Raw genomic sequence first — 285498 nt, forward strand, 5'->3', positions numbered from 1 at the left:
CATCCACTTGGCAAATGTGGCATTTCCTCTGAGTCTTAGTCAACCAAAACATACCATTAATGGAAGTCATCAGCCAAGGCATTTTTGGCATCCTGGCTCCTGTCCCACATGTCCTTCATCCCTACCTTGGCTTGAGGCCATGAAAGGGAAACATTATTTGCCTCATTTTCTACCTTTAATTTTCATTAAGGTATTTTGCACAAGGAGTAACCATGCAACTGAGATCTAGATGACTTTAGTGAAGTATTGCTTTTTTTTTCTCCCAGCTTTATTGAGGTATGATTGACAAATAACTGTATATATTTAAAGTGTACAATGTGATGATTGGATATACACAGGAATTCTGAAATGATTACCACAATGAAGCTAACTAACATATCCATCATCTCATATATTACCCTTTGTGTATATGGGGGTGGGAGGGAGTGAGAACACAAGATCTATTTTCTTAACAAATTTCGAATATATAATACATTATTATTAACTATAGCCACTATGCTGTACATTGATGCCCAGAAATTACTTATGATATATAACTAAAACTGTGCTCTTTGGCCAACATTTTCTCATTTCCTCCACTTCCCAGTCCCCAGAAACCACCATTCTACTCTCTGTTTCTATGACTTTGACTTTTTTAGATTCCACATGTAAGTGAGATCGTGTAGTATTTGACTTTCTGTGCATGGCTTACTTCACTTAACATAATGTCCTCCAGATTCATCCATATTGTTACAAATGGCAAGATTTCCTTCCCTTTTTTAAGGCGGAATAATATTCCACTGTCTGTATATACCACATTTTACTTATCCATTCATCCACTGATGGACAGTAGGATTGCTTCCAAGTTTTAGCTACCAAGAATAATGCTGCTATGAACAAATATTTCTTCAAGATCCTGCTTTCAATTCTTTTGGATATATGCCCAGAAGTGGAATGGATGGATTTTATGGCAATTTCTAAATTTTTTAAATTTTTTGAGGAACTGCCATTCTGTTTTCCACAGCAGGTGTGCCATTTTACAGTCTCACCAACAGAGCACAAGGTTCCAATGTTTCCACATCCTCTACAACACTTATTTTGTTTTTTTGTTTGTTTGTTAATTGCCATCCTAACAGGTATAAGGAGATATCTCATTGTTGTTTTGATTCACATTTCCCTAACGATTTATGGTGTTGAAGATCTTTTCATGTGCTTATTATATCTCCTTTGGAGCTATGTCTATTCAAATCCTTTGCTCATTTTTGAATGGAGTTGTGTATTTGTTGTTGACTTTAGGGGTTCTCTACATGAACGATTCTCTCTATGTTTGTAACTTCACCCCATTGTGGTCATAGAAGATACTTTCTATGATAGCTATCTTTTAAAATCTATTTATACTTAATTTGTGGCATAACATAGGTCTATCCTAGAAAATGTCTCATGTTCACTTGTGAAGAATGTGCATGATCTTAGTGAGTAAAGTGGTCTATATATGTCTGTTAGGTCCACTAGGATCCAATCATGTCAATATTAATGTTTAAAAAATTGAATAAATATATGAAGTAAGGTGTTAGGTAGTGAAATATGCAGTGCTAATAATGATATCAATTAACCTTTGCGTATTCATCCACATTATCCCTCTGGAAATTCATTTTCCATCCTATTTACTTATTTATTTATTTAAAAAAATAATCTAACCTAATAAAGTTTTCTAAACTTAAAACTTGAAATTGAGACAAGCAATAGGCAGGAAGCACATTCAAGGACCTCAGCTGCTGCAAGCAGCCCCACCAGACTGGCAGAAGGCAGGAAGTACACCCGGACCTCTGGCCACTGCTGCAGACCCACTGCCACATGGGTGGTTCATGACAGCCATGTCCACCACAAGGATGGCTTGCCACCACAGCAGCAACCACCACTGCTGTACAGGAGGCCGAGAAACCACTCAACTGCATTGACAAAGTAGAATCAATAGTGGAGGCTGGGGAAAGAGTGTCAATAACTTCAACAAGGAATCACTAAGTGGGGCCGGCCCCATGGCTCACTCAAGAGAGTGCAGTGCTGATAGCGCTGAGGTCGCGGGTTTGGATCCTATATAGGGATGGCCTATGCGCTCACTGGCTGAGTGGGGTGCAAACCTCACCATGCTGAGGGTTGTGATCCCCTTACTGGTCAGGAAAAAAAAGGAAAAAAAAAAAGGAATCACTAAGTGACCCAGTGCCTAGGCCATTGAGGCATTCACACACAACTCCAACATTGAATATGGTAAAAGTATCCACATGGAGACTACACTACCGTGTTTACTCAGAAGCAATACTGAAACATGATACTCAATGATCAATATGAAACACATCTACAGGAGGAAGTCTCTCTCTTCAAAGCCCACTCTGAAGTAATAGAAGAAGCAAGCTCTACCAGATGATCAGATATCAATGTTGAGATACTAAAAATACATAAAAATAAGAAAATATGGGTCCACCAAAGGAATACAATAATTCTCAAGTACCAGATTCCATAGAGCAGGAAACCCTTGACATTACTGAAAAGGATTTCTGAGGAATAATCTTAAGGAAACTCAATGAGATACCAAGAAGACTCAATTAGACAGCACAATGAGCTGAGCAAAACTATCCAGGAAATAAAGGAGGAAATTTACAAAGAGATTAATACTTTAAAAAAGAATGTAGAGGAACTCCTGGAACTGAAGGATTTATTCAACAAAACAAAAAACAAAACCAAGAGCTTAAGCAGTAGGCTAGAGCAAGCAGAAGAAAGAATTTCTGACCTTGAAGACAGTCTTTTTGAAATAACTCAGGTGGATAAAAAAAGAAAAAAGATTTTTTAAATTATTTCACTTTTTTAAAAATGGAGAAAATCTAAGAGAGATAGCAGACAGCCTTAAGCATACAAACATCCAAATCATGGGTGTTCTGGAGGGAAGGAGAAAGGAAAAGGCACTGAAAACATATTTAATAAAATAATAGGAAAAAACTTCCCAGGTATGGAGAGACACGGACCTTCAGATTCAAGAAGCTCAAAGATCCCCAAACAGATTCAGCCTAAAAAGGTCCTCTCAGATTCACACTGTAGTCAAAATGACAAAACTCAAAGACAAAGAGAAAATCTTAAAAACAGCAAGAGAAAAGTGTCAAGTCATCTATAAGGGAGTCTCTATCAGACTAACAGAAGACTTCTCAAAAGAAACACTACAAGCCCAAGAGAATGGGAAGATATATTCAAAATACTAGAAGAAAAACCTGCCGGGACAAGAATGCTATACCTAGCAAGACTATCCTTCTGAAATAAGGGAGAAATAGTGTATTTCCCAGACAAACAAAAACTGCAGGAGTTCACCACCACATGACCAGCCCTAGAAGAAATCCTCAAGGGAGTCCTCCATCTGGAATCCAAAAAACAGTAATCACTACCATGAATACACAAGAAAGAACAAAACCTATTGGTAGAACAATAATGCAAATGAGAAAGACAAAGAAACTGTACCTTGACACCTCAAAATACCATCAAACATCAAAGAAAAACTATAAAAGGGAAAGAAAGGAACAAAAGATATTTAAAACATCTAAATGAAAATTGATAAAATACCAGGAGTAAGACAATATCTTTCAACAACAACCCTACATATAAATATATTAAATACCCCACTCAAAAGACACAGATGGGCTTATTGGATTAAAAAGCTACACCCAACTATATGCTGCCTACAAGGGATTCACCTCAATTGTAAAGAAACACACAGACTAATAGTGACAGGATGGAAAAAGACATACCATACAAATAGAAATCAAAAATGAGCAGGAATAGCTATTCTTATATCAGATAAAATAGACTTTAAACCAAAAACCATAAAAAGAGACAAAGAAGGCCATTATGTAATGATAAAGGGATCTATTCAGCAAGAAGACCTAACAATCACAAATATATATGCACCCCAATATAATAAAGCAAACACTATTAGACCCCAAAAAAGACATGGACCCAAATATAATAATAGTTGGGGGCCTGAACAGCCCCCTCTCAACACTGAACAGATCATCTAAGCAACAAATCAAAACCTTAGACCAATTGGACTTGGCAGATATCTATAGAACATTCCATCCAACAACTACAGACTATACATTCTTCTCATTAGCCCATGGAATATTCCCCAGGATAGACTACACATTAGGTCATAAATCAAGTCTCAAAAAATTTTTAAAAATTAAAATCATTTCAAGTATCTTTTCAGACTACAACAGATTAAAACCAGAAATCAATAACAGGTGAAACTCTGGAAACCATACAAACACATGGAAACTAAACATCCTTCTGAATGACATATGGGTCCAAGAAGAAATTAAACAGGAAATCAAAAAATTCCTTGAATCTAATGAAAATAAAGATACATCATACTAAAACCTGTGTAATAGTGCAAAAGTAGTACTAAGAGGGAAATTTATTGTAATAAATGTTTACATCAAAAGAACAGAAAAAACCTATTTGAAAAAACAGGCTTTTCAAATAAACAACCTAAAGCTACCTGTGAATAATTAGAAAAACAAGAACATTTGAATCCCAAAATTAGTGGACAAAAAGAAATAATTAAGATCAGACCAGAAATAAATGATATAGAGACCCAAAAATGATACAAAAACACCTATGAAACAAAAAGTTGGTGTTTTGAGAAGATAAACAAAATAAACAATTAGCTAAATTAAAAAAAGAACAGAGAAGACCCAGATAACAAAAATCAGAAATGAAAAAGGAGACATTACAACTAATACCACAGAAATGCAAAGAATTATTAAAGACTACTACAAATAACTATATGTCAACAAATTTGAAAACCTGGAGGAAATGGACAAATTTCTGGACACATACAAAATGCCAAGATGCAACCAAGAAAAAACAGAAAACCTGAACAGACAAATAAGAAGCAATGAGATTGAAGCAATAATCAGCTGTCTCCCAACAAAGAAAAGCCCAGGACCGGACAGCTTTACTGCTGAATTCTACCAAATCTTTAAAGAGGAATTAATACCAATTTTCTTCAAACTATTCCAAAAAATTGAAACAGAGAACATTTTCCTAAACTCAGTTTATCAGGTTAGCATCATCCTGATACCAAAATCAGACAAAGATACAATGAAAAAAGAAAACTATAGGCCAATATCTTTGATGAACATAGATGTAAAAATCCTCATTAAAATATTAGCAAACAGGGAAGAGCAATACATCAAAAAAAAAAATCATATACCATGATCAAATGGGATTCATCCCAGGGACACCAGGATGGTTTAACATATGCAAATCAATAAATGTGATACAGCATATCAATAAAAACAAGGATGAAAACCATATGATTATCTCAATAGATGCAAAGAAAGCATTTGACAACATTCAACATCACTTCATATATAGACTCTCAGCAAATCAGGTATAGAAGGAAAGTATTTCAACACAATAAAAGCCATATATGACAGACCCACTGCCAATATCACCCTAAATGGGGAAAAGCTGGAAATTTTCCCTTAAAAATGGGAACAAAACAAGGATGCCCACCCTCACCACTCCTACTTAACATAGTATTGGAAGTACTAGCCAGAGCAACCAGGCAAGAGAAAGAAATAAAGGGCATCCAGATTGGAAAAGACAAAATCAAACTGTCCCTGTTGGCAGACAACATGATCCTATATATAGAAAAACCTGAAGAATCTACAAAAAATCTCTTAGAGTTGATAAACAATTTCAGTAAAGTTGCAGGATACAATATCAACATGCAAAAATCAGTAGCATTTTTATACTCCAAAAATGAACTAGCAAAAAAAGAAACCAAGAAGTTAGCCCATTCACAATAGTCACACACACACAAAAATACCTGAGAATCAATTAACCAAGGAGGTGAAAGAATTTTACAATGAGAACTACAAAGCACAGTTGAAAGAAATTAAAGAGGACACAAAAAGATAAAAGACATCCCATGCTCTCAGACTGGAAGAATTAACATTGTGAAAATGTCATACTACTCAAAGTCACCTATAGATTAATGCAATCCCCATCAAAATACAAATGACATTCTTCACAGAAACAGAAAAACAATCCTAACATTGACATGGAACAACAAAAGACCCCAAGTAGTCAAAGCAATACTGAGCAAAATACATAAATAAATAAATAAAGCTGGAGGCATAACACCACCTGACTTCAAACTATACTAAAAAGCTATAGTAACCAAACCAGCATGGCGCTGGCATAAAAGCAGACGCTTGGACCAATGGAACAGAATAGAGAACTGAGAAATCATCCTACATACTTACAACCAACTGATCTTTGATAAAGGTACCAAGAACATACATTGGGGAAAAGACAGCCTCTTCAATAAATGGTGCTGAAAAAACTGGATATTCATATCTAAAAGAATGAAACTAAAACCATACCTCTCACTGTATACCAAAATCAACTCAAAATGGATTAAAGACTTAAACATAAGACCTGAAACTATAAAACTCCTAAAAGAAAACATGGGGGAAACACTTCATGAAGTAAAAACGGGCAAAGACTTTATGAATAAGACCCCAAAAGCACAGGCAAAAAAAGGGAAAAATAAACAAATGGGACTATTTCAAACTATAAAGCTTCTGCACAGCAAAATAAATCATTAACAGAGCAAAAACACAACCTACAGGATGGGAGAAAATATTTGCAAACTATGCATCTGACAAAGGATTAATATCCAGAATATACAAGGAATTCAAACAACTTAACAGTAAAAGAACAAATAACCCAATTAGAAAATGGGCAAAGGAGCTGAATAAGCATCTCTCAAAGGAAAATATACAAATGGCCAACAGACACATGAAAAATGCTCAACATCTCTAAGCATAAGGGAAATACAAATCAAAACCACACTGAGATACCATCTCACCCCAGTGAGACTGGATATTACCAAAATGACAGAGAATAACAAGTGCTGTCAAGGATGTGGAGAAAGGGGAATCTTCCTACATTGTTGGTGGGACTGTAAAATGGTGCAGCCATTATGGAAAATAGTATAGTTTCCTCAACCCACCACAGATAGAACTGCCGTACGATTCAGCAATCCCATAGCTGAGTATATACCCAAAGGAATAGGAATCATCACATCAGAGGGAAACCTGCACTCTCATGTTTACCACAGCTCTATTTACAACAGCTGAGAGTTGGAACCAACTTAAGTGTCCATTATCAGACAACTGGATAAGGAAAATTGGTATATATACACAATGGAATACCACTCTTCCAAAAAAAGAATGAAATTCTGCCTTTCACAGCAGCACGGGTGAACTGGAGAAAATTATGTTAAGTGAAATATGTCAGGCACAGAAAGAGAAATATAATGTGTCTCCACTCACAAGTGGGAGTTGAAAGAAGGTAGGAAGGAAGGAAAGAGGGAAGGAGGGAAAGACGGAGGGAAGGAAGGAAGGAAGGAGGGAAGGAAGGAATGAGGGAAGGAAGGAAGGAAGAAAAGAAGGAAGGAAGGAAGGAGGGAGGGAGGGAGGGAGGGAGGGAGGGAGGGAGGGAAGGGAGGGAGGGAGGAAGAATGAAGGAAGGAAGGAAGGAAGGAAGGAGGGAAGGAGGGAAGGGGGGAGGGAGGAAGGAGGGAAGGAGGGAAGGGGGGAGGGAGGGAAGGAGAGAGGGAGGGAAGGATGGAAGGAAGGAAGGAAGGAAGGAAGGAAGGAAGGAAGGAAGGAAGGAAGGAAGGAGGGAGGGAGGGAAAGATGGAGGGAAGGAAGACTTTGAAAAAGAAATAACAGAACTGAGGTTACCAGAGGTGGGAGAGGGGAGGCAGTGTGGTGTAAGGGAGGAATAGGTAAAGGGCAATGAAAAATGATTACACTGTATATTGTTGAATATACTAATTATCCTGATTTGAGCATCACAAATTACACACAGGTATTGATATTCAACTGTGTACACCACAGATATGAGAATTAACTATGTTTTAATAAAAATAAACATATTTTTTTAAATGCCCACTAAGTAGTATTAAATCTCATCATTTCCCACATCAGATCTACTCCTTGTTCTGCTTTTCCTGTCTCAGTACATGGCACCACCAGTTGCTAAAGCTAGAAATCTAGAAATCAATTTTAATGCCTTTCTATCCTTCACCTCATACATCTAATCAATAAACCAATCTAACATATAATTTGTCCTGCTATTTTATCTCCCACTCATGTCTTCTTAAAAGGGGTGATATCACTCCCTAGAGAGTGCAAATTGGTTCTAGGGAAGGGGGATATGAAAGTTAATTTTATGTAAACTTGGCTAGGCTATGGTGGCCAGCTGTTTGGTCAAGCACTATTTTTTTTTTAATTTATGTATTGCTATTTTTCTTTTACATTATAAGATGTTGTTCTGAAGCAGTTGGTGGGGAGGAGGATAGGACAGAAGGAAGAAGGGGGTGTGATCAAGGCCCATATTCCAGCAGAAGATCCCTAGGCACTTCCAGCGGTGGTGGCTTAGTGGTTGTTGCTGGGCTGGATGCGGATCTTGGGGCAGCGTGGCTGAGGCCCTCAGCCCCCCACCACACCCCAGCTCAGGAGCCTGGGGTGCTTCCAGCAGTCGTTCAGTGGCCATCTCTGGACTGGATGCAAACATAAGGGGGTGTGGTTAAGGCCCTCAGCCCTCTCCCCACCCCAGGTTAGAAGCCTGGGGAGCTTCTGGTCCTTTTAGGTTTTATAGGTGTTCTTTGGTGGTGTTAGACTTTTACTGGTTAATATCAGAACTTTGTCTCTGATCTGTGGCTGTTTTGTGTTTTCTTTCAATTCTGTGTTGGATTATTAGCTGCCCCACTTGAACTCCGCACTGGAACTAATTTGTTGTCCTTTGCTTACTTCTAAAATGGGGGAACTTCCTGTGGGAACCAGCACTTGAGCTCTGTGGTTGAGCAAATTGATGCTTCGCTGCTGATTCCCTGGGGAAGACTTTGTGCAGCTCAGGTTTTAATTGTTGACCTTGTAAGTTAATGTGTTGATTACTCTGAAAATATTATGAAGAGAAAAAAAATATATGTGGAAGTAATTACTGAGACCAAATAGTTTCTGCTCTTTTAAGAGTTAAGACAATATTAACAATATTGCTTTATGTGTCTATAAAGAGCCTTCTCTCTGTGTACTTTGTATTGTTACATATCTGTAAAATACCACTTTCTAGCAGTAGCTGTACTTTGCAAATCTCTTGTTACTTTGCTTAACTGTTAATTCTGACATACAGACTCTGTTATACATCCTCTTCAATTATGAGATGGAGGAGGCTTTTGCTCACCAGCTACCATACAAAAACTGTGTGCCAGTTCAGGAATCCACTGTCCAGATGAACATCTGCCCTGCATTCCCCAAGAGGAGGGCCAGGAACGCTGAGCAGCTGGATAGATGCCCATGAAAAGAGTGTCCCTGTCTCCACTTCTTTTTAGCAGAGTGGGGAAGATAAAATAGGACTGCCAGATGGCTACAACTCATTACTGCCTGGCAGCAGTCAGGGTGAAATGAGAGTAAATTAATCAGCATTCAGGAGGAATGAATGGCAAGGGGAGATGTGTATTGATGCTATTTTAGCGCAAGTCAAATTAAACCTCTAGAACTGACAACATTCATTAATCTCCCTATTGCCTCCAGTAGCTGTGCAAATGAGCTCCTAGTTTCTTTATACAAACAGCTGTTATTTTCCTGTTACTACCTTGGCAAAAATTCTAGTGATGGCCTGGTAGGTTACCCCCAGTGATTAATACGGACTTGCACATTCTACTTATCCTGCTAATGACAGGACGTAGCCTGTATTGTAACGATGCATCTCTAAACTGCAGCCCTCTGATAGCAAGCTGGGCTCATTCAAACCCAATAGTCAGATTTGTCAGTCCTCTGCAGGCATTAAATGAGTGCTGTGGATCTACTGTTTGGATATTGCAGAAGTCATAAGGATTTATTTTTCTAAAGGGAAATAGAAATAAAACTATGAGTTTTTTAGAAAGGCATTCTGATTCATATTTCAAAAGTCAGCTATAATTCTGTATAATAGCATTATGTTGAATTATCTTCTCCGTGACATGTATTTAGGAATATTATATTATAGAAAAAGGTTGATCCTCAATTAAAAAAAAACCAAATATCAAATCAATTGATGATAACTGAATTAAATTTAATTCCTGCTTAGTTGAAACTCCACTCTAACATATTTTATGGAATCTCTGGCACTACTTTTACTCCCCTTTTAATATTGAATATGGTCATCTTTGCTGTATGCTCCTCTGGTGGGAGCCTACTAAATTAGAAATGCCTCCAGAGCCTCCAAATAGCCAGAGAGACTAATTAGAAGAGGTTAGCATCCCCCTGAAATTATGGCAGGAAATACCAATCATAGAATAAAGGTCATAAAATGGGCTGCAGATTTCAATTCTTATTCAGCAGCAGATCCAGGTTTGAGTATCTGAAGCTTACATAATTGGGGCAGGGGTCTTATTTAAGAGAAAAGAACACAAAATTGCAAAAACGAAATTCTGTGTGAAAGTGAATATTTGCTTAGAATGAGAAAAGAAATAACAACAAATTACTAATTTTAAAAAGCTAACAAATCAATAACGTTTTTTACATTCTGAAGCTTCTGGCAATCTTTCAGTTTTTGTTTTTGGCCTCCACTAGGAAATTTCCTTTTCATCATTTTTTTTTTAAGTTCCCTAAACTGTATTTTAAAAAGTAAGGGTTTATCACCAGAATGTACTTCTTTTTCATTGAAACAATCAAGATTGTACGTATCTGTGGGGTACAGCATTGAATATCAATACCCATGTGTGATATGTGATGCTCAAATCAGAATAATTAGTACATTCAAAATTATGCAATATATACCCACAGCCAGCCCAGCGATGACCACCGAGCAGCCACAGAAAGCACCCCGGGCTCTCCCAAGCAGGGGCATGGGGGGGCCTCAGGCCTTGGCCATGCCCCCCCCCAACATGTGCAACCAGCCCAGCAATGGCCACAAAACTGCAGCAAGAAGGGCCTCAGGTTCCCGAGCTGGGATGGTGGGGGATGAGGGCTTTTCTACACACCCCTGACTTCTGCACCCAGCCCAGCAATGACCAGGCCACCACTGGAAGCCCCCAGTCTCTCCTATGGGAATAAGGGGGGTGCCACAGTCCTCAATCCCATCTCTCCTCCTTCCTCCTTCCTCCATCCATTTCCTTCCCCTTTCCCCTTTCCCCCTCCCTCCCAACTGCTCTACAACAACATCCTAGAATGTAAAAAATAATAAAATTTCATTTTCTTTAAAAAAATATTAAACAATATAATTATTTTTGTGGCCCTTTACAAATTTCTTCCCCATCCCCCTTTCCCACCTCCGGTGGCCTCAATTCTGTTCTCTCCTTTTGAAAGTTCAATGAATTATTGTGATTGCTCTACCTTTTTTTGTTATTTATTTTTTTAGTTCTACTAATAAGTGAGGACAGGCAGTATTTCTCTTTCTGTGTCTGGCTCATTTCACTAATGTAATTTTCTCCAAGTTCATCTATGTTGCTGCAAAAGGCTGAAATCTCATTGATTTTTATGGCAGAGCAGTACTCGATTGTGTATATATAACACATTTTCCTTATCCAGTTGTCTGATAATGGACATTTAAGTTGGCTCCAACTCTTGGTTGTTGTAAATAGAGCTGCAATAAACATAAGGGTGCAGATATCCCTTCGACGTGATGATTTCCATTCATTTGGGTACGTACCAGTAGTGGGATGGCTGGATCATATGGCAGATCTATCTGTAGTTGTTTGAGGAAGCTCCATACTGTTTTCCATAAAGGCTGCACCACTTTATAGTCCCACCAACAGCACAGGAGTTTTCCCCTTTCTCCACATCCTTGTCAGCACTTGTTATTCTCTTTTTGATAATGGCCACTCCTACTGGAGTGAGAGGATATCTCAATGTGGTTTTGATTTGCATTTCCCTGATGCTTAGAGATGTTGAGCATTTTTCATGTGTCTGATGGCCATTTGTATATTTTCCTTTGAAAAATGCCTATTCAGCTCCTTTGTCCATTTTCTAATTAGATTGGGTTTTTTGCTGTTAAGTTGTTTGAGTTTCTTGTACGTTCTGGTTATTAATCCCTTGTCAGATGCATAGTTGCAAATATTATCTCCAAACCTGTAGGTTGTCTTTTTGCTCTGTTCATGGTTTCTTTTGCTGTGCAGAAGCTTTTTAGTTTGATATAATCCCATCTGTATTTTTTCCTTTTTTTGCCTGTGCTTTTGGGGTCTTATTCAAAAAGTCTTTGCCCAGTCCTACTTCATGAAGTGTTTCTCCTATGTTTTCTTTTAGGAGTTTTATAGTTTCAGGTCTTATATTTAAGTCTTTAATTCATTTTGAATTTATTTTGGTATATGGCAAGAGGTAAGGGTCTAGTTTTCTTCTTCTATGTATAGATGTCCAATTTTCCTGGCACTATTTAGTGAAGAGCAATCTTTTCCCCAATGTATGTCCTTGATGCCTTATCAAAGATCAGTTGGCTGTAATTATGTGGGTTGATTTCTGGGTTCTCTATCCTGTTCCATTGGTTCAAATGTCTGTTTTTATGCCAGTGCCATGCTGTTTTGGTTACTATAGCTTTGTAGCATGCTTTGAAGTCATATTTGAATTTTGGTATTGTCAATAACTTTGAAAACCACACAAAATTAATCTGAAATGAATAAATATGAAAATGAAACCACAATAGGAATTAAATTTATTTTAAAATTTCTATTATGTTGTTTTGAACTATATAACTGCATAATTAAATTACTCGTATGGTATACATTGAACTTTCATAAATACATATAGCTTTGTTACTGGAACGTTTGTTTTTTCAGGCCCTGGCTGTTCCAGGTGAAAATTCTTCATACTCTTTTGTCCAGACCATACATAAAATGTAATCCAATAGTCTAGGATACATAAGATGTGCAACATCACAGAAGGATATATTTACTGTTTGTGGCACTACTGCTATCAGTTTTTGTCCTCAAAAGCAAGAGTTCTGACAAATTCTACTTTACACAATTCACACAAAAATGTATACTGCGTTTATAATTACATACACTGCAGGAGAGAACTTTCATTTTGACTGGGTATCAATGAGAATCAAATCTACCACTTATTATTTTACATATATGATGCTTGGAAGCATCTCCAGAGTAGCTTCGGGCTCCATACATTTCCAACCTTATTCCTCCTCCACTTCCCACATATTTCTGAAGTTGAGTGTATAGGACATGTTCATATTGCCATATGACCTTTTGTCCCTGTACATTTGAGTCACGATTCCAAAAGAGTCAGCAAAGTGGGTGGTAGGAGTATTTCTGGAACCCATTCCTACACCACTATAGCTAGGTATAACTTAACTATATACAGAAATGACTGCAAACCACAAAAACATTTCACTAATCTAAACTAAATATGTCCCCAACTCATCCTCCCCTTAGATCTGTCCCAAAACAGTAATGGTGGCTTCAACACTTCTTGACACAAGGAATATGACAGAGGGAAAGTTGGAGTTGAAAGAGACAGAATATTAATCAATTGCAGCTAATATATCTTTCTTTTACAAATGTTACAAAATCTAGGGCCATGTGTACATATTTCTAGCATCCCTCCCTGGGTCTTTGAAGGGCCCATACAAATGAGAGGTGTTGAAACTTAAACTTCATTAGCTTCATGGTAAATTAGCTTCTGCTTTTTCCTCTTATTTCATAAACATATTATAGATTGACCAAAACATAATGAGTGAAGGGAGAGAAAACCTGAGTCTAGCGGAATTTCCATGTCTGATACTCCAAATCAGTTCAAACAACAAATAACTTCTGTGTGTGTCAAAGTGCCCTCAACTCTCTAACAACCCCAGAGTGCAATTATTCACCCTTATACTGTTCCCAGAGAGCCACCATTTCTGCCACAGCCTATTGCGAATGACTAGAAACATTGAATTTATACCACCACCACAGATAGCATGGGATTACAAGGAATTTGTGTTCAGGTAGGCATGTTCCAATGACATTTTTCTATAAACAAAATATCTCTTCAAAGTGGGATGAGCTGACACTGGTAAGTTTCATGAACAGTGAGACAAAGCTGATGGTTCTTGAATTGCTGGGGCTAGACAGTGCTAGCAAAATTTATAAAAACAACAACAAAAGCCATTAAAACCCACCAAATGATAATTTTTCAAAATAATTTGTTCCCTGTCCACTTGTTTCCTACTTAAGAACCCCAACCTGTATGTTGATACTCAAGTTCAGACCATCTGGATAAACCTCCTTACACAGTGTTCCACACTCAAATGGATTCTGCAGGCCCTAATCTGAGATTCTCCTGGTCAAACAAACTCAATGGTCCAATTAATTTGGGAAAGGCTGCAGGCTGTATCTCCCTTGGTGGTTACAGCACACCTTACTGAAGTAAAGAACCTACTTACTCCAATATTCTCTATACTGATTTAACCATTTTCCAAGCAATAGCTAATAAAATGTAGTAGAATTAGAGTTTTTCAGACCATTCTTTGGGCACATTCCCTTGGTCTATTGTCAGTGCTGTTGAGTTTCTAGATCAATGTTTCTCAAAACTGTGTTTTCTACCACTTTTCCCCTTCCTCAATGTGCTCCACAACAACAGGCCTCCTTCCTCATTCCCTATCATCAAAAAACATCCCCATCTCAGGAATTCAGTACTTGATGTTCCCTCTGCCTGTTCCTTCAAATACGTAGTGACTTATTCTTTCACTTCATTCAAGTCCCTGCTCAAAAGTCAGCTTTTCAGAGAAACCTTTCTGCATGGACTGAATAATAACTGCCACCCACCAAACCCCCAGATTCATCTGTCGAAGCCCTAACCTTCAATATGACTGTATTTAGAGATAGGGCCTTTAAGGGGATAATTAAGGTTCAATGAGGTCCTAAGGGTGTGGTCTGATCCAATAGGACTGGAGTCCTTAGAAGAAGGAGAAAAGAGAGCAGAAGCACGTGCATACAGAGGAAAGGCCATGCGAGTGCACAGTGAGAAGGTGGCCATCTGCAAACCGAGGAGGAAGGCCTCATCAGAATTCAACTCTACTGGCATCTTGATCTTGAACTTCCAGCCTCCAGAACTGTGAAAAAATTAATTCTGCTGTTCAAGCTACCTAGTCTGTAGTATTTTGTTATGGCAGCCCTTGCTGACTAATACACCTTCCCTGACAACCCCACCCTAACATGAACACTTCCTATTATTCTCTCACCTCCTTGTCTTGCCTTATTTTTCTGTAGAGCACTTACCACTACTTGACATTACATTTGCAAATCTCTAGGAGTTTGAGAGGTAGTAGACCAGAGTAGAATGTAGTGGATATGTGTTTGGGCTTTGGGTTCAAATCCTAATTCTGCCACTTTCTAGTAGGGGGATCCTTGACAAGTTATGAAAGCTCCATGAGGTTCTCCATCTGTAAAATGGTGATAACAGAAATGGTCCTTACTTCAAAGGCATTGTTACAATAATGTAATGTGTTATAACACGAAGTGCTTAGACTAGTACATGGAACAACACAAGCATTCTGAGACCGGTACCTGCTATGACTTATTGTCTGTCTACCACAATGGAATACAAGCTCCATAGGGACAGGGAATTTGTCTTATCCATGGATGTGTTCACACCCCCGAATCAGTGCCTCTGGGGTACATGTTAAGCCCTAAATAAATATTTGTTAACTTGCACATATAAACAATGAAGACCTATGGGCCTTTTCTCAAATTCACAATGTGGGAATCATTGTTTTTATTGAATAAGCACCTTATAACATAACACTGCCACATGATTTCAGAGCCCTTATTTTTGTATTTACTATAGTACTGCTGCCAAGTGATACTACTTTTGTTGACACAGGCTAATAAGCAAAGTTCAGAGGGGCAGTTAAGAGCCAGAGGAACATAAGGTTTCTTACTCACGAGGGTTCACACTGGAATAGTCAGCACTACACTTACATTGCGAGTGATGCTTCATTTCAACAAATCATCACCCATGTAATTAAATCAAACCACTTTATTTGAAATTCATTCATTTTGTAGTTTTGTTTGTATTTAATTTTTTGTATTGGTTATGTAGCTATACGTAATTAGATATTCTAGATATCAGTCAATGGTACTTTGGCACCTTCTGCTGACAAACTTTAGAACTTTCATCGCTCGACGGAGTGTCCCTGCAATGAGTCATTCTTTATGGCTCAGTCAGACAAAGGCAGAATCCAAATCATATGCCTGGTGGGTTAGGCATTACCTCTAATAGGTGACAATGAGGTACAGTAGGCTTTTAGCCTGCTGTTACTAAGAGTAACGTACAACAGGTGGTATGACAGTAGTGCCCTTGGAATTTTCTCCTAAATATCAACTTTTGCAGTCACTTATAAATCAACAGTAGGAGCATTCATTACTAGGGAAATCAACAGGAGGGTTTAATCCCCAAAGTAACATGTCCCTCTATTTTCACCAAAGTGGGTATTTCCAATGATATTAATGATCATCCCTACATGGTAAAAAGCCAGGTAAAGAATTTGGTGTCACTGTGGTAGCAAATAGCACATTCTTTATGGAACCCCATCCCAAATTTTGGTAAATCAAATATATTACCAGTGTTTCAAAAATCTCCATCTCTCTGTAGCTCCTGTGCCTATTAAGTGTAACTCCAGGTAACCAGTTTAAATTGAGATAAGAGCCTTTGAAGAAAAAAGTTCTCAAGCTCTGAAGAATGTTTCAATAAATTCTAATATTTAATCTAGAATTTTTCAGAGATGAGGTATTTTTTGTAAACTAAGAAAACTTTTTATACCAGCAATGAACAACCAGAAACTGAAATTTGTAAAGCAATACCCTTTACAATAGCATAAAAAATATGAAACACTAAGTGATAAATCCGGCAAAAGATGGTCAATTCTGGTGTACTGAAAACTATATAACATCATCGAAAGAAGTTAAAGAAGACCCAAGTAAATGGAAAGATGTGTCATGCTCACAGGTCAGAGACTTGGTATTGTTAAAATACTGTTTCTCTCCCCATATTAATTTATAGGCTCAACACAATCCCAATAAAAAATCCCAGCAGATGTTTTTACAGAAATTGATAAGCTGATTCTAAAACTCACATGGAAATGAAAATGACCAACACTAGCTAAAACAACTTTGAAAAAGAAGAACAAATTTGGAAGACTAACAGTGCCTGATTATATAACTTAATTTAAAGCTGCAATAATCAAGACAGAGTGGGATTGACACAAATATTAACAACTACATCAACGGAGCAGAAAAGGGAGTGCAGAAATAGACCCACACATAATTGGCTTCTGATTTTTGATGAATGTGTAAAGGTAATTCTGTGGACCAGGGGTAGTCTTTTCATCAAATAGTGCTGAAACAATTTAGTAGCTGTTTGCAAAAAAGAAAAGAACTCTAACTCATACCTCTCACCATACACAAAAATTAATTTGCAATAGATCATAGACCTAAATATAAAACCTAAAACTGCAAAACTTCTGGAAGAAAACATAGAAGATCTTTGTGACCTTGGGTTGAGCAAAGATTTCCTAGATTTCTTAGACATGAAAAGCACAATTTAAAAAATAATAAACTGACAAGTTGGACTTCAAAATTAAAAATGTATGTGCTTTTAAAGACATTGTTAAGTAAATAAAAACTCAAGACATAGACTGGGAGAAAAGTCTTTGCCAATCATATACCTGGAAATTGTCTTGTATCCAGAATATATAAAGAACTCTTAAAACTCAATAAGAGAAATAACACAAAGTTTTTAAAATGGACAAGAGTGAATAAACATTCACCAAATAAGATACACAAATATCAAAAAGCACAAGAAAAAATGCTCAGCATCATTATAGAAATATTAAAACCACAGTGAGATACCCCTTATTCCACTGGAATGGCTAAAATTGAAAAAACTCACACTATCAAGTGTTGCTGAGCATGTGAAGGAACTGGAATTCCCATACACTGCTGCTGGGGATAAAAAGTATTATAACCACTTTGGAAACCAGTCTGGCCATTTCTCAAAAAGCCAACATACATCTACCATATTATCTAGCCATTCTACCATTTACACAGGAGAAATGAAAGCACATGTCCATGTAAACACTTGCATAGAAATGTTCATAGCAGCCTTATTTGTAGCACACTAAAATGGGATACAACCAAACTGTCCATCAACAGGTAAATGAAAAAAAAAAATCAATATCCACATAATGAAAAGCTATTCTGCAATACAAAGATATGAAATATCGATTATATGCAACAATATGAGTGAATTTCAAGTAATTACGGTGCTAGGTAAAAAAAAGAGACATACCATAGAATTTCACTAATATAAAATTCTAGAAAATGCAAACTAATGTATAGATCAGTGGTTGTCTGAGGATTGGTGAGGGGTGGAAGACAGGGATCGAAAAGGGACACAAGAAAACTTTGGGGTTGATGCGTATGTTCATCATTAGATTGTGGTGATGATTTCACACATACATACGTCAAAACTTATCAGATTGTATACTTTTAGTATGCGCAGTTTACTGTATGTCAATTAGACCCCAAAGGAGCTACTTAAAAGAAAAAAGGAAAACCTGTAAGTCTACCTCAACAATTATGCTCCCCAAACTTTTGATGTGGATCAGAATTACCTCAGATCCAGTAAATGATACCACTTATCTCTTCTTCTTGAAACTACTTTTTGCCACCATTTCCCTAACATTATTTCCTCTGGGTTCCTCTCCCACCGCTCAGAGCCTCCCTTCTCTGTTTTCTTCTTTGGTTTTAATCCTTCCTCCCATGTCTTATTTGAGAGCATCCTTTAGGGTCTACAGCTGGTCCCTTTTTTATTCTCACATACACTCCTTCCTGAGAAATCTCCCACACTCTTGACCCCAGCCACCATCTATATACAAATAAAGCCCAAATACGCAGTGCAGGACGTCCTCCCTCCTGAACTCCATATTTCCACCAGTTCCCACTGAACATCTCCACAGCACTTCCAATGTAATGACTGCAACATGTCTTCCCCTACAAACTCGCTGCCCAGCCTGTTATGGTTAGGTCTGTTTGTAGCAACCACCGTTTCCAGCCACCCGTGCCAGATGTGGCATAGTGGATGAGAGCATGGGCTCTGGATTTGAATCCCAGTTTTGCCACTTATTAGATATGTGTCTTGGGCAAGTTATTTACCCTCTCTGTGCCTTGTTTCTTCATCTGTATAATGAGTCTCTTCCATATAAGGTTACCGTGAGGATTAAATATGATAAACATTGTTTATACAGTGTCAGACATAAGCAAGTGCTCAATGATTACTAATTAGTATCAGTGGTGACATCTACCCCTCTCCGTTCAGTTATCAACAAGGGCTGTTCATTTCATCTCTGCAGCCTCCCTGTCTCCTTTTTTCCCTCTCTGCCATCTCCTGTCTCAGCCTCACCACATCCTGATACCACGAGATAGCAACTCTGATCTCTTCTCTTTATTCTTTCAAGTGCTGCCTAAGTGCTTCCTGAACCCAGCTCAGATCGGGCACTACGATAACCAGAGAACTTTGACTAGTTCCCCCTGTCCAAACTGCATAGTCCTTAGCAGGGCATTCAAGAGTCCATAAGCTTTGATACCACCCCACTTTTCCTGCTTCAACTCTTAAGACACTCTGGCCTGAACTCCATTACATTCAGAGCCTCTCAGTTCCTCCCTATCCTCCATAAACCCTGCCTGCCCTACTGTCCTGTGTTTGAGGAGACTGTTCCTCACCTACCCACCCCCCACGCTCAGCTCAAACGCAATTTTTTTCATGAACTCGGCCCAATCCCTGGCTGGATTATCAGTCTCTTCTCACTGCTTCCTCTGCACATTGTTCATATGTCAATCTGGGCGCTAACATTATTGTCATTTATATATTTGCCTGTTCCCCTTACTTACCTTTGTCCAGGCATTCAGTGAAGGCTTGCTGAATGGAGTGACGTGAGAAAAAAGAACATGACAGTCTGCCTAACAGCTGCTTAACATCTCCCTGGTAATGCCACCTGCTCATGGAGTTTCTTTGAAGATTGACACTTTACAAATTAGCATCCTGTTCAAGCTGAAAGAGCACCAGAGAGCCATCTCCATGGAAGGCACACAAGAATAGGAGCAACGCCACTCATGCACTCGTGGAGTGGGAGAAGAGAAGCAAATATGGTGCCGTGAACACTGACTGAATCTAGGGGATTCTAAACAATTCCTTCTGAAATTAGATGTCACTTTTCTAAGAGGGAAGCTGTTTACTGTTCACTGCTCAGGAATGCTGGCCAAGCATCCCAGAGATCCTCTCCAGTCTTATTATTTTGTAAATAAGGGTGCAGACTTTACAGCTGGCACTGAGACTTTGCATGGCCATGAAAAGTCCCTAGAGGAAGAATTTGCGAGACACTGACAGCAGCTTGTCCTTGATAGACTCTGCCAGCTCTTCACCAGGACAGACAGGTGCCAGGTGGGGCTGGAGACAGGGTGAGAACATGAGAAGAGGAATGAACCCAAGAATCAGCTGCGAATTCCTCCTCCAAATTTTCCAAATTCTCCAGGGGATTTTTTTGCATATAAAAATCATTTTTTTTAGTTGGTTTTTGTTAGTCAACCAGTATCCTTGGGAATTTTTCTTTAAAGCGGTCAGTGGCAACTCAACATAGTCAACAAGTCAACATCAACATAGTTTATTGCCCTTTGTTTTCCCAGCAACTCTGGACTTAACTCACAACCCACACCCCCATCACTCAGGGCCACCTCCCCCTGCTACCAGTGGGCTACAGGGAAGTGTGAGCAGAGCAGAGCTGAGAGCCCGAGCTAAGGCAGCAAGCAAAGACACGCGTCGAAGGGAGGAGGTCAAGAAGCCGTATCACCAGCCACTCCACCAGTGCCACTCGTGGCCACAATGTTTATGTCTATCTCCACTCTTAGAGGGCAGGGGACATGACTCACTCTCTTTTGTATACCCAGAATGTAGTCCAGAAGTTGGGTTCTGGTAGAATTACGTGTTTGTTGAACAAATGAGTAAACCAATGCATCTCTCAGAGAAGTATTCGGAGGAGGAAATACCAGAAAGAGTTTCTACATGTTGAAAGAATCTTGTTTCGGGCCGAGCCCGTGGCGCACTTGGTAGAGTGCTGCGCTGGCAGCGCGGCGACACTCCCACCGCAGGTTCGGATCCTATATAGGACTGACCAGTGCACTCACTGGCTGAGTGCCGGTCACGAAAAAACGACAAAAAAAAAAAAAAAAAAAAAAGAAAGGATCTTGTTTCTCCTTTGACAGTATTAGTTGTATCAATTATGTAGGAAGGAAAATTCACTTTTTTCTAGACACAGGTATATAGATACATTAGCATAATTATTAAGTAATTTTTAACTGAAATTTAGGAAATGTAGGAAAAATTCTATGACTGGGAATATATAGGAAGAATATACGTAACAGTGAGGTTTGCTTGAAGTCAGGTGCTTTTCCTTGCAGATAAACTGAATACAAAGAAATCTCAGCCTCCTGGGGTCATCCCCACCCCTGCCAGGTAAATAGTCATCTCTGGAAGAAGTTGGGAGATCCACTTTGCAATCCCTCTGCCCTCTGTAGCTGAGTTACAGAGTAACCTGCCAGCAGTCCTCTCAGAATTCATGGGGCTATTGAAATAGAGCAAAGTCCACCAAAAGTTCCACCGAGATATGCTGAGCAAAGGCCAGAGCCCCAGAGGACAGTAAGAGCAGAATCAACTCGGAGCAAAGCTGCCCTGGTCCCAAGTGTGAATCCCACGGTCCCAGCAGGGTCTATGCGGTTGGCAATGAGCCCCGTGCTGTCAGCTTTCGTGAGCGAGCTCCCCGGCTGGCTCCTGTTCTCTGGGATCTTCCTGCCCGTGACGTTGCTGCTGCTTCTCCTCATCGCCTACTTCAGGATCAAACTGATTGAGGGTAAGTGTGAAGCCACACAAGGGGCTGGACGTCCTTTGCCACGGCACTCCTTTGGAACACGCCAATGCACAGTGTTTCTGGGAGGCCTGGAGAAACACGTCTTTTTGATTTGTAGGTGCTTCTCAGTAGGTCCTCTCTCAAGATCCTTAGTGAATTTGGCAAAGTTTGATGCTTTTAGCAGTGGCTCGTGTGCTAGGATGCGACAGCCTGCAGTAGAGACCCCTTCGCTGTACGTAGTTCCTCACAAACTGTGAATCAGCATTTTCACATGTGGTTGCTTTTCTCTGTCTCTCAAGGTAGCAGATTCACCAACATTAAAACACTGTTCGTGGTCTGCCTTCTCTACGAGACAGATGCATGTGTGCTTGTGCCTGTGTGTGTGTGCCCCGAGTGTGTAAGCACACACTTCTTTCTCAGCTACTGAAATGTTTCTAACACTGTGCTATCTCAGTGTTTGGCAAATGTAAAGCCCTAATAGATATTTGACGTATGTGTAAACTTTCCATGAGAGTGTGGTGTTAGGTACAAAAAAAAGAAAAATCAGGAAGGTTACTGTGACTCAGAATGGGTATTAGGGTCCTGGATTGAGGCTATTTATTCTACTATAATTAAAATTAATGAAACTTGGCTGCGATTTGTTAGACTACATTTTAATACTATATCCAGTAAACATTAATATCATAGAAGTTAATAACCATTTTAGCAATACCGAAAAAACAGTCATATTTCTTAATTTGGAGGGTGTTGTATTAAACTACTAAAAAAACAAATTGTAAAACCCTTCCTCTTCCACAAAAACTTGCCAAGGCCAAGCAATGCCTTCACGTATGTTATTATATAAACAGACGTTCAGAATCTAAAATGACTAATACCATAACATATAACCTAAACTCCAATAGAAGTAATAATTAGGGATATTTGTTTCTAAGACAAAATTTAGAACATAAAGAAATCCTAGAGGACATAGCATATATTGTAGAATCCCAAGTTTTCCATAGTAACCTGCTCCAATATCCCCCTAGCCTTTTGTTTTTGTGTCTCATTTTTATGAACAGCTCTCTTGTTGAGTGATAGACCCATATTCTCTCACTCTACAGGATTCATGTGATAAATCCCTTTCTTTATTAAGTCAGTTCATTCTTCACTGGCCCAAGACCAGTCTGAATGTTCTGCCTCCTAGATATTCATTACTACTTAACCCTAGAAAGAGCCTCCAAAAAGAGAAAATTAGAAATCTCCAAGATCCTAACTAGGGCTTCCCTTCAGAGTCTTCCAAGTTGGACTAAGGCCCAGCCACTGCTAAGACTTCCATTTTGAAAGACTTTTGAAGTTGTTGCAATGGCCACTGTCAGTCACATGCTTTGCAGGTCCTTACAGACACTGAGCACCCAGGGGACAGTAAAAGGATGTGATGTGATAGCCAGGGACTTGAGTACTTCATGTGGTTTCCAAGTTTCATCTCTGGCTGCCTCTTTGGCTAGGTAAAAATTTCAGTGTCTCAAAAAATGTATCAAGCATAAAATAAGGCAAACAGGCTAAGATAGCCTCATGGTTTTAAAGTCTCTTACTGGCCTCTATTTACCAGTTATTATAAGATTATTCAGTGGGACATCTTGGTATGTGGGACAGACTCTGCAAAGAGGTCAAATCTTGGTTTTATAGCTGTACTAACCCCTAGGAAAATACTTATAATATGTACGAATCAAATGGATTTACAGTATTTTAGATATTTAGATCATCCTGAGGTAAAAACTTATCACATTCCTTCAGAATAGCCTGGAGAATCCAACTCACATTGCAAGTGTGTCTGGGCATCACAGGAGCTGGTGCGAGGGAAAAGTTTAGACAGCACAGGGCGCAGAGGAAGCGCTCAGTGTGTGCGAGTCACTACACGCACTGCACAGCGGGCCCCTTCGTCTACAGCACATCCCTGCCCCTGTGAGTTGCCCAGAGGTCAAGTCTCAGACAGAAATTGTTACCTTAAGTTTATAGCTCAACAAAACTGGAACTGCTTCTGAAGGATTTGAGTGAGGGGAGCAGAGGGCCCCAAAGACCTACTTTCTCTTCACACTTCCTTCCAGCTTTGTTCCAAATTCTGATATGCTACTGAGATTTTCCACAACTATGAGTCTGGCCCTTCCCTCTCAAAGCCTCCCCTCTTTGCAGCATCATATCTAACCCAAGGGTAATGAGGTCAGCTTCACACAAGGGCCAATGATCTCCGGGCAGAGTCCCTTCACCAACTTTAAGCTTGCTCCAAACTTGCCCCATACTCCTGGATAGCAGTAGTCCTCATTCACTTACTTAACAAGTGTTTGTGAATCTACCATACGCCAGGGATTCTCCTAGATAGTGGAACAGACTTTTACTATGGGTTTTTAGGATTGAGAGGAAACAATCTCACTTCTAGAAAACCACAAAAGGCATCTGGAAAAATCTGCCTTTCACCAGAGGCAGATCCTCTAAACAGCTACAGGGTACCCCAGCACTGCAACGAGCCACCTTTTCTGTTGTCTCCCAGTTTTACTGGCTCTCACTGAAGTGTGCTTGGAGCTTACAGGCTACACGTAAGGAGTACAGAGTGAGGGAGGAGGTGGAAGGACCTAATTATTATGGCATAACAAAAATCTGTGGAAATTATTACTGGAAGGAATGCTAATAACTAGGAGCTCTATGTTACTAGCGGCTGCCAGTGAACCATCTGAAGGATGCCAAGAGAGGAACGTACAGCTGACTGGACCACAATGGTCCTCCCTGTTGTCAGTTTTCATTCTTGGACCACAATGGTCTTCCCCTGTTGTCAGTTTTCATTCTGTTGACACTGGCCCCACCGTGCTGGGGTGAGGGAAGTCAGGGCCTTAGGTATTGTCCCTTACAGGTTCCTGGTCAGGGTGGCAGCTGATGGGCAGCTTGTGCTATACTCACATCATTCTCTCAAAAACTTTATATTCAAACCACCCCTTACATTTCCTTCCTCTCCCAAATGGAATCTGTGCATCTTTTTGGAGTAATTCTTAATTCATTTTCCAGTGTTAGCAGACAACCTTAGACTGTGAACATTTTCATTTTTATGTGGATCTGGTCCCTTTAATTCCAGATTCTTGCTTCTCGAGGAGGTGGGAGAGCCGTCTAAGAACATGTAGCTGTTAAAAAGTTATAGTTCTTTCTGAAGCCATTTTCCTAAGGGTAAGTAGTAATATCCTTCCTCCAGTTTGAAGGCAATGAGATCACTTTGTCCAAAATAAAATATCACCAGTTTGTATCTTCATTTAGCAGCATCCACTTAAAAACTGTAAACAGATGGCAAATGTCATGTCATTAATCTTCCAACCAGGGTTATGGCAAATGTAATCATTCCTATTTTGTTCATGTAAAGAGGACATTGACAGATTAAATGGTGTGTTCACAGAACCCCAGAGTCCTGCATTCTAAAACAGAAAACAAGCTCGCTGTCTCATACATCCTAGTCACTTGGACAGGCGAGCCCTTTTAAGATGTGATGGAAAGCATGTAGGGGTATCGTAATCGTTCAGTATTACTCACTACACTTCAAGCCTTAGGAGGTAATGGTGCATGTAAATTTAATTAGTATTTAGAGAACATCAATTTTCTCACAAAGAAAGAAAAATCTCTAACATCCTGCACTCTTCAATCTGTGTCAATTGTCTTGACAAGTAGCCCTCGAGATCAAGTTCTGAGCCTTAAACTTTCCACAGCCAAACCCTTCACCAACCACTTACATGGGCATTTTGCATCTCCTAGGGTGGAAGTTTTGATTATCTTATCTACCCAAGTCCTCAGATTCCCAAACCTCTACTTCCAGTGCCAACCCCCACCCCAAAAAACCTGATGCGTCATCCTGATCAAGAACAAATTACTCTCTAAAATAACATTACCAAAAATAGTCATTATATTTTTAAAATCTTATTTATTCAATGTTGTTGGGAGAATAGAATAGCTTGGCCAGGGCCCTTGCCTCGGGTCCAGTTGGGTGTGGTTCAGCATCCTTTGTAAGCAAATTTTGTGTGTGTGTGTGTGTGTGTGTGTGTGCAAATTTTGTGTGTGTGTGTGTGTGTGTGCGTGCCAATGTATCTTTTTAGTTTTGTTGCTATTCTTGTGTTCTTTGGAGAGAAAGGAGTTTTAGTGAAGCAGGCAGGCAGGCGTCTGCCTCGAGTGTCCACCCAGAACAGCCATGCTTTCCAACCTACGGCTCCAAGAACCTTTTGGCCGGTTATCTAGCTCATAGACCTGCGCGAAAGGGTCTGGTGACCCAGCCTGGCATGTGTGGGGTCTGGGGACCCAGCCTGGCACGTGAAGGCTTTGTGACCCAGTCTGTTAATGAGCTTGAGGGGTCTGGGAGCACCAGACCCAGCCCTCGCTCAACAATTGACCCAGTCAGTGCAGGATTACCAGCAGGTAAAAGAGCCCGACAACTGGCATGTTCACCCAGCTTTACAATTGGTGCTGTGAGGATTCCAAACCTTAGCCTAGCCAGACAAATTGGCATAGTCAGCAGGATTATGCCACAAACGTGTAAAAGTTTCTGCATGGAATTAGATCCAAAATAAGGTCAAGTAATTGATCAGGTTCTGGCCTGCAGCAACTAACGTTCTAAAACAGACAACTAAAGTATTGAAAATATACGGGTGGCTAGGCATCTTTCACTGAACTTCATATATACATTTAAGTGGTAAGCAATCAAAAATATACATTTAAGTGGTGAGCAATCAAAAAGGAAAAAAATAATTGTTTGAAAAAAGCAGGAATAACCTAAGGGTTAGCAGAGTAAAATTAAGAGCTCAAGGTATGAGCCAAACCAAAGGGCTTTGAATTCCAGCTCTGTAACAATGGTCACTACTTAACCTTCTGAAGCTTCAGTTTCCTCATGTGTGAAATAGCAGGACATAGCTGGTGTGGGGATTAAGTGAGGTGATATAGATAAGGTTCTTAGCAGTGCCTGTTCTGAACAATTGTTAGTCATTATTACCCCTGCTGGCTTATAAATTTCAAGAAGGCAGTTTCTGTGTCATAATAATAGTAGCTGTTACTTAGTCTTGGAATAATTAAGTCAATTGTCCAAGGTCACCCACCTGGAAAGTAGTAGAGACAGGATTTGAACCCTGGCTGTCTGGCTCCAGAGCTAGTCCTCTTAGCCAACATACCACCCCTGGTGATATAGGTGATGTATCTGTTGAACAGATGAATCCTTTTGGCCCAAATAAACTTACCACCAACTTGAAGGGCAACTGTAGGAAATTTTTAAAGGAGAGAATTTTATAAAAGCTTTGAAGGATTTGATTAACCTCTTTACATGATGGTACTTCAAGAAGTTCACAGAAAAACAGAATTAAAAATAATACAAATCTTTCCAAAAACTTTTTGAAGTACCCTCGTATAACAGGAGTAATTATTAATGATGGTGATTCCTCCCCAAAAAGATCTACGCCCGAGTCAGAAATTACATTTCTTTACCCATCCCTCAAAAGGGAAAACTTCATTGTTTGCCGAATTTGTCACAATAACAAATTCAGGTGTATGCAAGGCCACCTGCCTATCTAATCTCTCTGCACACCCTCCTAAACAGACCCACTGAAATGGACAAATTGCAAGCTTTCGGGGTAAATTATTTCATTTCTCACTCTCCACATGGTGCCTAACACAGACATTTTATTCACTAAATAGATAATTCACTGTAGACTGATGAGCTTCCTTTTGGTCTCTCTTTTCTAGTTCTCTACCCTTATAGCTCGCTTATTTTAATCTCATTGTTTAGGTCACCCATTTTCAGTCTACAATTTGTATTCTCATCCCTGTTCAAAGCACCTGTTGTGCAGTTAGCCTCTGCTAACTGAAAATAGAAGGGAAGCAATTACTCATATTTCAATGAGTTCATAATCTAAGCCATGAAAGAATATCTTTGAAATGGCAATGATCTATGTGGAAAGGCAATGTAACCCAGCAGTTGAAAGGGTGGACTCTGGAGTGAGACTGCCTGGGATCCAATCCTGAGTCCGTCAATTTCTGTGATCTTGGGCAAATTGCTTCATATTGATTTCTCTCTACCTCCATTTGTTTATCTGTAAATTAATAATAATGGTGACTCGCTCATAATGCCACTGCAAAATTAAACAAGGCATGCAAAGGGCTTCACACAGTGTCTGGCACATAGCAAATACTCAACAAATACTGGCTATTAAGTCTTGAGGCTCACATAGCCTAGCGCTCATCACCATGCAACGCATATGCACCCTCACCATGCAACGCATATGCACCCTCTCCTAAGACGACAGGTCTGCAAGAATCCAGCCAGGTCAGGGAGAGTGCATGTGTCCTGGGGTGCACAGCATACAAAGTGCCTGGGAAGGAATAAATTGCACAAACTTCATGTGGGAGCCAAAGAGTATTTTTCAGGTTCAAGTCTATGAGCATGTTTATCACCTCCCATGACGTTATAAGCCCCTGGTTACTGACTTGATTAATTATAATTCTGAAAATAAAACTTTTAAAAGCAAAAGCAGGATCGGTTGTGTGTGTTGGTCACAGTCAGGAAGAGAAGGGTCTTTTGATACACTAGGAAGATCTTGAGGAATACATGTCAAGATCTCAAGAGAGATATCAGGGCTAAAGATCAAATTTGGTTCTCACCAGAGAGATAATAGTTGAAGCTACAGGAGCAGATATGAGTACACAGAAAGATGGTAGATAATAAAAGCCAAATGGAAAAGAGTAATGGGGGCGAGGACAGAGAGGGTTTGTGTCAGATGCTACAGTAGAAAGAAACGGGATTAGAAAATGCCACGAGATTTAGTGATTAGGATGTCATTGATGAGTTTTAATATTTTAGTAGAACAGCTTTAACTGAAGTTATATTTTAAGGAGTTAAGGAACGTACAGGTTGTGGAAAGTTGTAATGGTCAGAGTTGTCAGTAAAAGATGCCAAAAGGTAAAAGGCAGACAACTAATTTGACTTGTCTAAAGACCATAAGTGTGCAAATACGTTTTTTGGGAGGGTGGAGCAGGAGCAAAAACCCTGTCTTACTCATTCCCATATCCACAACCCCTGACATGTAGACCTGCTTAATAAATGCTTATTGAATGTGGGGGATCTTAACACTTAATCTACCAAATATAAAATACACTTAGCATGTAACACTTTTTATCACAGTGGCCATTTGTCCACTCTAACCAGGGTCATTCTTTAGAAAGAAGCATTTACATTTCACTGGAAGTGGCTGAGCAGGTAAGGAGAGATCCTGCAGTAGGACTTGCTCTGAAGACCTGGACTTCTGTAACTCACCAATCCACCAGGGTCAGAAATGCTGGCCAGTAACCACTTACAAGCTATAAATGAACAAAAGCACTCAGCTGCCTCTGAATTAACTGATATTTTTCCTTTCAGTTAATGAAGAACTCTCCCAGGCTCCTGATCGCCAACACAATCGCAGGAATGGCTCTTCCCTGTACCAGAGAATGAAACGAAAATGACTGTTGGGGATGGACCAATGACTAAAGCACAATGAATTTCTACTGGCCAGAGAGCAAAGGTCAACATTCAGCTAATAAAGTAGGCTGATCAGCTAGAACCATAGCAAAAATAGAATACTGAGATACTTGTTCTGAACCATACTGAAAAGGGGCAGCTATTATCCAAAAGAGGACTTCTGTGAGACTCAGCTTAAAAGTTCCTCAGAAAGTACCAAGAACACCAGATTTTCTTGGATACATTCCATGGACTGGACACACTATTTTTTAAAAATTTTTATTGTGACCATGTCTACTCTGAAGGGTGTACTTTAAAAATAAAATTCTTAAGCATCATATTACATAATCCCATGGAAGCCCACATTACTCTGATTTTAGGTGAAGAAACTCTGGTAGAGATCAAATGAATAGCAAAAGATTAGCGTCTTGGAGAGAGATCTATAGAGTCCCTATGCCAGAGTATTCCCACTTGTTTCTCTTGCAGGTCAGTAACTTTTAAATGACACCATTCAGGTCCTGAGTTTGTTTCTCTCCTTTTCCCAATTGCTCTCACAAATCATCATTGTGACAAACAATGCACAAAACAAGTCTCCCAATACTAGGTATGGATCACCCATGAATGTAGCTTTCAGCATGATGTAACTTGGAATTATTGGCAATTTGGTGGTGGAAAAAGGAAAGGAGAACAGATTGTTCACATAATTAATGAGGAGAATAATTCAAGGCTTTGCCTCTAAAACAAAAATACCAAAGAACCATTTATATATATGGAAAGAAGGCAGTGTTCCACTAGAATTCTTCTTTTTTAATGGGAGCCATAAAGAGCCCACATACATCACTGAAAATAAACATTTAATTCAAGGTGGTAGTTAAAATAGATTGTGGTTACTATTGCACTCTCCACATTTTCCTAGTGAACATTAACAAAAGATGTTCAGTACATCCGAAGCCTAAGTCTGGTTATATTCCAAACTTTGCAACATGACTCTAATAGGCTATTAAGTGATTCACTTCATAAAACATAATCAATTTGGTTATCTGAAAGAAATGCACCAATTTCGAAAGTGACACACAGTTATACAAAAGATTGTGCAGATGACCAAAAGCAGGAAGGTACCACAGTGCCATATGTCATCTGCTCCCTCCCCTCAGCCCCACTCTCAAATTCTTCATATGCATCCAGCAAGCAGTCTCCATTTGCACTTCTGGCATAATATAAAAGTCATTATTTATAGACTGAAGACACTCATTTCTGCATTTTATTGCACTTACAATGAAAATGTCTGCTGGGGCTTTCAGACTGAGATAATTTAGAATAACAGTGTTCATGGCATATGGAAGGAATAACAGTATTCTCTCAGTTCTGGGAGGAATCTCTTTTTAGTGCCCAGTGGAATCAGTTTACGTAAAAATGCTTTCTTTAATAGACGGTGTGAAAAGATGCCTCCTATTCCCATCTCAGGCAGCTGCCAGCCGAGTCTGTGGCTCTGCCATCAAGGTTTGCTCCCATCTCCCAGATACGGGCACTTCAGAAGCCTGATTTATGGCTCTGGTTGATGGTGGTCCACTATCTCAACTAGTGTGGTAACAGATGAGCTCCAAACATACCTGCTTTCAGCAACAAGCATAACCAAGTAGTTTAAAGCAAGATTTTTTTGGTGCTGTTAAATAAGATAAAAGTAAAGAACGTCCAATGAAATTATGACTAGATTCATGATTTTTTTTAATATGTGGAGGAACAGAAACAGGTTGGTTTTCCCATGGAGAGAACAAGTCCCAAGGGTTTCATCATCTGCTCAAAGGCACTGCTAACAAATTTGTCAAACCCTTTACCAAGCACGGTCAAGCAGCTGCAGTCACGTCTGATCTTCACATGCTCATATCTCCAGTTTAAGATCTCATTTGGGCCTGGACTGCTTCTGTCCTCTTCAATTCTGCCAAAACAAGCTGTCTCGGTCTCCACCTGAGCAGGCTAGCAGTCTCCTTACATTATCCTACGCTTGAGTTCCATCTTGTGCTTCAAAGCTTTTTACCAGTGCCAAAAAATGTTCTCACAACTCTAAACGGCCTCATCCAACAGTTCTTAGTCTTATTTCTAATGTTCTAGTATCTGAAAGAGATCAGAAGAGACCTCTATCATAATCTAGACAATATCATATATCCTAGCATATCAGTAAATATGTATTCAAAAATTTCTATTTATAATTACCATAAAATGGATTGGGAATTTTAAAATATTCTACTTTAAAAATTTTTCAAACCCATGTTCCAAAACCTTATTGATCTACATTCCTATTTATTCTATCATTTGGGGTTTTGAAAGCCCAGTTTACCGTATGAGACGATGACATCCTGAGAAATACTTTATAAAAAATACAAAATATTTTTAAAAGACAGCCTTGCTGCTGTAGTCATATGAGATTAATCATCCACATTGTTCCAAGTGGTTCTCTGGGTAGCAAATCCCCATAGATACTCTCCATGTCTCCGAAACCCCAAGCCCTGTCCTTGCTGTCTCAGCTGAATAAAACTGAGCCCTAACTCTACACTGCCTTTCCTAGTCCATGGGAGCTGCGAAGACAAACTTTCCTCCTATTACTGCTATTATCATGAGAAGTATGCAAGGACGTGGGTCTCAAAACACCCTGGCAAGATCAACCTATGACTAAATATGTTATACATAAAAGCTTTCTGATGAGAAATATAATCACAGAATCGCATTTGTTTCCATAATACTTCTAACACTTGGCTTGCTGAGATAGGCTTCTCTGGAAAGATTTTTTGTAATGGTTGTAGAGAAAGTGAGAAAGGCCCTTCAAAGGGTGAGATAATTCAGTGGGAACAGATCTCAAAGACAACAACTATGGAAATTATATTCAACCCCTCAGTTTAAATGATTAGAAAAAAACACTCTATATAACATTTTTAAAGGAATATATCCTGTTGGCCGTTTGCTGTGTAATGTTTAAAAGAATATTAAGAACATAATCTGACATGCCTTGGTAAAAGCCTCACAATAAGCAATCCCCATTAGACTTGGACACAGCCCCTCCAGATTCTGGTTTGCATGATGCATTAAGGCACAGTAGACACGAAGTGAAGTAGGACATGAAGCAGAAGATCAGGATTCAAATGGTACAGCTAAAATATTTCCTGAAAACAAAATAAATAATACACAAAGAAAAGAAGCAAAAACATCCCTTGGAGAATTTGTGAAGACTGGGGTGGATTATTTAACTAGGCAGAAGGAATCTGCATGTTAAAAATCAGATTTACAAACTTTCAACATCGCTTTCACCATTTTAAATCAGTGATGCTGGCAGCCTCATAAATTATAAAACAGAGCTGAAGACAATTTTTTAAAATGCTACCTTCCACAAGATACTATAGGACTTCTTAATGGAAGATATCACTTGAGTTTATTTTTTTAAACCTTTATAAAAAGAGAAGTGACAAGTATAGAGAATAAACAAACTTTATTTTATAACGGTATTACAGAAAGCAAAATATCATTTAATACAACTTGAAGCTGCTATAAATCTAATCTGGCATCATAACTATACATAGGGCCAAAAGCAAAGGAAAAAAAGTGTTCAATACAGTTAATAAGTCCCTATCAGGTCTCTGGTGTCAGGTTTAAATGGTATAGCTTTCTTATAACCAACAAAAAACCACCACAGCCTCATACTCTCTCCCCAGCATCCTCAAACCTGTGTGAATCAAACTATCTGAAAGAGATACACCTGCTCAGTAACAAAAGGTCAATTTTATGTATAGACAAGGAGGTTTAATACAAAGCAAATATTCTACCCAAGCGTTCAAATAATGCAAAGTATTGAAATTTGGATACATTAAAAAAGAAAGCACTAAGGTTTTAAGCTGCCTGAATCTTTTAGTAGAAGGGAAGAAACAAGTTTTCTCTTTCTCCTCCCTCCTGTTCTGGAATGCTGCCGAAGAGCATGTGTCTGAGAAGCGTTGGCACTGTGCTGCAACAGGGTATCTAAACACAGTGCATGGTCAGCAAACTTCTTCACGATTCTCCAGTCCAGAGATCCTCTGACTCTCAACTAAAAGTAAAAAGTCACAGGACTGGAAAGTCAAAAGGGTTCAATAGAAAAAACATACCCAATGAAATTCTCAAACATTAAGAAAATTTTCAAGATGTAAGAAATGCTTTTAATCTGTATTATTATTTTCTCATACAGCATATTTACTGCAATCTGAAAACTCTGTAAATATTTGCTGTAAGAATTCAATGGAAAGAATCTGGAAGAAGGAAAGCCACTACCTAAATTAGTCACAGAGTTTGCTTTCCGCACAACAGCACCTGTTCAAGTGAACAGCACCTTACCAGCTTGGGCTGGCTTTGTTCACTGTCATTTGATCAAAATGAGTCATAAAAAGCAGGTAGTTGTACACAAAGTAAACGAGAAACAAAAACAAAACCCCTTAATTAAAAAAAGAATAGCCAAAAATATTTAGAAGTGGTTATAAAACAAAATAATATATTAAAATGCATGGGAACAGTATAGACCAGAGCTGTTAAGGTAAAGTTTGGTGTTGGCATTTTAATTCTTCAGGCTTCTGGTCTTTGTTACCAGTCGTAGCACAAATTTGCTGGAGTAGTGGTGTGGCAGTAAGACTTGAAATGGTCACAATTCTTCAGGTTCACAAAGCTGAATGATGTTTAAAAAATGACTTTCTAGGAAAGAAAAAAAGACAAAGCTTAAACAGTACAAACACAGAGCCTTCAAAAAAAATGTTAACATTCATCAAGCTTCCAATCAAGTAATCAACAGTCACTATATGCCTAGTTTTACAATAAATAATATGGCTACCAGAAGACAAGCATGAGAAACTATTCTACCCTTGAGGGCCTTACACTAGCTAGAGAATTGATAAGTATGCTAGAAACAAATGGCAAATAAGAGTACACTGCAAAAGAATTAATATAAAACAGATACAATTCATAGTAAGAATCTAAAAAAGAAAAACCAATGTAGGTTTTAAAGCTAGACTCAAGGAGAGGGAAAACCAAGGCCCATGCTGAAACAAACAGCAAGGGTACAGGTGGTGAGAACGGAACAAGGAAAGAGGAATGGAAGTGAAAGAGCATATGGTGCTACGATACTAAGATGTGTATGAAGATATTTGTGGGCGGAGGAGGCCAGAATGAATGGGAGGAATAGGAGGATGAAGAAATGGACATTGTTAAAGCAAAGTGTTGGTATAGTGAGTAAGGGAAAAGAAGGGGAAGGAAGAAATATTAAGTCTATTCTTTCATACTAGACTGAGAAGTATGAATTTGATCTAACAGAGAGAAAAAGTAAGAATTCAGAAAGGGCATTCAAACAAAAAGGCCTGCTGGCAGTCTACTGAAACAATCCAGAGTAAAGTACAAGAGCTGGAGAGAGGCAAAATACAGGTCAGAGAGCCAGGGCTGGCCAGTTCATGGAGGGCATAAGGCCAGAAACGGAGCTAGAATTGGTTCTCCTTTGGTTTTGAGGAAGGGTTTGGCATGGACTGCTTATGTTTTGAAAACATGGCTGTAGCTTCACTGTGATGAACAGGCTGAAGGCAAAGAAGAGTGGAGTCAGGAATACCAGTCAGGAGGCCACTGCAGGAGTCTGGGCTGGATGAGGAAAATGACAAATGTCGGGTATTTTTGCTAGACTGCCAGACTTGAGTGGCTGCTACAGAAATCAGGTGGAAGAAGGAATGTGAGAGGCACCACTGAAGAAGTAGAATCATATGTGGTGATTAAACAGGAAGTATGAGAGAGGACTGAAAGACTTGGAGTCTGGGGCCTCAAAAACAAAGGGAGAATAATAGGCTTAGAGCCTGGGTGAGGCATTAGGTGTAGGGAAGTAGATTTATGAATTGAGTGAAACCAACAGATAAAACGAAATCTCTTGTTAGTAAAAGGAAAAATGAAAAACACACAGTCTTGGAAAAGCCCAAAGGCAAGAAGGTAGGAGAGAGAACTAAAAAATAATGACAGTATATTGTTCCTCAAAAAGAAAAGTGTTTTAAGAAGGCAACCATTTCATTTTCTATTTCAGCTCAGTTGGAAGTTCTGGCAAACTGTAGGTAATTACAGAGGACGGTGGAGAGTGGTAATTAATGTCCTTTCCTAGAGACACTGGTCCTAAAGTCAATTAGAATGTACCCTCTTCTGGTTAGATAAAATTAAGTCTTGTTTTAATGGAAAAAATCTCCTCAAAATTTAGATTTATCATCCATAATGTTACAGCCTCTTGATTATTTGGGACAGACTGACTATTCAAATATACTGTCTCCCACCCTGTTGTCCGCCACAGGCTATTTCATTGTTCATCGGTACTTCTGGCTTGATTCTAGGCAGAGAAAACTCAATGGAGAAAACAGTCTTTTTTTAGGTTAGTAATTATGAAAAGAAATGTGGGGGATAGTAAGGGGAAATGGTTAAAACTACCAATCAAATTGGATCGGGGGGTTATAAGACCTTCAGTTTTGCTACCTGTTCTTACTCTTTGAGAGCTAGTACCTCTGTTTTGCTTAGTGAATATGCATCATTTGTTGAACACAGCTGCCATTTTGCTAGTTTATGTTATAGAAAACAAACCCCTGATGTCACCAATGCCTGAAAACCTGCAGAGGGAAACAAGGTTTAGGATTCTATTCTCCATTTTCTCTAGGCTCCCTGTCACTTTATTTCTTTGAATTTGTTTTCATCAAAAATAAAAATTTCACTTTGTAATGAGTTGTAAATTTGTAAAGGAAAGCTAAAATTAAACTTGTTTCAAAGTTATTACAGGAAACTAGGAGTATGTAGGAATTGAAGGAAATAGATGTTGATCTCAAAACAACTTCAACACTTACTGAATACAGATAAAAATACATAGTTACCCATATAAACTCAAATATAATATATTTCCATTTATTCACAATCAAACCACTAGAAAGCATAATAGTTTTTTTTTTCCCCTGGTAATAAGTATTACTAGTTTTATTTCTGGTAATAAGTATTACAAATGATAACCCTAATGTGCTCTTAGGATTCTTTCAGAATCAAAGTAAGTCACAGTTATTGTAATTTTAATGTTAAACACACTTATTTTCTCATTCTTTAAAAAGTAGTAAACCAAGTGTAACTCTGAGTTAATCAGATATTAAGTGTGTCAAAACACCCCAGAGTTCCTTATTGCTCTGGATGAACAGGGAGTAACCTATAGTATGAATTTTAAGTTTACATATCCACGTATCTTTTTTGACTGCTTCTTGAACTTAAACACATATTGAAATGTGTTCCTAAGTACTAAACATTTTGATTTGAGCTGGGAAGCAGAAAAGATAAAAATAAAATCACCAATGTCATTGGTACACAAATATCAAACATTTAAAACTTTTCTGTCCTTTGACATGTATCTGTGAGAAATAAACTTAATATCCAACAATATTTTACAGACTAGATTTTGGGTCTAAATAAATTATCACATATCCCAACCAACCTAAAAACTAGGCCCTGGTTCTTCATGTAAGAGCTGTAAAAGTTTTGGGAACTTTCTTTTTTTTAAAGCTTGAATTCTACCTCATATTCATAGAATTCTGGGTATCTTTAATTTGTCCATACAAATTGACAGGCATTAATTATAGGTATTAATTCAACCTGCTTTCACTTTTACATCATAAGATTCACCTTGAGTTTGGATAGGATCATAGCTATTAAATATATGTATTACACTTTATATATTAGAATTATGGTCATCTAAACAAAAACAAAGACAATCAAACTATTGTTTCCTTTTCATGCTTCAGCTCCCCACCCTTGGACTATACAATGTCAGTAAACATTTGTAACTACAACAGTCACTTTCCCTAGCCTGTGCCCCACTCTTTTGCCAATGTGAGAATAGGCCCACATGGCTAAATTTCATCTAATCACATCTAATTCTATGTCCAAAATCTTGCAGGATACATGTTGGCTGCACACCCTGCCTTAAGCCCTCACAGAGGATTCAGAGGTCTTATTTATCTTTCTCAGTGTGCTTGATGAGCACTGACTGGGTAAAAAAAGTCAAGTTCATACACAGATGTTCTATGATCTCATTTAAAAAGCACGACCTTAGAGTTTCCAGAGACAAGTGATCTCAATCTTGGAAGCGCTCTACTCCAGAAATTGATTTGGTAAACTGATTTTAAGAAGCATTTCCCACAAACCACTAGAAACACCGTCTTTTAAGTGGTAAAGCTGTCATCAGAAAAGTCTCAATAAAAATGAAAACGTGGCATTTATCCAAACTAATGCAAGAAAACAACATTTCTTCAGATAATGAAGATTCAATTACCACAAAGCAGTAATACAATCATAGATTTTGAAAAGAAGAATAAAATATTTATGTAACACACAATGCAATTATTTCCTTAACAAAAATGAGGTCTGTGCACTCAGGTGTAAAGTTCAATTTTAACTATGATACATTATAGATTTGACAATCATTTCTCATGCTGAACTTGCATTTTAATCTTCCTGGTTCTCAATTTGCATATTTGATTTTAATTTTTAAACAGAATTTCCACTGTTTAAACGAAAAGAATGGAAATCCTAGAGCCAAAAAGGCACGTATGCTAGATTTCCATTTGGTTAAGCCAGGAAACAGTCAATTCTTAAAATGTTAGTATTACCACTATAATATAAACAAAGTGTGGTCTGCAGACCCTGAGGGTTGCCAACACTCCTTCAGGGGGTTACAGAGTCAAAACTATTTTCATAATCATACTAAGACATTATTTGCCTTTTCCTGGGTGTTGACATTCTCACCAATGGTGCAACAACAGATGGTGAGTAAACCTGTGGGCATCTTAGCACGAGTCAAGGCCATGGCATCAAACCATACGGAAGTCACTGCATTCTTTACCTGCATGCCTTTGCAGTGAAATGGAAAGTTTCACTTAAGGATTCCCTTGATGAAACGGAAAAAAATGTTAACTTTCTTACATCTTGGCCCGAGTACATGTCTTTGTAATATTCTGTGTGGTGAAACGGGAAGGGCGCATGCACCACTCCCACGGCACACACAAGCACAACACTGTCTGGAGGAAAAGCGTCTGTACGAATGTTTCAATTGTCAGTTGAAGAAGCCACTTTTTTCATAAAACACCTTTTTTACTTGACACAAATTACTAACAAATTATGTTATTCAATTCGGATGTGAGGCAGACATTTTCTTAAAAATGAAGTAAGCTTGTCTCTTCCAGGAAAACTGACAGTATTTGTTGCCTATGAAAAAATTCAAGCTTTCAGGTGTAAATTAGAATTTTAGAAAATAGTATTTTGCCCATCATGAGCTTGATAGCTTCCTAGTAGTCAAAGACCCTTCTAACGAATCAGTGGCAACCACTGCCTGTCCCAGGATGTGATATAGTTGGGAACATACAGTAATGCAGCCTTTTCAGACAGGCTTCTTTCACTAACTGATCATTTTTAACTTAATACATATTTTTAAAACTTCTCAGTTTTGATTTATACTATGGTAAATTCCAATAGACACAATCCACTTAAACAAAAGCTCTTTGGACTCTTCAATAATTTTTACAAGTGTAAAGTGATCCTGAGACCATTAAGTTTGAAAACTGCTTTTATAGAAGCTGCTGTTCCTACCTATTGCTGTTTTCTCCTGTCTCAGATATTTGTGTGTTTGCTGAATAGAGGAGGAAAAATTAAATCTAGCGGTTTTTTTCCTTTTCAGGCAAATGAAGCTCAGTACCTGCTCTACAAATAACCCAGCAAAATGCTTTTGCTTCTCCTGGTTTGCCGTAACATACTAATGCTGTATGGAGCCCCCATCTCCTCATGAGGCTCTCCTGTTGGCCCTTTGTGGTAGCATTTCCTACACTTTGGCCTTTCGGAACAGGGTTCGTTGGCCCTCTTGAGCCTTGTCTCCTCTGCGTGAACTCTATCACACTGGATGGCATACACCCTAACACAATATCACTTCAAAGACAAAAATTAAGTTCAAAGTTTGCTAGAATCACAAGTCAATTAAAGCCAAGTATGTTTGCTTTCAGGAGAGTCAATTTTGAGAAGTTTCCCCCCCCCCCAAAATTTTTTTTTCTATTAAGGCATATGTTTACCTTTCACACAGCTGCAGTGTCTTCCTCTCCTAAGGAGTTTTTTTAGAAAGGTCATCTGCCTCCCCTCCATGCTCTACTTTGGTCAAAGCTCTCTTTTTGTTTTTAAGCCAGTTACACTCCTTTCCCTTTAAGGAGAAGATGAGACATCAGTGATCTCATCAGTAATTTTAATGTTAGAATCTTCATGCTCAACACATTCAAATAACTCTACTTAAAGTATTCCTACCACACAGCAATTTCAGGATATCCTGTCAAATGAAGACATCATCAATTGCACCCTCAAGAGCACAAGTTATGGGCAACAGGGTGAATACCTTGTGAAAATTATCTTACTTTTCACTCACATTTAAATTCACCACTTTTCTTTTTCCACCCATATATTATCTGGCATGTAGGGAAACCAGAAATAATACTTTCTTTTACCTCATTTTAAAACTTGATTATTTTTTAAAATATGGTTTTACTTGCTTACATAGCTTTATGTCAAAGCTGCAACCTCAAAGACTTTTTGTACAAAATAAATTTCTCTAAAACAAATCATGGTTCGAGTACGTTAGGAGAAGTTTATTTCAGAGTCTCATGATGAATACTTCTGCAAAGCCATCTGTAGTGTGGAATCAGACTGACTGAGGGTCACTTCTGGCACTGCCACTCCCCGACTATGGCTTGGGCAAGACTTAACCTCTCTAGCATCAGAGCCCTCACCTACATCACAGATGACTCTGAGAACTAACTGTGACAATGAATGGCAAAGTTCTCAACACAAAGCTGGGCACAGAGTCGGTGCTTAGTAAATGTTAGCTATTATTTTTACAGATTTTCATATATGGTATTTCACTCCTGGCTTTGCTTCCAAATTAAATTCAACTCTACTCTTAAGGATAGAGATGTCCAGTTCAGTATCCCCATCAATAATTGCCTGACCCAGTATAATGGTTTTCTTACAGGGTATGTCATATAATCTAGCAGCCTTTCCATCAATCCCATATATTAGTAACAAATTAATATTACTAAAGGACGGTGCTGAAAATGTGACTCCCATACTCAAATATCCTGTGTGATTACCTACAAAGCAAAGTCTAAGGTACTGAAATGGGATTAAGACCTTTTGCAATTTGCCTTCAACAAATATTCCTCACTCTCCTGGGAACCCAACACATAGTCACATGTAGAATTCGCTCTTCCTGCTATCCATCCCATTGTTTTTCTATATGTTTTCCTTCCTCTCTGCCCAATCTCCATCCATCCTCCTCAGTGTTCTGCACAGAGGAGTTTTCCTGCCACCTTTCTGAGGAGTTTTATTCTGATTTGCCAAGAAGAAAGAGTTTCCCCCGTCAACTAGGCTTTATCTAGGCTTCTCTTCAAACATACCACCTTTTTACCCTAAATGTTAGTCACGTGCATGTTTCTATGCCCTTCTCTCCCACACACAAATACAGTAGTCACTTAAAAATGGAAGATTCGCAATATATACTAATGAATCCATGAGGGAAAGTAACAGGAACCAATTTGTAACGTAAGACTGAAGAAGAGGGACTTCAAAGGGGAAAAAAACAGAATTACATTATGTCTCTAGCAAGAAAGAACTAATTCCTTTTTCATCATTACTTTCATCTGCTGATTTTCTTGTGTAAGTGGAAAAACATTGGGTTTATTTTTCTGTTCTCTTTTGTTGATTAACTGTATCTATGATATCCCAGCAGAACTCTTACTTCTTTAGAAAAAAAAAAAAAAATGTTTTCTCAAATCTCTGAGGCTATGACAAAGATTTCTAAGAGTAGTTATTATTTGGCCCTAAAACTAGTAAGGTCTTCTGATTCATTCTGCTAGGCCAAATCTTGTGGGAACTTGATATGAAAGCATTCTACAAAATCTTAAAGCTTCCGTTAAATAAGAAATGGACTACAGTAAGGTTACAATCAGCATACTTTATTCTAACTAAGCTTTTGTCAATCTCAGGTACATAAGATGAGAAAAGATTTCTCTGCAGCATCAAATAAGAGCTTAAAAATACCAGTAACAAAACCGTATTTTATAAGAACATCTTTGAAGCATAGATGCACAGAACTCAATGAGTTTTTGCTTTGCTTTTTTCTTAAATAGGAAGGTCAGTGGGAGTCAAAAGAATTCATCTCTAAGCCCAACATTCTCACGTATTATCTGAGGGAATATAGAAAAAAACCACTTTTCCTCTTGAAGTTAATAAAAGATATCTTAGGCTAACAAAACCCTCCCTAATGTTCCCTAACAGTCTCTCTCACACACCTCTTAAATTTGTATCATACCATATTAAAGGTTTTCCTCCCACTCCACCCCTCCTGCTCTCCACAGATCAGCACTGTCCAAGAGAAATATACTGTGAGCCACTAATGTGAGCCATATGTGTATTTTAAATTTTCTAGAAGCCACATTTTATAAAAGTAAAAACATGTATATTAATTTTAATATAGTCTACTTAACCCAATATATCTAAATTATTCTTCCAAGTAATCAATAAAAATTAGAGTTTACTTTTGTTTCTCACATCTTTGAAATCCAGTACGTATTTTTCACTTACAACACATGTCAATTTGGACTACATTTCAAGTGTTCAATAGCCACAAGTGGATACCAGCTACCATCCTGGAGAGAACAGGTCTGGATTCCTACTTGCTCTGATGATAGCTAATTAAACTATCCGGATGCATGACAGGGTCAACCTGTGTCCTTGGAATACAACCCTCAGGAGGTTTTTAACATACATCAGTAGTATGTTAAATACAAGACACACACAATACATACATAGTACACATACAAACTTGTTAATTAGTTACCATAGCAAAATTCCCTCCTGATGCTACCCATAACATTTACATGTTTAAGAAATTGTATCTGGGATGCCTAACAGAAAAGTACTTGTGACAAATGAATCTATACTTAGGTTTATTCATGGGTAGTATTTTATGATTCCTGAGTATAAGTGATCTATGGCAAGTTCATTTAATCTCTAGGATCCTATTTTCTCATTTAAAAAGTTTGGGGGTAAGAGAAATATACTCCATATTCAGTTTAAAGTTAAATATTCTTTTAATTTCCATACTCCTAAATACACCCTAGAATAGGGTAACAAAGTCAACCACCCACAACCCCCTCAAAGCTCAGGTGGGTAACATAAATGAGTAGGGATACTGGGCACCAAAGACCTCAATATGAAGACAGAAGACACAAAGAGATCCTACTTAGCCTCAGAACTGCGGCCATGAAGGAAAGCAGCCTCAAAGAGCTCTGTCAGAGCTTCTGCTTTCTCTAAAACTGCTGGAGATCTTTCAATTTTAAGCATTGATGATTAATTCAAATTCTAAAATATATTGTTTGGGCCAAAAAACAAAACAAAACTTTGGCTATGGCTTGCACATCTCCAGTTTGTCAATTTTATCTTGCCCCCTCCCCCACTTTTGGTGCTATTTTAAATCAAGTGGAGGGAAAATGCAGCATCTGTGACTAAGGGGTTCATATCTTTAACAAATCTGTAAGAGAAAAAACAAAATAAACCTGAATAGAAAATTGGACAAAGGACACAAACTAGCAATTCGAAGGAATGGAAATTATATACACATGTGTGTGTGTCTGTGTGTAGTATATGTGTGAGCACATGTATTTCATCCTCACTTGTAATGAAAAAATACAACTAAAAAAATGCTCTTTCCAATCCTCACAGTTATGAAAAAGGGGAAACAAATGCACTTTCCTGATCAGACTGGCAAAAATTTTTAGAAATGTCTTAGAATATTTAGTGTTGCAAGGGTGTGGGGAAACAGAGATTCTCATAAACTGTTAATGGAAGTCCAAATTTGCAGAACCTTCAAGAAGGGCAATTTGACAATATGTCAAAACCCTTGGTGGCCCACCAACTCTAGTTTTTCAAGATATTTTCCCTAGAGGACCAATGAGATTAATACACAAAAATGTTCACACAAGTATAATCTTTGCAGCTGTGTGTATAATTGTCAAAACTGAGGGATAACTGAAATGTCTGTTAATATAAGTTATATAGGTAAATCATCATGAATCCATTCAGTGGCTATTGAAAAATGAGGTAATGATAAGATACCTACAATGTACTGTTAAATGGGGAAAAAAACAGGATATATGAGGGGTCTTCCAAAAATTCATAGATTAGTATTCTTTTATTTCTGTTTTTCCATGAACTTTTTGAAGTACCCCATATAACAGAATCACCATACCAGCCTATATAAATAGGGATGTGTGCAAGAGAGAGACTAAATGTCTTCATATGTGTGAGTACAAACATATGCACTGTAAAAAGGGATTATCTATCTCTGGGAGCAGAGGACTTATGAATCACATATTTTTTACCGTTTCTCCCTTTTTAAAAGTTATAACCTTTTTTTTTTTTTAATCACCAGAATATATATCTAAAGGAAATCAAATCAGTATTTTGAAGAGACACCTGCACTGCCATGTTCGTAACAAAACTATTTACAACCAAGAAATGAAATCAACATAAATGCCCATCAACAGGTGAATGGATTAAAGAACTACTGTATATATACACAATGGAATGTTATTTAGCTATTAGAAAAATAAAATAAAATCCGGTCCTTTGCAGCAACATGGATGAAACTAGAAACCATCACGTTAAGTGAAAAACCAGGCACAGAAAGACAAATACTGCACGATCTCACTCATACGTAGAATCTAAAAAAAAAAAAAAAAAAAAAAGTGGTTCTCATAGAAGTAGAGAGTAGAATAACGGTTACCAGAGGCTGGGGTGGGGAAGGGGGATAGGAAATAGTAGACTAATGGGTACAAAGCAATGCGGTCTATCCTAAGGGGGTCATCGTGCACTATATGCCTGTATTGAAACAACACACTCTATCCCACAAATATGTACAAATAAATGTTGAAATTTTTAAAAAAGAAAAAAATTTTTCTTTAAAATTTTATAGATTTTCTTCTAAAAATCTATAAAAAAAATTTTTTTTAATTATAATCTCTTTTTTATCACCAGAAAAAACAATGAACTTAGTTTCATTTGAAAAAACAGTAGTCAATAATGATGATGTCCAAGAGCAAACCCTGCAGAACGAACAACTGACTGGTGTTAACGTACGACAACAGCAGTACGACAACTATCCAACACCTCTCGCTGGGTAGTTCCAATACGTTGTAATGGACTTATTGGTAACACCTGCCAGGTTTATAAGTTAAATTAGAACATTCCACAGCATTTCAGAGTGAAAAGTGGCTGTGCCTAAAACTCACTTAACCAAAGCTGGTTTTTTATTTCTATCTAAAAAGAAGTCTTCATTTTAGGTGTGATTAATCTATATTGAAAACTAAGCTATAATAAGATGCTCATTTTAGGTATAAGACTAGCAGAACTAGGCAGAAAGAATAAATTAAAAATGCAACATATTTGATATGCCTGAAATACTCCTGTCTCCTGAACTGAAAATAGTGCTCTGGATGTCCATAGGTTTGTGCTTCTCTTTAAAGGATGGGATGATGCTTGTCAGGGCCAACATGTAAATGAGTAGCTCATGATTAGCTGGAGTTCAGTTCAGCCAACATGGTGCTTTCCTCCCATCAAGTCAGTTAGACAGCTAATGCTAATTTCCTGTTTGGCTTGCAAGTTCATGTTTTGAAACCTTAAACGTAACCCTGACTTTGAAATGCTGGTTTGAACACAGATTGTCTTATTTAGAAATTGGCATCCGTGTATGCACAATAGTACAGAAAGCAACACAATTTAGAGTTATTTATTGTGGGTTGGGGGTGGGAATTCAGGGTATATACAAGAGGTTTGAGAGAAAGAAGAATTTACCAGGTTTTTAGTAATCATAGCCCTCAGCTCTAATCGCTCCATGAAACCTAATGCTCTCCACCTTCTCAGATGAAGAAAAGCAGAAGGCCCTGTGACTGTGTTTTCAGCTTCTTAAAAGCACTCTCCATGTGAGATCCCTATGTCCTCAGCCTCTTCCATGGCTCTCTCCCTACTACCTGACTGAAGCAGCTCTGACAAAGCCCAAAGGTTGACTTCTGAACTGCCAATTCTAAGACATGCTTATTTGCTTTCTCTGCCATATTTAATACTTGATTACTCTCTCCTCCTTGATGTTATCTTTTCTTGCAGCTGTGTGACCCCTTTCTTCCCTGTTTTCTTCCTACCTTCTGGTTCTTCCTGTATACCTCCCTCTGTTCCCCGGGCTCTCTGAGCTGGCCTGGAGACCACCACTCAAACCACAGGCTTCATCAGTACATGACACTCAGATGACTCAAATCTCAGAGCGCTTGTGCTTCCTGCACCTCTCCACCTAGACACTTCACAAGTATTCCAAACTCAATATCTCTGGGGTAGAAAATTTTAATTTTTATTTGACTCCTAAAAGCAAAAAAAGTTCATAGCTGACCCTTTAAGTTACCAAAAGTTCTTATAACCTGCCTTGGAAATAAACTCTTCTGTAAATTCCATTATTATCTCCAATTTACAAATGACAACACTGAGGCACAGAGAGGAGAAATAACCTGCCAAAGTCACACAACTAGGAAGTAGATTCGAACCCAGCAAATCTGCTATGTCAGTTCACCGCTCCCAATCCCACCTGGAATGCCCCCTCCACTCCTTTTTTCATAAAGTAACTCCTACTCCCTGGGCAGCTCAGGTGAGAAGCTGTCTCTGACGCCCTATTCTGATTTAGAGGTCTCTCCTTTTGCTCTCAGCACACTAGGTTCAGAGCATATCACAAAACTTGAGACTCTATTCTTCTACCACGGATTTACCATCTGTGAACACAGACCTTATTTTATTTGCTATTTCCATAATAAAACAATAGCTGATACCCAAATGGGCATTCCATACATATCTGTATAACAAATTGATAAATGAATAAAATGAATGAATAGAGGAGTGGCTGCTCCTCTGTCATTTCACCCTTCAGCTGCTCACTGCTTTCAGATGAAAAGGAGGCTTCGTTCACTTTTTATCCTACATCAACGATTACTCTAGGAGTCTGACAGGCTCATTTGAAGTCTGGGTTCAGAGAGCTCGTGGTGCCAATTGAAGCAGCGTCACGAGTTCCTCTCTTATGGCTCATTCTTTCTCTCAACCACACAGACCACAACATCAAGCATGGAACCCTTCTCCCTGCTGATCAGAACTGTTTGGGAACACCACTCCAGTGGCGACAAGGTCAGTTTTGTGTCCATTTGAGGGCTCATAAATATGCATTTGGGATAAATTGGAAGGAGGGAGTATTCCCTGAAAGGACATAAAAAAGTTACAAAGACTTAGTGAAGTGTTCACCTGAAATGTGTTTTCTTTTTAATAGGGTTTGCATTTAGCTCCTTTCTGCCTTGCAGCTGGCCAAGACCAGCTGAGAAAGGCAGACTTGGGAGGTTCCTCCTCTGCAGGCTGTCCTTTGAGCATCTTTCTTTTTGTCTCCCCGCCTCCCCAACTTTTAATGGTTGATCAAAAGCTCGAAGCTACTCCAAAGGGCGAGGTCAGGCCAGGAGACTTTATGTGCCTGAAAAAGGGAAAATGAGCGTATGCAATGCGAATAGTTATTCTTTTCTGATGTTCATATATTGTCCTGGTCCTGCTCTTTTGCCTTGGCTCATCCACTGCCTCTGTGGGATCCTGGCAGGGCAACCAGAAGTTGGCTGAAGCAGTAGAAACAGCCTTTTCCCAGCTCTGACAGTCACCAGCAAAGGACATTTTTCAAGAGTGAGCTGCAGCCAGTGGGGGTGGAGATGCTAAAATGACTTTGAGACACCTAGGTAATTCTTATTTGTCCTTCAGATTCCAAACTCAAACTTTGTTTCTCAAGTAACAGGTTAAATTTATGACAGTTCAAGTCCCTCGTTTTGTTCTTTCATAGTGCTTTATTTCCTTCAGAGCACTTATCAAACTTGCAATTACTCTTTATTTATTAATATGCACACCTCAGAACCATGCTTGAATGCCTAGCCCTATACTAGCACATTTGGGCACTTATCAAATATTTTTTGAATGTATGAATTAACTTTTCCAAATTTATCTAGTTTGTTCACCTTATATGTAAGTTTACACTTTAAGTTCCTAAATCAGCTTAAGAAGGCTGCTCATAAAAGCTAGCCTCTGAGACAGGCAAACTTCAAGAGCTGTGTGCATGTTTGTGTCTCTATTGCGAAAATGAATGTAAGGTGCCAGGAATAAATGATAAAATTCATTTTAAAAATTATGAAAATACCACATGTGAGGGTACTGGTAATGCTTTCATTAATTTTTGTATTATATTCTTGATTAAGAAATAAATTACTGATTCATAAAACTTAGAGAAAAGCTACCCAGTGTTATGACCTTATAACTGTATAACACTCAACTTTCTCATTTATTATCTTATTATATCCTTACAATAAGTCCTATGAGTTAAGAAAGGTGAATTATACCATCTCACTGACTTGCCCAATGTAATATAGTTTGATACCTGGCAAGATTAAAACATAGTACTCAGTTTTCTGACTCCTAGGTAAGAATGCTCTAAGCTTTCCATATATAAAACCATCTGGAAAATACATCTCAAAATTAAAAAGATCAATATTCACATAACACAGCACCTTTATTCACACAACTCAAATAGATTTTTTTTTTTTTTGCTAAAATTTTAAATGATCTCTGCTTACGGGCCCTTTATACACCCTGTGTTGAAAAGAGTATCTAAAATATACAATGGTTTATGTATATTTTACAACATAGGTTGCTAGGTACAAGATCAATATTGAAAAGTTAATTGTATCTCTCTATACTAGCAACAGCTAGAAAAGATCTATAAGATGTCATTGGGTTAAAAACATAAAATTTAATTTAAAGACATTGAAGAAGACATATACAAATGGAGAGAGACATTTTATGTTCATGGAAAAGATGAGTTAATATCATAAAGGTGTAATTCTCCCCATATTGAACTATAGTGTAGATGCAATTCCAATTAAAATAACAGGGTTTAATCTTAGGACTTAGCAATCTAATTCTAAAATTTACATAAAATGGAATGGGATAAGAATGAAGAAAATGAACACAATTGAGGAGACATACCCAACAGATATTAAGACCCATTATAAAGCTGTAGTAATTAAGACAGTGTGGCACTGCAGCAGGGTAGACACAGGCACCAATGGAGAGTGCCAGAAACACACCCACCCACACATGTAAGAATCTTAACACAGAATGCTGCAGATTAGAGGATGATGTGAATTGATGTCGCCCCAAAACTCAATGAAGATTGATCCCCACTGTAACAGTGTTAAGAGGGTAGAAAATTAAACTACGGTAATGTTGAAAGTTGGGGCCTTTAAGAAGTGATTGGGTCATGACAACTATGACCTTGTGAATGGATTGATTCATTCATGGAGTAATGGACTGTTACGGGCATAGACTGGTGGCTTTATAAGCAAAGCACATGGAAGAGCTCTTGCCATCCTTGCCATGTAATACCTTGTGTCATGAGGGGGCCCTATAGAGAGTTCCCACCCAGAAGACTCTCACCAGATGTACCCCCGTGGACTACCCGGCCTCCAAAACTGTAAGAAATAAATTTTATTTCTTTAAAAATTACCCAGTTTCAGGTATTTTGATATAAGCAACAGAAAATGAACTAATACAGAGGGGAAAAGGAAGTGCTCTTCAATAAATAGTTTTGGAATGCTGGCTACAAATATAGAAAACAAATAGATGACTGTTTCTCATCATACAGAAAAAGCAATTACGGATGGATTAAGGATTAATATATGAAAATCAATATTACAATTTCTAGATGGAAAATATCTTTAATACCTCAGGGTACGGAAAGAGTGTAAGTCATAAAGGAAGAGCTGAATAAATTCAACTATATTAACTATATTCAACTACAGTAGTAATAAAAGACACACCACAAACCTGAAGATATTTGGAACACATAAAATTGATAAAGGATTAGTATCTAGAGTCTATTAAGAATCAATAGAATGAAAGAAAAAGAGAGAAAGAAAGCAGGCAAGAAAGGTGAATTAACACTTCACAGAAATGTTTTGAGTGTTTTGGCCATTTCGCTTCGTTTCATAGACAAGCAGCCAATAACCCATATGAAAAGATATGAAGGAAATGGAAATTACAATCACAGTTACATATTATTTCACATCCACCAGACAAACATTAAAAAGTCAGGAGTGGAGGCTGTGAAATGGTAAGGGCCCTCCCTCTCTGTGGATGTAAGACCACGTGGCCTTGCTATGCATGCGGAAGATGTGTGATCTATGGCCCTGCCATTCGTGTGGGTTATCAATCTACTGACTGACCAATGTACAGATATTTTTAAAACAAAAAAGTAATCTTACTATGTGTTCTGTGTGATAAGAAATGCTTTTTAAAGCCCTAATAGATAATTATGAACATTTATTCATTTAACTAAGAATACTTTAGTCAGTCATCACACAGAAGCAGTATAACATATTAACTAATCCCTGACAGTTGACCATTTGAATTGTTTCAAATTTTTTGCTAGTATATATAAAAATGTGATAAATACCCTTGTAAGTAAACCTTTGTGTACATTTCTGACTATTTAAGATAAATTCCTAAAAGTGGCTTAAGGTAGGTATGTCTAGTGTGGATTTTTTGAGATATGTTTTGCCACACTGTCCTCTCAGAAATATTACTAATTTATACAGCAGCATATGAGTATACTTTCTTTCCACAACCTTTCCAAAACTGGTTAAAAACACAAATTTTGCCAAGTTTTTAGGTAAAAACTTCCACTGAATTTTAAGTTTGTACTGATCTAAGGAACAGTGGGACTAGACATTTTTTGTTTGTTGTTCACTTAGTTTTCTATGTGGTTTACTTGCTTAATCCTCTGCCCATTTTTCTACTAAAGTGTTTAAATTTTCTTCATGATACATTAAAGTTCTTAATATATGCAGGATATTAATCCTTTCTCTACCAGTCATACTAAACTTTATCATTTATCCTTTACTTATATTTTTGTTGGTTTGACTAAAGTTTTCAATTCTTACATAGTCAAAGCAATCTTTTCCTTTATGGTTCATTCTCTGACATACAATTCTTAAAGTCTAGATTTAAAGGATTTAGCTCACTCCCCATTACTCTTACTACGATAAAAATCTCTCATCTGAACGAAGGTAACAGCATCTTCATCAAAGGGACATTGTGAACATTAATGTGCTTGATAAAGAGTAAAGCAACATATAAATGCCCACTGTTAGCAGCCCCTAAGTAAACAGTAGTCATTGACCCCACAAGCCCATAAGGCCACAGAGTTTATAATTATATGCACCTGGGGATAATAGCAGTCTGAAAAATCAAATGCACAGGAAACAGAGACACTAACATAAAATTGCATTTCATATCCCTCCACAGGTTCAGGAGCACAGAGCAGTCATGAAAAAGACCACGGACAACGCCGGCTTTCTCACCTTACTCAGTCTTCCCCTTCCTCTGCCAGCTCTGTTTCTTTGTGTACCACCACTCTCGTGACCGACATGTCAGGGTGCTGCTCTCTGGCTTCTCTGATTGCCTGAGCCAGTGCCTGCCAGGGTTGAGAGAACAGCTGTGAGCTGAGGAAGGCAAAACATGCGCACACAGATCAAATGGGACTCAACCTCCAGCCTTAATGGTCTCATTTCTTTATTTAAGGAAGCAAGAAGATCTAAAATGGGTGCCGTTGTTCATTTTATTGAATGCTTCTCACTTTTCCAAATTTCCCATTCCTCCAATCCACTTTCGAATACTGATACATGTACAAGAAATAAGTTGACTTTGAAGCCCAGCCTTGCACTAATTGTGAGATTTGGAGAAAACAGTTCTTCTTTGAGCTTTAGCATTCTTACCTATAACCTGAGACTAATGCTAAGGTGTAAAGATCATTTTAAGGTTTGCTGTATGAAATGAAGTAATGATGTAAAGTAGCCAGCCCAGCGCATGATCTAAACACTCAGTGATCTAGTGATACTATCACCCAATTGCCTGAAACTCCAAGACATAGGACCAGGCCTTAGTCATCTTGTCCTCATAGGCTCTAAGTAATTTTTTCAAACTAAAACATTTGTTGAACTAAAATGGTACAAGAAAAATGTCTATGAGCTTCTAGGACATAAAACTAAAAGAGCAGCAACAACTCCACACAATCAGGGAAGCTAAAGAACAGAGACAGACTAATCTTAAGATTGTAAAGTGCAGGTCCCTATTTTACAGCTGAAAAAATCTTGGAAGGCACGAAGGTTAACAGGTCTTTCTCAACGACAGGAGTAGGACCCAGGTGCTAACTCCAGTGGTTCATGTCTTTTGACCAGGTGGTGAGAAAACATAGTGTCTCTGTTTTAGCAGAAAGTAAACTGTATAAAAGTGTGTGGCAAAGTGAAAAGATCCACAAAGTGGAAAAAAACAGGGCAATTGTTAAAAAGGAAATATAAATGATGCCCAAGGGAAAGTAACACATGTGAAATTTGCTTTCATTAGCAGAAAAGTAGGAAAAACCAAAAACTCCTTATAATCATCTTTAAACTCATTTGAAATCAGTTTGTCATAATTACTTTCATTCCATAATATCAGCACATGAAATTAAATACTGTAAAATGTTCATTTATTATGGCAACAATACAGATTGTGAGAAAACTCTCACATCACACTGCTAAATTGAGACATTTTTATTTGAAAACAACTGCAGTGTAGTTTATCCCTCCCTGGTCTGGAGCTGAGGGTGTCATGACCAGAAAAGAGTGAAGAATCAACAAAGCAAGTTTCTGTAAAAGCACACCTCTTTGATTTGCCAACACAAAAGAGATTTCTTTTTTCCTATCTTGCACAGATCAAGGTTTCTTTCCACTATTAAGATTCCTTTTAATGTAAGCAAGGAACTGAAGATGGTGTCGGTATCAATGATACCAAGGTCACTACATGGTCAACGTCAGTTTTTGACAGGGAAGCAATTTCCTCATTAATTTTAAATAGTCCCATCACCTCATTACAGGCTTTAAGGAGAAAGTAAACCAATGATTATCTGATGACAAGCACATCAAAGCCACAATTAAATTTACTCAGAAAAGTCTATGCCATCTTATAATTAAACATGAAAAGATTAAATCTCCATTCTCTTCATTTGGATATCTGCCCTCAGTGCTGAAAAGGGCTGAAGCATGGCCTCCCACAAGAGATATGTGTCCTCATAGCAACAGGTAAGCCTGCAGCAGCATCATGATTTTTTTATAAGTTAGGAATATATATGTTATTTTGGCACTTACATTTAAGATTGTGTTTTTAATATCTGCCTTTCAGAAGCAATACTATAGAGATTTGAGTTTTCAAGTAAAACAGTCCAAAAGGCAAAAGAATACACATAAAATAAAACCTGAGAGTAATCCTGCTGGAAAAGTAGCACTTTAAGCCTGAAGGGCCTAGATTCCATAGGGAAAGAAGGTGGAGGAAACAGTGGCTGGGAGAAGACCCCGACTTGCACTTTCCACTATACCAAAGAATGTGGGCTTCTGCATAGCACACTGCAGAAATTCAGTTGAGCAAGGGTTCCAGAGAAAAAGAGTAAGAATAAAGTTTGCTCCAACTTCAGGTCAGGGAAACTCAAGACTGACCCAGTGGACAGTAGAATAAATCCTCCCTGGGAAGCTGGAGGCTTGGTTTCCATATAGGAAATTTTTTCCCCATGGTAAGGGCAAGTGTACTAATCATCTTCTAGGAATCTCCACTCCTAAGTCAAAAGTCAGAGTCAGGTCAACCCTTTAATCTCTAATAACTCTCAAGGAATTTAAAAAATACACTATGAAATATGTAAGTAAATGCATGCACTAAAAGGTAAAAAAAAAAATGTAATTTTCTTTTTAAGCATGAAGAAAATCCATTTCTCTATGGTCACATATAGGGAGCCTTTCTCAAGCATGAAATTTTGTTCTCTAAAATTCTCTTTCCTGAACCCAGTATTGTGTTCAAAACTATATAACAATCATTTGCTCCTCTTCTCCAGCCGAGATGGTCAATTGAATATTTCTCTTCCTTTCTTCAAGGTGGTGTAAAAGGAAAACAGCTTGGTCTCCTTTAAAGCTGAGTTAAAACCACTCAGGGGAAAAAAGAAACTCTCATCATCACTAAGGACTACAGTCTAAAATTAAAGCTGCTCTCCAAGTCTCCAGCAGTTACGTTCATCACCTGCTTAAAACCATGCATTCTGCCCAACTTAGTATCAGAATGGAAGCCATGACTCTTTTAAAAACTTTTCAGAGTCAATGTAAATTTTTCCTTTGTAAGAGACCTTAGATTACTTTCTCCACCCTCTAATAATAGTAGGAGAGAAAAAGACCTGGTAGTAAATAGCCCAACTTTTTTAATGCTATAAAAGACACACGAAAAGTTTCTAGAAGTAGGCATAAGTCAAATTTAGTGGCTTTTTTCATTTTTTTAGAAGCTAGTGTCATTAAACTGATATTCATTTTTAAATATTTGATGACCTGCCTTTAAACCAAACCCATGTGAATACCTAATGGTTGCCAGAAATCCCCCAGATTATTTTGACCCCAAATTGCATGTAAAGCCAGTGGGTAATAAAGAGCAATATATGCTTTATGCTGATTCAGAGTCAAGAAAGCTGAAAGGACAGGTTGTATCCATGCTGTGAAGGTCTTTATGTCATGCATAGGAGGCTAACTTCATCCGGAGATACTGAGAGAAGGAGTTTACATAAGAAGTGACAAGATAACAAATGCAAAACTTAGAAAACAAACACCGTCACTTTCAGAACCAGAACCTAAGGTCATTACCTGATCATGATCAATATCTGCATCTCCTGTGATCACGATGCGTTTCTCAATTCTTGTTTCAGATATTCCACCTTTCACAGTCTAAAGGTCATAAGGGAGGAGGAAAAAAACAGCAATCACTAAAGCAGATGCATTTAATCCAAACAATTCCACTGGGACATTCTGTTACAATTTTCTGAGCTTCTTCATTCCCAGCTGACCAATTTTTGAAAAGAAGAGTAGAAAGAAGAAATAATTGTTTGGTATTCGTAGAGTTACAAAGAATTCTAACAATTTAGATATCTGTGGTTTGGGAAATTGATGTTATTTGACTATTTGATTCTTGAATACTTGATTCTTGTCATACAAGTTCACTTGGTGATTTTGTTCATTTTTTGTGCGATGATAAAAAAAAAGACTTGGATTTGGTTTAAAATACAGAAAATGGGTGAGATTTTCATTCATGTTTGATTTGATTCAGCTTCTACACATAGTTGTGGACGTGGACATGGAGCACAGCTGAGTCAAGGCAGTGCGGAGGGCACTGGGATAAGGAGCTTCTGCGTGAACTGTCTCACAGCTTATTGCAAGCTAAGAGCACCCACGGCACTCTGAGTAAGGGTCAGGAGATCATCTGGCTGTCACTTTCTCAACACACAAGGAAGAGATACCAGGTCCTGAGAAAGCACACATCCAACCTTAACAACTGATAAATTTATACACTAAGTCACAAGCAATAGCATTTTACTATAAGAAACAGGCTTATCACTAGCTTTAATAAGTGGGTATGCTTTAAAATGAGCACCAATAGCATCCTGCATTTATGTGGTATTTTTTAATCTACAAAGTTTTTTTGTTGTGGTTTTTTAATTGTTGAAACATGGGGTAGAAAGGGCACAAGGGATATATTCAAGACTGTTATGCACTAATCAAATGTGAAAAATAGAAGCAAAAGGAAATATTGTAAAATAAGGGTGGAGTTAGAAATTTGATGACTTTAGCATGCATCAGAATCACTTGGGAGCTTCTCAAAACATTCCCTGGTTTTCAGTAGGTCTGAAGTGGGTCCATGGTATTTACACTTCTAATAAATCCCTAGGTGAGGCTGATGCTGCTGATCCAGGAAACACACTGTTATCTGGTGTTAAGCATTTAGAGAATGGTCCTCTAACCATTTAGAAAATGCCACAAATCAACATACTGGTATCTTAATAAATGAGGGAAATTTTACATTATTTAAATAACTATGAAAATTTTGAATGATAGTCTTCACTCACCTGCTTCAGTCAGGAAGGCTGGTTTAATAAAATTAGAAGCACAGGTTTGTTTTTATAAATTTTTTTATAAATTATAAATTTTATAATTTTATTAAGTTATTTCTGCTCTGTAACTGTCTTAAGTATAGCTATTCATGACATATTTTTACCCTCTTGTACTTTACAAAATTGCTATTTGGTTTGAGTACATTTGTCAATGGAATCTAGTTTCTTGGATACTTTAAATCGAGTCATTTTTATTCCACTGGCACTTGGAAGTGTGTATAGGAACAAAGAAACAATTCAGAAAAGATCCTGTTTGCAATGTACCATCCTCTCCCTAGGATTCCCCTGGATTGCTTTACCTTGGTGATGTGTGTGGTTGTTGTGGTCGACACGGACTCAGATGTGATCGTTTGTGCAGTCAGTAACGTGCCCGAATCACCACCAGCCCCGCCATCAATCTTTGAATAGTTGGAGGAAAAATACAAAGTAATGCTTAACTTCCATTATGTTGTCAGAAAAGACCCCTCCCCACTAAATATGCATCTTTTAAAATCTATGCAGTTGGTAGAAGATGCTATCTGCCTATCCTTTGCAGTTTGTAGTGGTAATTTACTGTTCGGGAGAGTGACTAGAACTTAAAACAAAGTAGAGGCAAGAGGCGAAATGCACATGGAGAAGCAAACCCTGCTGGGAGAGAGAAAAGAGGAAGAATGGTAGTAGAAGGTGGAACTAAAAACTATAAGGGAATCATGACAGAATTTGTCTGAGGGACATTTGCAGAAGCTATAAAAAGGACCAGAAAGATAGAGAAGTTTCCACAGTGACCAGAAGTGCTGAGTTAATTGTTTTTTAAGCACAGGTGGGTAAAAATAGACAAACATTTCTTCAGATTACTAAGCAACAGAACCTGACCAGGATAGCCTAAACCTGCATGATTTGGTTATTTATTTCTAGTAAATTTTTTTAAAACTACATTGTTCCTATAATAGTTTGTGTACTGTGAGCATATATATGGGTACATATATTTCAATATTGTATGCATGCATGTATTCTATATATCATATATAAATCCTACAAATAGATTAAAATAGTTTTAACTGGTCTGCTTTGTTACTGAAAGAGGCAGAAGGTTCTAGAGTTTACCAAACAAAATAATTAAGCAAATTAACAGCCTGACTGTTTATGTTAAGATCACTAAACATATTTGCGTTCTGTTTCCTGACACTGACACAAGGAAATAATTGGAAGGTCCAGAGCCTTTCTGACCATAAGAGGAAACCTCTCTCAAACTTGAGTTATGCACCTGTATTTCTTTATGAGAGCATGTACCATAATACAGACACATGAGTAATGCTCTCCACCCCCCACATCCATTCATAAGAAACCTGTTTGTGCTTATGTAGGATCTATACACACATATGGATAGCATAATTAAAATAATTTTGAAAAATGTTTCACACATGCACACTTACTTTTAAAAAATATTTAGAGAGGGCAATAACCTGCCATCTTCCACCACAGTACAATCCTACCATAGAAGGTTAAATTTCTCAGTGGAGAAAATATTTATTGCACACATTTTTAAGGTTTCATTTGAAATGAAAAATACTTTCCCTTTTTTGTTACTCTTAAGGTTAGACATCTTAATGTTTATTTCAAATCTTAACAGAACCAACATCTAAAGACCTAAAATCAAACACACAAATCTGATAATTATTTAGATACACAGTATCAGTTTACATATAAATGATTACATATGTCTTCAGAAAATAACCCCAGGTGAAGGAGAACCACAGACAATGTATGTGTTACTTGCAAGCAAGTCTGAATTGATTAGGTCTGGTTTTATAGAGTTAGACGAGGGGGTGGGGACAGCCTATACACTACTAATAATCCACAAATTATATCAGATCCAATAAACTTTGCAAGACAATCTGTTCCCCAAGTGTACATAAACATTCTTGGATATATCAAGTCAGAAATGGCTTCAATAACGTGAATAAGATTGATACTGTCTGTTCTGAATAATCATATGTACAATCCCCCTCTAAGTACTGGGTCACCAATTTGACTGCAGTCTCCGTCTCAATCTAAGAAGGCAACAGAGCAAGTTCATGTTGTTGAAGTACAGTTACAAGGTGGAGATCTGAAAAGCTATGTCAAAGTCAGAAACATGTATACTAGGAGAAGACAAAAGCAGATGTACTAACTAAAAAAAGAACTCAAGTAGTCCAAGTCTAGAGCTGTTGTACCTGTGGAGACTCATATGTGATGGTTTTGGTCTCAGTTTGAACAATGGGGACTTCCTTGGTGGAGATTTCTGTCCTTTGTGAGGCATCAGAAATTGTTACCATCTCTGTTTTTACCACTGGTGGCTGAGGTGGAAAAGGAAGGGAAAAATAAATTCTAGAGGTGATGAAACAAAAATGCTTAATGGAACCTTCAAAAATAATCATAAGAAACATATCCAAACACACACTCAAGCACAAAAGAAAAGAATAAAAGCAAATAACCTAAAATAAAAGATATAAAAACTTTCCTTCAAATATATCATATATACACACACATATATACACATTATATACACACATATATATGTATGCATGTGTATATATGTATATATGGAAAAATAAGCTATGATAATGTCCCTAAATTATGTTACTGTTCAAATTATGATGATCCCAAACTACTTAAATGTCAAGCTTAGTGTTCAGTGATACATATTTCAGCTTTGGGCAAATAATGATAACAGTGAAAAGAAAACCAAATGAACTATGTGAAGTGACCTCTCTATTTCAACTGCAGTTTAAAGCACCACTCTAAATGGTTTGTATGAAGCCTCATTGCCTTTAACTGGTATGCCAGCTAGGTAGGCTAAGATTTGCTCTTCTCCCCAAAACACCTTTTCTGCCTTACTAACAACAGACATTATTTTAAGAAAGAATACCTTCAAGTATGATTGTTTTCAACTATACTTGTCTAAAACTTACCGTGTTCCTTCTGTATTACATAAGTTAAATGTTATATCTAAAATTACCCCATTAATGTTGCATTAATGCTCTAAACAATTTAAAACACTAAAGGAAGAGTTTCAACAGCTTGTTAACGTTATGGTCTGCTGAGCAGGTATGTTTAATACAACACCAGATTATATACACTACTACCAAAATACTACAGTACTTTCTTTGAAAGAAAATTTCCAATGAGTATAATTGAAGAGAAATGACCATATATTAAAAGTAGAAAATAATAGTTCGAAGTGTTCAAAAACTCTTCAAACATCTTCTCTGAAATGAAGCAGGAAGTTTAAAAATTACATACTAAAAACCCATTTAATTATTTCAAGACAAAGTCACTTCAAAATTTTCCACCCCATCAAGGAGGGCAAATGTGAATAAATCCATACATTGTGGGCATTTTATTTTAGAATCAAGAAGCATTCCATGGAAGAAAACTCTCCCCTCAGCCTAATTCCCAAATGAGAGACACTGCACATAGTGACCAAGACTTAATCTAGGAAGTCTGAAAAGTACTATTTCTTGAAGAAAAAAGATATCCAATGTAGGTAATTCACAAAACATTATAATCAACAAGCAAATAATCCAGAATTGATGTTAGGATGGAATGAGAATAGAAGGGTATCCTCCTTCAGTCTAGCCTCTGGCTGCCCAGAAGGAAGGAAAAGGCCCTTCACCAAGCCATATAATCCCTACAATCTAAACACAGACATCACAGCAGCATTCAAGAAACAATGTTCTTATCACTGCTGGATACTGCATTCAGAGCACCATGGTAATCAGAACCTGCTGTCATTTCCAAAATCTTAAATTGAAGAGTGAGAGAATGAGCCAAAAAGTCAGACCCAATCCAAGAAGAGCACACACGCACACACTGACCATTTTTTCAACAGTACACGTACATTTTTCTAGTTAAACCAATGAAAAAAGGCATTTAGTGTGAGGAAGCAGTACAACTGAAGACAAATCAGTTGGAAACATCCAAAACATGCAAAGAAAAATTTAAATGTGAAATGGAAAAGGAAAAACAATATGGTGGTTGTAGGACAGTTCCCCCTACAGGTGATCCAGTTGCAGTAAAGAAGCTAGAAACCGTGAACTGTGCTGGCAGAAAATCTACAAGGCAGTGCTTTCCCCCTTCTTCCCAGGAGAGATAAAAATCAGATTCTTGCTGAAAAAGTGGAAGGAGAAGTGGGAGGACAGGAGAAGAAGAAAGGCAGGCATTCGCCACCTGAGGAACAGCTCTATAGTTTAGCTCCCACTTGGGACTCCCATTTACCTCTGAACAACAAATAATTTCTGGCAAAACATCAATGTCAACATGAGACACCTCTCCGTTAACTTTATGTTGCTCTTCCTCTGTTTCTTCTCTGTCTTGTTTAACAGCGCCTTCGTTTACGCTCTTCTCTCCAGATATCTTTTGGGCAACTACAATTTCCTGCGCCACTGTGTCTACTGGGGTTACACTGGCACCTGCTTGTGTGACTGGGCTGGCTTCTGGCACCGCCTCCTCCCTCTCTACTACCTTGGCTGCTTGGCTGGGTTCTTCTTCCATCTCTTCTTCATACTCCTCCTGCTCTTCCCTGATGGTACCCTCGGTCACACGGTGCTGGGGCCGGTACTCGCCCACATCTTCCTCCTCACTCTCACTGCTGCTGCTGCTCTCAGAAGACAGGGAGGTGGAGTCTTTTTGTGCCACAGGCTCCACCTTACGAGTCTCCCCAGGACCACTCCCAGGTGACATCTCTTTACCATTCACTTCTTCTGTGATTACTCTTTCGTCTTTCCCAACCTCTGCCCGCTTCTTCTCCTCCACTACATTCAGAGTCTCATGTGAACTCTGTACAAAAAAAAAAATGGATGAGGGAAAACAAAAATATATGAATAAATAAAAACAACGGAAACCCAAATTAATGGATGGCAGATTCATGTCATGGAGAAAAACAAAGATGATTATGATGGCTGACTGGAAGGGAAGCAGGGAAAACATGAGGCAGATGAGAAATGTTAGGCAATGGTGTTAACATGGAAAAAGGGGAGAACCTTAACAGCATCCCTGGCTCCAGTGCAAGGCCCTTCTGACTCAGGAGCACGTGTCTGCGAAACAAAAAGCAACCAAGGACACAAAATCAATAAAGTTTTACCTCAACAACCACTGAAACAAACACCTGACACTGCAAAGACAGAACAGCAAGAATCAACATCTACAGAAACCTTTGCTCAAGGTCACATAAAGGACAATCAGGACAAATGCCAAAAAACTTGCAAAACGAAACAAAAACACAAGAACAGTCAGCATCCTCCCAAAGAAACAAAATGCTTTTATTATAGTTATTCCTATAAGCTCTACTTATGTAGTTGAAAAGGTTAAAAACATGGAATTATACCAAAGCTTACTGATCATTTTAAAGAATGAATTTTTAAACTTTTTAAACCTATTAGGCAGTTCTGGTTTTAGTCAGACTATAAAGCCTAGCCTGGAACCCTGATTCACAAATGAATAGCATCAAGGAGGTGCCACCTTTATTTTCTGCTGGTTCTTTTACAAAAGAGCTTTTAGGGCTGGCCCCATGGCTCACTCAGGAGAGTGCGGCGCTCGTAGCGCCGAGGCCGCGGGTTCAGATCCTATATAGGGATGGCCAGTGCGTTCACTGGCTGAGCGTGGTGCGGATGACACCGTGCCAAGCATTGCGATCCCCTTACCAGTCAAAAAAAAAAAAAGAGTTTTTATTGGAAAAATTATAGGTGGTCTCAGACAGCTATTAACATAAAAATGTTCATTTCAGAAGTGGTTATTAACATCACAATTTGTATTATAGATCAGCAGAAGGGATACTGTACACTGGGGTAGATGTCAATAATATAGCTCCAAGTGTTCTGTCTTAGAATTTAGCTCCTCCACTAGCATCTTTGAAATCTGAAATGAATCAAGTTTATCATTTGAGACTCCCATTCCTATCCCCTGCAAACATCTACTTCTTGGCAGTAAATTAATTTATTCTAGTTGGATAATATAGTACCTAAAAGTTCAACAAATATCTGTTGACTGAATATATTTGCAATATAAATTACTATGTTATGGTATTCTTAACTAGGGTAGAAGCTTTCTTACAGAGGAGTTTTTTTTTAAAGATTCAATTTGTTTACATGGATAAAAAGAACGTACATTGATACAAATAAAGCATAGCCAATTTTCTGACATTCAGGTGGCACTATTCAGGTGATCTAACTTAAAAATAATTCAGCTAGAGACAGTAGCCTAATTTATTCAAGAAGGTATCTCCATGCTAAATGGAGGTCAATGCACCTCTGAATCCTCTGGACACTAACTGTTCTGAAGGTGTCAAGGTGCTAACTGGACTGGAACTGCTTCCTGTAATAGATGGCAGGAGTTCATGTTCATCTGCCCAGCAACATGAACAACCATGAGCTAAAGGTCCTAATATGGCACACTTCTCTGCAGTACCTATCAACATATTCTTACTAAGTCTCTTATCTGCCGTTATTCTTAAATGCATCAAAGGTATGTTTTTGTTTCTCAAAATTAATACCAGGGAAATCATGTTACTGACAGAACAAGAGTCATTCTTCCAGCTTTAATATCCACAACCTCTGGGTTTTCAAAAAACTGAAAAACTCTAGATCTTGATAAACAAATATTTAACTATAACTACTTATAAACTTCTTTATAAGTAAAGATATCCAGTGACTAGAATATTTCTATAACAGATATTACTACAGATCAGTGAATATTTATTATTATTACTACTACTACTATGACCAGATGGATTCTGCCCAAGTTCAGGGAATCTCTTACGGTCATTCAAAAACAATTATTTCATTGAGTATAGCAGGCACCTCTAGTTTTTCCATATAAACAGAATTTTTAAAATAACAAGCCATCAGAAGATGCCTGAAACTTAAGGTTTTGAAAATTTGAACTCTGCAAAGTTCTACTTGGTTGAGGGCTCTCTTCTGCTTAACAACTCTGACTCTGGGCTTTAATGGTTTAAATGATTCTCTGAATTTAGGCAGATTTTTTCCCCCCAAAAGAAGCAGGAGAAACAGCCAATCTATATCTTTTCCTCATGTCCAAATGCAGTCATTATTTCTTGAATGTTTCTCCCAGGAAGAGTTAATTTCACCAATGAAAGCACTGTAGGGAAGGGTGCCTGAATATTCAAAAAATGAAAGTTACTCTCAGATGTGGCTTTTAGTAACGGGAAGCAAAGTAAAATGCACCTCAGGCAAGGGTGGGAAGGGCCAGGAAGAAAGCTTTTCAGGAGGTGCATTAGCGTTCACAACAGCGCCCTCTGCTGTCCAAGTGGTGGCTGAAGGGAAGGGGGCTTTCACGCTATCAGAAAAGCCCTTCTCACTAAACAAAATTGATGTTATCTCCTCTTCTAGGCTCTAGAAAGGTCAGAAAAGGAAGAGCAAAGAATTAACAGTAAGTCAGAACAACGGCAGTGACCTATTGGAAGAAAGGAAAGGTTACACAAGAAAGAATAACAGAACAGCATAAAATGAAAGAAAGATGAGAATTCTGAAAGATTTTGTAGCAGGCTCATGTGGAGGTTTGCCTGAACGCCAGCTTTCCACCCTGCCTGATAATCTTTGATAGCTGTAACCTACAGAAACCAGCTAAAACTCCTTAGTTTATCACTAAAACTTTATCACAAACTAAGCATAACCTACCCACTCATCAAACACTATTTCATGTATTCCCAAGGTAGCTCCTTGGCCTCTTTTTGCACAGAATGGCCTCTTTAGTGGCTTCTATACTGGAAATACTTATTCCTATATCAGAGCTTGTGTGATTCTACCCCCTCCTGCCTCCAGTGCCCTTCCTGATGCACTCTGGGACTTTCAAATTTTGCCACTCTCTGAAGTCACTTTAATATTCCATATATTTTGGAAGGCCTTCCCTAACCACTCCAGCTCCTAAGATTGCTGCCCTTCTCCATACCACTTTAACTGTCTATATGACAAACATTCTGACAGCAATCCACAGTAACTCACTCATACAGGCAAAATATGCCACAGAATGAATAGTATGAATAGTACTCTTTTTTTTGGCAAAAAGTAACAGGTAAAGAAAAAAAAATTCAAAATAGAAAGACAAACTCAGGTGAAAACTCAGTGAGCAATGTGAAAATCATTTGTCCCTAAAAAACCATTAAGGCAAATTTAACCTTCACATTTCTAGTCTTTAAAAAACAGTTCCTAATCTGCCTCAAGGGACAAGAGGAAGGCTGGCGACGGTCTAAGAAACATGGAATAACAATAGTAAAGAGTCACCAAGAAGCCACCATCATGTCAGAAGTATGTGAGGACAATTCCTAATAACCCAGAGATCTTAAAGAAAAAAAAATAAACGGCTTTTTTGAGCTAACCCTTCAGACAGTGAGCTGAAGGGTGAGGTGAGGAACATGAGGTGGGGAAGCGCTCGCAATATTCAGAAAAGAAAACACAAGCTTCTGGACTAATTCAGTTTAATTCCAATCCCCATAGCTACACCATCCCTAGGGGTAGGGTAGGTAGAGACAGTGCCTTTCCCAGTAAGAGACAGATCACTGGAGAGTTTAAATAAATACCATGCATATAATTATTCAATAAAATAACTTCAAAAGTGCCTTAAAACTAAAGTCTATGTAATGTCTATTAGACTCATGAAAATATTTTATACATGTTAATTGTCATAATTCTCACAATACATAAAAGGACACACAGTAGTTATTTGCCCATTAAAGATTAAATGACTTGGTTTCCAATATTCTGCTCTACTCTCAAAATTTTCACGTTCAAACTGAAGCCATTTTGAAAGTTCAATGTATTTATTTTCTAAAGAAGAAACTACTATTGCTTTTTAATAAAACCTATATTATATGAATCTGGAATATTTGGTCAAATTATACACTTATGCATTATTTCTTATTTTACATTTCAATAACGATTACAATTTAAAAATAAACAAGAAACCCTACAAAACCAGTAGCAAAATGAAGGCAACAGACAGACATTGAAAAAGTATTCTGATAAAGTCGAAATAGTCTAGCAGACTCAACTGCTCACATACTTTCAACTAACAGTAGTGATACGTTATTTGAAAGGGGGGGGGAGATGCAATGTAGGTCGTCAATAAATGTTTGCTGGTGAATATATGAATGGATGATTGTAGTTATAACAGTCCATATGTACGTCAGATAAGTATATATTTTCCTTCATGTGTTCGAGAGGAAAAAACAGAAACTTGAAGCAGTAACTTCAAGTGCAGATAAACCATTCAGGAGCTTTTCCAGATTTAAATTTCATGTAACATCACTTTAGTGTAACTTCCATAACAAGATATCTTATATTGTACACTCCTAAAACAAGATCCAGAAAAATCGTGGTAATAAATTTAAACATCTTCACCAAAATCCCTAAGTTTCCTACTGCAAAGCACCCAAGAACATCACTTTAAATTTGATCAAACGATGCCATTCAACTTGCTTCTGGAGGATAGATTTTCAAAAATATGATATTAAAGTCCTCATTACACACACTCTAACTGGCTTTGGATTTCAGGCTAAACGTTAAAGTACATAAATATGCCACTCGGCTTAGCTTTATGATATTATCTTTCTCATTTTCAGTGTTCTGAAAATATTTCATCTCAACTAGAGCTCAAATTCCTTTAGGGAATTTCCATTTATTTTGCCTCCTCACCCACCCCACTGTGCATTCTGATGAATACTCTCTGATTAACAAAATCTGCTCTGTAGAAGGAAACATTTTCCTCATTACTGATCTCTGCTGTCATTCACACCCATTATAATCCATTTCTCATCAAGTGCCAGGGGGATTACTGTTAGGCAGATATGGGATTATGTCACCACTCACCTTAAAACTCTCCAATGGCTTTCCATCACTCCTATAATACAATTCCGAACTGTTAATATGGTCTTTAAGACCCTGACATGATCTAGGGTCTGACTTCTTTGACCTTTCCTTCCTCTGTGCTCCCCTTTGTTCACTAAGCCCTTGACAGCTGATCTTTCAGCTCCTTAAACTAGTTCCTGCCTTGAGGCTATTACCCTCGCTCTTCCTTACACATGGAAAAATCTCTACCTCCTTAAGGTCTCAACTCAAATGTCATCTCCCCCTGACCACAATGGCAAAGCAGCCTTCCCAATCCCCCTAACACAACACTGTATTTTAGTTTCTTAACACTTACTTCTTAGTACACCAAAATTCTCTAATTGCTAATTTACATGCCTGCTGTCTATCTCCTGCACTAGCCTCTAAGCTCTCCTGTCCTGGCAAATAGCAGGCTGACGAGCTGGCTAAGCAAAATCAGTAGAAATAGAAGAATGAGAATGCAAAAGGAATGGAAGGCTACCTTCCTCACTAATGTCAGACATTTCATATACGCAGGAGCACAGAGAGAGATCTGAGGAGCTGCTATGGTGCACCAAACTCTTTTGTCCTATTAAAAATCTTAAAAATGAAAATTCAAAAGATTACCATATGTGATTAGTAAACTAGTAACCTAAAGCACATATAATGTGTTATTTGAACACCACAGTGTGTGTAATTGTACTAACAGTGCATTTTCACATGAAATCAGTTTCCCAACTGTCAGCCACATACATCAAATTACGGAGCACTTATCACCTAAATTGGGTAATAATTCTGCATTTCAAATTTTGAATTTTCAAGTGAGGTGCTGCTGCAATATGGTGTTTCTCACCCAACTATTCTATGCTTCTAATACATGGAATTTGACTTTAAAACACCGAAAAAATTATTTCAAAAAAATTTTAGCTTGACATAATAAAAAAGGAATATCTTATGGCTGGGGACAAAGATACAAGGAAAAGGGGAGAAAGCAGGGGTAGATCCAAGGATGCCAAGGTGAACACCTTGTCCGCCTGCTGAGCTCTTTCTTCAGCTGTCCGTGTTGCTGCCATCAGGTACTTCTCCTTCATGGATAAAATATCCTTGAAAAGATGGTCTCCTTTTCTCTATTGTTTTAAACAATAGACATAGTCAACAAATAAGACACATACATTACACCTATAGCAACACAAACATCAAACAACCATGTGAGTCAATGGAACAGACCAGCTGAAGAGGCACATAAAGGAAGGCCAAAACCTTAGCATGTCATCAGACACTGTTTTTCCAGAAAACACAACACTCTACAGTAGATCGCTGAAATTGACATTATCTTCTTCAGAAAATCTGAAAATAAGAATTTAAGTTGTATCCAACTCTTAAGACCCTACCACGAGTGGCATTTTAAATGTTAATATGTTAAAAGTTTTGTTTTTCAGTTCAGTAATAATTTTTGCTCATTCGTTCTTAAAGAGCTATTTTCCTTCCAGTGTCACAAACTTAAAAATTTAAAGCAACCAATAGCTTTATTTTTTAAGGAAAGGTGAATAAAAATAGCAATAGAATATCTAAATCAAATGTCTATAATTTGGCAATGTTCAAGCCACACTAGACACTGAAGGGAAATAATGAAATTGTAGGGTAACATCTTTATACAATTTTAAAAACTGCAGATTAAATATAGCATGAACACTGTTTCTTCAAGTATGATAAATGAGCCCATGGAAGTTCTTGGTCAATAACAGAAGAGATTTGGGAGCATGAGAATGGAACACATGTAGATGGGAATAAATGGAGAAATATTTTGATAATACAGGCAATACTTATACTAGTGGTGGGAAAAAGTAAACTATGGGAAAAAAATAAGTGTGGGTAAACATTATGGTTGAAAATGCTCTTAAAACATTATTCTACGTTTCAGTAACAAGAAGCTAAGATATTAAGCTGTATTTAACATTTTGCAAGTTTTCAACAGAGCGCATCAGTCTTGAAAACTAAGTTTATCCTGTCATTATCTGACAGTAATTACGTTAAACCATTCTAATCATGGTCTACATTCCTTCAATTATTAAGTAAACTTCCTTATCTCAGATGTCAATAACTGTCAATACGTCAGTTTCTAAGTTGTCCTATATGACAATTCAATACTACCCATTTACCTGAATAAACTAGTGAAATTATTCTCAAAGTATTTCAAAAGTATATTGAAACTCATACAATTTACCTAAGAACTAACCCAATAAGTATCACATTGTTAATAAATATTTAGTATTTAAAAAAGTGTTAGCAGTTATGTAAAAAAAAAAAAAAAAATTAAATGGAACATTTTGCAACTTTGCAAGAATCAACATACTAAATTAACAGCCTGAGTTTTACTGAACAGCTGGAGTGAGACATATAACCAACAAATAGCTAGTGACATACCCCTTGTGTCTGTAGGGACAGAGGTGTGATACGTCGTTTTTCCCATTCATTAGGGCGCGGCTCAGGTGTGGATTCCATAAAATTGCGCTTGAGTTCACTAATGCTAGCCTGATGTTTCAGTACGTCCTCCTGGGCCTTATCCAGGTCCTAGCAATATGTAACGTAACAAACGGGGAAAAATCCAGAAGGAAAAAAGCCCAGTAGGACAAAAATAAAAAATAAAACCAAAAAATAAGACAATGCAAACTTATGATTGAAAAAACATAAAGCAAGAAAAATGCCAAGTCTCAAAAGCCATATTATCACCTATAAATAATCTTAATGAGTTCATCAAAATTTGAAAATAAAGCCAACATGTATTGTTATGATTCATATTTTAAAGAGTTCTAATTTCTTCTGTTTAGAATTTTTTAAAGAATAATTATTTGTATTATTAAAAGGAAACCACGGATCTGATCATCAAAATGGCTAATAATCCTTCTTTCTAATATTTGGATTTCAAATGCAGCCTATAACTTTGTTCCAGCAAATTTACTTTTCTGATTAGGGCTATTACTAAAATTGCATTCTGTGGACATAATTAGTCAAATACAAAACAGAGAAAAGGTGGACACAGAAGCACTTAACCTGAAGGAAAAGCCAGTCCAGGATCATCAAAAAAAAAAAAAGGTAAAAAAAATCAAGGGTTGACTCCCCACACCCCGCAACCCAGGAAATTCCAGTGGAGGCTTTTAATCCTTAAGGAATAAAAATTACTGCCTCCAGAGGCTGCTTCTGTTTGGCCTCTCCATAAAATAAAGAAACCACATACTGGTCCCATGTACTTGCCAAGCACAAAATTGGGACCCAGCCACCCAATGTGCCAAATGGTCCTTATACAAACAAAAATGCAAGAAAAACTACCAGGTCGATTGATGATGAATGATACATTTTACTGATAAATGGTATTTGTGGGATTTTTTAGACTGGCTCTGATAAATCGTAAAACAAAAATGTAATTAGTATTCAGGAAATGGTTTTAACTCAACTTTAATGCTTTCCTACATTTCAAAAATCATGGAGCTACCTGTGGATTATAGCTTTTGTCCCACTCCCAGAGGAATATGTCATGCATCTGATAAAAGTAGATATTCCATATTCATGCACAAGCATAGTAGCTCATCTATGAGCTTCTATAGCCATTTGCAAAAACTCATGAAAATCTAAAAATCTTTGCATGGCATGGGAAAATGACTGTGGCTTGAGATCAGGCACATTTCTTGCATTTGTCCAGAGCAATGTTATTTATTACACTTTACAGCATTTTAGTAAGTTAAGCAAAAATACATTTCCAACAGTTATCAAAGCTGCCAAAAGCAACCAAAAAGATTAGTCAGATTACTGAGAGCTCCAATTCTCCACTGAATACACTGCCACGTACTACCCTAAAATAAGAAGGAAAAAAACGTTCTCGCGTGACACAGGGAACATATTTTACATTTCTAATTGGGTGGCTGGGATTTCTTTTTCTCCTTTCTCTCTCTCTTTCTTGTTCTTTCTAATCAAAACAATTCCATTAATTAGCATACTCTCAGAGTACTTTAAATGGACCACATTCTTAATCACATAGATTTTGGCCAAAAAAAAAAAAAAAAAGGGTGTAGACAGATAGTCAAATGATTTAATGCCAGATCAATAAGTATCTGTTCTGGTTAATATATATTAAGGACGGGATCATGTTATTTCAGGTTCTGTACCTTAAAGATAACCCACTAGGAGAGAACAGGTTTACTTATAGAACAACTTCATGATGAGTGAGTAAAAACTTCACTCATTTCATTGAACAGACCTTTCTTTTCCCCCCAGTTGTCACTTTGAGAACTTCAAGCAGATATACTCCTACCTAAGCCACTCTAAAGAAACAAAGTCAAACTGATAACATGCACTCTCAAGCAGAATTTCCCCCATGCATCTCATGCACTGTGCTTGAAAAGAGAATTGCCAGCCAGCCTGGGCGTGACCTCCCGTCCACAGCAGCCTGGCAGCCATTAGGACAGAGTTGTTGTCTTAGATTATACAAACCTCCAACATTAAATTGCTATGTCTGACATAAATATTATCCCCTTCTACTCTCAAGGAATTTTTCTGTGAAATTAAATCACACAGAGGGGGGAAAGGCAAATAAACATAAGTGTATCAATCAGCAAGCATCAGAAACAATCCAGAGTTTGACGGTCTATTAAAATAAAAGAGGAATAAAAATCCTAAGAACTTAAAGCCACAACAAACAAAACTCACAAATAAACCCTGAAAGTGCACCCCACCCCCACCCCTGACAATAATAATGGCAGGCAGCAGCCACAAGATATTTAACTTCAGGGAGAAAACAGCCACCTCCTCCAGCTGTGTTTCTTCTTCTTCCATCTTCGCCTGAAAGTCACACAGCAGAAGGCCAGAAAGAAGGGGAGGATTAGTGGAAACTCTACCATTAGCGCAAAGAAGCCGTATTTGCACTTAAATGGTCAACCAGCATTACCAACCTTTATTGTGTGGCCCTCAGAAGATGCAGAATGTTAAGTCACTTTGGTCTTTCTTCACCTACAGTGCTGTACAAATGATGGAAACGATCCTTTGCAAAAGTGGAATGGAGAATGGAAGCTTCACTCTTTCTCAGTCCCTAGATGATGCTCTGCTTTTGAATTTTTCTTTTTTTTTTTTTTTACCCAGGAATGAAAATATGAGAGTGCAAAAATGGCATAATTCCATCTGTTCTCATTTGAAATGTCTAAATCAACTAGTGATGGGCAAGGTATAATGATGGAAAATTTGTCTTTGGCTTCATATGGGGAACAAACGTTCACCTTATTGTTCAGTTTTTTAAACATGGATTTCTTTCCTTGAGGGGAATATTGGTTTATTTAGATACTTTCCATGGTGGGTATTTAAAAATAATCTTTGAAATACAGACACTTTTCTTTCATAAAATTCCTTAAATCAGAACAGTTTTTCATGGTTGGACATTTCTCAATATCTAATGAATTTAGAAGTTTAAAGCTAGCATTTTGACTCAAGGAAAAGAATGGCAAGAATAAAAAATACTGATTCTGATAGCAAAGAAAAATAGTGTAACTCTTACATGTTAATTTATACCATATATTCTTTTCCTTCTTTACTGGGATGATAGTGTCATATCTGACAGTTCAAAATGTTGATTTTTTTTTTTTTTTTTTGTAAACCATTCACAGTACTTTTTAGAGATAAGCAGGGAGGTCAGACTCTTTATCAGAATTGAAAAATGAGATACCATCATTCAAGAACCATGTCACAATTCCTTTGTCAACACTTAATTCTCTAAAAGGTTGATCTCTGGTATTCCTGAGGCAAATTTTAAGAATTGTGGTTTCTCCTACAAAGCATATTCATTGCATTATCATCTTATTTTTCTTTAGCTTTGTTCTAAATTTTGTGATTTACTCTATGTATTGATAGTACTCACAGGATATGAGACACTCAATCACCAGACCACATTTAGCAAAATAATAAAAAACATACTGCACATGTTAATACTGACTTAGTGGTGCAGAAATAGTATACTTGGGAAAAAATGGCCTTACCAGACACCTAATTTTAAATAAAAAAGCACTAGGAGGTCCAGCCGTAGTGCTATATAGTCAAAATTTTCAAAAAGCCATGTTTCATTTTTCACACACATTTGTTAATAAAACAGTATCTTCCTTATAAAACACCTGACGAACAGTAACTCTTTTAAATAATTACACGATTTAGGGTGGGGGGGAAAAACACACTACCTCAAATTCATCTGGTCCTCAAATGCTACAAAAATAGGGAGAGACAAGGAGTTTCTGAGATTAGACTTAAAAATATGATGAGTAAAAGTTACAGATACATCCTCAGAAACACAAGAACAAGATCAGATTTCTAACAAGAGAAATAACACTACTAAGGAGTTATAAAAATACACATCAGTTAGTTATGTCCACTGTATCGTAAGCTCTATATCAAAACAAAAAGGTTCTATCCTAAACGAACCTTAATAATTGTCTGCAAAAATGGAAACACCTGATATGGATTACTAAGGGCAACATAGGTTCTCCCCACCTCTCAACTCCTTTTGTTTAAAATCTAGTATGAACCAGATATTTATAAAATAATCCTATAATTTTGCTCTCAACTTAGAATGTGTGGACCTGGTCAATGGATATCAACTGAGAAGTGTCTACACCTATTTCTCATGCACTAAATAAAACATTGTATGTGCGAAAATATGCAGATAATACCATTTTTGAGGGTAATCAGTGCTGAAACTTATGCACATATTTACACTCCATATTAGAAAGGGTATAAGATGAAGTGTCATTTTGTTGACTCCACAAATTGAAGCTTATGTAGGAGTGCCAGCAACTACTTCCTCTTCCTCTGTTCTGTCAGTCAAGTCACAGTCATAAGAAACATTAAAGGAGGTGGCTTTAGCCTCCAGATAGCAGAGGGATAGAGCCAGAGGAAGGGAGAAGGTGAGAGAAAAAGGAACTGACTGAGAAGCAGAGAGAAGTAGCCCAAAGATGAGGATAAGGGAAGGAATGAATGAAGGGGATGTGATAGGGACATAGTGCTGAACACTAGGAGGGAGGAAGGAGACCCAGACGTTGGGGAGGCTGGGGAAAGCAAGATATCCATCTTCATCAAGAAGGGAGGGGAAGCTAGAGCGGAAACATTTGCAGAAAATGAAGGAGAAGTAACCACACTCAGAACTGCTGTGATCAGCTACTTTAAGAGTCTTCTCATGGATGGGAGAAGGATAGCCAGGCTGAGGAAGAGCAACAGGATCCAAGACAGAATCAAGTGTGGCGACTTCTGGGTCCTGCTCTGATGTTTTGCCTGTGGAAAGGAGCTCTAAGCTGTCTAGTGTGATCTGGTCAGCCTCCCCAAAGGGGTCTTCCTCTGAAATGTCTGAAAGCAAGTCCATTTCAGGGACTGACATTAGGTTTGGGGAAAAAGATGAAGTACAGCAAATGAGTGGTGAAGGTAGGCACATGGAAACAGTCTATTCCCAAGAGCAAACCCATGATTGAATATGAAATTACACAACGAATACATTCAAAGGAAAAATACATGCAAGGAGAGAAAGAGGAGAAAAGAAGAAATAGGTAGTTAGTGAAAACTTTTACTCTTAAGTAGGGATCATATTAACACAGTATAGTTAGACAATGAATTAAGTAATTCATTTTTAAAGAGGAAAACTGGGCTACTTTTATCACATAAAATTTATAGGTGTCAACTTATTTAATTATCATTTTCAAACTGGTTACAAACAGATCCTATGAAAACTCAAACAGCATTGATTACTTTTAAACCTGGTTGCTGAAAGACATTCAAAGCATTAGCAAAAATGGTAGCACACCCAGTCCTTTGCTAAAGACATGCAGGATTTCCTCTGGAATTTAAAGACAAAACCTTTTTTTCTTTCTTTCTTTTTTTTTTTAATAACTAGATGTGTCAAGTTAACTAGACAAAATGGAGCAGAGATGTTCTGAAATACTGAGCTCTTCTGTTTCGAATGTAAGTAGTCACCCTCCTATGTGCCTTGGTAGCATAAATTCTGACAACTTCTCAGCAGTTGAAGCATACATTGTTTGACACAATTTCCATTATTTTTAACTAAATAATTTTCAACCAAATAATTCTGTAACATGACAGCCACAAGTTCAACAGAATACGAATGATATGATGTCACCTGCTATATGAAGCATTTGTCCTTGTGGCATAAGACAGGGCCCACATGGTCCCTGAGACCTCTTCCATGCTGAGCCTTAGAGACTACCAGTGCAGGAATTCCTGAGACACTGGCAGTGACTTCATCTAGCAGGTTCTTTATAAATTCATGCTGCACGTCTATAAAATTTTCAGTTAAATTCAGAAATTATAAATTGATAGGAAGATTTCATTTTTTTTTCATGTTTACTTTCAATGTTACATGTAGAAAAGTTGCTTTGTACAGATACGAAAAACTGATTTGAAGAACTCAAAGGCTCTTCAAATCAATATCAAAGTGACTTTATTGCCCAAGGTCACATAAGATAACAGTGACAAATATGAGAACACAATGTAGGTTATTTCTCCATTCACTATGGCATATGCACAAAATAAAGCCAAAAGCAATGCCCCATCTTCTCATGCACTATTCACAAAACAACTACCCTTCACTTAAGAATTTCTTGATCAGTTACAGATTATTAATGAAAAATAAAATATTTCATAGACTACTTTGTTCATGTCAAAAATAAAAGTCAACATAATTAAAATAATCAAGACAGACTACACTTTGAAATTTAGTTGTAGCAAACCAAACCAAATATAAATTTCAAATCATTATAGCTTTTATAATTGGGGGATTTCATTAGATGATTATGAAAACAGTCCAAAAGGTCAGTAAATTACTTACTTGCATTAATATAATTCACGCTGAAATATTTTGCTTTGAACAATTCAAAAAAGGTTAGAGACCACAGTCCAAACTACCAACAGCCTACACATATTTGAAAATTGGAAAATTACATCAATATGGAACATATGACTAATTTTAAATATTTGATTTCTGAAACAGAAAATGCAGCAGATAGCCTCTACTTTAAGTCCATGTTTAATACCACATACTGTACTGATTTACCATACCTTTCCTTCAATGAGTTGTAAATGTGGGGCTCTAGTTGGGCTTCTGATGTCCCTCCTGCCAGCCCCATCTTGTACCACAGCAGTGCTGACAACTCCAGGGCCATAGGCTAAAACCTCCCCAGCAGGGCCAGCAAAATCCTTCATAAAACTTTGGTCCACAACACCAATTGGAGCTAGTAAAAAATGATAATTTTGGATTACTTTAGGACATGTGAAAGGTAAAACTTTATGAAACCTTCCCTCCTTTAGCAGATAACAGGCAGCATGTAAATAATTAACAGGAAAAGGAACACTGCTTGAGCTCTGAAAATACCACCATATAAAGTAAACCCATTTTTAAACTTTAATAAACTCTAAAAGTATTCTGAATTTTAACCCACTGAACTACTACATCAGAGTCTCAAATCACCAATATTTGAAGAATAAACGCTGATCATGAAATTGGCCAGTAGGAGGAGCTCTAAGACCAACTGAAACACCAGAGTCGGGGCAAAATGTCAGGATTACAATGTAAGCATCATTTTAATTCTCTAGGGTCCCTTTGATATTGCCTGAATATATTTCTGAATCTTTCTATCGCAAGAAATCCTTACAATTTGCCTCAGTAAGTTTTAAGAATTCTTCCATAAAGCAACATTTAATTTGAACACCATTCAAAAGACAAGACAGTAAAAGTACATTTTTAGTGATTTAATTTTTAAGTTTAATATTTTCCATTTTTCTAATTTCCCTCTTGAGTACTTCAATCAACTTAACCTACAGTAAATCTAATGCACAGACACCCCAGCAATCCTGCCTGTCATGTGCTCCTTTCATTCCTCCTACAGATGGGCAGAAACATACCTTGTATTGAAGTTTTTATCATATTGCAAATCAACCCAAGATGGCACCAAACTTCAACAAGGCAAGGTCACTAGTAGGTGGCAAAAACTCTTCTGTAGCTCCTCCCCAAACAATGGAACTGCCATGAGGTCATTTTATTTGTATAAAAAGTGCTTTACTGACACCATGTGGTTTGCTCTGGTTCCATGCCCTTAGGGGAGCCCAGTAAACACAAAAGCCTTTAGGCTGTAAGCTCTTGAAGGGCAGAGGCAGTACGTGATCTACCACACTGAACTTGGGAGGCATCAAGCACTTTTAACCCATGTATCACAAGATACTTCTCAATCCACACCCCTCACCTGCCCTGTCCAAAACGTGCTTCTTTCCCAGTCCTGCCTTTTTCACCAAATACTACTCTCATACCCGCACTCATTTGCTGGAGCCTGGAACCAGGAAGTCTTTTAGGATTCTTCTTTCACCCTTGAACATCAGCAAATCCAACAAGGTCTCTGGATATATTTCTAAAGGTGGCCAGTTCTAACCATCTCTATTTCTACTACATGTCACCTTTTAAGACTTTCACAGCCCTTAAGGACTCGTACTTTTGAACTCCAGAGTTGGGTTTGTTTTTGGGTTTTTTTTACTTTTGACAAGATTTTAATAATTTCCCTTGGAAAGTATATGGTTATGGGTAACTCTTTAACATAGGATTGATTATGATTTGTAAGCACCCATTACACATTCTCAGGAATTATTGCAAAATGAGAAAATCTGACATTGATATTGAAATGTGACTAAATATGAAATTAAAAGTTACAAAATGAAATTGACAAAATGCTGATTCTGCATACTTTTAAACACTTATTAATTTCAGTATGCAGTTTTCTTTTTGCATTTTGGATTCAATAAACTTTTTCAGATCTTAAACACTATTGTAGAACCTCGAGAAGGTTGTAGGCCCAAGCACTGAGCTCATGGGGTCAAATGGCTAACTGGCTCACTTCCACCCAAGGTAAGACCATCATCACTCTCACCTGGACAATTCCCAACTAGTCTGCCTGCTTCCTCTCTCAACCTTTCTTAATTGCTCTCTTGCGTCAAATGATTTTTTTTTTTTAAAGATAACACTGTGCTCTTATGTGCTCATGTGCTCTCTCTCTCTCTCTCTCTCTCTTAAACACACACACACACACACACACACAAACACACACCACCCCACACCACCCCCCCAATAGTTTCCTACAACACCTAGAATAAAAACCACATTCTTCAACCATGGCCTGCAAGGCCCTGCTTGACTGACCCCAGCCTACCTGTCCTATCCCTTCCTAGACTCTGATTACACTTGTGTTCTTTCAGTTCCTGGAATGTACTCAGCCTCCCTCTCCTTATAACCTTCAGCCCTGCTGCTTCTGCTACCCGGAATGCTTTATTATCCCCTGCTCTTATAAGTCCCAACTGACCTGGCTCTTTCTCAAATAGGTCTTCTTCCCTGATGATCCTATCTAAGCAGGGTCCCTGCCTATTATAACTTTCCACTTTCAGAAAATCATTGGCTCCCCAACTCCCAAATGCCTCTTTGTTGTTAATTCTCCTAAATGACTGATTTGCTTCCTCTTTGGTTCAATTTTCTAATCTCAGAGGAGTCCCACTGTTCTAAAATAGCTATTCTAGACTGATTTCTATTTTGCTATTTGATCTTTAGATATAATATTGATTTTTACTTTCTATGTAATCACTACAGGATCTATTTCAATTTGCCAAACTTTAAAGTGAGAATTATTTATATACCTAAATTATTCCACTTAAAGAGTAAACAGAAAAAAGAAAATAAAACATGTCTATAACAACAATAACAAAAAAATATATTGAAGGGGAGTAATGCAGAAAATAAAGCTCAGTACCAGGTTACAGCCTAGCTTTGCTTTGGGGGGAAGAAAAAAAGAGAACATAAGCCCTGACTAAAGAGTTCACTGGCTGTCTGGCCATGTATTGGCATAAAAAGCCTCCTATTTCTCACAACACAATAATCCTTTTGATGACTTGCCCATCTGATGAATTACAGTGTCCAAATACAAAGGGAAAAATAATGGATTACTGTGCCATGTTTGTTGCTTTTACTTGTAAAACTCATTGTTTTCAGATACAGACCTCCTATAACTCTCTGCACTAACTTCCCATACAAGATGGTAGGTTTCCTTGAGCACAGTTTATATACCTCAAAGAAAACACACTGGTTTATTGCTCTTTTTAAACTCCAAAATTTTCATAAGAGTTATAGAGCCTCACAGTTTAAAACAAATGCTGAAAGCAGTGTTCCAGAAAGAGCAAGGATTTCTCTCAGGGCATTAAACAACAGTGATTGCATTTATTCAGCACTTGTATAAATTCTCTGTGGCAAGGGGTGAGGCTTGTGAAATATTTACATGGGTTGGCACATTTTTCAGTTACTTGGAAAAGTGCTCAGTTGTTGATGGGCTAAAAAATATTCTGACAGCTATAGTACATTAATAATTCACTGAATTTAAATCACGACATTTGGAAATGTGGACATTTGCTTGAAGCACAGTTCACTGTCCCCTTGCATATTTTTTGTGTGGTCTCATAAAACTATATAGAAGATTCTCCAGAATCAAGATTTGATAACTACATATACCAAAATGCCCACTAACAAATCCTGGGAAATATCTGTGTGTCTATCTACATTGGTTTTCCAAGTTTTTTTCTAGGAAAAGTAGATCAAAGCCAATGGGTATCAATTCTTCACTAATGTGAGAGCATTTTTATCCGTTAGCATGTCTGGTTAGCATGTGATGTGTTTTACCTAAATATGTAAAATATTAGTTCTTCAAGGTCATATTTCAGAAAAATATCAAGCAATAATAATCAATAAAGGGTTTTTTACTGATAGTAGGAAAATAAAAATTTCAAATTAAATATTACTATTTTGTATATATATTTTTATATTAATCAGCCAAAAATGTTGGGAAACTATTCCTTCCGATAGAAAATTGTCTATATCAGTCACTTTCTATTACATAGAAAAATTAAGTCCTTCATAAAGTATTCTAATATAAATTTAACCTTAGCTCTTTAATAGGAAACATACTATTAATCCAAAATTGGACTAGGTAATAAGGTACATATATGAAGAAAAGCAACAATTTATTTCCATGTGCAGTCTATACAAAACTACAAATATGTAGCTAGTCAGAATTCCAACAGCAAAAAGATTCACATTTATATACATCTCTCCTTGGGTTAAAGAACAAATAAGAAAAAAAAAAAAAAGAACAAATAAACACATATTTCCTTTCTTTTTGTTAAAATACTGTTTTTAAAACTATTCCTTTGAAGCTGTGAATGGCTTCTCAAATGCTAGAAAGTTTGGTAAGCCACTGTAAGTGTTTTTTAACTCACAAAAATTGGATGATGCTAGGAACGTTTACGTTCATTTGATTGTTCAGCTGTTATGATACAAAAACCCCACAAAATTACATTTTGCCATTAATTAACAAGTTCAAGAAATTAAGCCACAAAAAACACATCACAATCAAGTCAAACCAGTAAGTTTGTGTCTGTGCAACATCTCATGAACAAGAACTCCTAACAAATGTTTGTGTGCATTGACAATACAAAGAAAATGTATGTTCAGAATGACAACTTCAAAACACTACAAAATTATTTTCTTGTAAGTAACAGCATTATACTTACTGGGGAAAAAACGACTATCCTTCTAGGGTATTTCTAGTGGCCTTATTAACTAGATCAACATTTTCTGACCTCACCAGATTAGAGAAAGATGTACAGAATCCAAAATTATCATAAATGTGCTTACCTCCATCTAGACTCCTGGAAACCCGTTTACTAGAGGTGCGCTCAAAGTGTGGTGCTGGCCTGTCTATGAGGGTGCTTGCCTGGCGGGTCTGTGCTTGGGTACGGCCACTGTAGCGGAATTTGGACCCCAAGGTCAGGAACTTGGCCTTTGGTGGCTGCTCAGGAGACACAAGCCTATTCGGGGGGGAAAAAAAGGAGTAAAACTTCATAGATTTTTTTAAAACTTTAAAACTATGTATTTTAACATCTCATTTTAAGAATGTTTACTCAAAAACAATGTTACCTAAACTTTCTAATGAAAAAAGAACATTATTTATAAACCCTCCTACATACTCAGCTTTATGATGGGGATGAGTAAATCCACATTCATGTATTCATGAATAATATGTTTTTCTAAACCAAAGCAAAGAGCAGCTGTTCTCAGTGTGTATCAAAGTTATTTATTTGTAATAGCTTAAATCATTTATATAAACACATATGTCTGAATTCTAGCTCCTAACTGTAAGTGCCAAGTAACAATCTATTACCATTAGTAATTCTTAATATTTATGCCTATTTCTCCTGGGAAAAAACCATCTAACTCAGGAATCTGTTCCACCAAGTGATTCTTTCCCATAAAGAACACAACACCCAATGGATCTGAAAAGATGACTAACTAACATCCTTTCTTGCCAGCACAATTCTACTGCTTAGTGAAGTCAAACTTTCTTGATACCAAATATGTCCACAGACATATGCAAAACCAAGTTTTCAGTAAATGAGCCAATCTTTTTTTTTGAAATATAACTGAAAATGTCTCCTTCCATTGTCTGATCAAGAGCTGATGAAATTTATTCACAGAAAGATAATCTCAGATGTCTTGAAAATTTTATCAAACAAAAAGATTTCAATTGAAAATTCAAGAATACGAATAATTCCATCAAAACTTTTCCTATCATTTTCAAAGGAAGAGTGACTTCTTAAGGAGTTCTTTATCATTTTAAGTATTCCTCGACCTTCTGTACAACTTTTTAGAAATCTCCTGCTTAATAAGCAATGAAGAGATCCAAGTCAAGGTGAAGCTGGATGTGATAAATATGAGAGGCAACCTTCCATCAACTCAGGATTCTCGATGGTACTCACCCAGAAAAACAGCACGTTAGAATTGAACTGACAAAAGAAGAACTAATACACTTCTGGCTTTCTTGGCTTAAATCTACTCACACAGGGTAGCAGAAGTGTTTCTCGAAAACTTCCATTTTCTGCCAATGGATTTTCAAAACAGACACAGATGATGATGCTGAGCAAGTGCAATCTGACGAGATAGCCAATGTCTCAAACTGTACTTTGGAAAGAGCTGCATATTCTTAAATTAGCATGCTGAAATAGCAGAAATCTAGACCAGAAAAGAACCCTTAGCCATGCTCTAAATCTTCTCCTTTGCTCTGGGTTGAGGAATGAGGTACAGAGAGGTTACAAGCCCCAGCATACTGATCGTGAATAAGAGAGGCAGGATGAGAAACATGCTCATTCACCATGCACTGTCTCCTGACGGGTTGAATATGGCAAGGTTTCCCCACCTAGCAATCCTGCTAAATACTATCTAAGGACGCTCTGTAAGACAGCAGTGATCTATAGAAAAAAGAGTTGCTGGTAAGCCCATCAGTGTAGCAACTGATTGAGAAATACTCATTCTCTTTGAAAACAGGTTGGCCAAAATACATTTATCTTTATCACCTTATTCATAAAATACTAGAGGAAGAAAGAGAAATTTCTAAAGAATACCTTCAAAGGAGAAACATGCATTGATCACCCAAAAGGAAATCTCCAAAACCAAATTTAAAACCAGAAAGAAGATGACTACTTTTTGGGAATATGAAAACATTTTAAAGGATGTATATGTAAAGAAATACATCCTTTTAAAGATTTAATTTCATTCTTTTACAAAATGAACTGAATTTACAAAGATCAAGAAAATTCTCATGCTTCAGAAAACAATTTTTAAAAAAACTAAGAAAATTTCCATTAGTATTTTCCTACTTTCTGACTATTAGTTTATTTTATATAACTTCATATAGATCTGTACTGGGAAGTATACACAGCAGGTATTTAATAAATACAGACTGGATCACTACAGAGGACCCCACTGGTACCTTATCTATATGAGGACACTTGAATAAATGTAGCTGCAAAAGGCTGGCCAGCTAGCTCAGTTGCTTAGAGTGTGTGTGGTGTTATAACACCAAGGTCAAGGGTTCAGATTCCCATATGGGCCAACAGCAAAAAATAAATAAATACATAAAAATAAAGTAGCTGGAAAGTCCAAAGATGTATCCACATACCCGTTTTTCAGTGTTCTCTTAGTGTTAGAGAACAGCCTTTACGAATAGCTTTTGAGCTCTCTTGTGCCCAGGAATTTAAGGGAGGGAAGTTGGGTTATAAGCTCTATAACTTCTGACACATTACAAGTACTACTACTGAATAGTTCAGTCTTAATTTAATAAAACATAAAACAATCTCATTGATACAAATAGTCATTTTTTAAAAATAAAGTTGTTGGTTTTGTCGGGTTTCCCTCCCCCCATCCTGAAGGCAGGTTCTCATATATACAGGCTGGAATACGTAACTAAACAGTCAACTATCTGAGTCCAGGTGAGAATATCATACAACCAAACTTCTTTAGTCTAATTTATTTTTTCCTTAAGGTAAAGGTCAGACAGTTGGTTGCTATTTAAATGCATATCAGAATAATTATCCACTTACGTACTTTGTAAAAGACATTTTACAGAAAAATATATAAATCCAAGAAATATAAGGAAAATATTTAAAAGGCACGTTTATACCACAATGCAAAAGAAGGAAAGTCATAAACTAACTAGATGGACTTTTATTTCACTTATTCCAAATTTGGATGAAATACTTTCTTGCCTGATTGGCACTGGTGACCACATACACAAAGTATTAGCTAATAGATAATTTTATGACAAAGAAATGCTTGAGTAATTAAGTTGTGATTAAATAGAAACAAATATCAAAACAAAAAAAGGATTGAACACACATTTATTAGCTTTCTCTAAGAGTTTGTTTGATGACTTAAGTCAATGGTAATGTAAATAAATTTTCTAAGAAAATGTAGGCCAACCAACAAAATATTTCATTGCTATCACTTCAAGATCACTTAATAATTATTTCATTTTGATATAACTTTTATTTTCCACAACAAACTCATTGTAAGACTCCATCTTCATAAGAATAACATCAAAACCAGTATAAGACATCTATCATTTCACTTTTGGGAATATAAACCCTATGTAAAAGGACTAACCTTCATAAAGTATTAAAGGCCTTGAGCAAGATGAGCTAAGTAATGATGAGTCAAGAAGGAATGCAATTTTTACATATTTTACTTCTTAAAAGTATATTAACATTTTATTTTTTAAAAATCCTGCCATTATAAATCAAGTATCATTAATGTTTATCTATGGAAAATAAAGGAACATTTAAGAAAAACCCACATATCAATTACTAAAGTTAATCATATATTTAACTAGTGCCACAGGTTTCCACAGCACTCCTTATGAAGCCACTAATGACACTAATCCCTTGGGATTACTCTGGTTCTACAACACCAAGTTTAAGTGTTAGTTTAATGTCAAGTTAGAAAAACCTCACGTTAATCTCTCATTCACACACCAATAAGAACAACAAAAGCATTGAGAAAAATATAAGGAAGCACATCTGCTGCAAATACAATCGAGCAGTATAGCACACTGGGTACACTTATGAGCACCTGGAGCCATACAACCTGGGTTTGAAGTCCATCTCCAACAGTTACTATCCTTCCAACCATGGGCATGTGTCTTAACTTTTCTGTTCCTCAGTTTCTCTATATGGAAAGTGAAGATAATATCACCTGCCCATATGATTTGTTGTAACGATTAAATTAATCCCTGTACAGCACTTAGAATGGTGACAGGCTCTATTAAATGCTCAAGTAAGGGTAGCAGCCCTATTATTACATTCTGGCTCTACTAATATTAGTCTAGATGACTGGCTATCAATCAGTGGAAATATCCGTTTTTTTTTAATGGCTTCAATCTACAAGCCATTGTAATTTTTTAAAGAAATCATTTGCATCTTTTGTGTTCAACGAAAACAGAACAAAATCCACTGATCTAATTCAAAGCACTCTATAGACAAATTATGATTTGCTCTTTCTGTGTTAGATATGTTGTTTTATATAGCTTTGTAAGCAACATTATATAAAGTTTAAAAATATAAAAATCTTTTTGTTAACAATTATCTCAAAAGTTTGCAGGAGGAAATTAGTCCACTTTTAGATTGGAATCCATGGTACATTAGCAAAAATGTCTCAGAGCTAACATGTCTCAGAAACTCCTCCTAGAAGAAAGAGTGAGGATGGTGCAGAGGTGAGGGTATGGGCTTCAGAATCAGAGAGCTGGATCCCCACCTATTGGAAGCCTGCTGCTATGCTCCACTCCAGGCATCTACCTCTAAGCATAAGCTTCCTTGGGCAGCAAGGAGGATAAGATATGCAACATAAAGTAATCGATTCTGTGTCTCTCAGCAATAAATGCTCAATGAATATTAGCACTTGACATTTCTAAAAGGATTATGGCTTTTATTATCATTATTTGGCAGTGAAAGCTGGTATCTGTCCAGCCTAGACCTGTATCATAAATGTCATCTATTAGCTTTATAGGAGACAGGCTCATGTTGTCTTGAGGGGAAATTTGTCATGGCGACTAAGAGAAATCATGAACGTTTCATGGAAAGAGTAACAGAGTCAAATGGATTCAAGTATACTTTGTGAGTTATATTTCTCCTCTAAAATGAGTATATTAGAGCAGTCATGGAAATAGAAATTTGTCAATTTAACTTCAAGAAAGAGTCGTTTGTACCAGCTGATAATTCACTTTAAAAATAGCATACTATAGTACCAAACTAAGAATAATGATGATGTTGGTGATGGTGATTGTGAGAATAAACATCACTATATACCAGAATTGGCTCTCAGTTTGTTTCTCATGGGTTATCTCATTTAATTTTCAAAACAACCCGATCAGATAGTAACTATTATTACCATCACATACAGATGATCAACATGAAGCATAGAGAGATTGAGTAACATACCACAGTCACACAGCTAGTATGTAGTGGAACAGCATTAGATCCTAAGTTCAGAGCAAACATCTTAAAGATGAAGGGTCTAGATACACAGCTATATACACTGCAGTAACAGAAAATGGAGAAAATGAAGATAAAGCAAACTACTCATAAAAAAGCTTTCCTTGAAGAAAAGTCCAATAGGAGACAGGACACAAACTAAAGATGGTTAGAGGGTCAAAGGAGATCTTCTGTTTCTTTGGTTTTTAAAGGAGCAAGACATGAATAGGTTTATTGGCCAAAAGTCAAAGGTACCCACTGGAGAGAGTTAACAATTTACAAAGCATGATACTTTGTGAGGCATGAAATGAGGAATCAAAGCAGAGGTATGACTAGCTCCTTGAGAGAGGAGAGGAGAGAAAGAATGAATGGGGGGAAGGGAGGAGTGGTGCTTAATAACGGGCAAAAGGGAGGAAGAGAAGGTACATGAAACCGAGACCACTCACGACCTCCAGCTTCTACTATCAGGGAACTGCTTAGTGGAGGGCATCTGAGGAGAGAAGCAGGGGTGCCTAGGGACTTGAGAACTTGGAATGGCAAAGGCAGTAAAAGGACTGATTGAGTACTTGGAATGGCGAATGCAGTAAAGGGACTGACTGATTGCCTGTAGCGCTGAGGATCCGACTGACGCTGGAAATTATATATCTGTCATAGCACTAATGCACAGAGTTGTGCTATTTTCTTTTATAAAGAATAGAAGCATGTATCACATAGTTGCGCTATTTATGGTAGCCCTTGACAGCACAGGTACAGAAGTGATGAGGGCAGGACACAGGATTAATCCAAGACCAGCAGATGTGCAAAGAGGAGTGGAGCTTAGGGGGTTAGAACACTCTTAACAAAACAGTCAAAGGGCCAGACCACAGGGTTCTGGCTGGTTCTGGAAAGAAGTTAAGCCAGAAGGGAGCTGATAAGAACATGTAAATGATACTCAAGATGAGTGATGGTGGAAAGAAGAATGGCAGCAGGCACGGGGCAGTGTGGTAGAATCAAAGCAGATTGGAAGGAAAGGTGGTTACGGTGAGAATGTGGAGTTCTGGACAATTGTAGAGGCAGATCAGTTCTGAGTGATGACAAGGCATGGCATCAGGCAATAGAAATGGACATAGGAGGGGACTGCAGACAAAGCAGGCATGGCACAGAGGAGAGCAAAGAACCCTAAGGCAGGGGGTAGATATATCTGCCACGTTATCCACTATCCACTCCCCACTCCTAAAACGCAGAGGATACCAGCAGCAATACCAAGCTGTTTTCTTAAAATTACCTGTAGAAAGTATGATGCTCCACACACACTTTCCATAGCCTTTTTGCTGCTCGGTGGTTTGGCAGTTTAAATCCAATGGTGCTCTCAAACTGCTCCAGCTGGAATAAATCCATAAAACAAATTAGCATATTTCCTTAAGAACTGACTAGTAGCTACTGAAAAACATGGAATCAGATGTTTCTGTAAGAAGCAATTCTTGAAAAAGGTAAATATTAGTATATCTAATATAATCATGCAAAATGAAAACTTTCCATACACTGCAATACTATTCTCTATGAAAAGCAAGTATCAACTATTCACATAGACCAACTAACCTTCAATGTCCATTAAAAGTCATTTTATTGGCTTCCTATTGATTTTCACCACTTAACTGATTCAGCAAGAAAACACGAGCCCCCACTATGCATCAGGCACTTATAACTTTTCCTTTTCTGTGAAAGGTGTGTTGTTTATTTTTTTAGCAACAGAAATATATATATATGCAGGTTCATCATCAAGAACCCTGTCCTTTTTACCATGGAAGAGTGAAGAACAGTTCACTTTCTTAAACTGTTAGTGGAAAAACACTCATTTATCTCATTGTTGTAAAGGAGAAAACTGACAAGTGATTAGATACACCAAGGGCTACATGACACTGCTTACCTCTGCCGGCCTAACTTTAATGTAGAAGTTACTGCGCTTATAGGAAATTTTCAAGATTTTCGGCCAAGCAAAACGATTGATTCTCAGTCTGTCTTTGTAAATGAGGAGCCCATTAGCGCACACACCCAGCTTGATGTCCACGCCTTCCGAGTCCTGCCAAGCACAACCCATTTGACCATGGTTAGAGCTATGAAAGTGATGCAGATCAGGAAGCAAATCAGCTCCCTCAAACCAGGACCAGGAATGCCAATTTCACAGGTTTGTATCTAAATTTTAGTTATTAGTTCACAAGTTAATAGAAACAGTTAAATCTATTCATCTTCAGGGATCAGATCTGATCTGTCAAAGTGTGGTGGCAACATGGCTATAGGATATGATATTCTTCAAAAGACATTTTCGGTATGTTCTCCAGCTGTGTTTTAAGAGATAATGAGGAAGGAGACAAACTAGATTTAGATATCCTAAAGATATGGGAGATTAAATACGTTTTCCTAAAATGTGGTATATATACACAATGGAATACTACTCTGCTTTAAAAAATGAAATACTACCATTCGCAGCAACATGGATAGAACTAGAAAAAATTATACTAAGTGAAATAAGCCAGGCATAGAAAGAAATATCGCATATTGCATGTTCTCACTTTTTGTGGGAGCTAATAAAAAATAAGTAAATATACAAACAAATGGTGGGGGATGGAAGAAGACACAACAATCACAATTCCTTAAGTGAACAGATATGATGTTGATGGGGGGGAGGAGGGAGAGGGAGGAAGGAAAAGGAGGAATTGGTAAAGCAACAAAAATCAACTATATTGCATATTGATAAAATTTTTAAAAAACACTGTTGGTGGGACTGAAAAATGGTGCAGCCTTTATGGAAAAAGGTATGGAGGTTCCTCAAACAATTACAGGTAGATCTACCATATGACCCAGCTATCCCACTGTTGGGAATATACCCAGAGGAATGGAAATCATCATGTCGAAGGCATACCTGTACTCCAATGTTTACTGCAGCACTATTTACAATAGCCAAGAGCTGGAACCAGCCCAAATGTCCATCATCAGATGAGTGTATAAATAAAATCTGGTATATCTACACAATGGAATACTACCCTGCTATAAAAAAGAATGAAATACTACCATTCGCAGCAACATGGATGGACTTAGAAAAAGTTATATTAAGTGAAATAAGCCAGGCACTGAAAGAGAAATACCACATGTGGGAGCTAAAAGAAAATGTAAGTAAGTAAGTCAGTAAGTAAGTTAAGTAAGTCAGTAAGTAAGTTAAAGTCAGTAAGTAAGTTAAGTAAGTCAGTAAGTAAGTTAAGTAAGTCAGTAAGTTAAGTAAGTAAGTAAGTAAAGTAAGTAAGTAAAGTAAGTAAGTAAATAAATAAATAAATATACAAACAAACAGGGTGGGGGAGGGAAGACACAACAATCACAATTCCTTGAACTTGTTAAGACAAGTGAACAGATAATGACTTGATGGGGGGAGGAGGAGAAGGTAGGGGGGAAAGAGTAATTGGTAAAGAGACATGAAAATCAACTACATTGTATATTGATAATTTTTTAAAAATAATAATAAAAATACAAAAATTTTTAAAAATCTGTTATGGTACCCATATGACACAAACTAACTTCCGCAACAAACTGTAGTTCTTCAGTTATTTAATTTCCCCTGGTAGATTAGAAACCACATGAAGCCAGAGACCAGCTCTTCCTGTTGTTCAAGTCTATATTCCATATAGTGACTGGAGAGTGCTAGATATATAGTGAATGTTAATTGAATGCCTAAGTGGACAACTGGATGGATGCATGCATGCATGGATAAATGGGGGGAAAAACTGCAACCATAAAAATAATAAAGCAAAGGAAATAATCGCTAAAGATAAATAAATAAATACATAATACATACATACATACATGTTTTCCTGGTGGCTATTCCAGCCCTCAGGGACAGTCTATTGGCCTACCCTAAGGTGCATTCAGCTATTTTACTTCAGGCCAATTTATCTCAGATGGATTATGCTAGCTAACAGTTGTTAAAATTGTGCTTACATTTTGCAAAACATCAATCCCTCACCAAAATTTCTCTTCTAATACTGCATGTCCTCACTCATAAGTGAGGGAGAGAGGGAAGGAGGGAAAAAGGAAGAAAGCAAGAAAAGGAAGTAAAAACAATCAAAATAATACGTTGAACTTTCAAAAAAAGAGAACAGAACTGTGGTTATTAGAGGTGGGAAAGGGGAAGGAGGGGGTTAACGAGAAATTGGTTAAGGGTCACAAAGATTATGTTTTGTAAACATGAGTATACTAATTAGCCTGATTTGATCACCACATACTGTACACAGATTTTGTTATTCAAATCTGTACCCCACAAATATGTATAATCGATTATGTTTCAATGGAAAATCTGTCAAAAAATAAAAAAACAAATTCCTTTATAAAACAAAAACCAAAAATTTCTTTTCCAGACTGACAGTGTTGAAGTCTCTGAATTCTTTCAAGCAGTTTTTCAATAATTAGAGTGCTGACATCCAGTTCTCATTAAGCATTCCTTTGGCTGGCATATTTCAAAGGACTGCAGACTACTCTTGAAGTTATTAGTAGTTTTCTTTCCCCAGAGTTTTAACTTGGAATAAATGACAATCTAGAATAACCACAAGCCTGAAAATTTTTTTTAAAAACCAAATAAATTTACAGACAAAAGTGAAAACTTTCTCCTCACACTTCAAGTAGTGCTAAAGACCTAAGAAGCACAATATTCAAGATATACAAATCATTGTTTCTCTTTAAGGGGAGAAGTGGATCTCATTCATTACATGTAAAATTGAGAAACACTATTCAGAGATATTCATATTTTCAGAAATCATTACAACATGGAACAAATTCACACAAAAAATGCTGATATAAACACCATATTTAGTCTAAGTCCCAATTCAATAAAAGTGTAATATTTTGACTGCCTTATTATTAAGAATAATTTAACCCAATTTATAATAGTTTTTAAAAACAAAAGTATAGTCCTAGGTAATTAAGGCCAATTTCTTTCCTGCTGAGATACTTGACTAATTCATATACACAAATAAAGTTACATTAAACCAACCTGAGCAGGTTAAAAAAATTGAATCTATAGGGTACTTACTCACCCTTATCCTGGCAGCCATCGTTCTCTCTAGGAATAGAGTAAAAAGCTGGGGTGAATCAGGCACAGGTGCCCAAGTAACTTGGCACTAGACCCAAATGGTGTGTTTGCCAAAAACATCACTGCCCGTGGCCACAGGGAGCAAGGCAGAAGATTGCCCGAGACAGAATGTTCTCACCACAAGCAGAGGCAACCCTCATTGGAAACACTGAACAAAGCCATCTCTAGTCAGAAGCAATCTTTGGATAGGACAAGGAAGTTATTTTATCTGATTTAAAATTAAACAACCCATATTCAAGTAAATCAGTTTATTTTCCATTGTCCCATGTAATTGTTTGAGAAATATCAGCAGTGGTGTGAATAGGAATTACAAATATAGGCTAGGGGGAGAAAAGGAAAAAAAAGTATGCCCTAATCCTCCACATTTGAGTTAAACCAGTCAGCAACAGTCAGAAAATAGACTAATAAAAAGGAACACCTTTTCTGCCCTGCTCACTTGCCCCAGGAAGCTGCCCCATATGGCTATCAGTGGGGTCCCATGCCCACTAGCTTCTGAATGGGTTCAGCATACGAACAGTTCTCACAAAAGATCAAGGAGAGGAAAGGAAGGGAAGGGAGGTCAGGATGTGTAATACCCAGAGTTCCTCCCTATGTGACTGCATCAGGCTGGCAGTGGCCCTCTGACAATGGCTCCCCTTGAGACAGCCCAGTCCACACAGATCTCTCCTTCTGGGTTCTGGCAACCCCTCTCTGCCCTTCCCCTTCAGACTGGGTTGCTACTACTATCCCAGGGGGGATCATACTATTCTTCTGGTTTCCCTGCACCTTTGTCAAGGATCCTTTTATTCAGCACTCTTCAACTTGTACCATTACAAACGCCTCTAATAAAAAAAAAAAAATCTGATCTCAAGGCAATGAAAAACACAAAACTTCAGACTACAGTTTTTTTTTTAATCGCCAGATATTCTTTTCAATGAGTCACAAATACACTGTTTATCAAATATGATCTAATGAGTCTATCAGATGGTAAAAAGAATGAATAAATTTTACTTTGAATTCTAAAAAATGTTCTGCTTCTAACCACAGCAAGAACTGATGTTTTACAGTCATGCATCTCTTAATGACAAGAATACATTATGAGAAATTCATCGTTAGGTGAGTTCATCATTGTGCAAACATCATAGTGTTACCTAACAAACCTAAATGGTATATAGCCTACTATACACACACCTAGGCTATATGGTATAGTAATTATAATCTTATGGGACCACCATCAAAAATGCAGTCTGTCGTGGACCAAAACGTCACTATGCAGCACATGACTGTACTTACAATAGAGCCCACAACTCTTTACTTTTCTAAGATACTTTAAACAAGAATCCTGAAACCTTGTAATACTGCCATCTAAAATCAGTTTCTAACTAATGATCAACAAAATAGGGAGATGTAAGATTCATATGTGGCGAGAGTGGGTTTAGAGGAGAAAAGAGGGGCTTGGGAGGTCTTTTGTTCCTCCCTCATATCTGTTTCTTGGCTAACCCAGACTGTCTCCATCGTATACAAATGAGCTGAAAACCAGTCAACTGTTAGGAAGATCAGTTTCACCTCCTAGAAGGATTTATCAGAATATATCAGGCAGATGGGACTGTTCGACAATATGTGGCTTCGGGCAATTCATTCTCTGTTTATGTAGTTGTAAAATAAAATCATTCAAATTTTAGATGAGATGATATATATGAAAGTACTTTTAAAAATTAAAGGCTCACAGCTTCTAGCAGTTAAAAATGATGCTGCCAGAGGCTATTTACTGATGTGGAAAAAATGTATATTATATAATAGCAAGTAAAAAAAAAAAAAAAAACTAACAAAAATTTTGCTTGTAGTATGACTCATTTTAAAAAGGCATGAGAACTAAACTGCTCAGAACTTTTTTAAAAAGAAAACAAGAAAATATATCAAAATATTAATACTTGTTTCTGCATAAAGAGAGTTAAATGATTATTTTCTTCTGTTTACCTTTATTTTCTACAATGATCATGTATTATTTTTGGAACAAGAAAAAAATATTTAAAGAATAAAGGAGGCCACTAAGGAGTAAGTGCTTTGCAAATACTAAGTACAATTAATAACATAAAAGGAAGAATTACTAATCTGAGGCCTAGGAAGGGAAGTTGTCTTTGAGTGGGAGGCTTTCCTAGAGATTTCTTGGATCATATAATTTGGGCTTCCTAAGCTACATCTAGGGATTGGAATGGTCTTTTAAAAGCAGGTAACTGTATGTCCCCTCAGTATACTGCATTGACTGTGGACATATTTTTCAAAGCCAAATCCGTCTTTCACCTTGCCTCTCATTATCCTCCTCTACTCTTCCCACTACGTGATCATCTAACTAGAATCATGAAGTAGGTGATGCTCGTTACTGGCATCCTCCAAACCCAGCCCCAATTTCTCCTATCACATCTCTCCATTACTCCATTCTTCTTCTACCTACTCAAGGTGCTTCATCATCTGAAGTCTGGGCCAGCCTACTTTATCTTTCACAAAGTACAAAACAGACCTACAGGGAAAAGGCCAAGTCTAGGGCTCCTTCACAACCAAGAAGCTTTTTGGAAAGTGATCATATCTATGCAGCTTTTGCCCTTTCATGCTTGCTAAGATCTGCTCTCTTCTCCCAAGACAGAGGTGGGAGAGGGAGCGGGGACAGAGGCAGCCTTGGCCTAGCAGAAGCTAGGATGCAGAATAAATCAGGATAAAGGGTTAAAAAGGCTGACGTGGTGAGTATTGTGATAAGTATCTATGAAAGAGTATTAATTAAAAAGACTGGGAAAAGAAGAAAGTAGGGGGAGTATAAATGGTCCCTCCTACAATCACAAACCCCACAATTAGTCACCAAAGAAATACTACAGAGATCCTGAAATGGAGGAGAGCAGCCTCTTCCCAAAAGTGAACTGGGCTATCTAGAATCTGGAGGTGTCTTGAAACTTCAGGTAACAGACTGGAATGATAAAACTTCCTCTTACATTTACAGTACCTTGGCATGATGGAGGTCAACACCATACATGGAAAGCCTCTTTGCATTTTCTAAGAACTGAGAATCAGCTTGCGCTGGAGATAAGCCCCTGAGAATCAAAAGAAACAGTATTATCTCATTGGTAGTTTTAAAGCAAATGTGGTCAAAATGAGGGAAGGGGGGTGAGAACTCAGAGAGTTTAGAGTGGAGGCAGTAACCCAGCTAAGTTTGTAGTAAGTAGGAAACACGCAAGAAGACTCAACTCTCAACTTCTAGCATTTTTCTCTTCAGATCCTCTAATCTAAATCTGCTAACTGCAAGGAGGCATACCTCTGCCCTTGCCCTTTTTATCTTAGAAAGTTCATTTTGATTATTTCTACTGGGGAAAAAAGCAAGCCCCAGCAATAATAGGTCAACATAAGTTAACTAAGAATAAAAGACAGTGATTTCATCTTTCTGAGATAAATTCTTACTCCTTAATTTTATTTCACTAGGATTCATCATAATAAAGATCAGAATTACTTCTGTTTAATTTTATACCTATGCCTGATAACATTCTATCATAGTAAAATTATCATTCTATCCATACTAAAATTACTTCCATTCCTAACCATGTCTCCAACTAAACAAACTTTAAGCTCCTAGAGAGCAGGACCATGTCTCATTAATCTCCATATTCTCCATGCCATTTTAGTACCTGATATTTCAAATTAGAATTACACAATAAAAGTCTGTTGAGTAGAATTTAAATAAAGTAGATAAGAAAATATTTAGTCAAATATTGCATTTATTATTTTTTTAAAGGAAAGTCATTAAATGTGGCCTGCTGAAAACCTAACTTCTGAAAGTTCCTTTCAAATCATTTTAGTCAATGTTCTACAAAACTAATTTTCAACATGGAACAATATATTTAATTTTGTAGCTAGGGTTATAAAAACATACATTAAGAAAACCATTTTCTTTTCACACTGACATAAAAATTCACAAAGTATAATATGGTGTTAAAGTAATCTATGTAATCCTTAGCTAAACCAAAGGGTCATCTTCTGTGTACAGCAGAACCACCAGTACATTTCAGTCACTGTTCCTATGTCCATCACCATCCACATTTCTGACTCAAATCCTGATGCCTCATTTTACCCATGGTTTTCTTATCAAAGACAACCAAAAAAACCACTTAAAAGGCAGAAGAAATATAAAGTAAATGCCAAATAAGTACATGGGTATTTGTTTCCACTCTGTGTGCTAAGAGCTGGGACTGGGAGTAGGGAGAAGATGTCCTAGGGAAAAGTAAATTTTTCCAATAAATGAAACCACTTAGTCTCATGAGCATAGTTCCTAATGTTATAGTCATTAAGACAATGAAAGGATATCTCAAGGGATGATGGTTCACTTGATCAGTGCTAGGTGAGGCTCTAAAAAGAAAACTTGGATAATCCTACAAACTGTGCTCAAATGTCCAGTAGATGTTCCAAGAGAAGCTATTTACATCTCCCGTGTCCATTCTCTCTCGAATAAGCAAGGCAACAGACCTGTGGGTTTTATGCAGCTCTGCCACCTTCTCTTCCAGCTCTTTAGTCTGTGTGGGGGCAAACTGAAAGTCACTGAGGTCAATACTGCCATGCTCTACTGGGTCATAGTCTCCAACTTCAGCCTGCAGTGTGTAGGATCCCAGAAGGGCATGAGTCACAAAAGAGCAAGGTAGACGGCCAGAGGCAATGTCCTGCCGGAGCTGAAGGCACAAGAAATATCTGCGAGGAACAGGGGGAGAAAAGGGTCAAGAACAATTAGTTAAGACTATAGCACCATACTCCTTAAATTCTGATATTCCTTTGTAAACAAATATACAATATACAACAGAGGCACTCTTCACGTCCATAGGAAAAACAGCCTTCTCTAATAAGAAGCCACACCTTGCTCCTTGGACTCTTAAACCTGTGACTTATTTAAAGAAATTGAGTTGGGAAGGCTAATCAACAGAATGCAAATTCTGAACTGTTGTTCTGGTAATACTTATGTCTATCATTACTATTACAATAAAGAGTTTTGTGACTGAAGTAAAATTTTCAGCCACTTAAACTGTCTCCTTAAATTTAAAACTAATAAAAATTCGCATGCATCTCCAAAGTTGTAAAGGTTAATGAAATAAAAAAAATAGTAACTGCAGTCTTAATCATTTGCAAGAAAACTTAAAGTCACTCATCCTTTATCATCTCTACCCTTTCCATACTAATTTCTTCTTTTCCTGAAATGCCTTTACCGACATTTATAAATAAATCTCTACTTTGAAGCCCCTCCGTGTCCACTTACCCCATCTAAAGAGGCAGCTAGATCAGTTTAGTAGGCTTGAGCTCTGGAGCCAGAAGGAGCTGGTTCTATGTGACCTTAAGCAAGTTCATTTATTTGCCTAAGGCTAAGTTTCTACCTGTTAGACGGGAATAACTCTACCTCCCCTTGAAGATGAGGGTAAAAATTAGATAATATAAATAAAATACCTGGCATGGTGCCTGGGAATCAATAACTGGTAGCTATAATTCTAATTATTGGCTATAATAATAATAATAGTTATTTTGTGTTCCAAGTGGCTTACTCACAGCTACAAAAGAATTTGTTTTCTTCCAAATAACATGTAGAACTATGTGATTTATAATCTGTGAGGATTTTTTCTTTGCAGCTCCACTATCAACTTTTGGTGACACTTTAAAACCTGATTTCTGCTCTCAAATTTTACCACTTCCTAAGGTCACCCCCAACCCCTCTGAAATAAATGGCAGTGCCTTCCTTCTTGAAGATCTTGTAGACACTGCCATTCCTACTGGCAGCTGGCCAACTTCTTCGGGTGGATGTTTGTGCCTGGCCAGGGCTTTAGAGCCTAATCTTCTTTCTGCTCTTTATCCCACACATGAAGTGGGAGTACTGGCCTCTAGTCCAGTCCTCATTGTTGTTGGGTCAGAGAGCACGTCCCAGCACATGGTCCCAGTTCAGTTCAGTTATACCTAGATTACCACCCAAATCTATCATCGGGCAGGGCAGGAACTCTTTTTTATCATCAAAGTCCCACAATTAGCAAAGGACTTTCCACATGGCAAGCATTCAATAATTTTCTGAAAGAATGAAAGTCTTCTCACTGTCAATACAGTCTGGGTAATTGTAGGCATTGCAGGAGCCCTCTTTTTAAGGATTATATGTTTCCTTGACCCCTAGAACAACATGAGCATAAATGCACTTACTTTAGAAAACTAAAATTTAAACCACGATTCCAGGTTATCCTCAAATTCTCTAATCAATAATAGTGCTAGTTCTCCACACTGCATGGTATTTTCAGAATCTAAACACAATGATTCCATCTTATTGCTTCCTTTAATATTCTTGTCTCTGTTTTTCACAGTGGTCCTTTCCTGTTTTCAAAGCCTAAGTCTAAGCCCTAAATACTTCAAACAAAAACTGCCAAGAGCTTCCTCAGTTTCCCAGCTCTACCTTCTTTACACAGCACGACAAAACATTCTTCAAACATTATTCTGAATAGTGTTCCTGTCCTCCTCAACAGCTTACCTCACCTTGTAAATGTTCATTACTCAAGTTATGGTGACGATTCCAATTATGACATTTAAGCTGCCAGGCCACAAGTACAGGCGGCTGACTGTCTCAGGCTGCACCACTGAAGCCTTTAGTTAGCTCAGCAGACTATATCATTCCTCCCACTACAGACAGGGAGACTGTTTAGGCCCTATTTACATGTAAAACCAAAGCACTTACTGATACTATAAAGTTGCAACCACCAAAGGATTATCACCCCCAAACAAATTACTGCAAGAAGCATATGCACAGAGAGGGCATTGGGTGACAAAGCCCCAATTACACGCGTTGTTGAAAGGCACTCCTGCAGTGAAACTCTGTATCCTACACACACCAATCGGTCAGGTTTTATGCTCTAAGCAGCTCCATGTACAGTTACAAAAGCTATTATTTATTATTTACTACCTGAAGCTAATTCAATCAGAGCTTAATTCGCACATTGGTACATTCCTATTCAGCAACAAGTAGTAAAGAAAGAGGGGAAAAAAACGGCCTGCCACTTAGCCAATATTGGAAAGAAATCTCCATCATTCCTATTTCACATGGATATTATGCACTCTTAAGCACCTGCACAACTTGATGTCTGACAACAAAACTGGCCTAGCAGAAATCACGAAAGGCACAGGAACCAGAGATAAGCAGACTTTCACTAAAACCCTCTAGTTTTCTAGAAGTACATACACTGCACACGGTTTTCCTTGGTCATGAAGATAGTCTTTTAAAAAAATATAAAAAGCATACTTTACACTTACTCTTACCAAGTTAAGAAATTCTATCACTGGTACCCAGTCTAATATAATAGAGCTAAAATATTGAAGTACTTGTAGATTCACAATGTTCCTTGGTTACCATTCAAATATTCAGAATCAGTAAATGCACTCTTGCTCCTAAACTGAATCCTTTATTTGCAATTTAAGCATATATTCTTAACAGCCCACACAATCTCAGAGAAGATGAAAATGAATAGCTATCGACTCTACATAAGAAAGCCTACCTTGTTAGTAAAAAAAAATTACCAATTCAATTGACTTTTAAAAATAATTTCACTTTTCTACCCTTTTATCATCTTTGTAATCAGACTAGAACACAGGCCCTCATGAGTTACATAATAAAAATCACCTTAGCATTAAAATCTAAAATAGTAAGTATCAGTGAATTTTTGAAGTATAACATAAAAAACAAAGTTGCCAACAGTATCATTTTTTAAAACTGCCATTACTCAAATATAAGTGGAGAAATTAAAGAAAAGCAAATAAAAATTTTCAAACTGACAATATTTCAAACTATTTGGTATTACCCATTTCTTTTTTTTTTTTTTTTTTTTTTTTATGTGACCAGAACCCTTGGCTTGGTGTCACCCACACCGTGCTCAGCCAGTGAGCGCACCGGCCATCCCCATATAGGATCCGAATCCGCAGCCTTGGCGCTCCACCGCTGCGCACTGCACTCTCCCGAGTGAGCCACGGGTCCGGCCCTGGTATTACCCATTTCTAAGGAAACTTTTAAAACTTAACTTCTGAGAAATTTTTTTGGTTTTCAATCCCAAAATTACCACCATGTTCCCAGGGCACAGAAATAAGAGTTCTAAAGAAAGGTTCGTGTTAAAATGCAATGTAAAGTACCTGGTGATATCTTCACTCAGTTGAGATGGATCAGGAGGATAAAACTTCACATTAAAAGTGAACAGCCAGGGAAGATCTGTAATTATAAAATACCATGATTATTGACCCAAACAACCGAATGACTGTTTATTTTGATTAATCTCAAAGGTCAATGTTCAAACATACCGACTAATCCAAATATAAATCAGTTTGTAAAACTTTATTTTTTTATTTAAAGAAAATTAATGTCATTTGTAAAACAAAAACAAAATAAAAAATAAAATAGGAATCAATTACATAAATAACCCACATTAAAGAATAATAGGTTCACTTCTTAATAAATATTTACTGGTACTTCAACAAATGTTTTGTATGGTGATCCAGCACGCAAAACTTTAACATAACCTCCATGTAATGGTTCTGAGATAGACTTTGTTTTAACCACAGGATATCCAGTTGCCAAATATTCTCCACTTTAAAAAAAAAAAAAAAAAAAAAAAAAAGCAGTTCAGGATTTCTACATAGTTGTGGGAAAGAGAGTAATGATCAAGTGCTCATAATAGCTACTTAGGAAATGATTAATGGACTACTTAAAAAGAGTGTTTTAAAAAGATCCCAAAGAAGGGATAGTGTGGTAAAACTTCACAATATTTTAAGGAAATAAAATTATTTACCAGGTGGTTTTACAGAGTAGGTATAAGAATACTCATATATAACATACACTCTGCTGTACTATGCCATAAAGAATGAAGATATTAAACAACAATGTCATGAATGACTTATTAAAAGTTAAAACACTGCTATTTATTCACTAACATTTAATTAATGTTTTTCTATATCATGTTCTGGATGGAGGGCAGCTATTTCCCTAAAGGGATCTAAACAGTTCCAGTAGCCTGAATTTAGAGTTCTGCTGAAAGTATTTCTAAATTAAAAAAAAAAAAAAAAGTTGTGTGTGTAAATTATTTCCATTCTATACATATTTGAAGGCCTCAGGAGATCTTTATGAACTTGAAAAATGATTTCTTGAATCCCATTCTCTTGTTTAATGTGTCATTCTGTCCTTTTCCTCACCCTCAGCACTCTACCTTTCTTCTCTCTTAAAAGTCAATATTTATTGAATGGCTACTTGCATAGACACGCACTTTTGCTGGATTTCGGCTTAACACATCACTAGCCTACGAACAAAGGCAATCCTGCTGAACTCAGACAGATCTCAGTTCTGCTTTACACATTTAAAAGATAGTAATAGGATACATGATTTTCCTGAATATCAAAAGATATGATGTTTCTTGGCCCATAGCACCATGACATCTGCGTCAAATATCCATGCATTGTGTATGCGTACATACTTCGAGCTGACTGCTAATCCATAATTAAGCCAAGTCATCACAGGATTATCACTTTTAAATGGCTCCTTGTTTATTTGTTCTCCAGGTATTAACACTAGCACATGCTTGCCTGGATATGACTACAGGGATAAATTTCTAATAGAACACTTATATTCTAGGATATATTTCTACATCTAAAAGTTGTTGAATTGTACCAATAATGCTAAACTTTTTTTTGACAAATAAAAATTGTATTTATTTATGGTATATGGCATGATGTTTTGAAATATGTATACACTGTGAAATGGCTAAATCATGTTAATTAACATGAGCATTACCTCACATACTCATATTTTTTTGTGGTGAGAACATTTAAAATCTACTTTTATCAATTTTCAAGTTAAACTTTTAATTTAATGTTATTGCCATAATTTTTACCTAGCCATATATAAACAGTCCATCTAGCTACAGTCTGTTTATATATTAATTTCATGGAAGCCTTAGATATTTGTATACATTTGAGAATATAAACATTTTAAGGCAAATTTTATTTTATTTTTAATGGTATTTGTAAATTTACATATACTGTGCTCTTCTTGTTCTTGGTCTATTATTAGCCTTATTTTATTTTTTATTGTAACATAGTTGGTTGTACATTTCTGTGGGGTACAGAATTGAATATCATTACCTGTGTGTGCAATATGTGATCTCAAATCAGGGTAATAAGTAACCTCAGTTCTGTTCTCTCCTTTTGAAAATTCAGCATATCATTGTGACTATTGTATCTTTCTTTCTTTTTTTTTTTTTATTTGTTTATCTTTTTAGCTCCCATTTATGAGTGAGGACATGCAGTATTGCTCTGTTTAAGGCAAATTTTAAACAGGAACCATTAGGTTATTGGTCCTTATTAAGTAACTCAAAAAAGATTAACAGTTACCTTTGCTAATTGCCTTTTAACTGAAAAGTAACAAAATCATAAGAGAGACTGTGCTGAGATAGAACAAGCCATATTTTCGTCCATTTTAACACAAGTAGAAAGAAAGGAGTAAATAAATACAACAGATAAAACTTCATTTCCTCAGCCTACTTTCATAATGGGGACAGTACAGGATGCCATTTAAAGAACTGGCTCTGATAATTTTAAAAAGACAAATTCTATTTGTTACTATTATTCCTCTTGCCAAACCACAATGGCAAAAGTGCTGAAATAACTCTAAAAAACTTCAAAAATAATCAAAACATAAAAACGTGATTCATAATCAGCAAGACTCTTGACTTCCAAAAGTTAGGAAGTCTCCATGACTCTGAAATGAGTGGCACACACAAATAATCAAACCAGAGCCAAAACAAAACCAGAAGAAACCACACAATGGAACATCAACCATGCTTCAAAGGTTGCCCTGTTCTCTCTCTGTTTGGGTCATTTGGCAGGTATGGTTCCCAAGAAGGTATAAGAACCAAGCATCCATATAACAACTGCAGAAGGGCCAAAAAAAAAAAAAAAAAGTCCAGAGCTTTCTGTTCTGATAGTTTCCTCCATAATGTAAGCGTAATGTATCTGTGTCTACTTATTACTTTTCTTTCCCATCTCCCCTTTCCCATCATGAAGCAAACTCAAATGGTTCAAACATCAAGATAATAAATGCAAAAGAGAGAGAGAGGGAGGAAAGGAAGGGAGGAAATGCATGCTGGAAAGCCAAGAATAACAGTCAAAAGATAAGGTGACCAACCACGCCAGATTGCCTGGGACTGTTCCAGCGTTAGCACTCAAAGTCAGGCACCCTGGGAAACTGCTCAGTCTTGGGCAAACCAGGAAAGTTGGTCACTCTAATCAAAAAAAGACAGTAAGAAAGACAGAAAGATGAATCTACAAGAAGAGGAAATGAGAAGAATAGGTAAATGCTCAGAATAAAAAAGGAGAGTAGAGAAGGAAAGAAACGATAGGAAGATTATGAAAAGGCTTAATAACTTGAGAGAAAAAGAAAAATAAATGAAGTAAACCAATGTAAGGAACCTAAAATGGGAGTCCAAAGGGAGATGGAAAGGACAAGAAAAGAAAGCATAGATTTGTTCCAGTAGTTTGACTGTAGGAGTAATAAGTAAGTAGAGAAATGAAATCAACAGTACAAAGGGCATTTTGCAGGTTGGTACTCAGAGACATGGTTTCTCCCAGGGAAGCTCTGGGTCCCACAGTCTAGGAGGACTGTTAGGAACTTCCCATCCTTCAGATGGTACTTTCCAGCCTAAAACTTCCAGCTGCTCGTGGCTCCCTACCGTCTCTGCTTCAGTCATTCACACACCCTGAAGTAAATTAAGTACTCAGAGTCCCAACCAGAGACTTCTCTGTGGTGATAATGTTTCTTGGCACAGATATCACAAACCCAGGCTCTGAGCAAGGAAACCTACAGAGGCAGAACCTACAGAGGGAACTGAAACTGGGTTGAGTGGGACATATAAAGTCATTTTGGGATTATACAATAAGAACAAATAGGGAAATGGAAGAAAGGGACGAGCAGGCCTAACTACAAACTCAAAGACCACATAAAGTGGCCTTGGACTGTGGAGTAAATAAGGAACAGAGACGGCAATGACCTCAGAGAACCAAAGGTTGTTCTGCTTGCTTGTCACCCTCAGAGTCCTCAGTCCAGTACAACTATGAACAGGATACTGATATGCCTTTGGGGCCAAAGATATGCTTATCAATTAAACTAATTATACACCTACAAAATGAAGTGGACAAAGCAATAAATATTAAGTCTACCTAGTAAAATTTACATAAAAAGTAAAATTTACAGAAAAGCAGCTTCCCATTCTTTCTTGGGAAAAAAAAGTCAGATGTCACTTCATAGTGGGAGACTTTGTGAAGTAATATTTAGGAATGTGAGTCTAGAACTTCCTGAAAGGTAGCAGTCCCTAAGCCATGTACAAAATAAAGTCACAATTCTACAAAAATATTATTAACATCTGAGATGGCATAAATACAAAATAGAACTGACCATTCTACCACTATGTCATTAGTTATTCTAGTCTATATACCTACATATTTTACTAAAGATGGAAATAAATAGATATGAAGATTAACTTAATAACTTCAAAGTATGATTATTTAAATACTCACTTCGCAGTTGTCTTTTTATTTCCTTTGCAGGATCTAGCCAGTTCTGCGGGGGAAGGGGTAAAGGTTAATTAACCATAAGAAAAATTCCAGAGTCCAAAATAGAATAATTTATAGTTCCCATACTTATTTTAAGTATAAACATATTTTAAAGTCCCTTTCAAAGCAGCTTTCAACTATTAACATTTCACTGGGCTAAGTATTGATTTGTTTTTGAGTGTGTATGTGTGTTACAAATAAAATATTCAAACACTTTTAAGGTGTGACTCATGAGCCTCATTCTGTTGGATTTGAAATTAAACATTTATCCAAACGATGACACACAGCAATATCTACATATAGCATTTATTCTATAACTGCCAGCAAATGAGAACTTTCCAAGGGCAAAATTGGTTTATTACTCATGAAGTATAAAATGTGTATTGAAAACTGTTGACTAAAAGTATATACACCCCAATCAAACATAATTATCTCAACTCATAAAGCCAACTCCTCCTTCTTATACCTAATTTTTCCCTGTAACTGTACAATGCCCAGGAGAGGTACAGTCAGATTGGATACAATATTTCCCTTCCTGGTCTTAATATAACATCCTTCTCTCTTTTTAACCTCATTCCAAGTTGGAAGTCATAATCATAAAAAAACTCCCTTTCCTTTTCTCCCCATTTCTGACCTTTAAGAAAGTTAACAAAAAAACATGCTAGGAAACCACTATAATATATTAAAGCAACAAAGACCAAATTTGCACCACTAGGTTCAAACCACATAGGGCATTAAATGTCTGTCTTTCAAAGCTAGAAGTAAAAGACCCATCTAAAAAAATGTATATATATATTTATTTATTTATTTATTTATGTTTTCATACTTCTCCCACACTATCTTCAAGTCATTATTAAAGTTCACTTTTATCTTTGCTAACATAGAAGTACATTTTCTTAAATTTTAACTTACACATTGTAATTGTACATACTTATGGGGTACGATCTGATATTCTGATACATATATATGTTGCACAGTAATAAGGGGTCAGAGTAGTTAATGTATCAATGACCTCATGCATTTATCATTTCTTTATGGTGAAGGCATTCAGAAGACTGTCCTTTAGCTATTATGTAATATATAAAACTTAGCTGTTAACCAGTCACCTCTACTGTGCAATACAAAAACAAATGCATTTTTTACGATAGAATAAAGTGATTCAAATAGTTGACTTTACAATAAATAAGTTTTATTCACTCTAACAAGTATCCCAAATAATGTATTATAACATCTGTGCTTAAATCTTATTCAGATATATAAAGCAAACAATTAGAATGCTTATTGTTACGTAGAAAATAATAACCTCCTGTTTTAATAAATTAAAACAGTACAACAAACATTAACTTATACTATTAAAAAGTAATAACAACAGGATGCTTTGAAAGCAGAGCTTCATGACCCCTTCAGGTTTTATTACACAGTGCATGGCCTACACTCTGGACAGCAAGGATCCAAGGTGTGTATGCTCTGTTCTAACACTAGGTATATTCAAACTTCTCAATAAAGAACTACCAGAGCATGGTCTAGTTTCAGATTACTGGTGTCCCAGCTGCATGGACCGCTGATGTGAAGGACCAGTGAATCCTTCTAATGGTACCTACAGGGCTGTGTTAGGCAGCAGCTCCAATTCTCCCCTCAGAAAAGAGACTGGCACTCACTCCCATGCCCTGCAGCTGCTGTCCCACACAACAGCTGGCTCACAAATGGCCGGCTATGAGGAGTACACAAGAATGAGAAAAAAACACCATTCAGCCTCTAGCCCAGACTGCACTGAGGCTGGGGGAGAGGCGAAGGAGGGTCAAATGTGCAGCGTTTGCATTCGAGGAAGTAACAATCACAGCAAGAAAAACTGAATCAGAGAGAACTGGTACCAAATTGGAAGGAAAAGGGAAAAAAAATCCCTCAGAGTATTAACGCAGAGAATGAAGAAAGGAGAAGGGAAACTGCTGGCCTTAAAGACAGACCCTTCCAAATCTGCAGTTTCAGTTAAGTGTTAAGTTGGTACACATGCCTGCTACCAAAGAACAATAAAAGACTTCTCTGTTCCAGGAAAGACGGTGGAAGCAACATCATTTTCTATGACCCCTAAAGACTAATCTTGTGTCCCAGCCATCTGGTACCTTCTATTCTCACCTAAATCAGCAACCGCTTATACAAATTACCGGACAGTTTCTGCAGACCAAAGTGAGAGTCAGTAGAGCTCTACAGAACCCAGGAAAAGAAGTGACAAGTCAGCCAACCAAATTCAGACTCTATGTCATTCTTGGGCCACTTTCCACAACATTGCCAGCCAAAATAATAAAGTGTGAAGAGACTTCTTTTCTTATTTCCTACTCCTACCCAAAAAGTAAATGGGTAGAGTTTGCCTGGTGTGACCAAGCAGCAAGAGAAGTGACCCCTTCCATTCATCCACCTGTTCTCCCGTTCCTAACCACACTCCCTGCCACACTGTGAGCTCCACTCCTGCCAAGGAGTAAGGACTTCCCCTCCCTGGTACTACAGCTTTGCAAGGGCTGGGACAGACCATGTTGTTTGTATCCTCAGGGTACTCAGTAGTTTCAGGCAACCAGTAAGTACTAAATGACTACCTGTTGACTGATATCTGCCCATTGCCTGTCTCCTCTCTCTCCATGCTCTGGTCATCTTAAACAATCACAGGTTGTATTATTTTATTAGATTTATTTTTACTTGAATAATTATCTCTAATGAGTACTTAGATCATGGGTGGAATATAATTTTACTGCCTAATGTCATCAATTCATAAATTTTAAAAAATTATATGACTCTTAAAAGCAATACAAGTTTAGTATTGACATTATCAATTACAAATAAATAGTAGACATAACACTTTTTAACAAATAAATAATAAAAACAAACTGCATGGTCCTTGTTTGTATAGTGTTGAAGGGAAAAAAAAAAGGCTTGACACCTAAGGAGAAGGGCTAGGCAGATCAAGAAGGAGACACAAAAAGATGGAAAAAGACATCAAAGAATGAGATAAATGCATGTGGATTAGTGGGTGCATGTGTGTACACACACACACACACACACCCATGATACATTATGGTCCATCGTTACCATTAGACTTAAAGACCACACACACACACACACGCACACACACACACACACACACACACACACACACACACACCCATGATACATTATGGTCCATCGTTACCATTAGACTTAAAGACCACACACACACACACACACCCATGATACATTATGGTCCATCGTTACCATTAGACTTAAAGACCACACACACACACACACACACACACACACACACACACACACACACACACACACACACACACACACACACACACACACACACACACACACACACACACACACACACACACACACACACACACACACACACCCATGATACATTATGGTCCATCGTTACCATTAGACTTAAAGACCACACACACACACACACACACACACACACACACACACACACACACACACACACACACACACACACACACACACACACACACACACACACACACACACACACACACACACACACACACACACACACACACACACCCATGATACATTATGGTCCATCGTTACCATTAGACTTAAAGACCTGGCTGCTATAGCCACAAATGTAGATTTTGGAATCAGAAATACTTGAAGTCAAATTCTGGCTTTCCACCAACTCAGTGACGTGGGCACGTTCCTTGGCTTCTTTAAGCCTCAATTTTCCTCAACTGTAAAATCGAGATGACTACATCCATCTCATAGGTCAGTTCTTTTCAACCAGCAACTCATTCAAAAGTTTCCTGAAGAGCACAGTGCCTTTAACAAATCATTTTTTTTGCAATAATAAAACGAAATTAGTCTATCATCTTTTGGTATATATCCCTTCTTTACGTAATTTTATATTTCCAAAGGTGATGTGTTACACATATTAAAGAATTTAATATTTATATAAATATTCCTACCCACAAAATGTTAGTAAATCAGACTTTGGGTTCATAAAAAGCAGTTACTATATTCATGTGCCAGATGAAATAAAAATCAAATCCCTTTTTCTTAGAGAAAACTGATAACATCAGCCCTTTCTACAAAGTTGACCTACTATAGTGAAGACTCTTCTTGGAAATAGAGGTAAGACATAAACAATAATCAATCCCTTCCCATGAAAATAATTTTGATGGCTAGTCTAAGCACTTCCATGTACATATATTAAAGTATTATCTAGCTAAACTTTTCTAAATTTTTCCTGATAAGGATCCATCTGGCAAAAATGTTAAGAGAAAGATATACCAATGGCTCACCTGGAACATCCTGAAACGTTCTTCAGGGAAGGAGCCTGAGAATCTCTATTTTAGTGACAGCTTATTGGGAAAATATAGGAAAATGGTCAGGGCCCCTCAGATGTTCAGAATCTTGCTGAGCATTTGATTTAAACATCCACATGCACCCAGGTGTTTCTTGTTTACTATCTAATGTAATTGTGTATGGGCACCCAGGTGTCCTGGGTTATGGATTTAAGAATAAAGGACTAATGGCTCTGATACATGCTGCCCCCGCCCCCACCCCCCACTCCTCAGGACACTCCAGGAGGCCACTAGGGTGACTGGTCCCAGCTCTGAATAAAGACTTAATTTTTACCCATGATTCCCAGGATCTTTTCCTATTACCTAACTCATGGACCTTAGTTTGAAGGGTCTGTGACCCAGTCTGTACAACAGGCTTGAGGAGTCTGTGAGCCCTAGCCCTGGCAATACAAAGCTCCAGGTGATTAATGATCAGCCAAGATGGGGATTTTCTCAGTGTTTCCCAAACTTAAGGTATAAGCAACAATGTAAAACTCAGAAGAGCTGAACCCATGTCAGGTTTCAATAAAATTTATCTTGGTTCATTAAAAAATAAAATTGTATTTGCCAGCACTTAAGGGCAGGAACATCCAATCACTCAGTTTGGTATCCTTCTCCTCACCTTCCCCTGCTTACCCCCACTCCACATCCAAAGTATGAACTCAGTTAATATTTATCTTCTGTACTAGTCTTTTTAGGTTACTTATAACAAAATATATGGAACTGAGTGATTTATAAAGAAACACAACATTTATTTCTTACAGTTTCTGAGGCTGGGAATCCCAAAGTTCATCTGGTGGTACTGAAAGTGACCCAGGGGTCTCACATTGCAAAATGGTGGAAGCAGAGAGAAACAGTCTCCTCTCTCTTCTTTTAAAGACCTCAGAACCACACCTCTGGCCACCATTTTTAATCCATTCACTACAGCATGGTCCTACAATATAATCACCTCTTCAAGGCTCCACCTTTCAATTACCATAATAGGATTTCCCACCCTCTTAACAGTCACAGTGGGGGCTAAGTTTCTAATACATAATACTTGGGGGACATAATTCAAGCTCAAAGAGTTTTGGGGGGACATAATTCAATCCACTACATCTTCTGAATGAATATCAGGTAAAATAAGAAATTAATAAAAGTTACAAGGAGTCCTATAATAGGCTTCCAACGGAAGTAAACTAAAATGAAAATGTCCTCCTAGAATATCAGTATTATTAAATCACCTTAGGACATGAAATCTGGAGGCAATAAACTCAAGTTGAGGGAAAAAAATGTTACCTCTTTATTTTCACTAACTTCCAACTGAATTTCAGCATTACTGTCAATTATGAATGTAGAAGGAAAAAAACCTGGTTAATATCAGCAGTACCTCTTTGTCACAGTAGAAATAAAAAATATTTCCATATTAATAAAAACATATTACTTTATCTCAAATTTTGTATTAATATTATGAGAATGTTATTTACTTACTGGCTTTTTTTTTCAGCCCTTGTGTACTTTATTACAATTATACATTTAAAACACTGACCTGAGAAGCAGTCTATAGAATTCAACAGACTGCCAAAGTAATCCACAGAACAAAAAAAGGGTTTAAAAAAACCAAAAACCTGCATTATTAGAAGGTCATGGGAATAAGAGCTGTATGTATACTTATGTATTTTTATACTAACGTCCTTCTATCGGTTAGAGAATCTCCTTAATTCTACTCTTTATTCACTACAAATCTGAATCTTGGTTAACCAAGTCTTCTGACATTTCCCTACATTTTCAATAGGGGTTCTCAGAAAAAGTGTTAAAGATGATTCACAATTATCCTTTAACAATAGAAACATCTAGAAAAAAACAAAAGCTTGATTATGAATCATAGTGTTTATACTCATAGGATGCTCAGAGAATATGTGGTCCAAATTTCCATCAGAAATGCCTAACTCTTGCCTAAGTGGCTATGACTATTTGAACATTTCTGGGACTATGAATCATAGAGTTTATTAGGACCCCCTACTCTTGGCTTTCATGACATTTCAAACTCCTATAATTCTCACTGCTACCTCAAAACAACCTTTTTTCCCCTAGATCAATGCTTCTCAGACACTAAAATTATATATGAATCACTTGAAAATCTAGTCAAAATGCAGATTCTAATCTAGTCAAAAAGCAGGTCTAGGGTGAGGGTCTAGAATGCTTAATTTCTAACAAGCTTCTAGGTGATACACTGCTGGTCCTTGAACCACCCTTTGAGTAGGATGGCCCTACATTTCTTTTTATGTGCAAATTCCTGTCTGCCTAAAAATGAAATGTGCAGAAATATTTTTCAAGTCCTTTAACTGGCTTGTCAGGTAGACACCCAGCCTTCACTGAGCAAACATTCTAATTGTGCACAGCTTCCTGCAGAAAGATGTAGCAGGGCACAACTTCCACACTCCTGTATCTAAGTGTTTGTTTGAACTCCTCCCCACCAGACTAAGCAGTTACACCAAGGAATGCCAAGACCCACAGTCTTTGTAGTTCACCTGCTAACCGCTTTCACCTGACAGAGATAAGCAACCACAGTCATTAACCAGCAACATTCTTATTAGCAGTCTGAGTGTGTGGTTGCCCATAGCAGGGTCCTGATCATACTAGACCTAGATAACAACTCAAGGTACCTTCATAAAATCCATCTTCTAGTTCTGACAAAGTCTCTCTTTAACCAAACTGTAGTCAGGCTCCTCTGAACCCTCTTCCCAATTAGGTCTCAATTTTCGTACTTCTGTGTCCATCTACGCATCATCCAATTTTAGTAAGGATCCTGCTGATAAGTTGGTTTAGCCAGAATCCCCCACCCTCAATGTCTGATTGAATTCCTCATCCTCCAACATCCCCCGGGTGATGTCAGATCACCCCAGACTGCCTTCAGCAAGAATCCTGTTAGATCGGTTTAGCCAGAAACCCTCTAAGTACCCCTGGATGATTCCTCTTAGTAACTTTCCATCTATTGACCTGCTGCTCCCTGATATAAATTTCCACTTTTCCTTATTGTATTCAATCAGACTTGGAGCCCAATCTCTCTGGCCTATGGCAAAACCCCACTGCAGTGGTCCCTATACTTATTGCCACAGTCCTGAATAAAGTCTGCCTTACCATTTTAACAAGTGTTAGAATAATTTTTTTCTTTAGCAGGTCCTTTCCCCAAAAAACCATCTATCTCAACTAATTCCCCTTCAGGCTGGACCTTAAAATCCCAGAGTTAGAGGTTTGTCCAAATGCCTAGCCACGCCTTCCTCACTTGCTATTGCTGATCTCCAATTCAGCCACATGAGAGAAATTAACAAATTCATCCTAAATAAGTGTACTTACCAAATGTTAAAAGTATAAAAGTAGTTTTGTCTAAAACCTGCATTTTCCCATAGGAATTTACAGCACTAAAAGAGATCCTCTTTAATATACCTTTGCCTAAATTAGGTCTTAGAGAAGTCTTCAGTAATGCTGGTGTTAGGAGAAAAGTTACAGGCATTATATCACAGTGAAACATTCACCATACATCTGGGAGAATGTGGAATTATAAACTTTAACTGGACTGAATGTAGAATTTTATTAAAGAATAGTGTATATATGCAAACAGTTTAATATTTGAGTTTTTAGTTCTAGTTTCTTGGGGGAAATCGTCTGGCTATAAGACAACTGTTTTAAATAACTCATAAAGTTAGCTGTGGATATCAACGACATTTCTAACAAGCTCCTCTTTCAATATGGCTTGGAGCAAAATGACATTATAATGCCTGGGCCAAATGCCAAACTCTATTAATATCAAAAATTCAAGACAACATTTTTCCCCTTAAAGAGAGTCCAAAACCCTTAATGATGGGTCCACTTAGACATGAACACAAGAACTATATGGACTTGGAATTCCATATATAAAAGAATAACATGTTGCTTGATTTCACGTACTTTAACAACATTTTCCATAGTAAAGTTTACCTAAGAGTTCTCTACAGAACTTAAAAAGTTCTAACAATAACAATAATAGATTTTCACACTCAGAATGAACTGAAAGACTTCCAACTGAGTGTCTCACCATGAGAGATATAATACTACAGGAAAACTAAAACAAAGTTTAGATTTTCTCTCCATAGAAAATTTTCATACAAATTGTGACTGTGCCTCACCTTCACTTTACAAGAGGTTGAAATTAAGTATCCCAAACTTCCGTAAATACAGATAATATTCAGCATGAGAAAGAAAAAAGCTTACATCCCTGTATCGCATTGTTGAAACCACATGAGTTTTAAACTAAGCAGGATTGATTAAGCTGAGTTAGTATAATAGTAAAAAATTTCTGTGAAAAAAAAAAAATAGAACACCATACAAATCTATATTGGAAGAATAAGAGTTCTTTTGCCTAGATATCTTGAAGGCTGGATTTTGTCTACACAAGCAGGAGGGAATAAAATAAATTACACAATACAAAAGTTATGAAAGCAAATTATATATATATTTAATTATATATATATATAATTAAATATGTTGCTAATTATATTTGATGCTCATTTCCTGAAAAGTGAATGGCTCAGGAAGGACACCCCACTCTTTACTCCTCCAAAGTACTTGAGTTAAAGCTTAGATACAAAGTGTGTGTGCCTAATTTTATAGGCATTTTCATCTTATATCTCATAAGAGAAACTACAAAGTAAAACAGGGAATTATGAATTCCTTACTTAGCATTAGCATCTTTTTGTCAACGGAAATGCTACAGTAAAACCCACCCAAACCTATCCTTATCCTAATATTTTCTGCCTTAATGACCTTAACCTCTCCTTGACTACAGCCATACCCTTCCATGGCTATATCCTGGGTCTTGTCATCACACAGTTCTCCACCTCATCAGACTTCATCAATCCCATTCTCAGATACAGCCACTTCCTCTTCTTCTAACTTGTCTGCCCATTTATTCCCACTGTGCCTGCTCCTCAACATCTTTGGACTTCCATCCCTTACCCAGCACTTTTCTCACACCCTATTTCAGCTTCAATTATTTTCCTTCCTGTGACCCTGCGACCAATCAGCTTCATTACATCTCATCAGCACCTCATTTTCTCAATCCTTCGTCCTCTTACTATACCCATGAACACAGCCACTGAGAACCCTGCTATCACTCCATTCCTCCACTATTGTACCAGGTTGCTGATGGCAATTACAAAAAAAAGACACAGAAATATATTCTGCTGTCATCACAATTTTATGATCTCAGCTGATCTGTCAAAAGCAATCCACGTGCTAGTCCTTGGTTGGCTGCCTCTCAGTCCCACTGCTACTCTAGTCACTCATAAGCAGGTGGTTTTACCCTCTATTTCCTGGAGATTTTAGGCTGCATTTTGCTCAATTTAGATTTAAAAAAAAAAAAAAAAAACAACTGCACCACCTCTTATCTTGTTTCTTGCAGATTCAGAGGATGAAGCTGCCATCTTTATTCAAGGCTCACCCTCTTCAGGGCTCTAGAACATTCCATCATTATCACTCTCCTCTCTCTTCAACCACATCTTTTTCTTGGGCTTTCTTGTAGCCAAAGTTGAAGTTATCTTCACCTAAGCAAATCTGTCAACCTGAAAACCATTAGTAAACTCTCTGCTCTGTCCAATATGATAGCCACCAGTCACAGGAGGCTATTTAAATTTTATTTAGTTACAATAAAATTTAAACTCACCTCCTCAGTCACACGAGCCATGTTTCAAATGATCAATAACCATATGTGGCTAATGACTACCCTACTGAACACTTCCACCATCACAAAAACTATTGGACAGCTCTGGTCTATATCCTTTCATATCACCCTCCCATTTGTACTTCTCTCCATAGCCAGGCTTCTTTAAATAATCATTTACACTCATGCTCAAATTCTTTACCATTAATTTTCTTCAGCTTTCACCTACTCCCTGATCCCCAAACACCATCTAGCCAACAGCCTACAAATATGTCCGTCTTAGCAAAATGAAAATTAAATTCATTCTCTGCTCCCTAACCTATCCCAAACTGCTGCTCCTCCTCCCCCAAGGCCCCTGCATAAAAGTCTCCCACAAGCTCCCCAGCTACCCAACCCTGAAACCTCAAATGTATCCTCGGCCCCTCCATCACCTCATACCTCAGAGTTATCAGTCACAAAGCCCTGCAGACATTACCTTTGCAGTACCTCTGTCTCTTCCTCTTCACTCCTGCCCTAGTTTTCATCAACTCTGGACTAGACTACTGCAATCATCTCCTGACCTTCCTGCCTCTGGTCTCAGTCCCCTATAACCTCTCTCCACACCATGAACAGGTTCTTTCTGAAATATAATCTGACCATGTCACTTCCTATCTAAAAATCTAGATTCATTAGCATGAGACACAAGCCTTCCCAAAAAATCATCTTTGCCTATCTTTCCAGCCGCTTTCCCATAATCTCCATCAGCACTCCCTGCTAAGTAACCCCAAATTAACCTATGACCTAAGCTAAATTAGTGTGGTTGCCAAGAAAACACAGCTTTAAGCCAAGTCCCCAACTCCTCCTTCCAACTTGCCGACTACTCACAGGTCCTTCCTATACAGAGAGACTGGAATTGCCACATCCTTCAGTCCCGTCAGACAATTTGAAATTCCTCATGCACATCATAATCATTCATACTGGAGCTGTTACCTTTCTTCTGTGCAGAATGTCACTTCCTTGCACACATCCAGAATACTGGTCATAATTCTCAATGGCTATAATAGAATATCAACACTGAACTGCTCATATACTTGTCACTGAATGGCACCCTCATCCATCCAGAAATCCAGGCCTATTCCTGGTATCTGTTGTCCCTCACACCCAACTCAGTCATCAGTTTGATTCTGCCTCTTTCCTAAATCTCTCTTAAATCATTCATTTCTCTACCTCCACTGCCACAACCTTAATCAAGGCTACCTTTGTGCTTTGGGTGAGCAGCCCTGCTCAGGTCCTTTGTCATCCCATTCTCACTATCAGCCAAAGTGACCTTTTTAAAGGCAAAACTGGTCATCCTCACATCCCTGCTTCAGCCTATCAATGACTTACTACTTTTCTTAGGAAAAAGGAAATCTCCCAAGTCTTAATATATAGCTTAGATGGCCCTGGCATGACCCAACCTCTATTAATGCCCAGCCCCTCCCCCTAGCCTATTCTCATCCTCCTCCCACTAAGCACACCGCACTTCTTTCCAATTTTCAAGCAGATGGCTGTTCCTGACTCAGGGCCCTGTCGGTGCTCTTCCCACGTCTCAACACCCAGCCAAAATCCACTCACACTTTAGGTCTCTGCTTAAACATCATTCCCTCCTAAGAAGAATCTTTCCTGTTGGTATTCTGATCTTTCCTGCATTCTGTCAGTATCCTGCCAGTATTCTGATCTTTCCTTAGAGCTGTAATCAAAATTTAATAACTGTGTAATTTGTTTTTTCATTCTGTCTCCTCAACTAAAAACATAAGCAGGTATACCCACAAAGGCAGAGTCTATGACTTGTTTAGCGGTATGGTAAAAAACACATAAAATAAAATTTGCCATTATAACCATTTTTTAACGTACAGTTCAGTAGTGTTAACTATATTCCTATTGTTGTGCAACAGATCTCTAGAACTTTTTCATCTTGCAAAACTGAAACTCTATACCCATTAAACAGTTCCCCATTTTCCAATCCTACAGCCCCTAGCAATCACCATTCTACTCTTTGTCCATGAGTTTCACTATTTTAGATACCTTGTATTAAGTGGAATCATACAGTGCTTGCCTTTTAGTGATTGGTTATGTCATGTAACATAATGTCCTCTAGGTTCATCCATGTTGTTACATGTGACAGGATTTCCTTCTTTTTTAAGGCTGAATAATATTTCATTATATGTATATACTACATTTTCTTTATCCATTCATCCATTAATGGACATTTGGGTTGCTTCCACCTCTCAGCTATGGTGAATAACACCGCAACGAACATGGGTGTCCAAATATCTCTTCAAGATCTTCTTTTCAATTATTTTGAATACCCAGAAGTGAGATTGTTGGATCATATGGTAGTTCTATTTTTAACTTTCTATGGAAGCTCCATACTGTTTTCCACAGTAGCTGCACCATTTTACATTCTTATCCACAGTGCACAATGGTTCCAATTTCTCCACATCTTCGTCAACACTTACTATTTTCTGTTTTTATGATAGTGGCCATCCTAATGGGTATGAGATGGCACGGGGCAATATTTAATAAACATTAGTTAATGTCTAGATATACTCAGGCCACCAGGATAAATAAGGTATGGCCTCTACCCTCAAGGAGTTTATAGAGTAACGGGGAGAAAGAGTATTACATAAATCAGGTTTGTACAAAATGAATAATGACAAAAAGAAGGAATTGTTAACTCCCCTATCCAGTAGGCAGTTAAGTAAGTGTGTCTGAGATTCAGGTGAAAAAAATGGATAAGACACTAAAATATTTTGGGAGTCATCAAAATAAAAAATAGTAAATCCTACTATCTAAATACTAGTCTTTCTTATGCAAAAAGAGTGTTCCAGAAATATAAGATTTCTTAATGTGGCATAGCATTAGTCCACTAACATGTTATTCTACACATTTAACAACATACTGAATTTTTTCCCTATTTTACAAAGATTAAATGCTCCTATGAATCTATCAATATGTAATCTCAAAAAAAGTAGATAACAAATAGCCAAATGCCCACCAATTTCTCTTTTGCAGCTTTGAGGGCCAACAAAACAGCACATGGCTGCAAACATTATCAAGACCACCTTATAATTTACACTTTTTAAAAAGCACCTAGTTTATTTAGTTGAATGTGTTATTACTTCTGAGAAGAGTATTCTAAACAGAGGTCTAATAAGAATACTAGCATACTGTTCAGCAGGCAGGCATGCAATTTAATTGTCTTTAGTCTAAACATGGAATTAAACCTCAAATTAGATATCAAGGATTTAAAACTAAGCAAGTGTAGAAAATTTAATTTATATGTAATCATCACCTTCAATACCCTGTATTTCATTACTGGTACATGTAAATACAGTAATGGCACACAGGAAAATAACAAAGTTCATACTTATGTTCTTCTATTGACTGTTCTATTCTACTGACTATGATTTGAATGTTACATACTGGACAGTGATCTCCTTCACTGTGACAGTGTTCTAAGCATCCTCAGATAGAATGGTCTCAGTGAGTCTGTCCACAGCCACAATCTAAAGACTGAAAGGGCTCCCTCTCCAGGGCGCAACCCTGGGCCAAACTTTTACTCTTTACTCCTATGCTAAGTATCTTCTCCATCAGAGTGACTCCCAATACTCAGAAAGCAAAGTAAAAGAGAAAAAGCCCTTTTTCTAACAATGAAGAAGGCTACAGGTTAACTCTAGTTCTGCCAGAACTGGTTAATATTTCTTTCTTTAATTTGCTTATCAAACTGAGAAGCCCTGAAGTTCCCTGGAATTAGCATTACGCAAAAGACCACCCTGACACTCATGCTTAGGGTTTTAGAAAACTCCTGGAGCAGAAACAATCTCAACGCACTCTTCATGTCAGGCAGATCTCCACCAAGATCTGGCTGTTCAAACCAACTATCTAATTCACCTGACGCCTACCTCTTTTGCTCCCAATAGCCCAACAATAAGGCAAAAACCACTTTCACCTCACAAAGCCACTACAATCTATTCAGCAAGCAAACGCTCTCCCGCAAACCTCCAAACAAGCACACATGGGTACTCTTACTCTTGAGATTCCTTCCCATGTGCCTCCTTCCGTGCTTTTCAGGCATACCAATATCTAGCATATGGGTGACTATACAATATGAGCCAATTTGCCCAGCCCCTACACTTAGTACCAAAGCCAGAAATAGGACACGTTTGAGATAATACTATTTTCAAAAGTCTGTGTTGTCTTTACTCTATGCCAGAATATCAACTTTCCCACTGTTGAAAATCTTTTACTTTAACGTATGTATTTTTAAGGTACTTTTTTCTCCCACAAATTCATGACACAAACTGACCCCACTAGGAATTCAGGAGCTAAAAATTCAAAATAATTTTAAAATCAGTTCTTTACGTCTCCTGTGATTCACATAGAATAAGACATTCCATTCTGTCTGCTCATGATATAAGTAGAAAACATGTATATATACACAAAAAAGTGCCAAAAAGTTATAGATGGTTCTTTTTCCATGAGATAATTTTTCATTACTTATCAAATTTCTACAATGAACAAAAAATGTCATACTAAACACATAAGTTACTTTAAAGCTAAATTTTATACTGAGATAAACTGATTCAGAAAAAAATACAGTATTTTCTAAAATGATGTAAATAAACTTGAAATCACTTACTTTCTGCTCAGGATTTTCCTGAAACAAAAGTCCAAAGTAGTCTTTCTCCAAGAGATTGAGGTGTTCGCACACTTTGTCAAACAACACTTGTCCCTTAGCACATTTCTGGAGGAAAAGAAAATATGTTTACTTTACAACCACTAAAGGTTCCATGAGTACTGTAAATAAAGGGCATCATATCAGATACAGAATTTACTGTAAACTAACATAAAATGTTTTCTAATATTCTAACAATATAAAAAAGCAATTAGTAATTTTTTTCACATTAAGCCCTCTCACCCCACAAACACATGCAAAGCATAAAATCTAAAATAAAAGCATGATCTATTGCCTCCTATGTTATTGCTACTCTCCATAAACATAAAGACTAAAAAAAGCAAAATGCTAGGTGTTCGTTTACATATTTTTTTAAAGTACAAAAATATGTTCAATGCTTCCCTTGATTCCTTGAGGTGGCTCATGACATATCTATGAGGTACATGACCAGGAAAATCATGTAGCCCTATTATTCAATGTACCCTAACATAATTTATCCCATCAGCACTTAAGTTTGATTTTTTTATTTTCATTTCACGATATTTGTAGAACAGAAATTTTTTTTCAGTACGAGCTAAGTTTCCATTTACAAATTTCTAGAGCATGATATAGTGTTCTCTTTTTATGATAAATTTTAAAATATAAATAATGGAAGTAGGACAGTAAGTCCTCTAAGAATTTGTCATATTTTTGCCTTGAACGGATTTTTCTTTTAACTTAAGCAGCAGCTATCAAGAGAGACGTAAAAGCCTTTGACAGCCACAGCAGAAAAGCTAACTGTCTAATCAATGGAAAACAATGAAAGTGGTGACCCTTTTCCAATTAAGATGCACACCCCTGGAACACCTGAACTGCGAGGTCAGGCCAGACATACACCTCCTCCCCAGATGCACTGATATATGCCACCACTGGACTGCTAGTGAAAAAAGAACAAGCCATCAGACTTTTTCATCCTCAAAATGAATGCCCTCTCACTATCAAAATCTGTACTTCTTTGTTCATCCAGTCTGTGAAAATTAATGTTTTCACACATATGTCTTTAGGAGGAAAATCTGGTACTTTTATTATTAAACCTTTATAGTAACATTTCTAAAAAGAATAGAATTGCATCAAATGGTAAAGGAAAGAAGGAGAAAGCCACACAATTACATTATTTCACTATAACAAGCAATGTGCTATACACCAATCACTACAGATTCACAATCAGAATTTAATATCCAGTTAAATTACTTAGTACATTTAAGATAGTGCTTGTATGTCTATACGTTTGAAGTACATACAAATATAGTGTAGAACTTAAGAGTATTGAGCTCTATATGCCAAATACCAAAATTCTAAATACATTTCCATTACTTATAAGCTATGTGACCATGGCAAGACACTTAACTTCTGTTTGCCTTAGTTTGCACGTCTGTGTAATGGGGCTAACAGAACCAACCACAAGGGATGTGGTGAGTACTAAATGTATTGTAATATACAACAACTGGTTATGACACTATTTGAAATTACGGTAAAAGACAAGTAGTGTCTATAAAATGTATATCTCAGTTCAAAGAAAAAACACAATCCGACATTGGCTTAAAGTCAATTTTCATCAATGAATCACTTTCTCACTGGTTACCATTTCAAAAATACATATATGCTCTGATGGACTGAATCCTCCCTAAAAGAGTAAGAGAAAAACATCCACAAAGCTCACCACCACAATTTGGTACTGGTATGCTGGCAGTACACGAGGTATCAGCGTGGGGGCCCAATTCCTCCATCGTTATTTTGTAAGCAACTACTACTACTACACAAGTATGACAATAGAGAAACCACTTAGTGTCCTTATCTATAAAATGAGAATAAAAGGCACCTCACAGGTCACTGTGAGAATCAAATTGACCCAACGAGATAGGATATGTCAAAGTGCCTCAGTTACTCAGAGCTGAATTCTGATCCCAACTATTATTTCACTAACCCACATCTAACACCAAACTATCTTCTGGATGCTCAGACTGCTTCCCTACTATTCTCTCCTTCCCACTCCAGGAAATAGATATTTTAAGTGCTTGATGAGATCCCACACACATATTACTTAAGCTTTCCTTCAGCACCTCAACCCTCAATCAACTCAAAGTCTGGCAGAAAAAACAAAAATGCTATAAAACTGTGAGGCACATGTTGGGAGATACGTGTACAAAGTGCTACAGGAACACCAAGAATGGAATGTGTAACTGTGTCCGAGAAAAATCACAGCTTCACCAGGAATATGACATCTGAAGTAAATATTAAGGGAAAAAAATGATTTTGTGAGGTAGAGAAAACAGACATTCAAAAGAAATTACTTTTCACTTTGGATGTTTACAGATCCTGACAGAGTCCATTTCTGTTCAAAAGATACTGGAGGATACAGTAAGATGAAAAAAGGAAACCACCCATCACTGACAAACCACGCAAGACGACTGCTGGTTACACTGTCCCACTCTCAGATGACCGTGAGGGCTTGCCAAGCTAAAAGACTCAACATGTATTGATCCAGCATCTACTATGTGTAAGTTCCTATGTTCAAACAGTGGGGAAACAATGATGAATAATGCATACATGGTCTCAGGAAATTTACATTCAACTTGCAGAGACAGAAAGAAACAAGAAGCTAAAATAAAAAAGCCTTGTCTACCACAGTGGACATAAATAGTTACCTTGGTTCAACTGACCCAAAGAAAACTGACCGATGATCTATGAGATACCCTGATACAAGACCTCTGCCCAGTGTTAATGTCTTACTCTGTACCTGGTAATCCTTATCCTCAATCACATCTTCCCTCAGGGAGTTTAAATACAAGATAGATACATACACACTTGTACATATATATATAAAGTCACGGAGTAGAGTGGTACAAACACATAGGGAAACAGAGTGAGAAGGCAGTAAGCAGAACTCAAGGGTATCAGGAGACCAACCTATATTTTCCAAAGTGTGTTCCACTGGTCTCAGGAGATGCTCCACACAGATACCTCACATCCCCAAAAAGGGGAGTAGAGTGGGACAAGGAAAATTCTACATGTAATTATGAGCATCAAAACTCCTATTTGCATATTAGATGCCTTGATAAGTTCTGCAGTGAAAAAACCCTGTTTCTCATCATTCAACCCAATGTTTCCCAAAATTATTTGGCTAAAGAGCGCACAACATTTTTTCAATAAATACATTTACTAACTTATTCCATAGCAGAGTTACTGTTCTACAGACTATACCTCAAGAAATGAGGCAGAGAATTACCATCATCTGGCCCTCATGAAGATTTAGAGAATGGTATTAACATTATCTGTTTGATTCAAAAATGCCAAAAAAAAATCAGTTTAAACTGGTCCAACATTAGATATGCCCAGTTACCTGGCAGAAAAAAATGATTCCCATCAACAAAATCACAACAAATATAATCAAAAATCACAAAACATACAAGGAAGCTGGCCACCAATATTGAGAATTAGACACCATATCATAATCAGATATTCAGAGACCGCAAATAATGGAATTATCAACTACAGAACACAAAATAAGTATGTTTTGTCTGTTTAAAAAAATAAATGAGTATTTAAAAAATATCACTAAGGAAAAAGTGACTTTCAAAAAGTTGATTTTGAAAAGAATCAAATACAAAATCTAGAATTAAAAACTATAATAACTAACCCAAATGGACAGAAATGACATAGCTGAAGAGAAAAGCAGTGAACTGGAAGACAAATCTGAAAAAACTATAGAATGCAGGAGAGAAAGACAAAGAGAAGAAAAATATTAAAGAACTTCACAGACATGGAGGACAGAATGAGGAGGTCTACATAAATCTCATCAGAATCCTAGATGGAGACAATAAAGAAAATAAGAGAGAGGCAATACTAAAAGACATTATGGCTAATAAATACCACAAACCTTCAAACCTTCAAATTAAGGAAATTTGATGGATCCCTAGCAAAATAAATGTGTTAATCTATAATCATTTTACTCCCTTAATTATTTATACTCATTAATATTTAAAAGGTTTTAAAATGCATTACTAAAAAATAGTAGATATAATAAAGCCATCAAGAGAAGAAGGAAAGAAACACGAGCTAGGAAATTAAAAAAAAGAGGAGTGAAGAAAGAAAATCAAAACAGAAAACCCAGAGGAGAAACTCCTATGAAACCTAAAATTGACCTGCTTTTGGAAGCTAATTCAAAAAGGCAAGCAAAATGCATAGCATAATTCTTCTCATCTTATAAAGAAAATGTACCAGATTATCAGGAGACAAATTAAATCCTACATAATAATGTTTCAAGTTATTACATTTTATACTATAATGACTAATCTGCAATCAAACTTGCTTGGGGATGCTCAGACAGCAATACCATCCAGTGGCTCACAGCTTCTTTGTATGCCTTCACTGTGTCCACAAAACACTCCATAATAATAATTCTTATTGGGGAGAGAGGAAGCAAGACACGACTCATAATGGTAGTACATAAAAAGATGCAGGGAAATTCAAGTTGAAATTAATTATTCCTCCTCCCTTCCCAGAAATTGGTATGCACCACCTTTTCTGAGAATCACCAACTTTGAACAATATGGAAGAAAGGCATGGCAGCAAAATTACAGAGTCCTGGGTTTAACCATCAGTCCTACCTCTTAACAACTATGTGACCACAGGCAAGCTACTTAACTTCTCTATGCCACGGTTTCCTCTCTTTTAAAACAAAAATACCCACCTTATAATGGTGATGAGGGAATTTAATTAAGGAAATTTAAACTGCTTAATAAAATATTTGGCACATTACACATATTCATTAAAGGGCAGTTGAAATCACAGGACCTTTTTCAGCTGTGCTAAAAATAACTGATTTTAGATATGATTAAAAAGCTTTCAGTTACTTAATTCAACCTCATTTCACAAATGAGAAAACTAAGCTTACAGAGAGTTTAACTGATCGAATTTTTAAGCTTGATTTTCTAAATTTCTTTTAGAGAATTAAATTCTTATTTGTGATATCCATGTTAGCATTCTATACTTCTATCCAGAAAGGCGATTTTCTCCTACTATATTGTTTTATGTTTTTTATAAACAAAAACTTCAATTCTATTGCATGAAAGGACTACAGATAGACATTTGTTAACCTACAAATAGACATTATTTGTATTAACCTACAAATAGACATTAATGTCCACTATAAATAGACATTATTTAAGATACTAGTACAAGTAGCTGGTTCATTGGTTATCATAGCAAATTGGGGGTTTTGCCCCAGATAAAGAGGACTACTGACTTACTAAGATATTTCCTAAATTTCTTTTTTTATCTTATTTCCAAGTGTTGAAATTCTACAACTACTTCTAGACAAATCTCCAAATTCTCCTTCCCTATGAAGCCTATTCCAGTCTCCCAATATTTCATTTTTCTCCTTCAAGAACTTTGTTTCAAGTCTATGGTACTTTATGTTATGTTCTACTCCTTTTGATATTTACTACTTTCGGAGATTAAGTTTTTTAAGAAAAAGCATGTCTCAATGCCTCCTACAACAACACTTCATTGAGTAATTAGCTCACCAGTAGGCCAAAAGATATCTGTTGGATGGAATGGCTCAGAGCTGTAACGCCAGCCAACAAGCTGGCCGAGTTCACTCTAGAATTCAGGCCTTCTGGCTCCCAGTCTTACACAATCTCCTGGGTCTAGCTCTTGGACTACCAACCCATAAGTATTCAAGGAACTAAGCCAAACACACACTGCCAACCAGATTCTGGGAGAAGATCAGCCACAGACTTACATTTTATTCTCACAATTCTACATTGTACTTAAACTCTTCCTTCGTAAATTAGAGCATTTCCAAATACTTTTTGGGAACTAGAGAAATGACCTAAGCAGAAAAGTCAATCTGCCCCTTTCTCTAAAGAACAGGTCATGTCCCACCTTTACACAGAAGGGACAGTGGGGTTTTTCAGTCTTTTCACATTCCACCACTAAGGCATCAGTTTTGCTGTTATTTCTTCTTGCTATCTGAAGCATGCCTTTGTTTTTTATCTCTTCTCGCAGTAGAATCTTTATAAAATACAAACTTTGTCAATCTCTATTCTGATAATGTAGCACCAAGTTCATAAACAATAAAAACCATACAACTGTTAATAAAACTTGCCAAGTACACTTTAAAAAGAAATATTACTTTCTATATTAAATGCCAACAAGCTCAGAAATCTTTTTCCCCTGTCTGCTTCTCCCTAACCCTACTTACACCACTGATCAGCAATATAAAATCAATGGATTAAAAACTTTTTTAAAAAGTCATTTTGTCGACTTTCTAGTTATCAGATTAAAAAAGAAAAGAGAAAAGAGAGAGAAAAGAAAAAAACAAGACAATTTAGATGGGTTTAAAAAATATTATTCAAGGACTTGAAGAGTAGATTGAGAACTTTCTTTTAAAAAGAAAAGAAGGCAAAGAAATCTACAGCAGATCCAGCTGAAGACAGGCTGGCTGGTATCTGAGATGCCGAGCAAAGTCCCCCGTGCCTGCGCTGTTATTTGTGGTATTTACTACTGAGGCCAAAACATGACATTTCTGGAGGCCTCTCAATTTGGAAGAATTTGTGCAACTGCTTACCCGGCAGACTGGAGTCAACACCACACACCACTGGCGTTTTATAAAACACCATCACTGTCTCTGTGTAGGTCCCTCCACACTGCAGTTATTGTGTGCTGAGGAGACAGTGATGGGAAGCGCACAATGCAATCCATACATTACAGGCCTGGAGCTATGTATTTTGCACTAGCTCTTAATTACACTATGCAAATATAAAAGGCCAAGGAAAGAAAGGTATGCACAGAGCAAACACAACTGATGCATTGTTATGGGGAGGGGGAGTGGAGGAAATCAAACAAAAGTACAGAGAAGAAAAAAGAGAGTGTCTCAAATAGTTTAAGGCCGTGACTTACCAGATAAATTATTTTCCTACCAATCTGAGTGGGCTGTCAACACATCTATGTCCCAATGTTCATTCAATCCCCAGCAAAAAGAAACCCTGGTCAATAATTCTACGCCTGGGTTAAAAACATAATTCTAGAAGTAAATGAGTCATTTATAGTAAAGATTTTTAAGTAAAGTTTCTCTGATCGTTAAGAAGAAATAAGTTTGAAAAAGTTTTCAACTACTCAAAAAAAGGTAGGTGTGTGTGTGCATTATATACACAAAATACATAAACATACTTGTAGCTACATAAATATGTATAAAAGACAAACATATAGGTATATATACACACACATACATGTATCTTTTTGTGAGTAGTTGAAAAAACTTTTTCAAACTTAATTTTGATCAATCATGAAAACTTTGTATATATGTCCATATGTATACACATAGATAAGACATTATCAGACTTATGTAAACATGTAGGTTTCTTACAAATCACTATAAAAAATAAGAAATTTTTCTTAGTACACTTTAGAGACTAAGCAAAAAAGGAAGGGAGGGAAAAAAGAAAAATCTCTCAGTTCATTAAAGATCTCTATTTCTTTTCCATTCCACAGAGTTCAGGGGATTACGGTAGAATACTGGGGAAATTTTGCAGTATTATTGATGTGAATGACACAAAATACTATTCAATGTAGTTTTAGGTGCTAGAAATAAAAATTGAAAGATTGCTACTAAAAACAAACACTAGACTAGACTAGTCTACACAGATACCCTCTAATAACTGTACCCTGCAACAATTTTAAAGGAAATCCTAGTGTAGGTAGAAGCATACAGGCTCACCTTTAATAAAATCACACACACACTTTACTCAAAGACAAAGGTAACTGCCTTTTTACGCATTATGATATACTATTTTGTGAGCACAATGCTTCCAAACCCATCCAAGTCTAAATGCAATATTCAAGTGGAATGTTCTTTCACACCAGTCTGCTGGGTTTTGAAATATTTTAGAATTCTTAATTGAGCACACAATTCACCTCATATGCAACTCGATAATTTTAAACTAGATAATGCTATGTGGAAAACGGCAAAAAAAAAAAAAAACCCTGAAATACTGCTACCAACATTACTAACAAAAATACAAACGAAAAACACACTGTCGATGACAAACTGAAGTCAATGACATGGACTTTTCTTTTTTTTCTCCCTAAAGAAAATAAATGCTAATTTTTAGTTTTAAAAATAAACAATTGACCTTTTAATCTTTCATCCATAACTACTCCCTATATTCATTTCAAAGGCAGTTGTAGTTTTTATCTCCTGCAACTCAAAGGTTTTCAACAGTTTTCAGGACACAAGAATCAGCTGGTTGACCAGAGGGTGCCCACTTGGAGGACTTCTATCACCATATAGCTGAACAGGTGTGCAGGAAGCTGTTCCAAGAACCAATTCCCTCTCCTCTCACTAAATGTTGGCTCCACAATAAACCCAAAGTCAAGCTCTGGAAAGAAGCTGCAGAAAACTTTAGAAAACTCCCAGAGCAATGGATCTTGAAGCTTATTAAAGAAATCATATTAGTTCATGAAATGTGAATGTAAACACACACATTTTCCATAAGGAATTATGTTTATTTTTTGGCTTAAACAAAAAAATAATAAACACCCATCAGTTGCTCAGCCATTTATAAAATGTGGTCCTGCAGACATCCCTTAAATGCCTTCCTTTGGTAATAAAAGTTTAATGGAATAGTGTTATAGCATTTGAGGAAAAATCTAAATCTTCATTTGCTCTAAATGAGCAGCTGCTAAATAGCCTGCAATTTCTCATGTGCAAAATCCACCTATATTTCTACTTCTAGAGTTTATTTCAGTGCTAGAGTAAATAAATTCATCTCTGACATTCTATTCTTTTGTAACCCAACTGGTTATGGCTGTGCCTCTCTTCTGACTTTCCAACAAAAGGATAAGTCATTGCACAGTAGGGATTAATTTATTCAAAAATCTCAAGATAAAGTGTATTATTTTTAAATCTTGTGGTTTTTTTCTTACTTGTAAAAATACTAACTAAAGTTTAATTTTTTAGTCTAAGCAAGTTCTTTAAATTACAAAGTCATAGTGAATATAAAAGTGGTTGATATATGTTTACATTATGGACTTTCTGTGTCACAAAATTATTGATAAAATATTAGAACAATATTGGGAATTTATCTAAGGCATAGGACTTGATTAATGCAAGTATTTGCATCAAAAATTCAAGAAAACTAGTAAGATCCTGAGAAACATACAATCAGGGTTTTAAAACACAATGATAATAATAATCATACTAATACCTATAAAGCCCTTACTATATGCTGGGTATCGCTCAAAACAATCATAACCACACAAATTCAGCTACCAATTTGAGTTAGGAAATAGCTGATAAGTGAACGAATGAACAAACACTTTATAAGACCTCCTACAGTCCTCAAGTACAGTCTCTACTTACCTCCCTACCACTAAGGAAAAATTCCCTAACAGCCATATTAATATTTCAGCAAGGAGCTGAGTGATGAATCCACCCTAGATTTGGGGAGCAGATGCCAAGGAGTACCATGGCAGATGGTGTGTTCCAGCCTCTCAAAGCAGTTCTTAACCCTGGCTGCATAGATGCTCAAACCCAGCATCCGACCCACTGAATCAGAATCTTCAAAGGTGGTACCTGGGCATATGTACTCTTAAAAATTTTTATTAGACTATTTTTTAGAGTAGTTTTAGGTTCACAGCAAAATTGAGCAGAAGGTACAAGATTTTCTATATACTCCCTGCCCCCTCACATGCATAGGCTCTCCCATTATCAAATATACCCCTCCAGAGTGGTACATTTGTTAGAATTGATGGACCTCCACCAACACACCATTATCATCCAATGTCCATACTTTAAATTAGGGTTCTCTCTTGGTGTTCTATATTCTACAGGTTTGGACAAATGTACAATGACATGTATCCACTATTACTGTTTCATATGCAGTAGCTTCACTGTCCTAGAAATCCTCTGTATTTCTGTATTTTTTAAAAGCTTAACCAAGGACTCACCACAAGGTAAGGCTGATACCAAGGTCAGCAAACAGAATCCCCATTCCAGAGTAAGAGTATCCACCTTCACACTCCAAATCCATCAGCTTTCAGTTTTCAATCTGGCTAGGCAACCTCCCATGGAGTGTACTCACCTTCCATCTCTTTCAGAGACCCAGATACAAAAGCCAGTCACTAAACTTTTCACTTAAAATGTAAAAAGAAAAATAACTAACACAGCCCAGTAAAATAAGATCTATCTGACAACCTTCAATGACAACTGTATTTGAGTCTACCCTTTGAGAAAAAAATTGTCAGGTGGAAAAACACAAGTATCTATAGATCTTGATGGTAGACTTTATCACAAACCAGACCCAATGAAACTATTCGTACCTCTACTAGCCAAGTATTTTTTAACAACCAACCAAAGTGTAAGTCAAGTTGTAGTGCAGAATAATTTTAATCACTTAAACATTTATTATGGTTGTAAAATGGAGGGAGATAGGAGCTGTTACAAATGCAGAGGTCTTACTGAGTTTCTTAGCAACAACAGTGTCCTTATACCTCACTGCCTGAATTTCTGATTCTTGAATTCAATAACAAGCAACTTCTGGGCAATCTGAAAAAAAAATACACTTCATTTTTGAGATAGTGCAATGTTTAAAAATTGAGATATCTGAGGCAACAGTGTTTCCATTCAGCTTAACATTTTTTCCAAGTAAAAGTTTTTCATTCCTGATGAATGACCAACAAACTAAAGTAAAACAAAAAAGAAAGTGACAAGGTCTTTGTTCATCATTGAGGGATGGGAGGGGCTAGCTGGGTGAATCTTTAAGCTCTTGCTTGACTTTAAAACACACATACACATAAATTAATACAGCTATATAACAGGCAAACAAACTGTGAGGCATCAAAGAGAAACACAGGAATTAAGAAGCAAGAAAGTTAAGAAGCATTTGTGTAAACATGGTCCTGAGACATGACTCTCAACAAGGCCACCTTACCAGCAGTGTGTCTACCTGACCCAAAGATGTCCAAAATCCAACACTCTATCCACCTCTTCCCCTTCCCCAAAACTGCTTTAATTTTTTCACTCCTCTTGGCTTCATTAGTGAAATTCTACCGCTTATTCTTTAGGGTGAACAGGTATCTTCTTTTGGTGGGGGGGGCAGTGGCGGGAGTTGTCAGGCTGGGTCACAGACCCTTCAAACCCATCCTGTGCAGATTGGGTTGCAGACCCCTCACATGCAAGTCACAAGCTAGATAACTGGAAAAGATCCTGGGAGCCACTGGCAAGGCTGACATGCTTTATTTGGATGCAAGCTCAGCCCCAGTGGATCAGAGCCATTGTCTTTTATGCTAGTCAGATAACCAAGAACACCCAGGCGGACACACGCAATTAATATATTTACAACAGACAGGCTGAGCCATGCTCAGCCAGATATGAGGCGAGGGAGCCTGACCAGTCTGTCTCCATTTTCCTCTAGCGGGTAGGGGGGATGGGAGGGACTGGCCAGTAAGAGGATACAAACCCGTGACAACAGGTATCTTCTTTTTTTTTTTTTTTGTCTTTTTCGTGACCGTGACCGGCACTCAGCCAGTGAGTGCACCGGCCATTCCTATATAGGATCCGTACCCGCGGCGGGAGCGTCGCCGCGCTGCTAGCGCAGCACGCTACCGAGTGCGCCACGGGCTCGGCCCAGTATCTTCTTTTTAAAGTGCAAATATCTCTTGGGAGAATCGGTAGTCACTGACACTTAAAGTCATTTGTTCAAAACTGTTGATCCTCTTATTACTTAGCTGCTTATATGCTAGATTTGAGAAACTAGGAATTTTGCTTCTAGAGAGAGAAAAAGTAGGCAAGACGCATAGAACATTTTTGGTATTATAATACTACAAAGGAGCAATTAGGTATCATCATGGAACTAGGAACAAGAAAGTCTAAGGGGTAAAAGCACCACGAAATAGTAAATGAGTCTGAAATCCAACCACAGACCTAGGAATGCATCCTTTCCCCTTTGCCATATAGGGTCCAACCAGGGGTCAGAGGTCAGGGGTCAGCAGTACCGTCAATGCTTGGTCCAGAAATATTTAATGAACAAAGCCACAAACTATGATAGATAATGACCGAAACCAAACAGATAATAAATTGACTATGCCTATCATTTGCAAAAAACCAAAATAACATTTTAAGTAGAATAACATTTCTATCCCTTCACCCCCTGTGACCCACCACCACACTGCCAAATGAAACACACATGCAAAATAAAACAAATTATCCAGACACCTGCAGGAAATAATGAAACAAGAAAATGAAAACTAATGAAAAGCATCTGTAAGAAAATCATGAACAATGTTAAAACAGATGCTACTAAAGCTACAACAACCAATTAAAAGTCTTTTTACAAGATAGCCAGAAAGCCTCATGGTAACATTGATATGTGCTATATCCAAAGGAGGTTTCACTTTATCTTAATCTAGTAATAAAACATGTTCATTGTTCAAATTTTGCTAAATAAAATAGAAAGTGGACTTCCAATTAAAGATGGTAAATTGAACACACATTTAGCTCTGCTCCCTATAAGAAGCTGTTCCAAAATAATAGAGTATGCACACACATACATACACACACACAGAGACACATACACACAAATTCTCCCCAACCTGACACAAGGGAAAGGAGAAAGAAAATAGAATCAGTGCCAGCAAAATTTTGGAAAGCAGGGTGGAAATGGGTAGGAGATAAAGTTAGTGCATTTATATTTTATGCTTTCTTTGCAAACTCTCCAACTTTCCCATGGATGGGTATCCACTTCTCCATATAATTTAGCATAAGTATATGGCTTAATTTATTTGAACCCCAACAATACACTGGCTTTGAAAGCTGGGAGGATTCCCAGTTAAAGCCAAGCCAAAGAAAATCTGGGTCAAAAATGGCAAGCCTGGCCCAGTAAAGTATGGCTTGCCTTGAACAAAAGTTTACAGTATGTTGTATTGTGTTATACCTGACATATAAGAATACATTAAAACCTTTTCTTGTAACCCCAAATTTCTGCTTGGATTTTACTATTTAACTACTTCAAGTAAAAAATGTAACAGGCTATGTGTTCCTGGGTTTTCCTAAATATATTATTCTTCAAAATCCAGGAGTTTCCTTCTTGCATACGAACTCCAGCCTATAATAGCTTGGCACCACTGCACTTCTAAATTATTTTCTAAACCATAAATAATACTTTATTGATTTTATTTGTGTGTGTGTGTATATATTCCTGTTTCATATGGAAAGCTAAAAGTAAAATTTATAAATAAGAGGAAAAAACACCTCATACTTTTTATCTTCTCAGTCAGGTAGGAACCAAATCAATATTTGGGGATAAAAAATTGTTTATGAACACACAAGACATATTTAATTAAATAATATTTTGAGAACAAATTTGTGAAATACTGTAAAAATACGACTTCCTTAACTTTCCATTTTTCTTAAAAATTATATACCATCACTAAGGAGATAAGCAACCCAGTGATTAAAATAATTTTTAAGAAGTCAAAATCCAAGTTCTTTTGGTCCAACTTTTTCTATTATTCACTTTGAACAGCAAGACTTGACATAAATCCGTTAAGAAGTATAACCTTTTAAAAGACAGAGAAGTGATTATAACTATTCGATAATAAAGATGCTGGTATCACACCAAAGGCCAGAGGAACACACCAAATTTTAAGTATCTTTTTTTTTTAAGTTGCTAAGCACCAATTCCATTAAAATTTATTTCAAAAACCATAAGCAGCATACTTCTGCAGACTAGCACATTCTCTGCAAATTATTTGCCTAGAATGAATTTTGACATTTGATTCATACAGGCTTTCTGTACTACAGAAGAATAGCCTATTAGAGCATTCTTATTTGATTCACTTTAAATTGCTACTGACAAAAATATGGGAGGAGATATCAATGAATAAAACAAATAAATCATGATAACACTCAGATTCATCTTCCTGTCTGTGTGAACTAGACTGCTGCACAAAATCAGGCTCAACCTCACAACAAGTAAAATGGCACACTCCGCAAATGAAGCACAGTTACAAGATGCACTTTGGTAACAGAAAGAATGGAGCTTTTGTCTTGAGGTTCTTCGCCAGAATATGAAAGTCAAAAAAAGTTAAAAGTGATACTCTTAATCATAAATTGCTAGCACAGTTCAGAGTTGATATGTAACTCTGTTGCAGAACTTAAACAAATATAAAAATAGCAATCTGGCAGATTAACAGAGTTTTAATCATTTAGCCACCTTACACGAAGAAATTCTTTTTCTGAGTAATCCAATGTTTTTTTACAGACTACATTTTATGTTATGTCATATTCAATCCCTAGAAGCTTCAAACGTCAGCATCATTATGTTATAGTGCTGTAAATAATAATGATAAGTTCTGTCCATGTTTCTACTGGGACACAAAGTACGTGCATCCTGCTAAGGAAGGCCTGGATGAAAAGAATGGTCCCGGCTCCAGCTTTTGTGAGATAAATTAAACACGACTTACAGCGAGAGTCAGAATTCTCAAATCCCGGTCCCCCATCATGCCCAGAAGAAGCTTGGAGAGGTGGGGAGAATGGGAAAGGTAGGATCAGGAAGAAGAATAATTGACAATAATTCTTGAGAGTTGAAAAATAAAAACTATGTCAGTAACATCTTCTTTAAAATGTTCAGGAGAACATAAGACAATAATAGGGAAAAAAAGAGACTGAAAATAAAACAGTAACAACAAGAGTGATTCTGAATGGTGGGTTTAACAAAAGATATTTTAAGGTTTTTGTTGGATGAGAAAATAATTAGATCACACCTCTTCATTTGATAAATCCCGACAAGAATTTTTAATCTTAATGCCTACATATTTTAGAGAGTAAGAAAATTGTGTGAACAGATTTTTAAGGCACAAATTTTATTCTGAAAATGACCTTTCCCACCTTCTCCAAACCCTATTCAACCCTGAAGTAATTTTCATTCCAAAACAGAAAAATAATTCAAAGGTCTGGTTCCTGTTCTACCACTCTGGTTAGAGTAAAAACTTATTAAGTGTTAAATTACCAAGGAGTTAGGGTGGCTGGCAGTATGTATGAGAAAGGTCCAGTAAGAGATGGATACTGTCTTCAAAATTATGTCAACATGGGTACTCATTGTTAGAAGTTAGTTTCAAGCATCAAGTTTAATACTTTAAAATATCATTGATAGAGACAAAAAAGACAGGCCCCAGATTTTAAAACCAAAAGTAGAGAAGACAGAGAGAAGAAAGCATGTGGTAGAATTTCCTGACTACTAAGAAATAAAAACCATATCACTCTTCTGTTTGCTCATGAGAAGAGGAGACAAAGAAAAAAGGGCAAGGAATATAAGAATTAATTATATTCTCTTCCAGCCCAGCCTACAACCAGCCAGCAAGCAACCTGACCTGAGGGCAGCTATGATTTAAGTGAAAGAACTCTTAGCTTCTGGGCATCTGCATTCTCCTCTAGGCTGTGAACCCCTAAAGGTCCAAGACCACAGCATATTCACTTCTGTATTGCTCTCATACCTAGAGTTTCACAACCTTTTGTAGAAATGTAATAACTTGTTTTCATTTATTTAAGCCCTTGAAGTATTTCTACGAGAAGTTAGCCTGCTGTTTCTAAGCATTCAGAAAGAAAGGAGGAAAGGAAAGAATGAAGGGAGATAGGGAGGGAAGGAAGGAAAGAAGGAAGGAAGGGAAGGTCACAATAATACACTGAACTTACAGTGTATTATTACTTATGGTTACTAGAGGTGGGAAAGGGGGAGTAGGAGTGAGGTTAGGGAGAAATTGGGTAATTGACACAAAGAATAATCATGATTTGTAATGATGAATATGCTAGCAATACTAATTTGATCATCACATATTGTACACAAATACTGATAGTCAACTCTGTACCCCACAAATATGTATAATCAATTACATTTCAATTTAAAAATAAATATTAATTTTAAATAAATAAATAAATAAATAGAAGGGCAATCGTGGATAGAAATAGCAATCATACATACACACATCTAAATCTTTCTTCTCTAATTGAAGAGGACAGAAAGAAGAATCAGGAACATAAATAACCATTTGTCTTAAACAAGAATAATAAAAATTTTATAAATATACAAAAAAGTAGAGGAAAATAAATCAAAAATTACTTTCTATGAGAAGTACTTTAGGCAAAGTCCTACATGAGTGCTCTGCGAGGAGAAAAAAGAAGAGTTCTTTTTCTCAAGGAACTAATAACAATTTAGCTGAAGAAAAAATGCAAGCATGAGAAAAATCAAACAACAATATAAGAGTTTAGCAGTTGTTCAACACTACAATACAAGAGATTCTTACACAAGTCAGTGCATGATTAATTACCAAACTAATGGCGCGAAGAAGTTCGGGGGGCGGGGGGGAACCAAAATTCTGAGAGCTAGATTTAAGTTGAACATTAAAAGAGAGGGAGGAAAACCGGGGGGGGGGGGGTATAACAACTACAATTACTTGAAGTTGATAGGACAAGCAAACAGAAAGGACATTGTTGGGGGGGAGGGAGGAGAGGGAGGAGGGAGGGAGGTTTTGGTAAGAGGCAACAATAATCAACCACAATGTATATCGACAAAATAAAATTTAAAAAAAATAAAAAATAAAAAAAAAGAGGGAGGAATCGTGGAGAGGGAAAGCAAAATGCATAGATGATATGATCAGAAACTTAAAGGACAGACAACTCAGGATGAGCATGATTACTAACTAGAAGACCAATTTGAATGGCAAGGGAAGACTCAGAAAATCAGTGGTCATAGAGATAAAAGGACAGCCTGAGATCATACCTAACAGAGTCCTGACTGCCTTGCTAAGAAAAGTGACTTCATTAAGAAGCCACACTCTGCTCCTGTGAGCCCCTCGTATTCTTCAAGCTGGACCAAAATATTCTACCACTCACATAGCATGGCAGCCTTTTCCCATTTAGTAAATAAAAATTAAGTCACCGGATAGAATTATTACCTTAAATCCTTTTCAAGCTAAAGGTATAGATGGACAGTTGGACAGAGATATTCTATCTAGACCTATGTCACTGGAATTTTAAATAGCACAAAATATATGCCAGTTAAATTATTCCCAGCTCCTAAAACATATGTAAATCTATCACTATTTTATGAGATTTTATAGAGTGCCACAACTTCCACATCCCCTTTGAGTATGTAAATAGTTAAAACTATTTAACTATGAAACCTAGTAAGGGTCAGCATTACAGATCTGAAAGACGATACTTGGAGAGTGAGTAGACATAAACACACAAGTAAATTTTAAAAACACACTTGAAAGTAATGATATCAAATTGGATGTCTGAGACCAGAACTCAACACAAGAAATGCAAGAAGGCCTTGACACATTCTGCTTTCTGATAAATACTTTTATCATCAGAACACTGACAAAGAGAGATATCAAATTGGATGTCTGAGACCAGAACTCAACACAAGAAATGCAAGAAGGCCTTGACACATTCTGCTTTCTGATAAATACTTTTATCATCAGGACACTGACAAAGAGAGCCTACATGCTGTTAGCTTTACTCATAACTAAGACAAAATGGTACTGACATTCCTGTGTGGGCAGAAACAATGCCCTCAATTCTCAGACAAAATCAACACGTGGGAACAATTTTCAGATGCCACAGGAAAATGTGAGCAACTCTAACTCAGAATGCACATTCACTCATGCTTCCAAAGTCCTGCAGGAACTTTCACACTTATTTTCAGACTTCCAAAAATATATACAGACTTACCAGCCATAGTAAAACCAGCTCTATCCTAGAAATAGAGGAAGCCACTATTTTCATTCTCACTTTGCAATATGAGAATAGGAAAAAAGGAAGGAAGTAACTTCCCCAAAGACATCCAAAGAGTAAAAAGAAAAGTAAACATAGATCTCCTGACTTTCTATCCATGGCTTCAACTAAACCATATTGTATTTTTCATTAGAGGAAAGAGTCCTACTGTTTTAACACACCCAGTGTGTAAATAACTTTAGCAGCAATTCTACTAGAGTCCTAAGCATACAGGATCAAAGAGACTCCCTGGAATTCTTTACAATCTAACTCTGGTACCAAAAGAACTTGAAACATACCATTCAAATATCTCAATGAGATACAAACTGACATATCAAAGAACAGAAATATAAAGTTTCTTCACTAAAAAATGTAGGACTGGCCAGTCAGCTCCATTGGTTAGAGCATGATGTTACAATGCCAGTTTCAAGGGTTCAGATTCCCAAACCAGCCAGCCACCAAAAATAAATACATAATAAACCTTAAAGTTTTTTTTTCGAAAAATATTTGAGATCTCAGTTTAGTATCAATAGATAAATCAGTTAGTATAGAATGCATGTTATAATTTTCACTGACAACAAATTAAAACTACCTAACACAAAGATTTGGAATAAATGCACAAAGACAGACTAGGCCTTGGGTCAAAATTAATGCATGGCTTAGCAATAAACCTATTGCTACATAGCCAAAAATAACATTAAAGTCAAGCCATTCCTATAATATTTCTTAACTACAACAATTCTCTAAAAATGCACTGCCACCCAATATTTATGCTCATTTATTATTTCCACTTTCTGTAAATCCAGCAAATTCTGCATGGCATGTTTTAATCCACTTAATATTAACATATACTCTTTCCTCAAAAGAACACAGATGTCAAAGATGACAATTAGTTTTTGAAAACAGTGCTGTATTGGCTCCTTGAACAGTCCTCTTTATCCAATTCCTGAGGTTCAGGAGCAGAAAGAATAGGCTCTCATGGCCCATAGGAAGAAGAATGTGAAAGCAGGAAGCCATAAAAAGTAAGGACTGGGGGGAGAAAAAAGGAATATGGAGATACATATTTACATATAAATAACACATAATAACATGTTACATATTATATAACATATATTAATATATGTTAATATAATGAGCAATATGGGAAGCCGTGATGATGTTAGGACACCAAACAAAAATACCCAAGAATTATGTTTCTTGATTTTAAAAAAGTATTCAATTAACACAGCAACATTTACATTAAATGTCATAAAGGGGGTGCTTTTGTTGACCAAAGGTAACTAACAGGTAACACAAATAGGAAACTGCCTAACTTACCCAATGCTCTAATCACATCATGTAAAACCATTATCTTTAAAGAACACCGACGCACATCACAATCAATGCAGTGAAATAAAAAGTCCCCCTTAAATAACTGCAGCCATATACCTACCTACTATGTTCCAAAATCTAAATAGCATTCTTGACCTTGCTAGGTCTTGTATACCAATGACTTAACAACCTCTAGTCTATTACTCCCCAGCTCTTCTTTGCTCTATGGATCAGTTTTAATCTTCTCATCCTGGCATTTTAGGCCTTCTAGAACCTCACCCAGCTCTTTAAGTTCCCTAATAAGCCAGGCTATTCCATCTCCTCGTGACTTCCTGCACAGGCTTTTAGTGGCTTCCCTCAACTCTTGTAGGTGCCCTAGGTAAAGATAATTAGTTTCTCTTCAGTGGGCATGCTGTAAGAATCTAAAAGTTTAGTTGAAAATTAGACACACGTACATACAGTTAAAAAAGAAAAACAGTAACTAGTCATTTGAAAAGTCATGACAGAAATACAATCTTTACTGACAGTAAACAGATGGAAACAAGTCTATTCTCCCAAACCAAAAAAAACCTATTTTCTACATTGTATTTGCCTTTCTTGAGTGCTGACAAGTTCATTAATAGCTACAGTTTCCCACAACATATTTTCCCAAATAGTCCTCAGACACTGATTTCCGGTGCAAAGTTACAGACTACAGATAAGCAGCATCAGCATATTATGCAATCTGTCGAAGGTCAGTACTGGAAACATGAGTACAGGAAACATGAGAGCACTCAACCACATGACAGCTCTCCTGGGCTCCACTCCTAAAGAAGTAAGAGCAGGTCTGAGGAGTAGCACACCCAAACCAATGATACCTGTACTAAGCATGCAACTGAAGAACCAAAATGGGAAGGAAACTTAAGATAAAAGGGTCATTAATTAATATAGACGCAGGACTTCCTTGAGGATTTCTTAGAGGGGTGGTCACGTGGTGGTGAACTCCTGCAGTTTTGTTTGTCTGGAAAATCACTATTTCTCCCTTGTTTCTGAAGGACAGCCTTATTGAGCATAGTATTCTTGGCTAGCAGGGTTTTTTTAGTATTTTGAATATATCACCCATTTTCTTCTGGCCTGCAAATTTTCTGTTGAGAAGTCTGCTGTTAGTCTAATAGGGGCTCCCTTATAGGTGACTTGACATTCTTCACTTGCTTCTTCCAAGATTCTCTGTCTTTGAGCATTGCCAGCATGACTATAATGTGTCTTGGTGAGGATTGGGGTGGGGGGGGTGATTCTGTTTGGGGATCTTTGAGCCTCCTGGATCTGAAGGTCCATGTCTCTCCCCATACCTGGGAATTTTTCCATTATTATTTTTTTTAATAGGGTTTCCAAGCCTTTTCCTTTTTCCTCCCCTTCTGGAACACCCATGATTCAAATGTTTGTGCACTTAAGGTTGTCTTCTGGTTGTCTTAAATTTTCTTCATTTTCTAAAATTCCTTTTTATTTTTTTTTGTCTACCTGGGTTATTTCAAAGACTATCTTCAAGATCAGAAATTCTTTCTTCTGCTTGTTCTAGCCTGCTGCTTGAGCTCTCAGTTGTGTTTTTTATTTCACTGAGTGAATCTTTCAGTTCCACAAGTTCTGCTACATTCTTTTTTAAGGTATCAATCTCTTTGTAAATTTCCTCCTTCATATTCTGCATTTTTTTTTTCTCATTTCATTATGTTGTCTGTGTCTTCTCATATCTCAGTGAGTTTCCTTAAGATTCTTGCTCAGAATTCCTCTTCAGTCATTTCAAGGTTTTCCTGCTCTATAGGGTCTGTTATTTGAGAATTACTGTATTCTTTGGGTGGTGTCATATTTTCTTGGGTTTTCATATTTCTAGTATCTCTACGTTGATGTCTGGTCACCTAGTAGAACAGCTGCTTCTTCCACCACTCTGGAGTGGACTTTAAAGAGAGAGACATCCTCTTCTTTTTCCAGTCTCTGCTGGTGACTCTCCTTGTGTCAATGCAGTCAAGTGTCTGGCAGGCTGCCTGCACAGTGGCTGTGGCTACTGTTGTGGCGTCAAGCCACTTTTGCAGAAGCCATGGCTGTGGCGGTGGCTATGGTGGCCACCCATGTAAAAGTGGTGTTTTCAGTGTGCTCTCTTTCCTGTTTCCAGGTGGAGGGGGCAGCTGCCCTCAGCTCCTGCCTAGGACCCTGGGCATTGCTCTCCTGCCTTTTTCTGGGTGGAGGTGGCAACTTCCCTCAGATCCTGCCTAGGACCCCAGGCATTGCTGTCTTGCCTGTTTCCAGAGGGGGCAGCTGCCCTCAGCTCCTGCCTAGGACACCAGGCTTTGCTCTCTCAAAAGTAAGTCTTAACAAATATAACCTCTATTTTTTAGAACACACTCTGACCACAATGTAATACAAAACTGGAAATGTGACAAAAGAAAAATCCCCTCTTCCCACAAGACATGCATACACATACGCACAAATGCACACACACTTTAGAATTTAAAATCACACCTATAAAAATTCCACGGGTCAAAAATGACCCATAATGGAATGAGAAAATATTAAGAACTGAAAGGCAATGAGAGCACTTTATTTCAAACCTGTGCAAACAAAGAGGTACTTGAAGGGAAAATCAGAGCAATAAAAGCATTTTTTAAAATAATGAACGCATGAAATTGGAAAAAGAACAGAGTAATCCCAAAGAAAAAAGAGAAAATGGGAACAAAATGTTACAAAATAGAAAAAAAACAGTAGAAACTATAAACAAAACCAAGTTGTTTCTATAGAAAAAAATTAAAATAGTAAATCTATAGAAAGAATAATCAAGAAAAGGCAAATAACACTAGAAATGAAAAAGGGATCAAAATCAAATGCAGAAGATAAGCATAGTAGGAAAAACTTCAATGCCAATAAATTTGTCAAATTAGATGAAATGGACTGTTTGCACCAAAAATATGAACCACTAAAACAACAAAAAATCAGACCATACATATAATGAAACTGAACCAATGACTGGAAAAAAGTCCAAACAAAACAAAAACTACCCTCCACCCCTCCTTCTCTCCCCCCTAAAAAGGCCATCCCAGGCCAAGACAGTTTTAAACACAAGTTCTACCAGATCTCCACAGAAAAGATAATCCCTAATTTATCCAAACTTTTCCAGAGAATGGTAAGAGGGAAGCAACTTTATGAGGATAGTATAAAACCTAGACAACAAAATCTGATGAAGACAATTTGGAAAAAGAATTAAAGTTATTGCATGCAAAAATCCTAAATAAGAATACAAAATGAGTACAGAATCATTATAACCAAGTAGAGTTTACATTAGGAACGTGGATGGCTTAACATGAGAAAATATTAAAGAAAATATTAATGTAAATTACAACAGTAACAGATTAGAAAAACATGATTCTCTCAACTGGCACAGAAAATACACCTGATAAAATTCACCACCTATTTATGATTAAGTCTTAGAAACTAGAATTAGATTGTCTTTAATCTGAGAAAGAATATTTATCTTTAAAAATCCTAGAGCAATCCTAGAAACCTAAATAAACATAAAATGATGCTCAGCCTCATCTTTCATAAACTGTAGTATTATTTTCATGTTTTCCATTATTTAGCACCCTCTTCCTGTGACAGGATCATATTTGCCCATTGTATTGTCATCAGCCTTGATCATGTGACTTGCTTGGTCAATGAAATGTAAGTTCAAGTGATATACACCACTTCCAAGCAGAAGATTCAAGGGCCATGGTGTGGCTCTCCCATTTCTTTTTTTCCCTCTACTCTGAGACCAGCAAATCCCAGGCACAGGCTACTCTTTCAGTCTTGGTCCAAAAATAAAGACAAGGAAGAACAGAGCCACAGCCAACCCACCATTCTTTTAACAGAAGTTAAAATGAATAAAGTAGATTGCAAAAAGATATATGCACAGTGAGAAGGAAAAGATGGGAATGAGACTTCAGCAGTAATTTTAGTATTTTATTTTGTTTAAAAAAGATCTAAACCACAAAGCAAAATGCCAATATCCGATTAAATTTTTATGGTAGATATACAACTGTCTCTTCTATTATTTCTACATTCCTGTGGTTTTTAAATATCTCATGACTTTTTTTAAAAAAGAACAAAAATAGACTTAAACCATAGTGTCAATCTTGTGGTTTAATGATATAAAGAACTTAAGCAATAAAAGCAGCATTCTATATCATCTAAGTAATCTTATATTCTATAGTTGAAGAAACTGAGACCCAGAGAGGTTGAGTAAATGACTCAAAGTAATATAAGCTACCATCAAGTTGGTTCTCAAAAATCTAGACTCCCTAATGTCTAGGATAGGTAGGAAAGATAAAGGACAGGATATATGGTCAAATAAACTATAATTGAGTCAAGTTCAGAAAACCATTCTATTCTTTTTCTTATCATCCCCTACCTACCCCTGAGACACACACACACACACACACACACACACACTCACTCTCTCTCTGACCGGAAGGGAGTCTTGGGAAAGAACAAGAGGGGAATGGTAGAAAGGGCGGAAGAAAAGAAAGCTTTAAGGATTGCTATAGTCTGAATGTGTCCTTCCAAACTTCATGCTGAAACCTAATCACTATTGTGGTGGTATTAAGAGGTGGGGGCTTTAGGAGGTGATTAAGTCACTTTCCTAAATGGAATTGGTGCCCTCATAAAAGAGGTTAAAAGGAGCTGCCGTGCCCCTTCTGCCATGTAAGGACACAGCATTCACCCCTTCCACCACATGAAGATGCAGCAAGAAGGTGCCATCTTGGAAGCAGAAAGCAGCCCCTCAGCAGGCACTGAATCTGCTGGTGGCTTGATCTTAGACTTCCCAGCCTCCACAACTGTGAAAAATAAATCTCTGTTGTTATAAATTACCCAGTCTCAGGTATTTTGTTCTAGAAGCAAGAACTGACTAAGACAAGGATTTTTAATTCTCTTTTGCTACTCCTTTTCTTTAAACAATTGAAATATCAAAACAACTGTAACTAAAATGAGTAAAATAAAGTTCTAGATAACTAATACAAGGATAAAAACAAGGACCATGAATATTCATCTTAGTACCCTCAGCCCCTTGTAATATAACACTCCTTCAAATACATAATAATCTGTTGTTCAATTAGACATAAGATGTCTTTACCAAGCCAAATACTTTCACTGTTGTTAAAGTGCAACTTCTATTTTTAATAATAACGCAAGGAATTAGGAGGAGAATACTTTTAATACTTAATAAACTAGAAGAACAAAGAAAGACTAGACCATATTTTAAACAAGCAAGATAGGTCCTATGTGTGGCAGACAAAACTGTAGTTTGATGGTCAGGATCATGAGCTCTAGATTGAACTTGCTGCAGCTGAAATTCTGGCTCAACCACTAAGTAGCTGTGAAAGTCTGAGCTAGTTACTTAACCACTCTAAGCCCTACATTCCCCATTGTAACACTGGAAATACCAATACTAATACCTATTTTGTAAAGATTCTTATAAGTATTGAATGAGATAATCCATTCAAAGCACTTTAGTAAACATTAGATATTACTATGTGTCATGAAAATAAAGTAACTTAGTTATAAGAAGCAACGAACTCTTCCAAGGGCTGGGCGGTTAGCTCAGTTGGTTAGAGCACTGCCTTATAACACCAAGGTCACAGCTCAGATCCCCATACTGGCCAGCCACGGGGGAAAAAAAAAAAGAAGCAAGAAACTCTTCCAATTAACATAAAATTTTAAGGTGGTGGATGCTTTAAAAGATTACATTGGCTTCTGTCAGCCTCAGTACTAATGCATAAATATTTCACAAATCATGGGGGTTGTTTAATTAAATGAAACTAAATAAACAAGCTGGACTTTAAGTCATTATCTGTCTCAGGATAAAACACTTTAGAGTTAAATTTACTGCTGAAATTTCCTTATTCTGAAATATCAACTCAGTGCTATCACTTCTCACGAAAAACACCTTATAGCCAGAGGTAATATTCGAAATATTTAATGCCTATTCAGAACAGATTCAACCAGTACACATGACCAGTGCCAACTGGCAGAACATAGTCCCTACACATCCTAAGCATCAGGACATACTATTTGTAATGGCAATGATGACCCTCTTCTATGTTATTGGTTTTTCTTTTTCATGCAAAATTGTAACAAACTGGCCTACAGAACTTGGTAACACACAAAAATATATTCATTGCGCCATGCCACAAGCAAGAGGAGACTGTACTTTGTTTTCTTTCCACACATCAAGATAGCTATCCACTCAGCTCCCTGTCTCACCTCCAGGTCACAGCTGTATTCGGTGCCATCTAGGAGGGTCACTTTACACTGGACAGTTTTGGTCTTTTTGGTGGCTTTTTGAGAGGCCTTCTCTGCTTTTAGCTCATTGGTCTGCACTTCCTTTGTCTCCCTTTTCGCTGCTTCTTCTGATTTGTCTTCCTGTATTTCCTTTACCTTTTCTTCTTCTCTCTCCTTACTTATTTCTCCAGCAGGCTGTTGAGGAAAAAAATTAAGCTCACACTAAAGCTAACCAAATTGCAGAAAACAACATATTAAAAGGAAAATCTTTAACACAAATTATGATCATTATTATGGCCACTATAAACCAAAGATTTTAAGAGAATTGAAAATTCTACTAGAAAAGATATTTGCCCTCATCCTCCTTCCACCGCCAATTTTCTCATTTTGCCAAATTGGTCATTTAGGCATTAAATGAGTAAAAGAAATGATATCCAAGCAACTACAATTTAAATATCATTTCAAATAATAAAATTTCCAATTAAAATTTCATACCACAGCAAAGCCTAGGCTTCCTTAGGCAACCAAAATGCACACACACAAATCTACTACTTACTCCTCACTGAATACATAAATAAATCAAAGAGGTATAAAAGGGTATCCTGTTGAAAAGGAGAACTGGCAGGAGTCTGAATCTGCTTAACCTTAAAAAAAAATTTATGGTTCTTTCTGTTAACAGTTTGCAAACAGAGTAGATTTTTTTTTGCTTTTTATTATTTTGGGAATTTCTTAAAAAGGATTAACAGGAGAAGGCTGTGGTAGACCAATCCAAGACCCATATCCCAGACACATTAAGCCTAAGTAGTATCTCAATACAAGAAATCTGGAAATGATCCAAAACAAAGGAACCCTTTTTTCTTATATTATGCCATCGAGTTTTCATTTCCAATCACTCCCAAACATACCTGTGTCTCAGCTCTGCTCACTAAAGGTTTTTCTTCCTTGAATTCAATCTTAATCTCCTGGTGTTTCCTCTGAGCCATTTCTTCAGCATCACCCTTGGCTTGTCTCTCTTCTTCTGGAAGGGATTCCTCTTTATCTAAGATCTGTTCTTCCACAACAGCTTGGGTAGGTTCTTTTTTATCTCCTCCATCTTTGGCCACTACTAAGTTATATGACTTTTGTTTCTTAAGCCATGGGGGTATAAATCGAGAAATACCCCTGCTCTCAGACGGATCCTTCTCTCTCTTCTGGCGGCGCAGACTACTTTGGCTTTCAGCTGCAGGAGATGGCTGGGAACCTTTTTCCTCCTCTGGATCGGATGACTGATTCTGCTGATTTTCTACTACTTCTTTAGGTTTCTCCTTGGTTGCATCTGCTCCTAACTGGTCAGAGTCCGTCTTCACTTCAGATGCGGAGCCTACTTCAGTAGTCATGGTAACAGCTTATGCTGTAAACAAACAAAATCACAAAATGTTATTTTACAATCTCTTCCAATTGTAGTTTGGTGGCAAAGGGCAAGGTAAGAAAGAGTGGGAAGGGGAATTTCAGAGAAATGGCAGGGAGAAAGCACACATCAAGAAAGCAGGTTCAAAAGCACATGAGAAAATGGAGTCACTACTCTAACTTTTAGAATTCTCTATCAGAATCTTAGAAGCAAAACTGGTATCACAATAGAATTAACTGTGATTCTGTACAGATGGAATTGAAAATCACCAAAAACTCAAGAAAGAATGATTACTTTTACTTCATTTCAACTAGCTGTAAACACTAATCGACCCCCAAAATCCAATTTTTTAAGGAAAATCATTTTTCTCCGTACTTGGTATCCTTGTACTGTAATATGAAAATGTCATCAAGAACAGGTGAAAGTACTGAGACACATTTCACTGCAACTTCACATTAAAACCAAAATCTACAGAAATGTTAGGTATTATAAAAACAAATTTAAATCTGAAACAAAAATGTGTTGTGTTACATTAAATCCCATAATTCACCATCACTATTCCAACTCAAAAGTAATCTTCTGGGAAAGGTACTCAAACCATATTCAAAACTCCAAACTTCCATCCTACCCAAATACATTTTTCTTTGTATATAAGATTATAAGAAAAATATCTAAGGGCCCTAATCTAAGCTAAATGACAATATTATTGGGTGGGGGAAAAAATGCACCTAATGATTGATCCTATCACAACTAATAAAAAAATTTAAATTATATCTGAAAATAACTGGTTGCCTAAATTTTACAGAAGCAAAAAAGGGACTTTTAAAGTATACCAACACCACTGACATAAAGAACAATAGGCAGGGCTTGCAGAGACAGCAGATAACACTCACTCTGTCCTCTCTTACCAATGACAAAAGTACTCAAAGTCCTGGCACCCTGGCCAATGGGTAATGTCCCAGCTATCTTCAGAAGTGTCACAAACTCGAATAGGTTAAAACAAACAAAAAAAAAGGTAAAGTACCATTGTTTTAAAGCTTTATTGAGATATAATTCACTTACCATAAAATTCACCCTTTTAAAGTATACAGTCAATGGTTTTGAGTACATTTACAAGGTTGTACATCCATCGCCACTAATACTAGAACATTTTCATCATTCTAAAAAAAGAAACCCTATAACCATTAGTGGCCACTCTCCACTCCCCCATCACCCCAGGCCATGGCAACCAATAATCTACTTTCAGTCTATATAGATTTGCCTATTCTGGACATTTCAAATAAGCACAACCATACATTGTATGGCATTTTTACTTAGCATAATGTTTTCAAGGTTCATCCATGTTGTACAATATATCAGTACTATACTTATTTCTTAAAATACTGTTTACATCTTCCACAAACCATATATCTGTTAAGTGTCTAGTATCTAAACTATAAAAAGAACTCTTACAACAAGACATAAAATTCAATTTTAAAAATGGACAAAGGATCTAAGTAGACATTTCTCTTAAAAAGATATACAAATGGCCAATAAGCACATGAAAAGTTGCTCAACATCATTAGTCATTAGGAAAATATAAATCAAAACCACTTAGAGTTACCACTTCACACCCACTAAGATGGCTATAATCAAAAAACAGTAACAAGTACTGGTGAAGATGTGAAAAATCTGGAATACTTAATATTGCTACTGAGAATATAAAAAGGTACAGCCACTTTGAAAAACAGTTTGGGAGTGTTTCAAAAAGTTACCATATGACCCAACAATTCCATTGCTAGGTATATACCCAAGAGAAATGAAAACATCTGTTCACACAAAAACTTGTACATGAATGTTCATAACAGCATTAGTAATAACAGCCAAGAATATAGAAACAACCCAAGTGCCCACAAACTAATGGATAAAATGTGATCTGTCCATATAATAAAATATTACTCAGTCATAAAAAGGAATAAAGTATTGATACATACTACAACATGGACACATCTTGAAAACACTATGCTAAGTGAACAAAGCCAGCCACGTGTAGTATGATTCCATTTATATGAAATTTCCAGAATAGGCAAATCCATACAAAGTGAAAGTAGATTATTGGTTGCCAGGCATAGCAAGGTGTGTGGAAACATGCAAACATTCTTCATATAGGAAACCACAGGTACTGAAAAACAACTCACTGTACAAGTGAAGTAGGGAGATAGGTGGGAATGAAGATAGGTGGGAAGGAAGAAGGTGAATTGGTAGGAAAAGAAGGCAGAAGCCAGAACATAAGAGATTTTGTGTCTCTTACTAAGGGTCTCTAGGTTATTTTAAAGACAATTAGAAGTCATACAAGCACTTCAAGCAGAGGAGTAATGTACTCAGATTCACATTTCAGATAGCCCAACCTGGCTGTAAAGTACAGGATGAGAGAAAGACTGAAATATAAAGACATCCAGGAGATTGCTGCAATAATCCAGACATGAAAAGATGATGGTCTGCACTATGGCAGAAGCAGTAAGGTAAAGGATAAGAGATGAATCAAATGGTAAAGAGGTAGAGTGGACATGACTTGGTGTTCAGACTGAATATACAAAGACAAAGACAGGAAACAGTTGAGGAAAACTTCCAGATCATGGAAGACTAGGGTAATGATAGAACATCCATGGCAATGGGGAACACCAGGAAAAAGCATCTGGCTGAAACATTTAACTCAATTTTTTTTTAATTCATTGTGATTGAGAAGTTTGTGTAGGTGTCTAGCTGGCCAGGAGACACACAGGTTTTGAATGGAGGCTGGATATGCACTAGAGATAGAGGTTGAGAGTTTATCATCATAGGAGTGACAGCTGACAGCACAGGTGATACTGACCTCACCCAGAGAAAAAGTGTAGCTTGAGCTCAGAAGATCGTAAAAACCCTTACCACCACCAACATGTAAGGGTCAAGCAGAGGAAAAGTATGAGGGCCAGAAGAAATATACAGTGAGACAGGGAGATCAGGGGACAGTAATGTCCTTAATGGGAATGCTACAAAAGAGGGAACAGTTAACTATCATACCCTACATGTCCAATGTTACTTCATTCTTAGACATTTAAAATCCAAAATCATGTCTTCCAGCAAGGCCTAAAGACACTTAAATAGGCTCCATACTGCACAAAAAAACTTTTTTCCTTCTTTAACATACCATTTTCCACGTACCATTTAAGTGGATATTATTTACATTAATCATGAAAAGTTGATTTCTAGCAAATATTCTCTAATCACATTCTGAGAGCTGAATAAATGCCCTGGTAAAATTAAAACAAAATATCCCACGCTTGTCTAAGCTAACCAAGATAAATTGGCAGCTCTTTAATTACTTGGGCTGTGAGAAATAGTTGAAGGCCAATCAACTAAAGCTGATTTTTGGCCAAAATATTTTAGAAGCAATGAAATAAAAAACTAAAGTTTCCACTATTATCTTAAAATCATTAATAATTGTTTATATTTTAATTATAATAGCTACCACTCTCTGCTTACTATGTCAGACACAATGCACATAATTTCTGCTCCTTGAAACATCCTACTTCAAAGGTTGGACACTTTGCAAATAATAAACAGAAAATAACTGACTTGTCCAAGGGCACTAAATGGAGGACCACACAGTTATGCACACATACTTCATAATGCAATCACAACTCTATTATGTACCAATGAGCTAATCAACCAGAAAGCCCTTGGCCTAGTCCTCAAAAAAGATTTATGCCAGTTTATGAAATTGACTATAGAACAAAATGAGTACATTCTGTGGTTTACTGTAATTATCCCTGCCCCTCCAATAAGAAATTTACAGGTGAATTTCCATCACAAAGAAAGTCATATTTGAAGGTTACTTGGCCATGTAATCACAGCTAAAATGATAACAGAAATTGAAGAAAAAGTGCTAATTCAGATACAAAGAACACAGATAAACCATACAGTTACGCTTCACAAAGTAGTCCTCATCAATTACCACTGTATTCACAGCATTTTAAATGTTAAGAACCTCAGAACTAATTATTGTTGCCCATCCAAATGGAAGTTACAAGATAGAAAACAAAGGAACTGTCTAATTGGATTCTGAATACTCAATAAGGGTGGATAAAATTATGTGTAAATAAGCATATTCTTAAAATAGTTTCAAGAGCTCAACTAAACACTACCTTCTTTGTTGATAAAATGGTTTCTTGAACGAATTACCACCATCAAGAAAACATGATTACAGCATATGCACTCACCATAATTATCATGCCTATAACTCTCAGATCTTCAGATGTGGACAAGCCTTTAAACTCCATCGCCCATGGAAACAGAAACTCCTGCAGTGGAATGTAAGCATTCCCACTGAAATGAAAGCTCCATGAGGGCTGGGATCTTTCTTTTACGTACTGCTATGTTCCCAGCATCTAGACTGGTATTTAAGAGGTACTCAATAAATATTTAATGAGTATCACTAAATCAGCTAGTCTAATATCCTAATTTTACCAACAAGGAAGATGAGGCTCAGAAAGACTAAGAGATTCACCTGAGATAACAAAGTTAGATGTGCAAAGCCAAAACCAGAACTAAGATTTCCCAAATTCTAGCAATGCTCATTGTACTAATCTTTAATTACATTACCCAAAATCCATCATTAGTATAGCTATACAACATACAAATCATCTTACCATCAACTAAACTGAACATTGCTGTTAACAGCCAGCCCATTAGACAAGCATGTGGTTTTGACACAATTACCATGTTGGCATGCTCCATCTGGGTTGATAAAAGTGTTTGTTATTGTAATAGCTCCATGAGAAAAAGCATGCATCATTTAACATGCAACCAAGCAGAAAACCATCATCAATAAAGGATCAAGTACTGGTTAGGTAAGGAGCGGTGTTACATAAAACCATTCTTTTTTCCCCCTATGTTAAAAAAAAGGAGGTAAATTCCAAGGTGCTGTCTCTATTGCTAGCCTAAACTACCTACCACATAACACTGGCCCTTTTCTTTACAACAAGCAAAGCAAAATAGATACACAACTTGACACACTCATACAAAGAACTTCAAGCAAGGGGTTCATGCTAATTCTTGGGTCCCAATGTTTCTTTAAAACCTTGAGAGAACTGGGGCTACTCTACAAGTCCTTACTGTTAATAAAATCCCTGGGCAAGGAACAGGGTGAGTGCCACTACCAGTGAGTGGCTCCCATTCTCTGCTGAGATGACCAGCAGTATGAGGGCTTTGATTTCCATCAGCAGAGCTCAATACATTATTTAAGGACCCAAGATTAAAAAATTAGAACATACGTATTTCTAAACTTCAAAAATGTTGGTAAGGGGATGGAGGGATGCTTTCATTTGAACTTTGAGAAAAAGAGAAACAAAAGTGTGCAACAAATAAGCATTAAATTTAAATAATAGTGGCAATGTATGAACAGTTCTAAAGTGGCCATTTTCTAGAGCTGTCAAAACAAATTTTCATCTGCTACTGCAACTGAGTAGAGGATATGTATAACATCTTGCTGATACCCACAATCATTTGCTTATGTTCATCTCCCCAAATCGTCCAAGAGAAGGTATTTTAATACCCCACTATCTTCCATGAAAGTTATCAAATGTGAGAAAAACAAATACAGCAGCCCAAATATGGGAATGATTCAGCAGCCACCTAACTCTACTTGCGGAAATAATGAAGTGAGGCTTCTCAAATATCTTCAACATTTAACAGGAAGGGAGGAGAAAAGGGAGGGAAAAGGAAGACGAAATGTCTAGAGAGGGAGAAGGAATAAAAACAGGAAGACACAGAGAAGACTGCATATAAGTCCTTTCCCTCATAGGTTTATCTTTCTTATACGTAAGATGGTATAGAAAATACTATACACCATATTCAAATAAGCACAAATTTATTCCAAAGGGACTATTTGTCAGTTTATATTATCTATATGACGAGGATAAACAAGAGTTATTTTTGAAATAATCCAATGCAGCCCACCCTATTTACTTTACAACACAATATATCACTTGTTTATTTTTAAAGGGATAAAGGACCTATAACAGAGACAGAACTATTTCTATAAAGATGTAAGCTAGTATCTGGTTTAAATTAAACCCACACATACAAAATACAGGAACTGCAACCCTTTGCTATTTCAAGTGTAAGCAGGATCAGGTTACATTCAGAGCATATCTTTCCTCCGCCCTTTCTCCTTCTTAACAGAACCCAAATTTTGTTCAGCTTTTCTCCTTATTCCACCCATGTGTCAGCAGAGACTGGCTCCAAGATGGGTAACAAGGGTAGGTTCCACTGGTCTAGGGCAATCATGGTAGTGTCCCTCCCCTTGCCAAGAAGACACACAGAAAATCTGCTAGTGGGCTTCTGGGAAAGGATTCCTCCCTCTAAAATAAGTCACTAGGAAGAGGAGGCCCCTAGTTACTGCCTCTGAGTACTGTATACATAACTCCTAGAAATGCTATTGCCATCTGGATTCCACTGAAAGCCTGAGGACTATGACACATAACAGAGGACACTGTCAAGAGAATCAGAGATAGAGGAACAGCCCCCTGATAATTCCACACATGACCTGGTTCTATGTCAGAGTTTCCTGTTATGCAAGATAACATACTCCCCCTATGGCTGAAAGGTTGAGCTGGGGGTTTAAATTACTTGCAGCCAAAAGCATCCTGATATTCTGCATATTTGAACATAAGCTTTAAGAAACTGAGAGCACATATAGAACTATCTCAGATAATTATTACTCTCTGGTTTTCAAAATTTTTAATTTTTTTCCAGATCATGCACAATTTTTAAAAACCTAATACCTGAACTAACATTAGATGAACCATTAATTCTTTACTCTAATTCTAAAAAATATTAAACAAAAAATCAGAGAGTTCATCAAAGTATAAGATTCCCTTTCTTCATATTCTGAAGAAAGGAATATATGAAAATTAGAGCATAATTTTCAATAACGTCCAATTCCAAGAACAATCAAGGTAAATGCTAACAATTATCTGTTGAAAGCAAGTCCCTGAAACTATCATTAAGGACAAGATCAAGAAAGAGAACTGTGCCAAGCAAAGCCCTCTCCACAAGCAACTAGGGTCATCCCAGAAATAGATAACCTTTCCTAAAGTGAGAGCTAAACAACTAGAGGCTGTGCATAAAATCATTAAGGACTGCAATACTGGACATCATTCTTCTCATAACCATAATGCACATAAGCCTTGTAATTCTGGGCAATTCAACTGCACACACTAACAGATGTGACAAACACAACCCGGAACCTTGCTGGTTCTTCATGAATCAATTACACACACTGAACTGGGTGGTCAGAAATAGTGGCAAATTGCATTTGCCCAAATTCCTTCTCTCAGGTGGAGCCCCATTTTGTGTTACAGCCAGAGCTGGAGCTATATTCTTTCTGTGAGAAGTTACCTAATGTTTGGAGAAAATACCTTGATGGTTTGGAAATCAAATCTGGAAACCAAATAGAACAGGGTTAGAATTACAGCTCCTGCCTCTTATTAGCCATGTAACCATGTTCAAGTCATTCAGCCTTGCTGAGTTTCAGTTTCCTCATAAGCAAAACAGGAATATAATATGTACTCACTGAGCGGCTCTAAGGATTAAATTAGATGTTATAAAGTGCCTGGCACATAATAAATTCATAATAAATGGTGAGCCACTGTCATCAAATAGAAATTCTATGAAAAAAGGGACTATGCCCATTTGTTCATTAAAAAAATAGTAATAGAAGTAATAATGGTAATCACAGCAGAAATAATAATAATATCAGCTATTTGTTGAGCACTGCTCCAGAAACTTTACATGTAGTGATTCCTTTTATCTTCACAACTCTTTGAGGAAGGAACTAAAATTATTCCCATGTTACAGATGAAGAAGGTAAAAAGAGGATAAATAGCTTGCACAAAGCCACACAACCAATAAATGGAAGAGCCAGAAAAGCCAGGATTTGAACCCAGGCTGGTCAGCTTCAGAGACCTTACACAATACTGCCACCAATCCCAAAACGACTTCATATTGTATAACCAGCACCAAGCATGATGCCTGACATTTGTTGAAAAGTGAAATCAATAAATTATTATTACCATTCGAAGCTTTATAATCATTAGCAACATGTTGTAACGGAGCCCCTTTCCCTGATAAATTTCACTGACCATCAGGATGTAGGCTGAGTATCTTACTCCCATCTTTCAAAACAAATATTTATCAAGTACTTTCATAGCATATACGTCAGACACCAGTAATATAGATAAAGAATTCTGCTCTCAGTCTAATGGGGGACATAGGTAGAAAAATTAGCATTAATATACAGTCCAACAACTTGTCACCGATTCACAAGTTTTGGTAATTTAGATTCAGTAATTACTACTAGTTTGAAAAGCAGCCATGATTTTCTTAAAAACTACTAACGTGAACTCTTCAGGAAATCACACAATGGTACTTCATGAGAAATGTTTCTTAAATGCTCAAAATACAAATAGGCATCATGCTCTTTAAAGAGTACTAATTCTTATTCTCAGTTGTATTTGGTAGAGACATATTTGCTCTCTAGCTGAATTCAAGTAACTTGAATAAAAAAACAAACAAAAAAAAAATCCTGGTTATAAGTTGCCTCAACATCAAAAATCCAAAACTAATTTCATTTTAAAACTGGCTAGGCTGATTCAAATCAACCCAATAGGGAGAAAAGTGGCTAAAGATGAGCACAGAGTTAACAGAAAAAGAAATACATATGCTCCTTGACTCACTTTGGAATAATGTCCCAATAAACCCAGTCAAAAACATCATAAGTTGAAATGTATTCAATACCTGTAAAAACCTACCAAAAAGTTGAAAAATCATTAAGTCAAACCATTTTAAGTCCAAATGCTCCTCAACTTACAATGGGGTTTGTCCCAATAAATCCATCATAAGGTCAAAAAATTAAGTCAAGCCTGCATAAGTCAGAGACCATCTTGTACAAGGGGCATATAAACATATGAAAATAAGCTCACCATACTCATAGTAAAAGAAATGAAGCTAAAAATTCAGAATGGAGACTTCCAAAAGTTTAATCATGTAATCTCTGAGCAAGGCTATGGGAACAAAGAGAACAGAGGCATTCTCATGACTGCTGGTAGCAGAGTAAATTGGTATAAACCCCACCAGAAGTCAATTTGCCAACAGCTTACAAAATTCCAATGTGTACATACTTTAAACTAATAATCCTATTTGTGGTAATGTATCCTACAGACACATCTGCATGTATGTAAAATAATTGTGTTGGAAGTGATTTACTACAACATCGTAATAGCAAAGGATCAACAGTCATCAATAGGGGACATTATAGCACATTCACACAGCAGAATACTATGCAGCTATAAAGAAAAAAATGAGGAAGCTTTCCTTCCATTCTTACAGAAATAACTCCAACGTACATTGTTAACTACAAAAAGCCAATTTCAGACAGTATATATGATATGCTTTCTTATAGGATGAGAGCAAAGTGGGGGGAAGGTATAAATACGTGAATATGCACACACATACAGTCATATATCACCTAATGACAGGGATAATTTCTGAGAAACACACAATTATGTGATTTCATTGTCATATGAACATCACAGAGTACACTTACACAAATCTAGATGCTATGGTGTACTACACACCTAGGCTATATGGCATAGCCTATGGCACCTATGTGTCTAAGGTGTTGCAAGTGCCACAGTGACTACCACAAGTGACGGTGTGACCTTGCCCTGTTACATAGCTGTAGGCCCACAAATGAACAGTATGGGTGCAGAAACCTTCCGGTTTATTCCATCTCAGTAGTAGCATAAAGATGAACTAAAATAGGGCTGTCCAGTTAGTTCAGTTGGTTAGAATGCAGACTTATAATCCCAAGGTCACTGATTTGGTTCCCCATACTGGCCAGCCACCCCCCAAAAAAATTTTTTATATGTATATGGACTAAAATAAAGTTGATTTCTTTGCATATGAAGTTAAAGACTGTCTCTGCACCCTCAAAGAAACTGACTTCTGCTAGCCTCCAATTCAGCATACAGACCTACCCCTTCTCTCATACAGATCGCTCTCCTAAGTAGTATAAGCTCAACACCTAAGCTTTTAGAGCAGCATCTTTTTTTTTTAAAGAAGACATCAGTTCTTCATTTTCAAAAAATAATTCCTCAGAAAACCTTGCTTGTTTTTTATCCTTTTTTCCTCAGTGTGGAGGTGAAATAAAAAGGTGCCAATATTGGTGCATAAGAAAGTAGGCCAAAAAGATTATTCCTATTCTCTGCTGGAGGAGAACAGGGCACTTGGAAATAAATTCTCTGAAAAGTGAGGAAACTTTTTAAAAGGGAGGGTAAAACAGAATGGGAAGATTATATTAAATTTCTAAGGTAGTTTTACATAAACATCCCCAATCTTTCAGCAGCTTCCTCCTCATGTATAGGGAAAGGCAGGAACAAAATTGGCCTGACAAGCAGGACATCATCACGTTTCCTGTCCACACCTCTTCCCTGCCCCACATCTGCTACTCTGCACACATGAAGAGGGTGAAACTTTGGTGCAGATGAATAACTACACGTTCCTAGTATAGCCTTATGCATCCGGTGGCTTCTCAATAAACATCCTTTGTGACATTCCTAATAACTGAGGAACATTCATTCCTACCACCATCATATAATGCTCTATAGAAAAGAAAAATACGCTAATGTGCAGTTTCTTACAGTGACATCATAACCAGGCTCAAAACAAAGCAGTGCCAACATCAGTCTCCCACGATCATAACAGATACCAAGGAGTATACTTTTTCTGAGCTCATCTCACAACTATCTTATGCATAAGAACCCTGCCCAGCCCCATCATAAAACTCATGCCTACTTGGTATCAAGTGGTAAACTACAACCAGTCTAATACCATTTCTGTGTGAATCAAACTCTAAAAAAAATAACAGCAGTGGTTCAGGAGGTTCTTCCCAAATAAGCTAACAACAAATCCACCAAGGTTAACTGCACAGGATAAATGCACAGGCTGCAGACGCTGCATTTTAATAGGTCACGAGACAAAGGCTTGTCAAAGTCAATCAACTCCCCACACTATGACAAGTCCACCAAGCTGGAGCCTACACTGATCTCACACTTTCAAATCCTCTTCTCCATAAGCTTTGGAATGCTGCAGTCGACAGGCATATATAAACCTTGTCAAATAATATAATTCGCTTCAAAAATTTTGGTCATTAGCTCTTCCGCCATTTTAAATATTTATAGCACTACCAATAAGTTATTGCAATGCATAGCATACATTCTAAAAAACAAGACTGTAAACTGAATGATTTTTTTAGCTAAGGTAAGCATATCCAAATGTTGACGCCAGTCCACTGTCAGTAGATGGGCAGAAGGTGCCGTAGAGAATCAGAATTAAGGACCTCCCAAGCATGGTATAAGAGCAACTTTCCCCAGGTGGGAAAAGCTGTAACTGTAATGGAATTATAGACATGCCATTTGGAATGCTATAAAAACTTTTTTTTTTTTTTTTTAAGTATTTCTACTCTGAGCATTAGTTTAGTTCAAAACTATTTTACTTAGTAAGAGTTTCAAATAACTGTTTTTAGGTGGTGGTGGCTAGGACAAATTTTTACTTCAGCTAAATGCATTTGTTTCTTATGAGGTAAAATTCTCAAAGCTGAACATTTGCAAAAGTGATTTGGTAGAAGATCCTGCTGGAGAATATGCCAGGCATTCAACCTTCAGAGTCCACCAAAAAATTCAAACAAGAATAATGTCAAAGTTTAAAATTTACCTTTCCAACCTAACTTTCTTTGCGATCCTGCTATGACATTAAACTAAAGGTCATCAATATATCATATAATCTGGGCAACCTGATGAGTTTTCATATACCTTCAATGTGACAACAGAACAAATATGCAGTAATAAAAAAAGCTGTGGATATCTAACGTATTAGATGAATATTTACTTAGGGTGTGACAACATGAAAACAATAAACAGTCCTTAAACACTACTAATGGCTACTAATCTGCAGATGCTAAAAATTGTTAATTTATATATCAGATAGCTACAATACAACTTATTTTAATCAAATGAGTTAGGGTAAAATGAAGCAATTTATAAATTAATTAAAATGGAAGTTGTCATCCTCAAACATGCTAAAAAACAAAAAAACAAAAAAAAACATATACTATCAACCTTACATAGCCTTCACTGTGCTTTAGGAAATAATTAACTTTAATGCAGTGTTCATACCACTGAATAAATCCACTGTAAAACAGCTAGACACATATATAAAAATAAACCAACTAGCTTCATTATTCTCATAGGTTAAACCTGAAAAAGCTATGTTAAAGATAATCTAACAAAATTCAACATTTGCCTAGAAAAATGCAGGCAAGTGGTCTAAAACTAAACTCTGACCACTGAAAAAATGTATTTTTCATAGACCTTCATTCAAATATAACAGAAAACATTCCTTTGCCAAACAGTGTACATACTCAGATTACATCTACTCTGTAGACAAGTATTTTCCAAATTTTCAGTCCCCTGGATATTTAATCACACTCTTAACAACAAACTTACTTCACAAGCAAAAACAAACAAGCTTATATCACAAAACCCAACTGCTACAACAGAAATGTCCTAAAAATTTCCCCCTTGAAATACATACGCAGCTATTAAGCACATCAAGCCCGTTGTCTGCTGTTCTCTGTGATAGGAAGACTGTGAAAAGCTGATGGAAATCAGCGTCCAAAAGCTTAATGAGCAAGACTGGCCCCACCCAAGCCAGACCCTGCTGGAGAAGGGCATGCTCAGTAGAAAAGCCCAGCTTGGTTCCAAGTCATTTCATTCCTCAGCTAGAAAATTCATATGGGTCAAAGAAAAAAAGTCAGCTTCCTGAAGACCGTTCATCCACTAAATGGAGAACACTTCTTCGTAAAGACTAGTTTTAATGCCACAACTACAATTCTATAATTATAATTTTTATAATTCTACTACAGTACTGAGAATTTTTTTCTCATTTAGTTATTTTGGTTACGATTTTTGCTTTGCTTTGGGTCTCCATCTCTCAACTTTGTTTTAATTTTTGTCATTTTACTCTACCCTATGAATAAACATCAAAAGTATATGTACACACCATATAGTCTAATCTTTAAACTACTATAAATGATACATATATTTTCAGATATAGAAAAGCCATGCAAAACATAGTCCAGTTTTCAACATATAAAAAATAAGATATCTATTTTAGTTTATTTGTACAAGAATGCCTATTCATTGACACTGTATATAAAAATGGAAGTGTTTTAACCTAGATTGTATAGGTACCATGATATAGCTGTAAAGCTGATAAAACCCTTTCTTTGTAGTCAATCCTAAATTGAGAAATGACCTAAAACAAGGTAATCCTACATCTATCTGTCATATAAATATAAATACATATGGAAGCGAAGTAAATGTAAAGTCACTAAAGAAAAATGCGTCAATACTAAAATTCAGGTCAGGGCGATCTGAGAAATAACTAATCCTTCCTTAACTTTATCTACAGTACCATCCCCTATTACATTTCTACAATCTTAATTCTGGGGTTTTTTCCCAACATATATATTAACATTAACAATTCAGGACTGAGACAGACTATGTGTCCATGTGTGCATTTTTACAACTTCACTTTGCTACCATGTTGCTCTCCCTATCAAGCAATCCCTAAGTTAACAAATAATTACCTGCTCACATTCACCTATGGCAAAGTCTTTTCTTAAAAAAAGAATAAGAAAAAAGAGGTCTTTGTTAATCTCAATGAAAATACTTTAGATATTTAAATAAACAAGATGTCACCTGTACCAACTAGCAGAGAAAAGGTAAGGTTTACATAAAGGGAAGACAGTGAAAGTATATTTCAGTAGCAGTTCTGAAGAGATCAATCCATCAAAAAATGAGCAAATGCAAAACTTTTTTTAAAAAGTCATTCTATATAATGGAAATAAACTTTATCCACAAAGGTTTCACTTGTTCGCAAAAGGGTATGTGGTGAGTTTTTTAGTAGAGTCAATTTTATTCAATTCAGAGCATTATCCTTTATTCAGATTAAGTTCTTCCCAGTTTTTTTTTTTTTTTTTTAATGTTAAGTGTATTTTTAAATAAATACTAGTAGTACAGTTGCAAATTTGTTACAATATACTTACTCGGAAAAACACTGGCTCCAAACCTTTTTCTGAAATGTACTGCTCCGTGGAATCCAAAGTCTGACTACTACTGACCCGGTGAACTCAACACTGGTAAATGTTCACGCTCCATCCCAGGCATCTCTTATCACCCCTGTGCCTCCTGCCCTCTTGTCTTACTCTCCTACTGCTATGGACCAAATTATGTCCCCCTAAAATTCATATGATGAACCTAATCTCCAATGTGATGGTATCTGGAGTTGGGAGCTTTGAGAGATAATTAGGTTTAAATGAAGTCATGAGGGTAGGGCCCCCATGATGTAATTAGTGTCCTCTTGAGAAAAGATACCAGAGACTATGCACGAGCTCTCTCTCTCTCCCTACCATGTGAGGATACAGCAAGATGGCAGCCTGCTGAGAAGGTGCTGTCTACAAACCAGGAAGAGCCCTCACCAGAAACCAACCATGCCAACACCTCAAATTTAGACTTCCAGCCTCCAGAACTGTGAGAAAATAAATTTCTGTTGTTTAAGACACTCAGTATATAGTATTTTGTTATGGCAGCCCAAATTAAGATACCTACCTTCTTAACTATGGAACTCAACACTACTGCTCAGCTCCTCTGCTGCCTTCAAAAGAAAAGATCCTGTTCATGAGACATTTGAATCTCATTGTTCAAACAAAGGTTGAAAAAATTAAGATAGAGAGTAAATTATGTGGTACTATGATTTGGAAACAGAACCATTAACACAGTGAATAAAAAGGTTAGACTATTAGAACCCAGAGAAATTAACTGAGCTCTCAAATTCATATACCCAGTAAGTGGTAGAGCCAGAATTTACACCAATTTTGCCTGCCTTCAAAGCTAATAGACTTTTCCACCAAGGTTACATTGCCACTCTTTTAACACCTTTATTTTACAGATAACTCAATTGAACCCAGAGAGGTGAAGTAACTTATAAGGTATAAGGTAACCTTACAGATGATTGCTACAAGTATACAAACCAGGCCCAGTATCATTTAAACTATTTATTTCCAGTAATATTTTAAACACATTCAAGTGCACAAAATATACAGGTTGAAACATCCACAAATGTCATAATATAAAAATACATTACTATAAACTTGTATCTATGACATTTGTCTGGGAAGAGCAAAAAAAGCCATGTTTTGGCATTGTCTCATTATTTCATTAAAATGAGAAATTAGAGGGTTTATCCTCAAAATGCTATTTTAAAAATATTCAAGGGATTTGGTTAGGATTAAGGTGGGAAACACTTTCCCTATATTTGTGTATGTGGGTTTGGGTATAAATAGAGTTTTATCTTAAACTCAGCATCGTAATTTCTTGACTTTTTAACATTGTCCTATCTCCTACTTTATGGGGACAAAGAACAGAATTGATTAAGATACAGAGGACCCAATAACCTGATGAGTCACTCGTCATTCCAAAACCATAAAGGACAAAAACTCTAAGTAGAAAATAAAATTATCAGTGTCACAGAAAAGACAACGAGTAAGACAAAGTTCCTTTCAGTTTTTCATCTCTATTTAGCCAGCCTCCATTCTGAGAAATGATCATCTGTCCCATCTGTCCTATCAGGGAAAAAAAGCAGACAACACAATTTTCTGGCATAACCCTAAAATAATCTAAAAAGTACTCAGGAAAAATACCTCTTTTGTTAATTCTACTGATTTTACAGGAAATCCAATCTTCCCATCTACCAATTATCACTCAAGATGATACTTCATAAACAGAGAAAAGTTTTATAACTCTTCACTATAGATGAGCTTTAGTTGTTATATAAAATTTTCTAATAGTCCACATTTCATCAGATCATTGCTATTGACATATCTGATGTTAGAAAAAAGAATAATTTTTTTTTCACTAGGGCCTTGGTTTCAATGCACAAGCTCTCTTTTGACCACATACCATCACAGTTTAACTTCTCTCAGGCTCTAAATCTAGAACAGTTTGCACAACTGCACGAGTCATCTGCAAAGTTTCTTCCCTACCAGACATCTTAGTATTAGACTCATAAGTTCAAATACATTAAATACAATTACGTTGTTTAAAATTTAATGTTAGAGAGTACTACAGATTTATGGTACTCTGGGAAAGAAATATGCTGTATGACCACAGATTTTTACAGGGAGTATGAAAAGAAAGTGGGAGCAGATAGAGGAGGAGGAAAAGGGATAAAAGCTGATAAAGGGGTGATGGTTGGGATCTCTAATCAAAAAGTTACTGTTCTGAAAACACCTAAAAAGTATTAAGATTAAGCTCTTACAAATCCTTTTATTTTTAATTAACTACAAAAATCAAAAGCATTATTTTTAAAATTCACACTCAGACCCAGGATAGTAATCCGGCATGTACTTAAAAATGTTATTATTTTCATTCCAATTTATGTCTAATATTTGCTGAGTTCCTCCTTTGCACCAGACACTGGTCTAGGCCCTAAGGACCTAGGGAAGGTTCTTTCCCACACCAGCCCTCCAGGAATTCACAGTCTGTCGGGGAAGACAGACACATAAACAAATCATTACACCACATGTGATAAGGACTATAAACAAGGTAATGAAAGGGCACAGCAGAAGTGGTCAACTCCCTCAGGAGGTAGAGGAAGACTTTATAGGTTTACCACTTTTAGGCTCATTCTTCTCTCACTTGGAATGCGCAGATGCTACTGCTAGGTGGTAATGACACCCACCTTGCCTTAGGGATTAAATAAAATAAAAGCACCTATCACAAAGCCCACTACTTTTAATGCAGAAACAAATATCTTGCTAGCAACTGTACAATACCCTACAAATGACTGAGCAAATGAGATTTTTTTTGCAGAATCAAAGAAGTACAGAACCATAAAGGAACTTTAGTGTTCACCTACCCCTTGCCTTTAATAGATAGGAAATCTGAGGCCCAATAATTAGGTTATCTGTCCAGAATACATAGTAAATCACTGGCAGATCTGACCAGGCTTAGATGTCAGATTCTAACTAATAATCCCAATGTTTTTCCCTATAGCAGACTGCCCTGCCTGGATGAGAAGGAAAGAGCAGACACATTGTTAAGGACACAAATGGGAACACAGGCCCTATATTGCTGTCCAAGGGTGAAAAGAAACAAATAGCTCTGAGACCAGGAATCTAGTAGACCTAAAACATTCCCCAGCTCTACCGCAACAAAAACCCTATACCCTACCCCCAAAATTACGTTTCAAAAAAATAAAAGGACCATTACCAAGAAATTACCTACTCTTCCCAACCTGAAAAAACATTAAACCTATACTCAAACAGCTTGGAATATATTCCCATGTTGCCACATAGCTAAAACTAAGTCTATAATATCAAAGTACCAGCAGCTAGCCTATCTGTGTAACAGGATGGTTATGAGGATCTAAGGTGAACCACCACAATAGCTACTGGTAAGGTATAAAATGCTAAAGTATAAAATGCAAATTACTATTAAATGCAGAATTTAAATGGTCAAAACATTCATCCAAGTTTTTCCCCTAAAACTGGTTGAATGTATCCCTACATTTAACTTTATTTTTAAAAATCAAACATTACCATATAGTAATCTCCTACCAATCTAATTTACCTACTTTTTCCTCAATTTGTGGGAGGAATACTCTTTTTCCAAACCCCTATAATTGCCCTTCTTTCTTTTTTCTCCTTTCCCTTAACACATCCACGACTGTCCCAAGAGGCTCTACTAGAACCACATAAACATCAAGCATGTCAATATAGGCTTATATCAAAAAATGTATAAAACTTAACTTCGCTTCTACCAGGGCAATCTGGGGAAAAGTTAAAGTGTATTTGTAAAAGGCAGTACACAGCTACACATCCAAGGTGCCTGACAAGCACGACCCCATTTACGGCCCTCTCATTTCACCTGCATCACTATCTTCTTTCTGCCTGATATATGCAATCTGCAGTGCTTTGGGCACTTGTTTGAGAACCTAGTGTACTTCCAACCCTTCACAACTTTATTAGGTCTCCATAATTTGAAACTGTAGCTCTGCCTACTTTCTGTAGCTTCACTTTTAAAATCTAACTCTCCAAATTTGAATTATGAAAGAAAACCCTAACCTCAAGTGCTAATATGGTCTCAATCCACAGCCCTACCCACCCAGAACAATAAACAAAAAATATCCAACTGCAAGCCAGCATACTCACCATAACCTCTGCCTATGAGATCCTGATATTAATTCTGTACTTTCAAGTTGTGCTAAGATCCATTCATCCAAGGAGAAATTGCTCTTTGCCTTCTGATAGTTGCTGAGGATAAATATGTAAAACGTGGCTGCAGCAGCATAAGAGACAAGCACTTAAATAAATAACTATACTACAATGACAATAATAGCTACAATGTAGGCATAAACAATTGAACAGTAACTGACATGACGAGGGAAGAATGGTTCCCAAGGTGACATTTGAGCTGACCCTGAAGGATAAGGAGGAGCTTACTGGGTATATTACAAGTGGGTATACATACATTCCTCACCGTGGCAACTATAAGGGAAGAGTACAGAATCATGACAGATAAATGTGTCGTAGAGAACAGTGAGTACCTCGTCTGCCTGGAACACAGGGTGGGGAGTGGAGGAGATAGAACAAAGGAAGCAACAGCCAAATAATGCATGATCAGTACAATAAACTCAGATGTTTTTACCCTATCCTGTGGCAATGGAAAATAATATTAACTTTGTATTTCTGGAGGATTACTTTGGCAGCCATGTGAGAACAAGTAACACAATGAAAGGAAACTGGTTAAGATGATGCTCCAGTGATCCAGGAGACAACAAAGATACAAATGGAGAGATGGAGTCAATAAATAGTGTGTAAAATGGACAGGACTTGATAATGAATTGGACTGTAGGAGGAATGGAGAACAAAGTTCCCAGGTTCTTGGCAGTCAAAGGTCAGACAGTGGTGCCAATAATTTAGAGAGGGACTTAGAGAGTAGGAAATAGGGATAAAGGAAGCAAAAGCTTCCACTTTGAATGCATTTGAACTGGAATGCCTATGTGCCATCTGGGTGGCAAATCAGAAAGATGGTTGGAGATATGTGTCTGCATGACAGAGATTGGGCTTCCAGACTAAGATTTGGAACTACTTCGTCAACCAGTGTTATTAGAGGTAGATGAAACCCTAGGCAAAACAGCACTAGAAGAATGCTCATAATAAATCCCAATGCAGAGATAGCAAGGAACCTACCAAAGAGGGAAGGATCAGCATCAGAGAAAGACTGCAAACCAAGAAAGTACAAACACTGTATTCAATAAATTACATAAGATACTCAACAATTTATTATAAAAATAGGCTTTACATTAGATGATTTTGCCCAATTGCAGGTTAATGTATATGGTTCTGAGCACACTGAAGGTGGGCTAGGCTAAGCTATGATGTTCAGTAGATTAGGTGTATCAAATGCATTTTCAACCTAATGATATTTTCAACTTATGATTGGTTTATTGGGATATAACCCCATCATAAGTCAAGGAGCATCTATACTGGCAAGAGAGAAGAGTCAAGCTGGGAGGAGAGGTCAGTGGGGGCAAGAGCAGATTGCTTCAGGGTTAAAAAGTGTCATAATATCGCCAGTTACCTCAAAGAGCAAGTTCAGTGGCTAGTGAGAACAAAAGACAACTGGCTAAAGAAAAAATATTGAAGGGAGGAAGGTAGAAGATAACAACTGTAAATTAATCTCTGAAATTTAGCAATGAAGAACAGGCTGAAGAAAGGGCAAGTAATTACTACAAAGAGTTTAGGACTGTGGGAAGATGCTTACGTCCAGGAGATATCTGGGTTGTTTTATTTGGTGCAGGCTTTTGGTAGGAGAGACAAAGAGAAGAGAGGTTCAAGACACAAAGGAGAAAGAAAGGAAAATGGATAGCATGAAGAGAGGGAGGAAAAAGGATCAAAACCACAGAGAAGAGTTTAACATTTATCTGAAGCCCTCTTCCCCATCTTAAATAGCTTTGCTAACTTTGAAGCATTTAAAAGGAGGGGGTGGGAGGAACCTGAAGAGAAAAGGAGAAATTTTGGAGAAAATATGGTTTATGGAAACACATGTATGGCTCAAAACAGGTTAAGCTGAACAATTTTCAACATGAGAAGTCACTGGTATTTTAAACTTTTCAAACTTCGTTTGGTATTCCCTGCATAAATCTTCTATATTCTAATATATTAACTTGATTTGTAAATCAGTATCTATTAAATTACCCAGAAGAATATAATCAAATGAGTACCAATCTTCTTATCAGTATAGAAGCAGAAAAGAAATGAAAAAAATAACTCACTGAAACTGCAAGATTTGGGGAGGGATGTTTTGTTTTCATCATAGTGTGTGCCAAGGGCTTGACTAAATTTATTTTATGAGATACAATAACTACAACTGCAATCCCTATTCTCAAACTGTGAAGCCTGTGTCTCAATAAAATGCCAGTTTGAAAGACAAGATAATGAAGACCACCATCACCACCAGAACCCCATAAGAACACGTGAAAGGTTATAAAACAAAACTCCTTTTATAGAGTTGAATCTTTTCCAGGATGGGCCTTTAAGACATTCTGACAGTACACACAAATACTATCTCTGGAACCAAACCAAAAAGGCACAGCTGCAAGACATCTTCCACTGAAGTTGTAACTGACTCAATAGCAGTTCTTCCTTTGAGCAAAGAGTCTATAAAAGCCAGAAGCAGAGCTATTTTCCCCTACAAACTGTTTAGTGGAACCACTTTCTCCTGATCCAAATTGTAGCTTTACTAAAAAGCTAAGAAGGACAGTGTCCCATTTTAATTTGTAAAAGAAAATATAAACATTTGGGAAAAAAGTACCTATGTATGGCTTTCATTAAGAAAAATTACCAACTGAACCAAAACCATGCTAAAATACATGGAGATATAATTTTTTAAAATTATAATCCATCACCATCACAAAGGGGAGGAAATTTGGATTTACCATAGCAGAAGTTTTTTTTTTTTTTTTTTCAAAATTCTAAAGCATAACAGTAATCAAAGAATCTAGATAATTAGTATTCATATTAAGAATACTGATTTATTTTGAACTTTATGTAAACTTATGATATCTGGGTTTTTATTAAAACTAAGAATTTTTTTTAAAAAAGATATTTTGAAATCAATTAGAAATAGAATAACTCCAGCATAAGAAAAGCCATGCAGGTAACCAAATAAATGCTTTATTGTGTGATGCTTTCACTGCTACAGTTTTGACTACGTTACTACAGCAACACCAACAATACTCTTATACAAAAACTTCTTCTGCAGCCAAGATGAAAACCAATAACCATCTCTTTATTTCTATTATGGCTTCCAACAAAAAAGTCATCCTTCCTAACCTTCATTCCACAAACTTCAAAATCTAAGGCTTAAATATGTAACTGTTGCAGTTAACTACAAATGTCAGATATTTTCAAATTCTTCACAAAGAGAGGTTATTAACAGAGAAGGTATAATTCTGTTACTTCTTTGACAATAATTCATTCTGAATAACAACAAAAAAGAAAATAGAAGGAATAAAATAATTAACAAATGACTTGCTTGGAAAATTATCTAAATTCTAGAGAAACGGAACATCGAAAACTTTGTGCCAAGATGTGAAAAAAAGAATTCAATATTCTAAAGCCAAGAGATCAGCGAATTTCTCTGCGCAAGTTTCAGACATGCTTTCAAAATCACTTTCTGTTGGTGCTATTGTTTTGAAGTAAACAAAATATTTTATTAATAGTAACAGACCTGCCTATTTTGCAAGTAAGCTCTTTGCTGAATGCTTTACAGACATCCTCATATTATTAAGTTCATTTTATCCTCAAATAAAATGAGACTCAGAGAAATTAAACAACTACCTTTAATGACCATGGCAAGCAAAATTGTATCTAGATTTAGACAAACCTAAATTTGGATCTTGGTTTGACCTCCTGACAAGTATGTATGAGGTAGATACCTGACTTGAATCCAATTCTATTTTATGTGAGGTATGTTAACATTACGTCATAACACCTATATAACATCACAATTATACCTCACTGAACTCCAAAATGCAGTGTTAACATAAACAGTCTCACTGATCCATGTCTCACATTTGCACACAGACTTCACTATGCACATTAGGGCTTTATTCAACTATTTCTATTGTAATGCAACAAATTCTCAAAATTATTTTTTAGACAAACGTAAGAAAAACTATCAAACACAACTGAAAACTGGATCTTTCTACCTTCCAAAAATACATAGCAACAGATGCTTACCTGACATTTAATATCAATGGCTAAATACACCACACCTTGCCTTTCTTCAAAGTACTGACAACTATTTGGGGAGACTAGAGAAGTCCAAATGAAAAGCCATCCCTATAAACTTATAATTTAACTGTGAATGCATTTTTTAAAAAAGAGTATATGCCTACTTGTACTACAAACACATATATCAGATTTCCCAGAACAGTTCTAATTTAAAATATTCTGTCCCACTGTCTCCTTAAGCAAATTCATTCTAGATCACACTTACCCTCTTTTTTTTTTTAACTGATGTAACAATCACATTTAGGAGTTTGGACTAAGAGATTACTGGAGGATAGAGTGGTGAATAAAAGAAACTTGAATGAAACTTTGAAAGAAAGGTTGGACTGTCAGTGGTGGGAAAGAGGGATAGGGACATTCAGGAGAGGTGAGAACAGTCCTTGAGCAGGGTGAAGAAGCAAGATGCACAAGATGTTCTGGGAGATCTAGGGGAGTAGAGGTGGTGAGCAGAGAAGCAAGTTGACCACTGTCACTGAATCAGTTATGTACAAAAACAAGTCAGAGGTAATGCTGAAATATGATAGCTGGAAAGATTATTGAGGGTTCTGAAGGCCAGAATAAGAACTGTGGGCTAAAAAATATGTGAGGAGCTCCCTGAAGATTCTTTCTTTCTTCAGAGGGCAGGGGTAGAAGTAGCTTGATTTGAGATATCATACATGTCACCCATTTTAAGTGTACAATTCAATGGTTTTAAGTATAGTCACAAAGTTCTGCAATCATTGCCACAAACAATTTTAGACCATATTCATCACCCCCAAAAGAAACCCCAAACACTTCTTAATTCATTCTACAAGGCCTGATACCAAAGCCAAACAAAGACATGACAAGAAAAAAAAAAAAAACTACAGACCAATACCCCTATAAATATACAGGCAAGAATCCTTGACAAAATACTCACAAACCAAATCCAGCAGGATATTAAAAGGATCTTATACCATGACCAAGTGGGATTTATTCCAAGAATACAATAGTGGTTCAACAGAGGAAAACTGATCAATATAATAAATCATATTAATAGAAATGAAGGGGGAAAACATATGATCATCTCAAGACACAGAAAAAGCATTTGACAAAATCCAACATCCCTTCATGATAAAAACACTCAACAAACTAAAAATAGAAGGGAACTTCCTCAAAATGATAAGGGGCATTTATGAATGCCCTAACATCATACTTAATGGCGAAAGACTGAAAGCTTTCCTACTAACATCAGGAACAATATAGAATGTCGCCTGTTACCACTTCTATTCTATTTTGTACTGAAAGTTCAAGCCAGGAATATTAGGTAAGAAAAATAAATAAAAAGCATCCAATTAAAAAATATATATCTAATAGGAAAGGAAGAAGTAAATTATCTCTATTTGCAGATGACATTAATCTTATATATAGGAAACCTTAAACAATTCAGAAAAAAAAAGGTAATAAGCTAGATCAGCAAAGTTGTGTTATATAAGATCAACATACAAAATCAGTGGTATTTCTACACAAACAATGAATGGTCAAAAACAAAATAAACCCACTTAGCTTTAAAAATAATAAAATACATTAGTACTAAATTTAACCAAAGCAGCGCAAGATTTGCACGTTGAAAACTAGAAAATACTGTTTGAAAAAAATCAAAGATGGCCTAAGTAAATGGAAAGACATCCCATGTTCATGGATTCAAAGACTTAATATTGCTAAGACAGCAATGCTCCCCACAATGATTTACAGAGTCAATGAAATGCTTATCAAAATTCTATCTGTCCTTCTTGCAGAAATGAACAAGCAGATCCTAAAATATGAAATTGCAAGAGACCCCAAATAGCCAAACTAATCTTGAAACAGTAGAACAAAGTGGGAGAATTCACACTTTCTAATTTTAAAACTTACTACAAAGCTATAGTAGTCAAAACAGTATGGTATTGGCATTAGAGCAGACATACAGATCAATGGAATAAAATTGAGAGTCCATAAATAAACCCATATATTTATGGCCAATTGACTTTGACAGTCTATTCAATGGGAAAGAATAGTCTTTTCAACAAATAGTACTAAGGCAACTGAATATCCACATGCAAAACAATGAATTTGAAAACCTGCTTCACACTATATTACAAAAACCAACTCAAAAACTATAAAACTCTTAGAAGGAAACAAGTATAAATCATCATAACTTTGGATTAGGCAATACATTCTTAAATATGACACCAAAAGCACAAACAACAAAAAAAAACAGATTAGAATTCATCAAAATTTTGGGCCGACTCCATGGCTCACTCAAGAGAGTGTGGCACTGGGAGCACAGTGGCACTCCTGCCGCGGGTTCGGATCCTATATAGGGATGGCCGGTGCGCTCACTGCCTGAGTGTGGTGCAGACAACACCAAGCCAAGGGTTGTGATCCCCTTACCGGTCACAAAAAAAAAAAAAAAAAAAAAAAAAAGAATTCATCAAAAAAAATTTTTTTAATTGTGAGTCAAAAGACAGTATCAGGAAAGTTAAAAGACAATTCACAGAATGGGAGAAAATATTCGCAAACCATATATCTGATAAGGATCTAATATACAGAATATATAAAGCACTCTTGTAACTCAACTAAATTACAACCCAATTAAAAACTGGGCAAAAAACTTGAACAGACATTTCCCCAAGGAAGATATACAAATGGCCAATCCTCACATGAGAAGATGCTCAACATCATTAGTCATTAGAAAATGGAAATCAAAATCACATTGAGATACCTCTCCAAATCCACTGGGATGGCTACTTTTAAAAAAAGAAGAAGAAGAAAAGAAAAAAATAAAAATAAAAAGTATTGGCAAGGAATTGGGAGAAATTATAACCCTCATACATTGCTGGTGGGAACGTAAAATGGTGCAGCAGATTCAAAAAGTGCTGGCAAAAGTGGGGAGTAGAGAGTAAAGGGTACATACAGGGTTTCTTCTGGAAAAAAATAAACATTCTGAGATAGTAGTAATGGTTGTACAACATTTTGAATATAATAAAAACCACTGAGTTGTACATTTTTAAATAAATAAAACAGTAAACTTCATATTGTGTGCATTTTATCTCATTTAAAAAAAAACAAAAAACTTCATACTCTAAACCTAGCAATCACTAACGTACTTTCTGTCCCTATAGATTTGCCTATTCCCGACATTTTGTATAAATGGACTCTATCATATGTGGCCTTTTGTGTCTGGCTTCTTTCATGTTGCATGTTTTCAAGGTTCACCCATATTGTAACATGTATCAGTACTTCCTTTATTTGTATGCAACTATAATACTACATTTTACGGTTATACCATATTTTGGTCATCCATTTATCAGCTGATGGCTACTTGGGTTATGTCTACTTTTTACCCACTATGAAAAATGCTACTATAAACATTTATGTACAATTTTTTGTTTGGACATGTTTTCATATGCTTTGGGCATATGCCTATGAGTAGAATTGCTAAGTCAAATGATAATTCTATGTTAAGGTTTTTGAGGAAATGCCAGACTATTTTCCAACATGGAAAACTTGGCTGCACTATTTTACATTCCCACCAGCAGTTGATCTGGGTTTCAATTTCCTGAGTGTTTGTTTGACTATGACCAAATGGGATAACCACTAAATGTTGCTCTAGAAAGATAAATTTGGGGACATTGAATTGTGAACGACAGATAGGAGAAGGAGGGAGAGTCCAAAGGGAAAGCTGTACACATAGGTTCAGGTAGAAGTAGCAGTAGTAATAATAAGGGATTGATATTAAATAAATTTCAGAAAAAAGAATCCACAGAAATGTATGTCTAAATAGTGGATAAAGAAGAGGACTTACTGAAACATAATGGCAAGGTTTCAAACCCAGAAGACTAGGAGAGGCTAAAGTATTTTTGAACTTTTAGGCATACTGAGTTTGAAGTGATGATGTGACATATAAGTTCTTACAAGGGATTATAGAAATCAAGGATAGAGATAATTTAAAAGTCATCCCAGAAGTAAAAGAGAATAACACTAATTCTATCACTTGTTACTATTATTCTTTTACCTTATTTCCAAACAAGTGACTATTCCTAAAGTTTTAATAATATAATAACAAAGAAAAGGCATCTGAAAAGCCAGGTTTTCCTCATGTAGAAAAAAAGGGAGACTGTGGCAGGGTATCCAAACGGGCTAAAACTAGATAAAAGTCTGTATAACAAGAATAAAGTTCATGATAAAGTATAAGAACTAAACATGGTACATGAAGTCTACCTTCTCAAGCTGAGAAAGAGTAACCTACATGTTTCTAATAAGAAAATATTTGGAAGGAAGTCTCAGTGGCAGGCTAATCACCGGAAAACTGGCTACAAACCAGCACAACAGGGTAAGATAAATGCTAAGAATGAAGGAGAGGAAGCCCAAGGTCCGATCATTCCTTAATAATTCATTCATTCAGCAAATGACTATCAAGAGCCCATTAGGCGTCAAACAATTGTGAACACAGATGTGATAACTGCCTTTGGTAGATATACCTACTGTATACTCTTCTGAACAACCTCTACCCTCCCCAATTGACTCTCTACTTGCCTTTCTCCCCCAGCGGGTAATAAACTACACAAAGATGTTTAAAATAATATAAAAGGTGAACAAATAGATACTGACAGTCTCTGCTCTCTCTCTCTCCCCCAAAAGAGGATTATGCCTTTGTAATTTTAGTTTTGAAAGCATTGTGACTGATTAATCATGGAACAGGCCGAGTTAGAAAAAAAACAGCTGCTGCTATGGTTTGAATGTCCCCTCCAAAACTCATGTTGAAATTTAATTGCCATTGTAACCATGTTGAGAGATGGACCTTTAAGAGATTATTAGGTCATGAGGGATCTGTCCTCATGAATGAATTAATCATTATCTCAGGAGTGGGTTCCTGATAAAAGGATAAGTTTGGCCCCCATATTCTGTCTCACTCACATGCTTCCTCACCATGTGATGCTTTCCACCATGACATGACCCTTGCTGGATGCTGGCACCATGTTCTTGGACTTCCCAGTCTCCAGAACCATGACCCAAATAAACTTCTCTTCTTTATAAATTACCCAGTCAGTGGTATTGTTATAGCAACAGAAAATGGACTAAGCTGCTAAATGAACACAGGAGAGATTCGAGCTGGAATTGAGAAAAAGCTGGTTTCTGTTTGGGGAAAGCAGATTGGTTTAAGGGAGAGAGTCTGAGGGCCGCTCTACACTGTGATGAAGAAGAATTAGAAAAGTTAAATTGTTAAAGAGAATTTTTTTTTAATTTTGCTGTTACAATGAAACCTCCTTTGATTCTCAAGAGACCAGAGTAAAAAAATGGTTTGGTGATTCTTTTTCAATGTTGAAACTTGTGTTTCTTTGGCTACCAAAGTTAAAACTGGGCCATGAGCAAGCTCATCTTTATGCAGGTTATAGTATCTGAATAGAGAAGGGGTCAATAGAATGAAGTAACAAATTCAAAAAATATTCAATTAGTAGAATAGTAAGAAAACACATAGCTAAAGACAAGTGGGAGTTAAGGGAGAGAAAGATAAAGAACAATTAATTCGTCAACAAAGTCATTTATGGAAGTAGTTAACAAAGGAGGAGGAGGGTTGTGTAAGCAAGTTAATGAGTACAATTTAAATTGGGTAACTATAAAACAAAGAGGTATAACTAATAAGCCAATAGTAGAGATAAAATGAAAAATATTCAATTAATCTAGAGAAAGAAAGAAAATGAGGAAAAAGAAATAAGAAATAGATGGGAGAAAGAAAATAAATTACAAGATGGTACCCAATAGAACCAAAAATTAGATTAAAGGTAAATGATTAAAGGGACCTTTAGGAAGACTGTAAGATTGGATTTTTAAAAACACAAGACCCAATTTATGCTATGTACAAGAAATCTACTTTAAAGATAAGGACTGGGAATAAGAGAAATGGTATGAAGAAGCAAATTGTGATATACAGAATGAATTGTGATGATAAAGCAAAGAGATGGCCCTAGACAGCAGAAATGAGGTGCTTTGTTCAGTGCAAGAGTAAAGGGAAAAAAGTCTACGTAAAAGTCTAGACAAAGATCTCATAATAATACAAAAAAGTGTGATCCATATACTATGCTTAGAGCATATAATCAAATGTCCTAAAGGTGCATACAACCTAATCAATTATAAAGTAAATTTTAGTTACTAAACAGTACAATCTCGGTTCAAGTCCATAACTTGGAAACACCAGTGGCTTTGAACCTAAAATATGTCGATCTTGTGGCTGTGGTACTCCTTTTCTACCTCATTTCGACCTCCCCCATCTACTAGTTTAGTAATGTGGTACCTCCATGGCTGTGTCCTCTTCTACATCCACACAAGACATGATGGTAGTCACATGGGGGAAGAAAGCTTAAGACATCAGTGTGGTATACCAAGTATACATTTTCACGGACTTTAGAGTTGACAGAGCCTTCACCCATATCCAATTACATTCTTCTTTTAAAAAATTTAAGCTAAGAGACTTTCAACATATCTAATTCATGTTTCCTACAATAAAAAGCTCTTAATATCGGGCATCCATATTTTATTTTGCTTGCCTTCATAAATCTAACACTATAGTATTTTTGTTCCTAGACTCCCAAAATACCTACATTCTTTAAAACAGGAATGTTCAGTGTTATTTGAACTTCACCACATATGTACTTCTTACTACCAGTTTTTAAGGTTTAAAATAGTGGCCAAAAATGCTAAATGAACATTTTGAGGTGCTCTGCTAGGGAAGGTGAAAACAATATGAAGAGGCACGCATGCCCAACATGTTATCTTTGCTTTATTCCTCTTCAGAAAAAGACATTTAGTCTTTATGAAGAAAAAAAAAAAGCATGAAATATTTTTTCGAGCTTTTATTTTGAGAAGACTGTGAAAAGTTCACATCTATGGATATAATTTGTTTCTCTTGGATCTAAACATGCACCCACCCACTGGCTTCAGTAAAGTGCTTGGACAGAAATCCTAGGAGACTAATACTTCCTGGAAGATTCAATTTTTTTTTAAAAAAGGAAAAAGAAAAGTATCTTTCCATGAAGGGAGAGCCAGTAGCAAATAATACAAATTTTGAATTAATACCAATCTATTCTTATACAAAAGATACAGTCATTCGTTCAACAAATATTTCTTGAGCAACTATTAAAAAGGTGATTTACAAAAGGATTCTCACTCTTAGACATTTGATACACAGTAAGATTCCAACAAACCTTAAGCAAAAATGATTCAGTAAGAAAACTTTATGTATCCACAGTTTTGCAGGGCAATTCCCAGTCGCCAGCATGCCTCTTTTTATCACTAAATTGCTATTGACCAGCTGCTTCTCCAAGCAATCAGATTCCTAGGGTCAAAGACGACAATCTTAAGTCCATATCCCTCATAGCCTAATACAGAACCTGGCATATAGTAAGTAGTCAAAGGAACATGATGAATTAATAATTGCATCTAATTCATAAAATAGTGTACAGCTACAGACCAAGTCCCAGTAAAAGAAAACAAAACAAAAAAATAGACTCAATACAGGTATCACTACTTATTCTTTCCTCACTCTCCATCTAGGCTCACTTTGTTGTCCTTTCTCTACATGTATTTCTACTACAGGTTGAACATCCCGAATCTGCAAGTCCAAAATCTGAAATGATCCAAAATCCAAAACTTTGAGAGCTGACATGACACCAAAAAAGTCATGCTCAAAGGAAATGCTCATTGGAGTATATCAGATTTTCAAATTACGGATGCTCAACCAGTATCTATATGCTAATATTCCAAAATCCAAAAAATTCCAAAATCCAAAACACTTAGGATTTCCCAAGCATTTTGGATAAGGGATACTCAGCCTGTCCTGAAATTACCATTTTGAATTCTTAGTATCAGTTTATTTTACTGTGAACTCAGCAGCTTAGTCACTTTATATACATTTGAATTCCCAGCCTGGCACACAGTAAGATTGGGCACAGATATGTTTCAAAATAAAGAGCAACAAATAGCAAAGATAGCTCCTTAAATCAGTATTCCCAAGCTTCATGTTATTCTTTCTGTAGCTAACACAACGTACTTAATTGGTAACAATGAAATTTACTATCATAATTAAATATTTGATCCTAGTCATCTTTATAATAAATACCACCAAAATAGGAAAATTCATACCACCAGGTTTTATTGCACAAAGTAAAACACAAGACCACTTCTAGAATTAGAAATGTCACCTATCAGCTATAAATAAAAGAAATACAAAATGAGGCTTCTTCAAGCCAGGAAACTGGGTCATTCTCCAGAAAATGCAACACATAGTATTTCTAAAACAGATATTTGTAATTATGGCTCTTCCTTCAAAAATAATAACATAATTTTTAAAAAGGTTTCCAGTGGCTCCATAGGGCCTACAGGATGAAGACCAAACTCCTCAGTATAATCTTCTGAGTTTAGCACAAGCTGGCTCCAATCCAGCTTTGCAGCCTGTCTTCTACTTCTCATTCCCACTCCTCGTGCCCCTGAATTCCAGCCACACCAGCCGCCTTGACATGAAACAAATTTTCATGCTTCTGTGTCTTTGCTAATGCTGACTCTCATCCGTCTAGACTGTCCACTTCCCTTGTCTACACTTGAAAACAAAACAAGAAAAAATCCAACCCAAGCTTCCATGTGTAAAGTTAAAAAATAGGCAATATATGACCAAACCTAACAACAGTTGTGACTAATTTAAGCCACAGGACACCCAGAATGAAACTTGGGGTTGGGGGAACCCAATGAAGTTATTTGTGAGTTTATGGTACACACTCACAAATCACACGACTGTGAAAGAGAAGTCTGGTAGAGGACAAACCAACCCAGCAGGGTGTCTCTACCACTCCAGCAAAACCCACCGGCAATATATGCAGGATGCCAAGAATGTGAAAGTCAGACGAAAATAGGCTAAGAGTAATGCAGCACCTTTTCCAAGATGGCCCTAAGATATAACATGGTAGGTGAAAGAAATCATCCCGTGGACAGAACCAGAGACAGTAAGATCTGATCTGCAATCATACTTCAAGAACAAACTGAAGCCCAGAGCAATCACTGCTCTCACTTACCTAATCACCCACCCCATGAACCACACAACTGATTACCTACAGAATGTGATATGGCCATGCAAAAGACAGGACAGAACAGAGGATGTCCTAAGAAAAACCTAACCAGAGGACTCATCTAACCACAGGGTTCATGACACAAGGGCTGGACGAATGAACAGCACCTACAGACTGTGTTCTATGAGACAAAACATTGCCTCCAGATGCAGCAGATCAATAGCACTTCTATGGTCTTCCCCAGGTAAAGGAAGGACGATGTCTGCAATTGTACCTATAAAAGCTGAGCTGTGATAGACAAGGGCATATCTATGACTATATGCACTAAAAAGGATACACACATTTAAATATTATACTTAAACACACATAAAAGTGTGTGTACGTACGTGTATATATATCAGACCAAAGGTGTAAAACAGAGCACTCATAACAATCAACTTAGCTGCCACACCTAACTCCCCCTTTGTCACCATCTGCCTAATCCTTTCCTTCCCATGACAGTCAACCCTAGCCTCGTGATTCTGACTAGTTCTACTCAAGTAGCTTGGATTCAAACATAATTTGAATATAAACAAACAAACTATCTCATATTCTCCTTCCTATCTCCTCCCATTACTCCCTATAATTCCAGGTTAAACACATAAATTCAATAAATGCTGAATGAACCAACAAAACAGCAAGTTTTTTCTGTTTTTTATAAACAAAATTTGTTTTTTCTGTTCTAGTTCCTATATATCAAAAGTAAATATTCTTCCCATTGGACACCACAGTAATAAGAATGTAGTCTGAGTCCTTTCTTTGGAGAAGGACTGGTCCCAGTATCCACCAGTCCCCTTGGGGGGGTTTCCTCCCATTCAGATCCGTAGTTCCATAAGAGCATTCTCATAAAGAAAGAGTTTGTTTCTGTCACAGAGTTTATTGTAACAAGATCTGTCCTATACCAATTGTACATTTATCTTTAAAAGAAACAGATGGAATGGCATGACACAGTCCTGGGAATCATTACATAAAACAAGGCCGGCCAATGCCCAGACATATACACACACTGTAACTCCTCTATCCCAGATGACACAAGTTGGGCCACAACAGAATCAGCTCTTGTTGGAAATCAGTTCTCCAGGATGAGCTCTGCAGGACAAGTCAGGGCTTATGTGATCAGATCTTTACTTGTTTCAAAGGCTTCTTTACAGCTATAATACAGACTTTCTACACTTTTATGATCCTGGAAAACACCAAAAATGATTAGCCTATCCCCTTCTGACACATATCTGTGGGCAATAAACATATACACTTTCTACTAATTGTGAACTTTCAAGTGAGTCCACCTGATGAATAAATGCCCTATTGACTAGCATTTCCAAAATTAAGTTCTATTACCTCAAGAATTTACAGAGACACATTCACCCTATTTTGCCAAGGGAAAATAAGCAAGTTTAAAAGGATAATGCTATTGTTTTAACCCATGGATACATATGCACAGATAAAAGACTGGAAATGCTCAACCAAAATTATAACAGTGATTATTCCTGAAATGTGGGCACCCAGAAATTTTGCTTCATTTGTACTTTGCTATGCTACCAAGTTTTCTGCACTGAACATGTTTTGTTAGTGTAATTAAGAAAAACATTTAAATAAAGTTCATTAAAACAAAAAAATGTAGGATTTCTCCCTTTATTTCTATACTCCTGCTTAGCAATTTTAAAGACAGTACAAAACAGCATGACTAAGTCCCAGCAAAGTTATAATAAACTGGTACTGTGCCATGTGGTATAGATTTACCAAAAACACAGAGGTACATTTATACTATTCCTCTTTGAGCTTGGAACTATATGTAAGAAATCATTGGACTCTAACAAGCTTTCAGACACGGTTACATCAGAGGACTTTTTTAAAAGTTAGATTTTAACTGGATTTAAAAGAATGAAAGGAATTTCCTGGATTTTATCAGGGCAATTTCCCAACAGATTTTTGCCCCCATTTCTTCTTAATACAGGATTAAAGCCACTTAGCTAATTAGAGTATATACTTGCCACTTAAAATGCTATTAAGGACATGTAAATTAAGAGATCTTTAAAAAACATTACAGACCAACAAAAGGCTCAGAGTTCCTGCTCAGAAGAGGTTGTTTTAAAAATTTCCTATGAGTTAAGTAAAAAGTGTCAACCATCTGAGGTCACAGGAGGGATCTACTTTCAGACCACACAGGGCTATGAAGAGATCAGGGAACACATTTCTACACAGCTCAAGAAAGGGCCTTTCTTTGTTTTGTTATTATATGACAAGTATTACTGTTAAGTTCTCTCTACAACTTCATTAAAATACCAAGCACAATACACGCACAATTTAACACAGCACAGGACAGGGACATATTTTTCAGACTGCAAAATGGCATCTGCTGAATGTCTCAAAGGATCAACAAAGGCAGTTCTTTACCCCTAACAAAGGGAACAATGTTTCCACTAGGACACTACAGGACTATTGCATTTCAGAGGGGAAAAGCAGTGAAAATCAATACAAAACAGAACTAAACATGCAGAATGACAGTTTGTAAGAAAGAATTAAAAGAAACTATTGAGGACACAAGTTTCACTCATTATAGCACATAAAAGTAAAAGAGTGCTTAATGTTTTAAAAATTGAGTAATTCAAATATAAAATTTGCCAAAAAAGTTGTAACTTAAAAATTCAAATCATGAAATTACTTATCTCATCAACCGAATTAAATCTTTTGTTTTATGAAGTTTCTATAATTCCTACTGCTTAAAAGACAGCTCATAAACAAGCTATGCCAGCATTATGCTAAGCAACCTAAAGGCATTTCATTTAATTTCTCATGACCACTCTATGAGAAACACACTATCAATGCCTCCATTGTACAGGTAAGGAAACTGAGGCTTAGGGATATAAAATGACTCAGCATCATGCAGATCTTAGTTTCAATTTCAACTCCTTCACATACTAGCTATGAGACTTTGACTTTCTTTCCAAGATACTTTTACTTTAAATTTCAAGATGGACGTCAAATGGTGTTCCTATGGATTAAAGACAAGCTATTTTCCAAAATAGGACAAAAACTTTCCTAAAACAGCTTACAAAATCGAACTGGACACTTAATGAATTGGGGCTGGAGGGGAAATCAGGCCATACCCACTCTTAATCAACCAAGTTAACATTTTCAAAATACTGCAAAAAGAGTAGAGTAAGAAATGCCTCAAGGAAAAACAAAGAGAAGGGATGTGAAAATCCAGGATTAATTACAAAATAAGTAAATAACTTAATTCATTAGAGAAAATAAACCTAGTGATAACCAGGATCTTAAAGTGATTATTTCCCACTTTTATCTGAAGTTTATGTGCTTAGCTATCTTCAGTGGATAAGCACCCTAAAAAACAACTTGATGATTTTTGTATTGTGACAAAAGTAAACTTCAGTCATAGTTACAAACAGTAGTCTCTGATTTAAGTAAATGAAATCAGTAAATAAGCTACCAACAGGTCAACTTTTCTGGCTATGACTATTTGCTTTTAATAAATTATTTGTCAGACCTACTTTGAATCCTCCCAGAACACTGCTACCCAACTAATCCGCCTAAACTCCAGTTCTGACCATAACATTCATCTGTTTGAAAAAAAACCTCAGTGACTCTACTGACTGTAGAAAGCAAATCCAAATTCTTCCATCTGAAATGCAGAGTCCTCCAGGCTCTTGCTTGACTCTCCTTTCCAGCTTTTCTGCTAGGTTCTGCCTAAGAAGAATGCTATCATTCAGTGGGGAAAAGCAACTCAAATCTCCAAGCTTACTCCTTGGGCCTCTTCTCAAAAGACAGTCGGCCAAGGAGAATGCCCATCACCACTACCGGGTAATGTCCAGCTACCAGGCTCCGACCTGGATGAAGACTTCCCTGCCGCCCCCGGATCCCACAGCGCCCCCTACCGCTCTTTTAGTGCTCAGCACCGTGCCACACTAAAGACAGTAGGCGCCCATCTTACGCATCTCATTAAACAAGTCTGTCTCACTCCTCTCCACATCCTCCACAGCAAGCAGCACACTCTTTTGCACAAAGTTATGTTCGGTACGTGTATGGTCGAAAGAAATGAGGCAATAAGAAAATGCTTCTAAGAAATCGAGCGCACGCATTTTTTCAAACAATTCTATCATAATCTCATTTTTCTATTATCCAAGATAATCGCCTTAATGATTCAATAAAGTTATTATAATTAAACAGCACTCTAATGGAGTAAATATTTTGGCACATTTATAATGAAAAATCTCATGTCATCTTTTAAGATTCATATTAAGAAAATATGAAGAGCATGGGATTTACTATCTTCACCCTGAATGATTGCTTCTCCTCGGTTAAGGCTGACCTAATGGGTCACTATCTTCACAAAGGTATTAAATTCTAAGAAAAGCAAGAAGAAACTAGAAATGGCTCTCAAATAAGTCTTAAAATAATAATTTTATTGCATACAATCCTCCTGAACTGTATTAATTTTAGATCCAGGAGAGACTCAAAAAATAACTTAGGTATCTGTAAAATAAAGAATTGGCTAAGAAATTTTAAACTGAGCTAAGTAACTAAGAGATCAGTTTTTTAGAATATCCTGAGAAAAGGCAGAGAACTACCTCCTGGCAAAGACTATTTGCCAGGTGTTTCTCATTTGCATTCATATGTTAAATCAACTAGGTGATGAGCCTGTTTCTGAATGTATTTGCCCCTATTTTCTCAAATGGAGCTCATTTTTCCAAACACACCTTCCTCTTGGTATAAGAGGCTTTTTTATTTAAGCTACGGGTATTACTATAATCTTTCACCCAAGCATAACATTTATCAGACCAAGGAAGGGAGGGTCTTCTTCCTTTCACTGCTCAAGTTGGTACTGAAATCACAGCAGAAAAGAGAGACACGGAACGTATGGAAAATGAAGGGCACCTGTGTCCAGGAAAGCAGCAGCTGTGACTATCACAACTGAGGTTTAAAACAAGAAATTCATTATTTTATTTTTCTGGAACCCCTCAAATGTAATTTGTAAAAGTTACACATAATTTTAAGGGTATCTCTAAATAAAATACAAGCTTGTCTTCCAGTAAACCTGGCTGACCCAACTATCAAAAATTAAAATATGTACCACATCTCAACCAGGTCTGCAGCTGGTTCCTCACCAGCCATCACCTTCTATTTGTATTGCAATCTAATGGCACTCTGTAAGATAGAATTCACAGATTCTGCGAGAATTCTCTATTCTAGGAGAATGACTTTGTAAATAATTAATACCACTACCCCTCATGCCATCAAAACAGAGCATACCAAGAAAAACACTAACTCACATTTATCAATAATGAAGTCACTGGGTAATCCTAGAGCTTCTCCAAACTCACAACTGCAGCCCACGTCTGTGATCACTGCTACCACCTTCTTCACTGGCACCGCACAATCCAAGGACGCCTGGATTAGGATAAACGCCTTAAGTAGCAATGCTGACACAATTCAGTCCTAGCACTTAAGTCAGAGACAGCCCACCCCTGGTCAGGAAATAATGCGACTGCTACTAGAACCCAAAGGTAAACATAAACGCCTTTGGAAAGCAAGAGTTCCTTTTCCAATCATGAAATTAATTCCCAAGGTATTTTATTCCTTTTGCAGAGCCAAACAGAAACATAGAAAATAATTCCAAATGACCTGAGAGTATGTGGATCCATTATTACTTAAATCGAATGAATAGTAAAGAGTACTCAAGAGAAATGAGATCACTCACACTCTAGCAACACAAGAAAACTTCCGCACAAGTACATCACAACTATACACTTTTCTTTTTTAAGGGAAAGAGCAGATGTGTGTGTGCACACATCACACAACTGTGACTGGCTGCTTTTCCATGCAGCTCATGGAATCGATCACATCCTTCTATGTCCTGACATTTCCGCAGTAAACAAGTTTGGGGATGAAGAGGGCTTTAATGCCTACTCTGAGACAAGCAGCTTAGAGAGAAAGAGAAAAGGGGGGGAGAAAAGCAAGCATTCAATCAAAAAGTCTTCATATTACACCAAACAAACTTTTTGGTACAATAGTAGAGAACAAGTACAGCATTTTAAGAAGCTCAGAGTGCTGCTGGAAAAAATAAAATAAAATTCTTTTTAATTCTGTTTCTTCCTACTTCAGCCTTTCAGGACAGTTTCCGTCATATTTCTCCAACACTTAAGCTGTCATTTTTAGTGGGGTTTCCACACCCACACCAATCATTTGAAAACCTTCTAGAAAAGAACCAAAAGTATAGTCAACTTCTTCTTGTGGAGGGATCTTTCCAAGAAAAACAAAAACTGCTGATTCTTCATCACCTATTTTTCAGACATTCCTCCCCATAGCAAAGTCACCTCAACTGTCATATACGTTTTCTTCTAGATTTAGAATGAGGACCAAAAGAAATGAGGGTGAGTCTGAGGCCATGATGACTGCCTCAAAAAGGACTTCTAACAGTGCTAATCATACCAGACTTGCTGATCCTGCAAAGATATTCCTTAGATCAGCAGTACCAGCACGATTATAAACTCACAAAGAGACAATGTTCCCTAATTTGCCCCAAATGCACTCAGAACATTTTAAACAAGTCATGGCAATAATACTGAGAACCTACAAGGTACTCTGCTAGTACTATGCAGATGAAGGAAGGAAGGGGAAGAAAGAATGGAGGGGAATGACAAGACAATATTCTTGTCCTTAAAGAGCATAACCTAGACCGCTAACACAGACAACCCCATGGAAAGTTAACATTAGTGAGTCAAAGTTCAAGACAACACTATAATAAATGCTGTAAGACTGTTCGTGAGCAATTACCAAAGGAATTATACAGCTAAGAATTCCTACAGCAAAACAATTCAGCAAAACAAAGAATTCAGCAAAACAAAGCAAATATATTCCAGAGTAAAAGAAATTTGGCATATGAGATTTTTGCAAAACCATTGAAAAAGCTTTAAGGGATTCGTTGGTTTTAACATGACAGAAAAGAAAGCCTTCAAATATGCTTATGCTAAATGTAAAATTACATTTTTAACTTCCACTCCTTTCAGATTCACATCAAATAACCCTAAATGGCAACAATCCAGCCCTATCATAATGGTTTTCAAAACTCTCCCAATCACTTAGGGCAAATGAATAAACAGCTGTGTTTGGGTGGTCTCAATTTTTTATTTTTTCCACACTGAAAGTTACAGTTAGATGGATTTAACCATCTAGATCAAAGATCTCTAATTTATCCTAGAAGATAACACTTCACAAATTCTCTCCAGGAAATAAAATAAGCAGAACAGTATAGTGAAACGTATACTAGAATAAAAGGAACCAGTTCTAATTTCATCTCTGAAAGTAACAGTAATTTTGAGCAAGTCACTTAACTGCACTTTACTAAATTTCCTCATCTATAGAACTAAGAGAGGGGATTATCTCTTAAAGTGCCTCTTAGTTCTAAAATTCCACATTTAAAAAAAATATGGCATGGCAAACTGTACACAAAATAACACTGAGTGAAAAAAGACATCAAAACAAAATATAAAGCATGAGCTCCGCTCTGTGAAATGTATACAAATATGTATTTACTGAAGTATTTATTCCATAAGCTATGAATGTAGGGTGCAAGGATAAAAACAACATAATATGAACAGTGATTATATCTGAAGGTGGGAATGAGGCAGGCTTTTCTCTTATTATTTATGCTTCTCTGTATTCCAAATTCTATTAAAAAAAACATAAGTTTATCATTAAAAAGATCCAATCCCTTGAATCCAAGCTTGACATTTTGAATCAGAGCTCTTTAGCTTCGCTCTTTAGCTTCTAGGAAATACACTGCAAATCAGAGTTCTCTCAAAAACACTAGAAGCCCAGTCTTCGACTGGGATGGAGAAGGGGTAAACAGGGAAAAACCTCAACTTTGTTTCCACAGCTACTTTTCTCATCTGTCTGAAATTCCCTTCTCTGCCCCCATCCCTCCTCACTAAAATCTCTTGGGAGTGACTGAACGTGAGTAACCTAAAACTGGAATTTCAGGGACTGTGTGGTTTTCAAAAAACATTGTATTGCCATCTCCCTACCTCTACAGACACACCCAGAATTGGATTTCATATTTATTTTTGCAACAGAGTCTCAGTGTAATACTTAAGCATCTTTCCTTTTCTTTTTTTTTTTTTTTAAAGCATAGGCAGACTATATAGGAAAAAGAGGAGAATAATTTGGCACCTGTGGAGGTGATGTCATTACCAGCCATGGCTCAGAACTGTCCCTGGAATGCAGCTTGCATCTCTTAGCCCATCCAATGCTGTTTAACATAAAAGCACAGTCCCTTCCTGGCCCTAGAAAACCTCACGGTCATACTTGACTGTGCTCTATTTAGGAAGCCCTGCAAGTTGACCCTTGAACAACATGTGTTTGAAATGAGCGGGTCCACCTCTATGCGGATTTTTTTCAACCAACTGTGGATCAAAAATACAGTATTCATGGGATGCAGAACCCGCACATAGGGAAGGCCAACTTTTCATATCCGCAGGTTCTGCAGGGCTGACTGTAGGACATGAGTATCTGAGGATTTGGGTATATGTGGGGGCCCTGGAACCAATCCTCCGCAGATACCAAGGGAGGCCTGTAGTTGCACCTTTTCAGCTTTAAACTTTTTGTTAGGACCACCCTCAGAAGGTCAAACTTTAGCAGCTCTGAATCTTTATTTAATATCTGGCAGCCCTGAGAAGGACTAGTATAGACAGTCCTGGCAAGCCTACGTATAGACAGTCCCTGACTCATGATATGTTATATTCCAACAGCCTGATTATGAGTCACTGGCTTGAAAAAAGGAGTGAAGGCTTGATTGGGGAAAGGGTGGGCACAGTGGGGAGTGAGATGGGGGTGACAGAAGTGAAGCTGGAGGTGTGAACCTCAAGCCTCAACCTGTAAGATGAGGCTAAGGAAATCTAAAATAATGCAGGTAGAATTAACAGCTTCTGGCATAAACACTCAGTAAATGTTAGCTATTGTTATTATGTTCCCCCCACAGAGAAGTCATTAAAAGGAGTATTAACTCCCTACCTATGGAGCTTCAATTTATCTATAACATACCTGAAAGTACTTGAAAACTTTACTGCAAACTTTTACAACACTTTTTTTTTTTTTTTTTTTTCTGTCATTTTTTCGTGACCGGCACTCAGCCAGTGAGTGCACTGGTCAGTCCTATATAGGATCCGAACCCGCGGCGAGAGGGTCACCGCACTGCCAGCACAGCACTCTACCAAGTGCGCCACGGGCTCAGCCCTTAACAACACTTCTAAAGAGAGCAAACAATGAGGAGTTCCAACTAAAACCCATTTGCTCTCCGGAGGAATGAGAGCAACTCTGCATTCAAGCTAGACAGTGCAATGAAGAATCCCTACCCCCACCATTGCTCCAGTAAGCAGCCCATCCAGAGATGGGGTACCCAAAAAGATGTTGGGGATGCGAATTTTAAGAGACTGGGGATGATGGGCTAGAGAAACCTAAGCTTCTGCCCAAATCACCCAACTCCCCACTCCGCAACTCCCTGATCATCTTTCCCTCCCTTTTTAAGAGCCACAAAATGTAGTCTCCTGCTTCCCACTGCCAATACCCGATCCAGGATGGGCCAGTACAAAGGGAAACTAGACTTTCCACCTCCCAAATTCAGTCTAGGAAACAAAATAAGGCTCTGCAACTTTCTATCAAGATTTTACTCTTCATAATAATGGGGAAATGGATGAGGAAAGCCTAAATATGTTTGTCTGGTTTTACTTATATTCTAAAGGCAAAGACAAAAATCACACTCAGGTAGGTGCCAATGCTAATTTTTTTATATATTTTTTAAAAGTAGCCAAGACAACAGAAGAAAAAAGCTAGAACTCATATCTCACAAATCTCAAGATTGTGCAAACGTGATCTATTACAGGGCTGTAGTACTCTCACAACTCTCTAAAAATTAGTCATTTTTCAATTATCTATTGCTGACCATTTGTTCTGTGTGCAATCCATAACTCCCAGAAAGCTCTCTCCCTAAGAACCAAAGCACATTAAAAGTCCCCTCTCTTCACTGCCCCAGTTTGCCCCAGACTCTGGCATTCTCTAATCTACCTCCTTTAGTCGGACAGCGAAGCTGGAAAGACCCAGTGTTAAGCCAGAACTCAACCCACATGGAAGCCACGCTTTTCTCAACCACCCCACAATGTTTAGTCTTTATAGGGCTTGGCAGTGGGGGGTGGGGGGGTCTGAATCCCAAACCTTCACATGTACAATGTATTCCAAATCTAAATAGTTGTTTATATTACCCACACTCCTACTCCCCTCTATAAGGCACAGAGCAGAGGTGTGTGTTTGTGTGTGTTCCCACTTCAAAAGCAAATCCCCAGTGATCCTGTTCCACTCACCATCTCAGTTACCCATTCCCACTGTCACACCCTAAGCGCTGACTTTCAAATTTTTCCAAGTGTGACCCAGAGTAAAATATTTACATCCCAACCCTGTTCACAAATACACAGTAAACACACCCAGTTTTAATGGAAACAAAGCGTTCAGACAACTATGTTGTGATCCACTCTGATCAAGACTAAAGCCTAAGCTTGGACAGTTTGTACTAAATCCCGCCCCACCCCCTCCACTCAGCAAGCCTTCTCCCCAGCAGCAGATTGTCTCAGCCAGAAAGGGGGCACCTCTTTCCTCCCCTCCCCTTTTTCTTTCCTCTCTCAAAGGAGAAGTCTTTTCTTAATTCAAATAAAAGTTCCATATAGGCTAGATGAGGCCCTGACCCCTCGTATTGTTTATTCTATTTCATTTTTAAAAATGCTATTCGTGATCCTCTAAAATGTTTTCTTGAAAAATCCTGCCCTACACCTATAATGCTCAATTATCTCAATTTCATGTACCCCAACTTCTGATTATTTTCTGTCTTCTCAGCTCAATCTCTCTTGAAACCCAGCACCAACAATCCTGTGACCCTGAGGGGCCTGTACCGCTACCACCTTCCCACTGTCCCAGGCTTCATTCCCTTCCTTAAGCTGCTTGATACCATGGGCCATCATTACACCTTAACTCCTTTGCCTCTCTCCCTCCAGCACTTTCACCCTACTTTATGGTCACATCAAACTTTGGCCTTACTTCAGACTTGCACCCAAGCAGCTGAATGAAAAAAACCATGATATTCCAGTTTAAATACATGGCCACAAACTTTAAGCAGACCCTTAGTGATCCCCAGAAATCCTACAAGAGTTCCCTAGTCAACCCACGCTCCCACTTTCCTGGATATCAATTTCACACCTATACATAAAGCAAAAGAATTATAGACTCAGAAGAAAACAACACCGGAAATTGGATGTTCCTGTGTTTTCAGCCACAATCCAACTCAATAGGAAAAACCTAATATTGTTTAACAAATTCTATGCTAGAAAAAAAAGGGGGGGGGGGTACTAGACATTCAGGGGAAAAAAAAATCTGCCCCAGTACAAGGCTGAGTTCTAATATTAATAAGTTCAAGAACATATAACCATTAAAATAAGAATAAAAGAATTAAAAGAAGAAAAATATTTATTCTCAAAAAGTGTTTTTGTTTTCTCCCATTTTTCAAAAATGTTTAGTAATATTCTCTCTTAATTCTCTTACCAAAGAAGTTCATGTACAAGTATGTCCTGCCTCTCTAATCACTGTCAGACATAACTACTTATTGTCCAAATATAATTTGTTCAACCATGCAAACCCCTGTGCAATCAGGCACATTCAATTTGCAGGGGACAAGTCCAATGGTATGGGCCACAAGTGATAAACACCAGTGCCTGCTAGTGATACTTTTGCTGAAAAAAACAACTTTTCCTATAATTATCTCCAGATTGAATCCAAGTGTCTAATAAATGTTTTCATGTAATTTAACAGAAAAACAAAACACACATTATAGAATTGATATTTATTCTAACCCAGGTCACTAACAGTGATACTAACACATATAACACAATAAACCCCAGAGTAAAACAAAGCTATGTCCCCTAAAATTCAAGGGCCAGTAGAAGTGAAGGCTAAGGAACCATATATGTCCAAAGAGACAATAAGAAGCCCAGGCCAGAATTCAAGGTGCTACAAGGGTGCTGCCATTGGGTAATCACCGCACGACTTCAAGGGCCATTTCTATCACTTTGAAATCCAGTTCTTCCTGATAGAGATAAATACAATAAAATAAAATAAACAATTTAGAAAAAAACACCTCAGTAGGGAAATCTAGATTTAAATCCATATTGCCAGAAAACAGGCAGATCATACTCAAGAACATGCCAAAGCTACCAGCCCTTCAAAGCAAGAAGGTATTTTAGCTTTGAGGAAACTCCAGTAAAAAACATGAACACCTCTTGCACCTGCGGAGAAGGTCAACACCACACACTAACCTGCTACCAGCCTCACTTATCCACACCTCCAGCATCAAAAAAGAATGTGTATGGCACAAACCACACCCAATATGATCATGCTAACATAATCTCTACCTTCACTTACGTGGCCCCTTCCTCAGCATCCTGACTTATAATTGTCCAACCGTTTTCTGTTATTCGGTTTTAAAACTGCTAAGGTGTTTACTTCTTTTCCTCTACCACTCATTCACTCAACATTTAAGGACTGTCTACTATGCACCTAGCACTGTGTTAGGACAGCAGAGCCTAGAAAAGGAAACAAGAATTAAGCCCATGACTACAATACATTCTGAGAAATACCTAGGCAATATGTTAAAAAGCATAAGAACAGAAGATGGAGTAGCGTAAAACTGGAGCAATACCTGAAGGATGAAGGGAGCAAAGAAAGAAGGTACAGGCTCCCAAGTATCTGCAAAGGGCATCAAGTCTGAAAGACAATTTGCTCCTTTCAACTTTTTGCACTGAATCAAAATCTCAGAGGTTAGGCCCAAGAATTCTCCAGAACTCACAAGAGTTCACAAGAACTCACAAGATAATAAAATGCAAAAAACAGTCAATTTCTCTACTTACAGGGTAGATACTTTATAAATAATGAATTCAGAGGCTGAAGATTTCTAAAAATTCCAGTTATCCATTTACAAAACTAATCAACACTTGACTTTATAGATATGTACAAACCTATATAGTGAATATATCAATATACGACTGCATTCTCTGATACTCAGTATAATTCTGAGAAGCACACTAGGACCTTCACCCCAGTCAAAACTGCATTAAGTCAAATTTATCTTTGGTGGGTATCCCTCCCTTTGAATCTTCATAGCTTCTCTCCCACCCCAAGCCAAGGTAGTTCACGTACCACCTTAACCAGCAGTCAATTAATTTGGCTAAGATAATGGCAGATAATAGTTTAAGGTGTGACTTCCCCTAAGGTAGAGGGTGAAGGAAGGAAGCAAATGAAAGGAAGACAGAATCCAGTGTAAGGTCAATGTGTGTTATTTAGCCTAGGGCTAGGTGAGCAAACAAATGGATATTCTCTTCCTCTACAAGAGAGAATGAAACTTACCCTGTTATCCCTGAGTTGCTTTGCTATGAACAAATCTCATAAAGTCATGATTTCAGAGTTTCTAACAAATTAGATTTGGCCTGGGCTCTATGTTAGCTAGATCAGGATTTCTCAGCCTCTGCAGTACAGATATTTTGTTGTGAAGAGCTGTCCTGCGAACTGTAGGAAGTTTCGCAGCATTGCTGGCCACAGTACAAACTAGATGCCAGTACCACGCCCTCAAGTCATGGCAATCAAAAATGTCTCCACACATTGCCAAGGGTCCCCTAGGGAACAAATATCACCACCACCCAGCCACTCCTACTCAGGCTGAGAACCTTTGTGCTAGATTATGAGCATCAGGCTACTTATTAAATTTACAATCAAGAAGAAACTGATGTTGATGAATAATAGGGCAAAATATAACAAGAAAAAGGCTATATACCTTAACCAGCTATGGTCTGCATTTTAATGAAAAGCTTATAAATATCCCCATGATAAGAGAAAATCAAAATTAAGGCCAACAATGTAAAGCAAAGTCTGCAGCACTTAAGTAACAATGTAATTGTGTGTATATGGTGGTACCTATAATTCAGACCACAAAATTATATTAAATGATTAAGTACATAGATGCTCAGGTGTGGTGGAAACTGCAACTAAGAAAAAGTAAAAACATTAAAACTAAATCAAACCAAGCCTATCTTCACTCCACGTATCCGATCCCCTTCTACAAGAATAATCTTTAACAAATTTTTATTCTACAAAATGAATATGTGGAATAGTAACTATTTTAAAATAATTAGGAACATGCAGATAGGACTCCAAATCCCAGCTCCAACCATTTTCTAGCTATATAAAATTTCTCCTCTCTAAGCTGTTTCCCTTATCCAGAGAAATGATATAACCAATGTAAGGACTAATAAATGACAATTACCAATAGTTACACATATTTTATAAATATACTTCTAATACAAAATGGAACATAAAGCCCAAATGAACTAATAAAACAAACTTCTAATTAGTTAACTGAAAAAAAAAACACAGACAAAACCCATTCCGGCAAAATGCATGCTTTATATGCCAAAAATTACCTTCACTTTTAAGGCAGGAGAAAAACAGATTACTACCCAAGGCTATAATAAAAGCAAAATATAAATGCTACCAAGTACCGCATTATTTCCCACTAGTGCTAACTCCAAACAAATTTCTCCAGACTCTTATCCAAATCAGCCAAAGCACCATTTCAAGTGGTTGAGATTAAACATACACTTTATAAAAGAAATTTTCTATAAAGCCTAATAATCAAGTAGCAAAAAAAGAGCACTTTCTCACACATACCCAGAGCCAGTTTGGAGTTGCTGTTTTGCTTCACAGAAGTTGTTTTCTAGCCACAAGCTACTACAAATTGTTCAGGCCTTCTGGCAGCAACACAGGAAACTGCCCTTTTCACCCTTTCTCCCACAAAAATGTAGTCAATTTCTAGGCAAGCCCATCTCTCAAGGTTACTTCTTTATGGAGCCAAATGCACACAATTTTTCGTTTAGCAATATGAAAGGGTCCCAAATATTTTGCATTTTTGTGAAGAAAACTAAAAGAAAGTTGCCACAGACATATGGGCAAAGTTCTTTATTAAATCAGAGCTCATAAAGTGTGCTCCACCACATTTGAAATGTATAGGGCATTTGGAATCACAGCTGTTTCTGTTTTATCCAAATTGTCAAGGAGGCAACAGGCAACACAGAAGCCATTTCCTGATGCTTAATTGTCCTTGGTTTCCCACTATTCTCAACATGCCACGTTTCAAGCAAGTAGTTAAAATACGAATGATTAAAAAAAAAAAACCTCAGGCAGCCCACTCACTCACCATATCTTCCATTTTTTATCTGGAGTTTTTTTACAATCTTATGGATCACGTGAAGGCATTTAGACAAGTCACAAGGATGAAGCTGAAGTTCCTCTCAGCTTTTTATTAATATATATAAAATTAACCCACATTTTTCTCCTTCAATTATTTAAGGGGAGATGAGGGCAGGGGGTGGTAAATTGTTCAACAGCTGTAACATATTTAATTACTAAAAATAAAGCCAACATTGCCTTTTAAATACTAAATTAAAGATGACCCTTTGAAAACCAGGAATCCCTTTGTATCCCATTGTATCCCATTTGACTTAAAATTTCACAGACTAGTCACTTATTAAAAATACAAAGAAGCCCAAATGGTAAAAAGGTATCTGCAGTCACTCATAAAATGAAGCTGGGTAATACCCTGTCCCGGGAAAGTCAAATGCCAAAACCCAATCTGTAAAACAAGCTAACAATTCAAATATCTTAAAAAAAAAAATCAGCCCAGTATTTTCCAGGGAACATTTCTGTCTCCAAAAATGACTTGCAACCACAGACAAGTTCCAATGATGACGCAAGGCAACTTCTCCAAAAGAGTACAATATCAGAAACTGTCCAAAAATCACACATACAAAAATGATAAGCAAAGGAACTTCGATTCAATTACACCAGACCCATTACACTTTGAATTAATGGAAGATAACCAAAAGGATATTTTTCAGTCAGAATCTAATATAAATAATCATTTAAAATATGCTCAAGTTCAGAATTCCTTCTGAAAGGTACACTTTGAATTATTCCAGCAAAATAAATCCCACAGATTATGCAGGAAAGAAATCTGGAACGCAAGCCAAGACACTCAAATTGGAAACTCAAAGGAAAATATTTACATGTCTAGTAAGTGAAGAGACCTGGCTTGCCTATATCTAGGTACAAAAGGCACACTTTGTTATTTTAGATAAGTTTTCTTAAATAGATAAACTGCACAATGGAGCAAGGGCTAATTGTAAACATGCTTTCATTCACTGCTTGCCTTAACTAAATGTCAGTAAACCAGACTATCTTTCATCTCCATAAACAAAACAGAATATCAAAGAGATTTTATATTATCATTTATCAGCTTATCAGCATCTTCAAAGTCCATTTATAATTGTTAATATTTATGAGAAACTGTCTGTGGAAAGAGGAGTAAAAAATAGCTTCTGTGTAGGAGATTTACTCTGGTGGTTCTGAGATAGTTTTCCATGCTCTTCAACACCAGCATAAAATAGCCTGAAAGGCAATCACCAAAAAAGCAAAAACACATTTCTCAAATTAAGTGTTCTCATCTTTACAGAACTTACTTTCGAATAAGTGAACAACAGAACCCAAGCTTATCCCTAGCGTAAGGAGACAAAGGTCTAGCGTAAGGAGACAAAGCTCTGAAGTTCACTGCTCAAACACATGGGTTTTCTGGCCCGTGTTAGAAACTTCAGCCTGGGAAAGATTTACTTCATATTTGAACTAAGTGGGTAATTAAGGAATCTCTTTACTCTTACATTTTTAAATTTCTCACACTAGAAAATCCATCTTAACATAAAATTGGACTTTTTCTAAACAGCAAAAGAGATTTTTTTAAAATGTAGAATTGGTCACTGATTTCTGTCCATTCTCATTCTACCTCTACCTTACATTCAATTAATATTTTCATTGTGCAGTTACTATATTAAAAAACACAGCTAACACTGAAGAGGGATAAAGTAAAAAAGACAGAGAGATGTATTTATTATGAAGTGGGTTCATGTTAGCAAGTGTATTAACACACAAAAAGTTGAGTGTTTTGTTTGCTTATTTGTGTGTTTGTGTGCTTGGTGTTTTTTAAGTATCTGTGTGTGATTTACTTTATATATGGCAAGAGCACTGATGGCCCTTCATGTATGTAAATAAAAACTCTCGACATTTGGCTTCAATAAAGCCAGCACTTTCTTGAAGATGGGTTTCTGCCATGAATCATCTATGTTTGTGAACTGAAAGGGTGAAAAGGGCAGTTTTTTGTGTTGCTGCCAATGGGCTGAACAATTCGCAGTAGCCTGTGGCTAGAGAACAACTTCTCTGAGAAGAAAACTGTAACTTCCAAGCTGGCTCAGTACAGTTGTGTGAAATAATGTGATTTTTCTCCATTCACTTTTATTTTCTGTTACACCTTTTCCAGTAAAAACCTCCCCTGGAATTTTATAATCATATTTTTAAATGACCTCGATAGTGCAAAGAATGTTTGAAAATAATGCTTAACTGCTTAACTGAAAACCAATTTTAGCACACATCTGACTTTTGAACATTAAATTCTTTCTAGTGTTCTCCATCCACAATTAATACAATATAAATTTTGTTCAAGTATTTCCTTCTGGGAAGCTCTTCCTTAATTCATTCAGCAAGTATTTATTAAGCACTTAATAAGGAGAGACACATACATTCTCTCTCTCATTCTCTCTCTCTCTCTCCCCCCCCGCCCCCCAACAGGCTATTCACTGTGGAAAATACCAAAATAAACCAGAAAAACTCACAGCCCTTAAGAACCCAATCTAACAGAGAGAAACAGAATGAGCAGAATTCTGAGGGTGAACCTGGTCAGAGAATCTGTGTTTTTCATAAATTCACTAGAAGGTTCTTGTGCATGTTAACGTTTAAGAACCGCAATAATCACCAAAAAGGGAAAAGAAAGAAAAACAAAAAACAAAACCCAGCTATGAATCAGTAAGCCATTACTTAAAAAGAAGAGTCATCCTTGGATCTCTTAAGCTAGAAAGCCACTATAGTTATATTTAAAATACCACTTGTTCTAAAAACTTATTTGAATGTGATTTTTTTTAAGGAACAAATCTGCTGCATAAAAGAAATATACCTAGATAATGAATTGTGTTGGGAAAAAAAATTGTGTTGGGAAAAACTATAAAAAACTATTACAAAAAGAACTAAACTAGTAATCAGAAAAGGTAAATTCAAGCCCAACTACTGCTGCTTAATTTGAATTAGAATAAAAATCCTGCCTGGCCTATCTCATAAAGTAATTAGAACAATTAAGTGTAAACAAACATGAATATGTTCACAAAGTGCTTTAAAAATTTAACATATACCACAAGACCAGGAGCAGCTCAGTCGTATTAATAACCCAAGTAGGTAAGACCTTGCTTGGAATAAAACAGGCACTAAAAACTAACACTGGCTGGATTTTAAAAATCAATTTTTAGGCTTACAGAAAATTCACTGATGAACAGAAAATATTTGCCAGCGTGTGCATATCTCTCAGAGGCTGCAAATGATGACCAAAAAAATATATTTTGCATAGTTTCAACATTGCTTTCACATTTTATATAAATATTATCACTATATTCATTGTCTTTTGTGTTTTTAGTTCAAGATTGTTTTTCTGTGTTCATATATGTAGCTCTTCATGATTCATATGCAATTCACTTTTTAACTTCTATATAGATAGCACTCCATCATAAAATAAAATATACTTAAGTTTTCCTAATGAAAGATTGGTTGTTTCCAACATTTTGTTATTATCAATGTCTCAATGACCACTTCTTCCATGTCTCCTCCACGCACAGGTACAGGAATCTCTAGAGTATGTACCCAGTGGAATTGCTAGCTAGTGAGGTAAAGTCAGTTTTACTTGATATTGTCAAACTGTTCTCCAAGATAGTTGTGGCAATTTATACTCTCACCAACAGTGAGTGATTACAACAATTTCTCTACATTTTCCCCAACACTCGGTATTTTTAGTCTCCTACATTATGATGGTTATAAGAAAGTCTCTGTTTTAACATGCATTTTCCTAACTACTAGTCAGATTCATATGCTTACTGGCCATTTGGGTTTCCAGTTCTGTGAACTGCCTACAATTATCCTCTATTTTTCTATTAGGCTGTCTTTCTTTTTCTTATTGATTTATGAGAGTTGTTCATATAATCTAGATTTTTAATCCTTGTAGGATACAGGCTATTTTCAGTAGGAGGCCAATCCTACCTGAAAGCTCAACTACAACAGCTAGAATAGATTTAAGTCTTATTTACTGTATGATTACAAGTACAGAAGTGGGCAACCTATGGCGGACATATCTACTGAAGGATATCATCAAAGAACTAACCTATTTCCCTCCTGCTCTGCCATCTTTAACACTAGCTCCATCTTTGCAAGACAGCTGCTACAGTTCTAAACATTATATCCTTACTGCCACAAAGAACAAAAAAAAAAACCTATATAAACTCGAAAGAACCGCACCACGATACCCTTTGAGCAAAACTCTGACCCAAAACTCCCAATTGATATAAAATAAAAAATGAATCAGGAAAATAAGCAAGGTATACACCCCAAAATACGGCAAAAAAATGTTTCAAAAAAAACCCAACAAAGCACCCTCAGGAAAAGAGGGAATCTTCTTTTAAAAATGGTAATAGTAACACTAATAGTAAAAGCATCAGCTAACACTTCCTGAACACTTCCCAAGCACCAGACATTTTGTTAAGAGTTTTTACATACACTAGCTAATTAAATCCTGACAAAACTCTATTCAAGTAAGTACTATTCTTACTCCCATTTTATAGATGATGAAACTAAGGCAACATGGCTGGTAAGTGACAAACCCAGGAAGTCTAGGTCCAGTAGTTCTTCTAATTACTACACTATATACCACACACACGCTGTATACTATCTCCTATAGATCATTCTGTCAGCTTTATATTCAAATCTTCATAAAGTCTCTCATTAAAGAGAACAATCTCCCCATTGCTTTACTTTGTTTTTTTTAATTTAATTTAATTTTATCAATATACAATGTGGTTGATTATTGTGGCCCATTACCAAAACCTCGATCCCCGCTCCTTCTCCCTCCTCCCTCCCAACAACCTCATATCTGTTCTTGTCCTATCAACTTCAAGGAATGGTAATTGTTGTGTCTTCTTCCATTCATCCCCCCAGTTTATTTGTGTATTTACTTATTTATTTTTAGCTCCCACAAATAAGTGAGAACGTTATATTTTCTTTCGTGCCGGACTCATTTCACTTAATATAATTTTCTCTAGGTCCATCCATGTTGTTGCAAATAGCAGTATTTCATTCTTTTTTATAGCAGAGTAGGTAGATATACCACATTTTCCATATCCACTCATCTGATGATAGACATTTGGGCTGGTTCCAACTCTTAGCTATTGTAAATAGTGCTCCAATAAACATTGGAGAACAGGTATAACTTCGACTTGATGATTTCCATTCCTCTGGGTATATTCCCAGCAGTGGTATAGCTGGGTCATATGGTAGATCTATCTGCAATTGTTTGAGGAACCTCCATACCATTTTCCATAGAGGCTGCACCATTTTGCAGTCCCACCAACAGTGTACAAGAGTTCCTTTTTGTCTGCAACCTCGCCAGCATTTATCATTCACAGTCTTTTGGATATTAGCCATCGTAACTGGGGTGAGATGGTATCTCAGTGTGGTTTTGATTTGCATTTCCTGAATGCTGAGTGATGTTGAGCATTTTTTCATGTGTCTGTTGGCCATGTGTATATCTTCCTGTGAGAAATGCCTACTTAGCTATTTTGCCCACTTTTTAATTGTGTTACTTGTTTTTTTCGTTGTAAAGTTGTTTCAGTTCCTTGTATATTCTGGATATTAATCCTTTGTCACATGTATATTTTGCAAATATTTTCTCCCACTCTGTTGACTGTCTTTTAACTCTGTTAATTGTTTCTTTTGCTATGCATAAGCTTTTTAATTTGATATAATACCATTTGCTTATTTTTCCTTTGGTTGCCTGTGCTTTGGGGATTATATTCATGAAGTCTGTGCCCAGTCCCACTTCCTGGACTGTTTCTCCTATGTTTTCTTTAAGAAGTTTTATTGTTTTGGGGTGTGTACTTAATTTTTTAATCCATTTTGAGTTGATTTTGGTATACGGTGACAGGTACAGTCTAGTTTCATTCTCCTGCATATGGATATCCAGTTATCCCAGCACCATTTGCTGAAGAGGCAGTCTCTTCCCCAGTGTATAGGCTTGGTGCCTTTGTCAAAGATCAGATGGCTGTAGGTGTGTGGGTTGATTTCTGGATTCTCTATTCTATTCCATTGATCAGTGCGTCTGTTTTTATGGCAGTACCATTCTGTTTGGGTTATTATAGCTTTGTGGTATAGTTTAAAGTCAGGTAGTATTATGCCTCCAGCTTTATTTATTTATTTATTTATTTATTTATTTGCTCAGAATTGCTTTGGCTATGCATGGTCTTTTGTTATTCCATATAAATATCTGGATAGTTCTTTCCATTTCTGAGAAAAATGTAATAGGAATTTTGATGGGGACTGCATTGAATTTGTACATCACTTTGGGTAGTATGGACATTTTCAGAATGTTGATTCTTTGAATCCAAGAGCATGGGATATCTTTCCATCTTCTTGTATCCTCTTTAATTTCTCTCAACAGTGGTTTGTAGTTCTCATTATAGAGAATTTTCACCTCCTTGGCTAACTCTATTCCTAAGTATTTTATTTTTTGGTGGCTATTGTAAATGGGCTAGCTTTCTTGTTTTCTCTTTCTGCATTTTCACTATTGGAGAACAGAAATGCTACTGATTTTTGTGTGTTGACTTTGTATCCTGCTACTTTGCTGAAATCCTTCATCAACTCTGAGAGTTTTTTGGTAGAAGCTTTAGGCTGTTCGATATAATACGATCATGTCATCTGCAAACGGACAGTTTGACTTCATCTTTTCCAATCTGGATGCGCTTTATTTCCTTCTCTTCTCTAATTGCGCTGTCTAGTACTTCCAACACTACATTGAACAGGGGTGGTGAGAGTGGGCATCCTTCTCTAGTTCCTGTTCAGGATGATATTGGCAGTGGGTTTATCATATATGACTTTAATGATGTTGAGATATTTTCCATCTATACCTAACTTGTAAAGAGTCTTTATCATGAACGAGTACTGAATTTTGTCAAATGCTTTTTCAGCATCTATAGAGATGATCATATGGTCCTTGTGTTTGATTTTATTGATATGGTGTATAATATTTATTGATTGGTGGATGTTGAACCAACCTTGCATCCCTGGGATGAATCCCACTTGATCACAGTGTATAATTTTGCATATGTGTTGCTGTATTCTGTTCGCCAGTATTTTATTAAGGATTTTTGCATCTTTATTCATCAAGGATATTGGCCTGTAGTTTTCTTTTTTTTGTTGTATCTTTATCTGGTTTTGGTATCAGGATGATTGATGTTTGCTTCATAGAATAAGTTTGGGAGAATTGCCTCTTTTTCAATCTTTTGGAATAGTTTCTAGAGAATTGGTGTCAATTCCTCTTTGAATGTTTGGTAGAATTCTGCTGTGAATACATCTGGTCCTGGGCTTTTCTTTGTTGGGAGCCTTCTGATAACACCTCGAATCTTTTTTATTGTTATTGGTCTGTTCAGATTTTCTACATCATCTTGGCTCAGTTTTGGTAGTTTGTGTGTGTCCAGAAATTTACTCATTTCCTCCAGATTTTCAAATTGGTTGGCATATAGTTATTTATAGTAGTCACTAATGATTTCTTGTATTTCTGAGGTATCGGTTGTAATATCACCCTTTTCATTTCTAATTTTTGTTATTTGAGTCTTCTATCTTCTTTTTTAGTTAGCCGTGCTAATGGTTTGTCAATTTTATTTATCTTTTCAAAAAACCAACTTTTTGATTCATTGAGCTTTTGTATCGTTTCTTGGGTTTCAATTTCATTAAGTTCTCCTCAGATCTTAATGATTTCTTTCCATCTGCTAACTTTGGGTTTGGATTGTTCTTGTTTTTCTAGTTCTTCAAGGTGAAGTATTAGGTTGTTCACTTGCCATCTTTCCATTCTTCTGAAGTAAGCATTTGAAGTGATAAATTTCCTCCTTAGTACTGCTTTTGCAGTATCCCACAAGTTTTGGTATGACATATCCTGGTCTTCATTAGTTTCAATAAATTTTTTGATTTCCTGTTTGATTTCTTCTTGAACCCATATGTCATTAAGTAGAATGCTATTTAATTTCCATGTGTTTGTATAGTTTCTAGAATTTTGTTTGTTATTGATTTCTAATTTTAATCCATTGTGATCTGAAATAATACATGGGATAATTCCAATTTTTTTTTTATTTGTTGAGACTTGATTTGTGACCTAACATGTGATCTATCCTGGAGAATGATCCATGTCCTGATGAGAAGAATGGATATTCTGAGGTTGATGGATGGAATATTCTGTAGATATCTGCCAAGTCCAATTGGTCTACAGTGTTGTTTAGATCTTGTGTTTCTCTGTGGATTCTTTGCCTAGATGATCTGTCCAATATTGATAGTGGGGTGTTTAGGTCCCCTGCTCTTATGGTATGAGTGTCTATTTCCTTCTTTAGGTCTAACAGAGTTTGCTTTATAAATCTGGCTGCTCTGACATTGGGTGCATATATATTTATGATTATTATATCTTCTTGATGAATGAATCCTTTTATCATTATGTAGTGGCCCTCGTTATCTCTTTTTATGATTTTTAGTTTAAAGTCTATTTTATCAGATATGAGAATAGCTTCTCCAGCTCGTTTTTCATTTCTATTTGCATGGTATATCTTTTTCCATCCTTTCATTCTTAGTCTATGTGTGTCTTTATAGGTGAGGTGAGTCTCTTGAAGGCACTATATAGTTGGGTCCTCCTTTTTAGTCCAGTCAGTCTGTGTCTTTTGACTGGGGGATTTAATCCTTTTACATTAAGAGTTGTTATTGAAAAGTGTTGATTTACTTCTAGCATTTTATTGATTTTTGTTTGGATGTCTTAAGTGTCTTTTGTTCCTTTCTTTCTAATTTACTGTTTGTCTTCTATATTTGTTGGTTTCTTGGGTTGTAGATAAACTTTTTTTTTCTCTCTTCATTGTTAGCATTTTTATTTTACTAGTGGGTTTTGACTTTTCTTGAGTTTTTATGGCAGTGTTAGTTATTTTTCAGGTATCAAACCCAGTACTCCCTTGAGAATTTCATGTAAGGGTGGTCGTGTGGTAGTGAACTCCTGCAGTTTTTGTTTGCCTGAGAAATATACTATTTGCCCTTCATTTCAGAAGGCTAGCCTTAGGGGTAAAGTATTCTTAGCTGGTAATCTGTCTTTTAGTATTTTGAATATAACATCCCATTCCTTTCTGGCTTTTAGGGTTATGATGAAAAGTCTTATGTCTGATTGGGGCTCCCTTATAGGTGATTTGACACTTCTCTCTTGCAGCTTTTAAGATTCTCTCTTTGTCTTTGAGTTTTGCCAATTTGACTATAACATGTCTTGGAGAAGACCTTTTTGGGTTGAATACAGTTGGGGATCTTTGAGCTTCCTGAATCTGAAGATCTGTGTCTTTTCCTATACCTGGGAAATTTTCTGCCACTATTTTGTTGAATATGTTTTCAATACAATCTTTTTCCTCCCCTTCTGGAATACCCATGACTCGGATATTTGAGCACTTAAGGTTGCCTGATATCTCTCTTACATTTTCTTCAATGTTTTTAATTCTTTTTTCTTTTTTTTGTCTGCCTGTGTTATTTCAAACAGCCTATCTTCAAGGTCAGAAGTTCTCTCTTCTGCTTCTGCCAGCCTGATGATTAAACTCTGTGTTGCACTTTTTATTTGACTGAATGAATTCTTCCCCTCAGCAAGCTCTGCTACATTCTTTTTCAGGGCATTGATTTCCTTGTACATTTCTTCTTTCAGGTCCTGTATACTTTTCCTCATTTTATCGTATTGTCTAGCTGAGTTTTCTTGTATCTCATTTAGTTTCTTTAGAATTATCACTCAAAATTCCTTGTCAGACATTTCAAGAGCTTCTTGTTCTATACGATCTAGAGCTTGAGAGTTATTACCCTTTGGTGGTGTACTTTCCTGACTTTTCATATTTCTGGTATCTTTCCTATGGGGTTTAGTCATTGTGGCAAGGGATTTCACAGTCCAGTGATTCAACACTATTGCCTGGCTATGACCCTGCCAGGACTGCCAATTTGGCATGGCTGCCTCAGTGCTTGTAGGCGGAAGGTTCGGGCCTCTTTGGTCAGCACACACTCGCCCGGGCTGGGGATGGGGTCCAGCAGTGGCAAGGCCTACCTGCTCAGTCATGCTGGCGCCTCAGGGTGTGTGGTGCCGCATGTCTCAGGCCTCTCTGGAGGGGGCGCCTCTCTGGTCTGCAGGCACTCACCCGGGCTGGGGATCTCCATTGCTTTATTTTGAATAATAAATTACTAACATGCTTGAGTTCAAATCTGCCCGTTTTGAATATTTTTTGTTGTTGTTTTTTTTAAGCCATATGCTTTTTAGATTGCTTTCATGTAAATTATCTAATTGAGAGGAAGTGCAGTGTAGTGGTCAAGAATATGAGCTGAACAGCCAAACATCTACAAGTCCCAAGTCTTGGTAACTGTGTAATCTGGGGTGCCTCTCCAAGCCTGTTTACACTCCCACCTGACAGGGATAAAGGTATCCCAATTCCTAACTTGTTTTAAAGACTAAATGAGATACTGCATACAAAAGTACATAGCAGAAGACCCCAATAATGTTATTTTACTATTAATCATCAAACCAACATCCTAAGGAACATAAAGCTTTTTCACAGATTTGTTTTAAAGACACTCAGAAAAAGTAACAGACTTGTTCAAGATCAAACAGCCATTATTTCTAATATGGATTGCCAAGTCTATATTTCTGGCCTTGATTAATCAGCAAAGTCACCATATCAAACCACTGGCCTATAATCCTCTCCAGCTAGACGATCTTCCATGGCTTTGTCAAAAATCAATCATCTTCCCAAAAATGGACTCCCTCTTAGGCTTTCACTCCAGAGTTGCCTCTGTCTCCATCGCTTTCGCTCACATTTGTCATCAAATGATGACATCTATAGTCTGACTTCTAGAGTCTGTCATCTATCTTTTGCAAAGGTTGGTAGATCCATCCCTTTGTCTTCATTCTCATAGCAAACCCTCTAAGCCAAGCCCCCTAAGGTATGGAAATACCATACAAGAAGAAGGCAAGCTCAGAGCCAGAAGATGAACTCCTGAGCTGGCCTCCTGGTTTACTTTCCTGTCAGCAGTCTTGTCTTTTTTAAATTGTGAGCAGTACATAGGGGTAAAAAGAAATCTAAATATAAGATTATCCATTGAGAGTACAGAAAAACAATCACAAAGTGGGCCACAGTCAAGCTATGCAAAGTCACCTAAAAATTACCAATGGCCTCCAGGTCACTAAGACTTCAGGCCCTATGACTGAAATTGTTAAAATGACTTAAAAGTTTGTCCATGTTAAGACTAGCCAGCAATGAAAAGATAGAGAAAAGAAATTCAGGAGAGAGCAATCAGACTGACCCGCATACTGAGTCCCTTCTAGCAAGAATGGCCTTATTGTGTGAATGGACAAGGGCAGGGACTAGATTCATTTTGTTGAAGCTGTATGTACAAGAGAAAGCACCTAGCCGAGGAACAGACAGATAACAGATATAAAAAATAACAATGAATGATAAGCCTTCTCTTACCATTATAACCAACCTTCCAGGTTCTTATTCCACACTACAACTCACCATCTGACAATATGCCATGTGTCCAATAAGCAGAATACGCATTAGACAGGATGATGTGCAATGTATTCCTCTTGCCAATTATATTTCTTCCTGTAAGCTAATAAACTGACATTCTAAATTTATACCCTTCCATCTCCTCTAAAGTTTCATTAATTATTTGTTAGTGGAAGTTGGGTTTTTGTTTTTTTGTTTTCCTTGTTTGATGGGAGAGGAGAAAGGGCATAATCCAGCTTTCCTAAGCCCCATTAACAAGATTGAAATTGTGTCTCTACAGAAGAGATTCAAACTTTGGCTATAGAGAACTAAACAAGGCAAATGTCACTCCATGAGGGTAGCTGCTGTGTATCGATGAACCCGTCTCTCCTGGTGTACACCACCTATGCAAGCCTTTCACACAAACCATTCTGGAAATCCTATTTCCATCTGCAAATCCTATGTAACGTATTTAAATGCTACTTTCCCCTTGCCACAATTTCACAGCTGCAGTGGATCCCTGCTGCCTTTCACATGAAATTTTAACTCCTTTAGTTTGCACAGAAGGCCCTCTCTACCAGCCCTCCACCCACAGCATGACCCCTCTGTGCGTGTCCCTGTCCTAGCACCGGCTGCACTCGCTTCACTTCCATTCTTTTCTTCCCACACCTCTTCTTCCCAAAAGTCTTCCCTTATTATAAATTATTTTATAAGGTACCTCAATAATACATGTTACTGGTCTTAAAATTACTCTGTCATTGTTTTATCTATTTAGCTCATTTGTCTAACTTACTATATAGGCTCAGGTACAAGAATTCTTATGAGATTTATAACCCTCTTTCCAAGTACATACTTGGAAAGTAAAGGACTGGGCAGACAAAATACATCAGAAAAACACGTTTTCCTAATGAATAAAAATTACTTGATGATAACTAAATACAAAAAAGATAAATTTCCTATGTATTATCAGGGTTGGGCTTGGAATTTTGCTTTGATTTTGGGGTTTTTTTTTTTCCTTTTCTTTCTGCAAGCCAAAACCATTAGGTGTAATTGATTCCCTCAAATCTGAAATACACTTAGTCACAAGACCTTCAGCAAGACCTACAATTTAGAATCACATCTAAGTATGTATTGCCCACATACAAGTATTTTAATACAACAAAAGCTGAAAACAAGGCAAATAAGCTTCCTTTCCACAGGGCCAGGCCTCAACATAGCTGTTAAGCTCCCCCTGGAACACAACAGTTGGGTCTCAAGAGGGCTGTTCCCTAGGAAGTCAAACAATTACCCATTATCTCACAAAACTGCACAAACCTGTCTAGTCTTAAGTTCTTGTCCCAATGTCTATCACAAAATAACACTCATGGATAGCAGCTTGTTTATCTTTTTGAAATAAAATGAAGGATAATCTACATGGGCCTTTAATGTTATTCAATTTTCATGCTCTATAGTGATGCTCCATATCACATCAGGAAAACATTTAAAGCAACTGTGATAATTTTTCAGTATAATAGTTTACAAACTGTGTATGCATGCAATTTCCTAATGACTACTCAACTCAGCTGGAAGGGGATGCAAAGAATTCAGCAAAGCTATCGCATTTCTCTCTGGATGATCAGTTGCTTTTATCAAATAGCAAACGTTTCAACCTTCCCTTTTCCAATCATTCTAACTCATGAGTGATAGCAATAGAGTCAGAATAGTAAAAAAGAAAAAAATCTTAAACATTTCATATATACTTGAGTATTCTTCTCATTATTTCTCCTTTCCAAAATTCTGGTAAGGAAATACATGACTTTCTCTCCTTATAACTTCCTCCTTTGGTGGGCTACCCTTGGGAAAAGCATCAAGCAAATGCTGAGGCTTTCTTGTTTTGCTTAGGACTGAAAAGTATAACAGTTTACTGTTTATTTTGCAAAAACCTGAAAATGTCACCCCCACTCCACTTGAGCATTTATGAAAAGGCATTTTTAGTAAATTCCACTAGTCAAATTCTGAAGAATCATGTGGGTAAATAGTTCATTAATTACTGTCCCTTCAAAAGCCAAATTTACAATCTACCATTTCATTCTATAGAAATAAATTTTTTAAAACATGCAGAAGGAATTAGAGTTATCACAACTCTAGTTTTAAATTGCCAAATGAATTCCAGAAATTCAAAGTTCATTTCTCCCCATGGAATCCTGAATGTGAGTCACATGTCAAGGATGACTTAGATTTTGTATACTTTGGAAACTTAGAGATGCCTGTCAAATTACAAAGCAACTGCCTAAACATTGCAGTAACATTTAACTGCTACCAAACTGCCAAAAGTTGATCTTTAATAGGCCACAGCTGTTGGTGCCACAATACCTAAAAGTCTGAACCAAGATTTGATTGTTCTGAGCTGTTTATCCAACAATGAAATCCTCAGAGGAGAACTTTAGTTTTTTTTTCATGCAGCACCCTCAGCCTGCACAAGAACTACGAAGCTCTGATGAGGATAACAAGCAGATCATAGCCATTCACAAACTCATGTATACTCACAGTCACGCACACACTAAAAACTATTCAGAACCATTGTTTGCAGTTCTTCAACTACTTTAACAAAAAGCTCAGGGCTCTGCTACCAGTTCCTCCCTACCAGGACCTATGCAACCCTATGAGAAACCAGAGGTTCAGCTGAGTGACAAAACTCAAGAACAAAGCCAGCAGGAGGCAAAGGCTGGGTGACTACAGGGCCTGACCCCTTCCTTAACCACTGTACTATGTGGCCTCTCCCAGCCCAGCTGGGCTCAATGGCCCTCCTTGCTGTCTGAACCTCCTGCCTTTGAGAGCCTTGATTTCAAAGTATTTAATAGCAACTACTTGAGCAGGTGTTCCTTAAAGTGCCAAAATTATATCAACAGGCTTTTACTGAAAGTATTTCTCAATTGACAAAAAGGCCAGGACTTGGCTAACAGTCTGCTGTATCTTCTGCAGAAAGCAGAAAGTTAGTGATACATCATTTCTATGTAAGCTTTCATTTGGATGGTAATAAGATCAAAGCAAGATATGCAGCCTTCCCTGCACATTTTAGATCCTCAAATAGTATCTCATTAAAATGCACTGCATTTCTAAATAGAAAATTTCTCAAGCACATACCTCAGTATTAAACAATTTTCTTAATCTGAATCATTTATATAATGGCTCTACCAGGCTCATCTTATAAAAAGGCACTTGTGGTCAAACACAATTACATGTATACAGTAACAGCTTGTAATACATTAAATGAGTGCCTCCAAGAGGTACCAAAGGGCTCTAACATATTAAAAAGCTTATACAAAATGGGAGAGAGTATTAAAATGTAATCCACATTGTTGGATATCCTGTAGGCACCATCAAAAAAGTCAAAATGATCAAATTGTTGGTTTAAGTACTCAAAAAGCAGATTTATCTAAATGTCTATTTAGACTAATGGGTAGAAAAGCAAACAAACAGGTAAGAATGAGAAAACATATAAAAGTTTTTTTTTAAATAAAAGCTCTTAATAGAGTAAGCTACTTAAGTGATAACAATGAACAAAAAAAAGCCATAGAAAAAGCTGACTAGGTACCCAAAATGGCTCCAAGATAATCAAATATACAGTTAGTAAATTCAATTGAAGAGGTTTGTGCCAATAAGGAGGTTGAAAGAATACATGCTAAGCTCTAAGTATTAGAATTATCTTGTTTAATTTACTGGAAATTTTACTAACAATAAATTAAATCCAACTCTTAGCCAAAGTTACAATTCAAAATTCTTGATTTCTTCATTCAATTTTTCTGTTACATGAATTGCCACACAAAAAATTTATAAACATACTACCTGAAAATTCAGTAGAACTGTAAACATTTACAACCAAAATAAATAAATAATCCAACCTGTGAGATAGTAATTACATCTACTCTAAAATGAACCTTTTGAAAAGGAGAGAACAGAACTGAGGCTACCAGAGGTGGGAAAGGGGGAGGCCTCCGAAGGGGAGTAAGGGATGAATTGTTAAAGGGTCATGAAAAACAATTACATTGTATAATGTTGATATACTAATGATACTGATTTGAGCATCACATATTGCACAGAGGTATTGATATTGAACTCTGTACCCCACAGGTATGTACAATCAACTATGTTTCCATAAAAAAATTAAAAGTAAAAGACACACACACAAAAAATAATAATATATAACATAAATAAATAAACAAATAAATAAAATAAAGCTTTTGACCATGCAGTCAGATAATGTATGTTTTCTGTCTCAACCATTCTCCAATTCTGAAGGCAGCATTTAACAAAGTACACAAATGAGCTAGAAAAAAAGTAGAAAAAAATTGCTATTTTAATGTTAACATTGGTAGAAAATAACACTTTCTTCTTTAAATGCCCAAGAAACATCTTAAGAAGGGTGTAACTATACCACAAAGGGCACTTATTCCAAAGAAACTAGGATGTAAAAGCAAAAGGAAGCCTAGGCATTTGTTTAAAGTACCTAGTAAATCTCAAGATGGCTTCAATTCTGAGAAAGATGTCCCTAAAAACATAGTTGAAGAGAAAACCACTCTTCAAATACTTACCAGATAAACCCATGAACTAAGTTGTATTGGACTGAATTATGTCTCCCCAAAACTCACTGAAGCTTGAACTGTGTCCCCAGGTCTTATGTATTAGAAACTTAGCCCCCACTAGGACTGTTAAGAGAGTGGGAAATCCTATTATGGTAATTGAAAGGTGGAGCCTTGAAGAGGTGATTGGATTGTAGGACCCTGCAGTAATGAATGGAAATGGTGGTAAGGGGCATGGTTCTGACGGCTTTAAAAGAAGAGGAAAGTCTGTCTCTCTCTGCTCTGCCATTTTGCGATGTAATACCCTGCCATCACTATAACCACCACCAAGACCCTCACCAGATGTGTTACCTGGTCTTTGGACTTCCTAGCCTCAGAAACTGAAGGCAATAAATTTTGTTTTCTTTATAAATTACCCAGTTCCATGTATTTTGTTATAAGCAACTGAAAGGGACTAATACAAAAGTTTACATATCAGTTAGAGTCCTATAAATTATCATATCAAGGACACACAGCCTTAGGACAACACAATGAAGACTTAAAGAGGGACTGGTATAGTGGTTTAGAAAGCTATTGAACAGTGCAAGGGTTTCATCCTTCCTTCATTTTCTTTCGTCCGTAAAATACAGTAGCATTTTCCTCTTTTCAGCTCCTGAGAATGTAAGGGAAATAAATGAAATAATCTTGGTTCCTTTGAAGACAAGTGTTACATAAACTTTCTTTTTCTCATGACTCAAAAACTGGCTTGCACAGAAGGTCACAATATCTCAGTGGAACAAAGTAAAAAATAACAAATGGGACTATTCAGTTTACAAAGTGCTTTCAGATTCATATTTTAAAGTCAAGAGCCAGTAGTGGGGCAGGGCAACCATCATCCTAGGATATTACATGTTAGGTTCACTTGCTGGGTTAACTTGCTCAAAGCATGGTCTCAGGTCTTGAAACTTAAATCCTGAATTCTGTTTATATATCACTTCATCTCTCACGTCACAGAAGAATTGGTATTATGAGAAACTATATGAAAGAGGACATTTTCTTATCTACCAGTCCCACAAAATAATAACTGCAAGGTCACATAATATATACCAATGTTGAGTTAAGTATGCTTCCCTTATAATGGTACCCCCTTATTCCATGTTACATTTAAAAATCAAGGGCTAATAACAACAACTAAAAAAAAAAAAAAAAAAAAAAACAATTCAAAAGTAGGCAAAGGGATTGAATAAACATTTCTCCAAAGGAGATATGCAAATGGCCAATAAGCACATGAAAAGATGCTCAACATCATTAAGTCATTAGGCAAATGCAAATCAAAACCACAATGAGTTACCACTTCCCTCCTATTAGGATGGCTGGCTATTATTTAAAAAACAAAGAAAAGAAAAGAAAAGGAAAAAGAAATGCGGGCAATGATATAGAAGAACTGGCATCCTTGTACATTGCTATTGGGAATATAAAATGGTACAGTCACTGTAGAAGAGTCTGGTGGTTCTTCACAAATATAAGAATTACCATATGACCCAGTAATTCCACTCCTAGGTATATACCCAAAAGAACTGAAAGCAAGGACTCAAACAGATACTCGTGGAACCAATGTTCATAGCAGCATTATTCACAACAGCCAGAAGGCAGAAACAATACAAATGTCCATCAAAAAATGAATGGATAAACAAAATGTAGTATACACACACAATGGAATGCCTTAAAAAGAAAGAAAATTCTCACACATGCTACAACACAAATGAACCTTGAAAACATTATACTAAGTGAAATAAGCCAGACAAAGAAGGACGAATATTGTATAATTCCACTTATATGAAGTACCTACAATAGGCAAATTCAGAAAGACAAAAAGTAGAACAAGATTACCTGGGGCTAGGGAGAGACGGGAAGGAGGAGTTATTATTCAATGAGTTTAGAGTCTATGTTTCAGATGATTAAAAACTTCTGGAAATAGACAGTGGCGATGGTTGCACAACATTGTGAATACACATAAAGGCACTGAACTGTACACTTACAAATGGTTAAATGGTAAATTTTATGTATTTTTGGTGTACTTTTAAATGTATTTTCACCTATATTTTACCACAATAAAAATAAAACAAGGGCTCAATCTATAGTCACCAACAATTACTTGAAGACATAAGCACAGACTGTTACAACATCCCCTAACGAATGTGGTGAACCATTAAGTCAGCATGCCAGCTTCTGAATACATTGCATGGTGTAATACCATTGACACTAGAGACCTGTTTTCCAACCAAATAAGGGGAATGTTAATTATGGTTTAATATCTACCAGAAACAAACTATGAATTTGGTATCTGAGATGAGTAAACATACTGGAGGGGAGGGAGGACACTATAATCCAATTCATTAAAAGTTAGATATGAAGAAAATTAAGCTCAGAGTTATTTTTCCAAGACCATACAGTTGCTTAATGATAAAATAAGGACTAGAACAACTCAGGTCTCATCTTCTAGTCTAGTGCTCATCCCACACTTAGTTTAACTTGAACATATGACTTATCCTCCCTCTTAAGTGATAGACAGCATTAATTTTTAAAAGGTTATTCAAATGTCCTGAAAACTACACTTCAAAGATCACCCTACAACTCTTGAATCTACTGGGTTTATTCCCATACTGCTTATCACTGAAGAATTAAGCAAGCACAATATTCTATGGGGGTTATTTACAAAGAACAAAGAAGAATAAACTCAAATCCTAGAAAAATGGAAAACCAATATGCCTAAACAGCTTAAGGGTTTCACTTTTCTAACAGGCAGAAGAGACAAAAGATTCTTCACACTTAACTGCCTAACTACAAAAGGACAATCATTCACACAGCCCACATCCTTAACAAAATGTACTTGCAGGTTTTAAGCATCCTACCAGGTTGGAAGCTCAGTTAAGAAGACAAAGTTCAAGATCTTAGTTGAGAAAAGCATCCAAACCTCTCTTAGTTTAAAAAAAGAAAAAGACCAATTTTACATGGAAAGGTATTTATTAATACTCTTGTTGAAAGACAGTTTCAGTACCACTTAAAGAAAACACCAAATACAACAAAAAAGACAGAAATGACAATGTGCAACTGAGATGCTATTGCAAACTCTAACAGGTAAATAAATGTATAATATCTTGTTACAACCACGAAATAAGGAAAGTGACACAAACCTGCTGTCCAAATCATTCCATAGAAACTTCAGCCTCATACCTTTGTCCCCTTCCTAGATCTAGTGCCTAAATTTAGTCCTATGCTTGAACTTCATATGTCACCTTCTGCTTCCTTCCCCCCTGTACACCAACATCTTGACCTTCAAAATGTGGTCAAAAGTTATAATCTTTCCAACTGAAGTCAACAAATATTTATTGAGCTCTTCTGTAATAGATGTTGTAGGAGATACAAAGACATTAGTGACGGATTCATTGTTATCAAGAGCCTTAAAATCCAGTGGAAAACAAAAGATGCTTACATGCAAAAGATTATAATTCAGGCTACATGAGCCTGGCTCTGGGATCAGACCAACCTGAGTTCAAATCTAAGCCCTGAACTTTTAAGACTTTACCTTTCTAAACTTCAGTTTCCTTCTTTCTATGTAATGTGGATAACAATATCTACCCTGTTGTGTGGTTGTGAGGTAAATATGCTTATTAGCCCAGTGCCTCGCACAACGTAAGCACTCAAAGGTTAGCAATGTCACTGATAATTATTATTACAACAGAAAAGATAAATGCTGCCACAATACAATAAATGGCACCAAAGTCTGGAGGCCAGAATAGACCCTCTAACTGAGGTGATCAGAGAAGGTTTGAAGGAAACAGTAGAATCTTAACAGCATCTTGAAAGAAAAAGACCTTGTGAAAAGTAAAGAGCTGTGAGTCATAACTGCTGAAGCTAATTTGTTTTGTAGCCTGGGTGGTGGGCAGTGGGGAATCACTTAAAATTTTAGGGCCTCAATTTTTTCATTTATAAGTTAAAAGACTTAATTAAAAGGTGTCTGTAATCTAAAGCTAACATTTTATAAGCTGGTGTAGGAACCAAGTAGGCAAAGTGAAAGGAGGAAGAAATTCTAGGTATAGTCTATGGAATGTCTTAAAACTCTGAAAACACATAGCTATCCAGAAGTCAGGGAAGAATCTTCTGGCTAGAGTATAGGGGAAGGCTGGAGGGAGAGGGGGAACATGAACTGCTAATACTGACTTCCTCCATAAGTAAAAGGGAGCTATAATAGAGGTTATTGAGCAGGTGAGTGGAATAAAACAGAAGGAGCAGAAGGTCATGATAAAATAACAACATAGAGGGCAGAATAAATTAGGAAATGGAGATTAAGGAAATAAAAACCAATTAGGAAACTGGATGGGATTCAACAATTCAGGGGTGGTAAGATGGGAAATGGCAGCTATGAAGATTTACAAATCCCCAAGTTCTTGCCCCAAGTCTCTAGATTAGTTAGAAGCATTAGCTTGGAAAACTCTAGGTCTCTAGGTCTCGGTTCCTTCATAAAATAAAACTTACATCTCTTCCAACTCTACAATTCTATGATTTTAAGATTCTAAAACAACTGACCTAGCGTATTAGTCCATCTCTATTACTTACAACATAAATAACCTGAAACTGGGTACTTATAAAGAAACAATATTTATTGCTTATAGTTTCAGAAGCTGCGAAGTCCAAAGTCCACAGAACAAATCTGGTGAAGGCTTTGTTGTGGTGACAGTGATGTGGGAGTATCACATGGCAGATGACGGAGCAGAGGGAGATAGCTCTTCATGTGCTCTCCTTTTAAAGCCCCAAAACCACACCCATGACCACCATTAAACAATGCCTTATGACAGGGTCCTCACAATCTAATCACCAATTCAACTCCCCATGTTTCAATTACCATAATAGGTTTTCCCTCCCTCAACAGTTAAGAGTGAGGATTAAGCTTCAACAACTTTGGGAGACCATTCAATCCACAGCACCTGGGTTGAGGTTCAGGCTTTTTTCTTTTTAAGATCCCCACATGATTCTAATGGCACAGCTAGGATTCAGAACTATTGTCTAGACAAAGAGGGAAAAACATAGGGAACAGTTACAGGTTAATTTACAGGACATCACAGAGTAGGCCAGAAGTAATGAGATAGAATTCTAGGGTACAGATGGGAGAAGCTTACTTTCCACAGACTGAAAGGAGGCCACATTTTCCACTGAGAAGGACACGAAGGAGGTAAAGATGGGTAAATCAGTGTTGGGTAAAAAAGCAGAAATTCACAGGTAATGATAATCAAATGTACCCCACAGATATGTACAATCAACTATGTTAAAATTTTTTAAAAAACAAAAAGAAATGCAGAAGTTATCAGCCGACCATCTCCATGTTCTCCATTCAAGAATCTGTTTCAAATTCAACTAAATAATGGGAATTCAAAATCAATTCACATTATTACAGCACTTCAGAAATTGCTGTACAATAACAAGATTATCAATATCAGTTAATATATTTGCTTATATCAAAAAATTTTATAGTCCAAACTTTGTTAAAACTTTCATTTCATGTACTGGTTTTCAGTCTTTCCACAAACATCTAGACAATGCTTTACTATACGCCAATCACTGGGAATACACAAATAAGATAGGGTTGCTGCCTTGGAAAAATTTACATCAGAAGGAAAAATTGACATTTTAGGATTTAAAATCCAACCCGATAAGTGCCATTAAATTTCTTGGGAGATATAAAAGACAAGGGTATTAACTCTTGTGGGATATAGAAAAGACTTTCACAGCCTTGACTTTGACAGGAACCACGGTTTGAAAGAATGGGCTCTACACCACATAAATGCATATCATTTAAGAAAAAAAAATCAGTCTCAACTATTAATTATTATAATTTTCTTTTTACAAAGATGTTATTCATCTTTATACTTTTAAAAGACAAAATATTTAAGCATTATATTCAAGGGAAAAAATCTTCAATAATTTCTGGCAGACATTTCAAGAAAGAGTAATGGTTTTATCAAGCATTACGTTCTTTAAAAAAAAAGACAAAACATATGAATATATACACAAAAATACACATAAACAGAATATCAGTAAAAATGTATGTTAGGCGACAGCTGTGTATGTGGAAGCTAGATCTTCATTTTAATATTTTATTTTTATTTTTAATTTACTTGACCCTGATTTGTTTTTACTTAAGCAATTTGACCATATACATTCCCTGTAAGATGCCTCAAAGTTTTTGTACAGTGATGTAGAAAATAACTACCTCTCTACATATACTAGTATTTTTCATATAAGAAGCACTGAGCTTCTAGGGTCTTACATGGAACAATCCAGTACAGATTTAAACTACACTAATTCACAATTCATTAATATCATGAATGGGACCGAAATGAAGAATCTAATTTTTCTAGTTGCTGTCACCATTTGGACAATTCACAGAATAAGTTTATTTACTAGATATAACAGTATTCACAATGTCTGCAATTAATGCAATTTCACATATTTTTCAAGTGCTGGTTCTTTTAAAATAATTAATGGCTTCTTATAGTTGTAAAAATAATACTATAAAGTTAGTTTAGAAACCAACCATGACTTACAATGAAATGGAATACTGCTAACTAAAATACAGTATAATCTTTTATTTAGTCCAAAGCTTAACTCATTGGTAAATAAATGTAGAATTCTATAATACTTCTTTCTATTCTTGGAGAAGAAATGGTTTTTCAAATCACAACATTTTGTTTTTATTAGTACGGTATGCAGCTGTATTATTTGTACTGCTGCCCAACATTAAGTATTCAAAGTATTTAAAAATTGGCAATTTATATTTACTACTTAACAAAATTGTCATGATAGTGACTACTGGGGGCATAAGGATGAAACTGAGCCACAATTATTCTGGAAAAGAAAACCTACAAAACTGAAAAGAACTATTGCTTATGAAATGAATGTTATCCATATGAAACTCTATGTTAGGGGAGAAAAGGCAATTAACAAAACCAATATGGTTTTTAAAATGTCAGACAGTAACTTCCCAGTGGTTTGGAAAATGACAGAAGTATTATAATAGTATTCCATTACAAAATAGTTCACAAATTCAGTTATACATTTCAACTCTTGATGAAACTTCATCTGTTTACCTAAATCAGAGGAAATAAAGCTGTCTGCTGGAAACAAGGAAGCTGCTTATTGATCCAGCATTACAAGGTTGACCTTCTCTATGCAGAATGTGTAGCAATGTTATGGTGGAATAAAAGGCAAAGATTAGGATGCAGACCCCTTCTCACTTCCTCCAAGGATGGACTTTATAACTGCGAAATATGTTAGAAATCTTGCATTTCCACATTTACAGTCCTTTAATCCGTAGCCCAGGAAGCTGACTATCAAAATAGGAAAAAAGTAATAAAGATGCTGTTTAAGACAAAATCTGAGAACATGCAAACTCTTGAAATATTTTGCTCCAATAATAATCAAATGGTTAAACAGTTTTATAGGTGGTAAAATATCACAGACCATAAAATGAGAAGAGGGCTTAGTGATCATCTAACTTCACCCTGTTTTTCCATATGTTGATGAATTAGGGCCTTAGTACCGAAGTTTCACTCTGCTCTATGGCACTTTTCTATAATGTACATGCTATTTGTGCTATGGCTAATGGACATTTGACACTGTTCTCCAAATGAAATCTTATTGCCTTTAAACATATTCCTTCCTTTCAAAACTAATAAGGTTGTGTTGTACAGAAGCCAGTTTGAAGGGGGTGGCCAAAGTTGGGACAATTTGTTTTTGTTTTTTTTAAAAAAGATGACCGGTAAGGGGATCTTAACCCTTGACTTGGTGTTATCAGCACCACGCTCAGCCAGTGAGCAACCGGCCATCCCTATATGGAATCCAAACCCGTGGCCTTGGTGTTATCAGCACCACACTCTCCCGAGTGAGCCACGGGCCGGCCCTGGGACAATTTGAACTCCAAAAAGAATGATTGTAATTGATTGAACTACAAGGAGTATATAAAAATCCTTAAGTCAATAGCAATATTCAGAAAAGAAATATTGACCAAAAAAAAAAAAAACTTGAGATCACTATTATACCAACAACTTATTCCGAAATTTGGTAAAAGGAAAAATTAAGTATTTATCCTGCATTTGAAATAAAATGCTGTATTTCATAACTAAACAGCACACATTTATGCAGGAAAGCTATTTCGCACAGAAAATTGCAAGCTAACAAAGTTGAAGGAATAATAAAACTTAAAAATCCCATTTTAGGACAGTATAGAGTTTCAGTGTTGTAAGAGTTCTGGAGATTGGTTGCACAACAACGTGAATGTACTTAACACTACTGAACTGTACACTTAAAAATGGTTAAGACTGTAAATTTTATGTGATGTGTACTTTACCACAATTTCTTGGAAAATCACATTTTATTACTATTTTGCTACTCCTCTCATTGGGAGTAGCAAAATAGTAATAACTGATTCACGTAAAATCACCAATGGATAATATTATTAGGTGAAAGACTGATAAAGAACCAGATATCTGTATGGCACCAAAGTCTCACTCCTCCCAGATTATATGCTGGTAACAAAGAGAAAAACATAATTTTACAGTGGAGCGACCTGTCAACACCTTAATCACTGTTAGTGAAACTAACTACATTATGTAGAGATGACATTATGTGGTTCCTGATGTGATGCAATTTAAAGTATACTAATTGACTATTAAATGCTCTTATAAAAATATCTATTCTGAATTTAATAAAGCCTTCAGACCTAAATTCTACTTTACAGAGTAAGTTAAATACCACCACACACAAACAATCAGACCAACCAAGAAAAATTAAGATTCTGTGAGACATCAAGCCACATCATGCATCTCTACAAGAGGTCACTGTCATAAAAAGGGAATGAAAAGGGAAAGGAGGAGGACTATTTTAGAGTACAAGAGACTTAGGTGACATAACCACAACTAAATGCAATATGTGCTACTGGTTTGACACACTATTAAAAAACATCAAGGGATGACTGGAGAGATTTTAATACAGCATGGATATTAGACAATATTAGATAATTATTGAAAATTGATTGTTATATATAATAATAGTGTTCTGGTTAAATGGGAAAATGTCCATATTTTTTACAAATACCTAATAAAAAAATCAGTGGTGAAATGTGAGTTCCATAATTTACTTTAAATTACTTCAGGAAAAAAAATGCGGAAAAAAGTTAATGTAATGAAATAATGTATCTAAGCAATGATCATCTGCCAAAGATGACTGCTAAAGACCATGAGGCGAAAGCCTGATGGGAAACTTTATAATGGACAATCAATCTGGCTGAAAACACCTAAGCGCACTTATCAATCTTCATCTCAAAGAGAGCCAACCATACACCGTTATCTCTTGATATGCAATGAGAAATAAACACCAACAACTATGAAGAATTCTAACCCACCCCATGCCTCCAATCAAAGCTTTAATCCAATTAAGTCTCAGATCTACCAACCTACCAATTTATAGGAAATTCAGAAGAGAGAAATATATTAAACATCACCACAAGCAGGGATGCAATCAACAAAATCCAGAATGTGGGAAATTTTACACAGTTTTCTCAACAAATAAATTACAAGAAAAAGAGAAATGTAGTTTACATGTTAAAATATTCGAGAGACATATCAACTAAATGTAATATAGATTTTATTTGGATTCTAACTAGAAAAAACTAACTATAAACATTTATCAGACAACTGGAGAAATATAAACACTCATTAAATATTTGATGACATTAAAGAAAGTGTCATGCATCACTTAGCGACAGCAATACTGCTGAGAAATGCGTCATTAGGTCATTTGGTCACTGTGTGATCACAGAATGTACTTATACAAACCTAGAAGGTATAGCCTACTACACACCCAGGATATAGGGTATAGCCTACTCCTCCTACTTCAGAAATGTGTTACGCTACTACATTCTGACGGCTTCAATGTCACTAGGCAGTAGGAATTTTTCAGCTCCATTATAATCTTATAGGATTATAATCTTATAACATACATGGAGTCCATCCTTGACCAAAACGTCGTTATACCACACATGACTGTATTAAGGTTTTTAGATGTGACAACAGTGTTGTATTCTTAATTTTTTTTAAGGGCTTACCCATCACAGACATAAAAACAGGTATGAATGAAATGACATAATATCTGGGATTTGCTTTAAAACAATCCAGCATGAAACAGGATGGGGGACATGGATTTGGAGGGTACACAGATGAAACAAAATTGGCCATATGTTGGTAATCAGGTAGAAGATGGGTACATAAGTACTCATCATTCTACTCTATGTATGAATATATGCTTCTATCACAAAAAGTATTCTTTTAAAGAAATACGATAAGACAGAGAATAAGCCCTAATCACAGCATCTTCACCTAATCATAAAAATCTTCACCTACTGCCTAACAAAATGAACATCAACCTTATTAAATAAAATAAAAACTAGCAATAGATTTACCAGCATTGAAAAAAGAAAGGAAAAAGACATAAGGCCTATGCCACAAGCCTGATAACAAATGAAAAAAAGAAAAGATTCCAGCAAATAGCAGTGTGACTCCATCCCCATCTCTTAAAAAGTTTACTAAACATGAGGGAAAAAATTCGGTGGTGGGGATATGGATGTTCATTATACTGTCCTCTCTATTTCTACAACTGAAAATTTCCATAATAAATAGTAAAAAAAAAAAAAAGATTACAAATATCCTTCAAAGGACCAGAGCACTTTTGATTTCCCACATATATTGGTTGCTTTCCGACTTGCAATCTTCCCACTTTTATCCTTCTACTCCCAACTGCCAAGGAAGAGGAAGGAAAAAAAGTAGTCACTAAGGATACTTCCTTACTGGATGGTAAAGTTAACAAGCAAAACTGAAATGTTTCCATCACTGTGGTAGAAAAATCAAACTGATTTTACTGTAAAATGTCTCACTTTAACTGAAAACCTGGTTTGTGGTCTATAGAGATTACTAAGACAGCTGCTTTTTCTCTTTCTTTTTTGGAAATGAAGCTGGACTAGAAACTCTTATGTAATTTGTATTTGGATCTGGTGTTTGCAGAGGATTATTACCTTCCCAAATTTCTAAGTGATTCCATCTGTTTGTATGGGGAATTTGGCTTAGATCAAAAAACAGTTTTGGTATACTCCTTGAGTGAACTTTAAGAAATAATGAAATCAATGAAGTATTATCAATGGCAAAAAAAAGAAAAAGAAAAATTGAACTGGAAGCTAAGAAAAAGCTTCTAAAATACCTATCAGTTTACAGGATGGAGGAACAGGTTAAACTACACCACAGGGATGAAATCAACAAAATTAAAATTGTGAGAATGATATAGAACAACTAACTCAATTTCTTAAAAAATAAATAAATTGCAAAGAAATGTAGAAGAAAAAAGGGGGCAGAACCTAAAGACTAAAGAGAATTGAAAAGAACTTTCACAAATTATAATGTGTGGACCTAATTTGTATTCTGATTCAAACAAAAAACTTTGAGAGAAAACAAAAATGATTGGAAATTTGAACAGAGAGAATATATAAATATTAAGGATTTAATGTTAATTTTTTTAAACGTAATAGTATTGTGATTTTTTTCAAGCGTCTTATTTTTTACAGATACATACTAAAACATGTAGATAGAATTATGAGATGCCTGGCATTTGCTTCAAAATAATACAGTAGGGGGTGACGTGAACAGGGATATATATAAAACAAGGCCAGCCATGAATGCATAGGGGTCGCAGGTAATAATACCATTCAGTTTAGTTTTGTATACATTTAAAACTTTCTAAATAAAGCTTTTTTTGTTAAAAAAAAAAAAAAGGAAATGATGAAAATGCAAACAATAAAGGTAATAATGGAAATAACAGCATACAAAATAGAAAATTTTAATTAAGAATAAATTTTAAAATTAACATCTAAAAAGAACAGTAAGATATTTCTGACTTAAGAAAGTAGAATAGTGGGAAATAAAATTAAGAATTAATATTTTTCATCTTTAAATAACTTTAACCACCTTTAAATTTCAGCAAGTCACAAAATGAGAATCATAAAATCTCAGATTTGTAAAGTACAAAGTCCCATCTCCCACCCAGCAAATCTTCCTCCCACCTTCCAACAGCCTCTTGCCTGGGTCCTACAAACTTTGGGAAAGCACTCCCTTCTAAGGCAGCCCCATTTCATTCTCCACCTGCTCCAGCTGATAAAAGGTTCTTCCATATCAGGTAGGAAACTTCCCTTATCCAAATCTCTTAGTTTTATCCAAGGGAAAAGAGTTTTTCAAATACAGATGACAGTCCATTGGTGAGCTGTGAAATCAAGTTAGTGGACTGATTGTTTACTGGCATTTTATTATTATTAATATTACATGGAAAAAAATCTCAGAGTGTACTGCACATGTGGTAAGACTAATTGGTGTAACTTGTTTCTGTTATTCACATACACACATATATATACACACCCATAGATGTCCATACTGAAAAAAGGGTCAAGATGTAAAATCCATTTCTCAGTGTGTTTGGTCAAAAAAAGAACCAGTACTCAAAAGCTAGCTCTCAACAAGTTGCCCGCTCCAAGTCTTAACCCTTCAGCTACTTCAGCTACTTCCTGATGTGCTACAGTTTCTCCTCACATCACATCCCAGTCACCCTTCATAGACATGGATTCAGTTTGTCAAAGCTTCACTTTATTGAATAAATACTGTATTCACTTAGTACATCCTATGTACTCCTTAAAATATCGTATTTAAATATTCCAGGTCAACACAGAATAATTAATTATAGCCCACATTTGTGCAAAATATTTCATATATTCATGGAAAAACTTTCTTCGAGAGTCTTTTAGAGATTCTGCTAAATCTCTAAGGATCCAGAGTTCAAGAGAAAAGGGCCTGGAAGGAAATCTGAGTTAACAGATTATGATAGTAGGTAAAGACTTGGGTGACACAAAATTACTCAGGGCTAAGAATCAAAGGCTGGAGAAAGACCCTGGGAAACAGGGAAAACTGAAGGGATAATCAGAGGACAAGAATCTGCAAAGAACAGAAGAAAAGGCAGAACAAAGAGCCAGAAGGTGTCAGGAGAAAGTTTCAAAGACAATGTGGTTGGTCAACAACATCAAAAATAATACAGGGAAAAATGTGTTCAATAGATTTGACAACTGGGCCACCAACTATCTGGAAAAGAGCAATTTCACTGGAGTGGTGAAACCACAAGAAGAATGTGCCTTGTACTGAGGAATAAAAGGCACCCATCACCTTATAATAAAGTTTACACTGAAAATAAGGCCCCGGTTGCACAAACTGTTTTAGAAGCTATGTCATCAAAATCTCAACTTATTCCAAAGTCTTTTCAGGAAGGTTATAATAAAGTGGACTTAACTTTTACTTCCAACAATTTTCATGTTTATTTCAGCCCACTTTGTAGCTAACAAGACAATCTGTATAAAGGTGATTAAGTTTCCCTAAAAACTTCAGTAAAATCTGTAAATCTGATAAGCACTCCTTGCTTGTCATTATAAAAATCACTGGCAAAAATACAAGCGTACTTCAAAAAGTTCATGGAAAGATTTGCATTATCTTTTAATTTTATTCTTCCATGAACTTTTTGAAGTACTCTCTCATATGTTGAGAATAGGAGATGACTGAGGTTAAAATTTCAGTAACAAACACTAACACAGACCTACCTTTACTAAAGAGTTTTTTTTCTTCTTCAAGGTTGCTTGCTATAAAGATACCATGAAAGCTTTATCAAATTTTTTAACAAAATCCTATCCATGTCTTTCCCATAAGAAAGGGCACTTTAAATCACTTTCTCCACAAACAGAGACAAATGAATGAGCCACAGACATCTTACATGAATTAGGACTTATTTCAGGGCATCTGAACTGCTTAAGAGAAAACAGACATAAGAAGCAACATCACTTACCCAATGTCACACTTAGTAATTAGTGGACTTGTGACTGGGACTTCAGGCTGAAACAATTTTCTTTCTACTCTCTGCTTCTTTTAGAAAAAAGGAAGGAAAATAGTATCACATACCATGTTTGTTAAAATATCAACCACTATAGATGCAAGACAAACTCCTACAAAAGTCTATACTCTGTAGTAATGACCAATGATGGCCAGTGTTCCAAAAACACACCTTCCACTTCAAGGTACTCAACTGGAGGTACAAATCTTCACCACCCAGTGATACTTTGAACTGTTGGCTTCAACTACTCCTTTGTGACTTATCAACATTCCAGATGGACTCAACATTGCATTTTTTAAAAGTACAGGAGATGGAAGATAGGCATTAGCAGTAACCACCTTACTCTACATACTTCCATTTTCTCCCTTTCTCCTTTATAACTAAAGACAGTAAAGGAACATAAGTAGAATCATTAACTGCTTTCAAGTTTCTGAATAAAAACTACAGCCCAGTGATCAAATTATACCCTGATGCAACAGCATAGTATTGGCTCTGGTTCAAGATAGTTACTTCTGGGGAGGGGAATGCAAATAGAAACAGGGTTTGAAGGAGTTTATATATTCTTATGGATAATAGAGGACAGTAGTTATGACTGTAGGCTCTGGAAACAGACAGCCTGAGTTCAAACCCCTGCTCTGCCATTAATTAGCTGAGTCATCCTGAGCCAGTTACTTAAACTTGCAATGTCTCAGTTTTCTTACAGTTTACCCAGTATAACTACCTACCACAGAGTTACTCTGAATATTAAATGAATAAATATATGTAAAAGTGCTAACAGAACAGTGTCTTATTCGTACTAAGTATTCAAGAAATTGTACCTATTATTATCAATATTTTATAAGTCAATACATAATGCCTTTGGAAAAGAATTATATTAAAAAATTGTGTTATTTGAAAGTACAAATTGAAATATAAAATAAATGATATCTAACAAGAATTCATGCCTGTTATTTAGGAAAAGCACTTCAACTATTAAGTGATTGTCAGCTGCAGCTATAATGCCAATAATTTACATAATGATTTCTAAACTAGTATATGAACAATGTTTAAGGCATGTACCTTCCCCTTTACACTGCCAGACAGAACCACACACATGGCAAATGGCTTTGATTTTATTTTTTTTTTATTATTTTTTTTTTTTTTGTCGTTTTTTTGTGACCGGCACTCAGCCAGTGAGTGCACCGGGCAGTCCTATATAGGATCCAAACCCGCGGCGGGAGCGTCGCCGTGCTCCCAGCGCAGCACTCTACCAAGTGCACCACGGGCTCGGCCCAGCTTTGATTTTATAATGACTGTGTAGCTCCATTAAAATTCAGTCAGCTAAAAAAAAAAATATTTCGGTTGGTATAGTTCCAACATATTGCCACTGAACTATGCCATGCAAAAGAAGGAAAGAAAGAAGGAAAAGAGGGAGGGAGGGGAGAAAAAAGAAAAATCTAAAAACATTAAAATCTTGGCAAGGGGGAGGAAAAGTGGTAGACTAATGAGTACAAAACCATGCTGTCTAACCTAAGTGAATCATTGTACAGTATACGCATGTATCGAAAATGCGAAACAACATACCGTACACCAAAAATATGTACAAGTAAATGTTAAAATATTTTGGAAAAAAAGACCTAGTATAAACATAGGCAGGAGCCATTAAAAATATATATAAATATATCAACATTACCTTGAGAATCTACTAGAATTTGAAGATCAGTTCAAACTGAGTTTAGAAATTGTTAGGGTTTCTTGTTTTACGAGGGATCTCCAAAAAGTTCATGGAAAGATGAGTATTATCTTTTGATTCTATTTTTACATGAACATTGTCAAATACCTTCATATTTTTCATTTTTTTGTTGTTTATTGTTTTTAGCTCTAACTAAAGCATTCCCTCTGTCCACAATGCTGCCCTTAGGTGAAACTGCTTTCAGTGACCAAAACAACATTCAGATATTTATTCCAAAAACATGATAACCAAATATGTCATAAATGAACTTTTTCTGTTATTCTACAAAATCAATAACAAACATGAACTTTATTTTGGAGACCAAGAAGAAATGCCAAAAAAGAGGGGAAGAAGAATCTCACTAATTTACAAATAATGTATATGAAGTCTAGAATTTGCTTCAAAATAATCTGGCGGAAGAGGAAAATCAAGCAGTGGAAGGGAAGTATAGATGAAGCAAGACTGGTCATGTCCTGGTAATTGCTGAAACTAGGTGAGGGTACATGGGGTTCATTATACTACTATTTTCTCTACTTCTGAATATATTTCAGATTTTCCACAATAAGAAGTTTAAAAAAAAAAAAAACACTTTTCAATAACTGATAAATGGTATATTCTTCCCTCCAAAAAACCACTTCAATAGATAATCAAATACAATACAAATATGGCTTAAAAAAACTAACAAAAAGAAATAAGGTCCTTAAAAAAGAGCCACATTATCTTTCACTGTTACGTGTGCTGCACAGAGCAAGTAACACATAGTTTGCAGATCTATAGAATGTTCTAGAATCCACTCTTGAGTCTTTCAATTTAAGCTTGTGGCACCGAAGATAAAAGTGAACTGGCCTCAATTAGTTCAGAGCCACATCTGCACTACATATGCGGCCCACATCTACAGCTCTTCATGGCAGAGCTACAAAAGTTAAGAATATCTTCAACATACCTTTATTTTACTGTTTTTAGATTGGGGGAGGTAAGAGAAGGACAAATGTATTCACATTCCCATATGTGTGCAATTTAAAACAGACAATCTTGGCATTAAGGAAATTAAGACACAGGCTTTACTGATGTTGATTTTAATGGCCAAAATCCAAAAACAGTTCTAGTTACAAGCTCATGGATAAACTCTTGATTTCTTTGTCAGCAGACAGACCCAACTCATTACTTGACACTCTAACCTCTACCACACTCAATTTGTATCCACTTTATTGAGGAAAGAAAAGTTTTCCTTTTTCTCCTTAAAAGAAGTGGATTAAAGAAAACTTTTCGGGGCTGGTTGGCTAGCTCAGTTGATTAGGGTGTGGTGCATTTAATAACACCAAGGTCCAGGGTTCAAAATCTGTACCTGCCAACCGCCAAAAAAAACAAAGAAAAATTTTCAAGGAAGATGTCCATTTTGCAGCTTTTCAACCAAAATCTTGCTAGAAGCAATTAAACAGAGCATACTAGGAAAAAGTAAAAGATTATCATAATAAAAATGGGCTCCAAAAGCAAAGGCTGAATATGAATCATTGTCTAGCATATAACCACTGCCACATTTGCTTTTCAAATATTTGTGAAGGCATTTGGCATCATTTTCCAATAATCTCATAGGACTTCAACTTCCTTGTTTTTTCAATAGTATTTCAAAATGTTGACACATTTATTGAACTATTTTTGGAAGACCTAAGCTTTGTCTACCTTCAGGGCTCAAGATACGAATATATAAAAGCTACAGTACATCCCTTTAGCTACAAAACTTGGCAAGCTTCCTGAGTTCTCCAAGAAAACTTCAATTGGCAACTCCATTAACAGCGAAAGAGCACAGAGTAGAGAGAACAACTGTAGACACAAGGAGACCTTGGCTATGCCTGAAGCTCCATTACTAAACTGCTGAATGACTTTGGGTAAGCTTAACCTCTTACCCAAAGGTTACTCTTCAGTTAAATATAACTGAAGTTCGACCCAGCAGCTGTCAGGACAAAAAAAAAAGTACAATTTTATTATGGCTGCAGTCCTTATCAAATGTGAGTACCGTAATAACATTGTGAATTTTATTTTTATCTATTTAAAACCCTAAATCCAGTGATTGAACATGAGTTAATTTCTGCTACCTCCCAAAACCACACTTAAATGACATAAAGAAATGAAATATTAAAAAGATACAAGTCCACAAAAACAAAAAAAAATTGGAGGGGACATGCCAGCAGATAAGATATGTCAACAGAATTTTAGAAGATGGAAAGCAGATATACAAAGTGACTGAGATGAGCAGAGGAAGCTGAAACTTGAGTTTTTACTTTTGTGGGAGCAGACAAGAAACAGATTGTTAAAGAAGCCCTGAGAGCCTCAGGAATTGGAGGTTCCAGGTACCTCTGAGGGCTGAGGTGAGAGAGAGATAAAAACAGCTTCCAAAAGGCTTCAGAAGACTGGAAAAAGTATTTTACAATCTCCCAGTTCTCAAGAAATTCACCTCCCATTTATACTTTTGGGCAACTACTAGATGTGCTCATGTTAAATAAGAGTTAAACCAAGAAAGGAACATGGAACGCAGAAGACACAAAACCCAGGAAGAGAGGCAAAGGGAATTCCCAGAATACAGGTGCACAGAAGTTCTAGAAATAAAACCAGTCCAGAATAATGCAGGGCCCAGGAAGGATGTCTCCAAGAATGAAAGAAAATGGAACTGACAAATTACTTCATGTTTGACCCCACTGGCAGGAATTTCACAGTTTCCAACATAGTTTACAGCTGAATCAAGGATTGGTACTGTAAGAACCCAAATGCCCCAAGGGATCACACCCTGATCACATAAGCCCTTCTCAGCCGCACCCCATCATGGCGCTGGTTGCCCTTCTCTTCCGCATTCTCCTTCCCGCAGGCGCGAATCACACACCAATCAGCTCCCCCGCAAGCCCCATGCGGTATGCTAAATAGGGATTGTATTTTAAACCAATCAGCTTTCCCTTAAAGCCCTATATATATGTGTGTGTGCTGCCTAATAAACGAGCTCTCTCTGGTGGATCGTCAACTGGTGTTGACTCGTCCTTTCATTTGGTGCCGAAACCCGGGACGCGTTCCCCTCGAGCGGCAACACTTTTTGGATCGCAGCGGCAACACTTTCTGAGTCGCCCCTTGGGGCTCCCTAGAGCAGCAACACTTTTCGAGTCGCCCCTCGGGAACTCCGTCCCGCCAGGACCAGCCTCCCTTCCACCGCTCACCATTGACAGTCCACCCTCATCCATTCTTTTCAGCGCTGGCTCCTTCCGCTCACCACCAGCTCATCATTAGGTAAGCCCCCTTTCCTAAAGGGCACCAGCCCTTTTTCAAGCTACCGCAGGGAGTCTAGTCATGATCGTCCGGTAGCCCCTAACGCCCATACCCCACCCCACCACAGTCTTCACGACCACCATAAATTCCCAAACTATAACAGGTTCCAAAGCCCCGGTAAACTTTTACTTTCATTTTTGGAGATTAAAAGCCCCATTCTGTTCTCTCCTTCTCTCTTTCACCCTCCTGTCCACCACTCTCTTCTCTCCACCTCCCGGGTCCGGGACCCGACCAGAAATTCCTAGCGCTAGGTTCCTACAGGCACCGGGCTTTTGCCCTAGAGAAGTGAAGGTCTGAGTGACAACCCACACCTCCCTTCTCTCCTCCTGGTTCATACCTGAATCTGCCGGGACTGACGTGACCTACTGGGGACGCCCTCTAGGATCCCGCCCTTCCCAACCGGCCGAAGGATCTGTCTTATCACTAATCTCTGTCCAATTTCTGTCTAAATTCCCATTAAGAGACCAGAATGGGTGCTTCCTCCTCCTCCCTAGGGGACTCTCCACTTCAATGCCTTCTGAAAAACCTCACCAACCTTTCCCTCAGGCCGGATATTAAGCCCAAACTCCTCACCAAATTACGAGACCTCTTTAACTACTGCCAGCGCCTAAAACAACGGAGGGAGATCCCCTACATCGAGGCTTTTCGCCTCTTGGCTCAGAACCCCACCCTCTGCTCCTCCTGTGCTCCCTCTCAAGTCCTTTTAGCCTGTAAACCATCTTCACAGTCACCCCTCGATTCTTCCACCTTCGACCCTGCTGATGAACCCCCACCCTACTGACCTCCTCCTCCCCCGTCACCTTTTGCACCTCCTGCGCCATCCACTCCTCTGTCTTTACCTTCCCCTACTCCTGACCCACTAAGCCCCCCTTTCACCCGTTCCCGAGGACCCCCCTGCCCCTTTAACAATCGCCCCACTACATGAGGTAGCTGGGGCTGAAGGAGTAGTTAGGGGCCATGTTCCCTTTTCCCTAGCTGATCTTACAGAATTAGAAAAAAGACTAGGCTCTTTCTCTACCGACCCTACCACCTACATTCCTAGCCAATACCCTCCTCCCCGAGGAACGCCACAGGGTCTGGGATACAGCCCAAACCCATGCCACTGACACCCATCGTACCAATCCGAATCACCCGCCAGGCCCCCAAGCAGTCCCAGAACAGGAACCTAATTGGGATTATAACACAGCCCAGGGAATCCAGGCTCGAGACCGTTTTGCCTCTTGCTTAATAATTGGCCTCAAAAAATCAGCTCGCAAGGTCAATTTCCAAAAAAATTCAAAAACTGTCCAAAAAAGGAGGAAACTCCCTCTGAGTTCCTCAATAGATTAACTCAGGCCTTTCAACAATACACTAACTTAGACCCCAACTCAGAAGACGGCCGGCATGTCCTTATGACCTATTTCCTGGCCCAATCCTACCCCGACATTAAAACTAAACTTAAAAAATTAGAGCAGGGTCCTGCAACCCCTCAGACCGAAATCCTGTCAGTGGCCTTCAAGGTTTTTCATAATCGGGAGGAGGAAAAGGAATGTCGAAAACAAAAGGCCGACCACACCAACTTCCAGATGTTGGCCCATCTTATCAAACCCCCTGGGCGCCCTCCCACAGCCTCCACCTCTAAGCCTCCACCTGGAGCCTGCTTTAAATGTGGAAAGGAAGGGCATTGGGCAAAGGTTTGCCCCACCCCCAGGCCACCCACCACTCCTTGTCCAAAATGCAAAAAGAAGGGACATTGGGGATCTGATTGCCCCCTCGCCCAAAGGGGTGAGAGACCAACTGCCCCACAGTCCCCCAGAACCGTGGACACCACCTATGGTGGGCCTCGCTGAGGAGGACTGACGGAGCCTTGGGCCCTTCCTGACCATCTCTATAACAAAGCAGGAGCCCAGGGTATCCATGGTTGTGGACCGCCACCCAATATCTTTCCTCCTGGACACTTGAGCCACCTTTTCGGTCTTAAGGGAATATAAAGGCCCCACCACCTCCAGCAGCTCTCCTATAGTCGGGGTAGGAGGTAAACAAATCTTTCCCCAAAAAACCTCTCTTTTAACCTGCAGCCTTCAAGGCACTCAATCCATTTTCTCCCATTCCTTTCTAGTCATGCCACAATGCCCCGTCCCCTTGTTGGGTTGGGACATTCTATCACGGCTTCAAGTCTCCATTACTTTGCCCCTGTCCTCTTCCTCTTCCCCCATTTCCTTCCTCCTAGCGCTAGTTCAAGCCCAAGATCCTACTAATCCCACCCCTCCAAAGAAGTCCTTACCCATCTTAACGCACCCTGTTAACCCCACAGTTTGGGTCACTGCCAGCCCTAATCTGGCCCAGTGCTCCCCTGTCTCAGTATTCATTAACCACAACAGCCCTCCTTGGGTTAAGCCCCATCATTCAGGACCTATTAAAAAAGGGGTATCTCCGTCCCACTCACTCCCCTTTCAATACTCACATACTCGCTGTATAAAAACCTAATGGCGCCTTTCGACTCATCCAAGATCTCCGCCTTATTAACGCCGCTGTCATTCCCATTCACCCCCTTGTATCAAATCCATACACTCTTCTTTCCAAGGTCCCAGCAACCTCTACTCATTTCTCGGTTCTGGACTTAAAGGATGCCTTCTTTTCCATACCCCTGGAAACCGATACTCAGGACATTTTTGCCTTCACATGGACTGACCCCCACTCCCGTCACTCCGAACAACTCACTTGGACGGTCCTGCCACAGGGATTTCGGGATAGCCCTCATATTTTCGGGCAGACAGGACCTCAAATCTTTTCACTTAAACCATCCAGAGTCCACCTTATTACAATATGTGGACGATCTCCTTCTATGCAGTCCTTCATGGGAACAATCCCAAGCTGACACTGCCCATTTGCTTAACTTCCTAGCGGGTAGGGGATATCGAGTGTCCTCCGCCAAGGCCCAAATCTCCTTACCGTCTGTAACCTACCTTGGTTTTCTCCTCTCCCCGGGAAAGAAGGAAATCACCCTGGACAGAAAACAGTTTCTTACTGACCTGCCCATCCCCAAAACCAAAACAGAGATCCTATCTTTCCTGGGTCTAGCCGGATATTTCAGAGCATGGATCCCCAATTTCTCTTTGCTAGCCCAACCTCTCTATAATATGAGTAAGGGTCCTCCTGAAGAACCTTTACTCTCCTCACCTCAGCGCCCTTTTCTCAAGCTTCGGCAGGCCCTTCTAACAATCTCTGCACTTCATCTCCCTGATCTAACTAAACCCTTTTTCCTCTATGTTCATGAAAATATGGGACAAGCTCTAGGCGTCCTAGGACAGAATTATGGCCCCTCCTTTGCCCCCGTAGCATACCTATCAAAACAGTTGGACCCCACTGTACGAGGCTGGGCACCCTGTCTAAGAGCCCTAGCAGCGGGGCAGTTACTGCATAAAGAGGCATCCAAATTAACATTTGGGGCACCTCTCACCATTCTCTCACCACATCACCTCAAAGACCTCCTTCACCCACAGACACAAAATCAAGTTCCCATTCTTCCATACGGCTCCCAAGGTTCACAGACACCCTCTCAGCCTACAAGCCTTCTTCTCAATCACCCCATCTGACAAAGCCCTCTTGCAAAAAAAATTTCCTCCTCATGCACAATCTGCCAGCGTACGAATCCTAACACCCCTCTCAAACCTGGGCCATACCCCTCCCACCAGGCCAGAGGTCTCACACCCGCGGCCGACTGGCAAGTCAATTTTACGCACATGCCTTCTGTCCGGCGCCTCAAATACCTCTTGGTGTTTGTTGATACCTTTTCAGGATGGGTAGAGGCATTCCCAACATCCAATAAAAAGGCCTCCACCATAGCCCAGACTCTCCTTTCTCAAATCATCCCACGATTTGGGATGCCCACTTCCATTCAATCTGACAATGGACCTGAATTTACCACCCAGATAATACAAAAACTCTCCCAGTCACTCTCTCTCCCCTGGCACCTACATTGCCCTTACCGACCTCAGGCATCTGGAAAGGTAGAGAGAACCAACAGAACCTTAAAGGACATACTAACTAAATTGTCTCTGGAATTACACCTTGATTGGGTCCGTCTTCTACCTCTCGCTCTACTCAAGACCAGAGCTCTCCCAAAAAAGGCCCTCCAATCTTTCCCCTTTTGAAGTCATATATGGTAGGCCCCTCCTTCCCCCGGGGATCACAGCAACTGAAGGACCCATACAACCCACCATGGCCTTACCCTTACTCTCCCACCTTTGCACTGAATTATGGAAGTACCAGGACTGGCTATTTCCAGATCTCACTTTCCAAAAATAACCTTTCACTCAGCCCAGGCGAATTAGTATTCTACACTTCCCCAGAACCCAAAACCCCCCTAACCCCTAAGTGGGAAGGCCCATGTCCTGTCATCCTTTGCACTCCAACTGCTGCTAAACTTGCCCTGCCAGGTAATCATGTTACTCCATGGATTCATATTTCCAGGCTGAAGCCTTGCACTCAGGATCCGCCCTCGGCCACCGAGAACTCCAATAACAAGCTGCAAAAGAACTTAACACACCATTCTTTTAAGTGTATCCCTCATCCTACCGACCCTTTCAAACTCCGCCTATCCCGGACCTCAGCCTTACCCCCAGTTCCGGAGACATGAACCTTCTCCTTGGCCTTTTCCTGTTCTTTTCATTTCACCCAGGGAGCTTTCAGGCCCCTCTGCTAGCTCCCCAGGGTCACCCATTTACACCTGGCAACAGATCATTTCTGAAACACTCATCTTTCTCGCTCTCTCCCGGAAATTGTTTTCTCTCATGTGACCGCTCCTGGCGGCCATCCCCTTAAACGCTTCCCTTCCTCAACCATTTATAACCACACCTTCTCCCCACCAGGCTCTTTCTTCTGGCGCAATGGAACCCTCTCTACCTCTATCCAGTCTAATCTTACTGTCCCATGCCTTCTTGTCACCATCGTCCCTCAACTCACTCTGTACTCCAATTCAGAACTGTTCTATCTTCTTCATCCACCCTCAAAACAAAAAGGGGCCGCCTTCCTCCCAATCATGGTTGGTATTTCCCTAACGACATCAGCTGTCAGAGCCGGCCTGTCGGGAGGAGCCTTAGGACACAGTTTACGGGGGCGGTCAAAGACATCAATACTAAACTTGAAGGGGCTCTAACTTCCACTGCCGAATCTCTTTCCTCTCTACAGAGACAAATCACCTCTTTAGCTCAGGTCACCCTCGAAAACCATAGAGCACTAGACCTCCTCACTGCAGAAAAAGGAGGTACTTGCATCTTCCTTGGAGAAGAATGCTGTTATTCCTCATAACCTGCCTTTTCTTGCCCTGCATCATTCTTCAAGCCCAAGTGGGAAAAATTTCTAATCAGGCCTTTAACCAGCTTTTACTTAGAAACTACCAGCTCCTAGATACCGATGAACCCCTCGCCTCACCTTGTGAGCACCTCAGCCGATGCTGAAGAGGTACCACCTTACAGAGGAAACGCATTCCTACACGCCCTTGCCACCGACGACGCCTGGCTGCTCCCTCCAGTCTCCAACTACGAACAATGGAACCAGTGCATATTCGATTTGTGGCTTCAAGGAACGTTTATGGACTTTTCCCCTTTTGAAATTACTTGTTTCTCCACCCTCCTTTGGGGTTTCATAATGAGTATTTATTTACCTTCCTCCCTTTGCCCCCCCCCAACGCCCCAGTTCAGCAGGAAGTAGCTCAATGACTTCAACGTCCCCTTTCCTAAAACAAGAAAAAGGGAGGAATGTAAGAACCCAAATGCCCCAAGGGATCACACCCTGATCACATAAGCCCTTCTCGGCTGCACCCCATCATGGCGCTGGTTGCCCTTCTCTTCCGCATTCTCCTTCCCGCAGGCGCAAATCGCACACCAATCAGCTCCCCCCTCAAGCCCCATGCGGTATGCTAAATAGGGATTGTATTTTAAACCAATCAGCTTTCCCTTAAAGCCCTATATATATGTGTGTGTGCTGCCTAATAAACGAGCTCTCTCCGGTGGATCTTCAACTGGTGTCAACTCGCCCTTTCAGGTACAAAGAAAACCAAGCAGATGAGGAAAAAAATAAGGCAATTAATTTCAGGATAAAACAAAAAGTTGTAAAAAAAAAAAAAAAAAAAAAAAAAAAAAAGCACATGCAATCAAAGTACTTTACTTGGCTCAGCTTTAAACTGGAGAACGGAAGAAACGAGTGTGGGTTTGAAGGAAGAGGGCATTAGTAAAGGAGACTCACTCCAACCAAGGTAGGAAGTCAAAAGGTATTATTATGTAAAACATAAACATCAAGAGGCAAGAGTAGGCAGATGTCAGCAAGATGATGGAATACACTTCCCCAGTGCTCAAAGCTCATCACTTGTCATCAGTACATGAAAATACCTTCACAAGAGCTAAGGAAACCAGACAGTTGTTAAATGTCTGTGAAACCAAACTTTTGCCTTCCAGCATGTCCCCTTCTCTCTTAGAAAATGCAAAAACTTTCAACAAATAACAAAACATAAAAATATTTTGTCATTAAAAAAAAAAAATCAAGAAACAAGAAAATCACGTTATTTAGAGACAAAACATACCAGAAAACATAACCAAAAGTAGTCAAAGTGGCTTCCTCTGGGGAGCAGAAATCAGTCATGAAGAGAGCTAGAGCATGGTCTGCAAGCTTTCCCTTATAATCCCTGAAGTGTTACCTGACTTTCTAAATCATCTACAAGCACCCTGGAGAATGCCATTTGCACTGTAAATGAAGTAGCTAAAAGTGTAAAACTGCATGAAAGACAAAAACTGGTGGGCGGGGGAGGCACATTTTATTTTGATGTATTTTATACTCTGGCATATTTTCCTAATGCTGAAAAATCAAACTGGAATCATTACATGAAAAACAGCATGAAGGGTACACCCCGTCCCAGCATGATTCAAGAATCACACAACTAATAGTAGTACTCAGGTCTACTTCACAATCACACCTTTATAAAAGAAACTAGGAGGCAGAAAACCAGTCAGGAAAGGAAGCCTGTCTTCTATAAAAGTTAGATAATACTGTAATTGCCAACAAATTCCAAAAAATTTCAAGGTTCTACTGAGTAACAGCATCAAACAGTTAAAAGCTATAACTGGCCCTAGCAGACAAAAGAAAAGTTTTAGCCACACACAACCTGGGTGCCCTGGAGCAATATATTCAATTTTTAATCCTTAGTTTTTCAAATGAGCTACATACCAGCTACTCCAAAATGGTACTGCAAAAAGGATTAGGGAAATTAACAAATGTAAAGCACCAACAACAGCACCTGCCTTATAGTCTATGCTCCAAAACACTTTCCTTTTTTTTTTTTTTAAACATGTTTATTGATTATCAGTGCTTCTGTCCTTACTGAGTTATCTACAATGGAACCTAGAACAAAGCCAACCCAGGAGCATAAAATGCACTTGTCCAGGAGAGGTTAAGCAAAGCAGCTGCTGTGACAGTGCCTGAAGCCTGGAGGCTGTAAGCAAAGCAGGGAGAAATATCAAACAGAAGCCTACACCTGTGGAGTAATCTTGCAAAAAGAAAGAGAGAATAAGAATTAGATCCAGTCTCTAAATCCAATTACCAATCTAAAGAAAATACAGAAGACAGAGGAACAGATTACTTAACACTACACAGTTGAAATCAGTAAAATTCAGACTGTGGGAAGCCACACAGAACTATCAATTAGGTTTCCTCAAAAAATAAACTGCAAGGAAAAATAAGAGATGAAGGGGCAACTATAGCTTATTCCTCTTAAAAATATGTCAGTGAATTATAATGTGCAGATGTTAACTGGACCTTGATTCAAACAAACTTTTTCAAAAGTTGTTACTTGAGACACTTATAGACTTTAATACCAACAATTAGATATTTGATGATATTAAGAAATTTTTAGTGTGATGATGGTATTCCAGTCACATTTACAAACTAGTTCTTATATTCTAGAGATACATAATACAATATTAAGTGATAAAATGAAAAAAAAGAAAAAAGTCTTTTGAAAAAGACAAATAACATACACATAGGGTACAGTTAGGGCTGCAGGAGAACCAAGCAATCTGTTTAAGAGCAAGAGGTCATGAAGTCAAGGACGAAACCAGAAACAGCATACCTTCCATACGTTACTGAGGGCCAACTGCATGCTGGGCTGATGAATGGGTTCCATAAACTATGACTCTGAAAGTGACTCAAAGGTCATTCTTCACAAAGGGAGAAGCAGGAAATGACTGCTGGCCCAAGAGGTAGAAAGGCCCTACAGCCAGCAACACCCACGTTATGCTCATACAGATCTAGGTCTTTTTGAATCTTTCAATTGATATTTTGTAGAAGAGGTGCAAAAATAGTCTAAAGGAATCAGATATCTAAGGCAAATGAATGAAATGGCCTAGAGGTAAGACAAAGGAAACGGGAGGAACTGAGACAAACTAGGAAGCGGTTGACTTGTGCAAAATGGGTCAGGAACTACCAAGCTCTAGCTGATGGTCCTTGCAATTGAGTAACATGGGCCCAGAGTTGTCATAATCTTCCAATTTTTCCAGCCTAAAATAAGATATTTATGTGAAACCTCCTGATTTCTTAATGTTGTCAACTAATTTAAAGTTAAAACACTACGTTGAGGAAAAATATGTCTGCAGGTCTATTTCACACACACAGAGACGTGTACTGGATTTATAAAGGTCACATTTTAATGCCATATGCAGAGGTGTAAACATTATCAGTAAAAAATCCCACTCACTAATAGCCTTCTTTCAGCAAGCTTACTGCAGCTATAGAGAGAGGAAGTTATAGCATATGCACACAAATTTTACAATCAAAATCAGTTACCTCTGGCAACATAACATAAAGACTACATTCTCCCTGTGTTAGTAAAACTAGATCACAACAGCTTTGCCATATATATGCTCTTTTGTACATTACCAGAAAGGATGGATACAATTTGTTAGGACAGTTTTCTAAAGGTTCAAAAATTCTAAAGACACTGTACCGAAAATTGTTAAAGAGTGGTTTTAACTTGTGATCACCACAGGAAATTACAGTTTCAAATCGAAGACTACACTTCCACACAGATAATAATTCCTAACCATTACAAAAAAATTTGCTTACCACATATTCATATCAAAGACTACACTTCCACACAGATAATTATTCCTGACCACTGCTAAAAATCTGCTTAGCACAAATTCACAAGCAACCCACTAGGTCTTTTCTTAACCTAACAATTTTCACAGATGCCAGGCACCATGTGAAGTATTTTATTAGCATTAGCTCATTTAATCCTCATATAACTCTATGAGGTAGGTATGACTTTTAACCCCATACTAAAGGAAACAAGGATTTGAGAAATAATTTGCCATAGGTTACACTGGCAAAGTGTTGGTCTAACCAGCCCCAAATAGTGTGGCCTTGTCAGTGATCTCTTCTGCTATGGGTTAAAAGTGACCCCCAAAAGTTCATGTGTTGGAAACTTGATCCCCATAGTAACAGTGCTAAGAGTGGAAAATCCAATTGTGATATTTGAAAGGCAGGGCCTTCAAGAGGTGACTGGATCATGAGGACTATGCTCTCATGAATGGATTAATCCAGTCATGGAGAGTAATGTGTTAATAGTTTAATGGGTTATCATGGGTGTGGACTAAGAAGAGCAAAGGAGCATGTTAACAAGTTTTCTTCCTCCTCCTTGCCATGTAATACCCTGTGCTACCAAATGACTCTGTACAGACTCCCCACCAGGAAGAAGGCCTGCACCAGATGTGCCCCCTGGACCCTGGACTTTCCAGCCTCCAATACTGTAAGAAATAAATTTTGTTTCCTTATAAATTACCTAGTTTCAGGTATTCTGTTATAAGCAACAGAAAACGGACTAGTACACCTTCTAATCAATATTTTCAACAAAGAAATCTGTGAGGAAATAAAAGCATTAAGTTCAAAGGTAAAAATATGAGTGGCCAAGATTATATCAGAATTCAGTATAACCTTGGCAACTGAGAAAAAAGGGTCAAAGAATTCAGCCAAAAGGAAATAAGCATAATCAGGCAGACGGGGAAAAAAAATCAATGAAAGTGCAATAGGGTAACATGAACAAAAAGAGAAAAATAAAAGAATATCTCCTTATGACTTTGATTTCCTAATCTCAAAAATAAGAACTGACCTAGATCAGCAATCAACCTTTTCTGTTTCCCAAAACTCTTTAAAAACTGCTCTCAAAATTCTCTCTCAATTTCTCTCTCCTGTACTCACTTGCGCACACACATGCACATGCACATACACACACACAAACCACTTGACTTACAGTCTCAGGCAGATTTTTGAACCCCTGATACCCACCGTGAGCAACATGTTCCCCTCTAATCCCACTCCCAACCCTAGGTCAAGAGTCTGAACTTAATGATCTCCAAATTCCCTTCTTGCCCACAAGGTAAATGTATCTTAGGTGAAAAACAAGTAGCCTCTTTGGACAAAAAAGAAAAGAATGTCTTCAAGCTACTGGGATGTGTACATATATTGGGAGAATATGAGAAACTAAAAAATATGATTAAATTCAGCAGTGTTGTTATATAATGGTGGTGGGTCCAGCTCTGAAGCTCATCAGGAGGTCTGGAAACCTGAATTCAGGGCTTGGAAAAGCTGATTAGAGAGCTGACAATCAGACCTATATAACAAGTTTTTAAAACCACAATTATCCTGGAAAAAGGCAACTACAGGGTAACATAAGTCTTTAAGTATGTGAAAATTCTTTCCTGAAGGTTGATAGTGAGGCCATAATAAGAGCAAAGCAAGAGGAGAGTGGCTTTTCAATTATACCATGAAAGATTTGGTTTAGATGCCATCAACTTCCCTACCTAGGCAATGAGATTCCACAGTCAAACAGCAATAAAATCATTTTGGAACCCTTCCCATGCCCTCTAGCTCTTAACCTGAAAAGAACTAAACCATCTCCATGAGGCAGGATTTAGTCAATATGTAAAATTTCAAATTGGCTATCTAAAGCAAAATCTTTCTTAAGATACAGCTTGGATCTCAGAAAAGACAGTTCTTATTCCTCAATTTATTTCATTTTGGCATAAAGATTACTTGGGAGACAATCTATATATATTTATGACTATAATATGCTAAAGAGAAAAAATATCAAAATGCAGAGAGGTATCTATGATGTGAAACACGCTTCCATTTTAAAAGTAACTGAGAATATATAATTGGCTCAATTTCAATCTTTGGGAAAAAACAAACAAACCCAAAAGCAGTACAAATGCAATTCCAGGCCACATAACATTTATCCAGTACCAAGGAGTAAGAGACCACTTTAAAAATGAGAAAATTCATAAAACCTCTGAAATTCTCATTAAAATAAATACTATCCCAAACACCAGGAAAAAAAGTGTATAGATTATCCACCCTTCCAGACAAGAAAAACACACATCTAAAAAATCTACACAGATCCCAAGCCAACCACAAAACATGGAGGAACAACATCCAGTGGTTAAAAAAACAAATCCTCCACATGAAATACTACCTCCATGATATCTCTACATGAAGTATTACCAGCTTCTACAAAGTAAACTCCAACTTTCAAACAATCTTCATTAAAAGCACCTTCAATATATCATATAAACGTTCAATTAATTAATTTTCCAAATATTTCTTAAGTACAATGTGTAGGTGTTTCACATAGCAAATATATACCCTCGTATAGGGGAAAAAGATGGAAAAATAGAATTAAAAGTTAATATGAATCCTTCCATGAACATTTTGAAGTACCCTCATATAATATTCCCTCTTTCATATGAAATATACACACATACTTTACAGGAAAACTACCAAAAAAAACTTTAATTATAACTATCAATTATTTCTAGTTGATATTAGAGATGTTTTATTTCTTTCCTTTTCGGCTTACCTGTAACTTCTAAATAACTACAATATTAATAGCTAACTTGGAGCCCATTCCCCTATAGTTAATGACAACAGGCTCTGACTCCAGTTCAGATTTTAGTCTGGGGCACTACCCAGGCCAAGAAATGATAGAAATCTTATGAATATCAAGTTGCTGGTTCATGCCAAAACATGGCATTCCCAAAGGATGCCCTGTCCAAAATCTGGAGGAATTATATACAAATCTTCTGTTTACTCAAGGCTTCCAAAGAGGCTGAAAATGTTTGTGTGCTGAAGAGCTGGGAGTGGATTTGCTGACTTCTAATGGTTCAGCCTTGAGATTCCAAGATTCTATAAAAGAGCAGTAAATTAGGGTTTGGCTAGTATTTGCTGTCTACTGAGGCCAGCATAAACATTTACTTGAGGCTTTTAAATCTGTAAGGTTACCCAGTGGTTGGTTAGGTACAGTAATTCTGAATCTGAAAAAAACAAACAAGGACACTGAAAATGTTTCTAAACAAAGATGGGGTGGAGGAGGTAGGCATTATTTCCTTTGTTCTCTCCAAGTAAACAATACAGATTTTGGAAATCCAAAACATGACTCTCCGTGACATTGATCCCTATAAAATGTTTTATTGCCTTATAAAAATATCAACAATTCATACCTTTTAAAAAAGTCCACACACAGCTTTTAAGTAGACTACTTCAGTTCAAAAAAGAAGGAAAAAGCCCATGCCTTCCTGTGGAAACAGAAACAAAAATCTTCAAAAATATTTAGCATTCTGCTATGTAAAATATAAACTCTACATTCCTAAATAAAATGGCAAAGAAACAACTTTTGTAGGTCACTAGCCACAGTAATATGAGAGTGGTGATTCAGGGCAGAACCTAATGTTAAATATAACTGTACAATATTACTAATTACAGAGAAATTTTACCAATAAATATTTTGGTTGAGGACTGCTTTGTCATCTTTGCAAGTATTTTTAGTTGAAAGCAAATGGTTGGGTAGTACACGTGGACATGGTTCTGATTTTTAAATATCTATTTTTACATTCTGGTCACTGGTTAGGTTTTCTGGTTAGGTTTTCTAAGCTCAATTCTTCAGACTGGTAATTTGGAAAGGGTAAACCACAAGAACGTTACGTTAACAGCAAGGGACCTAACAAGCTCGGATCAGCACAAATTTAACTTGGAAACCTACAAGTGCTCACAAATCTAATCACAGGCCCAGACAGTCACAAACTCCTGAGGAACACAGATGTAGATGAGCAAACTGTACTAAAGCTATCTCTTGAAATATAGCAAGAGCAATCTGAATTCCCTTGTTTTATATTTGCACACTTATTTTCAGGGGGCCTCTCTTCGGATTCATTTCCTAAATCTCCAAATTTGATTCTTTCTCCTTGTACTCAAATTTCAGATTCTGGGCCGAGCCCGTGGTGCACTCGGGAGAGTGAGGCGCTGGGAGCGCTGCGACGCTCCCGCCGCGGGTTCGGATCCTATATAGGAATGGCCGGTGCACTCACTGGCTGAGTGCCGGTCACGAAAAAAGACAAAAAAAAACAAACAAATTTCAGATTCTAAATATACATATCCAGTTGCTTCAAAATACTCCATAGCAACTTAAGATTTTTACACAAGTTAGCAAAAATTGTACTGAAATCTTAGCTTTATAAAATGATGACTTTTTAAATCACTTTTAATATTTTTAAACAATCCCCATGCAATTTAGAACTCAAGAGTTTTAGGGTTGGTGGCTAAATTCAACCACACATTTTCTTTCGAAGGTTTTTACACACAGTGCTCTAAGTACTTCAACTAGGGGTAAAAGATTAAGAGACCTGTTATGACTAGGTCTCTCTTAAAGAGGGATGTTTTAAAAGGGAATAAACTGTCCCCTCCTGTTACTCTAAATGAGCAGCCTCTTGTTCTCAGCAGTCCATCTGCACACAAGACCACTACTGACTTCAGTGGGAATTCTGCCCAAGAAGTGAGGAAGACGGGATAGGATTAAATTAGCCCTAAAACCATACCATTGTTCCAAGCCACTGCCACTTGTACAGTTCTCCAATAACCTCAGAAAAATAGCTATCTGGGATTTGATGGTGGTCCTCAAATTGAATTTAAGGAATGAGCACTCAAGCTCTAACAGATGACACAGCATAGCTCTTTTAAAAAGTTGTGTCAAATTCCGCAGCTTGATAAATGTAGGCCCTTATCACAATTCAAGATGGCATCGTAGTGCTGCCCCACCAGTGGCTGCAACAGCAACAAGCCTGGAAATGCAAACTGAATAGGATTAAGCACTATTAGTTCCCCAATCAAACCTGTTCAAAGCTTAAGAAATCTAAATCCCAGCCCCCAGCAGCCAAGAAACTGACTCAGTTTCCCTCAAGTGCTAAACTCAAGGAGAAATGTGACAGGACACTGACTAAAACGCTAATTCTCAATAGTGTTATAAATAGAGAACATAAAAATAATGTATTCTGATGAAAGAACAGAAACAAGAAGAAAAACAGAGAGGAGTGAAGAAAATAAATGAAGCAAAAACTGTGAAAGTCATTTGTTTAAAATGCTTATGGCTGGCCGGTTGGCTCAGTTAGGTAGAGCACGGTGTTAAAACACCAAGGTCGAAGGGTTCGTATCCAAGGTACTGTCAAAATATGATAAAACAAATTAAAATGCTTAAATAACAGTAACATAAGGAACAAGACACCTGGCACACATGCCTTTTCAGATCCACGAAGTTCAAGAAACTGAGGAAAGATGTGACTCAGAAAAGAGAAAATACGTCCACAGTCCCTCTAGTTTCCACCTTCCCTTGCACCCACCCAGGGCTCTTAAAAACGGGGGTAGCTGTTGTGGTGACGGGGAAATTCAAAGAAAGGCGTCCTCTGTCAGTAGGGAGGGCTCCACATAGAGTCCCTTCCCCAAAATAACAGACTCTAAGCGGAAGCTCTTCTAACCTCACCAAAAAAACTTGACCTCACGGGAGGTTAGCGGTCTGGGGAAGCCAGACGACTGACGTCCCACCCAGACTGCCCGGCTGCTGGGGGCAGCGTCTTCGTCTGGGAATGGGGTCCCCGGAGGCCAATTCCATCCCTGCCCGCTCTATGTTCTCTTCGTCCTTCCCTTCGGCTTACCTAATAATGCTCCCAATCCTCTGCGCCCAGCGCAGGAGGGCAAATACAAGCCATCTCTGGGGCCATGGCCTGGGTGTCGGAACTGTAAGGACCCAAGCCCCAAACGTGCGTCCCTCTCCACAGCTCCCGGACGGCGCAGGCGGCAGCGCCAGGCGCGAGGCGACGCCGGGCCGACCCGCGCAGCGCATGGAGCTGGAGCGCCGCCCTCGCCCGGCTCCCCGCGTATCCACGCACAAGTTTTCCTTCCCAAAACCATCCTCCTGAAGGTCACGCCACAGCCCGAGCCAGAGCCGGATTCCTCACGCGGCGGCTCTCGCGGGGCCCGGACGCGTGGCCCTGACCCCACCGCACCCTGGCGGGGACTGCACAGTCCTCACCATCTCTCCAAGCTCTGCCAAGACGTGGCCCCGGCTGCCGGGAGGAGGAAAAAAGGGGACCGCAGCGGAGGTCTGGAGCAACGGGACCGGGACTCCAGGGCGGGAATCGGGTCCGGCAGAGACGGGGAGAGTCCCCAATCCGGTCCCCCGCCCCTCCCCCCCGGCGGGACCGTCCCGTCACCGCTTCCTGCCCGGGATCAGCTTCCCAGCGGCAGCCAGAGGAAAAATCCGAGCCGCCCCTGCAGCTCCTCAGGGACCAGTCGCCCAGCCCGAGCTCCTCCGCCCCTGGCCCGCCATTCCGCAGCCCCACACGCCTCCTTACCCCGACGCCGCACCTCAGGAGCTCGTTTGCCGCGGGGACCTGTCCCGCTTCGGTCCCAGCCGCGCCTGCCGCCTCCCTCCGCTAGGTTTCAAATTGAAATTCCCTGGCTGGGGCCGTCGGAGGACTCGGAGCGCAGGCCCCGCCCCCTCGCGGCGGAAGCCCCTCCCGCGCCCCTGCCGGACGCGCCCCCGGCGCGGAAACCCCCGCGGGCCGGTCACGCCCCCCGCGCCCAGGCCACGCCCCAGCGCCGGCAGGGAACCCTTCCCGCAGGATTCTCGCCGGGCGCGGCCATCGGGTACCCCCAGCTGAGAGGACGTATTTGGCCCTCAGAGCCGCCTGGGATAATGACAGCTAATGCCTGTGTGCAAGACGTTCTTACTGTGAACCCCGGCCTTCAATGCCCTCTGGACTTTTACAAGTTATTTCTTCAAAGTGCATTCACTGACTACACACTTCATCGAGCGCCTATTCCGTGGTAGACACTCCAGTAGGCCCTGGATACACAGAATAAGGAAAACTGAGTCCCCGTCAGCCTAGAGTGGAAGAAGTGCTTTCACAGAAAGAGCATTGAAAAAGAACTATTTATTCTTCCTGTGGGAAGGAGGGACAGGAGGGATTAGGGAAATCTTGGGGAGGGGCCCTTATGCTCAACCCTAAGAGTGAATAGGATCTGGACTGCAGAGCATAACATGGCTTAAGAAGAGTCTGGAAAAAAACCTAGGTTGGGCCGAATTGTGGAAAGTCGCAAGCATACACACACGACAGCCTCCCGATTCCTTTCTTTTGTGTAATTAGACCGCTGTCTCTCAGATTCTACTTATTTCATCTTTTCTGAACGTTTGCATGTCAAATTGGTGTCAGGTCGGTTGCCTGGTTCTCTTCCTCTAGAATCTGCCACACACACACACCTCTCATCCTTTGCCTCCTTGCACCTCTACTGAGTGAGGTTCTTTAGTGAGTGCACCTCGGCCAAAGTCTCCCTTTCTTTCTTAAATGTAACTTTTTCTAAAACTAGCAATGTCAAATGAAACCTCAGTAACAATGCCTTCAGCTGATGCTTTTCAGTTAAGAAAACACATTAACATATTTTATCATTTGATCCTCACAATCACCCTATGAAAAAGGCAGGGCAGGTTATATCACCTCTCCATTATATCAGAGAGAAAAGAGTTGGGAAGATAAATCACTTGCTAAGGTCCTTCCAGTAAATAATAAAATAATAATAGCTAACAATTATTGTGTGCTTTATATGCTAGGTATTGTTTTAAGTCCTTTACATGTGTTTATTTACTTAATCACAATCCCATATGTAAAGTACACAAGTTAAGATACACAAGAGCAGAAGCCTGATTAGACAGCAATTTTGGGAAAGGAGAGCTGGGAATTTTATGAAACCATACTATTATGAAGTTTGAGACATATTTACAATGAAACTAATGAAACTTAAACTTCAATATTCCTCATTTTCACAGGCCTTGAAACTAACTTTATTGTAATTTTATATCTCATTTTGTATTAAAAAGAATTCCTAAAGTCATATAAGCTTTAGAGCCCACAAAATCTTGATCCACCCCTGATGAAAACCCTTTAAAATGCTAATGCAAAATAATGGCACAAATATAATCGATTGTACAAATAAATAAATAGGCATAATTAATAAAATATAATGCTTTTATCATAGAAAATTATATCCTTACTATATCTTCTGTTGAAGTATGTGAATCACTTCTATATGCCACCTTTCAAGAATATTGTTAAGCTAAATTATATCCATAAGTGGGTAACCTTAATAATATGAGAGCCAGCAAGATTTAGCCTAAAGAAGTGATGAAAAGGTTGATATCAAATATCTCAAGGCTATAGTGTAAAAGATTAGACTCTGTTTTTGGACATAGCCTTACATGGCCCCAACATTTCAATGGAATGGAGCAGATTTGGTGATGATCTGGCAGGAACTGAGGGTACAAAAGTCAAGTTCCGAGAGCAATAAGGAAGTGAAGAAAACAGATGGAACGTGGTACCATAGCGATGTTAGCAAACAGCGGGTAGTAACAGGCAAGGGACTGACACAGAAAACAAGACAGGAATCTAGATACTAGACCTGAGAGTCATCCTATCCAAATTTAGCATCACAGTCTCAATCCTGGGCACTATCTGCAAGCAAAGCCAGTCTGGCAGTTTGGACTAGAAATTTGCCCAGGATCTCCTTAGTGCCCTTTCTTACCAATTCACCCCACAGGCATGGCCCTTGAGAAAGCTTGATCTCACTATTCAATCATTCATTCTTTTACCTCTGTGCCTTCTGGGTGCCAAGCCCAAACCAGGTATTGGAGTGGTTCTGCATTGAGAACCTGCCCTTCCTTTACGTGGTCCCTGGGCAGGAAGACCTGACAATGCACTTTCCTACTCTATTTAAGTTTTTCTCAAGCTTCACCATGAATGTATGCAATCCCAGTTCCACTGCCATAAGCAACAAAGATACCACACAGGTGCCAGTAGGAGTCACTCTCTCACCTGGTCAGTCTTTGGCACAGTTTCAGCTGGGCTACAAAACCCCAAAACTTAGCGACTTAAAACAATCATTTTATTGCTCATGACTCTTTGAGGGCAGGAATTCAAGAATGGCTCTGCAGGATGGCTCATCTCGACTCCATGTAGTGTCAGCTGGGAGGCTCAACTGTGAGCCTAGATGTTAAGAATCTAAGATGACTCCACTCACATGTCTGGCAGTTGGTGCTGCTGATCAACGGGATGCCTAATTTCTCCTCCACGTGGATTATCATCCTCCAAGGATTGATCTCTCTATATCTCTATCTCTATCTCTATCTCTATCTCTCCCTTTAGCCTCTATAGTAAAATAACCCAGACTTCTTTACATGGCAACTGGCTTCTAAGAAGATAAAAGCAAAAGCTCTGAGACATAGGCCCAGAAAGCACACAGTGTCACTTATGTCCCATTGTGTTGGTCAAGGCAAGTCAGATGACCAGCCCCTATTCAAGGAAAGGGTCACAGATTTCACCTCTTGGTAGGAGGAGTAGAATGTATATACAGGGATGGGAAAAATTGTTGGGAGCTATCGTTGTAAACAATTCACCACAGATGCCATGTTTTCCCAGTCTAGTATGAGAGTCTGTCCTTAAGCAATACTTCTCCTTTCCATCTGCAGTGAAGTTTCCCCGCAGGCTTTTTTTATCAAAAGCATCACAAGGCCCCTTTTGCATCTAAGTCACTCGAAGTGATGATAATCTCCTTTTGAAAAGCCACTCCCAAGTATAGCTAACAGAAATAGGTATCTCAAGCCTGCCAAACTGAGGTATTCCCTGTGTGAGAGTTTTGCCACACACATGCTCCTGCTTCATCTGGCTCAATGACAGAGGAAGAGGCATGGACTTGCTGATTCCCTTAAGCTGGAACAGAGTCTCCATGGTTGCTCCCTATGGGATCTCTTGGTCAATTGCTCCCTAAAACTGAAAACAGAAATGGAATAGGCCCAATAAAGATCTCAGATAAGCTACATTTGGAAAGGATGCAACAAAGGTATATCTCTTTTCTGTTTAACAATCTAAGTGATATTATATACCAGGCCTTGTGCCATGCTCAAGACATACAAAAATGAATAATACATCATCCCTGCTGTCCTAGAATTCATAGTCTAGTAGATAATAAATCTGGTAAAAGGAGTCAGAAATTCTGGCTCCAATCTCTGCCCTCACGTTATTCCCACTACCTAACAGAGACTACACCTTCGCCATTTTAGTTACAGTATATATAAAATAGGATAAAACTATGTTTTTTGATGTCAATATACAAGCATCATTGAATCCCACTTTATGCCAATTAAATTTAGGCAGTATCACAAAACAAGTTTAGAAAAGTTTATATTTCACTTTCTCAGTGATAAGTAAAGAAACATTACAGGGCCTTAAGGTGTGCCTAATCTTCACTGGAAAGGACTTAGAGAGGTCAGAGAAGGTTCCCGGCTCATTTGCAGACATAAAGAGTAAGACATAAAGAGGAGACGGTGGAAAGAGCCGTATGGGCAAGAATCCCTATTTTGCAGGGAATAGGCAAATGTCCTACTGTGGGAAATGATTGAGACAGAACAGCAAACTTTAATAAAAATGGATTGACATGTGATCTTCTCCATCCTGCTACAGGCCTGCAGTTGCTGAGCTCTTTCCCAGACAGTGACTGGGAGGAGGGCTCAGTTAGATGAAAGAGAAACACCCTACTTCCGGTGCCCATTTAATTAGATGTGGAGATTGGGAGGCAAAATGACCTTGAAGCAGTGTCATCGACTTTGCTGGGCAGACAGAATTACTCTACAATACCATAGACGACTTCTGATGTGGCATGACAGTGAGAGCCAAATTCTTTGGGCTCACTGTGAGGAACCCCGCCTGTGGAGCATAATTTGTAAGTGGCCTCGGTAAGAGGTGGTAAAAACCCATCATTAGCTACAGTAGAAGTAGCAGAAGAGACTGTTGAATAAAAGTACCAGGAGAAAAATTAGAAGAGTAATCCCCTGGATTACATGGGATTTGTTTGGGATATTTACATATCCCAGACCTGAGTGGCTAGTTTGTAAAATAGCCCCTGGAAATAGTGGAGACAGTGGGATTGGAACTGGAATGTTGCAGTTTCTAAGCAAACAAATTCCTCCACTTGGAAAATGGACCATTTTAGGGAGTGGTCCTCAGTTTATTCAAAACAGATGTGTGGTGGTATTAGCTAAGTACCATCCTTCAGTTTGGTTTTGTGTGGTTCACCAACGCACACAAATGTGTTCTACTTATTGGAAAACACTTAGAGATTTTAAGGTTATGTGTATACTATTACTGCCTATGACCCTACCATCTCCAGAGGAAAATCTTCCTTGAGAGTGCAATCACTGAGAAGAAAAACACACCGAGAAAATGAGAAAGGACCGCTTCACTATAGGCTTTATGAAGGCATTGTACTATTTGTACAATTGTATTTGTATCATTGTATTTCAGTTCCAAGCACAGCTAAGGTAGGGCTCCTTCAGTAAATATTTGTTGAAAGAATAAAAGAGTGAACCTAATTGAAAATGGGTGAGGTAAGTTCTATTCCCACAATTTGAAAGATCTGGTATTGAAAGGAATTCCCAGGACATAACATCTAAAAATGATAGATGTAATATTGTTTAAACATTTTAAAAATCCATGGCTGAGTCTGGTAGAAAAGTTAAAGTAATTGTAAGAAGCCAGAATCCATGAGAAAGAGCAAATCCCAAAAGATAAGTAAATGCTAAAGCTAGCACAGGCCTCCGCACACATTGACGAAGTTGTGCCCTGCACAAAAGCAGCCAGTCAAGGTGAAAAGTAAGACAATATTTAACCCACACTCAGCTTCTCAAGGCTTGAATCAACCCAGGGGAAGAAATGCCTTTTTGAAATTCACCCACCCTTAAAGGATGACATTTGTATTGTCTGTACCAGCAAAAGCACTGAGCTGGCTTTTGCCTGGAGACTTCTGCATATTTCTGAGGGTTTTAGAGCTTTGTCCTTTATAGGCCACACTATTAGAAGACAGTTGGGTGTAAAAAATTAGAAAAAAAGTCTTCTCTATAAAAAGGCTTTGCATTAATTCTTTGCATTAATTCTGGGTAGAAGAATAAAAGAGAAAACACCTCCCTGAATATGTTTAGTACACTTGAAAAAATAAAAAATAAAAATAGGGTATGGAAATAATCAATAGTAGGTATTAATATCTATATAAATATAATACTAATACTATATTAATACCTACTATTGATTATTTATTAATAAATATTAAAACTGATCTCTTAGCCGTGTTTGCATCACCCTGTAGGAACTGGGAAATCAGGGCAAAAATAATAAAAATAAAAATAAATAGCAAGATGGTAGAAATTAGTCCAACTCCAACAAAAACTACAATCAATATATATGGATTATATATATATGATCTAGTTAGAAGACAAAGATTGACACACTACAGTTTTAAAAATCCAGCTGTTTACATAAACACATTTAAAATCTAAGGACAGAGTTAGATTGTAGTAGGATTGAAAGAGATAAGCCGAGCAAATGCTAACTAAAAGAAAGCTGGCATTGCTATATTAATAGTAGATAAAATAGATTTTAGGGTGAAGAGCAATACTGGAGATAAGTTGGATCAATATTACTGAAAAATAAATTCAATTTCCCAGCAAAGTGTAAACCTTTTAAACTCATATACATGCATTTTACACATAGCTACAAAATATACAAAAGCAAATATTGACAGAATTCCTGATAAAGATTTACAAACCACTACTATTAAGAAAGATTAACATACTATCAGTATACTAACATGTCTATCAGTATTTGACAGACCAAGCAGACAGAAGTCAGTAGGAATGTATAAGATTTTAAAAATACAATTAATAATCTTGATATAATGAACATGTGTAAAAATTTTCATTCAACAACTATATAATACGCATTCTTCTCAAGCATACAAGGACTATTTATAAAAATTACATAGTATACTATGAAATAAGTTTCAAATTTCAAATTTCAAATTCAAACTCAAGTCTCAAATTTTACACTGCTGATATTATGGACCATACTGTTTGACTTCACAGCAATTAGGTAACAAATGAATAGTAACTGCTATGGTTTGAATGTCTCCCAAAAAGCATGTGTTGGAAACTTAATCCTTAATTCAACAATATTGGGAGGTGGGGCCTAATGTAAATTATAGAAGGGCTTGAGGCTTTTTAGTTAATAGCTTGCTAGATCATGAGGAGCCATATCTGATACTGATGGAGAGGTCTGTGCATCACCCAGAGATCCTGTACATTGAGCTAGATTCCATGACTTCATAGGACTTTGGGTTGTTTCCATTGTGGAGGGTGTAAGTATGTCCTTTGTATGGAAAGAAGGGTAAAACAAATATTTGCTGACCAGAACAGATCATGGAAGACAAGGCTATGCAATCACCAAACTGTATTTTCCTTTTTCTGGTGCATGAAAGTATCCAATCTCCCAGTCTCCTTTGCATTTAAGTTTGCTCATGTGAATGGGTTCTGGCCAATGGAATGTGGGTTAGAGATGATGTACACTGTCTCCAGGCTAGTCCCTATTAACATTTCTCCTGAATGATTTTTGACTCTCTGTCTCTTTGTTTGCTAGATACAGAAGACCCAGAGTAGGGCCTATGTGAGGCCCTATGGGATGATAGATCCTCTAGAAAGTAAGGAGCCTGGGTCCCTTAATGACTGTATGGAGCAGAGTCCTCCTGATATAGTTTGGATATGTTTGTCCCCACAACCTTTGTCCCCCTAAAGCTCGGGTTGAAATCTGATTCTGAATGTGGCCGTGTTGGGAGCTGTTTGGGTCATGGGGGAAGGGGCAGATCCCTAATGAATAGATTAATGCCCTTGGTGGGGGGTGGGTAGTGAGTGAGTTCTTCCTCTATTCATTCCTGCAAGAAATGGTTGTTTAAAGGACTCTGGAACCTCCCCTCTCTCTCTCTCTTGCTTCCTCTTGCCATGTGATCTCCTTGCACCTGCTGCTGGTTTTCTACCATGAGTAGAAGCAGCCTAAAGCCTATTCCAGATGCAGCTGTGCCAGAATTGTGAGCCAAATAAACCTCTTTACTTTATAAATTACCCAATCTCAGGTATTCTGTTATAGCAACACAAAAATGAACTAACACAACCCCCCTGCCCACCTATAACCCATACTGAACTGTAAAAAATGAGGCAGAAATAAACCCTTACAATGTACAGCCACTAAAATGCTGAGGGTTTTTTTGGTTTTTGTTTGTTTGTTTTTACCTCAATTTGCCTACCCTGAAAATATAGCAATGCTAAACTAATTCATCTGGAAAACAGGAAAGAGGAAATGTGCCCCAAATCATTTTATAATACCAAAACACAGCATGAATAGTACAATATAGAAAACCTTCAGGTCATTCTCAACAATGGGCAGAACAGCTTAAGTTTTAATTAAAGGTACTAACATTATAAAGAAAAAGTGATAAATTTTGATTAAGGATATCATGGAAATTTAACAGTGGGTGATTTGGGGAGGAACCACTTGAGAAAAGGCATTGAGGCTTCAAAGAAAAGCTTGAGTTTTGAGTTTGTTCTATAGGCAATCAGGAATCACTGCAGATAAAACTGTCAGACTTTTAAACGTTTTATCCATTTATTATTTTAAATACAACTTTCCAATAAAGTCTTATTTAAGTAAAACCTCAAAGCGTAATAATTCAATTCATTTAAGTCTAAATTCAGTAAATTGAGCAAATATTTTCATTGCAATGTACCATGAGCTAAGTAGCCTTGCAAGCCAACCCCTCCCTTTCCCCCCCCAAAATTAGTGCTTGGCTTATAACTTTAACTCATTGCTCAATGATGCCCAAATAAATAAAGCTTTTGTAAAATTTTTTCATATAAAAAACAATGCAGGCTGGCCAGTTAGCTCAGTCGGTTAAAGCATAGTATCAATAACATGAAGGTCTGGGGTTCAATTCCTATACTAGTCAACCTTAAAAGAAAATGCAGTTTTCATTTAAGATCTTCATGTAGCCTTTTTGAAAGAATACTACTCACCTAAATGTGTTGCTCATGTCAAGTATTTAATATTCTAAAATATCTGTCCCCTAAAAAAAAGTGAGATCAACTAAAAGAGTAGATCTAAATAGAATCTTCCAAAAGTGAAACTTTGAGACAAGTAGGGTTTGACTATTCATTTGAGCTCAGTGCTATCAATCATAACTATCTTGCCAAGTTAACAACACTAGGTATTCCACCTACTGGAGGAGGAACATAGGTGGAGAATTCCAGATACATGGGTTTTTTCAGAGAAGAAAAGTTGAAGATGTGAGAATAGTCTGGTTATGACATCCATCAAGCAAATTAATCACCAGACCTGATTTATATGATCTGTTTGATCAAACAGTTTCCCTTTCCTCTTCACCCAATATTTGTTCAGATCTCCAAAAGCTCTGAACTCAAAGAATTGCTTTCCCAGTTGGTTTCAGTTATAGTTTTAAATTAAAAACAATTTTTTTTTAGTCTTTCTTGGAAAAGGCTAACAGACAAAAGTAGGCTCTCAAAGATAAAAGCAGTGTCTAACATCTTATACCACAAAGAAAATTAATAAAGTTGTCCAGAAATTAGACAGAGAGGAAAAAAAAAAAATCTGCAGTGAAGAACTCAAACTTCCCCAAAGAAGAGTCATCTATAACATGCATGCAAACAGTATAGAGTAAAATCAACGTATTAATCTCTGTCATTTTTTAACAGCTATATTGTAAGCTGTATTGTAATGTATTTAACTCGTTCCTTACTGATGAATATATATGTAGTTAAGTTTTTACTTCTGTAAGCAATGCTTATAATAAAATGAATATTCTTGCCCATATGTCTATGTGCACATGTGAAGTATATATCTAAGATAGATTTCTAGAAGAGTATATGCATTTAAAATTTTTATATGTGTTGTCATATTTGAACAGAATTTTTCATGGCAAATTACTTCATACATCACTAGCTGGGCTATGGGTTGACTGGGCAGCTAATTGCTGACTGCGGTTGGGAGGGCTGGGGATGCAATGTGGGTATTAATGATAGGGGGATGGGGTGTTTTGAAGTTGGGGGATTTAATATGAACATCTCTGTTCAAGGGATATCCTGGGGCTGGTTTCCTCTGTTGGGTACTACAGGTACTGTGTTTGAATCGTTCAGTATTATTAGGCCCAGAGAAAGTAGGGCCTACCTAGTCTTGAATAGCCCAGAAAGTAAGTACAGAGAACAGGAAACAGATTCTTTGAAAGACTGAGATTATTCCAGGCATAAATACTGTACCAACATAAAGCTACTTCAAGGTGGAGGTTTCTTAGGCAGAATTAGAATAAGAGTAGGCACCTGTGTGTTTAGTCAATTTTGATTGACATGTATTTGGAAACTTGCATTTTCTAAGTTGCTTGTTTTTATGCTTTTGATTTTTTAATCGAGCATTGATTTTAGTTTAGATTTGTTTTTATAGCTTTTTAAAATGTCCAATCTGCCAGAATAATAGTGAAGAAAAAAGATAAGGAAAGATTTTGTCAAAACCTAGGTATCAAGCCAAGGAATGGAAAATCAATTGTGTCCAGATATAACAGACAGCACCAGTAGAACTTCAGGAGATTCAGAAAACGATATGATTCTGACTGGTTAGCAGAGTCGTGAGATAAACCTTTTAGGCCAAAGAAAGAAAACTGAGGATGATAGAGATTTCCGTTTCATTCACACAAAAGTTTCTAAAACTTTTAGCAAAAAATGCAGTTCATTTTGCAACTGATGATCTTCAGTTGAATGGTATTTAGAAGAAAATATATTTATTTATTTAATTCTATAAATTCAATATATATCTAATTTCTCTAAATGTTTTGTAGTTTTCCATGTAGAGAACTTACATAAGTCTAGTTAGATTTACTCCTATTTGTTTTTTTGCCATTATAAATAGTATTATTTTATAAATTTCATTTTCTAATTATTTGCTATTATTAAATAGAAATGAAATTGTGCAGGCTAGGGCTCAGACACTTCAAACCCGTTGTGCAGCCTGGATCACCAGACCCCCTCACATGCCATGCAGGCTGGGTCATCAGACCCCTCACATACAGGTCGTGAGCTAAGTAATTGGGAAAAGATCCCAGGAGCCATCGGCAAGGTTGACGTGCTTCATTCCAACACAGCCCAGTCCTCAGCTTCCTCAACAGCAACAGCTTGCAGCAACAGCCTCCAAGCGCAGTAGCAGCATCCCAGAGGCAGGGGATCCAGTGGATCAGAGCCGCTCCTCCTTTATACTTAAGCCAATAACCCAGGAACACCTGGGTGCAAGTCAGATAACCCAGAAACACCTGGGTGCTCACGTACATCCACAAACAATAGCCAAGGAACACCTGGGCATGCATGCACAATTATCATTTACATCAAATGCTTGGCAAGATGCCAAACCCCTGAGGGAGCCTGATCATTTACTTTCACTTTCCCTACAGCTGGCCAGTTAGCTCAGTTGGTTAGAGCACAGCCTCACAACACCAAGGTCTCGAGTTTGGATCCCAGTACCAGCCATCTGCCAAAAAAAAAAAAAAAATGGAATTGAGTGTAGTATGTATGCTCATATCCAGCAATCTTAATAAGTTTACTTTTTAATTCTAACAGATCTTCTGTAGATTCTTTTGAATTTTCAACATACACTACAGTGCCTTTCAAATCACTCCGCAAATGCTTTGATATACCTCTCATTGGCAGACTGAATTTTTCTCCATTGAGAGTGGGCTGGACTTACTAACTTGCTTATAACAAATAGAATGTGACAGAGATAACAGAGTATGACTCCAAGGCAAGACTATAAGAGATGTTGTGGTTTCTATCTTGCTCTCTCAGATCATTTGTAAAGCCAGCTGCAATATCATGAAGACCCTCAATCTGCAGAGGTCCATGTGCCAACAATCAGGTGAGTAAGTGATGTTGGAAGTGGATCCTCTGGCCCCAGTCAAGCTTTTGGATAACTGCAACCCTAGTTAACATCATGAAAGACCTTAAACCAGAATCAACCAGCTAAGTCACTCTTGAATTCCTGACCCACAGAACCTGTGAGATAGTAAATACTTGTTGCTTTAAGCTATGAAGTTGTGGGTAATTTGTTATACAGCAATAGGTAACTGAAATATACACTATAATGTTTTATTTGCAAATAATAATAGTTTTCTTTCTTCTCAATCACTTTTCTTTTATTCCTTATTCTTGACTTAATACACTAGGTTAAAAAAAACGGTGTTGAATAGAAGTGATGATAGTTTGCCTCTGTATCTCATTCCTGGTTTCAAGGAAAAGATTTCATTTATCATCAAGTTTGATGCTTATGGTAAGACTTTTTGTAACCGTTCTTTATCAAATTAAGAACGCTCCTTTCTATTCCTAAATTGCTAAGAGTTCTCTCTTTCTTTAAGTCACGAACAGGGCTGGCCAGTTAGTTCAGTTGGTTGGAGTGCATGTTATAACACCAAGGTCAAGGTTTCAGATCCCTGTACTGAGGAGCTGCCAAAAAAAAAAAAAAATCATCAACAGGTGTTGAAGTTAATAAAGATGGTTTTTTCTCTGAATCTATTAAGATAATCATGTATGATTTATTTCCTTTATCTGGTTATGAGGTGAATTACATTAATTGATTTTAAAATGTTAAGCCAACTTTGAAATAAATTTGATTGTAATGCATTGTCCTTTGTACATACTGCTATATTAAATTTGCTAAAATTGTATTTAGAGTTTTTACGTTTTCATGCGTGAGAAAGATTAGACTGTAAGATTTCCTTTTTAATAATGTCCTTATCAAGTTTTGGTATTAAGGTGATGTTGGCCTTATAAAATAAGCTGTAAAATTTACACTTTTTCTATTTTCTGAAAGGGTTTGTGTAAGATTGGTGTTATTTTTCCTTAAGTGTTTAATTTAAAAATAAAACCATCTGGGCTTAGAGTTTTTTTTTGTGGGAAGGGCTTTACTTATTTATTTTATTTCTTATTTTTTATTTTAACTAAGTAAATTTTTGGTAAGTTGCATTTTTAAAAGAAATTCTAAATTTCTTAATTTTCAAAATTATTTGCATAAATTATTCACAGCATTTTTACTACCTTTTTAATGTCAAAAGGCTCTGGAGTGCTGTTCCTTTATTTATTTCTTATCTAGGTCATTGTGTTTTTTCTTTTTCTTGATCAGTCTTGTAGGGGCTTATTAATTTCATTAATCATTTTAAAGAACACCTTTTGGCTTTATTGATTTTCCACCATTGTACAAGTGTTTTCTATCTAATTAGTATATGCTCTTGCCTTTATTATTTATTTCATTTGCTATTATTCTTCTAAAATCTTGAAAAATCTACTTAGATTATTGATTTTCAGTATTTCTTCTTTTCTAAGATATGAATTTATGGCTATAAAATTATTTCTAGACATTCCACACATTTTGATGTTGTATTTTTGCTTTTGTTCAGTTAAAAATACTCCTTTAGTTCAAAATCTAGGTGTATTTTACAATATTTGGTATGAAGACTTTAAAGACTTATTGTAAAGCTATAGGATATATGTTATTGCTAGAAGGATAGACAAACAGATCACAGGAACACAATAGAGGGTTCAAAACCACAGACCCACACATATACGGTCACTTGATTTGTGGGAAAGGTGCCACTGCAGGGAAATGGAGAAAAGATGTTCTTGTCAAATAAATGGTATTGAGTCCATTGGGTATCCATATAGGAAAATAAGTCTTGACCTATACTTCCTCCATATACAAAAACCAGTTGTAACTGGATTGCAGACTTAATGTAAATGGTAAAACAATAAAGATGTTATCTATAAGATAATATAAAAGAATGTCTTCATGATCTTGAGATAGGGAACAATTTCATAGATTTAACAGACATGCGCACACACACACGCACACACACACACACACAAACAAACACACACTAACCATAAAGAAACAGACTGATCAGTTGCATTTATTGATATTAAGAATGTTCATCAGTAGACACCAAAGAAGAAAGTGAAGCCTTCACCATGTAGGCAAGCTGCGGGGTGAAAGTAAATGTTGGAATTCATATATATGGCAAAGTATGCTTATCTATACTATATGAAGAGCATCAACAAATAATAATTTTTAAAAAGCCAATGAAAAATGGGCTAAAGACATGGAAACATCATAAAAACAGGATACTGAAGTGGTCAACAAGCATATGAAAAGGTGCTCAACATAGTTATTCACCAGGGGAATGCAAATTAAAATCATGGTATTAGACGACTGTGTACCCACCAGAATGGCTAACAGCAAAAAGAATGATTATACCAAATGTTAAGGATGGTGAGAATACAAAATGGTAAAACTAATTTGGAAATCTGTTTGGCAGTTTATACTAAAGCTGAACATATGCATGTCTTACAGCCCAAACATTCTACTTTGAGGGGTATGTTCTAAAGAAATGTGTGCATAAATGCACCAAAGACATGTATGCAAATGTGCATAGCGGCATTTTTTGTAACAGCCAGCAGCATTTTTTATAACAACACAAATAAAAAAATCAAAAAAACCCACAAACAATAGAATGATGGTATATTCACATAATCAGTTAAAATATAGCAATTAAAATGAAAGCATTATTGCTACAATCAAACATACATGTACCTTGGGCCGAGCCCGTGGCGCACTCGGGAGAGTGCGGCGCTGGGAGCGCGGCGACGCTCCCCACCGCGGGTTCAGATCCTATATGGGAATGGCCAGTGCACTCACTGGCTGAGTGCAGGTCACGAAAAAGACCAAAAAAAAAAACAACAACAAAAAAAAATGCGTGTACCTCAAAAATACGATGCTGAGTGAAAAAAGCTAGGCACAAATGAATATATACAGTGTAATTCTATTTACTTAAAGCTCAAAAACAGCAATGCTAATCTATGGTGATAGCAATTAAGGATGATGGTTAACTTTGCTGGTGAAGTGATGACTAAGGGGGATTCTGGGGCACTGGCAATGATCTGCTTCCTCATATGGGTGGTAGTTACACAGGTGTGTCAACTAAGAAAAAATTCATTGAGTGATAGATTTATGCACTTTTCTGTGTGTGAATGTTATACTTCAATAAAAATGATTAATTAAAGACAAATGCTGAGAAAACCCAGTTATCTCTAAGTAGTGGTATCTCGCTGCTTTTATCCTAGGTCTTCATAGCAGAAAGAATTAAACTCTTCACTCTGTTTGTGTTTCAGATTGTGTTAAAAATATTACAGCCAGTTTTAAAATAGCATAGGTATTACGCTTAATATTTAGTTTAATAGGATTGACCTGTCTGCTTGACTCCAACCTGTTAATTACTGCTAAGTAATTACCAGCCTTTATTTTTATTTCTGAAAATTTTTAAAAAGAAGCAAACTTGGTTGTCAAAATTAAATATCATAGAGACTTTTAAGTTTCTTATATCCATAAATGTATTTAATATTTGTCCTCAGCAGTTTTGCTTTGTATTCAGGGGGATAAATTACTGAGTTTAAAATATATACATGGTGGAAATGTACATCTACTTATTCGACCTCCATTCCTGTTGTATGTATTATTCTTTATTTCTGAACAACATAACAATGAGAATTGAATATAACTGTTCTTGTGAGTAGTTGAGGAATTAGAGCAATAGCATAATTATTTTTGTGTACATATGTACATATGAAGAAATATAACCCTTATCACATACAGGTTCTAAAGTGAAAAGTATATTCTAAAAACTCACTCACAGAATATGGGATTTCACTTACAGAATATGGGATGCATAGTCTATGGGAGAACTTGTCTAGGCAGAGAAAGGCTTGCCCTACCATATTCTCCTTGTTACCATTTTAAAAAAACAAAACAAAACAAAGCAAAAAAGAAAAGAAAAGAAAAAAGAAAAGGATAGGGGACCATCAAGAAAAAAAGTAATAGCCTGAGGGCTGGCCAGTTTCTCAGCTGGTTAGAGCTGGTGTTATAACACCAAGGTCAAGGGTTCAGATCCCCAAGCAGGCCAGGCATCACCACCACCACCAACAACAAAAACAACAAAAGAAAATAATAATAGGCTGAGAAAAGTAAACAGGTTATCTTTTTCTAGTTTGGGGACATGGTTTCTTTATTGGATCACAGAAAAATTTTAGTGAAGAGAATTCCCAGGGGAGAGGATAAAAAAACAAGATCCAGGAAACAATGTAATAAAAGCAGCAGGGAAACCACTTCAAAATAAGTGTTTGACAATTGTTTGGAATATAGTGGGGTAATTCTAAGCAGGTGGACTTTTCTACTGAAATAATATTTACAATTCATGCCTTCTTTAAATTTCTTTAAGCTGTACTTTAAAAGGAAGTCTGCTGTAAGAGGATTGAAGACTTAGTTCTTCTCAACAGTTTTTACTGGCTGAGCACTATCATGTAAGTCGTGTAAAAGGAGTGTATGTTATTGTACTCACACCGGTTCAGATGGAAAGGATTGTAATGACTGATAAAGAGAACACGGGCTGTGTAGCAGAGCTCCATCCAAAAATGTGGTAAATCAACCACATTGTATATTGACAAAATAAAATAGAATTTGGAAGAAAAAAAAATGTGGTAATAGTGGAAGTTGGCCTCACACACGAAATGGCAATAGCTATGTGTGACATTCTGCTGTATTATTGCTTACCTAAAGTTCAAGCTATTCCTTTCATTGTTATTTTCTGCAGCCTTAAGATATTGTCTATTTTTAAAACACAGAAATCCACTTTAAAAAAATTGCTCTCACCTTCCATCACAAGCCTCTTTGTTTGTTTTTGTTTTTGCTTTTGTTTTAAATCAAATTCATTTCTCTAATCTTCAGACTCTTGGGATTTTAAGTGTAACCATTGTCTATAATGTCTCATTCATTTCTTCCACCCTTTTTTTTGTTTGTTTCCATATTTCCTCACCTCTTACTAACTGTTTTGACTGTAAAGGAAACTTTCATTTTTTTTTTTTGACTGTTTCTTTTTGACAAAAGGAAACTTTACTATCCGTGCCTCCAACCTACAAACCTAGACTTTTTACCTCCCACTGCACAGATTGTCATGAACTTGGACGTTATCTCTGCTATGTCATTATCTTTGACATGACAGGTTCAAGTAAATTGTTTAATTCTGTTACCAGTGGTCTGTGAGTTGACGACTAAGGTACAGAACTTGACCCTTTGTACTAGAAAAACTATCCTTTGATGTCAGTAAGACTTTGCAGCGTATCAAGTTTATCAGCCAATTGGTAAACATTTAAAGGAAGAGATATGAACATGGGAAGTCATTTTGCCATTATTTCTTTTTCATTTCCTTTATAATCTTACAGAAAAGTCTACAATCCTGTATTTATTATAACACTATAACCATGTAATCTACTTTGAAGTTATGACTTCAAAAAGTTTTCAGTATCATGAAGACTAACAGGGGAGAGAAGACTTACTTTATTATAAGTTCCACTTAATCAGCAAAGAACTTCGATAATTTTAAAAGTTTCTAAACAAAATTATCTGAACATCTGGAAGCTATTAAAGAACTGAGGAAGTTATGCCACAGTTACATTTAGAAAGGCTTTTTTATTATAAATTCCTTGTAAAGTAAGTCAGCAAGACACAAAACTAAATTACCATTACCATTTTACTCAAATTTCTCATATTAATTAGGTATACTGTGATTGAAATATAAAATTATTTGGAAGGAGAACAATGTCCTAGCACTTACCAGATTAATAAGGTAGATAATTAAGATGATATATATATAAATACTGGTTTTAATAGTAATGTAAGATATTATTTATATCCATTCTGATGTATACTAAACATATTAAAATATTACGGACATAGAAATCAGAGTTAGCTTTAAAGTCCAGCTCCACCACTTAGAACGTGGAGGAATTTTGCCAATATTCATCAGCTGGGAGCCGTGAGGTTCTCCTGTGTATAGAACAGAATACCCCTACAACACAAGATGATTAAGTGAGGTAACACTTGGAAGTGCCTAGCACTGATAAATGCCTAGCAGGTTCAATAAATGTTTCCTTCCTTCTTTTCCTCTTTGCTTCCTTCTCCCTTTCACCGTTGGTGTCAATATGTTACATGGCTTCTCACTTCAGGGTCTAAGGGGATGTCACGTAAAAAGTTTTTTAAAACTTTCCTTATACTTCATATTTTCCCATTGTTACCAACATTTTAAAACGCTAGAAATCCTCAAGAGGATTATGAGTTTATTCACAGAAGTGTAGGGGAAAAGCTGCGAAACTGGTACAAAAATACAAAATTACAGTCAGATAGGAAGAATCAGCGCTGGTGCCCTAAGGGGACAATAGCTAATCATAAGGTATTGTATATTTCAAGATTGCCAGAAAAGAGGATCTTGAATGTTATAATGGCAAAGAAAAGATTAATTCTTAGGTGGTAGATATGCTAACTATTCTGATTAGATCATTATACAATATATGCATATACTGAAACAACAAATTGTACCCTATAAACGTATGGAATGAAAAAAATAAAATTTAAATTAAAAAAAGCTGTAAGAGTATATTTTGTTTGGCAATAGATCATGGGTGAAGGAAGAAAACATTAATCTATTGAGCCCTACTCTGAATCATATAATATATTAGATTTATAATATTTGCTCATTTTTATTCTCATACTGCTCAATTCGCCTGACTTTAAAGCTCAAGTTCTTTTTGCTCAAAAATGCTTCTATAGATGTGTCTGAGGTGCAAACAATTTTGTACAGTGTTAGTATGAAAGTGCATGTTGAGTTTTAAATCACTGACTTACAAATATATGCAGAAGGCCAGGACAGATCTGGGTGGGGGACTATTTAAAAACAAAAAACTGAAAGGGAAGGACCGTGCTCGCTTCGGCAGCACATATACTAAAATTGAAAGGGGAGGACCTAAGGCTTATAAATAGATCAAGAGCAGTGTTGCCTGAGAAACTGTTCACTGATTCCCTGAACTGTGGAAAAGAGATGAAAACAATAGCTGAGAATCAGAGCAAGGCCTGAGGCCAGGACGTACAAAAATACAAGCCAAACTGGATCAGCTTAGACTGAGCTGTAAATGGAGGGAGCTTTGAAAGGAGATTGAAAATATATCAAATAACAAAGTGTGAGGAGGATGAAGCCAGGTGATTCATGATTTAAATGCTCAGAATACAATGTAACCTCCCAGATTAGGAACAGCTCCTTAAAGACCATCAATCAGGCTGGACAAATTGGGCTGGAATAAGGACACCCTCCTACTTAACAGTTCGTTTTCTTTAAGGAGTTGTTCCTGTTTTTGTGAGCCATGTTGATAGAGTTTTGATGCTATTGTCCCCCCAAAACTCATGTGGAAATCTGATCCCCAATGTGGCAGTGTTGGGAGCTGTTTGAATCCTGGGGGCAGATCCCTCATGAATGGATTAATCCTCTCTCTGGGGGTGGGGGGTAGTGAGTGAGTTCTCACTCTATTAGTTCCCATGAGAGCTGGTTGTTTAAAAGACCATGGCACCTCCCTTTCTTTCTCTCTTGCTGCCTCTCACCATGTGATCAGCCTGTACCCGCCAGCTGCCTGCCACTTTCTGTCATGAATAGAAGCAGCCTGAGGCCCATGACAGATGCAGCTGTCCCAGAATCATAAGCCAAATAAACCTCTATTCTTTATAAATTACCCAGTCCCAGGAATTCTGTTATAGCAACAGAAAACAGACTAATACACATGTCTATTAGTTGTTCACACTTTAGTATACATTAGTTTTATGTGTGATCATAGGAAACACAGAAGGAACAGATTTTATAACTCAGTGTTTGTCACTTTCTTTTTCATTCAGGTATTCCTTTACAATGGCTCCTGTATAAAAATAATTGTATTTTTTTATATAATTAAAAAAAATATTTTTAAGGTAGGTAACAAAGTTAAACTAAAATATTATCCTTATATTTATCTAATAAATGTTTTAAGCAGTGATGATTAAAATTATGGATCCTGATCAGATAGATCTGGGTTTAAGCCTTGGTTCTTCCTCCTACACACTGTGTGACTTTAAGTAAATTACTTAGCCTCTCTAAACCTCAGTTTCCCCATCTGTAAATGTGGGCAGTATTGATAGTCTCTATTTTAATTGGAAACTAACAAACTGAGATGTCAATATCTTCAATCAGATTGAGTCATCTCAGTGCTTTACTTTTGTGTTCACCCCTTATTGGATCCATAGGCCTTGGCTTATTGACTCTACTGCACAATCTTTCCAGACATATTTCCTTTCACCACCTCCACTGCTCTTGTCTGGGTCTATACCACCATCATTTCTCACTTGGATTATTATTTTTTTTATTAGCATATTCATTGTTACAAATCATACCTATTCCTCATGCCTCTTATCCAATCTCTCCCCTTCCCTATCCCCTTCCACCTCCCCCTTCCAATAGCCATAGATTTGTTCTCTCCATCTGATAGATTTAACTGCTCCTCTGTTGGTTTGTGGCCTAGATGATCTGTCCAGTACTGAGACAGGTGTGATCAAGTCCTCCCCTATCACCGTAAAGAAGATGCTTCTTCTATTACTATGGAATGTGCTTTGTGGAGAGAGAGGACCTCTTTTTTCTTTCTTTGATCTCCACTGGTGCCTCTCCTTGTGTCAATGCAGTTGAGAGTCTGGTGTGCAATCTGCATGGTGGCTGTGGCTGCTGCTATAGAGACTAACTGCTTTTGTGGCAGCCATGGCAATTGCTATGGCTATGGAGGGCTACCTGTGTGAAAATGGTGTTTTTGGTATGCTCTTTACCTGGTTGTGGCTGGGTTCAGCTTCTCCCGGCTCCAGACCTCAGGGCCCCAGCAGGGCCCTTGGGTGTCTCACCTGGATTATTGCAGTAAATTCCTAACTGGTTTTGGTGTTTCTGCTCTTGCTCATGCCCCCTTCAGATTTTCCTAAACACTGTGTCCAGCATGAGCCTTAAAATCAAAATCAGATCATGTCAATTATCTGCTCAAATCTCTCATAACTTTCCACGTTACTTAGAGAAGAATCAAAGTCCTGGCAATGTCCTCCAAGGACTCACAGGATTTGGGCTGCTCCATCCTCACCCACTAATGCTCTCCCATTCTCTTCCTCTACTCCATCCTCACTGGTCTTCTTGCTCTTCCTGGAACACACATTCATAAATATCTCAGGTAGTTCCTTTCCACTTTCTGAACCCTCTGCCTGGAATGTTCTTCTCTCAGATGTACGCAAAACCTGCTCCTTTTCCTCCTCCAGGCAAAACCTGCTCCCTTTCCTCCTCCAGGTCTTTATTCAAATGTTACCTCCTCAGAGAACCCTTCTCTCATTACCCTAATATTGTACAAATTTTCTTTCTCTCCCTCACCCCTTTTCTGCTTTATATTTTTTCTTGACTCTTATTAGCATCTAACGTCCTATATATTTTATTCATTTATCTTTATTCTTTAACTGTCCCCACTAAAATATCACTATGAGAACAGTGATTCTTATCTGTTTTATACCAAGCCTGTGAAGCAGTGCATGGCATATACTAGTCACTCGATAAACAAACAAATAAATAAGCAAATAAATAAATTCATTTTGAACCAACAAATGAATGATTGGGAAGCCACGATGTGGTTCAACCATATATACCTGCACCTATCAGACACATCTCCTTGCACAACATTGCTTCTCAGTGATAACTCATTCTGATGTTCACCTCTGACTGACAGGAAAAAACCTCCTGAGAATGTAGCCCAGAATGATTCTCCAAGGCCGAAATGAAGCAGGGGAGGAAAGAGAAGCGCCTAGAAGTCCTCAGTCAAGTTAGAAGGCTGGGAGAAAAAGCAGGATGCCAATCTTCAATCACATTCACAAACACAGTGGGGCTGCTATTGGTAGGCAAGGGACATAAATTGGGAAAGAGGAGAACCCTGATGTGGGATCTCAAGCATTTAAGAATCAGGAAGATCCTTTCTGAATAAAGAGAGAATGTCAGTCACAAACGCCTCTCCACTTTGAGACAAGCTGCCTTTATGTGAGAGAGAGATGTGGAAGGGAATTTCATCACAGGAGAGCAGAAGGACTCTAGGACATTCCATAAAAGTCTTTATAAACCTGAATGTTTTAGACAATGTCTGTCTCTTCTCTTTATTCATTCATTCAACTCTAAATTGTTAATATAGCATAAAATCTAATCTGCAGAGAGTTTGGTAAACAGGTTGGAGAAGAGCTTCCAAATGTCCCTTGGAGGAAAAAGGGCAAGAGCTGTTTATGTATACTCCACAGCCTTATACCACTAATCTGTGACTAAAAAGCTATTTGCAAAGAAAATGTTGAAATTACGAGTTACTCTTTTTCTTATTACATTCATTATACTATTTGAGAATATATTACCATGGAAAAAGACTTCATGTAAGAGAGAGACAGACAAGTACAGAGAGAGAAGTGGAGATACAAGAAAGAGATTAATCAGGTTAACAGCAAGCAAAGAAAGAGAGGCATTATCCAAATTCGAAAGAAGTAAAATTTTGCATAAGTTGACAAGCAGAAAAAAGAGAGCTGGTGACAATTAATCTACAAGAAGGTCTTTTGGTCAAGATAGACAGTCCCCAGCATCACTGTCTCCCACAAATCAACCAGTTTACAACTATAAAAAAGCAACAACAGCCAAGCCGGGGCCACTAGAGCTCAGGGGAAGAGAAGAAGAGACCTATAGAGTGCATGAAGGTGGGAGAAGCCATGATGAGAGAAAGAAAAAACCACTCTGAACATTTTGTGCCACGGCCACTTTAAGGCTGGAGCTGCTGAGCACATGGAGCAGAAGCCAGCAAAAGCCACAGCTGTGCCTTTTGAATGAAGTTGCTTGGAGGCAGCAGGGGAGAAGAGGGCCTTGGTGGCCCCCAGGCCAGCAAGACCACTAATAGGGTTCCTGTGGACCCACATACGAGTGAGGAGACACAACAGCTGAAAAAAAGGAGCCACTCAGAGGCCAGTGAGTCATCACAGGGGACTGGCACATGGCCCATCCCATGGGAAGTGTTTGCAGCATGGGTGGTGGGGAAGGCAGGCCCACTGGGGGAACGCTGGGGCACAGCAAGGACAGCTGATCTGCCTCCCAGTCAGAAGTAACAAAGGACAAAATATTAGTTCCGGTTCAGGCACACTGCCAGCACCTCCAGGCTGCCTGGGTACCTGAGGTATGGAGCCATGGACCAGACCACCCCCCCCACAACCAGGCACACCACCAGTGCCAAGGAGCATGCCAAATACATCACCTCCATGTGGGTCACCCACCACAGCCACCACAATAACCATGGCTGCTGCAAAAGTGGCTAGATGCCACAACCACCATGCAGATGGTCTGCCAGCCACTGGAGTGCATTGACACAAGGAGAGTCACCAGCAGAGACCAAAGAAAAGAAGAGGATGTCTCTCTCCACAAAGCCCATTCCAGAGTGACAGAAGAAGCATCTGCTCTACAATAATATCGGGGGACCTGAACACACCTCTCAGCATTGGACAGATCATCTAGGCAACAAATCAACAGAGTAACCATTACTCTTTCAGAAGGAGAGAAAAAATATAGGATAATTAGAGGGGGGAGGAGGGAGGGAGAGGGGTTTGGGGAGAGATTGGACAAGGGGCATAAAGAATAAATACGATTTGTAACAATATATATGCTAGTAATATTGATTTGATCAACATATGTCAACATTGAACCCCAAAAATATGCATAATGAACTATGATTCAATAAAAATTTTTTTAAAAAGAGACACATAAACTGCATGGTAGAGTTCTTGGCATATGTTTTAGCTCAATAAATGTTATCTATTACAATCAGGGAAAAAAAAAGGTTTTTTGACCTGGAATTATCTTAGAATATGCACTTCTTACTGCCACTAAAAGAACTAATTTCTTCAGTCCAAACAAATCCTTTTTCATATTGCTCTTTATGGCAGACTATAGCATGAGTCAGAAATTCTAAGAGAGTGATAATCTTCATCCTTTAAAGCACCTGCTTCAACATTATGCTAATCATTGACTGGTGATCTTTAAAGCTGAGGACTATACACCCTCTTCTGTTGTATCTAAAAGTCTAATGATGATACCAGATTAAGTTGATGAGATCATCATTACTTTTATTTTCAAGCATTAATTTTGATTTCAAAATATTCAAAATATTAGATTCCAAAGAGAAAGCATTTTTTTCTCCTTTAAAAAGTTTAAACACACGTATTGATATTCAAGTATTTAAAAGACCGAAAAGCGTCCTGCAAGCACATCTTTGTAGTGACTCCAGGCTGTTGATATGTTCTAAAAACCTGTGTTAAATGAGATTTCTCTTTCACTGTTGCCAACATACACTTTTAGTCTCAGTGGTATGGTAGCCCTCACAAATACAGAAAAACTTAAATCTTCATTCAGAAGTATCATACCTGTAAAGAGAAGGTTTTGTTTTTGTTTCACTGCAATAAAATACATACAATGTAAAATTTGCCATTTTAACCTAATAATTTAGTGGCAGTAAGTACATTCACAATACTGGGCAACCATCACTGCTATCCATTTCCAGAACTTTTCCATCACCCCTGTCTGGCTATGACAAAAGCTACTGCAAGGCCTGGAATCCTCACAGTGCCATTTGTCTAGCTCTTAATCCTGTTCGTGACACCAATTGTAAAGCTAGGTGACCACACTAGTTGTCAGGCTCTTTTACCTGCCCGTAATCCTGCACCGACTGGGCCGATTGTTGAGCTAGGGCTGGGTCTGGAGCTCCCAGACCCCTCAAGCCCATTCACAGACTGGGTCACAAACCCTTCACATGCCAGGCTGGGTCACCAGACCCCTTCATGCAGGTCTCTAAGCTAGGTAACTGGCCACATACTCCTTGGAAACAGCAGGTCTGGAAAAACATGGCTGCACAGGGCAGGCGCCCAAGGCAGTAAAAACCAGCCAAAGTGGTGCCACCTTGAAGGCGTACCAACTCCACCCACACACACAATGTTTACTGAACTGCCCTGAATCAGCTCCAAGGCAAGGGGAGCCTGACCAAATTGTTCCATTTTCCCAACAACCCCTAACAGAAACTCTGTACTCATTAAATGGTGTTTGTTGGTACTCCACCCTCCCACTCACTACTTATCTACCACCCCATTACCCACCAGTCCTGGTAACCTCTAATTTACTTTCTGTCTCTATGAATTTGCCTAGTATAGGTACCTCATATAAGTAGAATCATATAATATTTATATTTCACGTAGCATAATATTTTCAAGGTTCATCCACATTGTAGATGTATCGGAATTTCTTTCCTTTTTGAGGCTGAATAATATTCTATTGTATGTGTATACCGCATTTTGTTGAGCTTGTCATCTGTTGATAGATATTTGGATTGTTTCCATCTTTTGGCTTTGGTGAAAAATGCCGCTATGAACATTGGTGTACAATGTTTTTAAAAATATATAATGCTATTTATTTCCTCCTTAGTGATTCAAGGAACTTTAAAAATTAACTGTTGTCTGTCCTTTTGGTAAATTCAACCCCAAATTAAACCTTTAGTTAAGAGTATTTAGTAAGTCCTTTTTTAAAGTCTCTGTTTATCAAACAGGAAAACTCACAATGGGCAGTGAGCAGTTTTGCATAGGCCCACATAGGACAGTGACGGCCACCTCTGAGTCCGCACATTAGAATAAAAAAATATCGAGTTTTCAACCCCTGCACCAGAACAACTAAATCAGACTCTGGACCCAGGCACTGGTATTTTTCAAAACCTCCCGAACTGATTCTGTTGTGCAGCCAGGACTGAGATGCCCTGATCCAGAGGCATGTAATGTCAATCATCAGAGCTGCAAGTCAAACCTATGGTAGGCTCCCACTGGAGCCCTCAGGGAACTAAGAGGGAATCATATTTTACAGCACATATCATACATATGATATTACTGTGGTTAATTGTAGATTTCAAGATCCTCTAAAGTTGTCACTGAACGGATTCATTTCACTAATTATGGCTACCAACACCAGGCTCGGATCAGAGCACTAAAGGATGCCTAGCAGCCCCTTAGGCCAGGAAAGTTGTGCCAGTAAAAACAAGAGTGTTTTTCCGAGGGAAAGGTGAATGTCTTATCCTGTGTTATGGGCTGAATGTTTGTATCTCCCCATATGTTGAAGCCCTAACCCCCACCGTGAAGGTATGTGTGATGGATGAGGTCATGAGGGCCCTGGTCCAATGGGATTAGTACCCTTATAAGAAGAGACACTAGGGACCTTGCTTTCTCTCTCTGTGTACACACTGAGAAAAGACCATGTGACGGCACAGTGAGAAGGTAGCTGTCTACAAGCCAGAAAGAAAGCCTTTACCAGGAACCAACCCTGCCAGACCTTGATCTAAGACTTCTATCCTCCATAACTGAGAATTTAAATTTCAGTTGTTTAAGACATTCAGGCTATGGTGTTTTATTATGGCAGACTAAGACACTCAGGGTACCTGTGATACAATGAAAAATACATATTTGGTCTTTGTCCCCAGTTCCTGACACAGAACTCCTAAAACCCTTGGAATTTCCTGAAAATAATAAGATGACTCTTGGTGGGGCTGGTTGTTTCTCTGACAACCAGCCATGTGATTAGAAAGTTGAAACTTTCAGCCCCACCCCTGGACGTAAGGGGAGGAAATAGCGGCTGGAGATTGAATTCAATCACCAATGGCCAATGATTTAATCAATCATGCCTACATAATGGAACCTCCATGAAAATCCTTAAGCAACAAGATTCAGGGAGTTTTTGGGTTGGCAAACACATCCACATGCCGGGAGGGTGGTACACCCTAACTCCACAGGGACAGAAGCTCCTGTGCTCGGGACTCTTCCAGACCTTGCTCTATGAAGCTTTTCCTCTGGCTGTTCATTTAAATTCTTTATAATAAACTGGTGTTTTCCTGAGTTCCGTGAGCGATGCTAGCAAATTATCAAACCTGAGGAGACGGTCATGGGAACCCCTCATTAATCTCTGGATGGTCAGAAGTACAGGTGGCAACCTGGGACTTGCAACTAACTCTGGGTACTTAGTGTCAGAATTGAGTTGTAGAATACAAAGCCAATGTCCAGAAAATTGGAGAACTAATTGTTGGTGTGGGAAAACCCCACACATTTTTTTTTTTTTTTTTTTTTTTTGTCATTTTTTTTTTTTTTTTTTTTTTTTTTTTTTTTGTGACCGGCACTCAGCCAGTGAGTGCACCGGTCAGTCCTATATAGGATCCGAACCCGCGGCGGGAGCGTCGCCGCGCTCCCAGCGCAGCACTCTACCAAGTGCGCCACGGGCTCGGCCCAAACCCCACACATTTGATGTCAAAGATTATGAGTAAAAAGATTTCAGAGTATTTCACTCACCCTCAAAGCAGAGCATGAGTAAAACAGAAAAAGAGAGAAAGCCAATAAAAGGATGCTATCTTGTCACGACCTTCCAAGGAGCCTCAGAATTGTCTAGTAGGAAAAGGAAAAGGAGAGCATTTGACCCACTGGCTCCTGTCCCAATCAGCCAAGGATGCTCCATGGGGCATTAATTTCCACACACTTCCAGGGTGTACTTCCTTGAATATGAGGTAGGTGCCTGTAGACATCCTACCTTATGCTATCAGGGAAGCCCCAGGTTAAAAAAAAAAAAAAAGAGAGTTAAACAGTACAATTGAGGCAAGGTACCATTAGATGATAACTGCATGAAGCTGTCTGCAACAGCAATGACTGGAGAAAAAGACGGGCAGAAGGATGTGAGGCAGGGCATTTCTGGAGACTAGTCAGGCCAGGAAAGTGAATTCCAGCTCCCACCCCTAACTCAGTCACAGCCTTCACTTGAATCCAAACTAGGGATGGCTAGAGTTTGGTTTATTAAGAGAACCGATGGGTTTTCTCACAAAACACCATTTATCTCGTCTATTGTACTGTCCCCAAAAGACATAGTTTTAAAAATACAAGGTCAATTATTTAAAAAACAGAAAGAGAAGCCAAGTACAGAGAGTTGTATGGGAAGCAATTCGACCTCCAGACAACATAAGACAAAGAACTATGACAAGTTGAAGATAAGTCTTTTTGTGTGTGTGTCTTTCAGCATATGGTCATTGGGAGCTCTTCTCTACCAATATTTGAAATTTCTCATCTTAGGAGACCTGGGTCTGCTCCATCCAGATGTGGAACCCACATAATACTTTATCATCTTTCAGACTCTTGATATGAAAATACTTTAAACATTCATTATTTAGTTTTATATTTATTTTGATATTTTATTATGTTGCCAGCATGTCCTTCATGTTCATCTAGGACTGTATTTTCTCTCATAGATGATAATTTCTTAGATCAGGGATTAGCAAATTATGGTCCCTGCCTATTTTTGTACGGTTCGCAAGATAATGGTTTTTACATTTTAAGTGGTTTTTATAAAATAAAAAAGTAATATTTTGTGAAATATGAAAATTATTATGAAATTTGGATTTTGGTGTCCATAGAGTTTTATCAGAACACAGCCATACTCATTCATTTACATATTATCAACAACCATAGTTGCACTTGCACTACAAGGGAGGGTTAAGTTGCAATAGAGACCTTATGACCCTGCAAAGCCTACCATGTTCACAGTCTGGCCCTTTACAGAAAAGTTTGCTGACCCCTGTCCTGGATGACAAAAGGATGCTTGTCTAGTTTCCTTTGTGTGTTATCTAGCCTTAGGCTTCCAGTCAATTTAAATTGCTTTCTAATGAAGATAATAATTTATATGTGTCACTACCATTGATTTTTGACTAGGCCACTCAAAATCTATAGATAAGACATGGTTTTACTAAAGTTGTTTTATGTTCTTCACAAATCCAGTACATAGTGTGTATATAATAAATATTTATCAGATAAATTACCGAGTGAATGAGTCTGGCAAATCTGGTCATTTGTGACCTCAGCAAAAAGCCAAGGAAAAGTATGCTTGTTCCTGCTTCGTATTTGCACAGAGCTTGATTGCACATACTTCAAGAAGCATATTTATGTCTGAGATTTCAAACTCTTTTGCAATGAGTTTATGAAATAAAAAGTTGGGCGGGACGCCCTTTTACTAGAGACAGTATCATAGAATAATAGAACTAGAAGGGAAACATTTCATATGGCTGCTGACTTTAAGCAGGCCTATACTTGAATCATTCCCAAAAGATAATTTTGCTCTTTAATAATAATAATTATCCAGAGACACTTTATAACTTCCTGTACTTAGATATTTCAGAATACCACAACTGAACTCTTAAAAAGTTCTTCCTGTTCTTCAGCTTAATTCTTCATGTGGTAACATAAGCATATTTTAAAAAATTCAATTCATCCGGTAACTTTACAAAGAGCATTTGCCTTAAGGTTTGATAGTTGTGTCTCCTCATCATGTTATTCTCAGTTTGGGGGCAGTGACTGATATATTTTTATGTGTTCAAGTTGCCACCATGACTACTATCCCCAGTACTCACAATGATGGAAATTAATAAATTGTTATAGTAAGAATATTGGACTTCGTTTTAGTCTGTTAGGGCTATTATAATAACATACCATAAACTTAACCCAGTATTATGTAACTGGGTGTTATAAACACAGATGATTTTTTTCTCACAGTTTTGGAGACTGGGAAGTCCAAGATCAAGTTACTGGCATATTCAGTGATGTTGGGTGAGGGCCTGCTTTCTTGTAGATGGCACCTAATCACTTGCCAAAGACCCCACCCCTTAATAATATCTCATTGAGGATGAGGACCTACGAATTTTGGGAGGATGCAAGCATTCAAAGCATTGTATACTTGAAGTCTGAAAACCAAAGTTTGAGTTCTGGCTTATGATAGCACCTACAATACAGTGGATGCTTGGTGAATATTTGTTCCCTTCGGTCCTTTTCTCTGTGAAGTTGGATAATTTACTGACTTTCTCTGAGCCTCAGTTTTCTCATCCATGAGATATGAAAGGAAATACTTTCTGGGTTGATAAAGATATCAAATGACATGCTTCTTAAAACCCTCATTAAATCTCTGAAGCATTATATCATTGCAAATTATTATGCAGAAATGAGAATTCAAAAATTTAAGAAAAATGTCTGTAAATGGCAATACAAATTAAAAGTTCAGAGAATCAACATTTCTGGTGTCCTCTCCCCACCCACCACTAGATTTAAGAGAGAGAATGTCTGCTCTTTACTTGATAAACACAGAACTCTAGGTTTACACTGTAGGCCAGCCTCTCTTCATTCAAGTCAATATTGGCACTTCAGCAGCAACTCCCAGTGAATTTCAAATGAGGACCCTAACTGTGCTGAAATTTACACTGGAGCTTTTTTAGACCAGGGAGAAAAAGACTTTTTTTTTTTTTTTTTAATGTGTTTCCTTAGAAGTAATGATTTACTATGTCAATCAAATATTACAAATTACTTTGTCCGATGGTATAAGGGCTACACATAAATTTCCTAAACAGGTTTGATCAGAGGTTAGAATAGCACAGTCCTGGATGTTTTAATACTGGAATGGAAAGACTTATGGGAAAAGTCCTCTTACATAAGTACTGATTATTTCAAATTCCTGAAAAAAGTACTTTGTTTCAACCATTATAAATACATTTAGTACTTATTTTTCATAAAGGGCCCATGGTTTTGTTTTAGAAGACTTAGAAGTTTGTTTGTCTTAGTTTTCTAAGACTTTGTTTTATTTCTACTTATCTTTAGTTTGAGGACAATATTTTGGCTAGTCTCTAAAGGTCTCTGTCTCAACTACTCAATCCGCTGTTGTGAAAGCAGCCACAAACAATATGTAAATAAATAGGCATGGCAGTGTTCCAATAAACCTCTATTTTATAAAACAAATGTCCAGCCTGCAAGCTCTAGTGTTTTGATTCTTCTTCTATACTAATAAGTAAAAACCACAAGAGCCCCTTGCTTTTATGCAGAAGTATGAGCAGTACTGTCTCAGAGCTATGCCAAACCTCCAGCTGTCTGTCTTAATCTAGCCCACTGGAAATTTTATAGACTTGCCATCCCACAGGATTTCACACTGACCCATTACATTAGTGACATAATGATGATTAAACCACGTGAGATGAATTCACAAATAATATTTATGTTTCTTAAGACTTGTGATAGAGGGTGGAAAATCATCTCCCAACAAACCTCAGGGCCTGTCAACTTGCTAAGGTGTCTGGGAGTCCAGTAGTTGAAGGCATGACAAAACTCACCTGAGGGAAAAACTAAATTTATGCAGCTTGCGTCCCCTACTGTTAAGAAACAATCCCATATCCATGCTACATACAGTCTCAGAAAATTACCTGACTTCCCTGGAGGGCAATGAGTCCTATATTATTTGTTGGTTCTCAGCACCATTTGCAATCCCTTACATACTCTCCCCTTCATGTCAGGGGCTGGATGAAGGAGAACCACATTTTCCCTAGTCCCTTGCCATAAGGAGTCCAAATACAGTTTAGATTCAGCCCATGAAGTATACATGTTCTTGAATTAAAAGGCAGATGACAGAGAGAAGTCATTCTTTCTCCAGCTATGGTGGTGGACGTGTGAACTTAGAATGTGACTTTTTGTAGCAACTTCTACATTCCCCTGCGTATTTCACCCCAGGGCTTCAGGGCAACTATGATTATTGATTTCTGTCTCTTGCATCTTCCTGACTACTGCATAAAACTAAGAAGTTTCAGATTCTTTGGATTTCAGTGAATATGAAAGCTGGTGGCAGCTTCCCTGACTTTCACTCCTTAAGCCTTTTAAAAATTTGTAAGTACCTAATTCTCTGTAAATGAAATGACTTTACTTTAAAATTCTAAATTGATTTCTATTTTTCTGGCGGAGACTTGAGTGCATGCAGGAACAGGATCTAATTCACTTTTGTATTTTCTGTAACATTCAACAAGTACTTGTTGATGGACTGCAGTAGAATGAATGACTAGATCTTTTGTATATCATATTCTAATAATTTTATTTGCCATGCAGCCCTTTGTGGCACTGTTGTATTTCTTACAATGGCACAGATAATTATTGTTTGTATCTAAATATTAAACAAACCAGTCTTCCTAAAGGATTAGTACAGAGTATTATCACTCACTGCCATCTGGCTGTCTGTTATAAAGATATAAACAAGATACTAGTTGTGATAAACAGTCCTTGTTGTTTTAATATTGTACACAGTTTGATCCTATGTTCTGGGGCATCATCTCTCAATAAATAATCTCAAAAGCATAGGTAATAGTAATATGTTGTAAAATAATTAGAAAGTGAGCTGTTTAGAATATTTATTACCTTATTTTTTTTAATTAACAGCTTTTTGAAGTATAATTCACATCCATACAGTTCACCCATTTAAAATATACAATTCAATGGTTTTTAGTATATTTATAGAGTTGTGCAGCCACAATCTAATTTTGGAACATTTTTATCATTTGAAAAAGAAACCCAGTAACCACTAGCAGTCACACCCCTCCTGCAGCCCTAGGCAACCACTTATCTACTTTCTGTCTCTATGGATCTGCTTATTCTGGATATTTCTAATTTCTCCATAACCTTGTCAGCATTTGCTATTGCCTGTCTTGTTAATTATTGCCATCCTAGTGCACGTGAAGTGCTATCTCGTTGTGGTTTTGATTTGCATTTCCCTATGGACTAACGATGTTGAGCATCTTTTCGTGTGCTTATTGGCCATTTGTATATCTTCTTTGGTGAAATGTCTATTCAAATCCATTACTATTTTTTAATTGGATAATTTATCTTTTTATTATTGAGTTATAAGAGTTTTAAAAATATATATTCTGTATACAAGTCCCTATCAGATATGATTTACATATTTTTCTCTCATTATGTGGGCTATATTTTCACTTTCTTGACAGTGTCCTTTGAAGCATGAGATTTTTAAATTTTGAGATGAAATCCAATATATCTATTATTTTCCCTGGTCATTTGTGTTTGTGTCATATTTAAGAAATCATCGCCTAACCCAACGCACAAAGATCAACTCCTATGCTTTCTTCTAAGAGCTTCATAGTTGCATTGTTTTAAATATGATTCATTTAATTATGTTTCCATAATTTAATTTTTAATAATAGCTGGCCTTAATAACCAGCTCTCAAAATTCCTGAAAGTTTAGCAATTTGCTCTCACGATCTGGTATGAGCCAGCTCCAGCATGCCACTGGCACTGCAGGTGCACAGTGCTGGGTGGACCTGGAAGAAAGATAAGCTAAAACTCTGACACTGGGACTGAGAGGGAGGAAAAAGAAGCTGCTAGTCGTTCACCCATGACGGCAGAGTCACCCAGGGAAATCTAACCCTACTCTGTAAACTGGTCTTCCTAAAGGCAACTAGAAAGCGAATCTAAGGCTAATCCCATGAGGAGTCTCAGGTGTGGTCCCAGAAAACGCAGTTAAGACACAACAATAAAAATGGGATTTCTAGGGACTACTCAAAAGACAAGTTGTGGGGGTGGTGGTGGCGGCGGCACCATTAGATTGACCGATAATTCTATAAAACTCTCCAAGAGATTAAGGCACAGGGAAGTAGATTCTACCCTCAGTCAAAGGACACTGATAGGAAATAAATGTGGTAACAGGTCCAAGTTATTAGATTGAGCACAAAGCAAGTTCCCACAGTCTGTCACTAGCAGATTACCAATCTTTGCAGAGTATGAAAGCAAAGCCAAATGATCCTAACTACTCCAGACTAAATCCATTTACTGATGAGGAACATTACTGCTTCCCACACCCATGCTGCTCCAGCCTTAGCTAAATCGGCCCCAGGCATGGCTGGACCCACAGCTTTGGAAGATATAGGCCAGAAGTCTTGGCAGCATCCACATGGTGTTAGGTCTGCAGGCTTGCAGAATGCTAGAGTTGTGGAAGCTTGGAAGCCTCCACCTCTATTTCAGAGGATGTATGTGTTGTGGGGGAGATTGCACAGAGGAATGCAAGACCAGCATCAGTGTTGCAGTTTTACACCTCTTTATTTGGTGTTACAGCTCTTTGTGCGGTGTTACAGCTTGCAAGCAAGGAGAGCACTGGGGAGTGAAGACTCCTAGACCAGTGTCTCCCGGAACAAAGGAGAGAGGCAGTCTCATATAGCCAAAATTCCCGCCCTAGCTTCCCGCCCAAGTTCCCATTTAGGTCCTCCTATGTAAATGAGGGATGCAGTCCTGCTGATTTGTATTGTCTGATTATAGGACGCAGTCCATTGGTCAGCTCTGGAGCCTAATTTGCATCCAGGCCTTAGGACGGTGTGAGAGTGTTGTTGTCTCCTATTAGCATATGAATACAGGCGGGTGCAGGAAGCGGGCAAGCTAAGGTGCAGGAGTCAGAGTTTGCTATTAAGACAATCAAGCATAGGATTTCTAAAAATGGTTTCTTGAGTTGAAAAAAGGGAAAGGTTTGACAATTAGAAAATGCTCAGGGTTCCCTGTAACATATGGAAAAACTTGGGGACCCAGGAAGAAGTCTGTCACAGGGGTGGATTCACCACATAGAGTCTTCACTAGAGCAATGCCGAGTAGAAATGTGGGGTCAGAATTGCAGCAGAAAAACCCTATCAGTATCATGCCTCGTGGAGCCATGACAGCGGGACCTCCATGGAAATCCGAGACTTGTGGAGCTACCAGAGTGGAACACCAGCCTGGGAGAGCTGAAGTGTGGCCTGAGACCAGGAAAGCCATAGGAGTGGAGCTGCCTGAGGACTTGGGGACCCAACTCCCACACCAGCCTGCAGAAGAGATCGAACATGGAGTCAAGGTACCTGACTCACCAGCTTTGAGATTTAATCCTGCCCTGCTGGATTTTGGACTTGCTTAGGACCTGTTACACCTTTCTTTTGGCCTGTGATGGGAATATGTACCCTGTGCTTGTCCTACCACTGTATTTGGAAGTAGATAACTTGTATTGACTTCATAGATGGGACTTTGAACTTTGGACTTTTGAGTTGAAACAGGTTAAGACTTTGGGGATGAATTGAATGTAATTGTATGTGAAAAGGACATGAGTTTTGGGGGGACAGGGGTGGAATGTAGTGGACTGAAGTATGTCCCCCCAAAACTCACTGAAGCTTGAATTGTGTCCCACAAGTTTTATGTATTAGATACTTGGCCCCACTGTGACTGCTAAGAGGGTGGGTAATCCTATTATGGTACTTGAAAGGTGGAGCCTTGAAGAGGTGATTAGATTGTAGGACCATGCAGTACCAGACTGCAGAGTTAGCAGAAATGGAGGATTGAAGAATGTCTGGTTCTGACGGAACAGCATTTGAGATACTCTGAATGACTCCTCTCCCTCCACCTCCTCCCCCTCCCCTCTCTCTCCCACCAAAAACAACTAGAAATATTGGATATACTATATAAACAGTATTTTCCAAATGTTTTACGTAGCTGGCAAGGAATATGTAGAAACAACAAGGATAGAAAAAAGAAAGAGTCCTGAAAGGTAAATGATTTCTGAAGCTGGTTTTCATCCTAAAGGTCAACCTAGGGAAACTTGAATTTATATTTTGAGAATTGGTGTGTAGAGATAGCAGATAAAGCTAAAGATTTACCTAAGGTGAGAGATCTAACAGGTGATCCCTGCACAGAGATGAGATTCTAGTGGGAAACAGTCTCGGTATTAGAATGAAATTTGAATTTAACCGGGTATCCTGTATTTCATTTGGCAACCTTTCCAATGTGGTATAAAACATCTATAAATCAAAAACTTGATTGAACTCAAGTTTTTTCCGGTTAATAGTGCACCCTGGTGACACAGAAACAAACTTGTTTCCTTTTCAGAGTGATGCAACTTCAAGCCAGGCTTCAAAGTATTTCCTCAGAAAAAGGTCCAACATAGCTCACAAGCAAAAATCACAAAACTTATAAGAAAGACAATGTAAGTATGAAACAAACAAACAAAGAAACAAAACTGGAAAGTGTAATCAGATCCACAGACTTCAGATATTAGGATTATCTGATATAGAGTATAAAATAACATGGTTAATATGTTTAAAGAAATAAGAGACTTGAAGACATGAACAATAGACTAGAATGAAATACAAGCAGATTTGAAAAATAATCAAATAGAGGCCCTAGGAATGAAAAATATAATACTTGAAATTCAAAACTGAAATGCTGAGTAAATAGCATATTAGACAAAGCTGAAGAAAGGATTAGTGAAGTGGAGGAAACATTTGGTGAATTTATCCAAAATGTAGCTCACAGACAAAGAGATGGGAGATATAGAGAGGTTCAAAGGAATAAGTAAATGATTTCTTTTATTTTGATTGAAGGTAAATGTTCTTACAGAGATTATTTATTACTCTTACCCAGAAAAGAAGAAACAAAGAATGTAATAATTCAGGCAGCTGATGAAGTGTCCAGAAAAAAAAAAAAAAAGATTAAGATTGTTTTCAGAAATATGGTGAAAATGTTCCATCCACAGCCCCCTAATTTTCCAACTCCATGTACCTCTCCCTGGATGACCTCATCCACAAACATAGTTTTAATGACTTGTACATCTAAAACTTCCAAATTGCCAAGAGTCCTCCCTCAGTGTTTTCCTCTCCTCCCAGAAATTGACATCAGTGCCTATTTTCATCAGGAAAGCCTACATCTTTAGAAAGTACCTTCCTTAACCATGACCCCATTCAAATACTTAACAGGATCTGTCTTTCCTAACTTGCTTCCCTCCTATGTGAGAGAAATGTCTTCATCTTGTTCTGACTCTATACCCACCCCACTACCGCCTCCCCCATTATTCAATCAGTTTTTCTCTTGTACTGACTCTGTTGAAATCTAGCTAACCTAGCTCAAATTCTGATGGCATGTGAAAATCCAACCCTTTCCCTTAGATTTCTGAGAATTCTTAGGGGTTTACAATCATAGGATCCTTTCAACTTCCGGGCACAGGAATCCTTGTGTCCTTTTTGATCTTTAGTCTTCCCCTTAGTTTCTATAGCAAAATCACTCACACCTAAGATTGGTGAATTTAACTACTGATGTATTGAAGATGTCTGAGAGATCAGGAGATGAGACCCATTATTCAGCACACACTTTCTGCCGTCTTGTTCACTCAGCTCATCCCTTTCTCCAGTCTCCCACTTCTCATCCTCTTTGTTCTGGGCTGCTCTAGGGACACCCAATTCACTCCACTTCTAATGTCCTGGTGCCAGCCAACTCATTTCTCTTTCTCCACATTATCAATTGCTGAGTTTCACTAACTGTTGTCTTGCAGTCTCTTAAATCTATCACTTTTTTAAAATTTCTAGGCCAACACCTTGTTCAAGGTTCTGTCCCTTGCATTTGGATGATTACAGTACCACAAGGAACTAACTGGACTTGGGGCTTTGATGATTTTCCCTCTCCAGTAAATCCTGCAAGGACATGAAAGATGTGTCTTTCTAAAGCCATCCCTCATCATGCCAGTTGCAAGGTCAGAGTTCTTTTACAATATCCAGTTTTCATGTAATAATGTCACAATTGCTTAGTCTGGCATTAAAAACATTCTATAATCTGGTCCCAACCTAAATTTCCAGCCATATCTCCCAGTCCTCTTCCACCTGAACCAGTCAGACTGGTGGACTCACTCTCTTTCGCATCTACTTGCATAGTCCTGTCTCTGCAACCCTCAAATGTGTTAACCCTGCTGCCCCAGCTCTCTTAATCCACTCATTTTCAAATCTGGTCTCAAATATTACTCCCCTTCCAAGACTTTCCTGGCTCTCTCGCCCATAGAAATCTTTAATATTTTGTCACATCATCTCATTTCTCTTGATTTGTACTAGGGTGATAACTGTCTCTGTTTGCCTGGGACTGAGGTATTTCCTGGGACATGGGCCTTTCACTGCTAAAACTGAATGATCCTGGGCAAACCAGGACAGTTGATCATTCTATCTGTAGTATATGTGGTGAGAGTCCTGGGGCAGGAAAGGAAGGCAATGCTTTCTTGTGAATGCCTACTGTGGAAATTCAGAAATTCTGTGGCTGAATTGGCCACAAAAAACTTCAGGGAGGGAAAAAACTTCAGGGAGAACACTTGTTGGAATTAATGCTACGCCTGGGAATAATGCCTTCAAATAAACATATAGCCAAAGGGATCCTGCTTTGGTAGTTCCCTTCATTTTATCTTATCTAGATGCATGTTAAAAAGGATAGAAGGACAAAGAGATATCTAATAATCTGAGGCATTACATAGACATTACTTGCCTGTGGCCAGGTATACTTGTCCTTGCATCTTTCCAGTAGAGCAAGTGGCTTGAGTCCCTTTGCTTTAACCTTGGTCCTGGTCCTCATAACCTCACAACGATCAGGGAAGGCTGAGGGAGCAGCAGAGAGAGACAAGATGCATGGATAGCAAGTTCCCCAGGACTCAGGTAGTGTGGCCCATTCACCCCACTCACATCCAATCCTAAACACATTAACATACCCCATTTCTTTCTCCCTGCTTTTCACTATGTGTTCTAAATTGATTTAACTAACTGTGTGATATGAGCATTTTAATTTGGTCTGGTAGTCTTTCTTTTCCATGACTTCTGTGATAGCTGGCCTCCAGTGTACTTGGAGGACACGCGGAATTAAGATAATTTCCTATCATGTGATTTTAGAAGAACGTTCTGTCTATCATGAAGGTGTTCTTTCTCCAGTTGGTGTTGTGTTATTAAATAAATATTCATTTTAATAAATTAGTTATATTTATGAACAAATTTGAAGCTTGAGACAGTTTATAATAATTTATCTTGGTCAACACATTTGTGACTTATTTTTGGTTGCTCAGATTACCCACATGTGACAATACTGTAATTGGATATGCTTGTTTTTTATTTTCTTTCTTTCTCTTGTTTGTTGGAAATAGGCAGAGTACCAGTAATTGCTAATTACCATATTCCTGCACTTCATAAGTAATGCTTCGGTGGTGAATTAACTATGCAAATATTGAATCATTATCCACAAATGTAGCAATTTTATGATAAAGGAATTAAATATCCACAGGCATTGCTAGAATTAAGAGTAGGCAAAATAGTAGCCAAAAGGCTTTCAAACCTCCAAAATCTCCATCCATGGCTCCCCATTAGACACACCTCTTCAAGATTAGGTTCAATCTCTAGAAAGTTCAATGAATATTTACTTAGAAACTTCTATGTGCCAGACTCTGAGTAAAGACCACAAAAGTCCTGCCCTCATGGAGTTTACATTTTACTAAGAAAAGCAGATAATACATGAGCAGTTAAATAATATAATTCCAGACAGTAATAATTGTTAAATAGAAATTAAAGCAGTTTGATGGCTAATAAAGTGACTGCCTGCATATGTATATAAGGTGTGCACTATGTTTTCCTGCAATTATTTTGCCAAAATAATTTATTAGGACTTATTAGTACATTAGCACACTTTAGTTTGTGAGATTAATTGACTGACCAAAGTATGATTTGACAAAAAGTGACAGGGCAGGGATGTTTAGAGGGGAGAAAAGGACCTAGAAGTTCTTGACTGTGTATTGTATGTCATGATGGTACTCAGACACTTGGTTTCTTTGGAGAGAAAATAAAGTCCCTATCTCATCTGATACAATCAAATAAGTTCCAGATTTATTAAAGAATTAAATATTAAAAAAATAAAGAAGCAGAAAGCTCTATAAACAATCTTGTGAAGGGAAAATATTTTTAATCATTAGAGCAAAGAAATAAAGCCACTAAGGAAAATTAATACATAAGACTACATACAAATTTTCAAATTCTGAATGCTAAAAACTACTGTACACACCTCACTTATTGGTGGGAGCTAAAAATAAATAAATAAATAAACACACACACACACACACACACACACACACACACACACACACACACACACAAAACCGGGGGGTGGGGGGAGAGAAGACATAACAATTGGAATTCCTTGAAGTTGATACGACAAGCAAACAGAAAAGACATTGTTGGGAGGGAGGGGGGAGAGGGAGAGGGAGGTTTCAGTAATGGGCCACAATAATCAACCACATTGTATATCGACAAAATAAAATAAAATAAAATAAAATTAGAAAAAAACAACTACTGTACACAAATTAAAATGCAAGTAACAAATTAGGGAAAATGTTTTCAGTATATATGACAAAGTATACAAAACCATTAGTAAATAGACTTTATGAAGTAGTAGAAAAAGATAAACAACTTAGAAAAATAAACAAAAGTTCTTTATAAAGAGAGACATGCAGATGACTATTAAGTATACAAAACAATAATCAGATTCATTAATAATTAAAGAAATAGGAGTTAAAACAACAACTATTGAACCTGGTAAATGAAAAATAAGGGAAGAACTTAAAAATGGTAGAATTTCATAAACTTTCACAGACTGCTTATAAGCATGTAAATTTGCATGAACTTTTTGGTGGATGATTTGGCAATTTGTTTCAAAAGTCCTACAATGAGTCATAATCTTTTACCACCAAGACTTCTGAGAATTTATTTTAAGGAAATTATAAAAATTACTTACAAAGAACTAGAGAAAAAATATTTATCATAGAGTTATTTATTTCTTTTTGGTGGTTGGCCAGTATGCTAGTACATGGATTGAACCCTGGACTTTGTATGGAGTTATTTTTAACAATGAAAAACTAAGATGAATTTAAATGAGATTGAACAATGATTGTCAATAGGCAACTGATCAAGTGTATTATGATACATTTATATAAACGCTTAATATGCAGGATTGAAATCTGGTATAGAAGAATAATTAAGGACATGAGAAATTAGTCACAATAAACTGTATCGTACAGGGAAAAAGCAGTTTATAATGCCATATGCAACATGATTATATTTTATAAAATATATGCTTTATATATAAAATATATGTTGTTGGGAAATTAGAATAATTTAATCAGGCCCCCTCACCTGCCCATCCAGTTGGGGGTGGTGCGGCACATTCTTTGTAAGCAAATTGTGTGTGTGGGTGGAGTTAGTGTGCATGTGTGGCGCTGCGACTTGGCTGGCGACTGCCCCAGGCGTCCACCCACACGGCCATGCTTGCCAACCCACAGCTTCCAAGGACCTATTTACTGGTTACCTAGCTCATAGACCTGCATGTGAGGGGTTTGGGGACCCAGCTGGCATGCGAAGGGTTTGTGACCCAATCTGGACAACAGGCTTGAGGGGTCTGTGAGCTCCAGACCCAGCCCTAGCTCAACAATTGGCCCAGTCGGCAGGATTACGGGCAGGTGAAAGAGCTCGACATATGTGTGTGTACATCTATATCTGTATCCATATATCTATATCTAGAAAAGTATTCTTCTGGTTGATATATTATGGATAATTTTTAATTTTATTCCATGAGTTTTTCTGAACTTAAAAAACGTATGAAACAATATGTTTCTTACATAAATTAGACTTTTATATTTGCAGTTAGAAATACTTAAAATAATTTAAAAATTTGCATCCTGTTATTTAATATTATCAGACCCTTCAACTATGTCTGGCTACTGAAGTAAATCTATTATTAAATAAGTGTAACAATATCTTAAAAATGTAACACTCAAACATTAATTGAAAGGCATACATATTTTATTGTTAAATACATATTCCTTCTTCAACAAAACGAAATGTCATCCTGAGTCACCCTGGGTCACTCAGGGTCACAGTTAGCTTTGTACTGATATTTGACCACATCTTGTAGAACTGCATGACTTCATCCACTTTTGTAACTATGTGCAGCTATGGTTTATATGTGGGATCAAGGAAACTCCTAGGACAAGAATTAAAACAGGGTCAAGTGTTTTGGTAGGAATTCATGGGGATAGGATCATATCACAAAAGAGAAATGAAGAACTTGACAGAGAACTCACAATACAGGAAGGAGTCTGGTAGGATGAACCAGCCAAATGAGCAGGTCAGAGATGGGTCATGGGACAGGAACAGTGTGGTAGCTTGAATCTGAACCCTTCCAATCCAGCTATCTTGGTAGTGAACATTGTCCTCTGAGGAGAAAAAGAGCTGAGTGTGTAAAGGAACTTGCTATCTTAACAAATTCTATAATTCTCACAGGTCTAAAAACTTTTCTTTGGTACTTCTCACCTTGCCCTACCCCTAGCAGAGTGCAATGTATAGGGAGGAGTTGTTCTCATTTGCAAGAGACTGTCACCGTGAGGACAGAGAGAATGCAAAGTGGCCAGGTGAAACAGCAGGCAGCTGGTCTCTGGTGAGGGCACAGGACTTCCTGGAGCTGAGAACGGATCAGAGGAGACTGAATCAGTTGATCAGTAAGGCAAGGGCTGGGGAGGGGTGGCAGCCTGGAATCATTCATTAGTGATGCCAGACACTGTTTGGAAATCCAGATGTATTTTGAAGGGGTTATATGGGACTGCAGTCCTAGCATGAGTAGGTAGATTTATTTAACTATTGAGATTTGGATGTTCATGTTAATGTTAGCTAATTTTTAGCCTCAGGCTGGAGAAGTTTTAGAACATTAAAATTACCCATGATATTCTGTTTTTTGAAATTTATTTAGGTGTGTTGCTTTCTTTTTGGATAAATCTAAGTAGTTAATAAACAGGTCTGATGCTTATAAAAGTTTTATTCATTCATTAAACAACTATTCATTGAGCAATCTCTATGCACTTGGGAATACAAAAACTTTAAAACACAGTCCCTGCCTGCGAGTGGCATAAAGTCGAATATGGGAAACAGAAAATGTAGTAGAAGAGATAGTCAGGGCAGACACAGGGTGTATTAGAGCCCACAGGTGGGGCACCTAACCCAGGTAGAAGGGTAAGATCAGGCACTGTTCTCCAGAGGAGATCACTGACAGTTCTGGCTGTCATAGCTCTGGTCCCCTGTAACAGCAATAGGCCGCTTCAATTTACTGATATGAACAAACCACATTTTATTACTGCTAAATGGTACTGAGAATGAGTTAAGGTTAGAGATAATCAGCCAACTAATATAGAGCTTAAAAATCCCTGTAGGATTTTTTTTTTTTTTTGAAGAACTTGACAGAACCAATACATGCTAAAAATCAATTAAGGGACTGCCTGATTAGCTAAGTTTGTAGAGCGTGTTGCTGATAACACCAAGGTCAAGGGTTCAGATCCCTGTACTGTCCTCGCTGCCAAAAAAAAAAGTAAATGTCAGTTAAATAGATAAATTTGTAGGTATTTGTTTTATGAACACAGAAAAGAACCAGGTTTCCCAATGCCTTCAGGCTAATGTAATGTTCAGCCTCATTAGCACGACTCATGAGGGCCTTGATAATCTGGTCCACACTTTCTCCCCATCCTTATGTCCTGCCCGTTCCCTCCTGACTATCAGCGCACCGCCCTTTCTCCTCCCACATGATGCTATACACTGCCAAGATAACTGGATTGGGAGGATTTAGTTTCACACCACCACTGTACAGTGTACAGGTACACTGTTCCTGTACCCCAATCCCCCACTGACACTGTGAAGAGCACAAGCCAGAATGCCACACAGTGTAGATTTGTCTGCTTCTTTCCTCAAGATATTTCACTTGTTTCTTTAGCCCCTGTATTTCTGGCAAACTGGAAGTTAGGTTTAAAGGCTTACCAGCTTTGGGTGAAACATTTTTGACAAGAAGACTTTATAGGTGGTGCTACAGCCTTCACAGGACGCACAGATTGACAGTTACAGTTATTATTCTTTTTGGATGTCAAATTGTCTCCCATTTGCTCAGAGAAATCTGTTTCAAGCTAGTTACTGTGTTTTTGATAGTCCCCATTTGTCTTTGCTTTTTGGCACAATAAGGTGTGTAAGATTTACCTTGTACTTCCCTTGCCCCAGTCATTTCTCAAAGCTCTGTGAAAAACCTCTTTTTCAGGACTTGGGTAATTCAAATTTTCCTTTACATGAGAGATACTGGGTAAGACTTTATGTTCATAATACTGGTGGTGGAGAATAGGTGGTATTTGGGCTGATATCTCTGCTTGACACAGAGTAAAACTTTCATATTTCTTTTGATACATATTGTTGGGGAGGGAAAAAACTGTTCCCCTACCTCTTAGTTCAGTAGCTGGAGCATGGGGATTAAACTGACAAAAGACATATGAACAGGAGTAAAGATTTATTATGAATGCACATAGGAGCCGCACAGGAAAGAAGTGAAAAACCCAAAGAGGCAGTTAGACCTGGTGGCTTATACACCATTTTAACAAAGGGTGATAAACTGTGACAAGACTAGACAAAGGAAAAGGGGTTTGGGCTTCTGGTGGTGGTGGAGTAAGTTGTGGAAGGTGCCTCGGAAATATATGGTAAGAAATGGTTGTTTAGAAAGGTTTGTTATGCAGATCATCCTCTTCCTGGTATGGGAGAGCAGCACACCTTTAAAAATGGAAATTTATGTCACCTTTACAATGGGAAATTTATGCTCTGCTTTTAGACTGAAAGGGAGAGGGCAGAGAGTTCTTCCTGTGTTTGCAGTTTCTCAGTTGCCTTCAGCTCAAAATGATCCATGACAAAGTGGCATATTTTGGGGTGGAATATTCTGATCCTCTTCAATATTAACGTGGGTTACTTCTTTCCAGCTTTTATTTCATTACTTATTGCAGTTACTTATGTTTCTTTTTTTCTGCTGTTAGATGATCAGCTCTTTTAAAAAATAGAACTGTCTTACCTGCACAACCTCAGC

At 37.4% G+C, this 285498-nt stretch overlaps 2 protein-coding genes across 9 annotated transcripts; one reads left to right on the forward strand and one right to left on the reverse strand.

Moving 5' to 3' along the window:
• Positions 1 to 21723: 21723 nt before the first annotated feature.
• Positions 21724 to 29451, forward strand: SMLR1 (small leucine rich protein 1). The gene is given in 3 exon segments (XM_063098361.1): positions 21724 to 21765; positions 21768 to 21966; positions 29366 to 29451. Coding segments are annotated over 3 exon segments (327 nt in total).
• Positions 29452 to 32942: 3491 nt separating this feature from the next.
• EPB41L2 (erythrocyte membrane protein band 4.1 like 2) lies at positions 32943 to 241418 on the reverse strand. 8 transcript variants are annotated; one of them, XM_063097411.1, is made up of 23 exons: positions 241345 to 241418; positions 238165 to 238239; positions 143167 to 143651; positions 142244 to 142456; positions 116818 to 116922; positions 102105 to 102147; positions 97677 to 97752; positions 94011 to 94229; positions 92500 to 92587; positions 86322 to 86474; positions 85680 to 85777; positions 79251 to 79423; positions 74591 to 74763; positions 69983 to 70045; positions 67922 to 68068; positions 62861 to 63028; positions 60662 to 60715; positions 59898 to 60458; positions 57854 to 57976; positions 55961 to 56059; positions 54361 to 54441; positions 51013 to 51125; positions 32943 to 34150 (listed from the first exon to the last, which is right to left on the reverse strand). In XM_063097411.1, the coding sequence occupies exons 3-22, from the start codon at positions 143635 to 143637 to the stop codon at positions 51018 to 51020; spliced, it is 3216 nt and encodes a 1071-aa protein (XP_062953481.1). In that variant the 5' UTR covers positions 143638 to 143651; positions 238165 to 238239; positions 241345 to 241418; the 3' UTR covers positions 32943 to 34150; positions 51013 to 51017. The 8 variants fall into 8 exon arrangements, with proteins under 8 accessions (XP_062953481.1, XP_062953482.1, XP_062953483.1 ...); XM_063097412.1 differs by lacking the exons at positions 62861 to 63028; positions 238165 to 238239 and adding an exon at positions 66523 to 66624 and having other exon boundaries at positions 241358 to 241407; XM_063097413.1 differs by lacking the exons at positions 60662 to 60715; positions 62861 to 63028; positions 238165 to 238239 and adding an exon at positions 66523 to 66624 and having other exon boundaries at positions 241358 to 241407.
• Positions 241419 to 285498: the final 44080 nt, after the last annotated feature.

This window comes from Cynocephalus volans, chromosome 5, assembly GCF_027409185.1.
Source record: "Cynocephalus volans isolate mCynVol1 chromosome 5, mCynVol1.pri, whole genome shotgun sequence".
NCBI lineage: Eukaryota > Metazoa > Chordata > Mammalia > Dermoptera > Cynocephalidae > Cynocephalus > Cynocephalus volans.

Excerpts from the sequence above, each read along its gene's own strand:
- EPB41L2 (XM_063097411.1), bottom strand. The coding sequence starts at position 143,637 with ATGACTACTGAAGTAGGCTCCGCATCTGAAGTGAAGACGGACTCTGAC. Across the intron at positions 142,457-143,166 it reads TGAGCAGAGCTGAGACACAG|CCTGCTGGAGAAATAAGTAA; the intron begins GTATGTTTGGGA and ends TTTCCTCAACAG. Across the intron at positions 68,069-69,982 it reads ATAGCAATTTAATGTTGGAG|GACCTGGATAAGGCCCAGGA; the intron begins GTTTGTATAATC and ends ACATATTGCTAG.